A 258,119-nucleotide genomic window follows, 5' to 3' on the forward strand; every position below is an offset into this window, starting at 1 on the left:
GCAGTAAGCAACACTTGCAACCCTGCAAGACTAACGTGTCGCAGAAGCTCTGCAAATAAGGCATTGAGCCCAAGGCTAGCTGCACCTCACTGAGTGTGCAGTCACAACAAGCAAAGTAAGTAGTTTCTTGACCAGTTAAAGTTTGAGACAGACACCAGATCGCAGCAAAACACATCTCTTCATGTATCATAACAACGTTCTCTCAGGTGGCAGTTGCATGGGGGATGTGGATGGGTGGCATGCATTAATGATATTCATGAGCAGAAGTCTGGAAGGACTTCACACAGAACATTCAGATTAATTAAGAGAGGGAACTCTGAAGTCCAGTGATCAGTTTGTTAATTACTCTACCTTATGTTTATGAGTTTATCAATTACCTGTACATAACTTATAGTTAACTATGCCACATCATACCTGAGCATTTTAATTCTGCTGTGCTTTTTAGCTCTCATATTTATATGGTTTCTGTTCTGATAATCAGGACATAAGGCACTCTGCAGATCTGCAGTAATATGCACAGCGAGGCAGTAAAATACAAGCTTGTGACTGGAGTACAAATACTTTAGTTTTCCCATTTTGTGTGAATTTAGGCTATACTTCCTCTGAATTATACCTCAAAGGGAAATAATACATATTTTGTACAGAATACGGTACATTTCTATAGATTAAAGCACCGAAAGACTGACAGGTAAGATATTTTTGTGCTGCAGAGTGGTGATAGAGTATTGATGATATTTTAAATACATGTTGCCGGTGACATTTACATAATTTTATTCAAGTAAGGTTTTGAATGGAGTCTTTTTATGCATTTGACATGCTCACAGGCAGCTCAAAGGAAGAAGTTTTGACACAGCCAGGTGAGACTGCCAAAAGATGAAGCTGTGCAAGCAGAGTGGAACAGGAGAGATGAAGGTAAGAGAGTCCAGTTGAAAATCACAATGTGGTTTGCTTTAGTCTGCTCTACTTGCCTGCATTTTTGTAAAAGTCATGCCACTAAAGGTGGAGCAGTAGACAGAATTCCTATTAAAGCTTCAGGTGCTGAACTGTGAATTGTAATTCACCCACAATGCACAAAAGTTCTACACGGGAAGCAAAGCACGCCTGTGGGGGGAAATAAAGGTGGCGACTTACCTGGAAAAGTTCAGTGCTTCTTAATTGAAGTTTTGACAAAACTCCTGGTGAAAATGAGTAAAGGTTTTGGAGTCTCGAAAGGAAGGAAAGCAGCTTCAGCGACCAGGTCACAATGCTACAGGCACAGGCGAGAAAGCAGTGATGGTACCGAAAGCGTAGTGATTCTGCTGCTTTGACCTTCATGTCTCAGCTCTCACACTGCCACAGAAAATACACAAAATATAGAGAAGATCCCTCAAAACCCTTTCCGATGATTGTTTAAAAAACAGGTTAAATGGGCCCCTTTTTCTGCACACATGAGATCTGATCATGAGACTATTTCCATATTTCAGCGCCAGTGCTGACTCACACAGACCTGTCTACGATTCACCAGACTGTAATTCAGATTCTCCCAAAATGTTAAAAGGGGTTGACTTTAGTTTGCTGCCTCTGGCTGCTTTTAGGATTATTTCCGATGAGCAGAACTGTGCTAAGGGGGCCTGCTACCTGACCTGCATGTAAACTGCTTTGCAAATCAACACCTCGTACCCCAAAGGGCTGTTAATAAAATTCCTTAAAACCGTTTGTTCCATCTACGAAAAAAATCTGTGCAGAATTAAACATAGACAACAATATTGTTAGAATATGAGCGAATCATATGAACCATATGAAGGTGAGTGACCTTCATATAGTTTCTGTAACCTGGAGGATATTGGACAGGCTGTGGAGGATGGAGGATTTAAACAGGTTCAAACTCGCTTGAATACTTTTATATTATTTTAATTTTGCTCATTAGGCATAAATCTGAACATAATGAATAACATTTGGTCAACTTTGATAATCAGGCAGTGAACATAAAGGTCTAAAACAGGGAGAATTACTGATGGATATTTTCAGAGGCCTTGGGAAAGATATGAGTGAGAAAGACAAGCTATAAACAGGGGTACAGAAAAGCAATGATATGAGTTATAACTGTAGCGATGAGACTCAAGTTTTGCTTTTCTTCCTGGTAATTACAATATAATACAATTAGCTTGGGTTCTGCTGAAAACAAGCAGCAGGAGGAGCAGCAATAAAGGCTGCTGCTGTACTAGGCTTCTATTAGTCGATCTCCTCAAATGAAAAAATTCAGTATAGCATTGTTAATTCTGTCAACCCCACAATTGCTGCAGATTTTTTGGTGGCACATCCATGACACAAGTGTCCCGCTCCACCACATCACAAGGAACTCTACTGGACTGGGATGTGGTGACTGTACAGTGAACAACTTGTTGTGATCAAAAACTAGTTTGAGATGATTAAAGCTTTACCAACTGGCGTGATATCCTGCTGGAAGGAGCCCTCAGAAGATTTGATCATCAAGGAATGGTCGGCAACAATACTCAGATAGGCTGTGGGATGTAAATGATCCTCATATTTGCTTTGCTTGGCCTAAGCAAATATGTCCCACACCATTACTCATCAGCCTGATGTGCTAATCAGGCTGATCAGTGCTTAATTTTGACCATGATCTGAATGTTGCACTAGAAATTAATTTTTTAATTTTCCAACTTAGGTGAATTAGTCTGATAGTTATTACAGCTATCATAGTTAGTTATCACCTATTCTTAGTTGTCAGGAGTGGCACTCGGCATGGTCTTCTGCTGCTGTAACCCATCTGCTTTAGGGTTAGATGTGTTCTGCATTCAGATATTCTTTTCTGGGTACCTTGGATGTAAAAAGTGGTTTATTGAATTCCTGTTGCCTTCCCATTCTCCTGTGAACTCTGAAATGAGCAAGGAATTTCTGCCCAAAGACCTGCTGCTCACTGGACGCATCCTTTTTCTCACCAGCCTCTTTAAACCCTAAAGATAGTGTGGGGGAAATCCCAGATCAACCATGCTCAGTTTGAACTTCATGAGGTTGCCTTGACCATGTCTACGTGACTAAATGCTTTGAGTTGCTGCCATGCAATTGACTGATCAGATACTTATGTTAAAGAGCGTGCCTAGCAAAATGGCTGACACGCACAAGCAAACAAAATGTGCAACTGTGTGCGAAAACAGACTGACTCACATTTACAAATTATGTCTAATTAGGTGAAAACGGTTAAATGTTTAGACAAAAATATCCTAAAGAAATTCAGAGAAACTGTAATATGTATAATAAAGTTTATTTATGCAGCACTTTTTTAAACAAAGATACAAAGTGCTTCGCAGAAACAAATTAAACAGAAAGCATAAAAATGTGGAAATGAACAGAATATTAAAGACATTCATAAAAGCTTTCAGTAAAAGGAAGTTTGAAGCAGACAGAGTCAGTCAATATCTGCAGAAGTGATTACTGTATCAAAGTTATATGCATTGATCCCAACTACTATAGAGGACATGACCTCTTTAATCATTAGTGCATAATATGGAAATAAGTAGCCTAGTAATGAAATGAAAACACATTTTTTGTGCCTTATATTGTTGTGGTTAGAGGAATTTTGCCTGTTTCAAGAATGACAACGAAATATCTGAGGTAATATTGGACCTCAAGTAGACTGTGGCACTTCTCACCCTCGTTATTTAAAGATTTGAAGGGCCAGGTCACCCAGATCAATAAAAATACTGGCGATGGCCATACACAGTACATACACCTGCACCTTACTATAGTGAATTATCTCAGCGTTACGGGAGTTTGACCAAAACAGAAAATCCTGAATATATAACTTGAAATATGAAAACTGTCCTGGAGCCCAAGTCATTAGGTTGAACACGATTCAAAAACAGTCCAGCAGCTTTGAAAAGTTGCATCACCAAAAGGGGTGAAAGCTGGACAGCACAAAACTGGGACTTCAATCATAAAGCTGCAGAATTGTCTTTGCACTATAGCGTGGTTAATGTGACATAACAACTTCAAACTCTGTGGATTTGTCTTGTGCAACGTCTCCAGATTGTTATTACACAACAGAAATCACCTCATGCTTTTCCTTTTCCTTATAAAAAGACTTTCCTGTTGTGACCTTATCAGTTACCTGTTGTTTTTTGCAATGTCCACATGATTAACAAAGTAATTTGCATGTACAAACTCTGCAGAATGATAAGGAAGGAATGAGAAACGTCATGGTTCTTATTAAGGGAAAAAGGTCACAGCAAATATAAAGCTGCATTATTTTATTTGTATCTAATAAAGGATCAATCAAGGCTAAACTCATTGCATCATTTTTGAAAAACTGATGATTGTAATACAAGAATTATGATTTTAAAATTGCAATTGGCAAATATAACTCGGTTTGTGGACAAAGAGCATATTTTGTGTTTTTTGGCTTATACAAAGGATAGTGTTAACATTTATGGCAGTTTTTCCCCTCTGACAGGATTTTAAAATAATCTCAAATGCTTTTTTTTCCTTCATTTGCCATTAGTTAAGACTGCAGTTAAGTCTCCATTCAGTCACTTCACTCTATTGCTGGGTTCAGATAGGTGAAGCACTGCAGAATGATCAGGAAGGAATGATATACTGTGGAAAAAGAGGCGATCTACCTCAGTAAGCTTACTGGCTCTGAAGCCACTGCACTCTCAGTTCCTCCACCTCTTTGCCGTACCAGTCATGGAGTTTGGAGAAGCAGCCGGTTCCAGGGCATACGGGGCTTTCCAGAGAAGCACCTTTTCTCCGGGGAGGCACAGGCGGAGCCCTCGCTCCATCAGCTCCGTATCCAGTGACATTTGCAGGGTCCCCGGAGCTTTCCCATACCGCACAGGATGAAGCTCCCTCCACAAAGCCGTTAGCCAAGGCAGCTGGTGGTTTACTCCATGCAACACCATTCTCCTTGGAGGGCCCAGAGATGAGCTGCAGCTCATCCTGTTGGTTCTTCTGGGCAGAGAAGGAGGCTGACATGGGAGGGACACTTGATGATGACGATGATATGGAGGACGAGGAAGATGAAGAAGAAGATGCTCCAGACCTGGACCGTCCCATATGGTTTCGCTTTGAGGACTTGGGCCTGCCCTGCAGGTTTCCAACTCCAGCCCCAACAAAGCTGCCTCCGGCAGCCTCCTGGATCTCCTCCAGCTGCCTCTCCAGCTCTTTCACCACCAGCCTCATGTAGTCAAAGCTGGCCCTTGACAGCGCTTTCACCCAGGACTCCATGGCTGCTTGGTTCTCAGCAGCCATCTTGTACACACGAGCTTTGGCGCAATCAAACTTGATGGCAAAGGCGAACTCCTCGGTCGACTCACACAGCTCCACGGTGCATCCTTCAAGAACGATGACGCCAATGGGCTCTCGGCTGTCGCGCTCTTCGAAGTAGAAGAGCATGTTACCCTTCAGGACAAACCAACGGCGGTGATAAGCAGTGTTGCGCTCCCCCTTTTTGAACAGGAAGCCCGTCTTGTCTGGTGGTGAATCACAGGTGGCGTAGTGCGCCATGCTGCGCTCGTTCAGCTTCATCTTCTCCCCTCCTCCGTTTCAGATTTATTTACCTAAGAATATTACAAAGTCAGAGGTCATCACAAGGTTAAATTTATCAGCTCATACTCAAAAGGTACAACAAGAACCTGCACAGTGTACTTCCTGCCAACTTTAACTTGTGCTTATCTATGTTTGCTGAAAGAAAAAAAAAACTTTATCACAGTACCATACTAAATTGTGGTTCACTGACACTGTAAAGTAGTTATAATAAGTTCTTCAATAACAGTCTATTTGCATTTCTCCTTTCAGAAAAGGTCAGAGCCGTGGGGCAGGAGTTAAAAACGAGTGACTGAATTTTGCACTCTTGGGAACTTTAGAAAGGGCACATGCTTGAAAAGTGGACTTCAACCTATTCCTGTTCTTCTTCTCCCCGCTGAGACATCCTGCCAATGTAAACACTGTCCATTTACTTTGTTTTGCCTGTCATAACACCAACAGAGCGCTGTAGCACACATAAATACTGCAACCCCCTGCAGGTGCAAGACAAATTGAAAGTCTAACTTGCACAGCATGGACAGATTAGTGCGTTACATGCTGTTTAATCACATGTTCAACTGTAAACTGGGGCTCAGATTATCTCCTGCTAATCCAATTTTAATCTTGTTAGGAAACAGAAGTAAGGCACTTTATTATTTTGATGGTAGTTAATAGCTTGTTTGTATTATAGCTTTCGCTTTTTGGTAATGAAGCTATTATCTGAGGACCATGAGAGTAAGCTGGAAGGGAAACTTGTCTGGGAGGCAGTGGAAGTCATTGAGGAAGATGTGGTGGAAGATCGGGCTGGAAAAAGGAAGACAGTGGAGCGTAGGAAGGTGGTGGAGCAGGATGTCCACGTTGGTGTATTCTCTGTAGCTCCTTGATGGTCAAGCAAGGCTCCTCCGAGTGCTCGAGATTCCTTCATTTTCTAGTCCTTGAAATTCTACAAATGTTTTTTCTTTTCTTTTCCTTTTTAAAATTTAAACTAGATGTGTACTGCCTTAGGATACAGGGGAAACCCCACGTCGATAGTTTTCCCAAAATGGGCATCAATACCCCATCAGACAAATTCACCTTTGCACATGCTATAACTCATGTTTCTTATTTTCTTCCAACATCAGAATAAAAACAGGAGAAACCAATTAAAAAGCTTCAGGTTCATTGAGTATGCACTAAGTTTATTATAGTTCATTAAAACTATAATAACTTAGATATGAAACAGTATTTTAGTTAACTGAGATATAAGTACTTTCCAAAGGTCTCTAGTCACCCCACATGTCTATATATATTTTGCAAGGACAATGGTAAACAGTTGCAGTGATTTACTGAAACATGCAAACATGACAGGAAATACAGCTTATACAGTGTCGAAGACATTCAGAGCTCCTCTCTGGATGTTGGCTGCCTTTTGTTGTGTTCTTTGTTAAGATCATTGTTTCAGTAATCACTAATAATTGCTTCCATCAGACCCGTTTCCACTGATTTTCAGTTCTTCTGTAATTTGGCATTCCTTTGCCTTTTGTGTTTCCCTTCCTTAAAAAAATGGCTTATTGACTGCCATTCTTCCACTGAGGCCATTTCTGATAAGGCTTCATGGAAGAATAGATGGATCAACTAAAGAGCCAGATGCATCCCTCAGATCTTGTGTCAGATTTCTTTTCTGTTTCTTTGGAGCACTGTTCATCATTTTTAGATACTGTTCATCTGCCGTAGTTTTTTTTTTTTTTTTTTAAACCTGCCTCTTCTTCTTTTTTCCTCCTCTTGTCCAGTTTCCTCATGTGCTTTAGGGACACACTGTATACCATGCTTTCAGCTACTAGCTCTTTTGGAATCAACCTTTGGTGCAAGCATGTCATTTGTGTGCCTTTCAGACTGTTATCTTTGGCATTTTTCACAGATTCATATGAGGAAATGGGAACAAATTAGGTGTCTTTGCAACAGCCTGCTAGTAACAAATTTCCTGACGACACAATTTAAAATTGGTTCTTTGCCAAGTTGTCAGACAAGTTGTAGACAGAACCCTGGTTCATCCTTTGAGTCAGGTGCCTTTTTTTATGCTTTAATGACTCATAGGTTAGTGTTAAGTGACCTAACAAACAAGTAAAAGACTTCCCTGAAAATGAGTGAAAAAGAGCCAAAGAAAAACTTTGAGAGACATTCGGAAAGCCTCGACAGCCAATGCTCCAGACCATTTAAAAAAAGAAAGGAATAACAAAAGTGTTTGTAACACAGATTCTTAACTTCTTAAATCTACTCCTGAAAAATTAATATGCAAGTAAGGAAAAAGTATAAGTAAGAGTTTAAAACAGCTGAAATTAGACTAAAAAGAAAATAAAAACATGTCTTGCTTACTGACCGTCCAAACAAAACCCATCCCTCACTTACGTGCTTGTCTCATATCCAGCCGACATCCACGTCCGTCCTCCCATCACATCTGGAGCTCTTAACTGAACAGTCTCCCACTTCTTCTGACTTCTTCGCCCTTCTCGACTAAATACTAAAAAAGACCAAAGTAACGAGTTTTATTTCACGTTTATTTTACACTCAGGAAGCCGCATAAACGACAGAATCCAAGAGGAAGCGGCCAGTTCAGCGTCCTCGCTCGTTTTAGACGTTAAGAGGATTATTAGCCGCAAGTTTTTTCCACCGCTTCGTGCTTTTTTTGGAGCGAGTGATTCACCATCAAGGAGGGCTGACTGGTCACAAGCATTTGACACATCAGCACTTTACAGGAATTCGTGCTGGCCTTCAGTAACACAGCGAGAGCAACACGAACGAGCGTGCTTGAAGGCACATCTCTCAGTGCCAACTAGCTTCACGCCTTTAGCCTCTTTCGTGGAAACAAACATGCATCCAACGTCTATCCAGCCGGCAGACTGCAGACGAGCTGCTAGAGGTGGACTCTCACAAGTTAGGACAATATTATAATAACCAGCTAAGTGTTAGTATTCATTACCTGCGCGTAAACAGAAAACCTCCCTCTTCTTCCAAGCGGATAGTCCCACAGTTTTTTTTTTCTTTTTTTGCTTTTCCCTTTCTCTCTTCCTCGCCTCTTTCTTTTTTCTTCTTTTCCCCCGGTCACGTGACACACTAACAGAGCGCGCGTTGTGCCTAACCCTGCCAGCTTGACAGGGCGGGGTGATCACTTCACTTTAGCTCTCGTGCCATCCTGGTGAAACAGCCGTCATCCGGATAAGCAGTAATATAAAACAGGCGCGCCTGTCTGTGCCCTTGGAAAGGTGGCTGCTGTCTTCTCCACCTGCACGGATGGAGCATTGCTGAATATACAGGTCTGTGCAAAAGTCTCGAGTCACCTGTCATTCCTTTATATTTAGGGTTTAAATAGAGTTTGTATTTAAAAAGAAAATGTATTGAACAATAATTCACCTGGATTTCCTAAGGTCTTTCAAAGTTCCTCTTTATGTCTTTATGCCTGACCATTTTCATAGACATTATTTTTGTTTATTGGGCAACTTAACACTGAGCTATGAATCATTCAAGCATGAAAAAGGCACCTAACTCAAGGAATTAACCAGTGTTGTGTCTACATCACAAACAACTTGGCAAAGAACCGGTTTTAAAATGTATCTCTTTAGGCACTTTGTTACCAGCAGCCTGTTGTAAAAAGATACAATTTGTTCCCATTTCATTAATTATATCTACCTGAAATACCAACAATAACACAGTTTGAAAGGCTTCAAATAGTATTTGGTACTAACAACGTGATTCCCAAAAATCTATTAGCCTGAAACTTGGAATACCTCAGCACTTTGTGCAGTGTGGCCTTAAAAAATGGAGGAAATTGGACGAACGGAGAACAAAAGATGATCTGACAGGCCTAAAAAAACTCTCTATAAGTGATATCCATAAGAAAATCTAGCAACAGGATCCTGAGAGATCCCTTCAGATGATCCAGCTAATGTTTGGAAATGGTCTCAGTGGAAGGATGGCTGACATGAACCCTTTCTTAAGCAGGGAGAAAAGGCTGAGGTATGCCACATTTCACAAGAACTGGACTGAAAAGCAATGGCAACAGGACTTGTGGAGTGATGAATCCAAATTTGCTTCAGTAATATTGATGCAGTGATCTTGACGGACAAAAGACACCCAACATCCAAAAGACTCCTTTAAGAAACCTGGTTAACTATTCCTGAAGAAATAACAAGAAAGCCTTTCTAACCGAGTTCAGGCTATGATGCACAGCAAAATTGATCATATTAGACGTCAATTTTCAAGCTTGTTGAAATTTGTAGGGGTTTTTTTTCTCCCTTATTTACTGGATTTTCATGTATGCTTGCACATATTTTAATTAATCACTGCAAGTGTTTCCCATTTTCACTGCAAAACATAAAGAAATTGGTGACTTAAGACTTTTGCATGGTATTGCATTAATCTGAAACATTGTTTTAAACAGTCAGTAGCTTTTCGGGATTCATGTGGTCCTAAGAGTAGCTGTTTTTACTCTAGACATTATCTGGTCTCTTGATGTGGTCTGACGTGGACTAAATGGAAAATACAAACACCAGCCTCACTTCTTGTGTTTTCACTCTTTCTCTGTAAATCTAATATACTTTAACAAGTGTCTGAATAACATATTTTGCTAATCATATTTCAAGTAAAATAATCACATATTATGGTAATTACTGCCTCAGGATTCAAAATATATTTAACATTCTCCAATCAGTAGGGCTATTGGTTCCTAAATTTTTAATATTGTAACTAAATAATCATAGCTTTGTTATATATCAGTAACACATTCATTATAGTATCATAGCACCACGAGCATCTTTAGTTTGTTCTGCTTTGTGAAAATTTGCACATTTACTATAATTACAACATAAGGCACCCCGGGATTAAATGCAAGTAGTTTTTTATTGTCACGGCCTGATTCCCATTCACTTGGGCTGCAAACAGCTGCCCAGCTCTGTTGCAGTCCTTTCATGGAGAGCCCTGCTTGAGGGCACTCCAAAAGGCAGAGTTAAAGATATCTTTTTTTCATGCACATTCTTAGCAGAGCTTTCCAGTTCATGCATTTGAACTTATGATGTTCCCCTCTGTCCTCTAGGCCACCGCTGCCCCGTTCCTGTAACCCTGTCACTTTTATGGCACTGAGCTGCTGGCTGCGGTCTGTTTTTGTATGACCATGACAAGCCACCATGAATTCATCTGAATTATTCTAATGAATACGATATTCTGAATATCTTCGGGAGACAGCTGATGGCCTTTAGCACTGCCAGCCTGCTATCTCATCACACTAATCTTCAATTAACTGATGCAGCTGCTGATGCCATTTTCTGTCATTCTCTTTTTGAAACGTTTGCTCTCACTGCTTTTTGGTAACTTTGATGAAGTGTGACGCTCTCGGAGGCAGTTTAATTTCCTCCGTTGGGCTCCCGGTTCACAGAGGCTCAACATATCCGTGAGATAAACGCACAAGAGGACAGCTTTTAATAGAGAATACAGACATAAAATCAGCACTAAAAGTATTGTTAGGTTTAAAGCACACACACACACGCACACTGACCAAGTGCAAAGTGTTTACTTCTCACAGGTTATTTCCCAACAGTTTGTGGACACACAATAAAATAACACAAACAACTTTTTGAGACATTCCAATCAGCTTTAAAAGCGATTCATTGCTGAGTCAGTTTAGTCCTTAATTCAGTATCTGAACAAAGAGGTGAGGTTTACAAGTGTGTGTGATGCCTCTAATCTAAATGTATCAAGGGGGGTGTGCTAATAAAAAAAAGTTGCTCACCAGCAATCATGTTTACATGAAATACCTGTGAATGCCTCTCATTTAACCTCCCAGAAAAGCTATTTTTGTGTGCAATATCTTCAGCATACTAAATGAAGTCATGCAACATTTTCTGTTCATACTGTGGATATTTTCTGACTTACAGACCTGAAATGAGTACATGGAGCGGGTGGAAATTTAGTCGCCTTTTAATTCGCCTTATTTTTTTACAGCGTTTTTTTAGACCTCAATGCACTTCTTAAGTACATGAAGTACATGAAATTATCAGAGTGCAAAAACACATTTAACCTTAACCAAATGAATTTTACATCCACCCACTAGAAGAAGTCACAGATGAGCATGGTACCAAACTGGTACCAAGCAGACCTTTCATGCTGTTGGTTTTTACCAGTTACACACATGGTGATATCATTAAACTAGAGCCTGACTGATGTAGGACTTTTAAGATACCCGTATTTTCTGATTTAAAAAGTCTGCTATATCGGCCAATATTTTTTTTCTTTCAGACACACATATTTGTTTGTAGTTATTTATTCACTCCTTTATGCCGACTCTGTTCAGAAAGGCTGGTTGTGTTTCTGGCATTCCAAATAAGTTGCAAAGTGCCTGCTTTAGCTTCTCTACGCAATATCAACACTCATACCATATTTGATGGGTGTTTCTGTTACTCTATTTCACAGATGTTATATTAGTACAATTTTTCTGCTGAAACGGTGATTATATTCCATAATATTGATGCTTACAGTTGGTTTTAGAAAAAAATATGGTGAATTGGCTGTAGATGGGGACACTTACAGTGGGTATAGAACTGATTTAATTTCAGCTTTTAACTGAGTTTAGTGCCTTCTCAGTGCTGAAAAGGTCATTTGGTTATCTCCTGTGGTGAAATTGCAAGGAATGAAAAGTGAGTTTTAACCCTTATCTACTCTGATGGCCAGTAACTAATTTTCATTGTACTAAACCTTGCATGATTTCATTTAATATGTAAGTTATTGCATTTTTTGCTTAGCTGATTTTTTTGGATGTCAGGTGGGAACTTTGATGAGTTTTGACTGATTTTCTATGTATATCCTGTATATATTTGATCTATTTGGAGTAATATTCATCTTGTTACTCTGTTTCTTTATAACTCATTTGGTTTTTATAAGTGCTATATATATATATATATATATAAAAGTACTTCATAATTTTTTAATTACCTATGACTCATTACCCAGAGCAACATGGAAATTTGTCAGGTTTATATTGACGTCAGGATTGACCCGATGGATGAGGGAATGAGAGGGAATACTATTTAATTCTGTTCTGGAGGGCAGAAAATCCAGCATTCCAGGCCCACTACCAGACAGCTTCTCCACAGAAATGCATAGAAAAACACAGTGATGGCAGGACAAAGTGAAGAGTCAGTCATGCGTTCATTCAGTCCCATGCCTCCCTTCTGATAAAGCACAACTAGGTATTTGGTTTTCGTCACGTTTCATCTCTGCATTATATTTTCCTCCTCCCACTGCAGCCGACATTGTAAAGTTTCTCTAAGTTATAATAGTTAAGTTTGTCATTCATGTAAACACGATTCGGTATGTATAAATAACTCATCTTGCTCTGCCCTGAAAAACATATACCTCGAGGGAATGTCAGCTTTCATCAAAATACCTCTCAGTCATCCAACACAATATCAAAAATATCATCTTTTTAAATGTTAAAGTCTCTGTAGAAAAATGCCTGAAATATACATGTACATTTGTATACAAAAAAAATTTGATGCAAATTATTACTTCTTCAATAACCCTTTAAAGCTGTAACTATGCCACACTGTACTGAATCTCTGCATGTCATTGTGAAATAAACACAGCTTGTATGGCACCAGATGAGCGGATAGATTTTGATGTACAACGAACAGAATGTCTGGACAAGGACCAGTGACCGCATCATCAACCATTTCAAAACACGAGTCTTTCCAAAAACATGCTGTGGTTGTGCATATGGCACGTACTGACATAGCTATTATTTTCTCCTTATCTGCAGTCCAGCAGAGAGCGTTTCGCTCCCAGGCCGAACCGTTGGGCTTTCCAGACACAAACAATTACAATTCTTAAAAGGCAAATTCCATCGGTTGAGTGGAGCTATTGATTTCCATCTGAGCACGCACAAAGCAAAAACAAGTATAGACATCAATCAAATACTGGCTGACATTATTTCACCCCATCTTGTACTGGTTCATCTTTACTTTTGATGATAAGGTTTCATCGGTGTTTGAATCTTTAAATCAACCATTTATATGAATGAAAATATCACCTCCACATCAATAGATTCATCTTTTTGCACACACACAGTGACTACCCTTCCTGCTTTGCCAGTTAGACAGTAACACTGCTCCAGCACAGCTGGTTCCCAGAGATTGCTTAGTGCACAAACAGCACAAGCACTATGCAAGAGCTATGCAAATGGTGGTGGATGCTTGGCCTCAGCTCTGGCTCTTCCCTGCCTGATCAACCGGGGTCGATCGGTGTATGAAGCAAGCATCCCTTTGTCTCGTATCTCAAGTGTGTCAATGGGCCCTGCAGAGAGAGAGAGAGAAAAAAGAGGAAACATATTAGTGTGAATATCTGGCTGCACAGTGGAGAGCCACTTGACAGAGCAGTCACAGCACTAACAATCACTTTTCATTGACCAAAATGAAAATATGCCAAAGCACAAACGCCCAGTAACACATACACGAGCCATCAAAGTTATTAAGACTGAACAGTCTTGCATTTTTCTTCGTGGATTAAAAAGCCTTCCCTTTTGTGACAGACAATTTGCCCAGACTTGTGGGACTCCTTAAATAGCATTTTTTTCTGTGTTTCTCACTCAAGTCTGAAGAGGTTCAATGAGCAGAGGACCCCATCTGGGCCACTGTGGCTCTTACAGATCTGATCCTGTTGTTGAAATATTGTTTACCTTCCCCGAGTAAGGTGCAGCTGATGCCTCTAACTTTTAACAATCTCCAAAGGAGCGTGAAAGCCTCAGATTAAGTTTGCTTCACCACCAAAGCTTTCTAAGTTGCACCGAGCCATCTCACGGCCTTTGACTCCATGTTACACACATGGCTGCATACACCCATGAGTCTTTTTGCACTCTTTTTCACCTTTTAAAACTCATGCACACGTATCCCCTTTAAAATGAAAATAAATGCATATGAGCACGCACATGCATTTTAATAACACACATGCCCACTCACGTTCCCAAATCATCACTTTGCCTGAGTCACTGACAGAGAAGCACCAAGACGAGCCAGTATTCAGGCCTAATGTGCACCAGATTTACTTCTGAATGCTCTGGCGTTTGGCAATGTAGGTCATGTCTATTTGTATTCTAATGAACCCTGCACACAGCATCTCCATTACAGATGTAATGCCTCTGGCACAAAACACCAAAATGATTTGGTTTTCATTTTGTTTAATGCTTCCCCCATACCAATTTAATTTTTCAATGATTGCTATGAAATATAGTTGATTGAGGGAAACAAAAATCAAAGTAAATGATGCATGCAGAATGGGATGAGCAAACAGACAACTGTGTCTCTTGGCAGACTATCACCACAAACAATCAGACCGAGACACAACAGCTAATTAATATTCACTGGCAAAATGTGTCTCACTCTGACACATCTTTTGGGTTTTATCGCACATTGTGCACATGCCAGGTTGGAAAATGGAACGAAGACAATACAGTCAGTGGGAGCACTATAAGCACATGCATTGACTATTATAGCAAGAAACAAATCATAGTAACAGAGCAGAGGGGTGTACTACAAAGCATGATTAATGGGTTAGCAAGCTATGTTAAGCTTAAAGTCAGAGTTTTATGTGTTATAGAGGTGGTTATCACCTGATTAGATCACCATGGCAACTTTTCCTGAACATATAACCTGGTCTGGAGCAGGTTATGTTCTTAAATGTATTTATAATCAGCTGGGATCACCACATTTATGTTGATTTATTTAGTGTGCTTTAAGTACCATTCAGCTTCTCTGCTGAAGGAATGCAACCTGTTAACACTACCAATTGAAGGCCAGCTATAAAGTTACACCAGCACAAACTGTGCTTCGTATTGTCTGTGGTTTTACATTCATTCAATTGGTGATGCAGAAAATGTTTAACTCTGCTTGAATTGCAGCTTCTGGAACACAGAAAATCAATCAGGTGCATTTGTAGGCTATGTATCACCAAGAATACCAAAACAATCAATAAAATGAATTTCACTTTGATCTGGGCACAAAGTAAACTGATTTCCACGTCTCCTTTATTAGGCCGTGGGACAGGTTTGGATTTACAGTTTTACTAAGACTCTGTGTGAGTCTTGGATCCAAATCCTGGACGAGCCCCTGTTTAAGTTACAATAATGTGAAATGGAGACCTACACTTGTAATTGGTCATTCTTAAACTTGGATTGTTTGTTAATTTAAATGAACCCCCGTTCATGAGCTCATCCTCTCTTCTGCACTTGTTACTGTAACATATCCAAATTTACACATCAAGCCTTTACATGTAAGGATTTTTCAAAGTCATTATGGAACGCGGATGTTTACCAATTCACCCGATAAATGGACTATTGACGTCAGCAGGACGTGGGATTGAAATGTAAAAGCTGTACATGGAGGCGGTGCTGGACGCATAACAATAGGGAGTAAAAGCCATCATCCCTAGAAGGTTTTTTGTCATTCAAAGTCAGGAAGTGCCTGACCTTTTTTTTATTAAACCTACAAACAGGAGTGTTTGCTGTACAAAGTGTCAGATATGCTTTAATAATAGCTACCTCACCCACATGTATATGGAGCTGCATGTGCACAAAGAGAGTGTTATGCATACAGATGCTGCTGAGTGGGAGTAAAGCATCATCCAAGGGGAAAGGAAGAAAGAAATGAAGAAATAGTGAGAGAGAGCATGAGACGGGCGGGGGGGGGTGAGAGAAGAGAGAGAGAGAAAGATGGGTTATAAACAAGAGCTGTGAGCTGTAGGGAGTAGGTCAGTGCATTTGAGTCAGTCTTGACTCATGATGGAGGCGGTGAATATCCACCTCCTCCCTGCCCATTACAACTTCATCCTCAAGCCTGGAGCGCTGGAGCTCAGCTAGCCTTTGCAAAAACTGTGAAAAACTCCTACACCCATGGTCAGAGGAGTAGTGATTTTTGTGTTACAAGAACAATCTGATAATAGGTCATGCATGTATTAAACCAGTGACTGATGAAACACTTTTGCATCGGTCAGCCAGCCCAAATGGCAGAACAGTTTCTCCCACTTCATACTGGCATCCTTCTGTCACACATGTCTGGTAGATTAATACAGAGTAGGTTGAAAGTAATACCAGAAAGGCAGAGCAAATCTCAACACACTGAAACATGTAAACCTAATGAAAGCTAGCTGTAGTCTGTGTGTCCACAAATTCTATAATTTAACGTCCCTTTTACAAAACAAAGTTCATGTGTACCTGCTTCTGTTTTAACTATGTTTAATGATTGTGAAATTTTATTAAAATGAATAAATTGCCACTAGTGCCAAAACATTTTAAAGGTTAAGAACAGGTTGATATAATGATAATCTGTTTTGCAGTGTTGAAGTGAGAGGGCAAAACAAACAAATAATACAAAAAACCATCAACAACATTTTGGAGTCAGCAGATTTAGTTTAAGAGAGAAATATTTTTGAATAAACATTTAGAAACACTTCAGAAAAAATGGACAATGTGAGCCACTGTGATGTCTTGTATTGGTTAGTCCTGTTGTGAAACATTAAGCAGAGCACGTGTTCTAGTCTATCCTTACATGCCACACAAAAGGCAGCATGTAAATGTGCAAACATGCTTTTCAGACCAAGGGAAGAAATACTTTTTTTTTACTGAAGCACCTAGTCATCCAAATCTATTCATAAGAATTCAGGCTGAATACGTTTTACGTAATGTTAACAACACTTAAAGTATTATCCTTCTTATGTTATCCTGAATTACACATTACCATTTTGTTTAAGACAGTTTGTTCCCACAGGCTAAAATGTTTGCAATGTCTAATATAACGTACTTAAGCTAATGTAATGTAATTGTAATAATGTAAGCAGGCTTCCTAATATTTCAGTCAACAAAATATACTTTTAGCTTTTTAGGTTTTGTACTGTTCTTTGTACTGTGCTTTAATATACAGAAATGCCATTTTTGTAATTTTTTTTAAATACATGATCATACATTCAAATACATGGGAATATCTTTGTGTTTTCATATCAACATGGGTATTGAGAGCCATGTCATTCTACTGTTTCTGGTATTGACCACCACCTTTCTGGTACCCTGGCAACTTTATGTTGATGTGGCAAAAGCTTATCAATGCCAAAGTAGGCATGCCCTAAAACATACCAGAACTGAGCACTTTTGTCTCTAACAAGGCCCATAATTTACAAAATGTATATCATGTTGTATTCAGTAAGACATCTGACTGGAAGGTGCAACAGCAAATTGCCACAAATGAGACAGAGTGGGAAAAGAAAAATAAAGCAGATGCCTCCAATGTTTTCAATGTTTTTCTTTTTGTGTTTAGTTATTTGATCACAGTTTTTGATCAGAAACGGGTAAATTTGGTATGCATTTTGGGTGGTATGATGTTTAGCGCTGTCGCTTCACCGCAAGAAGGTTTTGGGTTCAACCTCAATTGGGGCTGGCCCTTTCTGTGTGGAGTTTACATGTTCTCCCACAGGTTAAAGTAAGGGTTAGGTGACTCTTAATTGGTTGGATGTGATGTGAATAGAAGTCTTTCTCTGTTTATCTGTCTATGATGATGTCTGACTCTGTCTAGCCCTGGTGACTTGTCCAGAGCGTACCCTACCTCTCACTCTGTGACAGCTGGGTAAATTTCCAGCCCTAGATACTGAGGTGGATAAGAGATTTAAAAAAAAATATGGTAAAGGAACCTCAGCGATAGACTGGCAACCTGTCCAGGGTGTACCCCGCCTCTCGCCCTAAAGACAGCTGGGACATGCTCCAGCGCCCCCGTGACCCTGAAAAGGACACGCGGAAGCGAATGGATGGATATGGTAAAAGATTTTGAAGTTTATTACTAAACTGAGCTAGCCTAAGAGTTTTTAAGCACAGAATTTGCAACAAAACAACTTTAAACATCTTTAATCACATGATGACACTGTGCCAATTTCCTCAGCTACTAAAAAACTACTACGGTGGCAGAAGCCCATATGAGTAGGATCTACTGATGATGTACCTATTTGTATGAGTATTTCAATATGTACGTATGTGTGCATGCTGCTGCCAGACATAAAACCATGAATACAACATTAATACAGTGGATGTTCTGTGCCGTGAGCACTAATCGAGTGGAAAAACATACATCCACATTTGCTACATAACAGCAGGGCAATGCAGCTAAAAGAGCATCAGCTTTCACTGCATCACCATCTCTCTGTCTGTCTCTCTCTACGGCACACTCACTTTCTCTCTGTCCCACACTTTTACCCTATGTGCCCTCATCCCCACTCGTGCTTACTCTTTCTCATTTTTTACATGGCTAAATATCCACTGATCCCTAATCTAGATGCCGATTTTAGATTGTAAGGCCAGCGAGGTCTTGCATTGGATTTAGTCATCAATGTGCGATTTTCATTCCCCTGGTTTTCTCAGCTTTAACCTTCAAGATTTCCACCCCCACCACCCCAACAGAACATATAAGTGATATACATATTAAATTCACTGTTTATATAACATGCCTCCCGAACATCACAACTGTCCTCCACACATCTTTACCTTGCTTCCTTATTTCTTACTTCTTATCTTCCTTATTTCTTTCCTCAGTTTCTCTGCTTGCCGGCTTGCTCTCTCCTCTCTCACTGTTTGTCATAAAAAATATGTTTAGCAGCGGTTCAGAGCTTTGTCAAGGCTAATGTTGGTACAAAGGCTTTCTGAGGCAGTGCTGTTATCTCCTCTAGTCTAATCTAGCTAATTAAGGGCATTGCTGGGAGGAAGGTGCTACTATTCTCATCTAACTCCTGGGTGTGCTGTCTCCCCAGTCTGGCAAACTGACTCGTGCTTTTACACACACCTTTGTAAATACAAAGACGTATATGCAGACACACACACACAGATTTGAAAACAATCTCAGATGTACTGAAATATCAGCCATATGCTCACACATTTCTCTCTCTCACACACACATGCAAAAATAACAGACTTTCTGAAACATGCTTCTTAATGGAAGCCAATAAAGTGGAGACTACCAACTGTTCATATAGACTGAGATGGTCCGATGTTACTGCTGATTTAAAAGGAAATAGTTCAGCATTGTTTCGCCTGATTCTCTCCACTCAAGAGCAGAACTGATAGGCTTACTGTCCATTTAGCTTCACATCACAGGGGGGTGGTGCTGATATCACAGCGGGTGGAGGGTAGATGTCAACGAAAATGAGACTTGCATTGCTAAAGACAGATTTTTATTAGAAAATAAAGTAAAAGATTTTTCAATTAGTATGCGCTGTGGAGACGTCTGTCGACACAAATCAAAATGCCAGCTGTATCAGCTAACACTTCCTTCTCTCTCTCTCCAACCTGCTGTGTCACTCTTTTCATTTTCTCTCCTCCTTTTACTTCTACAGTCTCACACGTCAACAAAATGAATCCTGGAAGGTGATGAAGGAAGAGGTAGTACCAACTCACTTGTCTGTCTCACAACCCTAACTGTGAATCTAGGCAGGTATGTGTGAAGATATATTCTGTTTATGTGCCAGCATATTGGAAGATCTTTAAGTTTTTGTATAAAATCTAGGGGAAGTGGGTGCTATTGTTTCATCTAGAAAGATATTAATTCATTATATTATTGCTAATGGAGAAGATCCCAAGTAATAGACTCAGTACCAACAATCTCCTGGAAGAAACAAAACAAAAAGCAGTCTACCAGTATCAGTTGCCCAAGAACCAACAAACAGATGCAGTGGTGTGTCCAGAGGGGAAACATGGGGTGGCACTCGCCCCATGTTTGAAATATGAAATAGGCACTCCTGGATAAAGTGCCCTATATCTTTAGATAATAGCATTAGCAGGAACAGTACTGGGATATAACTTGTTATATTTAACAAGTTACTTTATAGTGTTTTAATGTACTTTATTTAAGTATTTCTTAAATTAAATATACAGACTTGGTATGGCATATGCACATGCAATTTTCTTTTAGTGCTTGCTATTTCTTTTTCACTATATTTTAAATTCAAATATACTATGTGCTTCACAACAACTGTTTTAAATTGTAAGAAACTGTAATTACCTTTTTTTTGCTTACTTTAAAATATACTGTCGTTTTAATATTTTTAAGCTATAAGTAATGAAATAATTTCCAGCTGCAACATTAAAAAGATACAAATTCATGAATCAACAGTTATGATCTAATAATATCATGTATATTATACATGCTAATATTGTGCCTATTGAGGCTTGGTAAGTTGCAGTGGCAGTTTTCAAGCAATGGCATCTGTATGAGGGCACAGGAGTACCCATGAACATGAAAATTGTAAGTTTTCTACACCAATTTTAATTCCCTGTCTTGTTCTTGGTTCTTCCTGTGCTGTGCTCTTTAAAAATATCCTGGGAACACCTCTGTACTGTACATATGAAGATACTCTAAAAAACCACAAAAACACAGACAGACTCATGGGGATGTGCTGGAGCAAACAAACCTTCTTGATGAACAACTCGTATAGGCACACTCAGGAACACTCACCGCTTTGTCCTGATCTCTCCATGTACATCTCGATGCCCACGGCGATGCCTTCTTCTGTTCCACTCACTATATCCGCTCTTTTGTTTATTATTTCCAATCCTTTCTTCTCTCTGGATAATCCAAAGTTCAACTGGAGTAGAAAGCACTCATAAAGTAGAAAACACTATGAATGATTCGAAAATGTTTAAACTAGACACAACAAGGGGGGTTGGTGTCAAACTGTGGTGGTGGTTGATTTGCGAAGGATTGTTTTCTGGGGCTTGAGAGAAGGTGTGTGGGGAGGCACACAAGGTGGAGCAGTGTTTCCTGTTGGTGGGAAACTGTGGCTGACTGGTAGACCGCCATTTTCCAACATGAATTCATGGGAAAGAGAATGAGGAGGAGGAGGGGAAGAGGAGCAGCAGTGTACTGGGCTGAGCCTCAAGTCATTCAGCTCAGCCTGCAAGTGTAGTTCTGTGTCATCTACATCGTACTGGAGGTCGCAGTCCGGGCAGTAGCCATGAAACTGAACCTTCTCGCTGAAACGTACACGTTCCCTCTCACGTGGCTCCCTGCCAGGGGCCTTGGGGCATTTGTTCTTTTCATGCCGTAGAAGAGGCATGGGTCTGGGCAATGTAGGAACAAGACCCGACTCAGGGATTCCACTGTCATTAGAAATGAAGCATGGTGTAGAGGAAAATAAATCCCTGTTTGATTTCAATGGGAAAACCCCACCATTCCTTAATAGAGACCCATTAGCCTTGGATAGATTCCCTGATAACACTAAAGTTGGATGAGGCAGATTTTTAACGTTGTGGTCCTCGGCTCTCAGCGGGGTATGCCTTGGTGGTGGTAGAGGTGGGTGTGGCTTCTTGAGTACAGTCAGGACTCCAGGAGGGTTGATGGGGACTGGCATTAGGGAAGCAGGTGTTTTAAATATGCAGTCTTCGGGAAAGAGTTTCATCTTCTCCAGGCTGGATGCAGTGGTAGTGGTGGTGGTGGAGCTCGAGCTGGAGTTCAGTGTGTCTGTCTTTGAGCTGTCTGTTAGTCCGTCTTCCTCCAACTGCAGGTCACAAGTTAGGGTGTCAATCTCATGAACAACCTGTTGGTGATAATAGGAAGTGTAACTATGACAGCTGAAGGAAAAATAAATAAGTGTGTCACAAGAAGATGAAATTAGGCCACTTAGATTATGGTATAAACTGTAAATGCTGCGTCCTTATTCACAAGGGATGTCCACAGCAGGTATCTCCACATGTTTCACTTGGCAGAATTTTTATGCTGGATGCCCTTCCTGATTCAAGCCCAGAGGGATTTGTGTCTCCTCCTGAGACTCACCCGAGGAGCTTATGATTTGTTAGGAGAATGTGTGTAAACCACTTCACCATGGAGCCACTGGTTATGGTATAAGTTGTAATGATGCAATATTTTGGTCAGTGATTATTAATTAGATTGACCTAATTTTGAAACATTGTTTCTAGAACCAAAGTTCCTCCTAACAGCCAAACTCTTGTTAACAAAAGGTTCTCTTTTTGTCATCCTGGGTGAACTGAGATGAACTAAACCAGCCAAAGCATATGGGAGAGTTTGTTTGGATTTTTTTAGTAAAGAGCAAAAGTTTAACGCTTTAGCAGATAGCCTACTTTAAAATTATTTGTTTTACATCAATAATCTTATTTCCATAATTGCAGAAGCCATCATAATTTTCAATTGCGAAGCCCTACAGAAAATATTTACTATTACAGTCTCATCTAAAAAGTTACCAACTTGGAAAAAATGCATTAGGATATAGGGTAAGAAGATGAAGTAGAGGAAAAGACAAATTAAAATCTTTGTATGTTCTTAATTACATTTTAAAGAGGAAACACTTCCAAATTTATAAGACTGAAGATTGCTTAATACATCCCAATGACAACCACAGTGAGAGAAAATAACTATCAATAGGATTTTTGAGAGAAGCCATGAGCCTGCCAGATTCTGACCTAAGTGATAGATTACATCAATCTCATGCACCAGCAGAATTCAAGAGAAGTAGCAGCACCAAACATATCCTGTGATGCAAGACGGAAGAACCATCATTTGTAATATGCAACCAATTTTGAGAAAGAAGAAAAGAGAAAAGATGACAAAGACAAAGGAATGTAAAAAAAAAAAAAAGAACAGTGCAGAGGAGTGAAAAGATCACTAAACTGTTTGTCTCTTATTAATCAAAATACCATGAAAAAGACATAACCGAAGGCTTTGTTTCCTTGAAATGCAACATGTGACAGCAGACCATTAGGAGACATTTAACAAATCTGTAATGAAAAAGAAATTGTAAAATGCCCTACTAACTTTATCAGAAAGGATATGAATACAGTAGATACAGTAGATATGAAACAGCAGATAGAAAAATACATCTATGTCTTCCCATCGGAAGTTTGCATCCACATCCTACATAATGAAAGTACTTAAGAACTGTTCAGGAAGATAACAAGCAATATGTACTGATAAAAATAAATAAAAACAATAAATAGAGGAAAACTTTAATTAGAGTATAGAATTGAGCCAGTTAAACTTCTCGTCATTTAAGTTGCAGAGAGGGTTAACAGATGCACTAAAGGTGCTACAGTGAGACTCAATACAAGAATGGTTTTATAGATGAAGGCTACTGACCCCTTTTTTCCTCCTCATCTTTTCTGGTTGTTTTTTCACTAGGTTTGCGTTTGGTTATGGTCAGTGTCACTACTGGTAGTGTGAGATACCTGGACCCTAGAAAGGCTGCACAGTCCAACACCTCCGAGCACAGTCTCCAGAGCATGGAGGAGAATTCAGGAGACAGGTAGTTACTCTAGGAGCGCTGGACAGTGTTGTAGAAGATCCTTACCCATCAGCAGGGCATTCCTTTGTGTAAAGAGGAACAGGATGGACATTGCCAGAGGCCTATAAAATGAGCTCCAGCAGACCACCGATGGGAATGTCTCTGACCAAACAATCAGAAATAGACTTAATGAGGGTGGCCGGAGAGCCCAACATCCTCTAGTGGGTCCTGTGCTCACTGCCTGGCACTGTGGAACCTGATTTGGCATTTGCCATAGAACCACAGAATTGGAACGTACACCACTGGCACCCTGTGCTGTTTACAGATGAGACCAGGTTCACCCTTAACACATGTGACACGTGATTTTGGAGACACATGTGATTGTTCAGCATGACCAGTTTGATGATGGGTCAATGATGGTCTAGGGAAGCATATCCATGGAGGGATGCACAGACCTCTACAAGGTGAGCAACAGCACCCTGACTGCCATTAGGAAATGGAATGAAATCCTTGGACCCATTGCTTTAAACTGGCAGACATGCTCACTTGACCTAAATCCAATACAGCCAAATTGAACGCCAGACTGTCCAGGAGCTCAGATCTCCTCACAGATCTAGGAGGAGATGGAAACCCATTACTCATCTCATTAGGAGCAGGTCCTGATGTTGTCAGGCATACATACAAGCACGCAGGGCCCATACACCAATGAGTACCATTTTGAGTTGCTGCATTTTGGCAAAATGGACTAGTCAGCCGCATAATTTTTTCACTTTGATTTTATGGAATGTCTTTGAATTCAGCCCTCTGTAAGTTGATAATCTTAATTTTCATCAAACAATGTGATATCCTTTCATTCCCAATAAATCCAAAACCCAGTCCATATCAGCAGAGATATCCAGCATGTTTTTTTCCCCATTAAAATCTTATGTGTTTTTAAAATGTTCCTTTAATTTTTTAAAAATTAGACCTGCATATATTCAAGTGCACATGCAAAATGCTATAGCTGAATTTCCTCTAACACTGTCTTATTAGATTGTCACATCATGTTGTTATAAAAAATGTATCAAATGTTGATAACAATATTAACTAGATATCTATTAAAAACAAAGATGAATACTTCATCAATATTCACTGGGAAGTGTTTGACCATTCTTGGAATACACCACGTCGTACTGCTCTCAGCTGCTCTCATATAGCTAACAAATGATGGAAGTAGCCAGCTTAGTGAAGTCCCTTGCTATGTGTTTTCACTTTTGCCATCTTGGTGCTTTGATACTGGATGCGATGAACAAATGGTGGATCTGAAGGTTGGATGGACTACACATCTAAGAATGATTAATCTACATATATATGCATGTTTTTTCTTCTTTTGTTTGTTTCTGGAATTGATCAATAGAATTCAGTTTTAACCAGATTATTTAAAAATACTTATGAAACAAAAGCTAAAAGTCTTTTGCTAACACTTTGGTAGTGATTTTTCTTTAGCAATCATTTATTAATCAGTAGAACAATATGTGTTATATTATCGTATATTCTTTATTGACACAATATTAATATTTCAATTTTAAATATCAATGTTATTCTCAGTATGTGATTATATTTATCAGTGGTTCAGGTGGTAGAGCGGGTCGTCTACCAATTGGAGGTCAATGGACCCATCCCAGATACTCCTGTTCATGTGTCAAACCCCCACGTTACTCCAGATGCATCTTTCATATTTTGAGTTTAAGTGAATATTAGATAAGTGCTTACATATAGATAAAAGCACTGCCTGAATATGTGTGTTGTGTAATTGGATGAATTAAACTTGTTGTAGAAAGTGCTTTCAGTGCTCAAATTAAGTAGAAAGGCACTATGTAAGTACCAGCCCATTAACCATTTACCATCAAAACCAAGGCTATTACAGTTAACTAGAGCTTACTATGAAAAAAGTCCAGCTAACTGAACTGAACTAATGAAAAAAAGAACAAAGATGTAGACTGTAGAGGAAACTTCCTTCAGTTCTGAACTTCTGCTTTGCCCCTGACAAATTTTAACTACAAAGGAAAATAAAATTAACCTTTTTAGTTATTCAAAATTAAACTGAACAATTTTGAATAACTGGCAATAAATTGAATAAGTAAACTCACTAAATAAAAACATTAAAAAGTTGAAATAAAAAAATAAAATAAAAGCTATATTAACCCTAATTGTGACACCTCTAAATTCCAGCTGTCGACCAAACAAGATACACCCACCTAAAACCAAGGGCTGACTAGACAACTAAAATATGATAGACCATGCACACTTTATCTTTAGAAATGTAAGTACTTGCACTTTCAGCACTTCCATGGACACAGATACTCTACTATTCATTTACACCTACAGTGCTCAGGCAATATCTGGATGCTGGAAAGGTTTATAATACATCATAAACATTGCCCAAGAAGTCTTTAACACAGCAGATAAAATTTAATAATCATAGTAAACTCTACTGGGAACTAATAACTGGTACTTAGTAATATAATGCCCACGTTATTGAGGCATTTTCAGAAGTCTTTCCAAAAACCTTCCCTTTAGAGTACATTTCCTTCCTGCTTCTCTTCCCTTGTTGGAGAGTGGTGCTTCCTTTGAAGCCCAGAACTGAAGTGGTGTTGGACATTTTGCTAATGTTTAACTCAGCAGCTCTCATAGGGTCTAAAAAAAGTCTAACATAAGTTGAGCTGAGCATGCATAGGTTCACAGTATCCTAGCCATTAAAGCAACCAAGGAGAAAATTTCTCTAGAAAGTAAAATTACAACATTTGAGACAAAGATGTTGTTTATCTTTTGGATTAGGGGTTCTCATCTTAGAGTACCCAGTATGTTAGCCTGCTCTCAAGCACATTTGCTATCATGTGGTTTTAAATGCATGTGCAAACAGCAACTAAGAAGAGAGAGCAAGTGACTGAGAGGGAGCGATAAAAATAAAGATGAGAAGGCTAGGGCAGAGTGCTAAACTCTCCATGCAGTCTTTAAATGGATAATTTGTTGGGACACACACAAGAGGTAATACCAGTATCCCAGTGTGCAGCCCCTGTTGTAGGCCAGGCAGCTTCGGCGGCAGTGCCAAGCATCTGGGCAGGGTCCCTCCTTGGAGCCAGGCTCGGCTCCAGCCCCGTCTGTGAGTTATAACAGATAACTGCATTTCAAATGGATTACACCCCAAACACTGGCTTTGATAGTAACACCCCCTGGAGGTATGTGTTTAGTGTGTGCGGTGTCAGAATAACTGATCCTCTACACAATCTCCCAGAAGCAAAAGAAAAAAAGCAAGAAGGGAAGAAAAAGGAAGGGCACATCACATAAAAAGATCAGAATAGACAGATTACAATGGCTTCTTCTTCTCATTTATCTCTGGTGCCTGCTGTGACATATTGTAAACTGCTGAAAAACACAAAAGGAGTGTAATTTAGTCAAAGTTGCAGGAAAAAATGAGAGTGAGGGGAACAGAGCGGCAGAAGGAGACAGATGCTGTGTCGGCTACCCATCCATAATGTACCACAGGCTGTACGCAACAGAGTTGTATTAGAATGACAGCTTGTCATTTTAAGGTTAGAGGTTTGGCAGAGCGGACTGGATGCCTGGTGTGCAGTCGGCAGAGGAATGCAAGCATAAAAGCAGGTAAGACTGCAGGTTATTTCAAGTGAGGGGGTGAGACTGATTCAGAGAAACCACTTTAATGTGAATGAAGGGAAATATGTCACAGAGGCAGCTATATATTACTGGTTCTGTGACTGTGAATATAAACCTGAAATATCATCCTGATTTCTACAGAAACATCTGTAGTCTCTCCATCACTGAGATTTGAGACCTCAGTCAGACAGCTCTAAAAGAGTTTTGATCTTTTAGGACTAGAGAGGAGGAGGACAGCCACAAATACACATGCCGAGAGACAAAGAAAGATGAAGATAAGCAAGACACCACAAGGAGTCCAGGGAGGTGACAGGTGAAAAGAAGAAGACCACTTTCTCTCTATTATTTGACAGGAAATCATTTGGACCAACAAAACAGTCAGCATTAAGATGATGAAATTCAATGCAAAATCACCTTCCTGCTTGCACCAACTTGTCCATTAAATATTAATTGTGATCACATTTTTTTCACACTTTCATCAAAGCTTATGAGTCAGGGTGAAGAAGCTGTCCTGCCATTTCCCACCCTATGTCCTCCCAGTGCCAAATCTCTCTCATGTTGGTGATAATGATCACATACATTAATGGGAAAGGCAGGAGCACGGTGTGTAGTCTTTTCCAGGCCCCACTGGTGAGGTCGATGTCAGCCCTCCATCTCTTCTCAGTCAAGGATGCTCAGAAAAAGCACCCTCACAGCAAGCCTGTGGAAATAACACGACACATGGCAGAACACTTCTTCTAATTTACCTCTTTGAGCTCTTTAGCTACATCCTTAAGATCTCCCAGGATGGTTTCCAAATTCTCCACGATTGTCTTGATCTCCTTTTTCACTTTTACTTTGGAGACTACTCCTTCAGCTTCTGCATTTGGTGTCCCTGACATTCTTCAGTTTATGGCACAATCTATTTCATGAAGGATCTCAAGTCAAATCCTTTGCTCGCCACGCTGCCACTTTGCCAACGCATTTTCTCTCTCTTTTTTGCTATGTAGTCCCCCAGCTGCCGTCACTTTTTCTCTCCTAAATCACGGCCAGGACGGAGAGAAGTGGCGTCGGGCAGCATTCTATAGCTAACACTAGGCATGCGCAATAGAGCGTAACACACAAAAATAACGGTTATGTCAAAATATTGTATCATACTGCCTGGGAAACAGCGCCCGTCCACAGGTTTATGTCCAACGGCAACAAAAAATGACGTGCCACGGGCATCCTTCACGTCGACAGAGCGCTAAATTCAACATTTTGTTAGAAAATCACCGACGCCAGCGCTTTAAAAATTGTTTAAGCAAAGAAGGGAAAGAAGAAGAAAAAGAAAAAGAAAGAGGCAGCTGTCCGAACCGTTACACAGTTGTTCGTTAATGTAACGGTCCATAATCCTCAGGCATCGACAAAATTATAATAAGCTCCTCCTGTTCTCCACATAATTAATAGATGGTAATGATATACCATGACAGGTAACGACAACCGAGAGGCACGGTCCTCGGAAAAACACCCCGCCAGTTTCATCCTGTCTACATCGCAGCCTCCTTGGAGAGACTGAGCACAGGATGCTCGTGCGCGGTCTAACTCGCTGTCCTCACGCGCTCTCTCTCTCTCTCGCTCCTCCTCACGCTCTCTCTCCCTCTCCCTCTCTCTCTCTGTTATATCAAGAGGATGCTGCTGATTCAGTCACTTTATTTGGTGTTCTCGTCATTTGCCCTGCAAATTTGTTAACATTTCTTCGTGATTCGGAACGGTTCTGTTTGTTGCGTTCAAATAACATCATTACATCCCCACCACAGGTGGGCTATCCCTACAGTCTAACTACTGCCAGTCCCGCAATATGCATAATTAATATGCAGGACTTCTTATTATCTGTATATAGAATAAATAGTATTGTAAGGGCTGTAAAATAAATGTATTAAATATGACTATTATGAATAAAATTAGGATATTTGCCAACTTTATTTTGTTGATTAGTTAGATATGGGAATGTAACGTTAGGAGATAAAAGCAGTGATTTAAAATCAAAAACAACCAAACAATCTGCATCTCTCCAACTGGCTTTGAACTGGCTTATATTGCAACCTGTGAAGCTTCAACTTATTTTAGGCTACAGTTTAATATTCTGATTCACAGAGGAGCAAAGGAGTTCTTAAAATTATTAATTTCTCCCTGATGAACTCTAAACCATCTTCCTGATGGTAGCAACTCATACAAAGAGTACAGAATGTACTCAGATGGATCACACAGCATTCTCTGTGATTGTTTAAGTAGCCTACATACTTGTTCTGTTGTACTGGCTCAGACCGAGTATTGTTGAACTTAACCTGCCGAGTCCTATTTGTTAGAAATGCGTTAGAGAGATACCACTTCATAATTGAAGAAGTAACTCCTAACTGTTTGGAAACTAACAGAAACTAAAGGGGGGGGGGGGGTTAAAAACACTAAAAGGCAAATGAGCATATGCTTTCCTCAAGATGTTTTGGAACTTAGTGGATAATGGAAGAAAGAACGTAATCCGTGCTGAAAACAAGCTGTTTTGCAGTTTTGTTTTGTTTTTTTATCTTTTTCTGACTGATTATCTTTCTTGTTGTATAATTCAGATGCTACAGATTATGTGAATTGGACAATGTCATAAAACAGCCTGAAAAATTTTAATATCAAAATTTGAGGTCAAAGTACACAGATTACACGTGTAAAAAATGATAAAAACGTTGTAATAAAATCCTGGCTTCTGATTGGTCACTGCTCGTTACAGCCTCCCTATATCGCGGAAGTGGAACTTGTCAGAGTTCATCCTGCTGTCTCAGAAAGCCAGTGCTGCAGCTTTTGTAGCTTCTGTGACCCTCTCAAACCAGATAGTAAAATCTCAAAACAATGTCTCTGTCTTTCGAGGGAAGAGTCGTGCTTGTTACTGGGGCCGGAGGAGGTAAAAATCGCCGTTAGCTGAGCTGTCGACTATGTTGACGCTAAAATAGCCTCTGTATTGTTAGCACCAAATGCTAATCTGGTAGTTGTGGAGTTAGTTTCTTAGTGAACAGCCCAGTTATTAGGACGGAAATTGCATTAATTTTTTCTCGTCTTCCGCGTTTGTTAGCTGCACAGCTGCTCTAATCACGGCGTCTTGCTGACTGCTAACACTGGGCAATAACTGCAATATCAGTAAAGCAAGTCTTTGTTATTGTTATACAAAATTAGCTATTTTAATTCGAGCAGAAACCGACGTATGTCGGTCTTTTTATTTAATGGAAACGGAGATCAAAGTACGAATGTTGCAATGGCTTGTAGCTCCAGGGAAAGTGTGTGAAAGGGCATGCAGCAACGACACAGCAGTGCTGCAGGTGGTGATGGGTTTTTTCATTCTTTGGAAGTAAGCTTATACCTTTTACTCATGTGTCTTTCTTTGCACAGGTCTTGGCAGAGAATATGCACTGGCTTTTGCTGAGAGAGGTGCCTCAGTAATAGGTAAATAAAAGATATTCATTTTTTACTTATTTTACCTTGTGTTTCTATCGTAGTATTGTTAAGATGTCCTGGGACACGTGCAACAAAGCAGAATTTGGATTATCCAGGACAATGAAGCAAAGTCAAATCTTATTTATTTATATAGCACCTTTCAACATAAATATTACAAACAGCTACACAAGAAAAATTCCAAAACATTAAAATGAAAAAGTTACTTTAAAAAAAAGTAAAAGTAAATTAAAAACACTGAATTTTTGCTGCTCTTTCAAAGACATCACTGAGTCGACATATTCCAGGGTCAAAGGGAGAGCTACTGTTGGAGGATCGCTGTCTTCCTTTAGTTCTCAGCCTTATATCCTACATAGCCAGCTGACCCTATTCAAATGACCCCAGGGATCTCCTGGGGATGTACAGATGTAAAAGTTCACCGATGTGTGCTAGTGCTTGTCCATGCAGAGCTCCAAAAGTCAAAACCAGAATCTTAAAAATTGGACTCTGAAGTTAATGTGGAGCATGTGGCAGTTAATTAGCAATGCTGTGATATGTGAAATCTTGGAAGATTTAGTCAGGTTCTGAACAACCTGCAGATGTTCCAGGGAGGTTTGGGTAAGAAAAGTGAAAACTTAATTACAATAATCCAGACGTGATGAAATCAAGGCATGAATAACAATTTCCAATTCAGAGCGTAACACAATGGAACTCAGCATAAAAGCAACAGCGAAGCAGAGATGTAATATGAGCATCTAGAAAGAAAGCTGAGTCAAATGTTACACCAAGTTCCCTGATAGATTTATCAAATGTGGTATAGGGACATAGTTTCCAGATAGGCAATGTACCAAGTTAAACTGCCATGGTAACATAGCTGTAGGCTTAACCTGTGCTGGTAAACACCTAACCTGTAATTTAGTAAGTTTACATACTCCCTCCCTTTAGGGAGAGAATACTCTGTTTAGTTCATCTGTTTTTTAGCAGTCTAGCATCCACAATTTTCAAGTTATCATATTCAAATTTTGTGTGACAGTGGACACCAACAACCGCTCGAGCTGATTCCACTTTGGCGAAAATCGAGTGAAGGTCCCACCAAATGTGAAAATCAGTACAAACTTCATATTACCCACAATATTTTTTTTTAATTTTTTTTATGGGTTGTCCTCAAGCTTCAGAGCGTTTACTAGGCCTTGGGGGACATGAGTACCTTGGTTGGCTAAGCATTTGACCTTGACCTTTATTGTTACTCCCCAAGGTCAAAGTTGACCATTAAATTTTATTTTATTTTTTAAAGAAACCATATTGAGTAATATATCATATAAAAGGGCACGGAGAGAGCTGTACAACATACGTCTTATTTTTTCAATATGATGCCATAATAGGGTTATGTCAGAATCATAAAACATCAAAGTTGTAAATATAGAGCTTGCCCTTTGGGGGAAGTTGTGATCTCTCAGTGCTGTATTTTTATTTTTTTAATTTAAAAAAAAATATTAGTGAGTATCATATTGGTATACATATTCATATTTAGCTCCGCATGGATCCAGCTAGTTTCATATATCCTGTTCATAGTTTGAACATAAGGTTTATACCACTTTATGTTCATATGACTTGCTGCTGACTACACTAAAGCACCAGCTGATTTTTACCTGAAATGAGCAAAAACGTGCAGATTGCTGCATCTGTATGACATACTGGTGAAAATACCTGCTGGTTTAGTGGCGTTCCAGGCTGACGTTGAGTTGATTTGGGATTCACTGATTCAGTTTTAAGAGACTGCGACTGAATTCCATATTACTAAGTGAAACACATGACAGTTGGTTCCAAAAATGTGGGGCGCAACAGATCTTCTGTAACAAATGTCCTGAATTGAGGTGCTATACCAAATTGGGAGAGGGAAATGTTGGACTAAGATAAATTATATTGAAATTGTCGGTAAGAAGCTTGCATTATGACTGTTGGTTCTTTTATTCTTAAAATTACACAGTTGCAGGCATAAATATTTTCTAATTTCAGTATATTCCTCCTGCCATGACTGAATTTGATCTTAACTCTGTCAAGGAATCAGCTTGCCTATGCTGTTTTCTTAACCTAATCACTCATGGAGAATTGCAAAACTCACCCCATTATTGCTAATCTTTTTCTCCTTGTTGCAATAAAGTGAATGACCTTGGGGCAGACACTAAAGGAGGCGGAAAGAGTTCTGCAGCTGCTGATAAGGTGGTGGAAGAGATAAGAGCGAAGGGAGGCAAGGCAGTGGCGAACTATGGTGAGTTCTTCTCTTCTGCTTGCTTCACGTATTTAGTTCATGTAGTGGCTGAGTGAAAAATAGTATTGATTTCTATCAGTTGGACTTGCTCAGTGATGAAACTGTTGGTGAGTATTGAAGATGTGTCTCACCTTTAGGAGAAAAAAATCGTTTTTGAAAACAAAACAATCACTCTGTTTTATTGGCAATTTTAAATGTTGACTTTTTGTCCATTTTTTTTTTTTTTTTTTTTGCCACATCACATCAATACTTAAACTTGAAAGAAGAGTGAGGCCATAAGCTTTATCACTATGAAAGTTTCTTATATGCCTCCCAAATCTGCTCATTGCTTCTGTGTACATATAACTATGAGCCAACTATAAAGGATGTTCAATATAGTCAGGCTTTCTTTGCGTTAGCTGGCTTGATAAAACCCCAGTTGTAGATAACGGGTACTGCAACAGTGGTTATCAACTTTCTTTGTTAAGCCCGGATTCCTGCTTCAGCCTCTGTGAGTGCTAACATAAAAAGTGACTTTTCACATGTCATCTGACTCTTCTTCTGCACAAATTGCTGCCTGCTCCGATCATTATCACATGATGATAATGATAAAATGGTGATGACCTCTATAAATAAAATAAAAATAAAGCAGTGAAATGCAGCATCTTGCAAATAAGACAAGAAATGAATGCCGCAGAAAATCATTAATCTTTGTATTTAGTGCACAGAGAGGTAAAATAAACAGTTTAACTTGAGTTAATTATGTTATCTGATAAATCTGATGGTTTACACTGATGTAACTTTACAGCTGAGCTTCATTCATGACATACGTAAGGTAGACTGCTTAACAACTTGTGCATATAAAATGTATTAACCCAGCAGAGCATCTGTATTAAATTTGGTGAAAAAATGCTGATTCCAGTCGATTTTAACCTAAAATTCCCAACTAGATTATATATTCATATATTCAACATAAGTTATCGCTGTGATTGTACCGAGGGGGAAAATAGTCACTTTTGTGACATGAAAAGCTCAGATTTTAAACTCTGTTAATCTCACTTTGAAGTACAACCTGAACTAAAGCTAACAAGAAACAATCTTTTAAGACCAATTTCTCAAAAATAAAAAAAAAAGAATGTAAAACTGTGAAAAATGACAGTTTTGTTATGTCTATGCAGATTCTGTAGAAGATGGAGAGAAGCTGATCCAGACAGCATTGGATGCATTTGGAAGAATAGGTGTGTATAAACCTTCTATGGAAATCCTGCGGCCACTAGTGCTGATACCTGTCACTACTGATTTACGAAATGATCATAAAATGATTGTCAGCAATGTCGTTACAGTTATTCACTGACTTTAATATCTTACATTTATTTTTTCCAGATGTTGTTGTAAACAATGCTGGGTAAGTCCTCTAATAGCAACAATCACACATTTTATTTTCTTATTTTCTTATTTATTATTAAAAAAATGTTTACTCATATCATGTGCTATTAGAATGGCCATTTGGTTGCAGTTTCCAGATTCATTTGAGCATGCAATATTAGTTTATTAAAAAAGGGGGGGAAAAATCTAAATGCAGGAAAAAAATGCTAAAACTCTTTCTTTGCTTTTCCCTACCAAGAATACTTCGTGACCGATCATTTGCCAGGACGAGTGATTTGGATTGGGGTAATTACACTTTAATTACATATTTACTTGATTACCTCTGTGTCTTCTTTTGTTTACCTTACAATGATATATGTAGATCAATATGTTTTAAATTGTGTTTAAAACCTGCCATATGCTTCAAACCACACCGTTCTAATGCTAAATATCAGAGATGTGTATTGTTATGCATTAATGTTTACTTGTGTTTTTTACCTCTTACTCTGCATCACAGACCTCATTCAGAGAGTTCACTTGAGAGGCTCTTTCTTAGTGACTCGAGCTGCCTGGAACCACATGAAAAACCAAAAGTTTGGCAGGTAAGTAGCTCAGCTTGTAACAGCTATTGACGCAGGTAAAACTGTCATCCTCTTATTACGCAGGTAGGATATTTTTCTTTCCTTAGATCTGTCAAGTTACAGTATCCTCAACAGGCAACATTACTGGAGTGTTATCAAGACCTCGGTACCATGTGATGCATGTTCATACGTCAGCAACAGTACTAAAGATAGGCCGACAAAAAACTTTGACTATGATTAAGTGGTCTCTTGAGGATAATTGTCATAGACATATTCAGATGCTGCTTTAGTCACTATTCTTTAATACAGATAGACCTCAAATGGTGCAAAACAAAATTCCTATCTTGGGTTGTTTTTGTTTTTTGATTTTTGTTTTTTGATGATTTTTTTACATACTTTTATTAGCATGATTTTTGTGATTTATGGTTTTGTTTTTGCTTTTTTCTCTACTACTTTTACACCATAAAAACTGCTGGATCAAGACATGCAATGTTAGAAAGAGTCAGTAAACCTTTTGGAATTACCAGGATTTGTCTGTGACTAATACAATTTAGTTTTATTTTTGTCTAATTCCCAAAACACCAGCTTGATGTTCCATAGCACCGTTTTAATATTGAAATAATCAACTTGTTCTCAACCTGAAGTCATTTTACGAAAGCTGTCTTTTGCCCATAAGGCACCGTACACAGAGGGATTTCAGGAATATTTTAGAGATCTGCAAACACTGCAAACAGATCTGGGGGTGCCATTAGCATTAGTCCCATTTTTTTTTTATTAGCTGTGGCTAACGTCCAGCTGGCACCTTAGTGTATTGCTCTTAGTGCAGCTTTTTACTTTCCGCCACTCATTATTTGTAGAGAGATGACTGAACAGCTGTGTCGAACTTGACCACATTGGAATTGTGGTGAAGTTGCACATCTGTTCCATATGAAGCTTACTGCCCACTCCACTGAGACTATCCTACACTTCTTTTGCCTTATCTAAAATAATTTTTCTTTGGCTGCCTTGGAGCAAAGCGGACCACAACCGAGTGAATATGTCAGTTGTGTTTATGTTCTCCTTTGAACTTTCTTGAACTTGTACTGAGGATATGTACAGACTGGCTTTGGTGACAGTTATTTTAGATTACAATGTATAAATGTATACATTGTTTATTTGGAACTGGTGAAACAATTAAGTTTCCCTTTTTGTTTCATGTTTTTCTATAAAAGCTGAAGATTTTACTTTATTATGTGTTATATATACCTGTGTTGTGTTGTTCTTCAGTATATTCATCATGTTCAAGTTCGGACAGTAAAATAAATAGTATTTGAAACAAAATCAACCTTAATCTTCACTTAGGAGCAAAAGTGAACCTTTAATCTTGACAGAAATTGTGATTTGATTTATAACATACTAATATTTTTCCATGTCGCTCAGCCATTCTAGTGGATGATTGTTACTAACTTGAAACAGTGATGAAGTTAGCAGATGAAGTTTGTATTGATTTTTGCTTTAACGATGCTATGCGTTGCTTATGGAAGATAAATGATGACAGTGTCGACTTAGACAGACATGCAGTGCATATTCCGGTGTTTGATTAATGGGGGTTTTACTAACAGGCCTCTGTTGCATGTGCAGCTAATAACATTAGCAGTGGCTGTTTTCTGGAACGGAACTGTTATTGAGATTTTTATTAATTACAGATGGGCTTTTCGTGACATGCAAAACAGACTCTGAACAAAAGCCTTTTTTTTTTTTTTTTATGTTCAGAAAAAAGTCTGTGTTATAGTTTGCAGAGGAATGTTGCTCAAGTGTTATCATAGGTAATAGATGTCCTTCTCAAGTGCACACAAACCATTTTACACAAATAGCATCTCATAAACACTAAAGTAACATTTGTACTGCACTGAGCTCAAGAGCATCTTATTACTGTGTAGAATAAAAAAACCTTTGGAAATAATGATGCTGATATTGAATGAAGGTTGTCCGGCAGCTGTGGTTGGCTGCTTTTTGGTATAGTTTGGATCTACTTGCCCCAGTTAGAGCAGTGCTTCTCAAACCTTTTTCTGCTATGCCCCATTTCAGAAGACAAGTCCAGGCTCCACACCCCACATTTTATTTATTTTTTTAAAAATTATTCCTCTTCCAAAGAGTTCTGAGTGATTCGCTTTAGTTTTAAACCATCTATAACCCAATAACACAATGTCCCCGTCAGTGGGCCACGAAGAGGTAATTAAATGTTGCAAAAAAGGATGTACTGACATCTTACAAGAAGCTGTCCACCACCATCATCAGAACACCAGAGGAGGGACTGTCTCGAGAATGAACAATGTCAGTAGAGTTCCAGAAATGTATAGAAATAATGTCAAGCTTTATTAAGCCTGTTCTATAAGCACATCTTGGTCCACCGCCTTACACTTTGTGTTTTTTGTTTTTCATTTAATTTGTCATCCCTCTGTATTTTGCAGTGCTCATGGGAAATTTTAAAATCCAATCTCGGTGTGCAGTCACCTCAAACAAAAATGTACGGTACATTTAAAGGTAAAACCACAGCAGAAATAAATGAAATGATAAAGGTCATAGCCTGACTCCCCTGCTCACTCACTATATGAAAACATGAAGGAATACACTTACATAATGTGTTTATGTTCTGGATCAAGTCCCTGGTGCAACATTTTATCATGCGATGCTCTTTAAATATTACTGTGCTGAGACTCTGAAAACTGACTGAGACATTTGAGCACAGAAATTGATATTATTATACAGAGTACTGTATCTGATGACTGTGTTCCTCAGAAGTCTCCTGCACCTAATGTAGCGTTGTTTATGATGGTCACCTTGTTAAAGCTAGTGTCTGTGTAAACATGCTAGGATTGCATGACTAGATGCTTACATATGCACGTTCCTGGGTGTAAGCAGGCATGAAAAATATCTAAGTCTTTGTAAGATTGTGTGTGGAGAGGCCGTCTGGGTCTCTTATGACTCCTTCGTGATGCCTGTCACTTTGCATTAATCCTAACGTTGCCTCCGGTTTTCTGTGGCCAGAATCATCATGACTGCTTCAGCCGCAGGGATCTATGGCAACTTTGGCCAGGCCAACTACAGCGCTGCCAAGCTGGGCTTGCTGGGGCTGGCTAACACTTTGGCAATCGAGGGTCGCAAGTACAACATCCACTGCAATACGATTGCTCCTGTTGCTGGGTCACGGCTCACAGAAACAGTCATGCCTCCAGGTAAGAGTAAAAAACATATATTAACATATATGAACATATATATTGTATGCAGCTGGTCTATATGATGTAGGTTCACACACCCTTACAGATAATGTTTTTTTTTCTCCTTTTATCTCATTGAACAGGCTGAAATGGACAAATGGGTTTTAACCAAAGCATTTTTTGAGAGCAGTTGCATAATGTAATACCATGTAATGTGGATTTACAAAATTTGAGGCAACAGCACTCCCGTTCAACATGCAAATTTTTCATCTAATATTCAAGAGCAGTGTTTTCTTGCTTTTCCAAGGGCCATGATGAAATCATGCACCCTGTGAGTGCTTTAAAAGTTTTAATGTGTCAGCCCTTTATTTTAGCAGGCGGCTATGTCCTCCTTGCATTACTGTATGTGTTGTCTTCCAGTATTAAGAGAAAAAGTAAGGTAACAAATCATTTATAGTTTTTGTGTTGAACACATTTTAGAAAGAGGGCATACAGCATTGAATGCCTACAATTAAGATTAAGCAACTAAAGATATAGAATTGCCAATCTTATCTTGTGTATTAATATAACACAAAACAAAAAAACATCACCCTTAAGAATAACTGGGACTGGGAATGTTTTTCCAACCCCTGACTCGGTATTTGTAAAAATCTGAACGTCACAGTTACACTGAGCATGCTCTGTGACTGCAGCTCTGGAATAAGAAGTATTAAGTGAATTAAGGGAAAGGTTTTGTTGCCCTGCCGTGCCAGCCTACGGTAGCATCTGTCGCACACTGCGTTGTGCCAACTGTCACAGGGGCCTCACCTTAGTAAATGACTTGGTTCCATATGTTTGCTTTCACTCACTGACACTTTTCTAAAAAAAATTAATGACAAAACCCATCTTGCTAAGCAGCAGCGTGTTTAGTGAAGCAGAAGGGCTTCTTTTTACCACTAGGGTACAGATATTTTCAGCACACACAAGGGATATAAAAAAAAAAAAAAGTTTAAGCTTGTGCCATATTTTCTTTTTTCAGTTAATTCCAGCATGTTTAAGAAATATTTCGCTAACAGATTGCTAGTACTAGGACTGATACTGACCTGGTCTCATGAATTCAAGCATTCTGTCTGTTTCTTCATGTGAAGCCAGTTCATGTTTTTGCCATCTGTCTTGCAGAAGATTATAAGTTAAACGCAAAAACAAACAATATGTAGTATTGTACTCCATGTATAAATGAACCAAATGCAACATATTTTAAAAATCAAGACCTTCTTTGCCCTTTATTACAGATGTAAACCAGATGTTTTGTTTTATGTAGATCTTGTGGCGTCTCTGAAGCCTGAGTATGTTGCTCCTTTGGTCCTCTGGCTCTGTCATGAACAATGCCAGGAGAATGGAGGACTGTTTGAGGTACTGAAACTGTCACTATACTGCTTGTAGCTTTGTTTCATCTTAGAGAAAAATAATGTACAATAGCATATTCTTTTTCTATAAAGAGGCAATATTTCTTAATCTCCATGTGCATTTGCTCTTCTCTTCATGTTTGACTCCCTTTAGGTTGGTGCAGGGTGGATTGGTAAATGTGAGTACTGTGTGTTTTGTCCAGAGGAAATGTCTGTATGCATTTGCCATATTCATTAGTACCCCAGACTGCTGCTACAGTATGTGTGGGGTTTATACTGTGCCATGACCCCTGTATTTTTGTGTGTGTAGTGCGCTGGGAGCGCACTCAGGGCTATATAGTGAGACAGAAGAACCAATCCATGAAACCCGAGTCCATCAGGGACCACTGGGAAAAAATATGTGACTTCACAGATGCCACCAAACCTGCTAATATACAAGGTCAGTGATGCACCAGGCCAAATACACACTTACGCAATTGGTAACCTACAGAAAAATGTATAAGTGTATTGTCACACTTGAGGACAATATACACACGCGCACACACACACACACACATGACTTCAAGTCCGTCCTCATGGGTTTTAGCTGTATTTTTTACTATATTAAAATATGTTTAATACAGTTTAATCATAAAAGCAGATTGTTTACAATAACTAATACATGGCTCACAGAAACGGTTATGCCTTCAGGTAGGAGTAAAAAAACATATATTGCATGCAGCTGATCCACACACTCTTACAGATACTATTTTTTTTTTCTTTTATCTTATTGGACACACTTGAGGACAATATACACACACATGACATGACAAAATATGGGCTCAGAGAGAAAATAATGAATAAAGACACTCTGAATAGGCAGGCTTTTCCCCATTTCACTCATAGTGGAGTAAAATTTAGTAATTCAGCCTAAACAGGCAAAGATGAGCTAAATTGAATTAAAATGAATGCTGTTGAGATGCTTGTCATTTGGATTTTGGATGTGATTTAATTGTTTTCCGCTGAACTTGTTGTCTGTGTCTGGACATTAAAATTACCATCATTACCTGAGGCCTCAGTCAGATCGTTTTATTGATCTTGCAGCGAGCAACTGGCAACCACTGCACTGGCGAGTAATCTGTACTCCCCAACTGGTTGTGAGTTTGCTGGCAGTTGCTAGCATGACACTGGTTATAAAGAGGCTGCACTGAAACCTTGTGATTGCTGTGGGTGCTAACAGGGAATCATTAGTTTGCATGGAAGATGCCAACTTGTCTTGCAAACTAATTACTAAGCAGTAATGAAACTGTGAGAAATGCAGTGCAATTCAGAAACATAAAAATGTTTACCAGTCTGGATGGGCAAGATACCCATGGCTGTGAATGGGTAAATGAGACATGTAGTACAGGTCGGACTTGAACCTGGGCTACTGCACTTTCACCATAGGCTTGTCTGCTCCCCGCTGAGCTCAAGTGCCTCCCAGAAAGTTTTTAAGTTAAAAAACATTACACTCTGAAGTGATCAGGTTGTCTAAACATGGACTCACAGCACTGCAAGCCACTGTGGCGTGTGCTTTCTCTGAGCAGATAGTCGTCACAGATGTGCTCTAGCGTAACGTTTCACCAAGACTGCAAGCACGGCTTTTGACAGTTTCACATGTGAATTATTTCATGTTACTGAAGCTCAGTGGTCTTATCCTTCAAAGTAATTGACAACCATCAGATTTGTCCATCATTGTTAAAAGATGTAAGAGATGTAAGCTTTTATGAAAATGTAAAACACGGTCTTTAAGAATTGATTTCTTGCCTTTAGTCTTGAATGGTCATTTATTCACTGTGAGCTGAATCATTTCTCTTCAAAGCAGTAACCACGCAACACAGACCAGAGATGAGACTATTTTCACAGCGGCTTTCCTTATTAGTGCCCGGATCACACTTTCACACTTGTTTGACTCACTCTTTGTTGAGTCAGAATTATTCAGATTTTAGATCATTACATGGCTACATAATTTGCCCTTTGGTCTTGGAGTAGTAGTGGGCTAACTTTGTGCTACTCTAAAGAAATTCATGTCTTTCATGTTTTAGTAGTATGGCCTTAGTAAATGTCTAGATCTACACAACCTTTGAGTCATTTTCCACAATACTGGTTTATACCCAAATAAATCTGCAGTTTTGTTGCAACATTTTTATGTGATATTGGTTGATTGTTAGAAGAGAGGGAAATAAAAAAGCAGTGTTTTGAGACCTGTCTTTTAATTAAAGTTATGATTAGCCTCTTTTGAGTGGAACCACTTTTGAAGAGCTCAATGAAAGGAAAAATAAAAGCACCTGGCTTGTTAGCCCTCATGTAGTCATGCTGTCAGGCTCAGCGCTTATGAGGGTGATAACCTTCTGAAATCATCTGTATTTACAGTGAGTTGGGTAACAATCAAAGACTGAGGACCAGATGGTGGTGGAGATGATGTGAATGAGGTGGAGAAAAGAAGCCAAGTTCAATATGATGTTGAGTGTGAACGAGTGCAGTATTGTTCAGAAAAGAGCTCCAGCAAACAAGAGGCTGGCGATTGTTGATTATTATTTCTCTCCACCTCCTCCACCTTATCCTTCCTTTCATATCCACATTCAAAGAGAGGGTGGCGGTGTTAACATTAACAGAATGGGGGTGGCAGTCCCACAGGGCACTAGCTGGTCTCATTAGCATGGCTTTGTAGTACCACCTCATTTGTATCTTATTTGTTGCTACCTCTTTTTGGTAAGTGCCTGCCGCTGAGTGACGGTAATAGGATCTCTGGTCTTCTCAGTCTTACCCTGGTCCCGGTCCGTGCACGTTTCAGCTATTTTCCTTTGTTCATGCAGCAACAGGTTGAATCAGCATATATATTTAAAGAGTTGTGTTGCCTTTGTTGTTACATTTACACTTTTTGGGTGTTCTTAAAACAACCTGAGAACCCACAGTGAGGACTTGTGCAAACAACTGTTTGAATAGAGAAATGTTTATTCTGCAGGTACATAAGGGCTCTCATGTATTTCCATTTTAAAGCTGCTTCTGGATCAGTATGTTTTAGACTGAAATTCATTTATTCAGCATTTGCATAGTTTCACTGAAACATGAACCCCAGGCTTGTTGTTCTATAGCTGGGTTAAAAAAAAAAATCAGTCTTTGCAGTTTCCTAACTGTGAAACCAGAATGAGCAACTACACATAAGAGACAATTGAAAGAATATTTCGAAATTCAAAGACCTCTCAGTGCAATCATCAACTCAGAGTGAGGTTCGAAAAACGCAACCAAATTCCTGTTTTGCAGCCTTTTAACAGTTAAAAAATAAATGCTAAAGAGCTGAACATACTAGTACATGCCCATGCTGCTGTATTATTTCATCTGCTCATACTGATATTTAATCACACGTAGAAAATGTAATTACAGTAATTGTAGGTCTCTTGCAATGCTCAGGTCCTGCTCAATTATATAAATGTTGTTGTAGTCTGTTTGGTTGTTGCTAGGCGACGTGATCACATAGTATGTCATTCATAATTCAACCTTTTGTAGATATAGATTAATGTCATTGTCATGCCATTACAGTGATACAATGGTTTTATAAAGTATTATAGTTGCATAAACAGTAGAAAACTGGTCATTTTAGCTCATTGGTAGGGTGTATACTGATTATGCCATAATATACAAACCTCCAGGGGACTAAGATGTTCCTTCAGGCTTATAGAGGGAGACTTTTTGCATTATATTAAGAAAGATATGTTTATTTAGAGCCGATATAACCTGGAAGAAGGTGGCTTTATTTCCATTCATTTAATATATGCTAAAAATATTTTTTAGAGCTGTTAAGTTGTGTCGTGCATCGCTTTGATGGCTGGCTGTTGTCTTGGTAACCTTTTAATATACTTACTACCAGCTCATATGATCACCAATGAGTGATACTGTGCTCTCATTGGTGGACAGTTCAATTGCTACCCTGGATGTTGATCAAATATTTTTGCGTTCTGCCCACTTTGTGTTTGACTGTGATTTAGATTGTTTGACTTGAAGTTGCCAGATTGATTGATTACAGTTCAACCGTTTAGTTTCTGCAATACAGATTGGTTTTTTTCTGTTAATGGTTTGTATTATATTGAATTAGTTATAAACAAATTGCATCTATTCAAGTTTCACTATTTGGTTTAAAAAACATAATTATATTTGGCTGTATACACAAACTATATATAATTTATGTGGAGCAAATTCTAATATGTAATACATGTGAAATGGCATGCAGTACCTAGATGAGGAGTATTTGGTCAAATCCAGCATGATGGGGAGGGGAAAAAACAAGCAGTGCAGAAGGAATTGGGGAGGCACCAGTCTTTCTTCTGTTTGCAACACACATGCATGCAAACTGTATACTCGGCTGGAGACTGCCCGGCATGGTGAAACACACTCAAGATACTTCTTAGACTTGCTGCACAGCTTGGTGTGTGTGTGTGTGTGTGTGTGTGTGTGTGTGTGTGTGTGTGTGTGTGTGTGTGTGTGTCCAGGTCCCAGCATGCTGCTATATAAAACGGCTCCCTGAACTACTCTCCTTCATTAGCCGAGTTGTAAAAACCACACCCCACTCTACACAATATGCTTAATGAAACATTTGACATTTAGCAGATGATTATGTTGATGCTTATTCGTTATATTACCAAGAGCTACACGAGAAGACTAATTATTATTGTCATGCCTTTACAATATATTAAGCTAAGTGCAGCATCTAAATTAGTGGCACAATAAAAACAATCTGTGTAAGTTATTGTTCGCATAGATAAAACAAACCTCACACAGTTGTTTTACAAATGTCATTGGTTTTCCTTTAAGACGGGCAGTTTCCTCTTCTGTAGCAATTGTTGATTTCTACTCGTATAAGAGAGCCAGTTTCAACACTTCACCCATGCTGTGTTTATTTCCAAATGAAAACAAAACTCTTTGACTATTGCTGAGGAATAAATTCATCTTGCTGAGAAGTAACAACATGATTATCTTGGTTGGCTAACAGCATGTATCGCTCTCACATTTATTTAGAGTCTCTGCAGTCAATGGTGAGTGTGCTGTCTCAAGTGGAATCGCAGGGTGATGTTGGTGTGAATCCAGCAGCAGCTGCAGCCTCTGCAGGCTTGGGATCAGGGATTGATCCTGTAAGTAAAATAATCTGTTAATGTGTTTTCTTGCTTTTTTTTTTTTTTCTTCTTTAGTTCAATGTTGATATAAAACTAAATCATAAAGTTTAGTTTTAAAATCTGTATTTACAAGAGTCCTAACTGCTGTCTCTTGGCTGCTGTGCTTTATATGAAATGTGGAACATGAGAAACATCAAAGGTGGATGTGAGATATCAGTCAGATGTAAACAAAAACTCAGAGCAGCTGTTTATTAAATGGTTTGCAAAATGCATGGCTTTGTCTGGAGGGGATCACTGCATGTGTTTAATACAGAGCCAGTGTATGTTAGTAAAAGTGGAAGTAGCTACTGTGACAGGTCTAACTGATTTGTGGATTGATGTTTTGAAGGCTTTGCCCTAGCATCTAGGGCATCTATCCTAGCATCTGACTATAAATCGAAAGACTTTCATACTCTTATAGTAGCAATTTGTCCACGACATGGTATCAATGCCTGAAAGGGATCAGGGTGTGGAACAGTTGCATCTTCAGGTACAGAGTAGCATTATAGCATTTGAGCTAGCTGGCAGGAGATATATCTGGAACAGTTTAGGTAACTGTAGACATAGCTTTTAACCCTCTCAAGGCAGGCGTTGTCAATTTGCAACAGTTAAAAACGAACAACCTGATTACCCCACATACATATTTTATGAGTTTTTTTTTTTTTTTTTTACTCAGAAGTACCACTGCAGGACTTGGCTGTGCATTAGCAACAAAAAGTTTAATTTGAGCCTGAGAGGGTTAATTAAAAAACATCAGGACTTTATTATCTAATGCATCTGGGATGCATTTAGGAAACATGAATAAAGAAACCCATATCCATTCATGCTTTCCTTTTTATGATGTAAAAAAACAGACATACAAGATGTTTTTTAAAGTCTTCCACTGTTTCCTGGCTTCTGCAGTTCTTAACCTTATTGCCATCGGTGTTACTCAGTCATCTGTTTTGTCTTCTTCATTTAATTTCTATCATTCTTCCTACTGAGACTGTTCTACTCTCTGATATAGCTGGGTCATAATGACACATGCAGCTCTAAACAGTGTTTCAAATATGGCAAATCATGACTTTCTAATGTCAACACATTAAATTTAGTTGGGAACAATAATAAACCACTCAGAAACTGCTTCTACGACATGCATGTGTACTTGGATGTCACCTGTAAATATTGGATGGTACCAGACAAGAGCCTGCTCAAACTAGCTTTTAAAATGTAAAGTTCCTAAGCTGTTGGAGCACCACAGAGCAGCGATGAATCCCTGGATATGTTCTCCTTTACTTTACTGTGTTTCCTGTTACTGAAGCTCAGAAAAGGGAACTTGTTACAGCTCAAACATGGCTGAGTTCCTAAAAAAAACACCAAGCTGCAAGTAGTGCTGCATCCCAACATGGTTCTCCACACAAATGGCCAAATTGAGCTTGCATTGAGCTGCGTGTAGTATGCAGTAGTTAAACTGACCAACAGATGTCCAAAATGCTACTCAAACCGAATTCTCTTTTTGCACAAATATTTATAAACTTATTTTGAATTGTGTTGCCGTTGTGCATTGGTTAGGTAATGCATTGCTTAAGAATATTATTAATAATAATAATAATGGATTGCATTTATATAGCGCTTTTCGAAACCCTCAAAGTGCTTTACAATTCCACTATTCATGGAATAGTGGAATTCCTAATTGGAATATTAGGTGCTAGATGATGCACAGTGAGGGTGTTTTAATGGTTCAGTGGTTACAGTGTACACCAAATGCATGCCTATACATTTCTGGACAATATTTGGGGTTTTCAGTAAATGGCCACAATGGATTCATGTAGAAATTTAAAAAAAAAAAAAAAGCTGACAGTGAAACATTTGTATAATGGAATCAAATGTCTAAAAACAATAAAGAAATATGAGCACTTGTGGAATGTTTGTATATTTTAGAATCAGATTTTGTTTGATTTTTTTCTCATTTTACACATAAAATGTTTTATAAAAAACAAGATTTCAAAACTATGTTAAACAACAGCAACAAAACTTTCATGCACAAGTATGAAATAAGATAAATAGGCCTGCAACAGGCCTGTCTAGTGTATATCCATACTTTCACCCAGTTGTAGGCTCTAACGACAATAAATTGTACAAGTCAAAGATAATGTCAGTATTACTAGCTGCCTTGGCTAAATAATTTTTTCTTCTGCTGTGTCTTATGGTTGCACATTTTGTTTCTTGGTGTTTTATTGATTTGCCTTCTCAAAATTACCTTTTTTTGCAAACTGTTCTTTTAAATCCTGTGAGTCATTAACAGCACTTACTAGCCAGGTTCAATAATATCATGATTCAGTGCCTAAATGTGAAATGAGGTATACTCACTCTTGTGTATCACTGTCCTCTCTGCTGTGGCTCTCTGAGCTTTTGTGGCTCCCTGGTTAGGAGATTTGGAACAGAGTCACACTGTAGCCTCAAGACAAACATCACAACCGTGTCCTCGGCTGACGTTTGTGTGTGTCTGTGTGTAGTTCTGCCCACACATGCTCTGCTAGTTGCATTTGTGCCTTTGTCCTTGTCATGCTAAGAGGTACACACACTGCTTAAGTTATCAGCTGTGCTGCTTCTGTATTGCTGGCATGCCATGGAGCTCAATCTGTATACAGGTCTGATAGCCCAAAATATTATTTGTTGTAACATTTATGTAGGCAAAGCAATATACCAGAGGCATAGCAAGGTTAAAATATAGAGGTTTTTATTCTAGTTTAGTGCCATGTTCATTCGACAGTAGTAATTATGGTAGTGTCATTGAAATATCTTGGTTCATACAGAGACGTGTTTCTATGTTGTTTTCTAAATGGGGTGAAAAAGAAAAGAAAGCACCTTTTTTTCATAATGCAATTCAAACTCCAGGTTTCAAGGTTAATCTTTCTAACGCTTCCATAAAGCAGACAGAAATAGAACTCTATTATATTGAAATGTATTTATTATGTTTATTGTGTGAGCCATATATTTTTGTTCTTGCACTTTTTACTAAAGTAGGTTGGCCTTATTCAAAACTCAATAGTCTTTAGTTATCTTATATTAGGCCATAGTGCAGCCCTGATCTGTTTCATTCTATCTGACTGCAAGAGACTGTATGAAATAACTGGATATCCATCGCACACATGCACAGGGATGAAGACGTAATGCTGTCAAAATTACATATGTGAGCTAAGTGGTGCAAGCAACCTGATGAGGTATCTGGCTTTTTAACAGGCGTGCACAATGAGGCTGCAGGCGTGCTGCTAGAAGCCCTGTCCCAGTGAAAGGATATATGGCGGTGTGACAGTCGACCTGTTTGGTGTCTCAACATTTCCAAAGCAATCTACTGTTCTTCTCTCCCTTAAAACCAACTAGGCTACCAGAGCACACACTGGCACACCCCTGGCCAGATTGCCTGCTGTATGTCTTCTCTTGCTTCCTTTGCTCATGCGCTTCACAGGATAGAGGGATACATACTGACCAGGGAGGGTTTGGTTCCCAGTGATCCCACTGAGTTTTGATGTCCTATCTCGGCTGCAGGGGTGTGTTTTTTCTTCCACACTCAGATCCCCTTCATCTATATGTATGGTCACTCAAGGGCTGGGCAAACCTTTGAGTTCTTGTGAGGAAACCCGGGCCCAGACCATATTAAATAATTGGGCATCATCAGTTAGGGTATTGTATTACCAACAGGTGAAAGCTCATTTCCAGCTGATGTAAAGCTCAACATGTGGTCCCTTAGCAGTGCTCTAAGCTTGTATTTCCAAATGTTACTGAACCACCGGCTCTCAGTCTTAACTATCCAAGTGTATGTCGCGCCTGTCGCAGCCCATCATGTTGTGGTGGATAATTGTTATGTTGGGTGTCATCCTCCGGTGGGTCATTTTCTGAATGGTGCTCTTTGCCTTTGGCCACAACATGCTGTCACTTCCTTCATGGAAAACACAATTGTTCTGGAAGCTTCGTCTTCTCCATCCTTTGAACCCCTCGAGGGGAGTTACCAGAGATGGTTATCTGGTAAGACTGCCTTTCTTCTCACTGTTGCATCAACAAAGCATGTAACTGAACTTCATGTCCTGTCTGCTGCCATGGACTGTTTGTGTTGTCATCCTAATGGGCGTGGGATTGCTTTGTTGCTCATCACTTCTTTTCTTTCCAGAATGCTGTCCACCTGTCATACCTATTATTTTGTCTGCCTTTGGCACTCAGAGAGGGGGCAGAGGACCTGTGTTATAATGTCAACTTTGCCCTTTTCAGGCTGTAAGACTGTAGATTGGCACGAATGCTGAGTTCTATAACGGATGCATTCTTTGTCCGTTATGGGCACAGGAAGGGAACTCCTTTCACACTCGGTTGTTGATACCACTTCAGGAGCTTAAAGACTTTGAGGTTTCCAAATTCTGTGCCGCTGTTGGTTGGGCTTCCTTCTTTGCCTGCTTCTACAGGGGTAATATGGCTACCCCCCACCCCCCACCCCTTTTCCCTGCAGTCTGAGCTTGTGGTGAGTGGAGATCCCCTCTGACTTTGTGGGTATGGGTCATCCGGGTATTTCATGCCGTCTCTTGCAGTCAGGAACAATGGAATGAAACAAGAGTTAAAACTGTAACTAAGGGTATATGAATTCTGGTTGACCGCCAGAGTTATTGTAGGAATTTTGATGATTGCTGGGTGCATGTGTCACCCAAGACACACATGTGACTTTCTTGGTATTGTATTGACCTCTCTCCACATGCAAGGTGGATATCAAGGTATTTCATATATTCATATTTCATGGCTGCCATTCAGTCTTAGTTACATTCATACTCTTGTTTTAAATCCTCTCGTCTTGAGACAACAGCAGTTGTGTGCCTGGGATGATCACATTATCCTCCTTCTCCTTTAATACATAAAAAGCTAAGTGTAGGGAAGGGAAAAAAAAAACTGTCACAAGGTAGTGAACTCCTAGTGCCGGTCCCAATCTGGGATAAATGTGAGGATTGTGCCAGGAAGAGTGAAAAGTCTGTGCCAACCCAAATATGTGGATCCATCTGCTGATAACTGCTTGGGGAATAATGAAGCAACTGCAAGTACTCCTTTAGTTTTAGGTTGGTGTACTTTATCAGAAATTGGCAACAATAGTTTTAATATAAGGAGTACAAGTATTATAAAAATGCCCATAAAGTGCGCTTTATTATTCGTGTAACTTTAGTGTTATATTGATATATTTAGCAACATGGTTTTGCATGACTAACAAAAATATCTGAAAAAACAATAGGACAAATGCAAAAATCTCAATCATGACTTAAAATGTGCATCAGTTTCAGGTGGAGGTGAAACAGTTGTTATGGATTTATCAAACAGAATTAACAGAGTATTGTGTATCATGTGTTTTGATCAACTGAGTAACAATTAAAATTTTATCACCAGTCTGACTCTTCATTGGAAAAGCAATAATTAATATATGAGGAAAAAGTGGCAAAATATCAGCAAGCTTAATTTGAAGTTACATATTTGTACACTGAATAATAGATGGAAAGAAGAGAAACAAAAACATAGATCTGCAGTGTGGAGCAGACAGTAAATGAGTGAAGATAGACCGGATAACAAAGCTATCCTTTTGCTTTAAACCTTTTTTTTTTTTTTTTTTTTTCCCCCCTCTCCCATATCATCTCACTCAAGTAACTGACTAACTTGACTTACTCCTACACAAGCCACTACTGCTTTTTATCCCCGCTCCTCAACTGCAGCTTTAATCTCGCCGTGTGCATGCAGGAGAGCAGGCACTAATAATATTCCCAAGTACTGGGAAGCTGGAATTGGTCTGAAAACACACAATTCCCCACATCTGCATTTAAATGCAGTTTTAATTAAAAACTGCTCTCCAGAGGCCAGGTTTTATGATGTCTTTCGATCAGCTGAGAGGTGATATTATGCAGAGTGTGAATCGCACCATTCTGCCAAGCAATATTGTTTCGAACAATAGCTGTCTTATTTACAGCACAGTGGCTGTAAACATGACAAATGAGTAACTGCAGTACTGCTGTGACTGTAATGTTGCCAGAGATGTATATTTATAGTGCGCTTTAACTGGATTTCTTGTATGTCTTAATAATACTTGCTAACATGAAGGAGTCGGCGGGACCGTTTCACCCCCTTTCCTGCTCTGTTTGAGTCAGACACTTAATACAGTTGGTGCTCTTATGTGTCGCGTACTAGTGCTTCAGTACAATGATAAACAACATTCATATTACACAGAAAGCTGCTTCTGAGAACCCCGAGGACCTTCATGCTTTTCCTGGAATATGTTTTATCCTTCAGTTAAAAATACATTTTTAAGCAGTTTTGAGTTTATAGGATGCACTCAAGCATATTTAAATTTGACAATATTATGCTGACAAATAAAATATTTATTTAATCAGACCTCAGTTTCTAGGATTGAGAAATGGCATTTTTATCAAGGCCTTAAAATTCTGAAAAAATTATTTATTTTTTGCACCATCCTTTCAAAAGATATTTCTTCTTTTGGTGGTTTCATGATGAGTTTCAGTCAGGCTGGAGAAAATTATTCAGATATGCTATATTCATAAAACTTCTACCAGTAACAACCTCCTACCAACCTCACCCAGGAATTAACGAGGGCTTTAAAATATTTACAATACCGCTGAGGCCTTTAAAAGACATTTGTGACTGCGATTACTGCGATGGCGTGTTCAGGAGTTTCGGTTCATTTTCCGGCTGCTCGTTAAGAGAAGTGCAAGCACAAATTTAACATGGCTCAATTTCTGGCCTCCCTGCGCTGGCCACCGTTCAAGACCAGGATTGTTTTGGACTGATTGTGCTGATCGCTCACAAAGCTCTGCCTGGTGCGACACAGGAGTACATTTCTGAACTGCTGATTCCTTTCAACTCTGAGGTCCCACGAGTCCTCAAACTACCTCCCTCACAGATCACAGCCAAATCAAATATGTGATCATCTGGGGACAATCTTTTTATATCTTCTGATGCGGTCTCCTTTTGTAATATTTTATTAGCATTTATGCATACTTTTTTGTTTTCTACGTGGTTCTTGTATATTAAAGAATAAGTTCAGCAAAATCTTTTAAGACAGCAGTCAGGCTTTGGTGTGGACACCTCTTTTTCAGACCTGATGATAAACTCTTTAATGCGCTTGTAATGTGATGGGTGATTAAATCTAATCAAGTCAGAGTCAGATGAGCAAAGAGGAAACGATCCACAGTAACGATTAACTGCAAAATTTCTTTGTGTTACTCTAGACAGCGACTCACTGCTTAACAACAGCCGAGGGTGATAACAAAAAAGAGTCTTTCTAACAAATTTCCTTCTAACTTTGGAAGATATGCACTCACTTGTTTACACTGGATGTCTGCAGCCTAATTGTTGTCAGATTGAATAAATTTTTGAAAGAGGGAGGGGTGCATTTAAAGATTTATCACCGGCACCTGAAGCGAAGCAACAGATCTTCTCATAAGCCGGCATTTCATCTGCTCCTCAGTGTTTTCTTAAATGATCGTGTTCATTTCAGCGTCCTAAAAAATACATGTAACCATTTAGAAATGCCTTTTCTCTTGGTGTGTCTGTAGTTCCATTACATGGTGTACTGACACTGACGCATTCACTCTAAATGTTTGCTTGATCCTTCTTACCGAGTAGCTGTGAGGCTAAACCATTATGGTGTGATTTTTGTGATGCAACTTGTTTTCTTTCTTTAAATTACACCTTTTTTTGTTTTAATCCCCTTTCTGTTTTCTCTTCTTTCTCTTCTCAGACTAAAGCAGTGGGACAAAAACTTCCTCCAACCACTTTCAGCTTCAACCACACCCAGTGTATCCTGTATGCGCTGGGTGTCGGCATGTCCACCAAGGACCCAGACCATCTGAGGTGTGATTCTGCATGTGTTTGTGTTATTGACTGTAGTTTCCTCAGTAGTTGTAAAAAGGCAAATTACATGAAATTGGACAGAAAATAATGCTAATCATGGCTTCAATCATTACTGTTACCTTGACCTGCATGGAGGGGGAAGAATGCGCTGGATTCCATCCACGCTGAAACGCCTGTGCAGCCATCTGTGCTGTTATTTTTATCTGTCAGCAACCTATTCCTACAGAGGTATGCTGTTTCACTGAGCACTAACACTTGCATTTTAATGTAGGTTCCTGTATGAAGGCCATCCGGACTTCAGCTGCCTCCCCACCTTCGGGGTCATTCCCTCCCAGGCAGCTATGATGGATGGTGGTCTGAGCTCAGTCCCTGGACTCAACATAGATTTTACCCAGGTTAGAAAACGTGCATGTTGATGTCTGCTGTGTCTGTATTTGTCCTTGTGTGCAGCTGAGTTTGACTTTTGTTGTTGTTGTACGTACATGTTCGTATCGTACGGGATGCTTTTAATTATGCTAATGCATCCCATCGGCGGTTACGCTTGCATCTCTTTGTCGCATCTTTGCAGCAAGAGCGTGAGGGAGCGATACAAGGATGGATAAGCCGGAGCTGCCGAATGAGAAATGCTTAACACCCCAACATCAGTCTTAAGCGATGTCAGTTAGCTGTGATGCGCCAAACAGCTTAATCACCTGGCCTTTTATATATTTAGATTCCTAACTTTGTTAATGGAGCTGATGATTTATCATCTTCGTCCTATTAGCAGCACCAATCACTGGCGTTTGTTCTTTCTTTGCATTGTTTGCACAATAACGCACCACATAGCTGTCGACAAACGTGTGTATGTTTTAAAAACAAACTTTGTGAGACGCTTCAACACATTAGCGTTAAGTTATCCCATATATTCAAATGTGTTTTCACACCCGGGGTGATGGCACATTGTTTGCATCTCGCCGTCTGACTGTGTTCTGTTTTATTATCTGTTGATCCATATGCACAAACACTACAAAGTAAGCGCTGTAAGAATCAACTGTCACACGGAGGTGAGGAGTTTATGCATCACGCCACTTGATTATAAAAGCTCTTAGTTCCTCCAGAAGCTTCCTCTCTAGTTTCCTCAAGGCAAGTTCATGGATTTAAAAGATCATGGTAGAGAGAGGGGGCGGGGCAGTGACAGTTTCTGAGTATTGGGAGGAGAGGAAATATGAGGAAGCACAAGCTGGCATTAAAGAGCGGGGGGAAAAAAGCACCCTGTTATAACACTTTACAAAGTCTTGCTTAAAACAGTAACTGAGGCTTTATGCCTCTTATAATTATATGTCGCAACTGATATATTCGTTTTTCTTTTTGTTTGTTTGTTTTCTAGGTGTTGCATGGGGAGCAGTACTTGGAGCTTTACAAACCTCTGCCAACTTCAGGTATTTTCCCTCTGATAATTCTGCAGAAAGAATTGTTTTTTTTTTAATTGCTGGAGAAATTCTGGGAGATGAAGCAGCTTGTTTACAGCTGCTGACTCTGGCAGCTGCCGCTGCTGCCTTCTTGCAGGACTTGCTCACAGCTGCGATGGCGGGCTCTCTGTCCTTGCAGCTCTCGAAGCTGGCAGCGGCGTGGAGCTTTGACCTGCCGAGGGTTGGGAGCATGTTTGTAGCTGAAAGCGCATAAGAGACAGAGCGTGAAAGTTGTGTACGGTTTTTGTTTTTTTACAACTTGGCATTTCTGATCATGTGAGGCATTTTGCCGTAGGCCAGATGTGTGCATTCTGTAGCTTTTACAGTTGTTACAGTCTCATTACAAGATATTATTAGATTCAGTTATTTTGGCCATGCCTGCAAATGTTTGTTTGATGTAAAACGCACAAGCAAAGCTCAAGGTTGTCCAGACATGGAATCTACAAAGTTTGGTTAAAAACTTCATGAAACGTGAAAACAAAACGTGTCAATCTGCCCACTGAACCCATAAAAGACTGGAAAAATTAACTTACTGAGATTATAACTAAAGTATTTTATATAGCGCTTCCTTGTGGCTCCATGGTGTACTGGTTGACACATTTGCTTTTCACAAGCAAGATCCCTGGTTTTAGACTGGGAGGAAACACAGCCAGCCTTGGGGGCTCAGAAGCTAGTGTACTCCCACTGCCAGTCTCAAGCCTGATAAATAGGAGTGTTGCATCAGCATCCAGCATAAAATCGGTGCCAAATCAAACATGTGGATCCAGCCACTGTGAAAAATGAGGGAGCAGCCGGCGTTGTTGTGATTTAGAATTGAATATCGACTCCAAACATTTATTTCTTTTAGCGTTTAAACATTTCTGCTTATTAAAAGCACTTTTAGAGCCTTTTTGTGTCACTTTAGCCTAAATCACACTGCAGTGGATAACACATTACATACAGCAAGGGACAAGTTTAGGTGTATTTACATGGATGGGTATTTTCAGTCATTTTTTTTTTTATAATGAGTCTAGAAATCTAAACTCTGATATGACCGAGGTTACCTCAAAAGCATTGATGCATTTTGCACGTGTCCTATAACAGGACTAATAGGATTGTGAGGAGCCCAGCTCTGCCTCATGCGTTACCATTACAGAGAACGGCTTTTGTTTTTCTTAAAGATGAATGCCTCAGAGTTTCTCACAGTAGCCGACATGTCCTTGCTTTGTACAAAGTGATCATTAAAAATACTTATTTGAAACCAGATGGTGTTTTTTCTGGTTGTAACACCCAAAACTCTATTTAGTTATCCATTATTTAAGACAAGGAGAAGTAGCACACCCTTGTGAGTCTTGGTGTTTTGGCTTGAAAATTGACTTTAGTAATTAACCTACTGCAGATTAACTTTCTGACTGACTAATCTGTAATTGGAGAATTGAGGATCCAGCACATGCTACAGAGAGGTTTAGAGATTTGTCTCAAGGCTTTTAGAGTTTGTATGTTTACAAAGTATTAATTGACCTTATGTCAGATACTTTGACTTAAAACTAGAGAGGTAATAGTTTGCAGGGCTTGGATTAAATAAATAAATAAATAAATAAAATACATTTTCAGGTAAACTTACCTCTGAGGCCACGATAGCAGACGTGTTGGATAAAGGATCTGGAGCCGTCATCCTCCTGGATGGTAAGGTTTCTTTTTTTCTTTTGCCATATAGGCCAAGCAGGTGATATCATTTACAGTATTTATTCCATATTCATTTGTTTTTACCACTTTAATGTGTTTCTTCCTGAGAGTCGCCTCTAAGGCTGAATTAACACGAGTAAATTTACAGTCTGTGTCTGCAGGGACTGAAATAAGGGACTGAGAGCGGCTCTTATTTTTGTTGGACAAGTCCATAGAGATGGAGGATGTTAGAGCAACTCTGATTTATAATTAATCCAACTTAAAACAAATAGCATGAAAACTTCACAGAAGAAACGTCTTCATGCACACAAAACCAGTCAGCTTCTGTTAGGATAAAGTCATTTCAGTAAGATGGCCTGTCACAGTTATGTCTCATACAAACAGCTTTGTTTGTCTCTGTGCCTGTTATGTTTTGAATTGACTTAATTAAATTAATCAGGCAGCGCGTCGACTATGAAGAGGATTTGATTCCTTCTGATAAGCTGCTAATTGTTCCTCTTCATTCGGCTTCCATGCGGTTATTCGTGCGCTTCCTCCTGCTCTGGCTTGTGTCTGGCTGGTTTGTTTTTACCCCCGTCTGTTTATTATTACAGGTAATGATATGTGTAAGTATGTTGAATTCACCGTCGTTCAGTGTCTTTGCCACACTAGGGATGTTTGTTTAAATGTTTTAATAAGTTTCTCACTGCGTAGAAATCGTGTACTGCACAAGGATGAGTTTAGCTTTCTGAATCTCAAAGACATCTCACTTCAAAACATAAAAAGTCTTCTGGGACTGTTTTGCTGGATGTTAGTTGAACATTCAGATCTATTGATCTGCTGGGTTTTTTTCACACATCTCACAAGAGAAACTATGCAGGGAGTGTCCGTTATCTGGACAAAAGTGTCTTGCTGATGTCAGATAATGGCCAGACCGCTTCAAGCTGATGGAAGAGAAACGTTAACACAAGGAACCATTTGTTAAAATCGGAGGTATGCAGAAAAGCATCTCTGAATGCACAACACTCGAGTGTTGAGTGCCACTCTGGCAAAGAGCAGGAATCTGAGGCTTGCACAGGTTCACCAAAATTGACCAGCAAAAGGTTGCCTGGTCTGAGTGTCGATTTCTTTAGCCACATTCAGACTGTTGGATCAGAATTTGGTGTAAACAACATAAAAGCATGAATCCAATCTAGGGTGTATCATCAGTTCAGGCTGGTGGTAGTATAATGGTGTGGGGATGTTTTCTTGTCACACTTGGCAACAACTGGGCAACATTTAAACGACTTGGCCTACCTGAGGATTGTTGTTGAGCATGTCCATCTTTTTATAACCAGAGTGTCGTCATCTCCTGATGTCTGCTTCCAGCAGGATAATGCAGCAAAGCTCACATCATCTAAAACTGATTTCTTGAACATGTCAATAATTTCATGACCTCCACATTCTTAGGCATGTGGTGGAGCTGGAGATTCAGCTCTTGGATGTGCAGCACCTTGTGATACTATTATATGACCTATATGTAATTATTTCCAGCACAGTACGTTTACAGTAGGGGCTGGGAGTGGTTCTCTGCTGTGAGAGACTGCGAAAATAGTTAAGAAGAACAATATTTCTAATTGTAAGGTATCTACGGTATGCAATATAGTTTATAGATTTGGAGAATCTTAAGGTGTGTGTGTGTGTTTGTATGCAGAGGAAAAGACTGAAACTACTGAGTTATGAAATAATAAAAGGTTGTATTTTATTTTTTTATGTGCAATTCATTGCAGAAGTAAGATTTTGCATGTAGGGCTTTAACATAAAGTGTAGTAGTAGTAGTAGTAGAAGATCATTGTGGATTTGCTTTCCCTTAAGTAAAAGGACATGAATGCTCTCTCTGGCTCTGATATTTGTCATTAACTGCAAGAAATTGTGCTTCCTGCAGTGAATACCTACAGTGGCAACGAGCTGGTGTGCTACAACCAGTTTTCGGTGTTTGTTGTCGGTGCTGGAGGCTTCGGAGGAAAGAGAAGCTCTGAGAAAGCCAAAGTAAGTTTTCTGTATACAAGCTGTTTTACTAAAGGGACAGTATAAGAAAATGTAAAATAAATAAATAAATAAATAAATAAAAATGTTATCACATGTCAAGTGTTTGTTTTGTGCTGCTTCCAGCCTCCTGTTCCTCCTCCTAAACGCTCACCAGATGCTGTTGTGATCGATTCAACCACAAGAGACCAAGTGAGTGAGTCTGTGTGGGTTTTGCCGCACAATAAATTAGCTGCATTTATAATATATGGGTGATATCGTGTGGGTCTGAAATAAACGTGAAGTTTTTCAGAGAGGCAGAAGTGTTTGGGGAGGGGGGGGTGTGCTGACTGTGTGATGCAGGGGAAAAAAAGAAGAGGAATTTAAAACTAAATCCCTTAAGCACTTTAAAGGGCTGTGACTGTATTACTTCAAAGATATTCCTATTTTAAGTATCTCTTCCATTGCCTTCATGATAATTTAATTTCATCCAAGATCTGTGCATGAGAAGTTCAGGGGTTTATGAATTAGATATAGATCTAAACAATTTCTGTTTCCCCTGTGGTCACAGGCTGCCTTGTATCGCCTGAGTGGAGACTGGAACCCTCTTCATATAGACCCCAGCTTTGCTGCTATGGGAGGTTAGAGTCTAACATGTTTGGGGGTTTTTTTGTTTTTTTTTTTAAATTTTGCTTAGGACTTAATCTTTGTCTGGTATTTTGAATGCATTTTGGTCTTATTTAAACGTGACATGCTGTACTCGACGTGCTCTCTGGTCAGGCTTCAAAGCTCCCATCCTGCATGGCCTGTGTTCGTTCGGCTTCGCTGCGAGACATGTCCTCAAGCAGTTCGCCGACAACGACCCCTCCAGGTTCAAGGCCATCAAGGTGAGCGTAACCTGCGATTTTAAACTGTGTGATCCTGCGAATGAGGCTTTCGAGTTCATGCGAAGACTACTTTCGTGATTTCAGAGAATGTCTTACGTTAGTGGTTCCTCTTTGATTTTGAGGGTGAAAAGAGCTGATGAGTGGTTCGTTACTCTGGTCCACCCTCTGTCTAGATGGTTTTCTCTAACAGACAATTACTGACAGATATCATCTGAACCTGTCATTCAGACTGTGCGCAGAGAGGCTTTCTTTAGACGAAGGAAAAAATCATTTGATTTCGATCATCTTTGATTGAGATTGAAGTTTAATATTCCAGAGACAGAATAACCTCAATAAAAATGCAAAAGTAGACCTGCAAAATTAATATTCTGCCATAAAGTATCATCTTCATGGTCGGAAACTTTACCGAGATGTTAGACAGCGTTTAATTTTGGCCACTTGTGCAGCTGCGTCAGCTTCTTTAGACAAATTGCTTTCCAGGTTAACGTCATCCGTTGCACCCGACAGCGTGACAATAGTTTAATATTCTCTTATTCATTCCCATGACGTCTCACACTTCAGTAATGGACTGATTCACATTAACGCAACATTTTATAATCTAATTCTGTGTCAGATTGCTCCCACCTTATTTCCATCACAGCACGGCTCTGCTGTAATGATGTGTCACTGAAGCTTACTTCCTTTTTTTTTTTTTATCTCCGCAATACCGTTGACACTGTTTTATGGTTTCATCTCCTGATTTCTGTCACAAGGCCTTTAAGCTTTTTGATGTGAAATTCCTTTTATGCTTTGGAAATATTTTTTTTGTGATGGAAGCTTGTGTGCAAAAAGGAGTGAGAAGTGAAGAGTTAATATGGCTACCATCTCAGAAACCTGTATCTGCAGATCCGCCACCCTCGCTCTCCTTAACCGCCCGCCTTTGCTCCTCAGGTTCGCTTTGTGAAGCCGGTGATGCCGGGTCAGTCACTGCAGACTGAGATGTGGAAGGAAGGCAACAGAGTTCACATCCAGTGCAAAGTGAGTGTCTTTAAGTTTGGCTTGGATACAATCAGAACAATTTTAGGGATGAATGGGTAAATGTTACACTACAGTGAAGTTTCAGCTCCAGTCTCTCTCATCCAGGTGAAGGAGACCGATGCAGTCGTGCTGGCAGGAGCCTATGTGGATTTGCACGGAGCCTCAGGAGCATCTCCAGAAAATCTCTCTCAGGTACATCAGTCGGAAAATACTCCATTCAATTTTACCTAACTCTGTCCTAGAGCACCTGATGTCTTTTTTCGTATTTGTAGGTAATTTGGACAAAATGAATTTGTACTTGGGACATATCACGATAATGGATCCTGAAAATGAGAATGGACATGAGCTTTTAATGTCATTTCTACTTATTCGTGCAGGGAGGTGGCCTTCAGAGTGAGCTGGTGTTTGCAGAGATCGGCCGTCGTATCAAAGACGTGGGCTCAGAGCTGGTCAAGAAGGTGAACGCTGTGTTCGGCTGGGAGATAACGAAAGATGGGAAGAAAGCGGCACAGTGGAGTAAGTCTACTGAATGCTTTGAGAATAAAAATATAACTTTAGTTCAGGTAACTACATTTGATCATCAGTATAACATAGAGTCAGTTTAATATCAGGTAGCACAGGTAGTCCAGCTCCTCCAGGGTAGCACATCTACATGTGCCGCCTCAAGGCTTTCTGTCTAGTGGAGGAGAGATCATGAGGAGAGCTGGATGGGATTGTACTATAGTGTCAAGTTCCAGTGTTCTACAAAACGACCTTCATCATGACAGTTGCACAATGGCGAGCACAGATCCTTAAATGAAGTGTGTGCTCACAGCCGGGCACCATGCAGCTGTGCAATACCATTCCTTTTCTAGGGGCTGTCTGATTGCTTTGCCAGTGGATCTGTTGCACCAAAGGAGGTCTGATGCAGCGCGGTGGTTGTATCATATTTAGAAGGTCCTGACTTTTATGTGGAATAAATAAATACTGAAGATGAATGGATGTAGTGAAGAAGGTCATGCAGAGGGCTGATGTGAGATGGGGGGAGATGGTGCGCTAGACAACTCTTAAGGGAGCACATGAGTAAAGAATAAGAAATAATAAAGATTTGAACCTTTTACATGCAACTTTTGGAAGTTGGTTCAAGTATTCCAGGCAGATTTATTGTGTTGTAATTGGTCTGCTAAACATATCTGACAAAGGCTGCTGCTCATGTTGCTCGGGTGGTTCGGAGTTCACACATTTAAATTTCCCCAGAGAGGGTTGGGAGTGATTTTTGTGATGGATTTACAAGGCCGCAAACCTCCTGTCAGCATAAAATTGATTGTGCTGCTGCTCACTGGAGTGTCCCGTAGTAAATTTGTGCTCGACTGTCTTCCTCCTCCTTTCTTTTCTCAAAAAAAAAATCATATGATTGGCTCCCACGCGCACCCATGAAACGAAGGTTAAGACACAGGTCACGGGTTAAATAAGCCGTTCAGGTCAATTTTGAAGCTTTGATTTTGATTTAGCTTTTTTCTTCTGTGCCGTTTTCCTTTAGCCATTGATCTGAAGAGCGGCAGCGGGTCATTGCACAAAGGGCCTTACGGCGGAAAGGCGGATGTGACCATGACTGTGTCGGACGAAGACTTCATGGAGGTGGTGCAGGGGAAGCTCAACCCTCAGAAGGTGACTGTTGAGTCGTAATAAAACAACGTTAATTAGTTGCTGTGTGAAGAATGACCTTGTTTTTATTTATTTTTTTTTAAATTCTGCACAGTGACTCACCTGCTTCATGCTCTTTAAAGCTTCTGTGCTCACACTGGTAAATATTTTAGTTAAAGTTTACAAAAACCTGCAGAAATCCTTTTATGACCAAGTGGTTTTGTTTTTAAAAAAAAGCCTCATATTTTAAATCACGTCTTCTTTGGGATGTTAAAATCACTTCTAGTACATTGTAATTAAAGGGAAAGTGCCTTCGAGGAGCCCTTCAGTCTGTAACGACTACCTCCCTGATCTCGTCATGTCAGATTTTTAAAAAAATAATGAATGCAATGATCTATCAGATCAGAAAGCTCTCGGCGGGGGTAATCAATCGGCAGTACTTCCCATCTGTCACTGGCGATGACAGATGGGATGTGGCTACAGTAAAGAATTTATATGCTTCCCGGAGCGCCTGATATTGATCTGAGGAGCGCGTGTGCACGCTCTTAACAAAGAGTGTCATCGGGCTGGGTGCTGCTTTTCCACTCTCCCTCATGATGAAAAGGAGCAGCTGGAGGAAGATTAGTCGATGGGGTTGAAAGGCACACCGCTGTCATTGCAGGGTCATCATAACCCCATCATGTGATTGATTTTTTTTTTTATTTTTTATTTTTTTTTAATCTTATCTGTGGAAAGCGGTACAAGTTGGCAGTGGTTCAGTTTTTCCCAGTGAAGGCGCTTCTCTGCTGCACGCTTGGCTCCGTACCTTGTGGATATGAATAATATAATATTCTTTGATTGTTCTGCTGCCAGAGAACCGGTAGCCAAAGATTCCCTTTTGTCCGAGACCTTGTTGGTGTTAGCTGCAGGCGTCTTGGCCCATTTTGCTCTCTCTTTGTTCTTGAAAACGATTAACAGCCAGCCGGCTCCTAAACAGAAGAGACTGTGGCTCTTTGGGAAGAAAAAAAAATGCTCAAGTGTTTCTTTGTTGTTTTCTTTGTTAGGCCTTCTTCTCTGGCAAGCTGAAGGTTAGAGGGAACATCATGCTGAGTCAGAAGCTGGAGGTTATCCTGAAGGACTACGCCAAGCTGTGAGCTCCTCAGCCAGCCAATCAAATGACTTCAAGAACTGACCAACCTACAAGCTCGCCTTCTCCTTCTGTGTGTGTGTGTGTGTGTGTGTTTACATACTTTTCCACTCGAGGGAAACACACAAAGTGACCCTGAGAATTAATTCTGAAGTGTCACTAATCAAGTTTCAAAGAGTCTGAAATAAAACGTCTTTATTCTCAGCCATCATGAGGAGAAACTGTAATTCAGAGCACCTGGTTATTTACACCTGGCTACAGTCGGTCCTTGCTAACCTGTGCCTAATGAATCATGTAGAAAATAACCAAAGCATTTCATAAATGTAATTGCTTCACAAAGACTGTGCTCAAATGTGTCTAATGAAACGATTGCTCTTCTATTAAAAAGAACTAAATGAGAATAAAACCTCATCGTTTAACACTTAAATGGCTAAAGATGTCTTGTTTTTTACTTTAATGTATCTACTGACTGTGTTTAGTGTGAATGAGAGACCTCCTGCATCTGCAGCTCTCTTCGCTTCCAGCAGCTTTTCTGATTCACTCTCAACACTCTGTTGTTGTTGTTTTTTGTATTTTTGGCAACGGCAGTACATAAACGCTCTACACCCCCCCCCACGCTCCTCATATATGTACCTATACTCAATGGCTAAGGGGCCCCGCAGGGGAAAGCTATAAGATTGTCAGGCTGTTGGAAATGCCACTCCAAATGTCAATGTTGTGTCCAAAAATTTCAGTTATTGTAGGTTAATAAGAACTCACTGACCACTGGAGCAAACATTTTTTATGCTACAGTCCTGTTTTGTTAGTTTTTTCTTTCTTTGCATGTTAGCCAAACTGCCAACCATGGCACTGAGGAAGACCTGTCGTATGTACAGCGCTCTGGTTTTAAAGTATAGAAAAATACCATAGTTCCTGCAGAATGACAGATTTTCTTCACATCCTTTTTTAAAACAGTATTTATCCTGTGTTTTTATTGTACAGTCATCTGGAGTTATAAAAATTGAATGAGTGTGAATATAGACGTAAACTTCATGCTGAGACTGATTTTTGTCTGAAACGGTAACAGAACTTTTATTAAAGCATTTACAGCATCTAAACTGAATTTTAATATTTTTTTTTTCCTTTGTGCACCACAGCAGTGGATTTGAAACGAAGCAATCAAGATGTGATTGAAGTGCAGACTTTCAGCTTTAATTCAAGAGGTTTAGCAAAAATAAATTGCAGCCAGGTGTGGCCTGTTTCTTTCATCTTTTCTAACAAATGAAAGGATAGAAGGTCTGAAGGTAATTCTTTGAGCTGAATTTGTTTTGTAGCTGCTCATATTGAAACTCTCATTATGTAGATCCACAAACAAGAAGGCAAAGACTTTGGAAAATCACTAACTGAAGAATGTTAAAACATAATCCTTTGTGTAATTCTTCCTCTTCTTTGTAAAAGTACCACCTAAGATAAACATGTAATTTTGCAGTTAAAATCACACATTGATTGTTCATTTCAGGTCTATTGAGGTTTTACACAGAGGCAAAAACTTGGCAGGTGGACCTTGTTGTAATTGCTATAATTACCACCAAATCTTTATCAGAGCAAAGGTGATGTGCTTTTTTCCCTCCCTTTTTAAAGGAAATGAAGTGATTCAGAGTCGAACCAAAGAGTCACCACCGGCAGCTCTTTAAAAGGAAAAACTGAATTTAATGTATTTTTAGCTGGTGTTGCAGTGGTTGCCACAATCAGCCTACAGTAAGGACTCCTCTTTATATGTTAGTCTTACAGTGGTTTTATATATAGTTTAATATGAGGTCAGTGTATGTGCAGTTATGCCGAGTGTGTCATATTTTATATATGCAGTTTCTGAGACTTCACTACATCACCAGTGTGACTTTTTCCCCTCTGAAAAACCAAAATAACTTGCAAAACACATTTAAAAAGCCAGATGCAAATTAAAAGTCAATATGGAAGTTAAATTTATTTATTTTTTAACAAATTTGTCAGATGGTTTAATAAACTCACCATTTAAAATAATAATAATAATAAAAAATTTTCAGGCTTTAATGGGTTAAATCTTTGGTTTGTAAGAGATGGCCGATTTACGGAAGAGGATTAGGGCCACTGGAAAAAAAAAATCTGAGAAAAAAGTCAGAATTCTGACTTTTTTCTCAGAATTCAGGAAAAGAAGAAGAATAAAAAAGACGTGCCCACTTTGCCCCCCCAGTGGCCCTAATCCTCTTCCGTACCGATCAGACAAAAGGTCAATGTTTTAAACGTAAAGGAGCTCGTATAGCTTAAATAAACCGAGAGGTTCACCGAACAAAGCGGAAGAATATATATGGAGCTGGAAATGGGTGTGAAAAAGTTAACCATTATTTATTAAATTCACTTTCATTCATATAGCGCCAAATCACAGTTAAAGTATTTCGTCTCGTTTAAAATGACTTAAATCATCGTTCTTCCCCATTCTGATGCTTAATTTGAACTTCAGCTGGTCATCGTTGCCATGTCTGTGTACCTAAATGGATCGACTCGATGCCGTACGATTGGCTGATTAGATCAATATGCAGATTAACAGGTGTAACTAAGTGAATACCGATATGATTGTGTATTGCAATGCTCTGACATCACAGAACACATCTGCTCGTGTTATACAATCCTTTTATTACATCAGTACATTTTCCTGTTTATAATACACTGATTTATACAATATCTCTACTATAAAATTAGAATAATCTGATCAAATTCACATTTTCAATATGCAAGTGTTTTTAAAGCGCTTGATATGACGATCCGCTTCTTTGTGATCAAGCCAAGTGAGTTTTTTCTTCATCTACGATTTTAACGTTAATAAAGAGAATCTGAAATCTTCCAGTCTTTGAAAGAATAATGAGAAGTATTAGATTAAAAAAACAACAACAATTATTTATTCTCCAGTGTCTGTTCGAGCAGATATCGTTTGGCTTTGATAAAACTCATTTTATTGTCCTTCTGCTGCAGGAGTACAAAGGAATCTCCAAACACTTTAATTGGTGTGAAAAACAAAAATAGTCCACATCAGAAAAACAAAAAAACCCAGAACAAAAGGAAACAATGACGAGAAAAGAAAAATTAGTAAGATTACATCTGCTGCCTGAACAGTAGAATTCTAAATATGAACATTTTCATAAATATACCTGTTTGTACACAATGATTTTCTTCATAAAGTGGCTTTCGTCGTTACCTACCGCTAATCTACGACTAATCGTTGCGATTATGCAGGTATTATCAGAAGCTAGTTCATGGATCTTTATATTTACACACGCAGTATGTAACTGTGATCAACCTGCTTCATATAAAAGGCTTTCTATACTTCATCCACCCTGAAATCAAAGCTAATCTCTATTTGCTTCCCTACAGCAGCAAAACAAGGCTCTATGGGCAGTTAGCTTACTGGATTAACAGTTTGTAAGAGCCTCTTCCTTAGTCAAGTGGAAGACGCATCATGTGATACAACAGCCTAGATTGTATTTTCCAAACGTGTACTGAAGGCAATGAGCTGCATTTGGATGATATAAAAAGAAGTTAAAGAATTTTTAAAAAGATAATTGATAATTAAGTGTGACAAAAGAAGAAGTAAATCTAATCAAATTAAAATAAAGGCAAATTATTCAAAAGACATCTGTCAATCATGGTCCATGTGAAAAATTAGAGCTAGGAGTCGATGAAAGGGAGGTGCAGGGTAACCGGAATAAAACATTTCCACAGCAAAACTAAATCTCCATAAAATTTGAACCCCTCCCCCTCAAAAAACCCTTTCCATTGCCAACAGCAAAGCTTCCTGCTACATGATCGGAAGCTTAACATTTCCAAAAACAAAACTCACCCAGAGGTGGTGTTCTGACGGCCCCTATCAATGTGTTAGATTGAAGCTACCTTGTGCAACCGATTATCAATAATAAACAACATGAGCAGAACCAGCAGTCCTAGTACTGTGCCAGGTTGGCAGAAGTAGCCTTCAGAGATTTAAGGACACTTAATATTGAATGAATACCTCTGGTTCTAGGCCGAGATGAACAAATATCTCATTACGTATTGTCATCATCTCATCACCTAAGACCATGCCTGCCTTCTATCCTTATATTCATAACACTACATATAATTTAGCTTAGTTTTTACGTGCAAATACACAAAAATCTGGCACAATCAGACAGCCCACTGGGTGGTGGCACGCATACACCGATCAGCCACAACATTAAACCATCCAAAAAGACCGAAACAGTTTCCCAAAGCTGCTCAGATGAACAGCTCTGACCGGCTGAGGGATGGAGCGAGTGGTTTTGGGTCGGTGCAGCGGATCCTTCGGGTCCTGTAGGGTTGTGAGTTTGGGGCGGAGGGGTGGCCCCCGAGGATGAGGCTTGTTCTGGTGGCAGATCACATTGGAATCTGGGTGTCTGGGCTCTTTTCCAAGTTCTTCATGCTGTTCCTGAGCAGTATTTGTGGTGGCTTCTGGGAGGAGACGCTGGGGAGTGAGGGCGGTGTGCTTGCATGGTTGGTGTGTGTAAAAAACAAACAAACAAACCAAAAAAAACAGAGGTTTCCCGGCAGAGCATGGATGATGAATGCTACTCACGTCACGTGAGAGTGGTTTAAATGTACCAAATCCTGCTAGCCTGGTTAAGGAGCAGCTCAACATTTTGGAAAACACTTGCTTTCTGACAGCGTTCGACCACTTTCATGTCTGTCTGTTAAAAATAAAGACAGCCCTGATGTGGAAACTATTGGCTTCGTCTAGCAGTAACAAAATCAGCCAAGGAGCACTTGTACTGCTCTCAGATGGTGTGTATGAAGGTAAAAAGCGTCAATATGCCAGACTCTTCTTTAACGGACGGAGCTAATTACCTATGAGTGCGTGGATCCCAGGAAAGTGTGTGCTGATCGGCTGATTTTGTGACCGTTATTAGCAGTTTCCCCATTTCTGGTTTTTGTTCTAAGCCACCCAGCAGCTCGCTGAAGGCTCATATTTAAGCGGACAAACACGAGAGTAGTCTAAAACTGTCGCGTAAGGTCTGTATCAGAAAACGAATGAGAGAATCTCCCAAATATGTTAAGCCGCTGCTTTAAATTCATGAACCATGTTTATTGGTACCATAGTTATAAATCCTGCGTTCATTTCAATTGCAGCTGGGTTACAGAAAGGTGCCTAAAACTAAACACAGCAGCAACATAACACTAGGAGGCTGTGAAGCGTCCTGATCCTCTGCTACTCCAACCAAGCTGGTTTATCTGGAGCACCAGAACTGGATATGATGTGCTTTGAACGTCCGCTTTGTGCCAAGGGCTCTGAAAGTGATCACCTGAATGCTTCCAGAAGAGCTTTTGCCATCATCACAACTGATTTCCTAATACAAACTAAAACGTATCTTGTATAAGTGAAACAATGCTGCAGGTTTAGACTTCACACCTGCTCCTACAGCTTTCACTTCCTGTGCAAAAAGTGCTCTCCGTGTGTTGTTCGGTGGAGACAGAGATGGCTGTTTTGTGCAGAGTCTCCAGCTGCTTATTTTGTCTCTCCTTCAGCTGATTCTGACTGAAGGTGTCCCGTGCACATTAGCCTGCATTTGCCTTTCTCTACATTTTAAAACACTTGTAAAAGCTCCTGTGTTTGGTTAGCTTTAAAGTCAAATTTGGATTCAGGTGGATCACAACAGGTGATACAGCACGGTCACGCCCGATCAACCGGCGAGCGCTCCCTTCTGTGAAAGTCTATAAATCCTAGAAATGAATCAGTTGCCATTTTTCCAATCACGTATGACACGCAATTCACAAATCGTGCCTCTGCTCACATAAACTGTTTTAATGCCACACTTTTCTGTCTATATGAAGAATTTCACATCATTCTTGAGGTTGCCGTGGTTGTTGTTCGTAACGCTGAAGCGGTTCGGGAGGATCCTCATCTTCATGGTACCGTCGGCGCCGCAGGAGAAGATGTAGTTAGCTGGTCCCACTTCGAGCTGCATCACACCTGTGCCGAGGTTCCTGAACAGCGACTGGCGAGCGTGTTCGTTGGGAAAGGTATAAAGGAGGCTATGCGTGGTCAGGCTCCAAACCTGGAGGAAGCAGGGAAGATTTGAAAAATCAGAAACAGGACAGTTTAATGGAGTTTGTTTCGGTCAAAGGGAGAATGCGTCTCTATAAAAACATCTATAAACAATCCAAACCTGAATGAACTGAACCTACTAAGAACCTGATGAAGCTCATTCTCTGATTAAAAAACATGACCAGTATAAAAAAATTAATTAAAATCCCCCAAACCAAATATCTTTTGCCATAAATTCTCTCCGATGCTCTAACTCCAAGATGAAAAAGTCACAAACTGCTTCTTAATTTGATGATTGTGCTGAATTCTTTGCTTTCTACAAGTAACTGTGTTACTTGTGTGTTGAGTGTGCAACACACTCAACCATCGAACAATCATGTTCTGACTCAGACTGGAATCAGTCTCAGACAAACTGGTGAAGGTTCCAATTTAGAAATGACAATTCCAGCATGTTTAAATTCATGTGAATCAGTGAGCGCAACTTGTCTGCGACGTGTCTCAATGTGCAGTAGGAGATTCAACTCAACTGGTTGCCAACTGATTGCATCCTTGTTTATATTCCTGTATAAAAGCAAGGTTACTAAGCAACTATGTCCTATGACTTACAGTTAGTAACCATCCTGCAGCAACTGGGTCACTGTTTGCGGATGATTTTCTGAATTTCTGTTTCAAAATGTATGTAATTGCCAGCTTCTGTTTTATTGCCATCTTAATGCATGAAAGTTGCTCCAAAGAATGCAAGTGGCTGCAGACCTGGTCCAAGCCTTCAAAACTACTATTTCAAAAGCAAGTTCACAGCAAACCGTCCTAATAATCTTTGCAGTGCCAGGGTCTCATCACAGTTATGATTATTATTGTGATGTTGGACATTTGTCTCCCCCCCCCTCCTCTCATCCCTTTGTAGCTATAGTCACTAATGTAGTTTAAACTTAAATGTGCTCTTAGTGGTATCCAGTTCAAACTTGAGATTAATTTGGTACCTTTTATTCTGTCATGGCTACAACTCGCTGTTGACATTTCATTGTTTCATGCATTCTTACTTTGCCCCTTTAAGCCTGTATTTAAGAATTATTTCTTCACTGAAAACAACATCAATGTAATACGGTCAGGTTTGGGTGCTACTGCAGCAGAATGTATTGTGGCCTCTTTACCAGAAAAAACAGAAATACATGGCTGAGTTTCCACTGAAGACCTCGATAGGCTCTGAACAACTTGGATCATTTGACTCGTATTCTCAGTCTGGGAGCTGCATGATTCATTAAGGTATCGAATTTATTGAAGTTCCAGCTCTCATCAAACACTTTAATTGTATACTGACTGACTGCAAACTGCTGTGCTGCACATTTATAAGCTTTTAAAGACTTTAGATGAGTAACCTCACGCACAGCTTTGAAAGGTTTTTTTTTTCTGAGCAATTATCCAGAGTGAAAGTCATTTGAATTTCAAGCAGATGTGCACTGCACCATTCTACATGTGAGCAACACAGGGGCTTCATCCTTGGAGTGACAGCTGTGTGATCTGCAGCAGCATATCCAAGTCAAAAAGATAAAAAAGACCTGCTGTCTCTGGTAATATATTAGCTGCAGACATTCACATCCTCCTCCTACTGCCTTCTCCTCTGCCTTTCCCAGTGTCAACCCACTTTCACCTTACATGTTAGTCTCCATCAGTCACACAGCTGTCCCGAGCAGGTGGTTAATCACAAGTGACAATGGATTTCTTTTGCTTTGCTGGAGGTCACCGTCTCCACCGATAAACGCAACAGAGACATACACGTCTGGGTGCCAAACGCCCTGGAGGGCAGTTCTGCAAGTGACGAATTTACGAGGGTAGAGGAAATGATCAAGTCTCTTCATATAGATTTTTAGGATAACTGTACCCAGCGAAGCTCATGTAAAACTAAAGACCTTCGAGAAGAAACTCGAAGAGCATTTATATCACAGCAAACTGTCTGCTTCCCACTTGCAAACAAATTAACAAGTGCTGTACACCTGAAAAAAAAATGCCACTCAGAAACATTTTATCACACATCAAATGTCAAAAAGACTAGTTGACAAACCTTAATGTTGCCCTCAGCTGATCCACTGATAAAGCAATCCTCAGTTGGATCGACGGCTAGTGCTTTGACCGGCGAGTCATGGGCCTGGAAGCTCTGCCGCTGGTGCTTGTGGGAAAGCTCCAGCACGCTGATCCAGCCCTTCCTCCCGCCTGTGATAAGCAGCTGCTGCCTGGGGGCCATGGAGAGCACGGTGGCACCGGACTCGTGGCAGCTGAAAGCTAAGGACAGAGAGAGGTAGACAGAAGAGAAAAATGTCAATCATAGTTCTTAAATGTTTTTCGCCATTTGATTTAATTTGTTTTCAAACTTTCTTTCCAACACCAAAAGGTATTTATTACAGAACAGCGGCTCTGAATGTGGGGACACTGGCAATCTCCAGGAATCTGTGAACCATAACCAAGGAGCCTGCAAGGCATCCTCCATTAATTTAATATCTTGTCCTTTTCCCTGCTGTCATAGGGGGAGAAAACTGAATAGTCCACCAGTCCATCACAGGGCTAACACAGAGATGCAATCACTCATGCTCACATTCACAAGTACTGCCAATTTAGAAAGACCAATTAGTCTTATATGCATGTCTTTGGACTGTTGGAGAAAGCTGGAGTAGCTGGAGAAAATCCATTGAAGCATGTGATTAACCATGCCAAAGACACTACTAAATAGGCTAATTAGGTGCAGTATCTTACCTTGCACAAGGCTGTTAGCAGGAGTCACTAGTGTGTCCCACAGACACACATTCCTGTAGAGTCAAAAGTAACCAAATTACAGTATTTTCTAACATTTTCATTACAGAACATATCATTAGGCACAGCAGATTCAGTGTTTAATGAGAGGTGGCATAGGATTAAATTGACTGGAAAGTCTGTGGGACCTGTTGTCTGTTGAAAGACCCGCAGTGGCGATGAGGGAGGAAGAGCCCACAAAGAGAAAGTCATTAGCTGTCTTGTTGTGGCACTGCAGAGTCTGGTAGCGGGAAACAGAGAAGTGACAGTGACGTTAATTATAAAGCAGGACAAGAATAAACAAAAAGGAGTGTGACAGAAAAACAGGAGGACACTCGAGGGATATAGAAGAAAAACCAGCTAAATGAGCTGCGAGCATCTCACCAGGTATGGTTTCGGTGTAGTCCCGCTTGTGTTGGTCTGCCAGAGACTCAAGGCTCCATCAGCATCCACAATCCCAAACTACAGAAAACAAGCACAAAGCAGATATCACACTTTGCTGTAAATAGGATAGAATGATCCCTTATATTGCATTTGACATATATATTAAAAAATGTTTGTGCTCACTCCCTCACTGTGAATTTGTCCTCCAAAACATGTCAACAGCCTCATACGGCCAAGCACCACTTACATAACTAAAGTGCTTTCTATATCCTCTCATTCCTTTTTGCCCTCTTAAAGCATATTTTGCGCTCTGGGCTGCATCAAGCAGGTAAGAGAGCGCTGGCACGAGAGAGGCACCATCTGAGAAAATTATTAGCTTGAGGCGAGTGCCTCAGTTTAGAGTGTTTGAATCACTGAGCTGAAGAACAATGCGTGCTGAAGCCAACCTCCCCGCTGTGGTCCGTGCCTGAACGGCAGAGGAAGTGTGAAAACGTTTCCGAATGCGACAGGCTCACATCACTCTGCAGTCATGTTGCAAAGCTAAGAATAGCCTGACATCTGTATGGCGGTAGTCAGCAGGCCAATGTGTTCACTATCCTGGTACACAGAGCAGGAGGGGTGTGAGAGTTTGTAACCTTGTTTCCTTGATGGTTGAATCGTATCCTGGTGACTCTGGAGTTGCCTGGACTTCGGAAGCAGATGATCTGCTGGGAGTGACCCCATTCAAACATCCTCACGCTACCATCCTGAGCTCCTGTCAGGTCTGATGAACAGAAACAAAACCGCACGTGATAACAGCTCATCTTCCAATACATCCCAGTGACCATTCAGACCTCAACAGGAGGGTTTTGGCACTTCTTTGTTCCCAAATTCATCTACTACATAAGTGAAGACCAGGTTAAATTGATTGAAAGCCGTTTTCATCCCAGACAAACACTCCTCAGCTGCATCACCAGTCTGCAGTTTGACTGGAAAATACAAGTTTGCAGCAAAGTGAGCGCACTCAGCCTTTAGCAGCACTGGGACTAATGGAAAACAGCTCTGCCAGTTTACAAATATCAACATAAGAGAAACTTTTTTTTGTATGTAATCACCCCCTGAAGGCTGTTTTTCAACAGCAGATATATGATGTCCGAATACCACTTTTAATAGGCGAATAGTTTTCTAATCTACCGACAGACATCGGAGTTGTACTTACAGTACGGCAGTGTGGGATGGGAGGTCATTCTTCGCACATTGTTGATATTTCTCTTGATCATCTGGGAGAAGAAAAGTGAAGAGGAGGAGGAGGAGAAATTCAGTGAGAAAACAGAGCTTCATCATGGTAAAGAATAAACCTTTAAAACCAGGTGAAGTGCAGAGAGATGTAGTGAAACAGTGTTATGCTGTTTTAAAGCCCCTTTTACACAAAATACACGTTTCCTGACGGTGTCACATGACTTGAAGGAATGATTTTTAAATCCCTTCTCACATGGCTCCCTCACACGTGCTTCATTCAGAAATAACATGATGTAGATTCTGATGATTAACTTTAACGTGACCCCTTTAATCATGATCATCAAAAGCAAGAAAGGTGCTTACTCCTGCTTCCAGTGAATCCACTGACAACCTATCATTTTCTCGTTAAAGTAAATTCTGTCTACGTTATAGTCCAAAAGGCAGACACTAAGTCTAACTTAATGTCTTCACATACTGTAGGTTAGACATTTTAATTGATATTCAATATTTTGTTCATGCAGCTGACGGATAAATTAAAAATATTGGCATCAAATACTGGAGGGTTGGCCAACTGCCATTAGCCAACCCTCAGCTTCCCAGTCAACACACCTATGGTATTATTTTGAAAATCCTACGTTACCTAGTTTTCAAATTACTACATTCACAAACTTAGGTGACCACATTGCCCGCACGCCCAGGGGGGTGAGGACAATAGCCCATCAGCCTGAGCGGAAAAAACTTTTGCCACTTTGCTTCCCTCCTGTTTGACGCTCTCTTTCAGGGGTAATTTATTTGTAACTCCATATTCGTTCTTGCACTCAGAAATAATCCAGTTTTTTTAAAAAAGATAATAAAATAAAGGAGGATTTTGAGCTGTTTTATGGTGCATTCCATTTTTACTCCTCTCCCTTAAGACCACTGTTTCTTCTGATTGGCTGCCCCTCATAAACTTTAGCCATTTACATGCTCAGTTTTGGCTTGCAGAAACTGATGTTCATACAGTGAACCCATTATTTGAAACTTCTGGCATGTGTAATATGAGAGTTAATGAATAACTGTACACCAGGGCAGTGCCATATCTTACCATCCTCATCTGGTATATATTTTTACACAATTAAATATTCCCTAGCGTTCACACAGAGCTAATCACTTCTGTCTCTAAGAAAAAGTTGCCAGATCTGGTGCCCAAAACCACTGGGTGACATCACATTGACTACATCCTTCATTTAAGCAAAGACTGAGGACATAGTTCACATTAGTCAACAGAGACCATCCTAGTATTTACTGTATTTCATCATCTGATACCAAACTGATACAAGTATTAGAGTTCCCGTGTGTCAATTTATTAGCTAATAATAAACCCTGCTTTGAAATTAAAGAATAAATACAAGGCTGTTCTATTATAATGATAGGAGGAAAAACCTACTGAGCCTCAGTATATCAGAGTGAAAATATGCAACATGACTGTTGGCTGAGAGAGGCTGAAATTAATGGCAATGTATTTTCTATCGAGGATTCCATTTATCATTCATCTCAAAATATACTCCACTCTGACACTGAACAAACTGACTGGTTGGTAAAATACTTACGATGCAAAGTGGCTCTTACTGTCCAGTCTGCATATCAGGAGCAATAAGTTAACTAGCTGAAATAACAAACATGAGTCGCATCTACTTGACTCAATGACACCACAAGAACCAAATTATCTCCCTCCTGCTAAAGCAAACCTTCTCCGCTCGGTAGAAATCAGCACAGTTTTCCACAAAAACAGCAGAAACGTTTGACTCATACATCTCAAAACACCATCTCAGTTCCTCAGTAAGCCAATGAGAGGAGCTAATGTTAGCAGCCGCAACGCTTTTGGCAAAACAGACAGAGACAAAAATGAATTATTTATTTAAGCTATGCTTTGAGGATTTTTGCTTTGAGTACAAAAAGTGCAGACAACATCAATTAATTACACAAAAGCAGCAGGGAGTATTATAAACCCATTATCACTGCGTAGTGAATGAAAGCTCATGGAGCCAAACTGTGAAAAACTGTGCTTGATATTACATCTGATCGTTTCCAAACATCAAGACAACAGAAATCTGCTAAAATCTATTTGTTTAGATAATCCGGTGAACATTCAGCCAACTTTAATTTCACAACTGTTTTATCAGGTTTTGGTGAAATGCAAAATGTTAAAAGTAACACTTTTAAAACACTAGCACATTTTTGAAATCGGCCCAATATTATACAACAAAAGTCACAATTATGTTATTTATATGTAAACACAAAACAAACAAAAGAACCCAACAAAAATACAGCACTCCTTGTGATTTGGCCGTTTTATTGTATAAATCCAGGTTGGGAGCTTACCACGGCGGCACCTCTGCCCGTCTGCATGCCTCCTAGCCACGGTACGTTGATAGGAGTGCCAGGGTTACTGTGGGTGTATGGCGTGGTGCCGTGGAGGGCGGCAAAATCATCGCGTGTATGGACCACCAGGAAGTCGTCACCACCCACACTTAGAGAAAAAAAAGAAAGAAGAAGAAGTGATGTATATGATGAGACGAGGTGCCTGGCTGGTTCAAACCAGTCATAAAGAGCCATCATTAGCTAACAATGAGTCCTGCAACAGCTGGACTGATATGCACAGAGGTTTCAACAACAAACCTTATATGCCTAACCCTTAACGCCTAATGTGATTTGTGAGCTAATATTTAGAATTCTGTATATAAAAACAGATGCTCTCTGTGCTATACAGAGAGAGGCAGTGCAGATGCATGTACACAATCTAAAGTGTCTTTATCCAACGTTTACATTTTGCTCTTTTGGCACGAGGTTGAACAGTTGATGGCACTCTGGATGAACTCATGGCTGTTTGTATATATGTATAAAGCAGACTGCTGTCTTACCCTTTGGCTTCAGCCTCGTCATCATCGATCCATGTCAAGATCTGAGTAGCCAAGATGGATGACACATCCAACTCCTGAATGTCATGTGTGGAGGCCATGACTAAACAGTTACGATTGGCCTGGGAGAAACACAGAGAGAGAAGTGAGCGCAGAGAGGATTAGGGTATGGGAAATATGAGTCCCAATGTAAATAAAATTGGATTGGATACATGTGCCAAATCTGAAATGTAGAGATTCACCAACACTAAAACCACCCTTCTCCATTTTTGCTTTTTAGAAGAAGCCAGTACTAATACAGCACTCTGGATAAACACACAGCTCAGACTAACGTAGACTAATGTGAACAGAGATGAATATTGAGAAGAATTCACTAACACCAGGTCCGAACCATTGAACAAAATGAACAAAAACACAGAAGATAAAAAGGCTTGCACAATCAGCCCTGAGAGCGCGAACACGTCAGTCTGATTTAGTTTGCACCGACGAATGCAACTCATGTGCCACACATCTATTTGCAACTGGGGAATAGACTCAAATAGTTGCCATCTTTTTATAATAGTACAGAAAAACAAGGTATCCATCGCATGTAAACAAAGCATCCGATATGGATGTGAAAATGTGAAAAGAGTAAATCGTGCTTTGAAATAAGCAAGTCCTGTAAGAATTACATATAATCATGCATTATTTATCAAAGGGAATAGGGAAGAGCTCCCCCGCCCCATATTCACAATACATATTCCTTAATTTGGTAAGTGGTACTTTTGTTTTACCACACAAGATCGATCTGTCACTATGCACAATTGGGGTAAAGCTACTTGTTTGATTTTTTTTGCCTCTTGAGAAATGCGACACTGACATATTTATTGCCTATTAGTCCAATCCTCCTATTAGTCTCCTTCTTTGGTCTGCACAAACTACTGTTAGAAGTATCTGCATCTTCTGCGAGTTCTTCCTCGTAACCGACAACAATGTTTGACCCCCTGCACACATGAAAATATTGATTAGAGAAACAAATATTCTTAAGGAAGATTTCTGGAGGCGAGATTCTTATCCTGGGGGTGTATATCACATTAAATGTCTAACTCCCACAAAAGGTTACCTCACACTTAACAAGCTGAATAAACTTAACACTTTATTTAAGGTGTTAACTTTGTTTGTATTACAGTTTTCCAATAGATAAAAGTATGATTCCAATACTTTTGCACTGAGGAAACTTTGTGTTTATTTAGTTATCCTTCCAAACACTCTCTTAAAGAGAGAGATTACTAAATCAATTTAATGGCAATTTTCTTATATTAAATGTTTAATTAAATTGACCAATACAGGCTGCATGCTTGAGTAATGCATTCTTTTATTCTCATAGTACTTCGTATTGTTCGATGACATCTGTGTCAGCAAATTGTTACCTTGTTGATGGCAAAGGCTGTGATGATGTCAGATTCCTTGTGGATGATGCGTGCTTTTCCTCCAGGGCTGCCCTGATCTGACTCAGTCTGCAGACAGGAGAAAATACACACGGATTCAATCATTACAACTGAAACATTTCCCGCAGACAAATATCCACCATAATTTCAGTTTCCTTTCATGCTACAGGACCAATGACCCGACAAGAGAAGGGTTGACAAGTGAACTATCAAATTATTTGCTGTAGATGATGCTCATAAATCTAGGTAAGCGTACTCACAGTTTTCTCTGCTATGCAATTTGTGTATTTTATGTTTATGTATTCGTTTGTCTTGCCCTTAGGGTTAGGAAAGGCCATGTTCAGTGCATCAGGCCACACTGTTAAATACAGCAGCCAGCATAACTGGGCTACTGTCATTAGACAGCATGAGAACAAAAACCCTTCAGCAATAAGCACAAGTACACACTGTACCACTGTGGTCCTGTGGGATATTGTACAGAGATGTTACACTTTGATGCCAAAGCCAAGCATCCTCTAAGCATGAGATTGAATTAACGTCTTCACCGCATTTGTTCGAGAGGAAAAGACCATGTCATTTTCTGTCGGATGGAATAAAATATAACTTGACTTGCAGAAATCTAAATATGGTGGTTTGCCATTTTTGCCGAGCACATAATCCCTGTAGGATGCAGATTCACTGCGACAGTGTTGGGCCCATTAATCAGAAGCTATTCAGCTTCATAGTTTGTCCTCAGAGAGACTGGGTTAATTAACACTGAGCCAAATGGAGTAGCTATAATATGGGAGCTTGCATGGTGAGAGCAAGAAGATTAGAAAACCTCTATGAAGCATCAGTTTACAGTGCAATTTAAAATTGATGGTTCACATTCACATGAATATTTAGACAGCTAAATGCAAGATTAATATCTCACTCTTGACAAGAGCATTCAGGGTACATGGCACTAAAAATACATGTACTGTAATTTGGTCCTGATCACAGTTTTAGCATTTAAGATAATGCGTGACAGGTTCAAGACGTAAAATGTGCACATCCGCATTAAACAGTATGGTCTCGTTTCATATGGTATTTACATTTCATACAGTCACATGTATAATGGCTCAGCCACACTAGAGTAAAAGTAGGACAGCTACCTCCCTGCGACTAGAAACCATTAAATGTTTTTGCTGTTGGTAAATGAATGCAACAGATGCCACAGGTTCAGTGTATAACCCCCGAACACTGAGCAAAAATTTTGATTGTACAGATTACATCCAAACAACTGCAGTCCAACCTGGATCGGATGCAAATAACTGGCATTTAACTTCTAAATGCAGACACATTGTAGTCAATCAGACTCAGTTGAGCACAACTTGTTTATGACGCCTTTTTGACTCTCAACTTCTACTCTACTGGTTGTACTTTGGTTATACTATGAAAAGCACAGCTTGTAAGTACACTCAACAAAAATATAAATGCAACACCTTTGTTACTGCTCCCATTCCCCATGGGATGGACGTAGAGACCTAAAATTCATTCCAGATACACAATATAACCATCCCTCCCAAACAGTGGTCACAAATCAGTCCAAATGTGTGGTAGTGGGCACATCTGCTATATTGAGATAATCCATCCCACCTCACAGGTGTGCCACATCAGGATGCTGATCTGACATCATGAGTAGTGCACAGGTGTACCTCAGACTGCCCACAACAAAAGGCCACCCTGGAATGTGCAGTTTTGTCTCACAGCAAAATGCCACAGATGCCACAAGCAATGAGGGAGCGTGCAATTGGCATGCTGACAGCAGGAATGTCAACCAGATCTGTCGCCCGTGCATTGAATGTTCATTTCTCAACCATAAGCCGTCTCCACAGGCGTTTCAGAGAATATGGCAGCACATCCAACCGGCCTCACAACCGCAGACCTCGTGTAACCACACCAGCCCAGGACCTCCACATCCAGCAGGTTCACCTCCAAGATCGTCTGAGACCAGCCACCCAGACAGCTGCTGGAACAATTGGTTTGCACAACCAAACAATTTCTGCACAAACTGTCAGAAACCGTCTCAGGGACGCTCAACTGCATGCCCGTCGTCCTCATCGGGGTCTTGACCTGACTCCAGCTCGTCGCCGTAACAGACATGTGTGGGCAAATGCTCACATTCGATGGCGTCTGGCACGTTGGAGAGGTGTGCGCTTCACGGATGAATCATGGTTCACATTGTTCAGGGCAGATGGCAGCTGAGAATGTCCCAGTTCTTGCATGGCCAGCATACTCACCGGACATGTCACCCATTGAGCATGTTCGGGATGTGCTTGACCGGCGTATACGACAGCGTGTACCAGTTCCCACGAATATCCAACAACCTCGCACAGCCATTGAAGTGGAGTGGACCAACATTCCACAGGCCACAATTGACAATCTGATAGACTCCATGCGACGATGTGTTGCACTGCATGAGGCAAATGGTGGTCACACCAGATACTGACCGGTTCTGGGTCCCCAGACCCCCAATAGCGCAAAAAACTGCACATTCCAGGGTGGCCTTTTGTTGTGGGCAGTCTGAGGTACACCTGTGCACTACTCATGATGTCAGATCAGCATCCTGATGTGGCACACCTGTGAGGTGGGATGGATTATCTCAATATAGCAGATGTGCCCACTACCACACATTTGGACTGATTTGTGACCACTGTTTGGGAGGGATGGTTATATTGTGTATCTGGAATGAATTTTAGGTCTCTACGTCCATCCCATGGGGAATGGGAGCAGTAACAAAGGTGTTGCGTTTATATTTTTGTTGAGTGTATTTGTAGAGAAGTTTCTGAATTTCAAATCTATGAGGTTTTGACTGAACTCTGAATGTAAGTACTTAATGTTTAATGTCAATTTCTTTGTAGATAACAAAATTTGCAAGTGACATCAAGAGACTTGTGATCTTTACCGATTTATTCCAACTGCTGTATTATCACAAACTCAGAGCAAACTGACACCGATTTCAAAAGCAATGAGACTGCAAGTTCTCTGCACCCGATCGCCAACAACCGTTTTTCCTTAGTGTGACTGAAGCATAAAGAGGGGTCTTGTCAACTCAGACATACTACTTTGTTATGCACGTCTGAATAAACATGCTACAAGAAAAACAAAAAGGCAAGGTACTGCAGGCTTCAAAGCTTTACGTTTGCAGTTGTGTCATAGGGACAATATGTAAAACTCATATTTAAGTCCCTTATAAACTATAAAACTCTGTGACCAATTAAACAGCCTTGAAGCAACAGTGATTTTCACTTATTTATAAAAATTAAAAAAATAAAAAAAAAAAAAAAAAACCACACAAAAAACCCAACCTAAAAACAAAACAAAAAAAGAGCAAATAAATGTGGGAGGATTTTTTTGAAGCCGACTTGTCAAACTTGTAAAAAATGTACACAACATCTGACATGAATGTTACATTTCTTGCAAGCATGCTATACCTGCAAGGCATTTGATCACCCGCAGTCTTTCAGTATCCATCACTGTCGACGTATGTACCAATCTTAGGCATCAAGAACTACATTTAAGCTTTTGCTGAATGTAGTTCTTGATGCACATTCAGCAAAAAAAAATCAAAAGCTTCAGTTTTTGATTTTTCAGTTGGTTAAATATTGCAACAGATACTGAGGTTTGTTTAGCAACCCATCCCACTGCAACATCATGAGCAAAAATTCATCAGAAACAGTACCTGATTGTTTCCTGTCTCGTCCATCCCTGAACATTTCATATTGTCAGTCTGGTCCTCAACCGACTTTAATGACAGGGGAAGCAGCACAGGGTGGACACACAGACACACACACACACAAGTGCAACCACCACCAGTGGCAAGCCATGCAAACACATACAGAGACTCAATTATTGTGCTGTTAATCAAAAAAGGTGGAATTATTTGAATGAAAATAATGCAACTGGAGGCAGTAATAAGAAAAAAAAAAAAAGAGGCTGGCATGCAAAACAAAAACAGTATAACAAGGATGTAAAAGCAATAATAATGCAGTTTAGCTTGGGAATGATGCATTTTGTTATCATATCAAAATAGTTAATGTGTTATTCAGTGACTATGATTAAAATGTGCCAGCAACGCAATCATGCAGCAGGGGGATATGATGTAAATACCTGATGTGTGCCCGGTTTCTTGGTGAAGATATTTCTGATAAAGGTCTCCTGCACTTCTTCCTGCTTCACCAAAAAGTGCCATAAACGTTTGACTGGCAGCGCCGAGTGGTGGCTGGACCTGAAAGGAACATCGTCAACAGTAATGTGCATTTAACATCACAAATCACGAATGATGTTGTTCAAAGAACAGTAAATCCATGGACTATGTTACTGTGGTATCCAACGGGGTCAGTCTGCACATGGATAAAATGGTGGTCTAAAAAAGTGAGAAAAACTGATTTTTTGAATTTACTGAATATTTTTCTATTTACTCCACAATTTATTAAAGATAAGAGATATTTGAGTTAGTAAAATCCCAATTTTTGTGATTTTACTATCTTACAGTAGCCAGTTAAACAGGAAAAAAGTAAATAACAGACAGTAATTAATATGTCTTTATCCTTCTGTCTGTCTGCTGTTCTGAAGCAGATGTTAGCAAAACTGTTGCAGCTGGATGTCCACTAAGTGGCAGGGAGGATGACTTGGATCCATTAATTATCCACATTTATTTATTTATGGATTATTAGGTTAGCCGTTTCCTTTCTTTTGTTTTACTTTCACTTTTAAATATTATTAATAATACCTTTAATACAAATTTTCATTTAGCATTTTCCCCAAGCCAAATTAACCGATGTATTTCTTTATTTTCTCCATCAGTATGCAAATTGTGTAAGTCATGAGTCCACTAAGAACTCTGCAAATGAATTTATTAGAACTGCCAATCGGAATTTTCTCCACTCATGTGGACGCTGTTAAAGACAGTGTTTTAATTAGCAGTATACATCAGCAGTACACAGAGGTGTACTTGCTGTTCATTGTGAGTCATAGCCTGAATTTGAATGTAAACAATGCAGAGACAGTTGGGCACTTTCCTCTTAAGCTGCATGCACAAGCAGGGAATATTGTTTTTTGTTTTTTTTTTGCTGATGTGTTTACTTTGCTGTAGATGAAAACTTTACCCCAGGCCACAAACTGAATCACTGCCACCTCACTTACATGCCAAAATAAATAACAAATATATGAAGAAGTACTGACATAAACAGGTTTGTGGAAATAAACATGGGGAAAATGCAAAGCATTGACTGAGGACCTCTGTGGATACACAAGAGAAAAAAAATGAATAAATAAACAAACCACAAGACAAAAAAAGTAAAAAAAAAAAAAAAAAAAAAAAAAAAAAAAAATCTGATTCAATACCTGAAAGGGGTATTTGATGCTTCAAATAGGGTTTTGTGCCTGAGGAGGGCGGGGCCAGGTGTGGCAATTTCATCATGGAGGTGGGTGGAGATATACTTGGAAGGGGGGCCCCCGAAGATCTCCAGCCTTTTCTGCAGCACCTGCTCCCACCGCTGCAGCGTCTTCAGCACAGCATGACACAAAGGAGAGGCCACAGGCAGGTCTGTGGTTAAAAAGAAGACAATAAGACTAGCTGAGACAAGCAGTAAGAAATAGGACAGTGCTTCTTTACATCCTGGATGTACATCCGAGGGGCTGGCGTATATTTTAGTGTTTACCTAACAAATCATATCCTGCCGTAAGGTAGAAAGACTTGAGATTGGCCAACACCAGCTGAACCATGGCCAGCCGCATCAAACACCAACTTAAAAGGAGAAGAAACCAGTTTAGAACCGAAATAGAGTCTTTAAAAAATTACATTTAGGTTTATTCAGATAGAGTGGAGAAAAATTTAGAGGCAGCACAAATAAATAAAAGACAAGCAGCTGTAAAGAGCTTCAGGTTAAATCTTGGCAGCTCAAAAATGAGTCACTGACTGGAGAAATATGCACTCAGTGCTGTGCCAATACCTGTACGAATTGTGGTTTGAATGCTCCCTTTGCGGTGAGTTGGGATCAAACACATCATCATATTCATCGTCGTCGTCTTCATCTTCGCTTCCCTGGCTCGCCTCGGAGTCATAATCAACTCTGTTTTCTGACGGTGGTAGTGAAGGCTTGAATGCAAGAAAACAGAAGACAGACAAACAAAATTGTTTAGATCAACAACAAAACCGTATAAGGAAAGAAGAGACAACTTACAAAATTAAATGTATTATAGAAGATGTTAAATTGAAGTTATATTAAAAAGTCATTCTATCATTATACAGGCTGAAGATGCAACAAAATCCCAACAGAAATGAGAGCAGATATGCAGGCTTATGTTTTAAAACCACTTCTTAACCACTGTTACTAATATTTGGATTACCTTTGCGATGAAGTAATCCCAAATGCTGAGCTCTGGAGGGACGAACTGTTCTTTAAAGATAGAGGGAGCTTCCTGTTCCACAACAGGGACATGGTGCTTTGGACTCAATGGTCCCTCCCTCTCTATCCCAGACTCTTCCTTGGATCCGCTACGTGATGAGAGAAGCCTGAATCGTTTGGACTTCCTGTCTGTGCCACTTGGTGAGGCTGGAGTGTTGAGAGAAAGTTAAGAGTGTGTTAAATCGCCCTTTCAAGCTGCCATTAAAATGCTTCTGATTGTGCCTTTTGCTCATTAAAAAAAATAAAAAAATAATAATAAATAAATAAATAAAGCGCCTAGATTTTTTCCAAATATTTACAGTAACTTTATATCAGGTCTACCAAGCAGTAGCAAGCACTAAGGCAAACCCACACCCACACAAATAAGTTGGTGGATATCACTACGCTAACAGTCCAATTAATTTAACAGGAGTAAAGTGGTTTATAGTTACAAGGTCACCTTCAGAAGAACACACCAGTGTCACAAAGGAAACTACATCCTCCAAATGAATCACCTGGTGGGGGCGTCCTTGTTGGACTGCTGAGTTTTTCGATGACAGGGATTCGAGCGCCTCCTCCAAACACTGTCACCCAAAGCTTGCTGTTGAGTGGGTGTGCCATGATGCGAAACAGCTCGTTGCAGGAGTGAGTGGTCATGCCGTGAACAAACAGACTGAGGAAGACAGCAGTCAGGATCTCACACAGCAGCACAGCTAAGCCTGGCTGGCTTTCCTCACCTGCTGAGCTCAACAGACGAATCAGAGAGGCGATACCTGGTGAGAGGAACGAGTAAAGGACAGCGGGGGGGAAAAAAAAGAGAAAAAAGAAAAAAAGATATTTAGACAGCAGAATCTGAATATAGACTAAAAAACTACATTTGCTAATTGCTGAGTAAAACATTGAGCCCCACAGACAGCATTCTTTTTTGTATTTTAAGAAACATTTCATGGAAAATAGAAGTATACTAAAAAGTAAGTAATACATTTAAAGTTTTAAATGAGTCTGGTGACATCGTATACAGTACATGGACAAATGTATTAGGCCACACCTCTTAATCTTTGTCTTTAGTTTTTAGTCTCACTGGGACAGGTGTAATAAATCAAGCACCTAGCCATGCATTTGTTAAAAAAAAAAAAGAAGGAAAGAAAAGGAAAAAGGGTCTTTCGAAAGAACTCAGGGAATTTGAGTGTGGTACTGTAACAGGATGCCGCTGTTTCAACAAGTCCATGAAATTTCTTGCCGTCCTAAATATTTCACAATCAACAGAAAGTTGTCTGACTGCAAAGTGGAAGCGTTTAGGAACCACAGCAACTCTGCCAGTGCAGAGCGAGGCTGCTGAGTGCTGAGGTGTATTATGTGTGAAAGCTGCCAATGCTCTGCTGGTTCCAAATCTCCTCCTCCATTAACATCAGAACAAAAACTGGGAGCTTCATGGCATGGGTTTTGATGGCTGAACAGCTCCTGCAGATGTAGTGTGTGTGTGTGTTAGTGCATTTACCTTATCTGCAATACAGCTTAAGAAAAAGACGTCAAAAAATGATCCTAGTAGTTTAACCCAAAATCCTTACTCTTTGATCGGTTTAAATATTACAGTGCATAACAATTCAGTGCACTTCAGTAAATCGAGCCATTTTAACAAAAGGAACATTGACTCTATGTCTGCCCGTGACATAAGGAAATAAATACAGCGTATCATAGCATAGCCCACAACTTAAATATTGCCTTGTGTCTTATGTCTTCTCATGATATTCATATAAGGCAATATTTATGTTGTGTGCCATGCATGGTCACATTATTAATAGTGTTCATAATTAAGAGTTCATAGAGAAGTTTAGAAAAAGTTTTTATCTTACTAATTTAGAAACTTGTGCAGTAGGAAACACCACAATCCCATCAAATCCCCTATGTATGGAAGACCCGTGATATTAAGACATTTATGCAATGCTTTGTTCTTGAGTTTTCAGGCTCACAGTCGGTGTTCTTAGTCCATTAGCTAATTAATTTGCACAGATTTGTAGCTTAAAAGCAGTTTCATTATCGAAATTAATTAATTAAAAAAATCTCAGTCTTTCCTCATTTAAAAGCAAATTAATGCAGGAAAGTACTTGAAAATCTAATCAGATCAACTAATCTGTACTTTATACCTGTGGCGAAGGTAGCTAAAGTGAATTATTCAGACAAAAGCATTAAAACATAACCATGTGTGTAACATATGACATGTTGGTGGGACGCAGAAATAAAACAGCATACCGATAACAAGATTTATTGCAGCATGTCACAAACAGGAAGGGTGAGCTGGTAAAGACTTGTTTACTGTTCTTGTTTACTGAAAACAACTAAAATATGCTTCGGTGTGAAAAGTTTGTTTTGATTGATTTACCTGGCCACTGTGCAGGAGAAGTGTTGGGCTGAACAGACTCATCCATGCTTATAGTTTTGAGAGGCTGCTTCTGAGACAGCAAAACACTCTGGTACACAGTCCCAGTGAAATGGTTCACGTGGCTGTGGGAGAAACAGAAACAAGAAATCGATCCCGCAAAGTATGAGGTTGCGAAGCCAAACATTTATATTAAACATGAAAAGCTGTACAGAAAAGTGAGGAAAGGAAGGGGTAGGTGGTGTAAATATATAATGCTAAAATGTTTTACTCTGTTCCCAATTCTAGGATGTTGTTTCTAAGAGACACCACTTTTGAGCTCTGTTCTGTCAGGACATGAAATACTAATGGGCTGCATCTCAGGTTAGCTGCCTATATATGCTGTTTGGTGATAGAGAAGAAACGCTATGTAATAAAGAAAACATCAGTGCCCGAGTTCTCACATCAAGTGGCTTTCGAACATACAAAAATCCTTGGACGGTTAGAGAGGAAATCTTTATAGAGAATATGGAATGCTCAAGTCACCAGGGAGTCTATTAAGTTTCTAACATCCAATAAGTCCCCCTTTAAGCTCCTACAAAAAAAACCCAATTGCCTCCACTTCAAACAGAATTCAAAAGTCAAAGGGAACGTCATTCAGAAGGAGCGGCAAGTCACAACTCTGAAGACATCTTTTCACAACAAACTTTATTCATAAAGCCACACATGCTGCAACTGTGCAGGTATTGTAACCTCACGTATGTTTAGGCTTCATTTTGATACACCTCTTGGCTGATTTCCTAACCAAATTAGACTGAAGATAACAAAATCACTGGTAGGAAGGAAAAGAATTAAAACCCTGTCAACCTTGCAACACTCAACCCCCGCAACCTACATCCTCAAAATACCTTTTGAAAAATTCACACACTTGCTCAGATGCTCAAGAGGAAAAAGCGCTTCATCAAACCTCTGCAGCGGCACAACGGGAGATTTTTTATATTATAATTACCATAACAAAGATAGTGTTACAGTTTTTCTCAAATGCTAAAACACATTTCACAAACGTTACCACCAGGTCCCCCAATGTCCAAACACAACACCCTTCTCTAAAGCTACATAAACACAACCACACCTTCCCACTGCAAAACTCAAACTCCCACACCAAGAGAGCAGCTCGAAGCTGTCAAAACTGTAAACACTATACACAGCATTACACACTACAGCAAAACAATTGAAAACACAATGCTCAATTTGTGAGAAGGTTCTTTGTTTCATAACTGCCAATGCATATTTTAGAAGCTATACAGTAACGGATCGTCGTAGATCTCTGCAGAGGATTAGGCATTTAGATTTGTGAGTTTCATATGAGTAGTATAAATCTATAGAAAATCCTGCATGTACGTACACTACTGTAACACAACTCAATGCAAAAACAGAATCTATTGCACACAACAGTAATCTTGAAAACATGAACAGGGTGTGAAGTTTTTTTATTTACGTTATTCACACCACACACACACACCACAATCACTGTGCGGCATCATGTCGCTGAGCTGTTGCTCGCATCTCGTCCGTAATGATGGTGCGAGGTTGTCTTGCTCTCCCTCCTGGACCTTCTCCTCTCCCATGTTGGCCTTCTCCTCTTCCTCGTTGGTCGCTCCTCTTCCTCCTCTCATTTGAACTCCTCTTCCTCATTGGCCTGCTCCTCTTCTTCCAGGGCCAGCTCTTCTCCCTCCTCTGCATCAGATTCCTCTTCCCCTGACTCTGCCTTCATCCATTGTGTTTGTTTGGAACCTTCAGCATACTGTGCACTCTGAACTTGCTTTTACATGTGGGTACAGCATTAGCAACAAGTGTCTTCAATTTTGAGTCATTGTGTGTAGTGAATGACGCCAGGTGTGTTCCCTGTGTTCAAAGATTGGTGACTGTGGCAAGCATTTTGCATCACATGGGCTTTCATTTGAGGATATGAGCAGAGTTGTTTTGCAACATGTGTTTTAGCAAGGAAAAATGTGTTTAGATTTATGAGTACAGAGGGTTGTGTTTTGTGAATTGTGTCTTCATGTGACATGTGTTTATGGTACTGGAATATGGTGGCTACATTTAGTAAATGTGTTTAGACTACTGGTCATTTGGGTTACAGGATTGGCTTTTGTGTTTTAACATTTGAGAAAAACTGTAAATTAGAAATTGCCTTGGAAATTTAGTTACACTATTTAACTCAGAACAGCATGGGATGTGTGTGTGTGTGTGTGTGTGTGTGTGTGTGTGTGTGTGTGTGTGTGTGTGTGTGTGTGTGTATACACGTTTAAAGTATTTAGTGAGAAAGATGCCAAACCATGTGCTCATTTAATCACATCACTTAGAGTCGTGTTAACTTTGAAATAGTGAGGTCGGACAGCTTGCTCTGAAAGAATAATGAAAGTTTGCTCTCAGTTTAAAAATGAATCTTCATCTTTTCTGATACATGACACACGAGCAAGTCTCTCTGCAGTCACGGCACTGTGACTCAGGTCCCAGTCTGGTGAAGCACTAGTTAATAAAATTTGCTACATTATTTTAAAAAGAAAAAAAGAAAAAAAGGAACTCACATAGCAACAGGGCTGTAAGCCAAATGGGTCATTAAAAAAAATGTTAGAAATAAAAACACACTCATCCATTCTAAGCTTAAATCCTTCTGGGTTGTTGTCAGAGTGATTGGGAGTTATGGTAGATAAGAGTCTTAAATAAACAATGTTCCTCCCATCTGTCAAAACCAAGAATCTAATTAAGTATTTACAATAAGAATGACAAACAGCAGCCCTGCAGCTTTTATAATTCATTCTCAACATGATCAAAACAGACAAGTAACTGTCATACTTCTGTGTGGCAAACGTCCAACACATCTTTATTTCACCCCTCCCAAAAAAAAAAGTGCAAATCTGAAACAAAGAATATGCTTAGATGATCTTGAACAGCAGTTTCTACATTGCTATTACATGTATAGTGTTTGGCTGTATGACTGCATTACGCTCCCATTATAAAGTATGCTTGGTTACCAGCAGTCAGGTCCTGTCCCCATTATTTCTTATTATTCTGCTCCAATAAGCCTAAAAACACTAACACATATACAGGGTGAACCAGAGGACACAAATGTGCATTATTATTGGCAGCATTTTGGCTTTAATTGAACCACCAGGGACATATAATAACAGTAGTTATGACAGATTAATAATTTGTCTTAATATTCAATGTGAATGTGATGGAAAATGAACAGAAATGTGTAATTAGCTTTGCTTGAATACATAAAGAATTCAAGACTTTTGCTCAGAGATGCAGCCCAGTGGATACCCACAATGAGCTCCAACCCTTTTGGGTCAGGTTATGTAAGAGTTTTTCCAAATTGCCCTGGTGGATTTCAGTTTAGTATAAAGCTACTCATGTACTCATGATACCTTGATGGATAGTATCTGTAACATGACAGGTTAGGGATTAAAAGTCTAAAAAGTATAGTAAAGTGGGTGTATTTAGCAAATGCTCAAGAGCAAATAAATATATGAGGAAATAAAGTTCTTGCAACACTTACCTGTATGTGTGTCCATCACACAAACACTGATATATACAGGCAGACAAGGAGGCTGCCAGTGTGTGCATCACATAGATCTGAAATAAGAAGCAATGAAAAAACAACAACAAAATAAAACATTAATTAGCATGAGAGTTCAATAATTAAGCTACACTTAAAGTTTGGTTTTCAATCAACGCATAGTTCCCAGAAATCTGATCAAGAGCAAATAACAGCTAAAAGACAAGTGACTGACACATTCATCTGTTGAATACAAAAACACATTCCTTTTCATTTCCCAAACACAAATGCTTCATGTGCAAACAGCCTCCTATATGCAGCATAGCAAATATATTCTGACTCAAAATATTGCAAAATGAACCAAAATCTCTCTAGAAACAAGTTTAATGATAAGGCAGCAATCAGCACTCATGGACACACACACACACACACACACACACACACACACACACACACACACACACACACACACACACCATCTATTAACATCAATTCTGATTAAAACTGCCTAACATTTGCCTTACTACCCCAGGTTATTCTTATGTTACGTATTGCAAAGTCTCCTGACATTTATAGGTTTATTTACAGCTCAGTCTCATATACTGTATATAAAAGATCAATATACAAGATTTCACAAGACTGCGGTTCTCTGAAAAACTATGTACATTTAGAGGAACTGAGAGGGCAAATAGCAGACAGGTGCAACACTTGATCATTAGCAAGTGTGAGCACCTCTATAAAAGCAGAAGTGTTTGCTGGTCTGGCGCATTCAGGTGTGTGTTAACACAATGCCACATTCTTCCCAGGAGAGGATGTACCAGCAAATTCACCCCAATATCAGACTGTGCAATGCTCAGAGAAATTGTAAAACAAAGAAATCCCAAGAGCTACACCTCAGACCCTACAGGCCTCAGTTAGCATGTTAAATGTTAAAGTTCATGTCAGTGCAATTAGAAAAGGACTGAACAACTATGGCTTGTTTAGAAGGGTTGCCAGCACAAAGCCTTTTCGCTCTAAAAAGAACATGGCAGCATGGCTCAGGTTTGCAAAAATTACATCTAAACAAACCACAAGACTTCTGTAACAATGTCCATTAGACAGATGAGACCAAAAGTGGAGATGTCTAGCATAACGCATGGAAACATGTTTGGTAAACCCCCCCCCCCAAAAAAAAAACAAACAAAAAGCAAGCACCTCATACCAGGTGATACGTATGACAGTGGATAGGAGGTGAGCTTAGCTTATTTTGCAGCTACAGGATCTCAGTCATTTAGTCTACCATGACCTCTTTTAAATACCATATTTTTCTAGAGTGCATCTGTCGGACAGCTTAAGCTTCAATCCATACTGGACCATGTCAGAACAGTGACCCCTAACACAGCAGAAAAAGAAAAGAATCAAGGTGTTGCTTTGGCCCAGTCTAGTCTAGACTGACCAGGCTGCCTGAAATGCTGTGGAGGGACCTTAAGAGAGCTATGTATCAACAAATGACCATAAACCCCAAAGAAACAGAAGCAATGTGAGCGAGAAGAGTGTCGTATAGAGGTTTTCACAGGATTCGGTGCAGCCCTACTAATAAACTTCATGGATGCCAAGAAAACTACACAGTTAAAACTGTTGCAAACCTCTACTGTGCACATATGTTGGTGCAAAAACACAAACTGCTCACTACAGTTTTTAATATTATTTGAATGCAACATCTCTCCATCTTTCAACGGTTTGGCACACACATAATCCAAATAAAAAGCATATGTCCACAACAGTATGCAGTATATAAACCTACAGACATAACACAACAAAATCAACTCTTAATTATCTGGATAAGGAGGAAATTAATTGTCTCACCTCGTTGGTAACAACATCTGGATGTGGAGGAGAATCGAGTGCACTGATGGTTTGCAGGATGTCGTGAGTCAGGTTGGTCAAATAGACAAGTGGATTGGCCACCACTGTCTTTACATTGGTTGTACAAGCCATCAAAAGAGGGATGGAGGTGGGCTGTGAAGTCACCGTCACCACAGATTGGATGAAGTCATCCTGGGTACAAATGTCATAGATGAGTGTCAAATCATTATGGTACATCTGTAGATGTCTATCATAGTAAATACAAACCCCCACACCTATACACAAGGACACAAACTAAGGTTACACAACAGTAAACTTAGCAAACTAAGAAAATGTAGATGGATTCTACTTTCTTATTTCTTTCTTTAGGATGAAGAAAGAAAGACACCTCACTAAAAGAACAAGGAACAGAGGGGAGCTGCTTTGAACCTTTGACAGCACAGCCTTTTCTGTAGCTATAATGACAAGATGAGCCAATTCGTGTAAATGTCATACATGATTTCTACATACATTTTGTGTGAATGACAGTTAATGAGCAAAAAAGAAAGCTTTGGCACTGGAGGGATGTCTGGTTCTTTATGTATCTACCAAATTCCTGAATATGACTCTGTGTGTAAGAATACCACAGACTTATGTTCGTCACTCTTGATGAATCACATTCAGCTGTCACCATCTTAACAGAAGCTCTGCACCCTGACTGAAGTCAAGGCAAAAGCAAAAATGCAAAAATTTCCTTGACACCAAAGTTTAAATTTGACAACCATGGGAGCAGAGCTTGTACAAAATAATCCAATTTTATCTCAAATCATCACTTGTGCTAACCTTTAATAGCACTGTTCCCATGTTGGCTCATTGAATTGTTTACCTCCTAAAATTTTACTCTCTAATGGCGAGCCTGAGGCACGACCCTCCCTTAGGAGCTCCAGGAATCAGTACAGCCTGTCGGCCTATTGCTGGCAGTGTGCAGACAGTTGCCTGGGCACAACAACGAGGTGTGTGCATGCGCGTGGTGGTGTGTGCTAACACAAGCTATTCAGATGGCTTCATGTTCCGTCTATCATGCGTACTCTTTGACTCATCTGCCCAGTATCATCCCCTTCAAAGAGAATATGCTTCAGTTAAATTAAGTGGAAACTCTGGGCGGATTATACTGCCCAGAATACTTCACTGTCTGTAGTGAAAAAGACCTGCTTTAAATATGACGCAGTATTCAAGTATTGTAAGACAACAGAGTGGCCATAAAGAGAGCACAGTCATAATTAATTATTCTTGACTTGTTGCTTAAGACTCAATTAATAAGACTATAAATTACTGCAAGAAGCCCCTTTGAAAAACCAAACCAAAACTACAAACTAAGAAACATGGCAGTGTTAGAAAACTTTAAAGCTATCACTTTTGTCACTTTTAAATCCATGAAGACCAACACTAGTAATCAATGAGCAAAAAACAGTTTCATGTTTAATTCTAAACACGCTGATAAACGCAAAATCAAAGAGAAAAGCATGAGAAAATCTTCCTCTGAATCACCTGAATTATAATTATGTTGTAATCAACTAAACATTTCATATCAAATCCCCCCCAAAAAAACAATATTACTATTGTTCATTCATTCACTGACAAAACAGCTCCAACTGAAAGAAAAGTTGCCATTTTAATTACCTGGTGAGATTCTTGAAGCAGCAGTATGAGCTCCATGCGTACAGAGGCCAGACCTCCTCCGTGTGAGCCGTGCAAGCTGCAGTAACTCAGAAACATCCTCAGTAAGGGCTGGTTACTCTGCAGCCAGTGTCTCCTGCTCCTGTGGCTGTCACCACGGGGGCTCCCAGGCTGGCAAAAACATTCAGACTTCATTAGTTTTATAGACAGTCATTCAGCCTTTCTGTAAATCCACCCACCTGGGTAGGGCACAAACAAAAAGCAGCATGCTTTGAAATGGTATATATTAATGTGGTCTATCAACAATAGAGAAAAAAAAAGTAGTGGGTTTTCTAAAGTAATTTGTAAACACACAGTAGGTGCATTGTGCAAGGGTAAGTATATATAATTGGGTATGCATGTCTGACAAACAGAGATAATATTTCTTCAAAGTACGTCATTAGATATCGTTGCTGTTTTAATTTTAATATAGCAAGCAGCCAGCTATCAACACCCACCTGCTCCTCCTCCACTAACCCAGAAACAGGGACATCACCCTGGACTGACAGTTCTGGCAGGCAACGCTTATAGCTGCAGCAATGCTGGAGAGCCCCCACCTGAGGGGAAAAGAAACAAAAACAAAACAGAATCCGATCTTAAAAATCAATTAATCAACAAGGCGCTCCTCATCCATGAAATATAACATTTATATGCACACAGACAAGATGCTCAATAATCATAAAGGCAAGAAGGAGATGTGTGGGCATTATGTAAAATACAAAAGTTTTATTGCGTGGCTTCAAGTCTGCAGAAAGACTTGTTATATAACACAAATGAATGAATAAACACATTAAAAAAAAAAAAAGAAAAATGAAATTTGACCTCAAAGTTTGCAAAGCTGTTTAAATATGTGTATGTCAGTACCTCTCTTTCTAACCACAGGCAGAGCTGGTAACGTAGCTTTCCTCCATCCAGTTCGTACCCTGTTGACAGTGTCCGGAGCTCATTGGTCATAATCTTCAAGCACGCTGCAAATTTCAGTTGAGTCACCAGGATATCATCAGACGGTTCAATGTAATCATTGCTGTCCTCGCTCTCCTCAACCAGAGATACTGGTTCGTGGAACACACTACCACTGCCACTCTTGCCATTTTTAGTTTCTTCTTCATCCTCATCATTTTCTTCATCATCTTTGTCGCTATCCCATTTCAGCTCTAGGGGCTCATCTGGAACTACCACTGACGGCTGGCTCCAATCGAAACTTAACACTGAATCCGACCGGCTGTTTGATAAGCTGTTGCCATCTGACTCATAGCCATTCAGAGCTGACTGACACCAATCCGGGTCCGATGCTTGTCCGTTCCTACTCCCAACACTGAGCTCAGCAGTGTTGCCTGTATCATCCTGGGGTCTAGAATGCTTGCGGACTTTGGGCATCTTGGAGAGGACTTCGAGTGCAAGCATAGGGCACCCTGCATGCAAATGTGCATATGCAGCTGTGAAAAACAGTCTTCTCTCATCCAGGCTGATGGAGTCAGCGCTGCGAACCTCAGCAGTCAGACCAACTTTTGCCTTGTTTGATGAGCCAAAATGCCGGCGAAGGAGGAGTGGGTGAGTACGCAGGTAAGTGTAAAAGTTGAAAACCTCAGGGTTACAAGCCGACACAGAAGAGGTACCTGCCACAGACAGAAAGTTAGACAAAACGGTTTCATCTATTTCTTTGGCGAGTCCTAGCAACAATACCTGCAAAGACAAGCTGTGATATTAGAGGAAAACAAAATACAACTATACCTGACCTAACTGAATCACTGTCAAAGCTTCAGACAACTTCAGGTATGCACTTATGAGAGAACTAATGACTGACAAAACTACCTTATCTTGTCACTCGAATGCAAATACAAGATGGCACCAGTGTTCACGGCAAGGATTTCTGATCACTTCCCAGTTTTATTTAATACTGTAGCGATGTGAATTTGAACAGTGATGGTCCTGTGTGGCAAACGCGCACTATTAACTCCCAGTCAATCGCTCACGTCACGGATGCTTTCCTTGACTCTCCCCTCTCTGATGCTAACTGTAATGGGGTTTTATCAGCGGATGAGCTTGCTAACCTCTTTTATACTACATGCGCTGACATTCTTAACTCTGTGGCACCTCTGAGGATTAAACGTGCCAAATCCTCACAACCCTGGCTAAATGATACTACTCGCGCCCTTAGGCGTGAATGTCGTCGTGCTGAAAGAAAATGGAGGAAAGACAAACTCCATGTCTCTCTGGACATCCTCCATAATTGTTTATCTAAGTATCAAAAGTCTGTTGAAGCTGCCAAACCTGCCTTTTTGTCTAGCATTATTATGACTAATAGCCACAACCCCTGAGCCTTTTTTAATACTTTTAACTCTGTGATAAACCCTCGCACTACCACTTATAGGGATGCCTCCCCTGCTCTTTGTGATACATTCTTAAAGTATTTCTCTGAAAAAATCTCAGCTCTAAGGGCTTCTCATCCATCTCATTCATCATCAGTTTTAGACCCAGTTCCAGCCTCTGAATGCTTGACTGTCTTTCAACAGTTTGAGCCAGTGTCTTATTCTGCTTTAAAAGATATAATTGATCATCTCAAAATCTCTGGTTCCCCGCATGATATTCTTCCTTCTCGTTTCTTTAAGGAAGCTTTACATGTTATTGGTCCTTGTATCTTATCTCTGCTGAATGCATCATTGTCATCAGGTTGTGTACCGTCTGTCTTTAAGCATGCTGTTGTGCAACCTATTATGAAAAAGAAAAATCTTGACCCTAATGGTCTCACTAACTACAGGCCGATCTCCAAACTCCGTTTTATTTCCAAAATATTGGAAAAGGTAGTTCTAAAACAACTTCAGACCTTTTTAGATGCAAATGGTATTAATGAAAAGTTTCAGTCTGGTTTTAAACCTCGCCACAGCACAGAGACAGCCTTACTTAGAGTTTTTAATGATCTTCTTTTAACCGTTGACTCTGGCTATTCCGTGGTTTTAGTTTTACTAGACTTGACTGCTGCTTTTGACACTGTTAACCACAACATTCTTCTATCAAGATTGGAACATGTTGTTGGTCTCAAAGGTACGGTTTTATCTTGGTTTAAATCCTACCTCTCAGAGAGGTCGTTCTCTGTTGCTATGGGGCAACACTCCTCGGCTTCTGCCCCTATTTATTGTGGTGTGCCTCAAGGGTCCGTGCTCGGTCCTGCTCTTTTCCCTTTGTGCATGTTGCCCTTGGGATTAATTTTTAGAAAATACAACATCTCCTTTCACTGTTATGCTGATGATATCCAGATTTATTCACCTTTGAAATCCGATGTGTCTGCTTCTTTGCAACCTCTGTTCAACTGTTTGCATGAAGTTAAAATATGGGTATCGCATAATTTTCTTACATTGAACGAGAATAAGACCGAAATCATAGTCTTTGGTAGTCGCACTCTGCTAGACCAGTTAGCTGATTCCCAAGGCCCTCTCGCTAGCCATCTCTCGCTCACTGTAAGAAACCTTGGAGTGTTTCTGGATGGCTCTTTTAAACTTGAGAAACAGGTCTCCACTGTGGTAAAAAACAGCTTTTCCCAATTGCGTCAGATATCTAAAGCAAAGCCGTTCCTTCCTTTAAAGGACCTTGAAAAGCTTGCCCACGCATTTATCATATCCAGATTGGACTACTGTAACTCCCTTTACTTGGGCCTCCAACACTCTTCTCTTTACCAGCTTCAGTTAATTCAAAATGCAGCTGTGTGTCTTTTAACAGGTACGAGAATCTATGAACGCATAACTCCAATTTTAGCCAAATTACATTGGCTCCCTTTTAAATATCGCATAGATTTTAAAATTCTTTTGTTCACTTTTAAAATTCTGAATAATTTAGCGCCCAGCTATCTTTCTGAACTACTCGACTTATACAATCCCAGCAGAGCACTTAAGATCGTCCAATCACATGGTCCTAGCACAACCTAGGTCTCGACTGAAGTCGAGAGGTGACCAGGCCTTTGCAACCGTGGCACCTAAACTCTGGAATAACCTCCCTGTTCATATTCGTACTGCCGAGTCTATCCAGTCTTTTAAATCACGTCTTAAAACTTTTTACTTTGGCTTTTGATTCTAACTAGTTGGCTGTTCTAGCTTGTTGTGTTGTTACCTATTGTTTGTTGTCCTGTTTTATTGTTTGTTTTAATTGTCTCGTGCTTTTACTGACTGTGAAGCACTATGGTCAACATTGTTGTTTTAATATGTGCTATATAAATAAATTTTGATTTGATGTAGATGGAAGCTCAAAAACTGACAGTTAAATTAGAGGTGAAGCATCATGTTCACTCATTTTCATTGAGGTATAAAAATGTCAGAGTACCTGGCAGCAGAAATGTCTACAGAGTTAAAGAACCGTTTTGCAGTTTTTATAAGCTGTGTTACCTTTGCTAGAACCATACTAAGCATGCTCTGAGAAGCATCATTTACCAACCACATGTCACAGCATTTTAATGTGGGACTGGTTGGGCCCTTAAGTCAAAGTGAGGTTCACTTTAAGTTCATTTCTTCATCCATTCATAATTCATGCTGGTTATAATTTCTTTTAATAAATTGAGCTCTGTGGTCAGAAGGTTCCTTGTGCAATTTCAGCTCACTTAACGAACCAAAAATAGTTGCAAGGTTGTGAATGAGGACTTAACCTTAGTGTGTATTACAATCTGCAGCACTTTCAGTCTACCTCGTGTTATTATCTGACAACCTATATTGGACAGCCCTTTGATATTCTGACAACAAAGGCTATATCAAACAGAAATTTACAAAGGAATCTTTTGACAGGCAGATTCTGGCTGAATTACATTTTTCCATTCATAAATAAAATGGCCCTTGAAACAACTGTTCTATATTTTAAAGGAGTGGTAAGATAAAAATCAGAAAACTGGATTGGATTCCTATATTATACTTAAATTTATCTGAGAAACTCCATTTAGAAAAGCTAAAGTTCACTGTAGACAGCTATTAAAACAAATGTGGTCAGAAATGATGGTATGTGTATGAACCTAAATTTTCACTATGCCCTATTTTCTTGATTTCTTAATTAGCTTAAAAAAAGAAAAAGATTGTAGTAATGTGAATCAGACAGTGAAACCAAGTGTAACAGATCTATTGTTACAAATATATTTTTTTATGGAATTTTTCTAGTTAAAGAACATAAAGAGCACAGCAGACCTACCAGTGTCATATCGGTTCTCAGCAGACCCAGATCTGGCAATGTTAGCTTTTTGTTCAAGTAGAGTATCCAAGGCTTTGCTGTAGTCCTCCAGGACCCAGTAAGCCATGCTCCGCAGAAATGGGTCTTGGTGTGCCGGAATCTGAAATTCATGAACTAATTACAACGGCTCATCTTGCGTTTTTTCATGTTATGGATTCAAACATTTGGTATTTTGCTCAAATTATACACTTAAAACTGAAAAAACAACTTTTGGTGTCTGCACACCTGTTTGTCTTGTCCTAAAACATGTCTCTGGAGGATCTTTTTGTAGGTGGATGCCGTCTCAAACTCAAACTCATACAACCTTGAGATCACCAACGCTAGCTGGAGGTCCTGCATTTTCTCTATACACACCTAGAGGACGACAAAGAAGCCAGGTATTTTTTAGCAGTGGATTCTGTTACTGGCAAGACTGAGTGAGGTAGAGCAGATAAATAATACATATGACTTGGTATGTGTTGATCATCTGAAACTGTTGTTTACCTGTCAAAATGGAAAGGAAAGGGCCAAAAATGCAAACAACAAAAGCCTGTACTCACAGCAAAAACTGAGTGACTAGTTCAAGTTGTTGTGGTTGCTCCCAACTGGGAAGGTGTGAGGTGCATATCAATGAGACTACCTCCCAGTCAGACAGACTTGAGCAAAGTCAATGATAGCCCTTTGCCTGAGTGGTGCTTATTTCCATAAAATGCTTAAAGGGCTTTCAGTTACTCATGCAGATGAAATAATGTGACCCACTGCTTCAGGGACTCACTAAACAGAAATAACCTTGACAAATTAAAGGTTAAACAATCGACATGACCAGGAGCAGCTTTCTGGACATTTCTGTGGCTCGCACTGATTGACGCCAAGCTTTCAAACCACTATTCACAACAAACACATGTTTTCACATTAACTAACCAGCACTCTCCAAATATAATGTAAGAGGCATTAAGTAGAGTCTAAAAAGGGGGTCACAGATGCTGGTTTATGAATGAGATAACATGCAACTGATAATTCACCCAAAAAGAAGTAGCGACAGCAACACCCAAGAGTCAATTGCCAACATCAAAAATGCTTCAGAGAATTGTGCTAAAAGCTTTTGACAAAGACACCACAGTGGAAATGTATTGAGGTGTTTTAATAATACAAAGAACACCACAGAAATACTGCTGGTGTGCTCTGTTTTTGAGCAATGTGGTTTCTCTGCTTTTGAATAGATCATTAAACATTGCCCTTGACTATGAACTGTTGAGGGAAAAAAAAAAACAACACAAAAAACCCCCAACGCTTACTAAGTTACAGGCAGTTTGCAAATGAAAAGGAGGAGCACTTGACTTAACTCATACTGCAGTAAGGTTTCTAACTGAGGTTTAGCGAGCTGAGATGCGTCGGAGGTGTTGAAGGGAAAAAAGATGGTTCTTGGAAACACTGTTTTATGTCTGTTTTCCACTTGCCTCCACAGCATCCTTAAGGGAGCCGGCTAGAAGGAAGAAGGCTGCAGAATGCTGGAACCGCTGCTTTCCCAGCAGAGAAAAGGCATTTTTCAGTGCTGCTTTTCTCCACCGGTCTTCGCTGAAGTTGTTGTGGAAAAACTCTGTCATTTTAGCATTCTTCTGAGACCTGGGGAGAATGAGATTAGGGATTGAAAGCAGAAATATTAAATTCACTGGTCTTCAGCGTTCTAACATAGCTAGCCTTGGTTAAATCTAGTAACAAATGTGATAACTGTATGTGTATTTCATATGCAAAAATCACGCCAGTTTCATTTACCTGTACAGTCCCCAAACCACTGCCTTCTTTTTCAGTGCAAGGTAAAATATAGCTGCATCCAGAGGATCATTATTTCTCTGAAAAGAAGCCTTGGCAACCTGACAAAATAGAAGGAAAAGTACATTCAGTCTCTCCCACCGCACACCACACAGCATTATCCACAGAACAAGTTGCAAATTTATGGGTCATTTTAGGGAGTAACTCAGTATGCTGCAGTTTAGAGCAGCCTCAGCACAACTGTACTCCCATATACCTGCGAGTATTTCACTTATAAACTGAACACCCATGAGGAAGCAAACAGGCCTAACATACTATTTGAAATCCTTCAGAGCTGTTAAGTGTGCACGCTTAAATTATACGGATGCTTTTTTTTGAAGAAAAAAAAAAGAAAAGGCAATCTAGATAAAAAAAATTAATTGAATCAATTTATTGGTTAATGTTCACTCCGCAAAATACAATCGAAAACCGATGTTACATCGTTCACTGTACGTTGTTCTTTTTTTCATGGGAATAGCCATTAAGATATTACCAAAAAATAGTTTCCCATTTTGTGTTTATGATCTTCAAACTAGTTTCTAATATGTATTACCATGTAGATCCCATAAATTACCAGATCATGAACTATTTGATCATTAAATCTTTAGTAAGATATTTAAAAAAAAGCAAACTCTTAAATACGCAGATTTATAACCAACTATAGTCTGAAAATTTCTACTTCAAATAAGTCAATTTACAAAAGTGGCACTGGCTCAGGGATTAGCATTTGGGATCCGACAGCTAACTTGTTCGCCTCACCTTTTCAATGCATCTGCGTAACTTGTTAGTGCTGCGAAGCCACCAGCCAACACCCATTGAGCGCAGCTCAGGCCAGGTTGGCTCTCCCTTTTGCATTGCAGGTAGCATGTTCAGGAGTTCTTCCTCAGCTTCAGAGTGGAAACCCCAGGCATAGTGACATGTTGACAAGCCTGCAAAGAGAGGAAAAGGAAATTATAAATCTCTATTTTTACAAGGGGCGATGACATTACTGTGACAGAACGCAGTAAAAAACAAAAATGTCAATAACTTTTGTTTCTGCCCATTCAGGAATTACAGTGATAACAGGGCTATAAAACTACAAGCAGCAAAGCAGAAGTTCACAAAAGACTCAAAATCAAGACCTCGCATCATTTTTGAAGGACATTTGACATAAAAGAGTTTGAAACAACACCACTGTACCTTGCCGCAGTAGTTGTGCTCTGTGGGCTGGAGGCAGCGAAGTAGAGAGGAAAGTGTGAAGTCTGACAGCTAGCAAGAACTTCAGACCGCACTCATCCAATGTCTCTCCCCCTGGAGGTAAAAAGAATGATAACAGAGCTTATTTACTAAATTTTTACCCATCTGAAAAGTCTGTATTTATGTTATCATTTCCTTGCAGTACCTTTGCTCTTGCCCTGGCTGTCATTGAGGTCTATGCTTGTAGAAGCAATGGTGTCAGCCAGTGCCATGAGAGACATCTGCTCCATACGAGTTAATCCTGGCAAACTGGAGTGGAGGAGATGGCTGGACAGAACCTGGGCGTGTTCTGGACCGAAGTATGTAGGACTGTACTGGGACAGGTCTATAACCTGGAGACAGAAAAGGTGCCAACCTGTTAAATTCACTGTTTGATATTTCCAATTTACAAAAGACAATACAGAATCGGTCAATAATGTTACAAAGCAGAATACAGCATCACTGGATTCAATTTCACAACATAAGCATGATATTCTATGTGTAAACTGACTATATAAGCTTTTTCAAATGCAGTAACCTTTTTTTCAAAAATCTAGAGATTAGTTAATAATGTAGATTTTTAATGCATTAATAAGGCCCATCATGAAGATTCGACTGGCCTGCTTTTTCAGGCAGGAGTAAATTTAAAATAAACCTTGAGATGCATGTCTTGGCTACCAAGAACAGACGGCCTGTTAGGAGCACTGGGACATTTCCTGCCGTAAAAAGGAGCTTTAGCCAGATGTGACACAGCAGGCAGGAATGAGCTGATGGACCTTTCAGAAAGAGTCTTATTCTCACTGCAGTGTCCCTGGTCCAAGGATGTGTGCACCAAAGATGCATATAAATGGGCCAGCATAAACAGGTTAAAAATGTGTTATTTTTATATCGTACTAAAGCAAATTTCTAGAATTAATATGAATACCGCTTGCCAAAAAACAAGTGCTTTCAGGACTGGGTGATAATATGTCGATTATTGATCTTGCAGCAGTAAATCCTTCTGCATAAAACATCTGAGTCTGCATGTCTAAATGAACCCAGTGTCACAAAGTTTTCACAACAGCACAGAAAATCAGTTTTCTTAGAAAATTAACAGTCATGTCATTTGCATGCACTGAATGGTAGGGAGAGAGTCCCGGTTTGGATTAATGCTTTCTGTAATCTATACAATGGAATACCGAAAGAGCTCACCTTATTTCCTGTTTTCTCTTGATCACTGTCCAGGGGGTCCAGATCCATCACGTTGGGTGTGTGAAAGAGCTCATCATAAGCATCGGTGTGGCTGGAACCATGCCCACTATCTCCACTCACACTGCCCACTTTATCTGTAAGGAAGTGTAGGACAGAGTTAAATAACATGAGACAAGTATTTCACAAGAGGCCTGAAGAAAAGTATCCTCCTGCTGGGAAGATGGCAGATTAAAATATCAGAGAGCTTTAAAAAAAAAAAACAACAACCCAAAACTGTATACATGCATTTGCTTTCATTCTTTTCACCATGTATCCCCAGACAGATAATGAGGGAAAATCTGAAAGAAGTGTAGTTGTTATTCTCAGTTTCTTCACCTTAAGGCGAGGTGGTTAATAATAGTAACTGGTTTTACAATATAAATACCATTTCTTTGTTCTTGTTTGTGTACCTGCTTTAATGCATATCTGCAGAACATTTTTGATTTCTGACAAATATGCAGGCATACTCTCAAAAAGTCATAAACATTCATTTTCAATTCAGCACTATCAAACTGTCACCACTGGTCTAGCTTTATGTTCAGGGCTGTTATTGCCTCCAGAGGAATAAGCCCTATTCACATGGGATTGGTGTTAACAAGGGACTTTATGTATGACCTTTAAAAATACCCCCCAACATCTACGTTTTATGCTGCATATTCACGTGGCATGAAAAGTCTGTGTTTCACTCAGATTTACTGACGTCTCTCGATACCCCTGGGGACCTAATATTAATATTAATTAGTGCTGTCAAACTTAACACGTTATTAAAGCTGTCATCATGATTAATGCGATAAAAAAAATTTAACGCTATTAATGCATCTGGAGTGCAGAATGACTCAAAATCCCTGAAATATTTCTGTCCACGCATTTCGGGCAGTTTGTCCAAGTAGTTACCTTCACACATGCGCAAATGGGCAGTTGATCTGGGAGTAACGGCCAGCTGAACCAATCACATTGTGCAAAAAGGAATTTTCTTTTCACCGAAGCACTTGCAGCTTAAAATATGACATTGATGCGAAGCATATGTTAGTCGGGGATGCTGCTAGGACTTTGGCTAACACGTCATCCAGCTTCCGACAAACCACTCACGGAACATCGGGGACTCAGTAAGTCTACCTCACGGTACCGTTCCGTGAGTCGTTTGGTACCGGGCCGCGAGAGTTGAGGCTCGGGTGTGAAATGTATGGTTTTCAGCGTTATTTTTTTATCGTTATCTCGGTTTTCCTGGGTCTTTTCACGTGTGTTGTGGATAAAACTTCTTTTTTTCCCCGCACCGGTACTAGTTTTATTTTGTTGTATTTATCCGCGACACCTTAAAGGCCCGTCCGTGAAAATATTGTCGGGCATATACCAGTCTGTGGCGCAAAAAAGGGTTGGGGACCGCTGCTTTACATAGCTTTGGTTCCTCGTTTCAAGGACTTTAAGTGCCTCCCCAGGCGTGACAGAGAGAGAGTGTTTACAGAGTTTTTTGTTAACATGAATGTTCAAGATGTTCAATAAACATGTTAAATGCATATATTTTCCCTTTTTTTTCTGAGTCTGTTTGCTCATGCAAAATGAAATGTGATTAACGTAGATTAAAAATGAATGATATTTAATTGTGATTAATCAAAATTAATCTACAGTAACCCTGTGATGAGTCCGATTAAAAATTGTAATTGTTTGAAAGAACTAACATATATATATATTATATATTAGTGTATACTTACCTATTAGTATGTAGGTTTTTAAAAAGAACCTGTGCTAAAACTATTCAAATTCTCTTTGAATTTAAGCACACATTCTTTGTGTTTATTCTCCATTTACTTCATTATATTGCATAAATGTCTGTTACAAGCTTAAATATAAAGTTGAAAAAGCCAGCTAGCCAGGCTATTGATCAAGTAATTGCAATTAATCACGATTAATTAGAGAAAATTGTGAGATTAATTAGTTAATTTTTTTAATCTATTGACAGCACTAATATTAATATTAATAAGCTGCCACATAACTGCCGAGCATATTAAAAAAAAGGCAACAAGTTCTTTACAAAATGCTGCCAAGCAAGTCATGCTTCTGACTTTTGTTATTCTGATGGATTCAAGCTCGCCTTTTACCTTTCATTTATTTTCATTCAACTGCCAACAGAGCATCCATAATGCTGTTTATAGAAAATATCAAAGAAATCAGTGACATCCTGATTATTAGTGGACTTATACTATCACAGAACATCTTTGTTTGATGAAGTATGTTATGTTATTAGCTGTGGAACATTTACTTTGAATCAGGTCACAGTTGACTTCTGCAATCATTACATAGAGGTCCCAAGATAAACGGTAAATGGACTGGTTCTTTTATAGCACTTTGCTATTCCACTTGAGCACTCAACGAGCTTTATACAACAAGTCTCAAATAATAATATTAGACTTGTGTGAATAAGGCTTCAGTCTTAGTCGTGAAATGCTTTCACCTGCAGAGTGCCAGGTCAACAAAGGAAAACAAAAAGGCAAAAACAGCAGCAAAAAGTAGAAAAACAAAAAAGCCAAGGCTTATGCTTTTGTACCCATGGTGCAGAGTGTTCTTGTTCACCAAGTCTTCTTGTTCTTCTGCTTTCAGTTGCTCCCGGTCCCTTGCATCGTCTTCTATCACACAGCCTTCTACATCTCGTCCTTCATTACATCCATAACCTTCTCTTTTCCTGCTGCCTGGCACACTTCATACACTTTTCTCAGACAGGCATGAACATTTTCACACTTTTCTCTCTTGTTTAAACACCCTCAAAGTTCAAACCTTTGTAGAAAACTAAGTCCAGTATTATAGAATGAAACCAAAGATCAAACCCTGTTTTCAGGCTACCGCACATGCCTTTGACAGTACAAAATGTTTTGTTGATATTGTTGTGTTTGTTGGGGAGAAAACGTACAAACAGTACAGCACTTCAGAGTCACACTGCTAGCGATCAAAGATTTATGTAAATGTGACTGTACAGGAGACACTGCACGGAGGAGACTGAATGACAATGGTCTACAGCCAATCAGGACGGAGAACACAACACGCTGTTAAAAAAAAAAAAGAAAAAAAGAAAAAAAAAAAAAAAAAGCATGCAAAATTGCACAGAAAAAATCCGAGAAACAGCGAGGCCGCGAAAAGTGACCCGCGTTATAGTGAGGGACCACTATTCTCAAATCACATGCTGTATATACCCACCAGGTTTTGGTGTGTCGTCATCAGCTCCTAGAAGGGCGTAAAGAGGCAGTGGAGGGATGGAGCTTATCTCTGTGTAGTCAGCGGACGAGTTCTCTGCTTTGCTGAACATCTTCTGATCCGTGGCTGTGCTGCCCCCAACACTGATGGTTCGAGACCGCACACGTTTTTCGGGACTGGTGGAACTGTCTTGAAGTGTTATGATTTCTCCAGCAATGCATTTCACGAGATGGGAGAGGATAGCTTTGGCACGGTGAACCTGAAGACAGATGAACAATATCAACATAATAAATCAGAATACATTTCAGATTTTGTTCAGCAACCACAACAAAAGCAGTTTTTGGAAATTTTCATGGCTTTTAATTGTATCGGTCCACCTTACTACTGCTTAAGCTATTGTGGAAATCAGACAACTATTATTAAAAGTTTTTTTTAAATAAAATATTAAACAGCCCATAAATAATGCTTCTTTGGTGCTTCAAACATATTGTAGCGATACCAAATAGCAGACTTTGGCATGTACTGATTATACAGTTTACTCAGCACTTAGTTCTGTCAGGAAATCTCAAGAAACTACACTGGAAGCTCCATTAGCTGAAGCAACACGCAGGTAACTGGAAGCCAGCTACTTAATACTTCAATCCAATTTAGTCAAACACATCATCGACAAATGCATCCTGTGTACCCACGCAGGGGTTAAAGAGGGATCTGAAATGGCATTCAAGGTCCTTCAATTACTGAGTAATTAGATTTGACCGGAAGTTTAATACAAAATGAGCTCAGGTTTCATATCCTGCAGTTCACTGGTCCTTTTAGCTGATGCCACACAGAGCCATTGATTAAGTAACTTACTCAATGGCTCTGATGTAATAGAGATATTGGATGAGAAATTTGATCTGTACACGACAAGTTATCTGGATATTCCACACACTAAAATCTTTTTGAGTTTTTACAAATGAAAAGACAATAAACAATTAAAAACAATTTAAGGTTTACACTGGACAGTGAGTGGGTAGTTTACTCTGTTGTGGTTTAGTTTATAGTGACTGACTATGTTGAACAGGTGCAGTGTGGACTGTGTAATCCTTTAGGTCTCAGGTAGCAACAGAGACAGTGAGAAAGATACACTAATCAATTCTCAACTGAAATTAATGACATAATTTTATAAGAGCAGAGTTAATGGTAGAAGTACAACGAACCTATAGCATCAACTAAAGTAAATTTGGCAAGATTATATTGTCCTAATGTTATTTTATTAAAGAAAAATAAAATCAATCTAACTTCAAACACAAAGATGGACTAAAGAACATATACAAGTTTACTACATTATTTTTAGTTGGAAAACAGTGTCATGGGAGGGGGGGGGGGGGGGGGGGGGGGAATAGGAAGGAATAAATAAATACTAATATGAATGGGGGGGGGGGGGAGAGAGTATCAAGAGTAAAGAGGATAGAGAGAGAAATAGACAGAATGTAATCTTGAAGACCGAAAGAAAACAGGAAATGAGAGACGGGGAGCAGGATATTGAAAGCAGAGACACACAGAAAAGGAAGCTGGAAGAAAGAACACAGGGGACAAAGGAAAAAAGATAGAGCACACAAGCAAAAACATCTGACAATACACAAATAGATCAGACACATACACACGCAGGTCCAAGTATTTAGACAATGACATTTTTTTGTAGTTTCTTGCCACCACCGTGGATTTCAAATCAAAGAATCAAGATGTGACTGAAGAGCAGACTTTCAGCTCGAATTCAAGTATTACAATATACAAAAGTAATACAGTAACTGTTCAGGAATTAGAGCCATTTTTACACACAATCCCTCCCATTTTAGAAGCTCAAAAGTAATTGGAGACTAGACTTACACTTAAAAAAAAGCCTATTACTGCTAAAGACTGAGTACAAAAAGTAATTGAGTAATTTATTTAACTTACCTTCCCTAGGTCCATAAGCTCTAGCAACTGTACAGGGTGGTATTGGGGTAGAGTTGGAAAAAGTTGGTGAGCTGCTTCAAAAAGACCAGAATCTTCCATTTCTACAGGTAAGTCATAAGCGGTTTTCTTCCCACTGAGCTTCTGAGCCAGACTCGTCATTGATCGTGTCAGGGTCTTTTTGGGAAGAGAAAGTGAAGAAGTGGGGGCCCCAGGGCTGAGACCCTCCTCCTGGCACTGTCTGACAGCTGAGACTATGGAGGAAACACTGCTGCTGATGTCTTTGTCCTGGGCAACTGTGACAGTCGGTTTGGGTGGTGCTGGAGGCTGCCACTGAGAGTACACGTGCATTTCACACTCCATGCCAACTACCAAGATTCCATCTCGTACCCAGGACAGGGAGACTGGGATAGGTGGTGAGCCTTCGACAGAGGAGAACAGACTGACCGATCGAAGCAGAACCAGGCGAGACAAGCTTTGGTCTCTATTAGCATCAGAAGACACTCCCAGATCTGGAGGCTTTCCAGACAGACGACCATATATATATATCTTTGTCCCAATGCCAACAGTCAGAATGTGTGATCCATCCTCCTGGGAAACCCAGTCCAAGTGAACCAGACTCTTACCAGTAGAACCAAGACAGTTCTCGTTTTGTATGGATAAATCCATGTTACTTGGAATGCTGGCACTTGCAGTGGTACTACTACTTAAAGGATAGCTGGACATAGGGTCTGTATTGTCCAATACTATGGTCTGCTCCAGAATCCACTGCGAACCACCAGTGGACTCGCACTGAAAGATGCCAATGTGGACCAGCGGCTCTCGAGTGCTTGCATTAGGGCTGTGAATGGGTTTTGGGCTATGCGGCACATTAAGGGTCGGGGTCAGGTGGGTGTTGGTGGTGCTGTAGTTTACAAATGGGGAAGATGCAGAGGCTGGGGGAGAAGTCAGAGGTCCATGAGCATTCAGATGAGGAGATAGGTTCAGAGGTGTGCTAGGCATCTGCTTGTAGGCAACTGCAAACCGTCCAGCGTGACAGCAGCTGACCTCAATGGGCCGGCCTGGCACACTTACTGCACTGCTGCTGGGAAGTTTTTCCTCCACCAGGAGAGGCCATTCCTCCCACTGGTACACCAAGTTGTCCACAGTGGGGGGTTCTGTTGTCATGACATTACACCTCCAGAAGCGCACCTTACCATCAGAACAGAAAGTAGCAAGGAGATAAGGCACGTGGCCGGCTGGAAGAGAACATGACGCACTCAGGTGACCTGAGAAGAAAAGTAATGCACCATTAGCAAAGAAAGATTTGATCTATAATATCATTAGAGTTAAATTTCTGTGATTTATTCAATTTTGAAAACATTTGGCAGATATATTAAAAAAAAAATACAATGTAAACGAAACAAAAGATTGCCTTCGTCTATTCTTATGTTTCATTCCAATAATGTTAGCAGCAGCTTTTTACTCAGGCCTCTTTCAGCCATACACGCTTTTCTTAATCTACAAGTCGGCTTCCTGTCTCACTGTGCACCCTGCTCATTTTTATCTTAACAGTGTTGCCACAATCTTACCAACTTTGACCTAAAAACCTTGACCTAAAAAACATTTATGCACCATGTTCAACACAGAACAAGCCTGAATGCATTCTTTCATATTAAGGTGCAAGTACACACTAAATTATAACTCAGTTCACAAAAATACACCACTGCCTTAGTAAACAACCTAAAGAAAAATAAAGAGAAAAATAAAATCCAATACACTTTTTGCACGAAGCACCCTCTTTTAGACTGTCTTAGGTTCTCACTGTATCCAAACTAATCTTATAGAAGCATTAAACCACTTCATTTGTGAAAAGAAAATAAGTGTACATTATAAATTGATTTAAGTGCAGGAGAAAGCAAAGTCACAATCAGGTATTTCGACACTCTAGCACCAACAATGGACCATAAACATCACACGTTGGAAGAGACACAGTGGTTGGTGGTTTACACCGCCTCATCAAAATCATTAACAACTCAACTTCAAGGGGAATTCTTTACATGATGCAGACAGAGCCTGTGATACCACAGGTCAGATCAAACACTAATAATTATCAACTGAGTTCTGATGGCAATCCGAGTTTGTTGGTAGCTTTCAGCTGTTTTCTTTTTTAAGTGTTTTTCTGTGATTCTTACATTCCACTCATAACGTTTTTCATCAATTCATAATCACATGTCACAACAGAGGAAACGTCATTAATTACTTATAATAAATCATCCCCAATACAAGGACATTGATGGTGAAATAAAAGGAAACTACGATGTGCACTTTACTTCAGACGGGTAAGATGTCATTTATACGCAACGGTTTAATCATTTTTGATGGGTTTACTCAAGAGTGTGTATGGATGTTGTCCCATGACTACATATAGCATATAGACTACATATTAGCTTTCTCTAAATATCAAAATTGAACCATCCCGTTAGGAAAATGCTGCACAAACTGTTATGTCTCGCTTACTGTATTGACAAGTCTCGCCAATAAAAAATGCTAAGTACTGCACCGATTGTGTGGTGGGTATGTCTGAATAATTTCATGTGATTTCATGATATTTCATAAGATTTAATGCCTAAAATGACTTTAGTGAGTAACTTCTTCCATCATTAGCTAGCCGATCAATTATTTAGAGTTTAGGTTCAAGCTGCAACATTGAACCTTAGCATGCATCAATATGCATAAGGAAAGAAAGTGGTTTTGCTTTGCGTCCTTGGAATAAGAATGCCTGTCCTCATTGTCCCTCACCTGCCGAGGGAGTAACACTGATGGCTTCCACTTCTGCTGGAAGAGCCAGCTCTTGGCTGTACAGCCTGTGTGTTGTGAGGCTGAGACGACAGGCACTCTGCAGATTGGAAGTGCAGGATTTACTCTTCTGAGTTACCGGAGAACTGGGTGCGTCATAGACAAACTGAGAGCTGTTCAAGGGAGAAGTCGTGGTGAGATCCTTATGAGCTGCAGTCTCCTCTGTGGGCATACAAAAAGTGGGAATATATTTAGAACATTTAGGCTTGGTCAAATCCATTCACCATTACTACACTTCATCAGAGTCATTATTTGAAAAATCTATAAAAACAAATCTTTCAACAGATGAATCACCATCTGGCTAAAGCACACTGTGATACTGGAGGTCTCTTTCAATCATTAGAGATACTTTTAGTAATTTTACAACTTTTACACAGCAGACTTGTAATAAAGATTGCAAGGGAGACAAATCTGGACTTGGAACTTAAAAAATGCAAGGCATCTACAGTGATAAAGTTATTACTTAGTTACTAATTATAATTTTGCAACGCTTCCAGCTCTTTTAACCCTTAAAAACTTCCCTTTATGGTCTGCAATCATTTATTTTGGCTAAGGTTAGACAGGATGGCAGAAAACCTCTCTTACATCACCCAACTTTTAGGGTGTATGAGTGTATAAGTACCCACCCATAGTGACTGGTCGAGCAGCAAGATGGAGATGCCACATGTGGAGCAGTGAGCGACCTGTTGGGCTTAATTCTACCACCACCAGAAAAAAGCGGGCTGAGAAGGCTGGTTTACTGGAGGCTGCAGGGGGGGAGAAACCCACACAGTGATTTTTTTAATGAAAGATGCAAGCAGCTGCTATTAAATACAGGCATGAAAACTAGGAAAAATAGGTTTTACCCGTGCGAGGAGAGTCGGGAGTTTCATGTATGCTCTCCGTTATCTCAGTGCCAAGAATCAGATGTTCCTCAAAAACATGCAGGAGCTGTGTCTCCTTCCCCTGCTGCAGAGAACAGCAGCAGATATTGTCAAACTACATCAGATGTAGACTCTGAACATCATTTTCTGTCTACACACTGACATAGACACAGGCTGTATTAATAGTACATGCACAAAGACACGCACACCCTAAGGAGACGAGGGAGGTTTTTTTTGCCTTTTATTATTGTGGTTGACCTTTCAGCGACTCAGGCCACTGCCGAATGCTTCATGCCACAAATGGTTTGCAAGTCAACAATGGGGGTTTTTTTTGGTTTGTTTTCAGGGGAAAACCTTCAAAGATTCTGACAATGTCTGTCTACTGTTAGATGAGACAATCAGAAAGTCCCCAAATAAAGGAGGTTGAACTTTGTTTAGTGTGAGAAAACAATTCGGTTCTCTTGGACTCCGTGTATACTTACAAAGTCAGTAATGGCATCCAGTTCTATAATACACCCTGGTTTTGCTGTGGACTGCTGACTGATGATGTTGAAAACCTCCCCAACATATTTCTGAAAGGTGGCAAACACACACAAAAAATCATCTGCATACATTTATAAATTAGTATTACACAGTTTAAATATGCAAGCAAATTATTTTACCAATTTGAAAATCACTTAACATCTTGCAACTGACAGCTAACAGGTGGCATAGTAAACGCAATAAAAGAAATGCAAAAAAAACAAACAAACCCAAAAACATTTATATAACAATTTCTCCTCTTCTTGCTGCATACTACTTTTTTTCCCTGAGTTTTAAATGTTTCACTCCAATTAATGTTTCATGTTATATAATTTCGCCTACAGTCATTTTTCTCCAAGTCATCTCAGGCCAACACTAGTAATAACAAAATGGCAAAACAGTGACGTACATTATTTGACAGATTCTATAAATGGCTGAGTGTTGCTATTAATGTGCATGAAAATTGTCAGGCTTGATCACTTACTGATATTTCCGGATTGGAGAGCTCACTCAGAAGTTTCTTAGCCTCAATGACAGCCTGATAAAGCCTGAGTGATTGGCCATCACTTGCCACGAAGCAGGCACTAGGAGAGTTACAGTACAAACCTAAAAAGAAAAACAATTGAATGTTACCACTATTATGCTTGTTTTTTCTAAATAAATATGTCAAGCGAACACTACTGAGATTTAACATTCACTCATGTTTAATTCAGAAAATCTGAAGTCATTTGGTAAAGTAAGTTGCTTTTGTACATTTATTTACAATGCACAGTAGATGTGTCAAGTGGACTAATAACCACACATGGAGACTCGTCTCAGACCTACTCTTAGTTGGACATAGTTAACTATATAGAAAACAATAACAATAAACAATCCTTCACATCAATCAACCCTCCCAAACAAAAAACAACCCCCCCCCCCAAAAAAACCCAAAACAAACAAAAAAAATCTCATTACTGCCTTTTTGCTAAGGCAACACACAATAAAGTACTTAGCAATCTGACCAGTAATAATATTTTCTCACCTAAACAGCTGCTGGGAATGAGTGTGGGCAGCCAGGCTACATTAGCAAATGCTGATGCATGGAGAGAATTGATTCTAGCAAGCTCCGAGACCCCGCCTGACAACGACAGCGGGCCGACGGGGTCCACTCTCCATAAAATCAGCTCACTGTAGATCGCATTGGGATCCTGGGAAACCATACCCAGGGACACCCGCGTGGGTCGTGACCCACGAGATAGAGATGCAGAATGAGAAAAACCAGAGGAGGAGGCCTCTGGAGGAACCAAGATGCTGTCTGCCTCTGGCGTCCTCAAGGCATTGTGGTGTGAGGTGGTGAGGAGAAGAGGGAGCAGCGAGTGACAGGCCAGGTCATTGAGGTGAAAGCGGTGACCACAGTACCGTGACTTGTGAGAGACACTGAGCACAGTCGAGAAAGCAGAGTCCTCTGCAAAGCTGACTGCCCACTGGTTTAAAGAGCCATCAGCATGTTTGGAGATCATAAGGACATTGGGGGTAAATATGCTTAATCGAAGACTACTGCTGGTTGCAGATTTTCCTTGACCTCCGTAGCTTATTAGAGCAGATTTGGCTTGAGGCAATGTGCTCCCAGGCGGTCGCTGTCTGCCATGTTGGATAGCTAGATCCACGTTCTTGTTGCAGGCATACATTACCACACTTTGGCTCAGGGAGATGGCGTCACCTGCAGGGAACGCTACAGGAATGCGGGATGCAAACGACACCTGAGACAGAAAGAGATGTCATAGCAATGTCATCAAAAGTGACTGTAATTTGCAGCTCAGATTTAAAGAGGAGGACTAATTAAACTAATTAAAACAGCCAGGCCTAAAAAATGAATGCCAATGAAACCTGAGATTCAGTTTTGTGCCTGAATGACCAGATTCTCTGTCCTCATTATTTTTACTGCTCATAAAAATGCACTAGGGCATGTCTGAATTTGATATGAAGTCATAGACAAGTACAATATATTTGTGTGAGTCGCCAGATGAGAAGACATTAGAACAAGTACACCATCACAACTGTGAAAATAAATCACAACCTTACTCTGATGATAAATTAATGATTTCCCACAAAGCACTTTCTGAAATTCTGAATATAAACAAATAACTAAATAGAAAACTGTTTAATCTAAAGGTTAAAGTTATATTTTGAGCAGAATTCAGAATTCAGTTACCTTTGATTGCTGCATGATTATGGTCAAATGATTAACAATTATTTTGATCAATATTGAGATCACTGTTATTTATTGATTATAGTGGAAAAAAGGTTTTAATTACAATTTTCATTAAACATAAACTTGTTTTTATGTTGTGCAGTATTTCCACTAATGTAAAATAGTTGCTTAAAAATAATACTGAACTTCCTCACTGACCTAAATTAAGTAAATCTCTAAGAAGAAAAATCAAGTCTTTCACCCCATCGATTGTACCTGCATGATTAATAAAACTTAGCAGCAAATGTTTTGCATATGGTGTAGGTTTTACCAGAAAAATAATTCCAGAATAGATAACAGCAGCATGCTGGCCAATTCTCCAAAGCCTTTGTTACTGTTCACTGTGTTTACTGGACACTTGTCTCTGCCCAAATAAACTGTGATTAGATGGATGATTTTAGTGCGTCTTTGGGAGCTAGATGGTTATGCAGATGTGGTGTACAGGCTTGCTTTTATAAATGTCTCAGATGAGGTTGAATGACTCATGCTGGCAACATCTGCATTGTTTTTCTTAGCCTTCATGCATTAATAATACTGCAGTTTTTGGCATGTTTTCAGGAGGCTGAATATAAGTTAGTAGTCTTGCCTTACAGACTAGTTAACTCTACAGCACTTTTTGCAGATGATTTCTTTATAGTTAATGTTACTTGTGCCAAATCAGAAGTACTTCCAAACAACGGATGACGACCCACTTTGAGGGACAAGTTCTTCACCTGCTGTTGTGCTAGACATTAAAATTTTGTAGTATCTGTATTTTTAACAAAGACTTTCTTATTCAGACCAATCAAGAACATTTCAAGCTTGCATGGGACAGACGCAGGTACAGTATCAGGTCCTGATCAAGGGGGTGCTTGACTTGTTTTTACTTTGTGTTCTTTTGGAAGAAAATGCATTTTCAATAACAGTTATTTATGTTCATTTATTTATTATAGAGGAAAAATCCATACTGAGATTAAATTAAGACCAATTGTGCAGCTAACTGTGCAGTTTCTCTGTGTATCAACCTCTGAAATAAGACTATAAAAGATAAAGAGGAAAGAAACTGGAGGAATACTCTCATGAAACAAACAGAATGAATGTACAACTGTTCTATATAAAGAACAATAGCAGCAAAGTACCTGAGCTTGTCTGAACATGCCTGGGTGGTATTCATCTAACCAGTCCACATGCCAGACCAACAAAGAGCCATCCATGGGATGAATACTGAACAGCATGTCGGCCCCTTTATTCCACTCCTCTAACAGCACATCCAACTGGTGCTCCACTGCTGCCAGAGGCAGCTCCACTGTTCCTGGTCCTTGGGGTTCACTTGGTCTGTTCTCCTCTTCTTCAAAGTCATCTTCATTTTCAGGCTCTGGAAAAGAATACAAATCATGGTAGCCAAACAATATGTTAAATTCTATTCTAAAGGTTAGACTTTAACTGTCACTGTTGTTACAGCTTCACATGCACACACCCATTACTGACTCATCCAAATCATTTCTCTCTACCTTCATTGGAGCACTCGTTCTGTTGCTCTACACTAATTCGAAGCTGTTGCAGAAAGACTTCCATGGCTAAAGTAAAGTGAAGCTCTTTGTTGTTGAGCCAGTGGACAGAAAATGGGCCTCCTGGTTCCTCATCATCCACAGCGTTCAGAGAGGAGATGGAGGGCAACAGGGGAATGTCTGTGAAACATACAAGTTATAAGCTGTTAAACATTTAGAAAACTTAATGAATAAATAACAACAACAACAACAACAACAAAATATACATCAGACCGGGCTGCTGACATGCAGGACAAAAATATATCTGCTGGAGCAAATTAACTTTCATGAATGTAAGCATGGTTTAGTATCCTAAAACATAATCCAAGCATACAAATCCTGCAGGACTTCTCAGCCTGAAGGCTGAAAGAGTCTACATGATTTTATCCTAATTCAGGTCAAATTAAGTTACCCAACTAAAACGGAGGGGAAGAAAATGAAATGCTCACAGTTACTCTGAACAGCTCTCACTGAGCACAAGCTCACTGGAATGTTAAAGAAACAATCTCAGGCAATCTGCAAAATTAATGGTATTTTTGCCAAGAGGTTAAGACTTCTGACTTCCAGCTGAGTTAACCATCCATGTACTCTGTACAGTTCAGGAATAGCAAATGATGTGCTTTAGTTCATTCGTCTTTATCAAGAACTTTATGTCATGTTAAAGCTTTAGTTCTTCAATATGTTGTGAGATTTCTTTTGGTATTTAACAAAATACCAGTGATGGGGATCAACAGGATTATTAAGTAGTTTCAGAGTGTGTTCAAGTCAAACCTGTGGCTGGGTTGATGCTGGCAGCAATGTGAAAGTGGCAGAGAGCATTGGCATGGGGCATGTTATTGCTGCTCTTCTTGTGGTTACAGTGTCCACTTTGAAGGTGAGGCAGGCCGCTGGTCCATGATAGCTGAGGTATGTCCCGATAGTGCCGCGATTCTTGAAAATCCAGCTGTGCAGAAAACAAGTATGATTATTATGAAGTATTGCTCAAATGTCAATTTAATATTTTATGACTGCAGACATCGTCTGTGCCATCCAAATGCATAATACTAAATGTAAGAGGCACTAAAATATTACATTAACCTGTAGAAATGTGGAGCTACTTAAATAAGATTAAAAAGAGAAAAATGAAACACCATTGTTCCTTGTTGCCTTTTCAGGCTGAAAAGACAGGTTGAGCTTGTCTTTTGGAGGTTGATGTGAATTAATCAACTTGTGTCGACTTACAAACCTCTCCAGCTCTCATCCCAGTCTGTGCTAAGCTACTCTACTTTGGTGAACAGGTGGTCCCCTCAGGGTGGGATTTTAATTTATTGGTATTGATGTTTAAACTGCATTTAAGTGAAGAGCCCAATTTGTCTTAAAACAGAGCAACAGGAGCTGGCAACATGGAGGAGTGGCTGTCACAGAGCGTGTATAGAAGAAATTTTAAAGTTTATTGGGTATTCAGGTTATGTAATTTGGTGTCTCACAGCAGACTGCAGCTAAATGCCCCAATGGAAAACAAGTCTGACAGGATGACAAACAATCATTTAAAAGCAGAGTTTCTTTAACCAAATATGTGATTGTATCTAGACTCACAGGTGCAAAATGAGTAAGATAAAATGAGCTGTAAACCTGTAGGTTTTGAGATTTATGAAGACTACAAGTAAACTCACAAACTAGAGAGCGATACAGCTTTACAAATAATACTTCTGATACGGACAAGTTATACCCAAAAAGCACAACGTTTCCGATGCAACAGTGTGATGAAATGAAATGAAATTTCTGCAGCCAGTGTAACACTCTGTCAGATTATCATTTCAAAGCAAAAAGGAAAGAAAGCATGACATCTGAACACCTGATAAAGTGCATATATGGGAGTATCTAGGGAAGTCATGAACAATGCTGATGATCATTTCATAGCTTGTTCTCTGTTATAAAGATAGAATTATTTACACAAAATGATGTGAGGTCCTTTTAAATATTCAGTTTATCCTAATTATTAATATCACTTAAGAAAAAATAAAACACTGACATACAAGTCTTACTATGCAATGCTAGACTTAAAGGCGTATAATGAGAAATTCTTCAAATCAAATAAAGCACCATAAAAATCACGTGTTTCACTTGTGTTAGTAAACTATATTTAAACTGATCACGAGCAAAGGGTCCTGCCAAATTAAAAAAAAAATTTAACCAAAGTAATTGCGCATTTTTTTGTTTATCGAAACAACAAATAGCATTTTTGTGTTTGATTTTTAATTTCGAGCCTGTGTGCAAATAGTATAGATTTTTACATTTCATGTGTTTTGAGTGATGTGTTGCTAAAAAGGCCTTGTTTTCTGCACTGTCATACAGCTGAAACTGAAAATAAAGGTTAAATGCAGGATTGCTTAATTAGACTGTGTTAACGTTAGCAAAGTCCTGCTGATTATACTGAGTGTTTATTTTAAGCAGGAAAGTCAAAGTCATTGTGGCTTACTTCTTGTGAGGCTTGTCCGTGTGTCTTCCCATTGCAGCCGTTTTTCTTTGAGAGGCCAGCAGAAGATTTAAGCGTTTCACTGTGTTGGCCAGAAGAAGGGTTTTTATGGTGACCAGATAAGAGGCTGTCACCTGGCAACAGCGTCTCTGCCCACAGCCGACATACACTGTCCTTACAGCAGGTGAGCAGCACATTACACACTGCGCCCCTGTTAGGATAAAGGAGGGAGAAAAAGACAGAGATTTTTAAAAAAAATTAATGGAATTTTAATTTCAATTACAATTCTGTCTTACAATGATTATTACATCACGATAACTGAGACAGAAATTATTATTTGTCTCAATCCATTTCACATTTGTGCTCTCGTTTTGCATTTCTGCCCCTTATTTTCACTTACTTTTGCCTCTAATAAAAAAAATTCACATTGTGACACCTTGCCAGCTCACATTTATTTATTTAATTCTTAAATTATAGTTGAAGTTCAGTTAAATCTCTTTAATTAAGACAACTGTGTTTTTCCTTTTTCAAAGTTCAGTGTAGTTTTCTTAAATTTAATTGTGTACGTAATTGTGTGGTTCTTCTGCTTGACGCCTGCAACAAGAGCACCAGATTGCTGCAATTCCCCTCCTGTGTGGAAGCCCTCTGAAGGTCACATACGATTACCAATATTATATAAAGCTATGAAACAATTTGGAATGTGCCAAATTTATTCAACCCACACCATCTGTAGTGACATATTTTAAATAAACAAAGACAGACATCAAACCTGTCCACAACAAGTTACCTCAAGCTGCTTTCTACTCTAATGTAAAGAAGATAAAGACCTAATATTTTTCAACCATCCTTTCAACCAGCTTGTTAACTTAGGCATTTTTTTTCTTTTGCCCAGCTGTGGAAGGTTAGGTCATTTTGACCTAACCTTCAAAGAAAAGGAAGTTAAAGAAAAGGAAGTTAGAAAAGGCTAGGAGATGACAAATTAACAGTGTCTGTACCGTGGCATGTACTTGCTGGTCTTCCTCCAGGAGAAACTGGTGACAGAGCGGGGATGAGCCAGGTAGATAAAGGAGAAGGCCAGCTCTCCCGGGTCACTCACATTGGTGTCTGGAGGTGTAAAGAGTGTGGTAACACCCATCTTCCACTTACTGGTGCTGTACCAAACCTTTATTAGGCAATCATCCTGAAAAGAAGAGGCAATGAAGGATATAAGCGATACCATAGGTAGTTCTAACAAAAAACACACGACACCAGAAGGTAGAAGTTAATTATTATCAACTAATTTCACATGAATCTAGAGTGTTCGGTTTTTAAGTGCGATGTAACAAAGGGACACAACTTACCTGACCAGCTGTGGCAAAGAACTCACCGTCAGGAGAGAACTTCATTAAATTGACTGGAGAAGCAGTCCTTGAGATACAAAATGAAAATTATATTCAACACTCCATGTCAATATAATAAGTAATGTTTAGGACAAAATAAAATAGGTTTAAACAAATTGCAGCAGGACATGCACTCAATCAGATAACTGAGTGCATGTCCTGCTGCAGTCAGATTTGTATTGAATATAATGTTACAGAAAAATGTGCATTAGCTGATTTTATTTTAATGTCTATTTGGTGCTTACAAGATAAATGAAAATCCTAATTTTAAAGTCTCTGTCTTGTTTGTGACTATTTTACAAACTCTGTTCTTACTTGCTCTGCCAGATACACCTCCAGGCAGAACGGCAGTCTCTTATGGTCATTTCTGCCGGCTGCCCCCTTTCATCAGCTTCATCCTTTACTCCATCAACATTAGACCACAACTGCAGGCTGCTAGAGCCTGTTAGGAGAGTGCAACCTGGACAGACAAACATATACAGATATGATCTTTCAGGACAGATATCATCAAATTTCTGTTTAAAAAAAATTATTAAACATTTATATTTTGCCGGATCTGTAGTACCACCCCAACACTTCTTTTTAAATCACAACTGTTTATCTTAATATGTCTGTGTTACTTTAAGAAAGAACAATGGTTAGAGTACCTGTAGGGTGCCATGCTAGGTTCCGTACTATAGACTGTAATACAAATTGACCAGTCTTCTGCCATTGGCAGTTCAATTTCTGTACAGGAAAAACAGAAAAAGGCAAAATTCAAAACAAGTATGTCATGTTTTGGCAATTATGTTGGCTGAAACTTTGTGCAATAATTCCCTATTTAGATAAGCTCAGAAATAAATAAATTCCCTGTTTCGATGGTACATGTGGAACTATAGATGAAGCTTTAACAAGCGCTAACAGTGAACTTTCAATTGAGTCACATGCAATCAGGCAACACACACAGCATTGTAATACCAGGGTACTTCTGCAATAAACGAAATACGGTTTGTACTTAAGATGTTGTAAATTCTTCTCATTTCTTGTGGTTATTCTTTGACTTCTCTAACAACAGCTCAGACAAAGCAAACGTCTTTACGGACTACAGAACAGAAACCAAAACAGTGAACATGACAATAATCGCATGATTTATGCAAGTAGTTACAGAGGAACAATATTCTGCTCCATTTCAAATATCAAGAGAGTTTTGCCACACAGAAAAAGCTTCATTCATTCATTCTGGATGACCTGAAAACATGCATGACTATACTGTGACTGGAAGAAAGTGCAGGCTACTCACGGTCAACGATGAGTCTTTTTGATCTGGTTGCTGAACAGGCTCAAAGACACACACAATGCTTCCATAGGAAGCTGCAATCTGCCAGCAAAAAAAGGTCGACATTTTAGATATACTACAAAACAAATACAAAGGTATCACTGCAAACAGAAACATATACTGTCCTCCATATCAGCCTAGTTATCCAAATTTAAGTAATTCAAAAAAATTCTTGAAAGCTTAAACTTATGCTTTGTAATATAGATCAAAAATACTAATACTTATAGATCCTAATCAGAATCAACTATAACTTGCTTTATGAGTCATGACATATCTACATAGTAAGAGAGAAGACACCTTGACAACAGGCCAATAAATAAATAAATAAAAAATACCTTAAGTCATAACAACTCAGTGATGAGTGAATATAGTCTTATCTACTCTATTCACACCTCAATTTCATCAATTTGTAAGGGCTAAATTTTCAAGTAATTTCCATGGGACCCAAGAGTCATAATGTTAACTGAGCAAACGATAATACAAGCTGCGTCTTTAATGTGGTAAATAATATGCCAACTGTCAGGGAGGGAATTCTGTGAAGGGGTGAGTCACATGCACATGTTTAAATGTGTGTACACAGACATACAAGTCATCACATGCACAAGCATAGTCACATGGACACTACACAATGGCTCAAAGTATAAGACAGGCTTTTTGGGGCACAAATATAGGTTCTGCAGAAGCAGCACAGTTCAAATTTAATTAAATTCTAAAAGGCAGACACATTTATGCTGAGATCAAGTTCTGGGGATAAATCAGTCAATTCAACATGAGCCTGTAGAGCGACTGACAAAAAGAAAGAAAATGTGAGTTGTAAAAAATTAAGTCTCCCTCTCTGTGGTTATAATGATGACTACTCTTTGGTCTGATTTTCATAAACCCCCAACAGAGACTTTAAGATGGTATTATGCTAATATTTATGAATATTACAAGAGACATCTTAAGGCTCTCATGAAACCATTAACTTTACCAAGAAGAGATGAACAGTAGATTTGCAGGGCTAACTGTGATGGATGCAGCTTTTAAAAAGTTATTTTTACTGCTTTATGATGTTTGTAGAGATCGCTTGCTCCACCTCCATACTGACTTTCTTTATTTGATTTCTCATCGCAAGTAGACATACATTTCTCAAAATAGTGTAGTAATATTTATGCTCTAGACACCTAATTAGCCTTTAAAATAATGTATTTGGAAAATATATCCTTAATAGGAACAACTTACTAAAGCTCATAAAATGATATGAAGTGCTACAACACTTAAAGTATGAGCACAAAGGATGTACTATGTAAACTAAAAGCATTGCAAATATCACAGTGAGCAGAGGGCAATGAAGTGGAAATGGCAAGCAGACCAACTTGGCATACTTAAACAGATGCTAGACCATGCTGGAGGCGTGTGTGGGTAGTTCTGGCCCAACGGATTGGATTTAAGGTCACAAGGGAAGAAGTGAACGACTGGTTGAGCATGTTTTATATTTATTTAAATTATTGCAGTGTTGCCTGCACTTTTTTAAAAAAAGGCTACCACCCTCCCTAATTAAAAACTAATCCCAGTTCATTAGAATTCTGCTATATGATCTTTATTATCAGGTTTATGCAGATGTTGCAAGCTGCTTTTGTGGCTCCTTTTGCAGCAATGCTACTTACCAACAAGCAGAACTGTGAGTACTCGACTGCATAATGACTGTTGCCATTATGTGCCAAGTTTTGTTTCCAGAGACACAAGAAATGTGTAGTGTATTAAGAAAGAATCTAAATTCTGTGTTATTTTATCCTCTTCCTTTTTTCTTTTTCTTTTTTTTTACTGAAGAATCAAATTTAAATTCATGAAAAGAAGCCACTGTACAGGGTGAATATCTTGTAAATATATATATATATATATATATATATATATTTAGATTTAAATATATACAAATAAATAAATACAGCCTGAGACAAGTAAACAGTATCCACGAGGGACAACCTTTAAAGTAAAATTGTCAGCAGAGCCCAAAGTTGATAGAAGAGTCATACTCTTACGATGAAAACTTGAGATGATATATTGGTCAATATCAGTCTACTGACTGTCTTTAATACTCAGATAAAAGAAGACAACATATTAATGGCAGCCACTTATGGTTATGGCTTAGTCACACAAGTAAAAATTGGCCATCTCCAGCGGTCCACCTCCAAATGGCTCTCGCAGGTAGCCTTGCCTGGTGACTTTTTGCATTTGGTAATCAATTATAAACAGCTGTGGCCACTAACTGATTAACCAAATGTTGAACGTGCAACACTTTCAATCTTTAGCTGACCGCTTTTGATCATAAGGCAATCGCAGAGGTCACCTGCTATGAGTCTCCAAACATTTGTGGTCTGACTGCAGAGTAACTGATATGAAGCTCAGAAAGAATGGCAAGCGTCAGTCAGATTCTTTAAATTGCAAACTTAATTTTTTAAGTAACGTTATGCATTTCCTCATTTTCCTAAGAACTTTGCAACTGCAATGACATCACTATCTACTTCCTTAATTAGGTCCATCAAAGCAAATGCAAAAGAAAATCTTTCATCGTCTTTGTTCTGCATATGAAATGGGAAAGGCAATTAAGAACAGAACAGAAAGACTACATTAAATAACTACATCTTTTTTTCTTAAATGCAAATTACAATCACAGAAGATCTTTTGTTTGTGCCCACATTAAAGGACTTGTCAGTGACAACAGCAAATGCACTTGCTGTACAATCACCAGCTTTACTGGGTGGTTTTTACTTCACTTAGAGCTGATGATGGGAAGCTCGAGTTCATTAAGCTGCCCATTGATGTTGCCCGCAAGTGACTTTCCTGAAAGCATAAGCTGCCAACACTTAAGACAGCAGTAGAGATTGCTAATAAGTTGCACTGCAAAACAGCTAATATACCAAAACAACTAAAAACAGCAAGTCACAAAGTGGAACTTGCTTACCACTCAATATAATCAACCACACGTGTGTGGTCATTATATTAAAGTAAAAGAAAACGGTATGTCATGGGGCCCTGCAATGTTTAGCACCTTCTGCTTTTTTTCTTTTTAATTTAATTATGGGTCAGATGTTTTTTCAAACATTAAAGCTAATTTATAGTTGATCGTTGCTTTGTCCCATGTAACCAAAAGACAGTTTATGGGTTTGGAATGAATATAATGTCTTATAACTTTATTCAAGGCTGGAACTAAAATATATTTAAACTCCATTTTTCAATTAATTTGTCTAAAAAACAAAACTTTTAAAAAGCCATTCAGAGCACAAACGAATACCCTAAAATGATATACAACAAAGACAAGCACTGAATCTGCACATTTTCTAAGCTCAAGCAACTAAGTGTTTGGTATTTTTATGTGGAAAAATAAATATAATTAAAACAATTAATGAGCTATAAATAGGGCTGGGCCATATCATACCGTTCACTGTAATAATGTTGGGCAATAATAAGAAAATGAAATATCGCGATAGAATATGGGTAAATGCGCATGCACCGTGCCTTTGTTTTCATATGCGCATGGCGGAAAAAGCATGGCGGCGATGGAGAATGAGAAGGGCGAAAGTGGATCGTTGAATGAAACGGATGAACCAGAATTGGTTTGTAAAAATGCTGCAACTTCAGTGGTGTGGAACTGGTTTAGCTTTCATCCGTCAGATACACAACACAGCACTATTTTTGGTAGAGCGTGCTAGCACGCCGTCGTTATTACGTGTTGTTTGGAAAATACGGCACACTTAAAATCAATCCTTTGATTTTTCTGAAAATCGACAGTGCCCCTTATGATCCTGTGGGCCTTATGTATGAATTCTGGTTGTGTTTACTGACCTCGAAACGATTTTATGTGGTACACGGCGCTCAAAAATCTGTCAAATGTTTTAGTACAACTTTGCTAAGCTACGAAGCCGCACCGCTTGATGGATTGTCGGGGCATTACAGCCATCGTAGGCAGGAACCTCGCAGAGTGATACTTACTGTGCTTCAACATAATATTACTGTATTGTGTGTGTGTGTATAACCTTTTTTTAAGTTTTGTGGATATTATACATGGTTATGCTGAGGATATGTTGGCCAATTTCCACTGGAAATGCCTTTTGGTTAAACTGTCAGCAAGGAATTTGCATTTGCACTGTAAAATATTTATGTAACTTTAATGCAAATAAAAAACAGCTGCTTCTTTAAGTGAAAATACATTGATGGGTTTTTTTTTTTTGCACTAATAAAGTTGTGGAGTTGTAAAGTATTTTGTCTAGTGTCAATTATATCGTCAGTTATATCGTTATCGCAAATTTTCAAATGTATATCGTGATAAATATTTTTGGTCATATCACTCTGCTCTAGCTATAAATATATGTTATCGTCTAATGGTCTTACATAATTACTCTATGTGGCAAACCATTTATCTTTTACTGAAATCTGGCTCCATTTATTTTCACTGGGATTTGCTTTAGTTACATCACTGGGATCTCACGCTTGCGCATTCAAGCACAAGTCAGCCTGAGGACCCCAGTGAATAAAAGCACCACACCGTTGGTCTTACCTGTCCACCCTGCAATGAGCAGTCGACACAGCCGACCTGTATGTTGCCATGTTTGGCCCCTGGGATGATCTGCAGTCGCTCAAAATCACTGCCCAAAATCACCACGTCACAACCTGATGCATAGGCCTATCAAGAGACAAGACAGTGAGAGGGTTAGAGAAATGAACATAAAACTCTAAGATTCATCCGGCCAGGATTGCATGAAGGGTCACTTGAACTGCACTTGTCCCAGAGCTATTGTCAAGGCATCAAACATGCCATCATATGACAGCCCTCAAGTCCAAGCAGATAAGATTAGAATTCCATGCTCTATTTCTGTGGCACTCAAAAGGAGCTCCTCACATGAACTGTGATTCACTATGACTTTTCCTCTTTCACAAGAGGACATAAGGACAATAATGGCTCCCCGATTAATCCATTCCTGAAAAGCATGTTGCCAGTGTCTGAAATTAGCACTCTGACTCACCTGTCAAGGGGTCAGGTAGACAAAATCCATCAGTAAGGTTTTGTTTTGTTTTGTTTTTTTATACCAGTCTCATGAGATGGAATTACATTTTGAATAAAACCTACCCTTGAAGGAAAAAAGAAGTTGATTTCAGCCATCAATGCTCTGAAAAATTAGAGCATTAAAAAACGTAATGTAATCTAATTACTCTAATCAACTTAAATCTCCTTTCTTCACTGTTCAGACTCTACTGCAATCACATTCTTCTTTGCATGGTCTCAAAGGTTTGGCCGCCTCCTCACAAACTCATGACACCACAGAATGACCAGTACAGGCAGGTTTTCACATACTGGTGATTAGTTGGTGTTTATTACTTACTTCGAGGCAGAGCTGGGCGACAGCAGAACATACAATAACATTTTGACAAATAATAAAACAATGACACAGAAAGCCTATAATACAGCAGAGACTTTCATTATTGTTGTTGTTTTTTAATTACATTTATTTTATTTACAAAGTTGCCACCAGTGTGGCGAACATTTATGTAATTCTCTAATAGAGTTTTAAGCTTTGAGATCACATGTATTTCAGCTTCTGTTTTTCATACATAACAAAGTCCCAAGCCCATTAAACAACTTTGTGCGGTACATTAGCACATTAGGTTTCAAAGGAATCTGCTAGGAAATCTGCTATTGTGACAAATCAGTTTAGCCACCCCCCATGAATCAAAGCTCCTAAACTGCTGAGGGGGGAAATACTTCCAGAGTCTGAAATATCTTACCGTGAATGGCACATTGTTGACGCTTCCTACAGAGAAACAGTTGTCTCCAGGGTTGACAGCTCCCGTAAGGACCTGATGGAGATTCATGACTCTTGATTATAGTCCACGTGTTATCCTTCCTCTTCTTGCCCTTTTCACAGAACCCTCCCACTCCAGGTGAGATTCATGGGAAACCATGAGAAGGATTTGCTCATCTTTGTGCGTAACCTATAATTTCACATCAGCAGCATCACTACAGACTTGCTGTCACAAGAAGAAGAGGAGGAAGAGATAAACAGCACATGATTTGGTTCAGTCAGCGTCAAGCCTCAAGTACATTACCGACTCCTGGATATTGACTGCAAATTAATTTTAACACTCAGCACTTGTAATATTAGCATGGAAGAAATACATGTCTCTAAACAGTCTTTGTCAAACCACACTATGAAGGCAAGGCATTCAGTAATCTTAAAAATATTTTGTAAAAGAGCCTTGGTGTACCTTGGTATTAGTCTTTTTATTTAGCAAACAGACAGCTTAGCAAACTGGCACCAAAGCTCTTCTGATCCCCGTGACCCATCTCCGAATTTAAAAATGCACACCATTAGTTCAACATCAGCACTTTTAGAGGTTATAACCAAGAGGGCTTTAATTGAAAGAGATATGCAGTCAGCTTGGCAGACCAGTCTCTAATTGTGCTAGAAAAGTATTCAGAATCTGTAATAAATGGAGTAACAACCAGGACGGATAAAAAGTGATAGGGGCTAAAATATGAAGGGTATTTTTCACTGTGGCTAAAATTGGGAGCACTGCAGAAGCAAGGTGATGGTGTAGCTCATGTTTTGCTAGCTCTGTGCACATTATCTAGTTACAGGAGGGAAATTTGAAACCACTGTCAAAGGTACATATTTGCACATAGCTGAAACAGCACTGACTGTCTTAACAAAAGACAAATACAAAACAGTTCTCCCAGAGTTACTGTTCCTTCAGTAACAGGAACAGATGTGGGATTTAAAAGGGTTCACTAATTACACTTTAAAAAAAACAGTATTTCACCTTTGTGTATTTGGCAGCGAAGTAAATTCAATACAAGGAGTCCATTAATCAAAAGGGTGCAGGGAATTTGTACGGAGGGTTAAATGGATCACCGGTGCAGGTTACACCTTACTGTAACCCTACGAGCCCGGTTAATCAACTTATCATACAATCAAGGGCTGAACAGTCTGAAAATCACACGTTTAAACAAGTATAGATTACGTGTCGACCGCAGGTGCGCTACTGAAAATAATGAACGAAAAGTTTCAGAGACAGTTTTAACGATTCAAAAATTTAACGCTACAGAACAAAAATAACACCACCAGAAGGATAAAAAATCCACGTCAGAGGGGTTAACATATGCTTCCTGTGCTGTGGCAACTCACGTGATAACGTTTCACAAGCCAGCGCATTAAGACACAGCTACCGATACCTCATCTGACTAGCATTTTTTTCTCCCGTTTAGACAAAAGCGTGCATTTAGCTCACTGTCACTGTGCAAAAGCAGACATTTCATACATGTTTTCAATCCCTCCAGTCGTAACGCTAACTTAGCTGTCAAGTTTAACTAGCTATCAGCAGTCTTTCAGGACACACAGTAACACCACCAGTAATTATCTGCTTACCTTATGCTGCTGCTTCTTGACATCTCCTGCAGATATAACATCAACGGTTACTCCCGTCGCCTGATGTTTTCGGTGAATACAGTTATAATCTCACGGATTCGGTCTTAGTTTAGCTAGCTTTTGCTAGCGTTAGCTCGCACTAGCCTCTGAAGCTCGCTCTCTGAGCAGGCTCCTAGGCTACAACGCTAGCACTATGTCACTTATGGCGCACATTTGCCTAACAGTCAATACTTTACGAGAGAAGGAACTATCTATTGACTCAAAATGTTGACTCTGAGTAGGAGTCACCCTCTGCCCGAGGTTAGCAAATAAAACCCTTCCAAAGAGGAAGCTTTTCCTTATGTTGAAGATATGTGATGATAATGACTGTTTCGCTGCAAAGCATCGTGGGTCTTGTAGTTTTAAAACCGTGCTCGCACTCTCGCACGTGACGTTCAGGCACACAGGCTTTTACAGTTGTAGCTAACACGTTTTGCGTTGTTTTTCGTGGGTGCATTGGCTTGTATAGAGAAGGTAAATAGTTAAACACAGCCATACCTGGAGATGGTTGTATTTAACGTTTTTCTTTTCCACTTTAAAAATGTAAAAACGTAAAAATATGACTTTTATGTTGTTTGAACTTTGTCCCCAAAATTTTACAGTAGCACTATCATACAGTAGGAGTATTTTTGAGCACTGTACTGACTGTAGGTTGACCAGTTCATAACTAAAACGTGTGGGGTAAGGAATATGCCTGTATGAGGGACTGGGATCTTACCCAATAATGAGAGGTTTAAACTGTTGATACATCTAACACAGCTCTGTCATCAGTCATTTGAAGGACTAATACTATATTTAATAAGTGAAAACTTTAGCTGTAAATGACAGCTAAAGTTTGTATTCATAGAATGGCTATTAAAGCTGTTAACTCATCCCCTTTTGAGCTGTATTTTTCTTCTTTGGGTAAAATATTTTTAAAATATTTGGAAAACTATAACCTTTGAAAATGTGGGGCGTTTTCTCAATTTTTGGGAAACAAGAGGTAAAAATACTTAGCAGTCCCACACAAATTTGGACACCTAGGCCACCTAACTACATTTACACAGCTGTGAAAAAGTATTTGCGCCTTCCTGATTTCTCAGTTTTGGGTTTTGTTTTTTTTGGGGGGGTGGGTTGAGGGGGCTGGATTGTGCATATTTGTCACACTTCATCACCAAAATCAGAATCAGAATCAGAATCAGAATACTTTATTGATCCCTGGGGGAAATTTTTTTTTGTTACAGTGCTCCATTTTAAACCAACATTAAGACAAGACAGACAATACACTAACTAAGAATAGTACAATATATACATATATATACATACATACATACATAAGTCACTCATAAATAAATAGTTGGAAAAGAAACATGTGTAGTTGTAGCAGCAAACAGTGTGTTAAGTGGATGCGTTGTACAGGGAGATGGCCACAGGCAGGAATGATTTCCTGTGTCGTTCAGTGGTGCTTTTCGGTAATCTCAGTCTCTCACTGAACGAGCTCCTGTGACTGACCAGCATGTCATGGAGTGGGTGGGAGGTGTTATCCAACATTGTCTTTATCTTGGACAGCATCTGCCTCTCCGACACCACCTTGAGGGAGTCCAGCTCCATCCCCACAACATTGCTGGCCTTACGGATTAGTTTATTAAGTCTGTTGGCATCTGCGACCCTCAGCCTGCTCCCCCAGCATGCAACAGCATAGAGGATCGCACTGGCCACAACAGACTCATAGAAAATCCTCAGCATTTTCTGGCAGATGTTGAAGGACCTCAGTCGCCTCAAAAAATAGAGACGACTCTGGCCCTTCCTGTAAAGTGCTGTGGTGTTTTTAGCCCAGTCCAGTTTATTGTCAATGTGTACTCCAAGGTATTTATAGTCCTCCACAATGTCAACACTGACCCCCTGAATTGAAACAGGGGTCAAGTGTTTCCTGGTCTTCCTGAAGTCCACGATCAGTTCCTTGGTCTTTGCCACGTTGAGCTGCAGATGATTCTGCTCACACCATGTGACAAAGGAGTCGACCACAGCCCGGTACTCTGTCTCATCATCCCTGCTGATGCATCCAACCACCGCAGAGTCATCAGAAAACTTCTGAAGATGGCAGGTCTCTGTGCAGTGGCTGAAGTCTGTGGTGTAGAGGGTGAAGAGGAAGGGGGAGAGGACAGTCCCCTGTGGTGCCCCTGTGTTGCTGATCACCTTGTCAGACACACACTGTGGGAGACGTACATATTGTGGTCTTCCTGTCAGGTAATCAACAATCCAGGACACCAGAGAAGCATCCACCTGCATCGCTGCTAACTTATCACCCAGGAGGGTCGGCCTGATGGTGTTGAAAGCACTGGAAAAGTCAAAAAACATGACCCTCACAGTGCTCGCCGGCTGGTCCAGATGGGTGTAGACACGATTGAGCAGGTAGATGATGGCGTCCTCAGTTCCGAGACGAGGCTGATAAGCGAACTGAAGGGGATCCAGGTGTGGTCTTACTATGGGTCGCAGCTGGTCCAGGATGAGCCTTTCCAGGGTCTTCATGATGTGGGAGGTCAATGCCACGGGCCTGTAATCCTGGGGGCCACTGGGACATGGCGTCTTTGGTACAGGGACGAGGCATGATGTCTTCCACATCACCGGGACCCTCTGCAGACTCAGACTCAGCATAAACAGTTTATGAAAGACTCCACACAGCTGGGGGGCACAGGTCTTGAGGACAAGGGGACTCACTCCGTCTGGTCCAGCAGACTTGCCTGAGTGAAGTCTCCTCATTTGCATCTCAACCTGGTATTGAGTGAAGGTGATGGGTGGGGGAGGGGTGTCAGGAATCTCACAGGAGGCAACAGCGCCATGTGACGAGAGAGGCTGGCACAGTGGTGTGGTTCTGGATTCCAGGCTGACTACAGGTGAGGTTGTGGGGGTAGGAGCAGACACTGTGGTGTCGAATCTATTGAAAAACAGATTCAACTCATTGGCTCTATTCTCACCTCCCTCAGTTCCCCTGCTGTTGGTTGGCCTGAATCCAGTGAAAGAAACCAAACCAAACCAAAATGCAGTTTCAAATGATGATTTAATTTATTAAGTAAAAAAGTTATCCAAACCTACCTGGCCCTGTGTGAAAAACTACCCCCACCCACTCATTAAATCATTAATTAGCTAAAAAAAAAGGCAAAGGATAATAACATCTAAGAGTAATCTAAAGAAACTCAAAAACAGGTTATGTCACGGTCTGCGGAGGCAGACCGTGCGGGAATGTGTATGGTGGACCCAGGTGCGAACACAAGCGAGGATGCAGGAGTGGATTTAAACAAAAGCGAGCCTTTTATTATGGCTGATGAAAGGAACAAAACAGAGTGAAGGCAGCATATGAGTAGTAGCTCAACAGAAACCTAAACTGGACAAACTAAGGAAAGGCTATGGCTGGAAATACGGAACACAGGGGGTGGGAACACAGACGACGCGACACAGACTGCATGAAACACAGAGACTAAATACACATGAGGGATGATCAGGGGAAGTGGATGCACACGGGGAACACAGGTGACACTGATAATCATAACAAGACACGGCAGGAGGGAACGTAACACTGATGGGAGATGGGCAAAGTAAAACAGGAAGTACACAGAGGTTCAAACAGGAAGAGAGAGAGCACGGGGAGAACGCAGACATAACGGGCTGGGGAAAACATAGAATAAAACACAAAGAGAGACGAGGGCTCATAAATACACAGAGGGGCACACAGGGGGTAAGAGTCACGAAGGGAAAACACATAAGGAACAACGTAACAGATCAACCCAGGAAGCATGGCCTAAATAAAGAACAAAATACAAAAATACATGAAAACTAAGAATACTGGGCCCACATGGCCCAGGACCATGACAGGTTAGATACAAAGTCACTGACGTTTATGAGTGTGGCAAGGCTTACAGTAAACCACAGTAAGAGCCATTATCCACAAATGGAGAAAACTTGGAACAGTGGCGAACCTCCCCACTACCAAAATTACTTCAAAAGCATTTTGACTACTCATCCAGGAGGTCACAAAAGAACCCATAAAGGACTGAACAATAAGATTGAGGCCAAAAAAAATTGCATCCATGGGAGAGTTCCAAGGAGAAAACTGCTCCTGACCAAAAACAGCACAAAGGCTTGTCTCACATTTGCCAATAAAAATCTTGATGATGATCCCCATGAATTCTGGGAACATATGGGTTTGTGACCCATTACATCTGGCCTAAAATAAACACGGTGTTTTATAAAAAAAATAACATCATACTCACAGTCAAATGTGGTGGTAGTGTGATTGTCTGGGGTTGCGTCAGGACCTCGATGACTTGCTGCAGTTGATGGAACCATGAGTTTTGCTCTCTACCAGGAGGAGAATATCCAGCCATCAGTTTGTACCCTGACCATGTATGCTCAAAAACCTTCCAGTGTGGCTGAATTAAACAACTGTGCAAAAAATAGTAGGCCAAAATTCCTTTACGGTGATGTGATGTATCACAAATGCTTGATCACCATCAGCTGAGATTTGGAATCTAGAGAAGTCTGAGTTCTATGTGAGACTTGTAGCTAAAAAGCCACTGTTCAGATGTGGAATCAAGGTGACGCCTCACTTCAGCCCTGAAAATGTGTGCAGAAAATAGCAGCAGGTTCAGTGGACTGATGAGTCAAAATGTTGAATCCTTACCACTAACAGAAGCCAGTTTGTTCTCCAAAGGGCAGACGATTTATGCAAGGAGTGTAGTCTAAGGATCCCTCAAGGCTTGGGGTGTAATTTTTGGCAAGTTTGACAATTTGGTCAAAATTATCTGTCTCTTCAGTGTTGAGAAGTACAAATCCACCAGGGAAGCATCTGATGAGCCCCAAATGAATTTGGAAGCATAACAATGATCCAAAAGAATTAAAAAGCTGCATCATCAATTGAAAGAAGTCCCACAGAGCCCTGATTTCAACATTCTGGAGTCAGCATAAGGATAGTGAAACAGCCTAAATACATGAAGTAATGTGGGGAAGTTTTCCAAGATGGTGTAACAGCCTAACTCCCAAAGTAAATGGAAAAACCATGCAACTCTTGGAGAACTGATACTAATTTTTAAAGAGAAGGCATGATCTCAGCAGCTGTAAGTAATGCCCAATTATTGTTTTTGTTAAAGGTAAATAAATATTGGTCCTTGCTTGACCAAGACTCCAAAGTGTATAAGTGAGGCGACTGAATTTCTTGTATTAATTACAAATAACCACAGGGTGTCATTGTTGTTCAGCACACTGCATTCCAGTTTATTTTCACCAGTCGGAATGATTGAACCATTAGGCTATTAGGCCTAATGATGTGATGCTTTTCATTTCCTCATGTCGCACCTCTATAAATACTTTGTGCTATCGCCTTTTTGTCTAAAGCAATATAATTGGATGGAAATGCATTGAATTTTAGTGAATGAGCACAGTATAACTGTAATCTCATAGAGGCCCATGCTCTGTGATAATTTATCCCACAGATAACTTCTTAATGTGCACTATATTTTCACAAATTCTGCTTGAGCTCCACTGTAATGAGCAAAGCAGTGTTGAACGGGGATGAAAATGAGGATGGTGGGGAGTGCAGGCTTCAAACTCAATTAAGTCATGTTGAGATAAATGGGACAGACACTCTCCATTACTAATTAAAATGGCTGACATGTTAATGACATTAGGGAAGGTTGACGGCGTTTAGCGATGATGAAATTGTTGACTTTCCAGTCAGGAAGTAGGTCACAGCATTATTAAAGATGATACTATAAGCTATTTCATACTGTTTTTTTAAAAAATATTCTTAACATTCATGGTTGATCAGCGTACTGCTGCCAGTTAAATGTAACCTATGTCTACTATACATGTAGAAAACTGACATGGGAGTCATTTTTGCACACAGGCTTGTGCACGCCCACGTATCTCTGCACCCACACACAATCCATCTTGCTGTATATTGTCACCCTGTCTCCTTTTACCATCTCAGTTTTCTAGCAGTGGGTTTGACTTTGAACACCATTCACAGAGAAAATAAAAGAGAAATTTTTCATAGACAAACTCTAGCCTGCAGTGTAGAAAGGATATTGCTGCTCAGTGTACTATTGAATGCTGTGAGTTTGACTAAGGGGGATTAGTTCTTTGCCAACATCTTTCTTTTTTTTTTTTTTTTTTTTTTTAAAAAACAACTTTTTGCTGCAGAGATACAGTAGATGTGTGTCATAGTGTGCCTTTTTAAAAAAAATAAAAATAAATAAATGTTGGAGTTTTTATTTGAAACTGGAAATAGTACAGCTTAGTTACACATTTAAGCCAAAACAAGACCTTAATGACAGAAGATACTGAATTACTGACCAAAAAAAAGAGTGTGTTGTATTGAGCTTCCTGCACCCCTCTAGTCTATTTCAGTAATAGACGTGCCAAGCTAAAAGTTAGAAGAGATCAAATGTCTCTGTGCAAGATGTATTTGTTAGCATCCCTCAAAACCTACAAGATAGTACATCTATGGAAAATGGGAAGAAAATTTAGGTTTTAAAATACTGGGTAGGATGGAATACATGCTCTACATGTTATGCATTATTGTACTTTTAGAAACTAGTTTACATTAATCAATAGCAAATTGTAACAAATTAAGTATGTGTGAATGATTTGTTCATATATAACTACTTTGTACTTTTTGGAAAATACTATACACTCTGCCAAAGATGCAGATGCAATTTCAAGACACAACATGGTTGAAGGGTGTCTCCCCGGGTCTCTTTTTTACTTCTCACATATTTCATAATTTGCATTTATTGGCCATTATCAATGCCAACATTCATATATATTGGCAAAAAGGTGATACGTGACCTATTGACAAATCAGTCAAGCTCTTTGTTACTCTAATTTGGCTTATTTTTAACAAGAACACAATCAAATGTTTTCATTGCATTGCTAAAATTGTTACTATATTATTATTATTATTATTAGTAGTAGTAGTAGTAGTATTGTTTGAATTCCTTTAATAGCAATAAAAAGAACTATTGTGCATTTGTATAAAAAATTATTAGCTGTTAGTATATATTAAGTTTGTGATTCCTGCAATATATTAGCACCATTTAATTTCCTAAAGTGTACATTTTGTATTTTTTTTCACCTCGTGTTTGGATCTTGCGGTTAGTTTTGTATTTATGTACAGTAACACGCAGGTTATGTTTCTTTTAGTATTTTGTAGTTGCTCATAATATAGTATTTTATTTTTTTAATCTCTTTGTTATGTTTTCTGTTCTTTTTCCATGTCAGGTTGAATTGAGAATTTCAGACGTGGAAAGGATTAGTGAGAACATCTTGGTGTAAAACTAGACTGCAGAAGGTTCTCGTCTAATTAGGGAAGAATATGTTTTTTAAAAAGATACAAAACTTGTATTTTATTTTTCCATATTGAACAAAGACACAAGAGGGCAGTATTGAAACGTAAATAAATTCTCTCTTGGCAAGACTCTAAACTGACAAGGCACTGCAGTTTAACCTCACAGTCTAAATTCATATGCGGCTGCTGCATAATCCTATTGTTCCAATGAAAAAGGCACTGCATTATGAATGAAGGTGAAAACACCTCAAACCACTGGCCTGCTCGGTTTTTACAAACACGTAAAATTTAGTTTCAAATTAAAGCCAACATAAATCTTCATTATGAAGTTTGGATCGCGTTCCAGATACCGTGAACTGAGCCACAGAAGGTTGAATCAGTCCTTCCTAATGCATAATCCATGAGTTTTTATTTTTCCCTTGAAATCTGAGTTGCCTCTTTGAAGTGCTTTGTGGTGTTATTATACAGTGGTTTGACGAGTAATAATGTTGATGTCTTGTATGAACTGTAATTACTGGATCTGGAGGTAGGAGGGCAATGCCAAAATGGGGCTTGAAGTTTCAGTGTGGCCATGCTTTGATGTTTCATGGGTTGGGGGAAGTGGCGCAAAGCTGCTTTTTCACAGCAGAAAATTCCCACAAGGTGCTGAACTTTGTCTGACAGACAGGGACATAAGTAACTAACCCTAATGGAGCATAGCGGCGAATAAAACAACTGTTCTTTCACAGAGAATAGCCATTTAACATTTGGCTTCAGTAATCACAGAATGCTAAAGAGTCTCGTCGCAGTGTAATTAAGTGTATCCTTTAAACACTCTTTAAACGATAAGCTTTCATTTGGATGTGTATGTATAAAACTGCACTGAGAGGGATAATGGGCTTTGTTTGCACACAGTAAACCAAACCAGCTGCACTGCACTGCATGATAATATTGTTTTCACTGGTGCCATCTCTGGCAGGCTTTCTGTATTTGTAATCCACCAGCTCCTCGTCCTCAGTTCTATAATTTCAACACCGTCCTTCACTTCTGCGTAATACAGTGACCGGAGTGAAAGCGTCCTTGGCTGTGACTGTTGAGTCAACTGGAGGTGTGGTTATGTGTGTGCCCGTGTGTGTTTTTGGCTGTCAGCATGTGAGAGGGCCTGAGTACATCAGGGCATGTATCCATCTGTGCGTGCGCGTGTGTGTGAACACGTGTGCGTCATTGCATTAGAAGTCCGTGAGTGTTTTCTGTGTGTTTGTGTTGCTCTTGAGCACAGTCATCCCGCAGAGGTGACTGTGAAACGATGGGAACAGGCATAACCGATGGAGGAAGAGGGGTTAACGGGCAGGCAGCAGGATATCCCATCACATTCGGAGTGTTGCTGCTGCGCCCACTTCCCTTAACTCTTCCCAGCAGCTGGATCCAGGAAGAGGTCAAGAGGGGTCAGGCAAGCTCCTCCCTCTGTCATTATCCTTCCATCACCTGCCGTCCTCTCTGTGCTGACAACAAAACTTTCTCTTCTGTCTCTTTTCTCCTGACGTATGCTTCTGGTCTTTATGGCCCTCACCCTCTTATTCTCTCTGTGTGACACTGCCTTTATGATTTTCGCATCATTTCTCCCCTCCATCTGGTCTCCAGTTTTCCCCTTTCCTAGCCTTTTATTTGTGTCTTTTTCCTCTTTTGATAGCCCGGCATCACCCTTAATTTCCTGATGTCATTTTCTCTTGTGGATACGGAGAATTTATGGGGTCCCTCTTGCTGTGAGATTTTTTTTGTTTTTTTTTTTATATTCTTGCAGTTTATCTCTAGATCGCGACTGAGATACTATACACCCAGTACTGCTTTCACAGACAGACTGGAAATTGAACAAAATTCTTTCAGAGGAGAATCTCTAGTGAGGAAGAGAGGCGAGGACTAAGTGTGTGCTGAGAGCCTAACACAGCCAAATGTGTGTCAAAAATCAAGCTGAAATCTGGGGCAAGTGGTAATGCAATATAGATGTTATGTCATCATAAATATTTGAAGATACACAACAATGTACTGTAATAGAATAATGTATGGGCATCGACTGGAATGAGCAACAGAGGTGATAATTTGACGTCTTTATATTCTCTGTCATGCAAATTTAAAGTCAGATCTTTCAGGATTGTCGCAAAACACGCCAGTTGCCTAAAAATGGGCCAAACCTTTATTGATATAACTCAATCTTTAAACAGCACTTCAATTCTTTAGCAAGGAGTTCAATATTTTAGGAAAAGCTCTATCTGTGAGTGGACCAGTCAAAGCTAGAAGCTGCTGATTTGCATCTTACTCATTAGATTTGAAGTTCAGATGCATTCTTTATCTCGTAGATGTCTTCTTGTTTTTAGAGGGAAGTTGGTGCTCAGTGGTTCACAGAGTATTTAAGCAGTATTTTCCCAGATGTGTTTTGACTTTCTTTGAACTCAAATCTCTTTGGCATCATTCTTTGTCTGGCTGCTTCCTCCTGTCTACGGAAATATGGAGTGAACTTGCTTAATGAGCAGATTTGAACAAAGATCACAGAACAGACATCCAGAACACATCTCTCTCAAACAACATGCGCCTGATAACAAATCAGAACCACTGTTGAAACTTTGTAGATGAAAAACATTTACCACAGAAATTTTCTTTCCTGCCTGTCTCACATTCAGAGCATTTACAAAATGTTCAAAGCTGCAAAGCTATTTTTGACGATTTCTGCCACCTTCACTAAAATGGTTTGTTATTAAGGTGGACATCGCACCTGCAAGTGCTATTTGATAAACAGAGTTCACTCCAATCGAGCTCGAATCAGGAATCACCTCACGTTTAAACCACTCGGCTCGCCGTGTTTTTCTGCAACATCAAATTATCTGTTAGTAGTAAAATGTTCAATCCAGCAGTTAGTGGCTGCGGCAGATTGTTGAGTTATAGCTGTTGAATATACCTGTAATGGCTCTGGTTGGGCCATTATCCTCCATGATATCTGGTTATTATCCCTGTCTGATTTATGCTGCTTCCGTCGACCCTCACCCACAGTGACCTACATTCCCTTTCATCTCACCCATCAATCATTTAGAAGTTCAAAGCTAAGGTCTGTCTGGGGAGGAACACATAGGGCTTGATCATAATGACATTAACTCTCGGATGAAACTGTGAAAAAAAATTCCCAGTATTTCTGGATCTGAACTTGCTTTTGCTGTGAAGCTGGGGACAGGAAGGGATACAAACTGCAATACAAGCTATAATAAAAACACACTGTTTTGCTAATCATCTTCAACACACAGAATTATCCAACTGTTATTAAGGGCAGCAGTAAATACAGTTCCCATGGTTTTTCATTGCAAAGTCCAATTTCGACTGGTTCTTTTACCACCTACTGTTACATGGATCACAACCACTCAGCCCCAACCAGAAACAAACATCAGCAATTCAATAGAAGCAACCCATTAGGACTTCCCAGAAAGCAGGATTGACTCTAACAGGAATCATACCAGAATATGTCGTTGAGTACAGGACATATTATTTACACAGAAACAAACAGACAGGCAGAGAGACATGGGCAGACAGGCAGAATGGCAATGAGATGGAAAAAGAAATTCCCAGGACTGAAAAATAGATGAACCTTATGGGTGTGTCAGTAGAGGCTAGATGACTTATTCAGTGGGGTCTGTGTGTACCTGTTATTAAATCAGCTACCATACACAAGGTGAAGTTTAAAGGTGGAGTTCGGGCACAAAATTGAGATGCTGGAGTTCAAATCTAGATTTGGAATTGGATCTGGATCAACAGTCTGGCATGAAGATGGGAATTATAATATACAGTGTCAGGGGAACATCTGCTTCCACTTTGTATGCCGTTGTAGTTCGTTGTAGTGACGCTGCGCTCTGCAGCATCATTTCCTCATAAAATCAATTTCACTCAACACCTGATATGCATTCGTGGGTGCAACAAGGTACACTGTACTGTACACAATTATCTTGCTTGCTCATGTAGACAGAGCAAGGAGACAAAGGTCAGCTGCTTCTGGCAAAAAAAGTCATAGGATATAAACCTGGGAAAACTTTTTAAACCTTTCAAATAACCACAATTAACCTTTCTGTTGCATCAGGTCATGGAGATGAAGGGAACTCAGTCGATTATTCCATAACAATTGCTGGATGTCAAGTCCTGGTTTTGCACTCAACATGCTGCATGTGGAAGAAGGGAGCAGTTGTAAAGACATGAGGGACTTTTATGATGGTCAAATTGTTGGTGACTTAGACGAATGGGTTAGAGTATCTTCAAACAGCAATAGAGGAATAAATCATGAAGTGGCGACAAGGTGGTGGGGGAAGTGCATGACCAATGTGATCCGTGGCGGCTTCATGTCACATCTTACAGGCCTTAAGGGATCTGCTGGTTAGGTCTCGGGTCCTAGGCTTGAGAGGTTCGGAGTTGGCAGCACACAAAGGAACAACTGCTCATTAAACAGGAGTTGTCGTAATGTTTTGGCTTTGCTTTGTTTACATAATAAACTGACAGTCATTCAAAATCAGGTGCCTTTAATGATAAATTAGAGAAACGTCTGCTTTTAGTCAAATTTTCAAAGCAGTATCTCCTCATGTTGTGAAAAGAGAATTCTCAGCATAAAATGCAATGCCATAAAATCCCTTTTAAACTATACTGGAATGGAAAATATTTTACAAGTTACTGCATTCATAGTGGTTCGGAGAAACACAATTCATTTGCAAAAACTTTGCACTTTCTATTGGATCCCCCAACACAGCAACTAAGAGGGCAAGTCAAACAAAATACCCACTCTTTTCCCAAAATGCATCATCTACTTTGTCACCCTAATAGTCAGACAAATGATATTGCAGGAGATTAAGCCTCCAATACCTCATTTTGCATTTCAGGTACATTATCAAGGACTTCTTGAGGAAATTTAGCAAGAAAAGTAACCCCTACATCACCAAAAAGCTGGAATTGCAAGACATTTCTGAAGCTTTAAGCCTCATTGCTAAAGTTTGAGACACTGGTTAAAACCTAAATAAAGAAGAGCTGCAGCCTATCTTAGGTGACAGCCTCTCCTAGTGTGAGACACCCTGGAGGTTGCCTGTCCATCACAGGTCTAACACAGAACGACATATACACTCCAGAGAGAAACCCCCTTGCTGCCAATATGCAGGACAGAGTGTATTAAACACTATTCATTTAAATAAACAGTAAATCCACATTTAGATTTTACCGTGTTTGCACCTACAGAAACAGAAATGAACGTACTGTATCCCAGTTTCTACGCACTTGTAGAATACTCTATAGTAAAAGTAGCATTTGCTCTTTCCCCTCCCTAATGTTTCTATTTTGTTTACTACTTCTACCTTTGTCTTATCATTCTTGCAGTTACCAGATGTTACAGAATTACCCATCTGTTCTAAAATGAAAAAAATGTCAATAAACAGATTGGGGAACAAAATGAAAAACATAAAAATGTGGGGGGAAGCTAAAATGAAGCGTATTGCTCTAAGTGTAAGTACCTTCATAGACAATTTAAGGAAAGGGAATATTCATATTTGAGCACAGAGATTCATTCAGAGATTAACTATTTGAATAGAAGACTCCTGTAGTCTACCCACTAAGTATAAGACAATTTGTTATTGATCTGATAAAGTTCCTTAGGTGACATGATGACACCTACAAAGCTTAGGTGAGAGGGCTCAAACACTGGATCTCAATTTCAGAAAAACATATGTGGACCTCAGAATATTTTATCCCAGAAATAGAAAATTTATTCCAGCAATATTGAGGTTTGGTTATGAGGAACCATCTGGTTTGCTTGAACTCTCTTTCCATTTGCTGCTGACGTCAACAACCTCTCCCCTCTCCCTTTCAGACCTCATCAGCAGCATGACGTCCATTTGTGAGGGATAAGGGAGTAGGGAGCACACAGGCGCACATGGACAAGCACTCAGCCACCCCACCCATACACGCACACACACCAACACGAGTCTTTGTATCCAGGGCTTGAAAGGACGTTAGATTGACTTGCATATTAATTTCCTGGATACTTAGACAAACATAAGAGCTGCTTGCCCAACCCTAAACTTAAAGAATGTCTCCACCTTAAATTTTGAAAACTTTAATAATTGATATCACAGAGAATAGGCAGTACCAAAGGGAACTCGCCATCACATCACTATGTAAACAGCTGTATGTCCCCACAATAGGAGTAATACCTGGAGCACGTAGATACACATTTATTCATGCACACATGCACTCTGAATCCCATCTGAGATCCTAAAGACTGCTCTCTAACCATCACTCCTAGTTACAGACCTATCATGCAGAAATGCTAACTTATTCATGGCTTTCATGCCAACCTGGATGCAGAGAGGAAACTGAAGCTGGCTAGGGCAAGGCACAGGCTGCTGTGTGTCTGCATATATGCATGTGTGTTTGTGCACGGATAATCATTCTCACAGCAATCTTTTCCCCCGGATGCTTTACTTGGCCGTGTTTTACATCGATTTACGGTTATAGGTTAATTAATCAGAGATGAGTGCACTCAAACGCAGAGATGCACTCATTTGGGACATAAATCCTGATGTACTTGCCTCTGACTTATGGCTTTTAATATTTTTTGAAACTGTTGACTTCATATCCTTACTAGAATAGAAATACTGTGCTCTGCAGTGTCACATATTCATATTACTGTATCACCTCTTAGTGGGAGCATTTGTGGCCAGTTTGCAGTATCATAAAATTACAGGACACACACAAGCCCCTGATAAAAAAATGATGAAACATTGTGAAAAATGTTAAACTGCTGCTGTGTTAAACATTCAGAGTTACCGTTGTTCATATCCGTTATAAAGCAGAATAAAGTTCGTGCTTATGTTGCTGCTGCAGCAGCAGCTAGTCATTCCTGAATACAAAGCATTTTCTTTTATTTAGCTAACAGCCATTCTACTTGATTGAGTAGCACTGTTAGGGTAAAAATAATAACTAGAATTTTCCAGGAGACCAATTAAACTTGTGTGAAAGTGTCACTTACCAGTAACACTCGGTGCTAAAAATGTGGTGACAATGGGAGATCTGTATATCCTGTAATACTTAATATTGTCTCCCAATTATCATAATATCACCCCCGAACTTCATTGTCTCACTGTCTCTCTGTCTCTCTGTCTCTGTGTTTAATCTAGGTTAATGTGCATTTGTGCACATATACATCCACCTGTGAGTGACGTCTCCCTGTGAGAACTTTCAGGCATCTGATGATCGTTATTCCGCTGCTTACAGGCAACGGTTCCACATCGTTTTCATTTATATAATATATTCCTGTATTTCTGCATAAATTAACATCATCCAGGATCTGTAGAGCCTTCACTTCGGGTATTTGACAGTTACTTCACAAGGAGGAAATATAATAACAGATGTGTGATACACATAAACACAAAGACACACATGTGCACTCTGTAAGGAAAAGCAGAATATGTCCTTCTTAATTCCTGTGTTTTTGTTTGCTTGTAGGCATTGTTTTTAGTCACCAGTATGAACTATGTAAAAACAATCTGCAGCTAACTTGCTTTATTGGGTATCAGGTATTATAATAGCTTCCGTTTAGTGCAGAGAATAATTTGGTGTTGGTTAATTTAACACTGATGCTACACTGATTCTTTTTCAGATCATATTTTAACACAAGTATTATCCTTTTTGTGAAAACCAGTGAGAATATGCGTGCACTTTGCGACATATTAAATCCCAGTAGGTTGAATAAGCTATCCTGATGATAAATTGGCCTAGTGTCACCATGTAGCTTATTTTAGTAGAAATGCACACAAGTTTTGCAGAATAAGGAGTTCGTTTTCTGTAGAAAGGGCAGTAACTTGCAATGTGAATACATTTTAAATTAAAGTTCAATTAAAGCTTATGTTTGCATATAAAATTATACGCATTAACAGAATATTATGGCCCTGAAAGTTGTGCAGACGGTTTAGTGAACTCTGACAGTGTTTCCAAAAACCAACAGCATCATTTTCAGGCATGCAGGTGTTTGCCAGTGTGAGATTAGAACCTTGTAAGCCTCACTTTCCTGTTTGTTTACAGCATCCACATTGGGATATCAATTATAAGATGACAGGAACAGCTGAACACAGGATGCACCAAACGTTGCATATAGAAAGATTAGTGATCAGCAGTATGTTCGCCTCAAGTTTTAGATGAAAATACATATCTGCTGTTTTTTCTGTTTATACTCAGAAAATAAACAGGCTGCAGCACCCATTAGAGTACAAAGACGGCAGGTAGCATGCCGATTCAGTGATTGGCTGACAACAGCACAATAGCAGTTACCTCTGTAAATGGGCTCTGTTTCTTTCTCAGCTGTCTGTATGATCCACAGGTGAGCTGCAGCCATTAGGACTCAGGCAACAGCAGCAATGGCAGTTTTAACAAACGATGCTCCTCCAGCAGTCCAGCTGTAAAACACACAGCTCAGCAGGCCTCAAATAGACACCCAATCACCTATACCGTTTTGTGATATAAAGCACAACAAAACTCCAGTGTCTCCTGCAGGCTTAGTTACAAAACCTACACGAGTCTTTCAGATAAACACTGGAATGACTTGTGTGTAAACTGGTGAGTCCAAGTACAGACATGACGTGCTTAAATATCTTCACATGAATGTAAAATTACATATTACTCAAATACAGTATTTAAATATAACTTAGATTCTGTTTCTGCTTTTATGTATGTTTTTTTATAAACGTTTTTTAAGTTTCTATGTAGAAAATATGGTGCATTTTGTATCTGTTCAAACTTGACTAGCTACAACATTTAACACAGTCGTTCTGTATTGGGTAGGGAGTCTGTCTTGCTTTCACTTTCCTGGGAGTATCCATTTAAGTGCTACTTTAGGAATTTTGGCATTCATAGCCTAGCCATGTAAAAGATCGCTGTTTCATTTCATCAGCAATGCTAAAGCATTTAGTGTTTTTCAGCATGTTTTTGCTGGTGTTCTTGTTTCACCAATAGATTTTAAGGATTTTTATTTTATAGCTAGCTGTTTTGGAATGATTCTGTTCTCTGGACGTCAGTTTGTGTTATTCAGCGGCATTCTGAACCATATAGCAGAAGTGATTTTAACATCACTGTTTAACATTCTTATCTTCGTGTTGATGCTGTAATTACTTGATTCCCAGATGGGCTGAATTCTGGGATAAGCTGTGCAACTTTTGACAATCTTGATTGTATGTCTTTATTTCTTGCTGGCACTGTACATTTAAAGGTAGACTCACTCTTGGATGCACAACACATTATTTAATTTATTAGGATGTTGTTTCCATTTTAATTCAAGCAGGTTATGAGATCCATTCCACATGAACTGTATGTTGCAGTCATAGTACATATCAGTGTGACAGCGGTTGCTTATGTAAATGTAAATAAATACACACTCGCCTGTTATGAAAATTTATTTGTGATGATGCGTTCGCCCTGTGACAGATTGGGCGTACCCTGCCTCTCAACCTATGGTAGCTGGGAAAGGCTCCAGCTACCATAGCTACCCCCCCCCCCCCCCACCACCACCACCACCACCCTACCAGACCCTGACAAGGATAAGCAGAAGAGAAGGGATGTATGGATGCATGGATTACATTTATACAGAATTTGGGAGGTAATTACCTAAGATCAAGTGTACAGTTTTGATATGGTATGAATTATTTAAATGTTTCCATTTGATCCTGCTTATCTTTCACTTTGTGCCACTTTGTATAGATAAAACATACTTATGTCTCTTCTGCATTAATCTGACAGCTGTAGTCGCTTTTCATGTGATATGCTGTTATAGATGATACCAATGCTTCCAGCATTTTGGTCTTGTGATCACTTGAAAAACTCTCTTTAGTCTGAGTCTTTTGTGCCATTTCAGTTATTAGTTATTTGCAGCTACAGCAAACATTTTCGTTTTAGCTTGTTTGATTTAAAAAAAAAAATAATAGAAAAACATTATTTTAAATGTATGTCAAAAAGCAGTTCAAAGCAATGAATAGAAATGACGTTAGAAATATTTTCCTGTTTCTTACATCCTTATTTACCATGTCATAAAATGTAATATTTGACTTGTGCCACTTTAGGAAAGCAAAGGGTTAAACTACAGATTAATCAATAAAGTAGTAAAACCTAGAACCACCTTGGTTAAGCAGAACAGTAACGCAGTCTACTTTTTATAGTTTTACATTATTTTTTACTTTGAAAGAAGTAATCTTGCTTACTTGTAATTAAGTATTTTTGCAGTGGTAAGACTTTTTGCTAACAGAAGAAAAGGCAGCAAAGGAGGCTGAAGTGCCAAAGGAACAGGAAATTGCTGCACGTTGCTACTAAACTTTTAAAGCCACACAGTGGCAGAAGGTGCCTGTGATCCTTAAAGGCTAGCACAAGGATGTGAATTAGTTGTAAGACATTACTGGAAGCCAATAAAATGAGCAGAGGATATCTGTGACACTCCAGGAAGTTAATGTCATGGATTCTGTTCTACAGGCTGGAGAGAAGACTGGCGAATATAAGAGCTGTACTCTTTTAGTCAGGAGATGTAAAAAGGCCTGAGTGTGAGCCGAGCTGAGTCCCTGAAGAATCGCTGTTGTGTGCCTGCTGTCTGTCCCAGCCTGGGCTCTGATGGTTGCTCTATTTCAACCACAGTTCTTCCACACAGAGTCCTAATGCGCCTGGGACAACTTCACCAAGATAAGTAAGATAAGCTCTGACATGAGCATATTTCCAGAGTTCAAACTAACTGGCGTATATCTTGACATTATTGAGCTCGAATTATATCCCGCCCGCCTCCCACACTTTGCAACACTTCCACTTCAAAGTGTATGTGAGAGTGTGAGAGAGACCGACTGAGATAGAGGGAGAGAGATTAAAGATTGTAAAGACGGAGTATGTGAAATACTCAGGAGTTGTATGTAGTTTGATTTGGTTTGAAACTTGGAGCATTTGCCTGACTATTGATGTTAGGAGATTTAGATGCTTTTCTCATCTGGGTTTGTGTGTATCTATAATGATTCACCTGCGTTTGTCAACAGCATGCAGTACATTGATATCAAACGCAGAATTTTAATGATTTCACACAAAGTTGTTGCTTATAATTATACTATAAGATAAGATTCATTCCAGCCAAAAAATTGCCAAAGAGGTGCTTTTGTTTGCATCCACCTCACGTTTTAATTCCAGCCGGTTCAATATAAGATTTTTCTGACAACTACACGGATATCTGCAGTGAAAAAAAGATAAAAGCAGCAAAGCGATTATGTTTCCTCCATCACATTGCACAGCCCTCTATAATGCCTCAACTGCATGATGTTAAATGGGTTTTGCTTTTAAAGCAAATTAAATGATAACAGATGAGGCAAGGGTTGGCAGACAGGAGTGCATTAGTTTACACTGAGGAACCACTGTATAGAGTTTGGCATTGGGCCGGTGGAGACACACTGTACTGAACTGTTACAGTAACATTATAGCAATAGTGCCTGACAGGCTTATACTCAGGAGCACAATTACACACACACACACACACACACACACACACACACACACACACACACACACAGCTGCGTTCACAGGTGGCTTGTTATAATGTAATGATAAGCCCAAGACCTGACACAAGTTAGCTTTGCCTCTCATGAGTTTTTTGACATGATCTAGATGTCGACATACATGCTGACATACATGCTCACAGGTACACAAAACACAGTATATGACAGCACACACACACACACACACACACACACACACACACACACACACACACACACACGCAAGCAGTTATGTTTGTGCTTTGTGGCAGGCTTTCAGTTTTAAATGTAACAAATTGATGTTGATTTTGGCTTAGTTCAATGCTGGGTGTACACACTAGTGTGTCTGTGTGTGTTTGTGTGTAAGAGAGTCGGGGAAAGGCTAAGTGGAGCACGCATCGCTAACATCAGATAGTTCATGTAGCATAAATTTAAGCAACAACTTCTTGAACTTCGCTGTTGTTTTCAGATTTTTACCTGATGGCCTCTCTGATGAGATGAGGGTCAAGGAAAGTAAGGGCTCATTTGTAAAATCCCAGTTACAGCAGTGTGCGTGCGCGCGTGCCAGGCCCGGGACCACCTAAGAGGGAAGGCGGTAGGCGCCCTGAGATCAGCGCAGAGACAACTGGCAGCAGACTTTGAACCTGATCATATTCCGATTCGCATTGACAAAAGCGGCGGCGGGGGGGGGTCGAAGGAGGACCTGCATCTTTATTGTGTCATCAAAATTACCAGTGACAGTTTGCGTCTTCGGCCCGGAGTAGAGCAGAATACAGAATACCAGTTAATCTTATTGACATTCCCAATAACCTCTTTGTGTTTTTTTCCTGTGTCGACACTATTAATAGCCCCCAAGATTTCTCTTTCTCCAACGCGCATTCCACTGCGTAAAAATAGAAATACAGTTGTCCATAACTGGCACCCATTGACACAATAGCTCCCGTTCCATAGACGTAGCTCCTCCCTATGCATGTGTGAGAGAGAGTGTGTGTGTAGCGGGTGGGTGACAGCTGGGCTTGCTGCGCTCCGCTTCAGTCTGGTAAGAAGCTTCATCTCCAAATAGGATGACCGTCGGCTTTTGTGGAAGGGACTGCGTTCAGCTCCGTAGCTAGTTCTGGGACACCCGGTTGTTTGTGTTCGTACAGTTTACCTGAGGGAAGTTTACGAGGCAAAGCGTCCTTTTTTGTCACTAGTGTGGATTTCCGATGGATATTCCGATTTGAGTGGTGTGATTTGAGCGCGGCATGTAACAAAAAGAAGCGCATGAGAAAAGTAGCGCTCGTATTGTTATCCTAAAGCGAGCACCATCTGAACTGCTTTGAGGGACACATCTCATGGATTACTAAAAGGCAGAGCTGTGTAACCACTCCGAGGGATATCCATTCATGAGCTGAAGGTGAGATTTCTTTGTTTACGTCTAACTTCATGCGCTCATAGCCCGTACCAGCCTTTCTCAAACCCCGGAGGCTTGTTTTCTGTGCAGCCAGGCTACCGGGCGACAAGTGCACCAGCTTCGCGCGGTAACCGTATCAACTTAGTATGTTTTCGGGTATTTACAAAAGCATTTTTATTAAATGTGTGAATCAGAATGTGTACATTTTACATTCATATGAGAACTGTGATCCTTTTCCGCAAGAAAAATACCATCTGGTGATTTAAACAGATCATAATTTCGTGCGTAATCCCTCCTATGCTGTTTGTTCATATAGTAGAAAGAAGTGTAAGTCTCGGAGGACCTATTTTGGATCAAACTAGTGCGTCTAAACACGAGAAAAAACAATACCAGTGTATAATTTCAAAATATGAAAATAAGGAGGGGAAACGTGTTTGTAGGAACTTGCTGGAGTGGACCGACTGTAGTCCTCCCGCCCCATGACTTCACAGTGCTTACTTTCAAACTACAGCCATTAAACACACTTATTAAGATATTAATGTTAATGTTATGAAAACGCATAATACTCGAGTCCTCGCTTCATTATTACAGTGCATGACGGGATTTTCATTTGCAATTTATTTCCACATTACGTGGAGTAAATGTATCTGTATTTAAAGCAGATATTCATAGGGTGGACTAATTTTGTTAACAATCTTTCTACTTCACAGTATTTCTACAAAACTCTTGATTGAATCACAGGGATGTGATGTGAATTAATCATTTTACATTCATGTTTTTATTGCGAAGTGAGCTACTCTGCGGGCTGAGACTTTCTTCCTCTCTCTCGCTTTCTGCGTGTGTTTCATACACACAGAGGGACAGGCACACTGGTTAGGGTGTGTTCAGCCACCAGGTGATGGAGTAGTCACTGTTACTCTTTTCCAAAAGATCAGTCAAATGTTTCTAATATTGACCAGGGGCGCAGGTTGAGAAGTGGATTAGCCAGTAGAAGAAGTGCTTCTGCACATTATTTCTATTTATTTATCAAGCCTGGAGGAGAGATAGAGGCCTCACAAACCACATCCAACACAAGTGCCAACACCCAGTTACTCTGTGATTGCCCCTCTCTTCCCTTCCCTTCTCCTCTCCTCTCCTCGATTTCCCCAGAGGCACTGGGAATAGCTGGAAAAGGAATTTTCAAACTCTGAATGTAGGTTATAGATTAGAAAGTGTGCAAGTGAGCTGATAGAAATGGGTGAATCCAAGCACTTTTGAATGCAGACCGCAAAATATGCATCATGTCAACTGTTTTCCAGATGCACCACATGGTGTATGAGCCTTTTTTTTCTAAGTGGAAAAAGAAAAAAAAACTTTACACCAGCTCTGAGAGGAAAGGGTGTTGTAGTTCATGTTTTCCCTGAAATGCCTGGAAATATTTGGGGCTCCTCTGTGTTTTTTCACGTGTGACCTTATGTTTTTTTGCTGTCAGCATACACACTGTGCTGGGTATTACACACAGATCTTAAATGGGGAAAGAGCAAAAATGTTTTAACATGTTACCTCTTCTCCTCCTACAACATTAGCCTGGAGGCATTGAAAAATCCTGGAGGCATTTTTTTTTCTTAAGATGTTGCACAGCCCGCAAGTCCCACCATATTGCCTCACGCAGCATACAGCACCACCAATAAGAGTGCTAATCCTACTATTAGCACTTTATATTTTGACATGTTGGTTGTGCTGACACATGAATTACAGCATGATTACCTTAGTGACAACAGTCTGCTGTTGTCCTCCTGAAAAAAAACCCCAGAATAAAGCAGGGCGACCAGAGTTGCTGCTTGTATTTGGAGCAATGCTCTGTGGAGCGTTTGATCCGCCGATCCCCTAACAATAGCAACGGGGATGGCATTGTGTGTGACTGATGTGCATTTGTCACACTGTATGTGTGCGCGCGTGAGTGTGTGAGACAGAGAGAGGAAGAGAGAAGCAGAAATAGAAAGAGCGAGACAGAGTTTGTATTTACCTTTGCCAGTTAAGGACAGATGCAGATGTTGCTTTAATACAGTGGGTCTGAATAATTGATAAAGAGCTTTGCTCCTGTTCAAATGAATTGGCCCTCTATTATAAACAGCCACAACAGTCAGCCACTGTTAACTGCTGGTCCTCATTCAGTCAGTGTCAATAGTCTGCATTCAATAGTGTGTGTATTTATGCATATTTAATAAAAGCCATGTTTTATTGATGCACATCCTTGGTGTGTGGGCTTTTTTTTTTTTTTTTTTTTTTAGAAACAATTAGACTACAAGAAAGCATCAAACGCATCTTAGTCATCTGAATGTGATTTATTGATGCTTACCCCATTTTCAGCTTCCACGTCTTTCTAAATTGCCGCCGCCTCAGTTGCACTACCGTAACACTAAATAACAAACCTCTAGTAACAGAACAAAGCCGGAGAAAGAGCGTAATCCCGGCTTTGTGGATGTGCTTTTAACACATTTTGTTTTAGAAACGCGGGTCAGCTCAATCAAAGAAGCTTGGGTTTGAACTTTTGCATCACAGATGTTATGGCACAGTGTCTGTTTTTGGCTGGCTCTCTTTTCAGATTCAGTGGGAGTCTGCTGTGATTCAGAAGGTAAAAGAAAAACAAGCAGGAAGATATCCTAACCTGCTACAACAAATTATACAACTGCTCTATATAAACATTATTTTGTACTTAACCTTCTGCTGCTCCGTCTCACTTTTTTTGTTGGCAATGAGTTCTGTGATTATTTGATAACTACATCATTTTATCTGAAAAAAAAAATGTTGACAGAGATATAAAAGATATTAGACCTATGCTGAGATTTGCATCCACCCTTTTGTTTAACTTATATTTGTGATTCCTTAATAAAAAAAAGTTTATTTACTCATTATACACCATACAGCCTTCTTTTACTGGAACATGTTGCTCATTGTTTATATGAGATGATAAATGGTATTCACTGTACTACAGGCACTTGATATATATCAGTGCTGTAGAGTCCTGTATGCTCCATTCACAGCATGGCTCATTGAGAATGTAATCACTAATCACTAGCTTCTGCGCGTTGTTCTTGTTCTCGCTGTCTTTCACACATTCACACACACACACACACACACACACACACACACACACACACACACACACACACACACACACGCATGCATGGATTCAATGTGTTGTTCTAACTGGCTGCTTTCTCCCACTTAGCCTTAACCCTTGTGGCTCCATAAAAAATGACTCTACAGTGCGTCCACAGAATTAACCATCCATGTGTTAAACACTCTTCATACTCATTACATTAGCATAATTGATTGAGCGTGTTGTAAACTGCATGCCAAAAAAGCCAGAGGCATGAAGGACCAGGCAAGCAGTGCCTGTTGGTGTTTTGGCTGTTGGTCCTTGGCAATGCTTTGTTGTTGGAAATTAAGTGAATTAGAAAGTGATAGCCAGCTCATCTAGGAGAAGACTGAGAGAAGCCAAACTTTGCCGTGCGTGCTAGATGAAAACCCATCCACTGAAACATTTCAAATCAGCTTAAATTGTGCACTTTCTCTTCATATTATTATTTTAAGCACTTAGTGTATGCTACATTAACATGTGGTAATACCTTTGTCACAGCTGGGTTTGGTTGCCTGTCATTACTCAGATGGAATGGAAAGGAAATACATTTGCAGGGATAATCCAAAAACAGCAGGGCTTTGTGTGATTGCCTGGGAGATGGATGAATGAGTGGCCTTGAAAACAACCAAGTCTTGCGCTACAGACCAGATGATGTAAATCATGGCACACAGTGTTAAAATATGATGTCCTAGTTCCCGTCCTGCTGTTGTGCTTCTGCAGGTAAGAGAAGCCAGCTGTGAGTCATGGACACATCCACAGTCTTTTAAGACTCATTAGGGCTGCATCCGCTACTGTGGTTGTGGTTATTTCTGTGGTTAGTTTGCTTGTTGGGAGCCAATAAGAAAGGTTGTGTGTCATGTGGATGTTAAGCATCAGAAAAAACCCTGCTTACTGCCTCTTAATTTGCTTATGTGTCTGTGTCTCTGTGTAGTGCCTAAGTCAGACCCTTTTCCGTGCGTATAGTACCACAAAGCACAGAGGGTGGCTAATGGCGAGGGGGGGTTTGAGTGTGCTCTCATTGTGTGTACTCTCTGCGTCTGTGTGTGCGTGTTTGCGTGGCGTTGTTCGAGTGCATCTGTCCCTCCTCCCCAGGCCCCAGCGATTGGCACTGCATCTCTCATCTATTAATCATAGAGAGCGCTTGCTCTCTCATTCCGTTGCCATAGTTTCAGGACCTGAGACAGTGTTGGGGTGCGTTACTGCCTAGAGAGAGGAAAAGTGAGAGAAAGAAGGGGAGGAGAGAGGAGGAAAGGAAAGGAAAGGAAGGAGGTGTGACTAAGGAGGAAAAGAGGAAATTATATAAAGAGTGTAGTGTGGGGAAGACTGAACAATTGAAAGAGAGCAGAGGAGGGAAGAGGGGAAGTGACTGAAAGAGCAATGCCAGGATAACACACCGAGCAGGTCCTCACGCTGTGGGTGAGAGTGCTTCAAGAACCAAAATGGATTCCATTTTTATCTCAGCAGTAAATCCTCTATCTCCTCTCTCTTTCACACACATACGTACATAAACTCTTTCCATCTCTCTGCTTTCTCCTTCCTAAAGAGAGCAGAAGAATATTTTCACAGTAGGCGTCATCTTGTGAATAGCAGGCTCATGGGGCTGGTGCATCTCCAGTGTGTTACAGTACATTGAACTGCTGCTATTTCACCTTGCTTTACAATGGAAAAATCCTTCCACTAAGCTGAAATGGAAGATGGGCAAGGATCGCCTGTTTCATGCTCAGTTGGTTGTTTTGATGGCAAATCATGCTGAATTCATGTGTTATTCCATGATGGATTAGTCCATAAATCGACCACTATGGAAATTTCCAAGGCAGGGAATACCTCATGCTATCAGCTCTTGTTTCTCAGTCTCTTAGCATTTTATCATCTGCCTATCTCGTTGCTTTTTTTTCTTTTTTTTTCAGCCCTGTTCTCCTTCTCTCCAGATTTATATTTGCTTCCTTTCACGCAGAAGGAAAACATGAACATGTGCCGGTACTTTCACAGAAGGACTTCTTGTTTTGGCTGTAGGCTTTGTACCTCCCATATGACCTCATAATCTCATCTGGGTCTTTTAATGGCTAACCATGCACTAATGTGGTGGTTGTATTATCGCCTTGTCTCATCACATCATTCCCTGCTTGTGAGTATTTCCAGTGGGGGCTTCTGGGAGTGCAGTCCACTGGCAGCACTGTAATCATGGGATTCTCACTGCACAACCACCTTTCACTCAAATGCGTGTACACAATTACACACAAATTCACTCATACGCACACAAGGCGCATTTTTAGTGCACACAAATTCATGCGTCAGGGCAGTTTCTTTCATGTCAGTAAGATTGAAGAGGGATAAAGAAAGCTTGTCATTGTTACAGTGGTGCACGTAATGGGTGCTAGTGGGCAGAAACTCAAGAATACCTGATTGTACAGCACACTCTGTAATTCTCCCTTCACTGTGTATGGACTTTCTGCTGGGGAATTACTATTAGGGGACATAGGGACAAAGGAAGAAGTGAGAGGGTGTGTTTGCTCTTTGTACTGATGGCAGTGAGGTGCTTTTGTGCTTTTGAAGTAATGGGATTGCAGGTGACATCATAGTGCTCGCATTCTCAGGTGCAGCAGGTGAATTAATCCAGGTGGGGGAGGGGTTAAAGGTTGAGTGTGTGTGTGTGCAGATTTTATAGCTCTGTGAGTAGCTGTGCAAACAGACATGCACGGTTGTGCACGTGTTGATATACATGTATGTGTATCACTTGTCAAAGTAGAGGAAAGCCAGTGTGTAAGGTGATCGGTATGCTCAAGGCAGAGCAGCAGTCACTCTTCCAGAGGCTATAAGCCTCGCTGAATGTGGGAGGAGCAGTTGTCTCTGAAAGCCGAACTGCTGGTTTAGATACGCGAGCCAAACAGGACTTGACGGATTTCGTTTATGATCCACGTTTCTGGATTTTTTTTTTTCCCTCCACAGCAATATTTCTGTTTAAATTATCTGCCGTTCGATAATCTAATGTTGCTTGCTGTGATACAAGCAAGCATTAGCTTGCTCTGAGCTGGGCAAGCTTATACTTAAGCAACCTTTAATTGATATCCGAGTCAGCATGTGATTTGTAACAACCATCCCAAACTCATCTGATTCACTGATGATGATCATAGAGTTCTTGTAATTGGTCCCGGGTTCATATTAATTATTTACAGTGGTCTCTAGAGTTCTAGGCACATAAACATGAACGGTATTAAGAAAGGAGTTTTACATCTGGTCATATGCGAGCAATCAGAATCAAGGAGTAGATTTAGTTGCTAACATGAAAAACCTTACCCAACCAGTATTATCTTAGTTTATATTCACAGTGTTTCTTATTAGAGGTAGAAAAATCCAGACTCTGTGTGCTTCTTCAGCATTTGTCTCAACCCTTGTTAAAAAATCTGTCTTCCCCTGGTCACAGTGGCTGGTAGACTACAAGTGATTCCCCTGAGGGTCCTCTATTTCAGAATCCAATCAGGCAGAACTCCGAACAATATTACCTCTGTGTGTGTGTGTACATTTATTACATAGTTAATGAACAAATTGCAGCCATGTGGCAAGCTCTGGTGGCGTGGCTGGCTAACAAAAAAAAAGCAACACCGAAAGCACGTGCACGCACGCACACACACACACGACTCACCACAAGGCTCCCAATGTTCTTGGCCTGTCTGTCCATCAGCTCATGCAGAGCGCTGGGCTGGGAGTACTTATCATCACTATGCTGAGTGGAGGCCTTACAAAGGCGTACACACACACACACACACACACACACACACACACACACACACACACACACACACACACACACACACACACACACACACACACACACACACATTCATGCATGCAGTTCAGTCAGCTCAGGGAAACTGCTTGGTATAGTCAGGGCTCCTGTAATGATTAAATGTATGGTGTGACAGCAGCCTGAGCTTAGGAAACTAAACAGATAGGCAAACAGGGTGACTAGCAGGCAGGTAGGCAGCTAGAAAGGCAACTGTATCTCCAGTTGAATATATTTAAATAGCTGCCATAATAGTGTTTACAGGTAATGTTTTTACAATCCAGGAAACGTAAATCCTTATACAGCAGAAAAGTCACAGGAAGGAGGCCGGGGTAAATGGTGCAGAATGCAGGACTTCGACATAAACACCAGTAAACCGATTCCTAATCCCACGTGTTGTTAGGTTCCTGAAACACTTGGTCAAAAGAAAAATTGTTGTTTTGGTTTAGTTAAAAATCCGAAGCTTTGTCCATTTATACTCGAAGCCAGCTGAAGGCCAATTTATGGTCCCGCGTTGGTGTCTGTTTTTGTAGCTTCCCACCTACGCAGGGAGATGGATTATGGGAATTCACACAACGTGGAGGCTCGCGTACAGTCCTTCAACGAGCAAACACCGTGTCGCCCCTGGGCGATGACGCTACATGTAGGTCAAATGATGATTGGTTGAAAGGTTGGCTTAACCAGGAAAGCGAATTAACACAGTACACCGCAAGAAGGAGAAGCGGGAGAAACAATGGAGCACGAAGAAGTACATAGGAGAAGCACAGACAGTAGCTGCAGGGGATCATTTTAATTATTTTTACACTCAGTTTCACCCACCTAAAACAAAGTTCTTTATAACCTTTGACTTTGGTGTTTCTAGCAGCAAAGAACAAAAAACAGTGCACGCATAAAAATAGAGAATTCTGCATTTCCAGTTGTTAAACATATTTTTGACTCTGCCCCCAAATGGCAGCAGATAGCCAAGCTTAGCAAAAATACGACAAACAGGGAAAACCAGTAGGCATGTTTCAATTACAGTGAAACTTAAAATAAAATAGAGAAATTACACATAGTTTTGTAGCAGTTTCCCAATGTAACTCAATCATTGTAAGTTGCTCACAAAATGTATTTGTTAGTGCTAATTAGTGACATAAACGTAATGTATAGACAGCAAACTTGAGCTGGGAAAATAAACAAGACTGTCAGATAGACAGTTATGCTAGGGGCATGCAGGAATGCAGACTTAGAGATAACTGGGACATTTAAAAAGACAGGTACAGAGGAAGACAGCCTGTCAAAGAGGGTAATAGAAAGAGTCTGGACAGTTAGGAAGGGAGGCAGTGAAGCTTTGAGGCACAGCAAAGAAACCAATGCATCTCCTTTTCAAAATGAATTCTCGTGAAAAGAAATAATATTTCATCCTGCCCCATCCATCCCCCTTTAATCTGGACAAAAGGTGCTCTGTATGTGGGCAGGTAATCAGGCAAGCAGGTTGATAGGCAGGAAGACAGACAAGCTGTGAGGCAGAAGAAGAGAATTTGTGCCTTGCATGATAATATATTCATTCATCCCCCACTCTGATAATGTTCACAGCATGCTTGGGTTGATTCATTCATCACAGCCTACTGGGGGCCTTTTTACGTTATTTGTTAAAAAGCTTTGCTTTTCTAAACCTGTTAAGGTTTGCTGACTGGATTATTCTGGAGGTGAATGCTTCTGGGCTTGTGAAGGTGGGTAAGGCTATAGTGCATGTATTGGAACTAGTGTCTTGTTTGTGTAGGTATGCACTCTTGCATAAATTGGTGTGTGTCGAGACTGAGAAATGTGCAGCGAGGCTTATTTTGGTCTCTGAGTTTGGTTTGATTGGGCAGTGCAGCAGCTGCATACAGAAACGCTGTATCTTTTGATGTGCTCCCATCCTCAGCTAATCTTGGACCTTCTCATCTGTTTCTCTGATGGTTTTCTGTACTTTCTGTGGGATCTGTTTAACTTCATCCCAATAACCAAGACATTTTCTGTCTATTGATTATGGTATTATACAGCAGTTGAACCCTTGATTATTTAATTGGGTTTGGAATCAGAGTGAGGAGTGATGGCTACGTGCCGAGCTCCTCTGAAGAGAATTTGATGAGTCAACGCTGGTCAGGCTTTATCACAGAGAATTATTTCTGTTTCGGGTAGATTATTACAATCTGTGCATTTTCTCAATATCAAATCTTGTTTGCATAAAGGCTTTTAACTGTTCTCAGCTGGTTGACAGGTAGGAAAAACAGAAGACAGCTAATTCATTAGTCAACCACTTCAGTTTCTCTCTCCCTCGTGTCTTTTTTCCTTCTGCAGGTTTTTGTCATGGTACATGTGAGCTAAGCCTGGATGGACAAGATATCCTAATTTTACCTGGTCTAGTAATGCTAGCCCGGTAACTAGATAGGAACACTGGGAGGAAGGTGATGCTGTGTAGACGCACTATCAGTTAATCATTTACAAGGTTTCGGAGGGTTTTACTGATGAAGGAAGTTTTTTTTCCCTTCTTCTTCCTTAAGTAAATTATTTTTGTGTTTTAAAAAAAAAATCAAATTTATAACAGAAAGTTATTTCTTTTTAGCTGGTTCCCACCTTTTAAATGTGTATTGAAGGGTTTAAAACATTTTAGAAGATTATTGTTTTGGTTCCTCTTTGGCTGACTTATTCCAAAAACTAGTTTTGCTCTTGTCTGAGTGTTTTCACAAAGGAAATCCACGGCTTTGCTACCTGGTCTTCATCTTGAGAGTTTACACTGCAAAATTACATTAGATTACATCACCACCCATGACAACAAAGAAATCAAACAGCAAGAAAAGGCAGTGTGATGAGTCTGTGGAGGTGTGGCTCTGACCTAGATAAGATTGGGAGTTTGGAGCATTGAGCTGATCCCGTGGTGTAGGCCTATTGTTGTCATTCAGTCTGTACCTGACTTTGATCTCCATCCTTCCCCCGTGCCACACTGGATTTGCTTCTCTGTTCAGTCCTGTGAGGTGCAGTCATCCAGGGCCAGTTGAATCCCCTCTAGCAGACTGGTTGATTGTTGCAGACTCTATCTAGAACAAACAGCGTTTTATGCAGCCAGCTGATAAGATGGGACATGGTGGTGTGTTCGCTCTGGCGCCGCTGCAAGCGTCATTTGTTTCACACATTAACAGGTGAAGGACTTAGTGTGTGCTTACAACTATGATGGTGTATGTGAGTGTGTACTTTGCGTTAGTCAAGCTATGTAACCCTGGCTGACCCACACTGTGGTAATTTAACAGTCACAGATAGCACAAACCCTGTGAAGAATGAGGATGTGGTTACCAGTAATTGCCGTAGCTTAAGTATATTGCCATATGCTTTATATGCACAGTGGTTCATGTGCTTCTTACGCACACATGACACCATGCACATAAGTATGCACAAATATAATCATGTGAGCTCAGGACCCCGTGACAGCTGAGCAATTAAATGACAGCCTTAAATACATCCAATAGGAGAATTCAGTATTTATGGCTACTGCGAAGTGTGCTTCAAGCTGCACATGTTTAGAGCAACATTATACATATGCGATGCAGTTTCGCTTGCCATTTTAGCAACACTTACATTTGTGATATTTAAAATAATACCACTCACAACTCATCCATCCATAGTGTAACCTGCTCAAACTGTTTGTCTTTTAATGCTTGAATAGTTAATATTTTATTCTGGTTCTGATTACAGAGGTCAGACCACTGCAGAGTTTCACTTATTTTCACTTCCACTTTACATCAGCATCTTTCACTTCACACCAGGCTTGTTCAGGGCAATTGTCTGTAAGAAGCTGCCTACACAACCTTAATTACCTGGGGAGGCTGTATTTCTTACCTCCACCACTTGCATAATAAGGCATGACTGTCTGTTTGAGTGCTCTCGTTTCCTGTCCCGCCCTTGAGGCATTCAGATAGTTATTCCATCATCACGGTGATTTCCATGCCTGTAACTCTGGGCTAATTACTTATAGTAAATACTGCCTGGGTTGTGACTACAGCGTCAACTGGAGCGGTGAGCACAGGGGAGGTACTTTTCATTAATTAATTGTTATTTGGAATCCTCTGTGAATGATTGGAGTCAGTTTGACACAACACAGGAAGAGAGGTGCTATTTTTATCCAAAGTACCTTACTGGATAGCAACAGAGTGGATTTTTGAACATGTCTGAATCAGTTGCAGCCACACAGAGGTACTGTGTAAACTTTAGTTAGGTGCTACGATTTAGTGGCTAAGCTTCAGTCAATTTAGGCTAACCAAGTGTCTCTTACTCTGTTCTGACTTAGCAATTTCTCATCTGCTTTTCATCCTTAATTCCTCGTGCCACTATACTGAGATTAAATAAAGATTGTGGTTGGGGGAAATATTGATTTTAGTGGCTAGAATGTTAGCCGATTCTCAAGAGCTTTTTATAGCCATTAGCAATGGTTATTCGTTCCCTGGGATGCATTGTGTTACATCTAACGAGAGTGTAGAAGCGGATGGCAAGATTGTAATCAATAGAAGCATTAATACTGTTTGCCCTGTGTGCCTTTCCTCCTCACACGGATGACCGCTGTCTTCCTCTTTTCGGTGAAACCACTGCTATCATGAGTTCAGCTCATGGGTCAAATATGCTGCAGTCACCATATGATGTGCTCATAAGAGTGCACCAATAAAACCGTAGTGGAAAGGTTAGTCATAGGAAACAGCTTGCTGACTACTGTAGGCCTGCCATATGCCTCAAGTAAACAGAGCTAAAAGGAGATATTATTCACAGTGGGACCTAATGAGGAGCTGAATGTAGAAAAAACGGGGGACCTGACAAGTGTTGAGGCTTTGGTTACCCTTTTAACTGATAACTATCTCTCAAATGGACAGAGAGACGAGCGCACCTGTACTGCAGACATTTGTATAAGAGAACAAATAGTGTATTTTATTACCTGGCAGATGATGGAACTTTATCCGCCTCTGAGGGGTTTTAAGGTGGAGTTTGATGAACAAACATGTGTGAGCGATAACAAGCTTTTGACAAGCTTTTATGGGATTATGACCCTTATCTGGAAATTCTAGAAGACCTCTATAAAATAATATACACGGTCAGGCTCAAGCACGCAGGTACGTGCACAGAGGTATCCAAAGAAACACACTTTGCCTCAAGTTAAAGGCATGCGATTCGATGGGCTGGGTTACCTGTCCGGTATCTGCTATCCAGGTTTTGGGCTGGATTCTGTGTATCAAGTGACGGTGGGTCAGATATGCACTGGGAGTCAGATGACTTTGTGGTCAGACGAAGATCTGATCCATGAGAAGGTGGATTCTCTGACTCGGGTTTTCTTTGTTTTCCTAGTGTCAGGTGCCTGCTGGAGACCACAATTTAATGATGAAGGAAGGAGTCAGCTGGGATGTATGAGCTTAAACTGAAAGAATTAAAGGGTTAATCTATTAGGCAATCCACTAAAAATTAATTAACAACTACAGTGATAGTCAATTAATCATTTGAGCCATTTAGTGCAACCATTGCTGCTTCCAGGATCTCACTTATGAGTAGGTGGGTTTTTTTGTCATGCACTGCTGAGTATTTGTTATAAATCAAACTATTCAATTAGAACACTGTGAATTCTGGAAGAAGTTGTGTGTTTTTTACTGGTGACATGTGGAGAGTCCAGACCTCCCACCCTGAGACCCTGAAGTGGATAAACGGTTAAGAAAATAAATATGTGTTCCTTTTTTTAACTTCTTCTGATGAAAATAAAATAATCTATTATTAACAGAAACAATATGGTGTATCAAATTGTTTTCATCATAGAATTACATTAATCATTACATTGATTGAGATACTTTTTAAAAATATGTACTGGCCACTCATAGTACAGTGGTGTTATATAAAATATAATCAATCCAATGTTTTAGTCAGAGAGAGAGAGAGAGAGATAATAGCGAATCTCTCACACTTAACACAAATGCTAGATCTCTCTGGCTTGATTGTTTTTGGCAGCATCATTTCCTACAACTCAACTGGGAGCACTAAAACAAGGTATGGTACAATATTGCTGCATAATATAACACTTTGTCACGCCATCTGCTGTTTCCAATTTCTTTGAATTACAATATGTTCACGAATACGAACATCAGAGTGAGGCCAAACTAAGAACACAGAGTCACGGTTTGTAACAGCGTGAGTATTTCTGCAATTACAATTTTTGGCAGTGTGGCGAATTTAGCATTTTTCCCCCTCTTTGTGATGTGGAGAAAAGACATGTCACTGTGATGTAAGTAGATCTGATTGCAGGGTGTGCTCTGCGTTTCCTGTTGAAGCATATTATAGATCTGGTTTGCTACGTTCAAGCAGAGAAGAACATCTGAACCCATCTGATTGTGCTCCTGCCCACCCACCCTGCAGCCTGAGGATGTAAGCTATAAGCTGCAGTGGTGGATCACAAAGAGCCATTGAACAAAACTTCCTCCCCTAACCAGATCAAATATATAGATAAGACAAACAAACTCGTGTCGGGTGCCCAGCCAATTCATCTGATATTTCCCCCGTCTCCGTTTCAGTCAGTATGGCTGCTCTTGAATGTAGCAGGTTTGTTGTGTTAGCCTTTAAGGTGTAGAGATGCACAGGAAAGTATCAGGTCACGAGAAAAGCGGATCTACCTGCCTGCAGGTAGATTGAGAAATATTACTCGCAAGTACAGTTTGTCCTTGTACACATACAGATATTTTGGCCAGGTAAAACAAGCCAGGACAATTTAATGACACCTTTCATAGCAAGTGCCGTCCCGGAGTTGCATTGCAGTGCAATCGGACAATGAAAACGTATCGGTTTCATTCGTTTTTGTTCCCGTTGCTGTCTGCCTTGTTTGTGTCTCTTAAGCTACTGTCGTTGGCTCACAGAAGCGGCTCCGTTCTTGCTATTTAGTCTCTACAAACCTGTTGTCAGTACAACGCAAACTGTTGTGCATAAGGAATTTTCTCCAAGAAAAAGTCAGACTTCCACTGAGCTGCGGTAAACTGCAGTTTAAATTAGATCTGTGTTGTAGTGTGAACTTTTCTATTTTAGTTTGAAAATATCGAAAAAGGAGGAGAACGTTTTCATCCTTCTTAAAGATGTCAGCTGTTGACATGCTGTACTCTTTGTGTGAGGAGGTGGACGAGGGGAAGAGAAATAGATCTGTCTTTGCTGGAGGTTGGCTTCTCAAGTGCACAGTATGGCACTCTCATAGTTGAAAGCGTGTGCATGTTTTTGTGTGAACATGTGTGCAAGTGTGTGTACATCAAAGTTTTCATTTCATGTTCCGTGTTCTCTGTACTTATGCCCATACCCTGCTGTGAGCTCGTGTGTACTTTACGTGTGCGTGTGTGTGTGTGTGTGTGTGTGTGTGTGTGAGAGTGAGCGTCTTTGCTGCTGACCCCTCATGAGCTGAATATTGCAATGCTGGGAAGGCAGACCAGGCTAGAGCACCAGAGGCGAAACAGGGCAGACAGCCTGCACACAGACCCTTCTTTATACCCCATTAATAACACAATTCTACGAAGGACAGCCTGAGGCCACAGAAGGTCTGTCAAGGTAGTTCATTGTGTGGTAGGAAGTGAGTTGTTCATATGGTAATAGCTGCTGAAGCGGGTCCCTTCAAAGCCCATTTGTTTTACTGAAAGTTGTAGTCACTCACTGAGTGGGACTGGATGGAATGTGACAGGGTGCACTGCTGTTTAGTTACTGTAGCTTAATTGACCCTGAGAAAGGCGAGTGAAGGCGGAGGGGGAGGGTGGAGGAGGCTGGGAGAAGACTGAGTGCAGAAAGGAACAGAGGAAGAGGGAGGAGAAAGAAATGGACAGGGCAGTAGGGGGCAAAAACTGAGAACAGATAGAGAAAGGGAAAAAAATGAAAAGAAACAGAAAGAGAGAGAGAAAGAAAGAATGCTACTTCTGCCATAATGAAGCTCTCCAATGGAATCTGTTTAGTCGACAGGAAAAGTCTTATTGGTGAACGCGCAAGTCCCTTTTTCTAATGAGCCGGCTTGTCTAGAATGATCATCTTTCTAATTATATACTTCATTCTTATTTATGGTTTGTTTATTTATCGGATGCTGATCCGCTGTTTCATTTTCTGGGTCAGGGAAAAGCTGAGTCTTGTCTTTTCTCATTAGGCTACATTAAGGAAACGGTCAAAAAGATGCTGTGCCCCTGCAGGGAAGCGGATGTGAACGTTTTTGCAAAACAGCAATATCGTCACCAATGTGAGATAATGCTAATGTCTACACCAGAAGTGAGAAAAGCCTTTATGTCTTCGAGTGGAAACTTGGCTCACACACAGCAATCAATATTAAGAAAAGTAGAAGGGACAAAAAAGTATAAAAACAACAGTTGATGCAATATATATATATATATATATATATATATATATATATATATATATATATATATATATATATAGAGAGAGAGAGAGAGAGAGAGAGAGAGAGAGAGAGAGAGAGAGAGAGAGAGACAGAGACAGAGACAGAGAGTGAGAAGTACAGTGCTGCATGAGTAAAGCGCTGTTAGAGACATTGTGGTTCAAACAAGAGTGAAGATATGCTGCAAACTGCCATCAAGTTACCAGGTAAAAACATTCTCACCACAAACGGTCTCCTCAGTTTATCTTCTTCAGCTGAGGAAACCATTAATGAACAAAACATTGTAGCTTTAAAGCAGAGCTAAGAACAAGAGAGGGTGAACATCTGTGCTGGATGTACGTATGTGTGCCTGTGCCACCGGATACTTCTCAAAGTAGTAATGGCCCGTATCAGATTGCTTCAGATTTTCTTTTTTTTTCTTTTTTTTAAAATCTGGAGTCATTAAAGTTCTTTAAAAAAAAAAAAGTCCATACCATATGTGTTAATCTTATTCTAATGTCTGCTGTAGAACTGTTGTCCCTTCAGAAGAGGAGTCTTTAATAATACAAGAAAAAGTCTTAAACTGTGTGTGTGTGTGTGTGTGTGGGTGTGTGTGTGGGTGTGTGTGTGTGTGTGCGTGCATGCACGCGTGCGTGCGTGTGTGTTTGACTGTTTGACATTTGCCTGAAGCCATTACTAGGTAGGTCTAATCTGACAGATATGATGGATGATTACTCAGACACAGCACACATGCTCTAACAGTACACACACGAACCTGTTGTGCATGAGCTACATTGTCACCTTTCTCTCTGGTTTTATACTCAAAACTCTAATTAGAAAAATAAAATAAAAAATATTGGCCAAGGCTCCAGACAGAGACAGAAAAAGTCAGAAAAAAGCTCCTGTCCCACTTTTCTATCTCGTCCGTATGAAATCTGTCTTCTGTTTCTACTCTCCGGAGGTCATGAGCTAATCAAAAATGTACAGACCTCGGCAGACCTTGGTCAGCCTCTCCATTATTTGGGTTAAAGCTGAGCTCCAATCGGTAGAACTATTTTAAGGCATCGGCTGCTGCTCGCCCTGTACTTCCTATCGCTCTCTCTGTGGAAACACGGAGTCATTGATCTATTGCCTAGCAGCCCTCCTGCACTTCCCCACCTCTCAGTGAGAACCCACAAAGCAGCTTTCACCTTCAGATGGCATACCGGCTATACTGTAAGGTAATGAAATACCATTGTGGAAGAAGACCAGGTGAAAATGCTTTAAGTGACACTGTCACCTTTACATGACAAAGACCTGAGCCTCAGCAGAGGTTTCTGTTTTGTGTTTGGTACACCGCAACTGTGAATTGTAATTCATAAATTACAGTCTCTGTGACACTTGCCCTGTGTAACATTTGAGAATATAAAAGTATTCCTCAGGTATGGGAACTGAAACAAAGATAAAATGCTGCCTGACTCTCCAGCCAAGCATTAAATAGCCTGGCGGAGCACTATTGCTGATGATGATGAACAAAGAGCCCATGCGCCTCACTTGGAGAGCATTCTCTGTTTCTGTTTTGCTGTTCAGAGCAGAGCCTAGTTTTTTATTTATTTATGTATTTTTTATTAAATGACTTTTTGGAGAGGATCATTTAACTGAAGCATGACCTTGTACATGTTTTTATTCAATAAACCTCTACAGCACATAAGATTTAAACTTCTTTCTATGGAAAATTTATGATGCAATTTCATGATGTTTTAGGAAAGACTGCTAAAGTGTCACTTAAGAGAATTTGAAATCCGATTGCTCAGACCAGGTGGAAGGTGTCCTGGATCTGGTCTGAGCAAGCTGGTCTTTCATTTTTAACTGGGAATGTTGACAACACATCCTTTTATGCCTCAATAACCCTATATCAAATAACAGAACATATCGATTTTATGTTGCAGTTAAGTAAAGTAAGTGAACCTATGTGTCTGTATATTTTGTTACAGTGGATTGTGGGTCTTATTCCAACTGACTGGAGCAAGTCTAAATGATAATTTCAGGTAACAGGCATTTCCCAAGTGTGGCTATATAGTATGTATAGACAGATATTAGCTGAAAAAGAGAGCTTGTGTAACAAACAGCTACTTGAAGTCTTGTGCACAAGGCTCTCTTCTTGCAAACAGCTGAGCTAAGATGCATGTAAATGCATGACCGCAGCCTATCACAATAATGCCTGAGAGTCGGGACTTTTTTTGCCTTACTTTGATCAGATGGGAGGTCGCCGTAAAAGCTTAACCTGTCTTGGCTTGTCAGTACTCAGTTCATTGGACAGGAGGATGAGCAGCAGGAGAAAGGATTGCTGGAGAAAACTCATGTCCATAAATATCTCACATTCATCCTCTTTTCCTCCGGTCTCTCTCTGTTTCTCCCTTCTTTTGTGTTATGTTCTCTTAGCTCTCTGCCAATGGCCAGTCTAAAAAAGGTGAGAACAGAAAATGGCACGTTTAAATCTGTGTGTGTATGTATGTGTGTGCGTTCGTTCGTTAATTAGACTGTCTGCTTGCTTCTTGGGCGCCTTATCTCTTAGAGAAAAAGTCAATGCATTCAAACTGTTTTTCAAAAGGATGAGGAGATGAATGTTAGCGTAGTAAAGAGGTGTGGAGTTTTAAATTCAGACAAAAATCTCTTGAGTCTGTGTCTGAATAATTTTTGTATCGAGATAATTTTGACTTACAATTTTGACTCATGAAAACCTTTATTTCATCTATAAGCAGGAAGAAATTAGCCTTTTCCTGCAAATTAAGGCCCCCCCTTAAAAGCTAATCCATCTCCGATAAGCACTTGAGGGAGGGGCTCGTAACAGTGATAATGCAACTATTGAGACATCTCGTCACTGTGACTTGTGTTACGGTTCACCAGCAATCACTGTGTTCATTCAAAGGCTCACCCTGCTCCTACTCAGTCACCACTTTAGTTTACATAGCTTGTCCAGCCGTGTTGGGTTCCTGTTGCAGACTCTCCTGCTATGTCTTTGTTTGTTTTGGTAATGGATTCCAAGTTGGTATTGTTGCTTATGTCACTTGGTGATTGATGGGAAAAATTCACCTTCTCTTAACCCCCCCTTCACCTCCCAAAAGCCATCCTTGTGTGCCTTGCGGGGTGAACACACAGTAAGTTCCATCGCATTCTTCTGACAAAGTGACTCGCTGGCATCCGGATGCTCGCTTTTTGGACCAGCGAGCCGTGTCTTTAAATCAAGAAGGCTCTTCTGAAAACAAGGTGGAATCTGTGTGGCTGTGACAGTGTAACTTCCAAAGCGAAGGCTGAGATTATATGCGTGGACGGTTTGGGGGTCTTTCTATTCATCGCCCTTGTCGCCCCATGGGGAAGGACTAATTGGTGGCCCCAAAGAACCCCCTGTTTTGTCCCCGCTGCTCACAAAGGCATCTGGGTGCGGTCGCGTAGAGGATGGGGGTGGAGGGATGCAGCAATGGCGATGGAGAGAAGAGCAGGTTTCCCATAGAATAGTTGGCTGAGATGAACTTGAGCTGGGGAGGGGGGGGGGGGGGGGGGGCTCACACCACTGGGTTTGCAAGGGGACATGACACACTCGTTCACTCACCCACTCACTCATTCACACGCTCACACATATACACCCTCAGTGGGGGATTCTGGTGCCAGTTGCTGGCCTTCTAGTCTACAAATGATCCTAGGCTGACCCACATAGTCAGCCATGTGTGAGGCTTCCCTTTATCCCGAAGCCCAGTTGAAACACTGAGTTATGGGTGTTTTCTGGTGCTCCCTGCCTTCTCGGCTGGGACTGCACAGGGGCCCCATGTGGGACGACATTGTTCACCCCGACCCAAGGACAATGAAGCTGTTGGCTGGGCTGAGAGAGAGAGAGAGAAAGGGAGGGGAAAAAGATGGGTAGAAGGGAAAAAGAAAGGAGACAGAGTGAAATAGATTGCGATGGACAGCCAATAGCTGGAAAGAGAAAGAGTGGATGAGTGGCTCAAATGGAAAGATAGGAGGTATAGAAAATGATTGGGGGGAGAGATTACACCTTTGGTAACAGAAGAAGAAGAGATACGAAGGCAGTAAGACAGATGGTGAGATTGACAGCGAGCTAAAGACTGAGCCAGTATGAGAAAGTATTGATTGCAGCGTGTGCTGGGTGTCTTCAGCTGTCGTGGCTGATCCAGAGCGAGGTCGTTAGTGTCTGCGAAGCATGGAGCCACGGACATTAGTGGCTCTTTAACAAACTCTGTATTGATTGGGACTTAGAGGAAGACTTACATGTATACCAAGGGATAATGTCCTGTATGTAATTAGCACCAAGGCTGTGACGGTGACATTGCACAGGACGTAAAGAGGGAAACCTTCAGTTGCAAGAAGAAAAATGCACTTTAAAAAAAAAAAAAAAAAAAAAAGTAAACTCTTCTTTTGATCATTTCTCATTTAGCAATTTTATGAGGCTTTTAGCCTTTTCACCTTCACCAATAGTCAATCTATATTCATGCATTTATGCTGCTAAAAGCAGCCGATGAAGCTAATGCCAATAGTTTATCTTAAAGGCATAAAAAGGATAAATCAGAGAACTGGAGCTACAAAGGTTTCAAGGATCATTTAATTTGTTCCTATTCCCTTCTCACCACCATAATTTCTCCCTCTCCAATTGAACATGATTTGTGGCTGGACTCGGCTCTCAAAAGAGGGCAATTTAATTGACAAATGACTTTGAAGCTAATCCAGTGATTGAGGTGACTGAGAGAAAGTGTTGACTCATATGCAGCGCAGCAGGTCAAGCACACACAATTAAAAAGTGTATATTTACTGATTCTGTTGCTGTTTTTTTCACGTGTGCTCGCCTGATATTACACTGTTGCTTCTTCCACTAGGATGAAATTCTTTTTCTTTTCAAATATCATACAATGTGTGGGAGTCGTCTATGTTATGTGTAGCATATATACACATATATGTGTCTGCTTGTCAACACAGACACACACATCCACGCACCCTTGCTGAGTATGATGCTTATATTACCCGAGACAAGCAGATTCATCTGTGAGACGTCTCTTTCTTGAAGTAGTTCCTCTGAGCTATTTGTTTTGACATTTTGCAGCATTGGCATCCATAGGTACAGTTGAAAGATGGTGCTGAATAGGATGATAAAAGCTGCTGGTTCCTACAGCAGTACAACAGGCAGCTGATGTATGTCACCTGTCATGTTTTAGGTGCATCTGGGAAGATTAAACACTTGTTCGTGTGGGACAGTAAAGAGTCTGTGGACATTTTAGTCTGCATCTTTGCAAAGAGTTTGGCATCAAAGGCTTTGTTGCAGTTAATTGCTTGTAGCATTAAAGAATGTACGACAAAGTACTGATTTCAAGGCTTTTCGTGTGCTTCAGTCAGTCGCACTTCTGCGTTGCCTCATTTGAGTTCTTATCCTCAGCTCATATTCCAGCTTCTCCTCAGTTTACCACATAACCTAAATAAAAACAAAGGAATTGATGGTTTTTCTCACTGTGTGCGTGTGTGTGCTTGCACGTGTGAGCGGTGTCACTGATTAATGATCTTCATATGCATCTTTCAGCACACATACACGCACACCAAACCAAACCAGTAGCTCATGATCAAAAGCTTAGACTTAAGTGCTGTGTGTACGCAGCATGCTCGCTTCTGGAACCCATTTTAGAGTGGGGTAAAACCACATGAAAGGTCTGCCCCTATCCTCAGACCCTTATCCCCATCCCTCCATTTTTTAAATCCCTACCTCCTTCCTTCCATTGCTGTTAGAAGATTAGACAACTTTACTGGATCTTATAATCAGAGATGTCAACCACAGATTAAAATACCCAACCGAATGCATTTTGATAGCTCCCAAAAAGAAGGAGACATATGCAGGTCATTACGCTTTTTCCTCAAAGACAGCTGCTGCCTCTGGATCTCAGGACTCCCTGAAAGTCTCTGGCATAAATGGAAGGTAATTACCATATCAGAGATCAAGACTCTGGGCTCTGACACCACTTTTTCAATTACTCAGAAAGGTTGTTAAGATGCAAATTCAACAAAATGGCTCAAACCCCCAGAGAGGGATACAGTTTCACACCCAAAGCTGCTTCTTAAGTTTCTTAGCTCATCACATTTTGACAGACAAAGAGAAAGATAGAGGCAGAGATAGACTCTGGGTGGGGTGATGCAGGCGATCTATAATTCATTCAGTTTGTTAGCATGACGACTCAACGTCTGTCATCTGAACACAAACTTAATTTTAATTGTGCGCTCTTGGCAGCGGGTCTTCATTTTAAAGCATGAAAAATCACCGCATTCAAACTCGATTCGGGTCTAACTTTGTGATGACACTGTGGACGGGGGAGAGGAGAATATGGTTTTTCACATTAAATATACACGAGAAAGTTTGGCTGTCCTTAAACCGAGGTCTGTATTTCCCCCTTAAAACTTCGCAAGTGTCTCCATGCCATTGCATATGGAGGCAACTCATTCTTACTATCCGTTCGTTTGCTTTTCAGAGTTCTAATATTTGGTTTTCTTGGAATTATGTCTTGCAATGTAGATGAATTATGCAGCAGCAATGTGCAGTATAGTACATCTCTTGCTATAGTTATGCAAATCTGGGATTCTGCCCTTAGCGCAAGCTCAGAGGAAATGATTTGCATTATATGTAAGGTGGATGTTGGAAAGATAATAAACAAAGTGGACTTAGTCATGACAAACTGGATGTGGACAAAATAAAAAAATGTCCACATTGGATAGAATGAAATAACAAAAAAATCTCTTGTTTTGTTTGTTAAAGCTGAGCATGTAACTCACTTGTTATAAATAACATAGCTTCCGTACAGTTTCCTTGCACTGACTAAAACGTAAAGAAATCCAAAGAATATTTTATTTTGTATGGCCTGTTAGGAAATTGGCTCTAGGTGTAAATTTGAATGTGAATGGTTGTCTATGCATCAGAGTTAGAGTACCCTGCCTCTCGCCCTGTGACAGCTGGGATGGGCCCCAGCCCATTCCTAACCCTGAACTTGATAAGTGGAAGAAGATGGAATGATGGCTGTTTACTTCTTACGAGTCCATTTTGATTAAATATCTCTACAACAAGAAGATCTGAGGGTTTACCAGTGGGAACCAACAGAAACTGTAATTTTGATGTTGTCGAAAAGCTGAAAAATTTGTTTTCGCTAACCGCCTGCCTGATGGTCTAGGCGACTGACCAACATTTGGCGTCCTTACAAACCCAATGCTCTTGCTACCACTGGGCTAGCAAGATCTGACTGATATGAACACTGAGTGAAACTGGCATACCCTGTGTTTGTGCTAATTTCACAGTTTCAAGGCACTGAAAAAGAAGAAGAAAAAAATCAAGACCTTTTTAGAAAATGTTTTTGAGAGGACTAGATGGTGCATCTTTATTGAACTTTAAGAGTTTTTTCCACTAAAGCTACCAGTGGAATAAAACCAGATATAAGAATGATCACGGCTGTACAGGGAGACTTAGAGGAAATCATCAGAAGAAGTTACTAAAAGATATGGCAGACTCTGGTTGGACTGGTGCTGCCAGGAATGCTGGGAACACTCTATATATCTATGTGTGTGTGTGTGTTCATGGGTGTACATTTGAGTGCCAGGGCCTGGAGGAGGGAAGTCTCTTGCTGAGGTCATGCCATGTAAGCCTCTCCTCTGGGGCCCACCCTGCCTGGCAGCCACACACACACACTGGAGCTAGCTCCACACAGAGACTTGAGGAGACTCCGCGGCTTTGTGCTATGAATGGCTCTCTGTTGACTCTGTGTTTCCCTCATCATGATGGCCTCATTATGACGGACCTGAATTGTGTTGGCTTGGATGTGTGTGTACATGTGTGTTTTTGAGTAAACTGAAAAAAGGAGGAGAAAAATGAGAAGAAGATTGACAGATCCAGTGACACAAAGGCCTTGATGTGCGTTCATGTGCAGCATGTTCATTGAGTGTGTGCATCTGTGTGTGTGTGTGTGTGCTCAGGGGGTATTCACATTTACTAGAGTGCTGGAGTGTATCAACAGGATGTTTCTTCTCGGTGAATACTTTTGGTAGGATGTCTTTATATAGTGAAAGAACAGGACTCCTATAGTTTCAAGGAAAGCACTGAGGGGCTTATGTAATAATTCATTAAACTACATATTATACATCAAGTTTGCTTTCTATTGTTGCTCCTGTGCCTTGTGTTTCCCTTGACAGTCTACGCAGAGGATTCATGCATTATGCAGATCACACAGGGGGACTGGTTTGCTGTGAAAGGGGAGAAAGAAAAACACAACTCCATTGCGAATTATTACAATACATACACTCAACAACACTTATATTTCAAGAAAGAAAAGGCATGAGAAATGTAATAATTGGAGTGAAGTTCTTTTTACTTCTCCCTTGCCAAATGCAGTTTTTTATACAATAAAAAGACTTTGGTGGCAAGAGGGGATTTATTTGTATTTCCATGCCAGGCTTTTCAGTGCCAGTCTTTGTTTTCCTTTAAGTAAACAGGAGTATATCCCATGAGCAGTGCCCTCTCTTTTCTCACTTCTACTTTCAAACTCCCCCCTCGCCTCCGCCTTCTATAGCCTAGCACTTATCTCTTTACTCCCTTGTGTAGATTATTTGTAGTGCCTCATCTCCTTACCCCTGATCATTCTCCACACATTCATAAGAAACCCTTATATTTACACCCAAGTCTGCTCCTGCGTGCCCTACTTTCTCCTCCCTCTTCTCTCAAGTCGCGTCATCCCCTGTGTACTCCCCTTTTTCTCATTGCACATTTGTGCTGCTCCCCATGGGCAGAGCCCTCCCCATGGCCCTTCACCCAACCCAATTCACACATTGGTGGCATTGCAGTGGCATAATAACTTTTAATCGGCACAGTCTTCCCTGTGCACCCGGTGCTTTCATGATGGCCTTGGCTCCACTCCTGAAACAGGCATTTCTGATTGTCGCTCTGAGTGAGCATATGCCTGTCTCCTACTTGATTAAAAGAAAGCCTGTGCACATGATAAAGGAGTGTGAGGTGAGAAAGATGAAGACAGAAAGTGAGCAAAAGATGCTACAGGGCTAAAGTAGGGAAAGGAGAGGTAAACAAAGAGAAGGGGGACCATAATCTTACACAGAGTTTCAGAACGTGGGCGAGCCAGCAGTAGACGTCACCTTTGCTTTTAAAATAGTTAATCTGCTCCCAGAGGGACAATGACTGCTTTAAGTCCCCCTCCCTTCTCCCTCTCTCTTTTCTAAGTCCCTCCCCAGGGCTAAACCCCTCGGTGGCACATTGCACGGATTAGCTTGTGTTGTTGTTGCATCTCTTTAGCTCTAGTCTATAGCACCAGCTATAGATGCAAATACAGCAGTTAAACTTTTTAAACTGGCAAATCCACACACAGGAGTTTATAATTGTGGATAGAAGGGGCTGGCAATTTTGTAATCTGAAGGCGTATCGGGTGTTAATACACAGAGTAAAAAAAGACATGAACAGTAACTGGCTTTTTTCTTAATACGTAATGTTGCATTGCTTTTACACAACATCAATACTTCCGACTTGCCCTCACTACTTGTCTTGTTGTTGCACTTGAATGGAAAGCAACAAGAAAACTGCTCTGTTGAAATGTGGATCTATCTCATATTTGTGAACACAGCCACCAGGGCACTTAGTTTTGCAAATAAAAGTATTTGGGTTCTTGCCCAGTGATGTGCTCTGGTTGTAATTTGTATGCCAATTTATTGAAACTGCTTCAGCCTCTGGTTTGAGGGGTAATTTTACCTTGAGCCTTTCTGAAAAATGAAAGGCAGATGGGGTTGGTTGAATTCTGATTCTTACCACAGAACAATACTACCATTACTGTAGCTGATAAACTGTAACATCACTGAGCATAATGAAATGACATGTCTCGAGATTATATCTGTATGCCCTCTAGATTATCTATTCCATTTGGATTAATACTGTGTACTAAATTCATTTTAATGTACACTTATAAAGTCAAATGTAATTAGAGAGAATGCAGCTCTGTGAGTCCTGTGGCCCTCATCCAACCCCTGTCCCCTAGAAATTACATTTATGTACTACTAATTTGTTTTTCCAATTATGGTTTGTTAGGCAAGATAATTGTGGCCTGGATTATGTTACCTGCCAATGTTTTTCTTTTTTGTTCTAGGAACTATTACCTTTTTGTACTGAACATAAGCCATAAGGATGCGAGTGACGCAGGCTTTCTGTGTTGGAGTAAAAAATTAAGTGTAATTACTTCCTTTTGAATTTAGGTTGAAGGGCTTTATCACTTCCGGATAAAGAAACCTATCACCTTAGACCTCTGTCCTCCTTCACCTCATTCAGCCGACCTCGTCTGAGTCTTCTGTGCATGCTTGCGGTCTGCTCTGCTGCTGCAGCACGAGGGGATTAGCTGCCGCCGCTACCATTGGTCACCAAGGTAGCAACAGTGCCCTTAGCAATTCAGAAGGGCTATTTTGCTCCCCAGCCGCAGTTTGACAACACTTCACTTGTCAGTTTCGGTCTTTTGACAGATGTAGAAATGGTGTCAAAGGGCACGTGTCTGTGTTCTTTTGCAGACATGTCAGAAGCAGGCACACCTCTGTGTGCTTGTGATTGATTTTACAGTAATGGCTTGGATTCAACATGACAGAAGGATACAGACTTTGAGTCTCTTTTTACTTGCTTGTTGCTCTAACCCCCCCCCCCCCCAGGAGAGGAACTCGTTTGAACAAGCTTTAATTAAAGGCAGCTGCTGGTCACACAATATTCTCACTTGCTTCAGCTGCAGATAACATTCGACACAAATCCCGCTTTCCTGTTTGCTTACTTAATTCCAATAATACGTGTGTCCTTCCGATTAAATATAGTTAAAAGTGGCGATATGAATCTGGACCTTCTTGTTAAATCTACCATCATACAACCACTAAAACACCTCATAAGCATCCATTGTAATTCCATCCTTACCTGTCAGTGTGGGATTTTAATTCATCACATTAATATGCCACGAGAGAATGAACCTCTACAGTATCATTTCACAGATGGCTTATCTTTGCAGGAGAAAAATGAAAATGAAAATGAAGTCTTCTGGACTGTCGCACTGAATTGGTTCGTCACAAACTAAAGGGACTACCAATTAACAACCCGAAAGAGAGAAACAAAGACAATAAACGATTTGACATGCAGTGTTAAATGTTATTTGCACATGCTAATGACTATTATTTATTCTGGTCGAAGTTTTCCTGTAAAATCGGACTTAGATCAGAAACAATGGGCAGTCCTGCCTGTAGTCAGCATTGTGTGATTACATTTTTGAATTTATAACCTGCAGTTACTTACTACATAAGATATGGGATTGGCTGATTGTGGGATTTATTTATTTATCTTTTATCAAAAAAATTCTAAAACTTTTACAAAAAAGTAGATTAAGAGAATGGATTGACACTAAAGGACTTATTTTACATAGTTTTAGCACTTAAAAATGGCTTAGAAAAAGAAGGAACTCAAATGTACGCAGAAAAACAAGCCTGAAAAATTAGTCCAAGACAGGTATATCATTGTGTTTTATCGGGTTAAGTCCAAAAGTCTAATGCTAATTATCTCATTGTCATTGTACTAGCCTTGTTTTGCAGATTTAGTTTTAAAGTAACAATAGTAATCCGTAGATCCTCTTTTAACAATGAGACTAAATGTTGTGGAGGATCCGGACTGCAGCACTTAAGCTTTTAAGTTAATTACACAAAGACAAAGTTTGCATTTACACAAGCACACCATGCTGTGGTTTTTTTTGTTTATTATTGTTTCAAAGACAAAAAAAAGAAGCCAATTTTAAAAGTCCCTGCACCTTTTTTTTCTAAAATATTAGAAAGAAATACACAAAGTGCAGCTTTTCCACTGTTAAGGTTGTTAAAGTCTCTTCAAACGAGAAGTCCTCCAAATTCATTTCGGTTAAGAGTCTTAAGCCTCATTGTTTGACAAGACATCTCCTTTGCATTGTTTTCTGTTTAAAAATTGCATGTCAATGGAGTTAAGTGCACAAATGGTTAAATGGTTTAAGTTACCGGATGAGCAACTTGATCCTCTTATGTCTTTAGGGGTCCTGACTCTGTCAGTAAAGCACAGATTTCATTGTTGCAGCTAGCAGACTGTAAAGTGCTGTCTCTTAGGTTTTCTGTGTGATTGTGTGCACGTGAAGGTGTGTGAGCATGTGTGTGCATGTGCGTGGTGCTACAGCCGCTGTCCTTGGATTAGTGATGGTGGTGGTGCTGCTGGTGGTAATGGTTTGGACGGGATCATATCTGGTTGGATGAGAGGATTGGGTGGAGGGATGGATGTGAGGGAGGGGCAGGGTACTCCAGGGACTCATAGTAAGAAGACAAAAGAAAGGAAAGATGAGGAGAAAAAGTTGGTCTATCCTCCTCTTTGTTTCCCTCAAAGGCCGGTGTGACAGCAGCTGAGGCCTGCTTACTGCTTTTGCATTTCAGTTGAGTGGAAATCTGAACCCTGAGCAACCCCTGTCCCTCTCCTCCTCTATCTCTTTTTCCCTCTTGCTCCTTCATTTGGTGTCTCCAGTTCCATTAGGTTGATTTACGTTATTCAGACAAACTCATTAATCACGTTTTCCCCTGGATATAATCTGTTTGTCAATCTGAACCCTGGCGAGTAAGAGGGGAGTAAACCCCAAAAAAGGAGGAGTGACTGAGGTAAGCAAAGACGAGGTTGACAGATGGATAATGTTCCACAGGAGGGTCACTTGGACTAAATAACCAAACTGTGATTACGTTCATCTTTATAGATATTTTGTCTGGGTGAGGAGAGCCAGGCTTGCGTTTATCTCAAGAGCCAGATGGACCAGAGTAAGATAGAGAAACATCAAGAGAGGACATGAGAGGTAAAGCCAGAGAGGCAAAGCCAAAAATGGGGGCAGAAATGGGAATGAAGAGGAAACCTGGAGACAGAGGGAGGGAGATGGAGGGGAGAGACATGTGAAGTCGAGGGAGGCTCCAGTCCCAGTCTTTTAGTCGATGATGATGAATTACTTTGACAGAGACAATCAGGATGAAATGTTAATGCGAGTGTGCTGGAGGATGCAGTCTCAGCCAGACTAAGTCCTCCTATGGGGAAATGAGATGGTTGGTTACAGCACAAACACACAAACACAGGCAGACATACTGAAATGCACACACATGCACCCAGAGATACATACAATAATAGAACAAACCTCTGGAGAAATGGCAGTTATATTTGCTGGCCGCTAGTTTGTGTATGTACTGGCGATGTGCTAGAGTAAGCAATGAAATGTATGAAATGCCACCGCTCTCCTGACCTCTGTATACAAGTAGGTGTGCATATGTCTGGTTAATGTTTACTTCAGGAACCAAGGAGAGATTTTTATACAGTGTAACAGAGGCTGTGTGGGCCGCAGGGTGTGCTGTCACAAAACAACAGAAAACTTTAAAGCGTGAACACATCCTGCGCTCTCTGTTTCCGCTCACTTGCTTACTTTACAGTGACGGCTGATTCTCAGCAGCTCATTGTCAAAATACTTTCCTTTTTCAGATTTAAAAAAAAAATCATGCAAAAAAGGCCTGGATCTATGAATGAGTCTGAACAGATCCCACTAACTATTGCACTGCTATGAAAGGGCATTCCTGGACTTCCGAGGAATAACCCCACTACACTATTAATCATCTGGTTGTTCATCATGATCAGTTTCCAGTTGAACATAATAACATAATTGGTAATTTCCCAAATTTTCCTTTGTTGCTACTATCATTTAAAAAAAAAAAAAAGTGCAATCCACTGTTTAATGAGAAGTTACTGAACTAATTCCACTTCTATCACTCTGAACTTTCCCTTGTGCTAATTAGCAAATCTTGGCGTTACTATGATGGCCCTAACTGCCAAACTTTTACACTTTTTCCCCCTAAAGAGAGTCAAAACATCAGTCAGCTGCAATAGCATATACTGCACAAATGAAGGTGTACAGGTATGGCACTGCGGGCATAAATCAATGTCTTCTCGCTCTCAATCATTCATCTTTGATAAAGCATTGCTGCTCTTTTGTCTCTTTCAAACTTCAAAGTGTTTGAGACAAAGAAGGAGCCCCCCTCCGTATGATTCATCAAACTCCCATCATCCTCTGGATAAACAGCTATGATAGATATGTCTGCTTAACCAGACATTAAAAGAACCTTTTTTTCATCCCTTCTTTAGCACGCCTCGGCAACCGATCCCCAAACTTCTTCTTAAACTCTCCTGAACGTTTGAAACCATATAATTAAGAGGAACTGGTTTACCTGATTGTGCTGAGAGTTTGTTGTCTGGCAGTCAGTCAGGCAGACAGAGCTGTAGACAAAGATATCAGGCAGTGAGGGAAATAACTAGGTTTATTTTCAAGGTTTTGATTGAAAGGAAGCAGTAATCTTGGCATTAGCTTAGCATCACGGTGAGTGGGCTCGACTGGCTCAGGTTTCCCTCTGTGTGTCCCACGGTGTAAAAACCTGGGAACTGCAGGTAGGCGCACGCCCACCATCCGACCAACTGACTGTAACACAACACCTGCAAGGGCAAGCACATAACCACGTCTCAAAAACACTCACAACCCTCCATCACTGCAGCCTCTCTCTGCGGTGTCTTCACACTCCATCCTTCATCATCACTCAGATTGAGCACAATAGTTCAGGGCTGAGGTTTACTCTGGCTCTCCTCACTTTTATTTTCTCCCGTACTGCCCTTTATGCTGGCAGGGTGTCGTAAATGCACATCTTTAGAAGTTGCCTGAGTGGGGTAACGCAAGAGGTTCGAAGGTTGCAGATGAAAGGCAAAAGATTCGGTCGAGGGTTTTAGCAGAAGGTTCACGTGTTTGAGGTTTCCTTCTAAACTCTTTGGTGGCGGATTTAAAAGCAAGTTTTAACCCCCCCTACTTCCCATCCAAAAAAAATAAAAAAAGTAATCAGGATTTGTAGGCGTGAAATGGTAGGCTGTTGAAGCTTTTATCACTTGAGAGGAACAACACTTGGTGAATTATGGTGTGAAAAGGAGAAAATAGCTAGAATGGAGAGAAAGAGTAATTGTATCTTCCACCTTCCACGTAATTATGCGTAAACAGGCTTTCTTCTAGTTTAATGTGCACTTGTTTTCTGCAAATTATACTTAGCTTTTCTTTGTGTGACTCTTAAATAAATCTGTCTTTTATTCTTGATCACACATATTTTTTCTGTATTGTTAGGGAATAGACAAAAGTATCTAGTGATCGTGATCCTAACACCCAGATACGGTGGCCTTTTTTTGGATCCAAGAACAAATGCATTAGACACTCCAAACATAGCGTGGTATGGTTTCATAGAAAGTCTCTAGCGTTGTCTGGCCTGGTTCACCTCAGCTCCCACAAGGGAAATATACAGGCATGATGTATGGCCCGAGCCACTGAATTAATGCAACATTTCCATTAGAAAAATTGCTTGACACGGCCGATATAAGAAGTTAGTGATCACAAAGAGGCTCTGACATAGCATGGAAAATTACTTATTGGAGAACCGTCATCTGCACTTTGCTGAAATTTGTGATGGAAGGCAGAGACAGGGAATGCAATATATGTGATCCTGTGCACGGGCTGCATCTCCTAATCGCTCATGCAATACTTAAAATTACACTTCGGCGCAAATGTAAATTGTGTTCTGATGCTTACAAAAACAGAAAGGAGGTGATTCAGATTTAATTTGACACTTTTTAAATACGAATTAGATATGATTTTGAAGTCTGAAGTACAACCAGACAACCAGTGCTCAGTGTAATGGTACACTGTAATTATTGCATGATTACTGTGCATATGAAATCTCGTGATGTGAGTCTTGGTTCCAGCAGCTTTATAAAAACACCATTGTACAGTACGTCTTAGCTCTGTGCGTCTGAATTGCAGCTTTTCTTTTAAAACCTCTTCATTGTCAAGTATGGAACCCAAAGGTGGCTGTACTGCGTGTGTTCATCTGTTTCGAAATTACCTCACAAAAGAAAGCAGCATGTATTCTTACTTCCATTACAATATGTACTTTTTCACTTCTAAACCAGTCAGGCATTTAGAGCGCCACACAAACTTTCATTACGATTATGCAACAATCGGAACATTGGGAGGATTGTATTTCTTCTCCCTGAGCTGATCACATAACATTTTTAACTAGATTCACTCTCATCCTAGGGCTTTCCTTATATCCTGCTGCCTAAATGAACTTGCAGAGCTGCGCGGCGTCTCCTCGGCATTGATTTTGTGGTCTCATTATAAAGAATGCACCTCTCTTGTGGCACCAGTATTCATACAGCTCATTACATAATGCTGGCATTCAGTGTTTATTAACTTTTGCTTCAGCGCCTGCCATGCGAATGCTCTCAGTTTTAGGATGTGTTTGCCAGTAAAAAAACGGATCCACAGATCATGTGGTAAGAGGTTAATTCTTACCTGTTATTTGAGACCCCAAATATACTACATGCACCGAAACCTAAAACATACCTCGAGTTTACTGTGGTTTTGTAATAATCCACCCTCATGGATGCTAGGGCTGTCATACTGAAAAAAAAGAAAATTGGTGGATATTACAATAATGTATTATTGTAGGGTATTTATCTTACAATATAAAGCACCTAGAGGCCACTTTTGTGATTTGGTGCTTGAACTGACTTAAATATTCGTTAGCAACAGTGTCAACTCCTCTCCCTCCCCTCACTCTAGCAGCTGAACACATGAACTGTATGAGGAAATTTGAGAGGTCAGTAAAGCCCCCCATTTAACAACTCTGAAATTATTATAAATGTTAACCTGGCACCTTAATGTTTTAACTATTAGCAATTACCTGATAGCTAAAATGGCTAATAATGTAACATTAAGGTGAGAGGTTCCCATCTGTAAATGTATTGGATGGTGTTAATTAAATGAGATATCAGGAGAATTTGTGTCTCAAAGGTCTTTCTTAAAGCCCCAGATTTCAGCTGAGTTCTGTCTACCAGCAAGTAGACAGAGATAGCGATAACCTGCCTAACCAACTCTATTTGAGACACAGTGTCAGCAGTGAGTCACCAGAAGCACACCAACACCTCAGACAACACAATTTTTTTTTTCACCCAGAAAATTATATTGAGTATTTTCCTGTGTATTTATATTGAGTTTGAAATTCTAGTATTGTAGGAACCTTAATGCATGCACAAACTTAAAGATGCTTTTTAAAAAGTTTTTTGCAGACTTGCAACTCATTACTAGTTTGGGCGTGGCTTTATGAATAAAAATAAATGTTATTTATGCTTTACTTTATAAGACTAGAAATAAAAAACAAACATATTTGTTCACATTTTATATTTTACATTAAAAATGTTACATTACCACGGGCTACCACTGAGTCATGGCTTGCCTTTGGACAAGCTTGCGTTTATCTTGTTATGAAGCGTGTCTTACGTCTAGCTACAGTAGCATGTGCAGCGTGGGCATAGTGACACACTAATTACACTGATCGGCCTGGCTCTCATCAGGTTTACAGGCATAGACAGTGGTTTGTAAAGGATTACTAGGTTATATCACTTCCCTTGTGTTTCATTTAAGGCATTTTGTCTTCCTTTGCATAAATGTACTCATTTATCCATATCCTGTTCTCCTGCAGGGTACATTATTGGCAGTTAAGCCAAAATAGCATTCAAAAGTCTTCCCTTTGTCAGAGTTGGTAACTGTACTTGTTATATTGTGTTAGCTCATCCTTTGACAAACAGTAATAACAATCTCCGCTGCAGACTGACAACATTCAGAACTATTTGCAGGTGTTCTGTGTTGTGTAACAGATTTCATTTCCATACATTTTGTTTTGGACACTGGTGGGATGTCTCAGTGATCTGCCTGCTGGAGCATTGTCATTTCGTTCATTAGTACAGAGCTGGATGTGAGCTGCATCACTCCTACAATATGGTCTGCGGAGATAACAATTCAGACAGATTCATTCTGTACATTGGCAATACAACAGCTACTGTGGTACAATACGTTGTCAGTAAGTGACTGCGGCCTCTTGCTGCGGCAGGATTGAATGTCCTGGTTTATCACAGATGATTCATATTGCTATTGGATATGATGCACTAACACAAAACAAGATACTCTGTTATCAGTATCACAATATCACGGGCTAACACAGACCATAATTGTGTTTAGTTTATTCCATTCTCCATTATAAATATATGTTTCCTGTCATAAAAGAGCGAGCATCTGTGGGAGGAGTTTTTATTCTATTTTGAAGATGGATTTGGGGTTTGGTTGCGGGGTGTGCAGGGAAGTGATAGAGAAAACGTAAGGTATACAGACACTGACTGAAAATGTCTGAGACAGATAATTAGAAAAGGACTGAGAATGTGTACTCGCGGTGTGCTTTTCTCTTCCCGATCCGTGGCCACCTTAATAGAGATTAGGATCATGCTCAGTCAGATCTGATAGGCCTGTTGCTGTGGAACGGAAGGCCAGCCAGTCAGTTATCAGCGAGGACACAGACTCAGTCACTTAGCATAATGGAACCTGCATCAAATGAACTGGAAGCTCAACGAGAAAAATGTCATTAACAGAGCTGAAATGATTTTGTGTGATGGTAAAATCAGCAAATTAAATCAAGGTGCATTTGCAGGCTTTATGACAGAAACAGATGCACATAACGTGTTATCCAGCAGCCTCATTTACAAGGTTACATGGCATTTATACAGCATGTGCTTCTTTCTTTGGACCCATTACTTATGATATGTGTACGTTGATGTTCCAGTGTTAGCAGCACAGGGTTGTGAATTCTTGCAATAGCCTAAAAACAACTTCGGATTGATTGTCAAAAAAACACTTGAACATGCTGTAAAGTGTGCTGAATGGAAATATATAGTGATGACTGCATTAGGTACACAATGAGGCACTGACAGAGACTGTATCACACCTCGTAAAACTCTGAAGCACACCTATTATGAAGAAGCAGGAGGCTGCGAGATGTGAAAACTGCACCAGATGGATAGAACAACAGAAAATCATAACACCTCTTATTCAGTCCCTGCAGGCCACCCTCTTATATCCTGTGTCTGCTTTTCTCATTTAGTTGCAAGCAGAGGGAAAGAATGCAACAAAAACAGCTGCATAGGTTGACCGTTAAAGCATGTGCCAATCTAAAACAACGACACAAAAGGCCACAAGAATTATGAATTTATATGTGGTATATTCTTTGTCTTTTTCTGGTTAGTCACAGATATGTGTGATGCAGGATTTTTAGATTTTTTACATACATGTCATATTGATTACAACTTTGTTTATTTAGTCAAGGTCCAGAAAGGAGAAAAGAAATGGAATTTCTTTCCTCCACATCTCCTTGAGCCTTTTATAACCATAGTAAAAACCATTTAGCGAGCCGTCGTTGAATATTGACTCTGAGACTTTTCTCATTTACAGCCCAGGCCTGTCGAGGAAAAGGGTTTGCAACTATCCAGCTCTTGGGCCAGAATACAGCTATTGTTTTATTGATTGCTCATCCTCTTTTATTTGTGGGGGAAAAAATACTCCGGGGACACAATGTCCCTCAGCTTCTTCTCTAAATGCCCACACTAATTTCTGCTGTGACTCAGAAAACTTATGCATGGATTGCTGCAAGTTTATCCTGCTTTCCCCTCTTCCTCCTAGTGAACTTTTTTTCTGCTTGTAGAAATTACATAAAAAATCATTTTAGGGCTCATGCATTTTGGATTTGGAAGTACCGCAGAAATGGATTTTTCTGTTATGCTTCTCCCTGCTGATGGCTCAGCTGATGTTTACTAAAGACAAGAGTCTGAGTTTCATTTAGTTCTTCCTGTATTGGGCACACATTTCTAAATATGTTGTCATATGTTTCCAACCCCAGGCACCCTAATTTAAAGCATTACTTGACTCACTAACCTTACAGACTTGAGGTCCCAGGTCTGTTTTATGACTAAGCATAGCATGAAAGGGTGCAGCAGTGCCTGAAGGCACCCTGCAGTTGGCCTTCATGAAGTGAGTTTCTAAGTAAAATGCGCATTATGCCGTGTGACAGTTTCAACACCCCAATCGCTGCTCCACAGGGCACCACTTCACTCATTCCAGCATCTGTCTCCATAGAGTTAATGCGGCATTTAGCTCAGTGGCATTCTGACTCTTTTTTTTTTTTAAAAACATACATATCTTCCCTCAGTCTCAGTTGGTATCGCTTGGCTGCTTTTGCTCTTTTGACAAGGTTTTAACTTAACAGCACAGACAGCTGATCTTTACTCAAAATGACCAACTATGTGTATTGACAAAAAAAATGACCTGATGTTACAAGACATATTAAGAGTAAAGGGACAGGCAATATTAAGAAACTGAGATAGAAGAGTTTCAGACCAAAGAGATAATTGGATCAAAAGAGACAGAGAAGGCCATGTGCTACCAAGCATGTCCTTATCAGCAGCAATTTTGTCTGCTTTGCCCACACAGCTCTGTATCAGCTGCTTGCAGAGTGATTAGGGTGCCCTGCTAATATCGTCACAACCAATGATTGACAGGGCTGGAAAAAGCTCTGATATTTAAACGTGTAACCTCCTGTTTTTTGAGGGGGGGGGGGGGGGGGGATCTCTTAAGCAGCCGTTGTTTGTGTGATGTGCGTTGGGCTTTGTGTTGGGGTGTGTGTGGTTGAATGTGTGTCACTGAGTGGGTCTTGTTTTGATTCATAAATGCCTTTTTCAGACGAAGCAAAGGAAAGGAGCAACCTACATCCCACATTCACCTTTTTCTTCTCTGCTGCTGTTCTCAGGGAGATTTGGAGATATAATTAGTAGAAAGAGAGATTCGAGAAAAGGAGGAATGATGGTAATAAGGGAAAAAATGTTTTCATTATGCCTGAGAGAGGTAGTGAGGCAACATTTTGGGCAACTTGTTATGTGGGCCTGACAAAGAGCAATAAATCAAGACTTAGAACAAGAGTCTTTCTGACACTGGGTTAAGACGCTGCAGGTTAGGTGCTAAATGCTGAACATGTTCACATGCTAAGGTGGAAAAGTTTATCTGGCATCTACCAGATATATTAATTAATATTATATATATTATAAGCATCCTAACATTTGCTATTGTGCATACAAAGCAAATTATAGGCTGTTTTCAGAAATTGCTAACGCAGAAAAATGTAAAAATTTGTAATAAAAAACTAAATGGTCACCAGATTATAGCTAGTCATTATCCAGTGCATTTTGGCAAAAGCCAGCCCTCATTTGCACTGAGCATGGACTGTTAACTTGCATGCAATCAAAGCCTGCTGTGACTTGACTGATCAGTAGGGCATGGACTGCAGTGTACTTGCACTTTTCTAGTCTTGCTGATCACTCAAAGACTACAAGCTACATTCATTCGGCGCTTTATTCTGCACACTCTATCGGCCTTGGAATCATTCACGTCTTCAGACTGTGGGAGGAATACCTGGAAACCCGCGCAGGCACAGGGAGAACATGCCTGCGCCACACAGAAAGACGCCAGCTGGGTTTGAACCAGGTACCTTGTTGCTGTGAGGTGACAGTGCTAACTACTGCAGCACCATGCTGCCAAAAAATGAACTAAGAAAAGAAAACAGATTTTTTTCCCACCCAAAACCTGTTGATTCCACTAAAAACAAAAGAATTTAGCATTATTTCAAACACAATACATACAGTTTTTTAAATGGCAAAATAAGTTTGCATTGCAACTGCTCAGTATTATGGTGGATTCACTAACTGCCTGACCAGTTCTGCCATTGCTAGAGCCATGCCCTCTTAGCAGCACAGTAACATGTCAGCAGTAAAATGCACGCTATTTCCCTTTATCATTTGTTTCTAGCATTTAAACTAACTCTACCTCTGTCTAATATATTTGTCTTGAGGGTTAAACATTTATCTGTTAGAGGTTTTCCAGGGTAAATTTGGAAGCTCATCTCTGGCCCAGCAGCCCAACAAGTTCCTGACCTACTTTCACAAACACTGTAGAGTGGTAGTTATCTCTTCTCATCTTTCTCCTCTGCTGATTTGTGCTGGTGGCGAGGTTGGTGTGATGTCAGTTTACTTTGGATCATTCTCAGACAGTGAACACGCATTAACCTTCCCTCCTTTTCCCCTCCCTGCTTTGCTATCTTTTCTTTTCCTTTCCTCGTGTCTCTTTTAGGTTTAACTTTTTTCTTTTAATCCTCATTTCTATATCTATGGTAATTTGCTACGAAGAGTGTCCTGAAAACGTCCTGGAAAAGGATATCCATTGCTTCACAACAGATAATTGTTTTTAATGATTAAGAATCACAGAGGCATGTCGAGGCCTAATAGCTGTTAGATCACAGAGGCAGTGTTATAAAGATAGGCACTTATCACCAGTCTCTGAATATCTTTGTTTCAAGTTGGCACTTTGCCTCTCTATTCCCATGCTGTTCTCCTGTCTCTCTTTTCCCCCTTTTTTCCCCCTCTCTTCGTCTTTTTGAGTCGTCTTTGGCTGTCCTCCAGAATCAATCCGTCACCTCTTTAAAGGGAGACGTTCTCGGATTTTGGCTTCTGTTTCCATAAAGAGCCTAAAGCGACAGGGTGCTTCATTCATGTCCACTTCATTGTCTTTTAATAATCAAACCATGATGGATTACCACCATACAGATATTCGTTTCAAAGCAGCATCTGAGGGATGAAAAACGAAGGAGGAACAGGAAAACACCAGTATGCTTTTTGATAGCTCAAGGATTGTTGTAGGAGTATGCATGCTAGTGTGTGTCTGTCTGTGTGTGTTTATATTGGATGCTAGTTTGGCTCTTGGTCTCAGAAAGACAGACAAGTTCCTCCTTCTCACTCTCTTTCCATTCGCTCTTCTTATCATGGCCTCTTGGGTTCAGGCAGACAGCTCCTCCTGTCTTTTCTCTCTGATTATCAGGCCAGGACTGACAAGGTAAACACCTGGCAAGGTATCCTCCCCATTTGGGAGCCCTAGGTGGTTGGATGTGTTCCATTTTTTTTATTCCCATATGGTGGATCAATGCATTGCTCTCACCTGTCTGTCTTTTCAACCTTCTCTACCTGGTCCGATTCTCATCTGCTTTCATACTTCACCTCCAAACAGCATTTCTTCCAGCAGGCCTGTGAACAGGTGACATAGTGGATAGTAGTGGCATCTCGGTTGGGGTTTAGCAATATGATATTTTTGTGGCTGCGTTGTAAAAGCGTCTGGTTTTAGTGCGGTCTGGTGATGTGATTTGTGCTGTGTTAACACGCGTGTGTAAAGCCTTGTCAGGTCTTTAACGCTGGGAGATTGTCACACAACAGAAACTTCTGAAGTTTTTGGAATTACCCTGCTGTCACTCATTCGCCTTTAAAATCACTTTAGCTTTCATTGGGTTCCAGCAACTCTGAAAAGCAACAACCATACAAGGTACTACTTACTCTCAGACATACTTTTTTTTTTTTTTTTTACTGGTTTTACTAATGTTTGAACCCTTGCTTTATCTCTTGTTTGGAGGTATTTTGTCAGTTCTGATTCCATTTGTCCAGGTTTTGATCCCTCTCTTTTTACTTTTCTGCCTCTACCCAAGCACACTGCAGGTGACTCAAATCACAGAAACACAAAATGACTTTTAAAAAAAACACACACACACATAATAGTTTCTCTTCTTCACAGAACATGTGTCAACAATTTTCTTTGGAACTATTTCTTCAGGAGTAGTTCCAAAAGGACTACACGTAATTAGGCCAACACTTTCATTACTACTGAAAATTCACAAAAGAGATAAAACGAATACTAATGTGGCCTCCATTATGTATATTGTGAAATTCCAATTACAGATACAAATGGCTGCAACTGCTGTAAATGTGGTGACTGACCATAATTACAGACACGTACCAGCACATTGCCAGTAAGCTACCCTTCTCTTTGGCATTCCTGTCATCTGTAAAACCTTCAAAACCAATCTGTGGACATTACCCAGATTGCCAAATATAAACATAAGCAGAGTGCACTCGTATCAAAGCTGTCAGACAGCATTTACCAGAAGCTGTTACTTTAAAACCTTTATATGGAACATGTCCTCCATTCCTTGAGATGATCAAAAAGCCAATTGCAAAAACAAATGTCTCTTATACTCTGTAATGACAATGAGATGTTTGAAAATATCATCATCTCTGCTGTGCAATTTATCTGATGAGAGAACATTAGGCACACCCACACAAGAGGTCTGTTCTGTAAAGCTGTGCCTTGTAAATCCACCTATACGTAGCAGCAATCCAAAGGCAAGGTCTCAAGTACAGACTGATGGCTGTGAAGTGAAGTTAAGTGCGAACGATCAAACACAAATACATGAGTATCCACAGGAGTGTGCAGCAATTGCAGCAAAGCTGTCATAAATAAACTCCTATCTGATCATACAGCGCTACAGTTACACTTGGTTAACGCTAACACACAGTTTGGGTCAAAATGTAGGAAACAAAAATAAAAAGCTGCCTTTTGTGTTAAATTCTGCTTTTTGTGGACCCGTCCACCCACCCAGACAGCTTCCCTCTTCAGGCTGTATGGCTTTGTACCAATTTCACGTCACACTCTTCTGATAGACAATCCTCCTATATGGCTTTGTCTCTCAACAAAATTGTTGTTTTTTAGCTAACAGACTGTCGCTGCTGTTTCTCTTGGGCTACCAGCAAATTCAGAAGCATCAGTCTTTCATCAGCCGGTCTCCTCCACATGTAATTGAATGGCAGTCTCTCACTCCACTGCAATTAGCAAAGTGGGGACTTCAGAAGATGAACATTTGGGACCTTGTCAAGGCTAACTAGGTGTGTAGGTGTGTGATTGTGTGCTTTACGTTTGTTTGTAGATTTAACGAGACCGACAAACAAACCTATAGCTAAATGTTGCCCAACATTTCCTTCCCGTTCATCACCTAAAGCGCACTCTGGCTGACCTTGTCTTTATAATAAATGTGTGTTATTGTGTTCATGTTTAAGCTCCAAGCAACCATAGTTAACATGTTGATGCAACAGCAGCAATAACATAATTAGGCAGCTAATTTGTTTATTGTTAAAGGTAATGCAGCTTGGGTCAGCTGCCCCCACGGGTAGCTGCCTGCATCTGTGATTGTTTGTCTTCTTCGAGATGTATGCGTTTGCTTATTGCTTTATCACTGGGATTTATGTGTGTTTTTTCAGGCTCTCTGCTTCTAGTTTTGCGCACCACAAGGCAACTGAGCGTGAATGTGCCCGCATGCACATGTGTGTTATTCATAAGATGATGTGGTACGGCGAGGGATTCTGGGGGGTCCTTGTGTTTTTATTACCTGCTGGCGGCCTCCTGCCAACATCCAGCTTGATTAACTCCACCCCCTCTCTCGCGCGCACACACAAAGTGCTACTTTATCACTACAAGTCTGCAGGAGTTGTAAAGGAGCAGCAGCTAAGGTTCTCAAAATGTTATTAGCTATTAAAAGCCTGAGTAGGAGACAAAGGGATCCACTGTTCCACTTTATTTCTTACGACACTTTGTCAACGAGAGCTTTTACAAAAGAGGAAATCCACACGCTCCCACCTGTGCGATTCAGATGTTTGCTAGCAGGTAATTTATTACCAAAGCTTGAATTGCGGGATGTTCTCGGTTTGCGCGCGTCTTTACAGATGTCTACAGTACTTTATAAAGGTAACATTTTAAATAAGAGTCTAAGGCACACACGGTAACACTCTCACACAAGGAAGCAATTTGCTCTTCCATAGAACGAGTGTAATTTGGTAAAGACAGACTGTGTCCCGCTGCCTCCTGTTACTCATGTGTGGCAGCTGGTAATGAAAGGGCCACTGGAAGTCTTAGGGGTTTCACTTAAGCCATTTTGTGCTCAATTTATTTTGTGTATCAGAGTAGGCAGTGTGAGATGGTTTGTCTAACAGTTTTTTACAACCCACTGATATAGATGGACGATGCGCCTCTCCTTAGGCGTCCACTGATTAAAAGAAATGTCTACCATATGATTAATCTCTTGATGTTTAAAAAAAAAATACAAGTACAGGATCTACGTGGAAGAAACAGGTATTTCCGACATAATTAGGTCCTATCTAAAAATACAATTATAGTTATTCCTCCTTACTGTACAGCGCTCACATCTTGATTTCATGGTCAGTGCAGCCTCCATCCATCATCCATTGAGTTAGGTCCCTATAGGGTAACCCCTCTGTCTTATGCCACTTTCTGCTCATCAATCAGTCAATTACTGGAGGAGTTCAGGGTCAAAACTCAGGCCACACATACATTTAAGCCCTCTAAAGTTGTTCATTGTACTGTGTAGAAAAAGCCCATTTTTATTTACAATTTGTATAAAGTCGCAGTGTGCAGTGCAAGCTCAGCTCAGTCAGCCTGTACTGTATGATGAAGGAAAGCTGCAGGAAAAATCAATTTTTGTATTTTTTTCCCTTCATAAAATATAGTAGTACATAAAAAAACGAGTGTAAGGATAAGAGGACTAGACCAGGGAATGAGAAAGGAGGGAGGGGAATGGAGCGGCTTGTGAGATCAAGGTCGTATCCAGGCTTTAGTATTGGTATTCTCCTCAGTGTTAAAATGATTCTACCAGTGAATAGTGTTTTCATTCCTCTCCTGAATGAGATTCACAGGAGCATGGAGAGAGAAAGGGGGAACAGGAGATGGAGAGAGAGCGAGAGAGAGAGACATGACAAAGAAAAGAGAAAGCTACCCCTCCCCTCTCCCTCTTTTTCTTTCCCCTTCCTCCCTACAGTTTGTGCTCCCCTTGGACATACAATAGCAAATGAAAATACAGCGTGGGATAAACAACTTTTATCAGACTGGAGCAAATGAAATCGACTATTTTATTCAATTCTTCATCCCTGAAGCATCCCTTACTCCATTTACCCAGCAACCTCACCCCTGCAGTTTCATCAGAGAAAAAAAAAAGAAGGTGCTTTATGCAAATCAAATGCTTTATTCTTGATTAGATTACAGACGCAATAATTGTCTTGGATGATTTATGGTTGTAATTGGTTGCCACAAACTGCTGCAACAAAAGCTCAGTTGCCATGGTTTGTGCTATGAAGACATTACATCAACAGATTTTAGGGTATCTCCTATAAAATCCACTTCTGCAGGCACATATAAGTTACATTAGAAAAATTAACTTGCTGAGCATGTGGAGTTTTCTAGGTTTTTTATTACTTAAGTTAAATGATGATGTCCACAGTTGCACTTTTCCCCCACCACAGACCATATAAAAGATGGACAAGGTTTAAAGGTCTGAAAATGAAAGTTTCTTAAATTTCCATGTGTTTAATGACCAGCAGGGGCCACTTCTCTGGTTGCAAAAAGACTTTTGGTTGTATAGACGTCTATGGGAAAAGGGCTACGGCTCCTGTGCTTTATGACCTCAGTAAATGCTTTATGGGCTAAATGACTAATTTCAGGTCATACTGAATAGAACATGAAGGCTTTTCTATAAATTATGGTAATTCTAAGAGTCAGGAAAGAGAATTATCCAGGATATGTTAATTAGCTACTGACTTGTGCTTGACAAGTTGTTAGCCTAGTCCCAGTCCCTTATCTGTCATAGCGCCAGAAATGATTGCTGCAAAAAAGGCCTCGCTAACCAGTGGGTGATGTAACTATGGTTACGTTCACTTTTTGTATAGTGTCTTTGGTTTTTGCACATGAGGGATCTCCCTTCACCTCAGCTTTGGAAGATCAATGGCCAAGCTATGAGACCTGGAGTGGTTAATTAATTTTCCCAAGGGGCCACAAGAAAAACTGGGGTTATTGTGGAGAGCCTCAGCAAGAAGCTTATAAAGAGATAAAATTAATAATGAGCCGAACTGTGTTCCTTTTAGGGTTGTGGCCCTCCACAACAGTCCCAGTTTCTCATGTGGCCCCATGGTGAATTGAATTGCTCACTCCTGTATTAGACAGTGCCACAATAGATGATTAAAATTGACTCTCCCTCTCCTACAGCCTCCTACATCATGCAAACACTAAGCTGAACCTGATTGGTTGAAAGCCTCATGGTGGCTGTCTTCTCATGGATTATAAAATGTAACCAACATGGTGGATCTTTGACAAAATTTTGAGTCTGGCAAAATTGTTTTTGAAAACACTGGAAAGAAATGAGGAGAGTTGAGAATCAACTTTCATTTTACATCGACAATGGATGGATAAAAAGTTTGGGGGGAGTTTCCAGAGTCATACTATACATCCCTAACTTGCATAAAGGAGGAACAAATGACTCGACAGCCCATCGTTTGAAACCCAGCACAACCCTATCAGCATGCATTGCTCGGCTGGAATAGAAGAGATGAATGGTGAAGCATGGAAATGATGAATCCTGTGAACAGATACCACGTGTGGAGACCAAATGCAAAAATAAAAAAGATGAATAGGAAATAATGGAAACAGTTCTCCAACCAGAGCAGTGCTGAAAATGAAATATTTAATAGCCAGACTTGTAATTGAGTCCGTAGAAGTCATCAACCTGTAGGAGTTGGGACATGGGATTGCTACCTTTGTAAGAGACAAGTGGCAAATTAGGTGCCTGCCATTCCTTTCCATTATCAGATGCTGCTGATACTTCTCAGCAGGCTAATCTCACCGAGAGCTCTTACACTTCACTAAGACCCTGTCACAGACAGAGTCAGTGAGAGAGAGAGAGAGGCACAGAGATCTTCTCTGCTTGACATCGATCTGTGACGCATATCACCACCCCTAATCCAATTAATTTTGTTTTGCTTCCATCGTGGCTTACTTGAGTCATCAAAATTGCATACACAAATACATCTCTGGCACACTGCATTGGGCCATACAAAATGCACAAACAGCTAAATCTGGTAGAGTGAAAATTCTTTGGGTAATTCCTTTCTGTTTCTGCCTGTGATCGAGTCTCCAGCCTTCCTCATTACTTTGTTTCATGCAGAACCCAAGAAGCCTGAATTTATGAAAGAGTTAATTGAAAACACTGTTTGACAAACTCCTTTTTTCCCTCCTTTCTTCCCCTTCTGTCATCCCTCTCCACCTCCTCCTTGTCCACCACTTCTGCCTCTCTTTGTACAGGCTGAGGCAAATCTCTAGTAGAGGACCAGCAGCAGCAGTGTTGGTGCGACCATGAGGTCAGAGGCCTTGTTACTCTACTTCACACTACTGCAAATAGCCGGGGCGGGCTTCCCCGAAGACAGTGAGCCTATTAGCATCTCACACGGCAACTGTAAGTATATCCTTTTTCTTGCTTCTCTTCACTTTCTTTATGTCTTTCTTTCGTTCTCTGCTTGAGCACCGTCCCTTCTCTCATTACAAGTCCTCCCTCGCTCTCTGCGTGCACTCTTTTCCCTTTCCTCTTTGTTTTGTACTTCGCAAATCCCCTTCTCGATATCTGTGTCACTTGTTCTATCCTTTTTCACTCGTCCACATCCCTCTCAACACTTCTTTCCTCAGCAACCCCCACCATCCCCTACACTCAACGCATTCTGAAGGCATGGAGTGTAATTTGGCGCCCAAGGATAGCCCCTCTACACACACAAAAACGAAAGACTTAAGGCAGAATTTGAAATGGAGCCCACCCTACATCAAAGGATAATCCGCTATTTTTCTGTTGGGCTCCTAATGCTGTGTGTGATAGTGTAAATGCTGTGGCAGGCTATAAAGATATGGTCATTGTTTCTGCTGATTCTCTATGTGTCTCTCCCTGTCCTGTCCTGCTGTGCTCACTTTGGGCTTAACGCTGTCCGAGGGAACTGAAACGCAGGCCAGAAAGCCTCACATAGACCTGCGCTCCTCTATCACAGTGTTTATTCAAACTAAGCGCTTTCATCCAAAGCCACTAACAATAGAACGATTGCATGGTACAGTGCAGCATATTTTTAGCCTACAATTTATGGTTACACGAGAGCCTCAGCTGACAATTGCGGTGGCGTTTTCTTATCCAGCAAAGACACATAGGTTGACATTTGACCCCAAACTCCTGGGACGTATGACAAAAGCTTTGAAAGCCAAATTACAAAATCCCTCACACGAGCTACAATAAGTGGGCACACACAGGGATTAATTTTTGTCCTCCTTCTTGCAGACACAAAGCAGTATCCAGCATTTGTAGGCCACAAACCTGGAAGGAACAACACGCAGCGGCACAAACTGGACATTCAGCTCATCATGATTATGAACAGGACATTATACATTGCTGCCAGGTGGGTGATTGTACCTCAATTTGTGCAGTTTTAGAGAGACAGGCATTAATTCTGCTTTCATTTATGGAATAATTACAAGGAATAAATTCAGGCCATTGTAAGTTAAGCATCTTCAGGATTATTTTATTCTTTATGACCTAATACTAATTACAGTTGCTTTGTGAACTCCTGTTTTAGCTCAATAAATGTAAAACCCTCACATTTTGAACCATCAAGCTGAACTTCGGGGGCCTGCTGCGCTGGTTTCTTTTAAAGTTTTGGTTAATCAGGAGGGAATAATTCAGAGCAAAATGCTGAGACCTGAAATCACTTAGCAGTCTGGACTTTTTCCCTTCATTACCTCTTTGTTGTTTTCTATTTTCAGCTCACCGTCTGCCAAATCCCTCTTTACCTTGTACGATGTCCCTATAGACTTGTGCCCTGCTTTTTAAAAAAAAAAAACATCCAAGCACACAAACACAGAGATAAACTGCAGATAAGTTAAAAACTAATGTCAAAGAAAACCATTTTTTTTCTGCTTTTTGTGTTGTCAATAAACAGCAATACAGGACATACAAAAGGTATTCCTTCATTTTATGGCGGCCTAGTTGCTCTCAAAAATCGATTTTTTTTTTTAAACTCTTTGTCGCTTTGTCTGGCTGACCCCCACTCCCCAGTCTGTCACCTACCTTTATTGCTTTTTGTCCATCCATCAATGGGTTTTTCACCTGTGCATCTTTATTTGGGTGTGACTCATTTTTCCTGAGATAATATAACTCACTTACAGCATCTGGAGCCATGGAGAAAATCAATATTGATTTTTGTCTTTCCTCTTGTCATCAGTATTTTTTAAAAATGGCGATGTTGCTTCGCCTGATTGCAAAGTGAGTGGTTTGACAACCAGTCAGCTCCATTAACAGGCAGGTTTACCTTCAGCATATAACATTACAGTAGCATTAAAAAGGCCTTAATAAAACTGATCCTTATGTGCTTGTTCTCTGCCCTCCATAGCTAATTGAGTGGCAGGCTTGATTGGATCCTGTTGAAAGCCACAATAGGGGTCTTTCTTTGTTTCCCTCCGAAGCATGTCAAATTAAGTGGCTGAGGGAGGCTGCTGCTTTAAGAGAGCTGTTTTTTTAACATATCTCTGGTCATTAAGAGGAGGTGTATGGAGAGCGAGAAAAACCAGACTAAAAAAAGAGAGAGACTGTGTGTGTGTGTGTGTGTGTGTGTGTGTGTGTGTGTGTGTGTGTGGTGGTTTTTCCAGAGACTTTGGTCTGCCTGTCGCCCACCTGCTCCACATGGGGTGGCAGGGCCTTAGGGATAAGGGAGGGAAATGAGACACATGGGGTTTATTGGAGGGGCTTGACTGTGTGTGTGTGTGTGTGTAAGAGAGTGAGTGAAAGAAGGGTGCGTATATGTGTCAAGTTTAGTATGCTGACCAGTTGTCTGATGGCCACATGTGTGTAAATAAATATATACATTCAAGGGTAGTGAACATGTGTGCTGGTGGGTGTGGAAGCTAGTCTGTGATCGTGTCTGCAGTGGCTTGCATGTGTGAGGTGAACCGGTGCAACAGTCCTACACTTGCTAAAAGCAGACACATGGCCGAGGTATGTGACCCCCGAATGACTGGAATGGCTGCCGCAGATTAGACTGAGTCGGATGACCGCCATTGATCCGGACACAGAGAAGAATGCTGGGAGTCGATAAAATGGACACACAAACGACGGCCCTTCCTCAAACATCCATCGGCTCTAACAGAATGTCGATAAAGACACGTGAAAGTTAAATGACAAACAGTTTAAGGCAAACAGCACAGACAATTACCACTTCAGAAATCAATGTGAAAGTGAGCCAGCAGTTCACCCAGCAAGACTCATGCCACGAAACAACGCACAATGGTGGAAACGAGCCCCCCCCCCCCACAAAAAAAACTAGGCAACATCAATAGTTGCTTTTATGACGGTTGTCCAGTCAAATGGCTTGTTTATTCTGGAGCCAGCGTCACACAGCTCTGCCATCATGACTCTAGACCAGTGAGCCTCAGTTCTTGGTGTGCAGCAGCTTGCAGATGGCCACTGTGAACGCAGTCCAAAGCCCAACACTGTTTCAGGCTGTTTTTTGAATGACTGCTCAGTGTATTAAATCCCTTTGGCTCCTGTTTTGGTGCTGGCAAAAAAATCACAAGATTTTTAAGCTGTGAGATGCATACAAACATAGCAACTAATGAAATTGTAAATAGACAAAAGTGCCTTAATCCATAGAGAGAAAGAGTCAAGTCTTTGGCAATGTGTGAACTGAGCAACAGATGCAGCGATTGATAATTTATCCTTAGTTTTAAGTCTTGAATGAAGTGTATTGATATGGTGAAATCAGGCGATCGAGACCTGTTTTAGCCAGTGTGTCTGTACAAGTGTAAAGAAAATAGCCTCTGCTAATGAGGTCATATATCTCTTCTAATATTTGTAAAACACCATTAGCCTTATTAGACTCTTATATATTGGGTGTTAATTATGTATTCAGTTCATGACTGCTGTAGGTTTTTAATATTATGAATATGATTCCATGGCCAAGTTTCTATCAAGCGCATTATCCAGAGGGATCCTACAGCTTGATAACATATCTGACTGCAGTCTTTTCATATGCAGCCTTTTAAAAGCCCGCTTGTTTGTTAGGATTTAATAAGACTGGCACTGGATTGAGTATAGTATTGATTTCTTTCACTTTAACTTAAATATTTTCTCTTATCAAAAGGGATGCATAGCAGATCTTCTGCTAATAAGATCTTAAATAGAAATAAAGTAGAATAGAAATACAACATTGAAGTTATGCCAAGAGGTGTTTGTAAAGTCATACTAATGACCATTAGATTCAGCCTTGCAGCAAACTAATTGCTTTGAAGCAATCAACAATACATTGTCCATGATAAACTGAGACATGGTGTATACTAAAGTGCAGGTAATGAACATGAAAACATCTTAATGTGCAAGCTTGGTGGTTTATGCGTGTCTGCTGTCATGTGTATTTTAGATGTTTAGCAGCAGAGTCACGTTTGGTAAAAGCAATAATTTGTTCAGTGAGAGACGGACGCGGGAGGACTCGCATCCCAGAGGTCCATATTTTATGGTCAGGGTACACTGTGTACTCCATTCAGAGGGAATTCATCATGGTGCAGTGGGAGATTCATCATTGTGATCTTTGCACGTGTGTGTGTGTGTCAGAGTAATATGGTTTTGTGTGTGTGTCTTCAGCTGTAAACAAAATAGCTCGTCACAAACCTCCACTTTCATGAGAACTGCTTTTTAGTTTGGAAACTTTGCAAACTAAGTCTAACCTTAAAGAGACTCGGTTACTTAAACATTTATTTTATTGTTTTATTACTTTTTGTTTAGATCAAGTTCTTTTGGGATATATTTTTTGTAGTTTTCAGTGACATCTTGGCAAATTTTGTTAATCCTGTGCTCCTCAGTGAAATTGCTGGACTCTGGAGAATGTTTGATTAGGTGAAACAGATAGACCGGCTCTTCACATGCGAATATATGAAAGAAATGGGATCACCAAGACTTTCTGTTTGGATGCTTTAAAAAAAGCTGTTGTTCAAGGTAACCACTGTTTTTGCCAATTGCTCTCCACAACTGTTTGCCTGCATGCAACCAAAGACTGCCCAAACCTGTTTGATCAACAGAACTCAGACTATAAGCAGTTTCCAGTACCAGACGTCTCATCGACTGCCTACAGATTCTCTATATTCATAAGGAGACAGTCTTATTAACACTCTGCTTTTATCCCCTCACAATGTCTAACCACCTTTATTTGGAGGTAAATAGAAAGGATAAGGGCAAAATAGTGGTCATAATCACCCACTGCTCAGCAAAACCGTGTGTGTGTGTGTGTTTGTGGACATCAAAGGCAGGTGCAATACTTCAACTTTGGATGAAGAAGTCAGTCTAGAAATTTCAGAATTGCTTACAGAAGATAGACGTATGGTTTATATATATATATATATTATTTGGCACATAAGTTAAACTGACATGGATATTTGTTTAAAGTCTGTACGATCATGTCACGGCCTGTTTCCAATATGTCGTTTGCCTAGTGTTGCCAAAGGACGTGATGGCTGAAACTATGAATAGGTGTCTCAAAGGTTCACGCCAGCTGGAGAAAAGACATGGAGAGAATGATAAAGACAGTCCATACATGCTTGTGCTTGTGGGTATGTGTGAACGCGTTGCTATATACCCTGCCTTGCGAGCATACCCTAGACCTCTCCACATGCAGGGCATAGTCGCCATTCCTAGGCCACAGTCGCCCTTCACCATGGTAACACCAACCACACTCTGTTTACACCCCTCTATGAGGCTGCGAAGCATGGGAATCAGAGAGACAGAATGTGTATGTGTGGGACGGACAGAGAGAGAGGGAAAGAGAGAGTGATCGCCGTGAGTGAAAGACCAAAACTTGTGATTACAGCGAGACACGCTCACAGACGCGCACTCAAAAATCCTGATTACCTTGTCTCCGTTGAATCCTCTAGAACAGCCATGCCTCTGTGGCTGCTGTTCTTCCCTGTTGGGTCTCTTTGGGTCTCGCAGTGGAGGCCACTAGAGTCTCTATTATTGTAGCTCCACCAAATCCTGTTAAAACCCACTAATGATGGGGATTACATGGTTGCCTCCTCTCCCTCTCCTCGCAGCACCGACGACATCCAGCTATGTCCACCCTCTGAACCAACTTTTGCAGCTTCGGTAATCATAATCACCTGAAATGAAAATTGGAACAAGTTTAATTTCATAAAATAACTCTGCAAGCATGTAGAAAGAAATGTCCTTTCACCCATTCTTTGGACATTTGCTGCTGATCATATGAGAAAAATATTTACACAGCCTGGCTGGAGTATACTCCTGCACTAGAATTAGTGCCACATTGTTCTCATAGCTTGTCTGGTTAGCTAGTGAGGAGTATCCTGGGTAATAGCAAAAGGCACTGAGATGCTACAAAAACTTTATGTGAGAGTATATGAAAATGCATGGTATCCTGATAAATGCACGTATAGAATATGAATTTAAATTAATGTAGTTTAAAAGTTAAAACTATCATGTTGAAATGTGTTAGACAACAGAACATCTTCAGCATTATTTTACTGTATGTTAACAATTTGCTTAATTGCATGTTCTTGGAATTGGGGTGCACAGGCAATTCACAATTTAATTACAAGGGAATAAAAAAAACAATTAATTAAAAATTAGGAATGACAAACAAAATATTTCCCATACTGATCTCCTTGGAAGTTAGATGTAAGATTACTGGGTAAGGTTCAGTAAAGAAATCACATCTTATACTGTGATTATGCATATCTGCTTAATTGTTCCAAGAGTGCACCGTCAACACATGCCCCTTACCATACTGAAGCAGCCACGCACAAAAAACACACATACATTCACATACAAATACACACAAAAGGAAAGGTGGAGGGAATGCTGAAAACCATAATGAGATATTCAACCTTCGAAAAGAACAACCTGCCTCAGCCTGGGGGTGAGTGAACCCTGGCTTGTTGGATTTCATGCCACCACATCACCGAGGGCCTCTCGATGCCCTCAACCCATTCAGAACTTCAACAGCTCCCTTCACAGCCTGAAGGTGCCTGCTGGCTTCCCCAGTTCCCTCCCGCCTACTTTGTGAAGAGGATTTGAACCAGTGAAAGCCAAAACAATGCAGAACGGGCCATCCTCCACCACCCATGATCCAGTTATGAAGAAAGGGGAATATAGGTGAAGAGGGTGACGAGAGAGAAAGTGTGGGAGGGTGGATTGCAGGAATTAGGTTTGCGGAAAGTGGAATGGTGGAATAAGGTGCGGGGCGCATGCTAATTGTGTTCCCCTATTTTCTGCCACTGGAGTGGGAGATAGTTTCACAAAGGCCCAGCAGATGGACCGCGCTGGCCTGTGGTTACCCCAGAAGAAATGCGCTGTTATGAAAACGACATTCCTCCACACAAAGAGCCTGTGTTCTCGTGGCCACGCATGGCTACATGTCCGACGCAGACCCTTTCTGTCATTCTGTTGCACTCAATCTCACACTCTTGCCCACGCTCAGTTAGTCTACTGTTCTGACTGGATCATTCAGCTCTTCCTCACTGTGTACCCATCTTTTTACAGTGTCTCCATCTTTGTCCCTAAGAGGATATTTGCATACCTTCCATCCTACTCACGCATTTTTTGTCCCAGGATTTCGGGAAATGAGAAGCCCACGCCAAGTGATTCACATTGATACCCAATGTGTCGCGTTCATCCACTGTCAAAGACGCCTGTTATTTCTCGTTCCTCACAATCTCACGGTGTTTCTAATTTCATCATCTGCACCACAGCGCTATAGAACCGCTTCCTTTGTGTTAAAGTACTGTGCCATCCTCAGGCTGTTTGATTTACAGCTGAAAGCGGGAAAATTATGGGAAAGTGAATGAGTTGCAGCAAAGCACCCTGTGGATTTTAGTTAAAAAGTTACTAAAGTCTTAACCAAGTAAAGACCGTGTCAAACGCTTTCGCTTTAAAAAAATCTCACTGGACTGTAAATTTTAACATCAGAACAAGCAGAACTTGTAAAGAGCATGGCAAAGATTTCAAGATGTGACGAGTACCTCTTGAGGAGGTTATTGGGAGGAGGAGGAGAAAGAGTCGGCAGAGGGCACGAGACAAATATACTGCCTAAACTAAAAGATACAGGTGCATACAGGTCTTTTAAAAACAATGAGAGGTTTGCTCAGGGTTACCTCTCACAGTTACTGCAGCAGATTCTCCTTGTAAACACTTTTGAATTCGTAGCTGATTGTTGCAAGTTGTGTCAAAACTGTAACTTTAAACACACTCACACAAATAGAGCATCTTACAGGATCTGGAGATGTAATTATTTATCTCCCACATTCAGCATGAATAAACATCTATGAATCTCATGAGAAATAAGAGAAAAACAAAACTCCTGCCAACTCCACGACTTGCATGGGAATGATTAGGCTTTTCTCAGTTTCTTCACTACCAAAGTAATCCAGTGATAGTTTTGTATCTACAGTTACACTGCAGAGCCGCCAAGTGCAGATATTTCATTCTTTTAATGTTGCCAATTTGCCAAACAAATGTAGGCTAACACAACACGGCTCAAGTTGTAGTTGTAGTAATTTTTAAAGTATTGAGGTTCAGAAAAGCAATAAAGCGTAGACTATACCAATACCATGACTTTTTATATTCCTGAAGTTAGAGAAAGAAGGGTGAAGTGGTTTGGATGTACGGAGGAGGGATAGTGGATATAATGGGCAAAGGATGTGTAACAGGGAGCTGCCAGGCAGGAGGAAGAGAGGAGGAATACAGAGAAGGTTCATGGATGTAGTGAAAGACGAAGGCTGGTGTGACAGAAGAAGATGCTGGTAATAGGATGAGATGGAGGCAGATGATCCAGTGTGGTAACTCCTAAAGGGAGCAGAGCAAAGAAGAAATTCTGTGGATAAACTATGTGAGCTAAGAGTCATTATTACTAATGCCATGCTCTCTAATTCTTTACAAAACTTGATTCTAAGACACTTATCTGATCTAAAGCACCTGGATTAAGCTGCATACTGCATGCAAATTAAACAGAGTATCACATTTTTCATTCTCATAAATAATTCTACAAGTAAAATTTGTACATCAGTACGGCAAATGGATTCCAAGCTTGAAAACAATAGACAATGGGACACCTATTTTTGTATTCTCAGTGAACTGCTCAGCACATATGGAAATGGGCTGTTGCATAATAAAATTGGTCTTTGCCATACTTTTGCCCCAGCAGAACAAAAGCTTTTACTCACAACAGGTTGTTTAGTCTGTACTGTGCTCAGCAGGCAAGAGCGTCTCTGAAATCAGAATATGTTGCGGGGTTATTTTGGGGGGCTAAAATATTTGCAAACCATCAGATGAAATGCTGAAATATATTCAAAGTGACATCTACGATGAAGGCGTCCTATTTTGTAGTAACATAAAAATAGTAGTAAAACGTTTCCTGGTTATTTTCCTGAGTCTGAAAAAGAAAATCAATTTATGTGCCGTTCTAAAAGACTTTAGAGTGAAAAGTTTATATGAAGCCTTTATAATACAAGAATAAATTTTTTCAGCAATTATTTAAAAAAAAAAAAAAAAAAAGAAAAATCCATTATTCATTTCAGGTATGTTTTCAAGAAAATATGTCAAAAGATTCTCTGGCTGTGTGAAGTGTGTGCTGTTTTTCTCAGAACTTATCCTGTTAAGAAAATATGCATTGGATATTTTGTGGGTGAGTTTACATGACAAGAAAAATTTACATTTTAGGGGGTCCGTATTGGAAACAACCATTTTTTGTCATAACATAAGCTGAAGGTCAGATCATACGTCATGACAATAACTAATAACAAATTAGCAACAATGTGACTGTGATGGATCATGTGTTTTATGCAGGTTTCATCTCTGGAAGTTGACTTTCATATAATAAAAGATAAATATAACTTGGAATACTGAATGCCTGGAACGTAGATAATTGATTTTAAAACTTCAAATTAAAAAATATAGTACTGATGTTTACAACATCCAGTTTAATGTTGCACAGATACATGTTGTACTCTGCCTCTGCTTCTTTTCTTTCTTCTGAGTGTTTCATTGATGTGACTCAGAGACCACAAGGAAGTGACTGTGTTGTAATATGAGTTCAGGTGCAGGGCTGAATAGGGGAAAGGGTGCATGTGAAATTTTGTTGGGGTAAAGACTCGGGGGTGGGGGGGTTGTTCCGTGCACGTGTGTGTGTGTGTTTGGAAAGCTGGTGTTGACACAGACACAGCCGCTCCATTGTACTCCCCCATCTCCAGTCAGTATGTTTGAGGAACGCCTCATCGCTTGGCTCGCTCTAATCTCTGCTGGAACCAGAAACCTGCGGCGGGAAGGCCTCAGCCCAGAGGACTTTGTCAGCACCGGGATAAGAGAGGCACAAGTCAGGGAGAATCGCTGGGATGGTTACTACTGAAAATTATGGAGAAGTCAATTACAGATTGCTCGTGAGCTGCTTTAAATTTGCAGACAGTAAAATAACCCAGGGGGTTGCAATAAATCCGCTAAGTAATCCTTTGATTTAATAGCTTTATGAAGTTTGAATTTTAATATAAAGATAAAACAAGTTAACTTGCTGAACTTAAGGAGACAAATCAGAACATTTTAGTGATCATCGTCCACCGTTTTTATCACCTCGTGTGTTTCATCTCCATTTAAATGTGTCTCTGTTTTTCCACTATTTTAAATGTAGTGGTGCTGATTTTTATAAGCCAGCTTTTTAAATATTCACATTTACTCTAGAACATGTAATTCTGACTGCAGTGAAAGGGATACTGAAAAAGGCAAGACCGGCTGACCCGGGAAAATCAGTCCAGAACAATTAGCACAGAGCAGTTCAATGGCAGTGGAACCAGTTAGGCCTAATGAAAAACATTTTGGAGGGGAGATTGTGGTTTTGGCCTGAGCCGCAACAACCTGTAACTTGTTGTTGCTCAGTTTTTAATCATAGCAGACTGCGCAGCGACAGTCAGCATCTGGCATTTGCTTGAGCAAAGGAACTTGGAAGGAAGGCCACGGGATGAATCTGAGTGACCTAAAGCTGACTTTGCTCTTGGCTTTTTTCATGAAAAGGGTTTTCTTTTTATTTCAGCTGAAAGCAATAATCACAAACATTTAGTTATAAGAGGTAATCCACAGGCCAACTTTGAAATTAGTCAGTATTGTCCATAAAAATGGACTTTTGAGTGCGCTGTTGTGGAAAATTAGTTTGAGAAGGGATGAAAAACGGGTGACATTTTTTGTTTTTAAATGGTAAATGGCAATTTGCTAAAGGAATTTTTGTGCTTTACATGACAGTGATGATATTGATTATGTATATTTTTTTTTTATACTGATAGGTCTGATCAGTGGACAGTTACTATAGAAACCATAAACAGCCTCAGTGTGGAGAAATGAAAAAAAGATTCATATGATGTATTTTACAGTTTCTTTGAGAAATTTCAGAAGTTAAACCGACAGAAAAAACAGGTATTTAGCCCCCGGCCTCTCTGGAAATGTGATGAAAGCTGAAATGTTTTCCTAATTTCAACCACTCTTAAAGATTAATTATTCAATTTAAGAATTGTGGCTGATAATGTACAGTAGACTGGGTTTTATCCTCAATGAGACTGAGGTGGCCCCCAGGAAAGCGATATAAGTGGATTCATTTCAAGATGCCTGTTCCTCCAAAGACTTTATTAGATTTAGTTAATGAGAGAGCAAGGCAGGCAGGCTGGCTAAGCGCAGGTTGGGGAGCTGGAATATAATTAAGCCGTGAGTCAGATGATGCCACTGTTACACACTTTGATTAAAAACACGTTCAACAGCTAATCTTCAACAAATTAAAGCGGTTACATCGTTTGGCACGGTCACCTTTGGTTCTCTCCTCAAAAGAAAGCTTTTCTTTCTGACTCTTCCGTTCATGCCACCTCTACACCTTCTACCTCCCACCTCTACACCATTGTATCCTCCCTCTCCATGTCCGCACCCCAATTCTCCACGGTAAGAAGGTGTAGCGGCATGGCTGGTCAACTAGCCTTGTCTGTCTGTCTGAGATGTAGTTAACCCTTGTGATTTTTATGTCTTCCATATGCCCTGCTGGGGCCTTTATGCCTGGACTGTGTAACGCAGGAGAAGCTTGTATATTTCCAGGCCAACACACATAAGTCTTCTTGTCTGAGCTATAATGAGTGTTAGTATAGATTTCCTGTGGCTCAAACACTAGGCTTAATTGACCTGAACAGCTCTGAGTGACTTGGCACCTCCCGTCTCAAGCCTTCCCTCCTCCCTCACCCCCCACCAAGACCTTTCTCTGGGACAAAGAGGCTTTTGTCCCCAGGCCTGCGCCACGGCGCTCCGAACCTTTGTTGACTGTTTCTGTCTGACAGAGCAAATAGATCTGGCCTCCTTTTGTTTATTGTCATTTTTTGAAGTTTGAACAAAGTTTATACAAAGCCCCATTTTCTGACGCTGTTTGCTGCCTGCAGGGGGAAAACAGAGAGGGAAGAAAAGAAATGGGTTTATTGTTTGTTGAATTTTGACTGTCTGCTGCTGTCTGACCTCTTCTCATCTCTCCCTCTTCTTTCTCCCAATCTCTTTCTCCCTTCCTCACTCGCTTTCCCTCAATCACTTGCAGGGATCATATATACACAGTGGACACAGACACTGCCAACAGTGAAGAGATATTTTTCAGTAAGGTGAGTGAGACGTCTGCCTCTTTGAGGATGTGTTGTTCTCTGCGTGATTGACAGCGTAACCTCACTCTGACTGCAACAGTGTGTACGTATGTGCATGTGGGTGCATTTGTGTGCCTGCCAGCAGTCTTACTCACCCGCTCACCGATTGGACCTGGCGCGTTCGCAATGGTGACCCTGTTAAGAAGATTATTTAATCAATCAGCTAGCTTGCGTCATCCACGCTCATCAGTGGGACAGCCAGAGGTCTGATGGGTGCGTAACGGAAGCTGAGGGGACAGCGGAAGAAGAGCGAGAGGGAGGAAGGAGAAGGGGGAGGAGCAGGAAATGGAGAGCGAAAGCAAAGGTTAGATGAGTAGCAGAAGAAAGACAATATGGATGCAGAGGTGAAGAAGATCCCATTGTATAGTTTCAAATTATTCCAAAAAGGGGCCTCATATTTACATAGGGCCTCGACTGTAATAACCCACTCTTTATTCCATTTCAACCACTCATCGCATGCCCTAAACATAATGCATGCAAACAGAATTCAGACAAGGCCATTCTCGTGTATGCAACAACCAGCAATCCCTCCACCTCATCCACTTCAATGTCAGAGCCTGGCAAGTGGGTCTTAATGAGAGCAGGCTGCAGATGAAAGGCTGGTGGGAGACGCGCAGATTGATTGATGACTGAGGGTCTTTAATCAGTGGCTGAGCTCCAAACATGTTGTACAACAGCGGCAGGTACATAGTGGTCTGAACCTGCGGCTGGGAGCTGACCCTCAGGTGACACAAGCCAGGGACACACGTGGTGTGTATGTGTGTGTACATTTGTGTGCATGGCTATAACTTAAGTATAATTACCTGTATGTCTGTTTGTAGTCCAGTGACAAGTAAAAGAGGGCTGATCCACAGGTCAAGGCAGTGCGTGTGTGTGTATGTGCACACGCAAGGATGGCAAGCCTATTAATCCACAGATTTGTCCACGGATCTGTCCTTGGACAGTCTGTTCTGATCCGGGGTCAGTATTGTATTTCCTTCCCTCTGGCAGAAAATTCGATGTTCAAGGAGGTAAAATGATCTCCAAACAAACTTAGAATAAAGTTTGCCTCAGAGCAGGTGCCTCATGAGAGAAATCAATGATGTAGAATCTCAAATGATGATTATTGATCTTAATATAGATGGGTTATTGAGCTCCATAGTGCTGTCTGTTTTTTCCTCCTCCCACCTCACTGTTTAGCCTGCTTTCTTTGTGACTCGCTATTTTTCTCTTTAGCTTCAGTTAAACTTCCATCTTTTTCTACAGAAAATGACATGGAAGTCCAGACAGGGAGATGTGGACACTTGCAGAATGAAAGGGAAGCATAAGGTAAGGAAACACACACTACAACATCATTTGTAGAGCAAACGTCACTCGAGTTTTTCCAATTTTTTTTGTCAGTCACACACTGCATGGCAGACAACCTGTAACTGATGTAATTGCGCACAGTCTCTGTTTCATTGTCTTGCTCTCTCTCTCTCCCTCACACACACAGACACTCTTAACACACATTTTAAAGACACAAGATCCTGAAGGTGCAATAACACACTTCTTGCAGTTCATATAACCTTCTGCTGTCAGAATTTATAGAGCATATCAGTGGGAATCTTCATATCTCGTGGTTGTATAACTTTATTTTTTTCCTGAACTTAATAACACTTTCATTATTGTTTGAGAGGACGTTAAATGGCACATTAAAATCTCCTGCGGATTTGCCTTTATGTGCCGTGATCAAATGCATGTCACGATACTGTGTTTGTTACATTTGCCTCTCCCTGCTCACCGTGTGCCACATGCTGCACTTCAAAAGACAGAAAAGCAAAAAAATAACAGCCCACATGTGGCTACAGATACAGATGTCACCATGGACTTCCTTTCTTCTTTTTCTCTTTCTTTTTTTCCTGCCCTGCTCTCCCCGAAGGATGAGTGTCACAATTTCATCAAAGTCCTTCTGCAGCAAAATGAAGACACCTTATTTGTTTGTGGAACAAATGCTTTCAACCCCTCCTGTCGGACCTACAAGGTAGGAAAACACGCACACACACACACACACACACACACGCACACACACACACACACACACACACACACACACACACACACACCATGTGAGAGTTTAGAGGGGGGGGGGGCTATGGATCCACGGACATAGATGGATGACTTTCACAACTCAGCAGGCCGTCCTCCCGTGCCTTTACCTCCAGGTGTACTTTGACAAACTCAGTTCAGAAGCAGAGAAAACTACTCAATCTCACCTGCTTTCATGCATGCTCGCACATTGCCAGATCTGTTTTAACCTTTTCCTGAAAACACATTTCCGGCCATATTCAATTTATGGAATAGCATCAAGATTCCTTCAGGAAAAGTAAAACCACGAAAAGAAATGGTGCATTTTATTTCCTATGAGTCACTAAGGAGAGCACAGGTACACATTAAGATTGACTTAGTGCACCAAAATAGAGATGCCAATAAAAAAGCAGATGCAGAGAGATGATTAAAGTTTGGCATACGTGGAAGCAGATGAACAAACGTTAAAAGCAGATGGGCTGTGTTCAAATTGAACCTTTTTTATTTGCTGTCGACATAAATCTGATGTTTCTGATGCTCCAGTGTGAAAAAGTGAACATAATTGCCATTATAGTCTTAGTTCGTTCAGCTTGACTGACCTACTAAGTTTGCTAAGCAATAGTTGAAAATATTGGAAAATATTAAAGTTTTAATTGGTATTTGTCTAATTTTTTTTTAGCATACTCTATGACAAATCTTCTGGAAACCAACCAAAGATCAGTATCAGAGGTTTAATCATAGTAATACTGTACAAATACTATGCACTGCTGTCCGGACAGACCCAGTATGAAGGACACCTTACAGAAAAGGAAGAATGTGGGACAGTGGGACAGTCGGATAGACATGCAGACAGTAATAGAGACAAAAGGACAGGGAGACTTAGTAGCAGTCCTGTCCTGAAGGGTGTTGTTCTGTGGTTTATAAGGATGTGTTGTGATGGTCAAAGCACACAGAGATGTTATCTAGGTGGCCTGTGGGGAAAACGCCCCTGCTTTGGTTCAGCAGATCTGCTTACCAGAAAAGCAAGACCTCTTCGCTCCACTGCCTTTGTGGTTCAGCATGCTAAGCACACAAAGTGGACGTCTTTCAATTCACTGACTCCTCCAATAGGGAAAGTGGAATTTATGTCTCTGCATTTATCAGGCATGGTTAGCTTTTATAGCGCCTCCGGTTATGGTTTCAAGGTTTGTGTTTTAGCTGTTGCTGCACTGACGTCGCTGCTAGTCGGCTGAAGTTAATGGGAAGGGAGGGGAAGTGTTGTACATCAGTGTGAGGTTTGGTAAAAGAACTCCACATTTACACACAGCCTGTGGTATAAAAATGGTGCTTTTTATTGATCACTTATGTTAAAAGTCAAACTTCAGTCAATAACGGTATGATAAAAAAGGCAACTATTGTTCTTTAAAGAACACCGATCATTAAAATTCATGTTTCGTATTTGCTCAGTCCCTGCCCTACCTTACCCAAGTGAATTTATGTGTTTGCAACTGCCCTTCCACACCTACTAAAACACTCATGTTTATTTGAATAAAATAGCTGTTTTAGCCAGGAAACAACTGAGTTATTACCAAAATCATTACAAGAAAGTCTTGACACCTTTTAAAATGCAAGAAATATGACTGATTATGGGCGCAAAGATACAAATCCACACGAAACACATATACAAGAAAATGTGCACCCATGCAAACACTGACTGTGAACTGTGTACATTTTAAAATAGGCATCTCTCTCTCTCTCTCACACACACACACACACACACACACACACACACACACACACACACACTGTACTGCTGGCAGGCTGGCAAACTCTCTGGGCAGATACCAGACCTTTGATGGCGTGCTGGGCTCATCCACTTCGCTTGGTCAGAAGTGTATTTGTGTGTGTTTGTGTGTGCGTATATGTGCTTGTGGTTAAATCCACCTTGGCCACAGTTTGCCTCTCCATCTCCCCAGTGTGACAGCACTGAAAAGAGCTTCTGTTTCGGGGCCAGCCTCATCCCACATTAATCAACAGCGCTGCGAGGGCAAGCGGGAGGGAAAGGGAGGCATGGAAGGGGAGAAAAGGTGGCGGAAGACAGAGGAGGGAAACAGAGGGGGCAGGGAGGGCAACCGCCCAAACCAGCAACACCTCATGTTGGTTTTTGTGTTGTTTTTTCCATCAACCCCCTGCCTGGTTACCTCTGATTTTACCTGACTTTGAGTTTCTGACATTTATGTTTTTTTAAACAAACCTACCAATTTTCTCTCTTTATTAGCTGCTTCTTCAATTGGTGGTGTCAACATAAAAAAAAAAACATGCACTGTCACAGATGCATTCATATAGAAAAAACACAGGCAGACACCTCGGCAGCATGGCACAGCCCTCTCCCTTAGCACCACACAGCACCCAACTCCCTTTTTTCTTCTATTCATCCTCCCTCCTACCTCTCCTCTTCTCCCGCCAGCCGTAATCCCCCCCCTCCACTTCTCCCACCACTCCGCCATCTTTCCCTCTGTTGCTTTCTCCCTCTGTCACTCCCTTGCTGTGTTGTAATAATAAACACTCCGGCCAGCTGGGCTGATATATGACTGGAGTCAGTTTCATCGCCTGTTGCCGGGTGAAGCAGGGGAAATCAGTGGGGAGTCTTGGAGGCAGTGACTCCCAGGTGATGCGTCTTAGACCTGATACCGGCTAACTGAGGTGTACTGGGAAATTTCATCTCTTCTTCTTTGCATTTGAAACGACGAGGTGAAAATGCTTCCATGCATGCCATTTTTTGCTGCAGCTTTTCCAGAGGCTGTCTGACTGACACGTAATAAAAGACAATACAAATTTAATACACTGCAAAAGCATTCATTAATTAATGAATAACTCTTCAATAGTAACCACACATAATTAACAAAAGCAATTGTTATATTTGTGTAGGGATTCTTCAGCAAAGTGTATTCAAAAAGATCAGTAATTTTAGTTTATATATATATATATTTTTTTATTTCCCCCATAAAACAAACTAAACACGTATCTCTTTCAGCAGCTGCTTAAATTCCTTAAATTTCCTGCTCTGGTGTAAAAGGTGGTTGGGGAAAGTTTTCACCCTCCCACTGCTCAGAAACAGGTTGAAGAGAAATGGGCCATGACTATTAATCTCCCCAGGAGATATGTCCTTGTTTGGTTTATACAACTGCTCCTGGTCCAGGTGTGAACTTGTACACTTGACCTTTATAGATGTGGAAGGTTGTTGCAGGTGTATGGATGGCATACAAATAAATTTTCTGGGTCTAAAAGCGTGCTACTACTGACTTTAGGTCACCATGTAAAAATGTATCAGTATGCCAGTGCCAGTATAGTCTGACAGTGGCTGGCCTTTCATGAGGTGCCTAAGTCATGCATTATTTTGGAAGCGCAGTTTTGCAAATGGATATGTCTCAGTAAATATGCCCTTTACTGTGCTTATTCTATTAAATAAACAAGTCTGGGATATTTCAAGGAAGCTGTTCCGAGCAAACACTTCATAAGTGGGACGCCGGTTCAGTTTACCCCATGTTTGTCCTCAGTAAGATTTCACAAATCCCTCAGCAATGATAAATAAAGCCCATAAAAGCGTCCTCATAAAAACAACAGAGACATGGAATCAGAACATGTCCCTCACCCCCCGAATACTGGTGCTGATGCTGAACCAATTAAAACACTCCTGATGGGCATGTTTTGGATCTACATTGTATTTGTCTAATTAATTAGCATATAGCCTATGGAAAACACCAATGCGCTGTTGTAGTAATTAATTCATCTAGATGCACTGTGCTCCCAGCCAAGGTTGCTGTACATTCTTCTGCTAAGCTACAGTAGATCCCTATGGATCAGTGCGCTTTTAAGGCAGGCCTGACAAAGTGTGACAGCGCCACTGTTCAAATTACTTTGAATTGTGCTCCCACTAAGTTGAAGCACTTCTTTCTTTTTTGCAGCAAGTGGAGTTGACAGTATAATAACATTTTCCGGGTAAACAAGGTAAAGGAATAAGAATCCATCTTGCCGCTTAGACATCAAATTTCTTCATGGTAGCGTTTAAAAAAACATTGTGGTTTAGTGTGGCTGCTTTATAGATTTCTTTTGCCCTTTCAAAAAAACCCACTGGTTATTGCTTTAGACAACGGCATGGAAGTCGGCTGTTGTTTCTCTTCACATGCAAACTTGACAGGAGACTGAAGCCATGCGCTATCTGCGGCTGGGTTGGGAGTGTCTTCCCCTGTTCAAACGGCAGGAATAGATTAATGACAGCCGGCCAAACCCAGTAGACAAAGGTCACTACCTTGGTGAAATCCAGCGGAGGAGATGGAGTGCTGGGGGTTGCTCCTTTGGTATGAGAGTATGTGAGTGTGCATTTGTGATGTGTCAGAGAAGGAGGGAGCGTTTGTGTTAGGTAGCTGACACAGAAGCTGCTGACGTTTCAAGCTTAACTAAGTTCCCATGTCACTCTGTACACACAGACGCTGTGATTCAGTAGACACACATGACCTTCAGCTACTCACGTCTCTTATGGTTAACTCAGTCTAATCTATAATTACAGCCCCCTCCCCCCAATCTAATAACAATATATGTCCAGCTTGCTTCCATATATTGTCTTTCCACAATTTCTGGAGAAACAGAAGGAATGAGAAATCGAGAAATACACTGCCGCTGGTGGCTCTGTGTTTGTTGTAAAAGGTCACTTGTAATATTCTCTGCCAAATCAGCCTCAACAATTTCTCTGGCAAGCTTTTTTAGCGTTGCGCCGGAGTGTGTGTGTGTGTGTGTGTGTGTGTGTGTGTGTGTGTGTGTGTGTGTGACCTTTTTAGTGGGCAGATGATAACCGTTTCCGCCGAGACAGGAATAGAAAACAAAATGACCTGTTTAGAAACCAGAAAGGGCGGCGTAAGCAGTTTGCAGCCTTGGCAAGCTACGGACCTCTTTGTCGAGAGCAAGGGAAGCAAGGAAGAAGAGTATGGGATAGATAGAAGCAGCGATAGAGAAGAAAAATGACTATGTATTTGTGAACTGTTGGGTAAGTGTGTGTATTGTAATCTTCTTTGACCTCAGCTTCTGGTCAGCGCAGCCTGTCCTCTGTGTGCATGTGTGTGTTTCTCTGAGCTTAAGCCATAGAGAGTGTCCTGAGGCATGCTGGGGAAGACAAGCCTACCCACGGTGGGATGATAGTGACCTCTCACCCACATCTGATTTTCTGCCATGCTCTGCCAATTGCACTGTAACCAAACTGGACTGGACTCCAGTTCACAGTGATCAACGCGCTAAGGAGGCCCAAACTAGCACTTTTTAAACAATGAACAATGGCTCAAAATAGTTCTAAGAAACGAGACTGCTGAGTGACTGAATAACAAAATTGAATTACTTAACTCACAATGCTGAGAAAAGACAACTTTCAGATTGTCTAGGGGCAGAATTAAAATTAGTATGTCTTATGAAATATACAAAATCAGGAGGTAAGCATTGCCCAAGGAAGAGCTCTTAGCACATGAAAAAGTTTGTGCTGCAAAATACGACTTAAAAAACGGCAGCCGTACTCTGGTTTTGTGAAAAATTCTCACATTCCCAGCTCAGGGCTGTGTGCTAATTTATTTTTCCTCTCTTCAGAACAAAAGCGCAAGCTTTAGAAATCAGGACAGGGGAAAGCGGTGCTGTAAATGGGCTGAAGATCGGTCTTGAGGGTCATTATAACGCTTCTTTAAAATGAGTACAGCTGAAGGATAAAGGATGACGGGGGAAGCAAACCACTACTGTGAAACGTGTTGCTGCGGAAATGTCTTTTTTTCCACCCTCCATGACAGTTTTGAGATTTTCCCAGTTGCTTTGGCAGCCCTCAGCAGGACACCAGAATGGCATACAAGTGATATTAGTTAGATTGATACACTCTCGGGCTGCTTTTTGAGGGCTATTTTATTATGACTCACACTTCAACACTTTTTAAGTGCTCCCTATAGTTTTTGATTGTCTTGACATTTTGACACATTTCCTCTGCTAGAGTTTTACCTCCAACTGGGAACCAAGACTTCCTAAGTTTTTTTTCAAGTACATTGTTTTGTTTGACACCGCACACCACTTTGCTTTGACCCCCTCTTGACCTTTCATCTCATTCCTGACCTTAGATTGACACCTTGGAGGCTCAGGGAGAGGAGATCAGTGGAATGGCGCGCTGTCCGTATGATGCCAAGCACGCCAACGTTGCCCTCTTTGCTGGTAAGATTAAACATTTCTGCGCATGCTAAACTGAAAGCGATCTGTAATGCATTTAACATCACTGTGATTTTTAAACTTCAGTCACTGTCCTTTGGGTTAAAATGATAGAAACCCAAATTTCCATAAGGTTAAAATAGTTTATGTGATATTTCTACTCTTCATTCAATGCCATGAGGCAAAAACATTAATCCCAATTTTCTCCTATCTGCAGTTACTTAACACTGGGAACAGTTTGAGCTAGATGGGAAAGTTGAATGTATTTGAGTGAGGGATTAGTTGCGGTTGTATTTAATATTCTTCTTAATACCCTGCGGTTTACTCTAATGGCAATACTCTGACATGTCAAAAAAGAAAGCCAATCTATGTTACATGCACTAGAGCAAGTCATTCGATTTGGCGCTACATTGCTCTTCTTATTGGAGCCTTTTGGAAACACTTTAATAGTACTGTGGTAACAGATTCATCTGTCTACGCCTTCTATTTTCTGTGATTCTCTTTGTCTCTCATTCACTTCCATTCAAAATGCTCAAGATTAACATAAGTCACACATGGATGTGACCAGAATGAGTCATCTTTCCGTCGGCGTGGTGAGATTCTTCTGGTGCAATGAACCCACGGGCTGCTAAAGACATCCAGTCCCTATACACATTTGCTGTGAAGCGATTTATGGCAGTATTGATGATCTGTCCCTGCCGGTTTAAAGTAGAGGACAAGAGTAAATGCCTAGCTTGACCAGTTAATGTGTAGCAGAGCTGCTTGGAAGAAGCTGGAAGCACTGAGTAATCAACAGGGTTCCTCTGACTGCTATCCTTTCAATTATGTAGTTTGAGTTTCCACTGTGGTTATAGCTGAGGCAGGCTGAGGTCATGCTAGCGGTGGATTGTGTTTGTGAAGAATGTGTGTGTATGTATGTGCATGTAAGCGTGCGACTTTGGCTTTCTGTGGTGCTCGAAGACTGTATGCGAGTGCAGGGCTACAGTGTTTGTGCTTTTGGAGAGTGTTTGCAAGATTGGCCAATTACAAATGTTTAAGTGCGTACAGCCTGTTTGTTGTCCATCAAAGAGTGCCTTCTGGTTGTGTGATTCATTCATTTTCCAGGTCTAAATCATCTGAAACATGTTTGTGTATCTCACCACAGGGAGCAGGAATCTCTGGGTGGCTTCATGCATTTCTGTCTTGATTAACTTTACTCTCTTCACCTTTTTTTCTTTTCCTTTATGTCTCTCTGTGTCTTTCGCTTTTTGTCCATCCTCCTCCCTCTTCGTCTACATCTTTCCTCCTTATTGCTCTTTCTCCCTCTGTGTTCGCTCACCAGATGGCAAGCTGTACTCGGCCACCGTTACAGACTTTCTAGCGATCGATGCGGTCATCTATCGTAGCCTTGGAGACAGCCCGACTCTGCGCACTGTCAAACATGACTCCAAATGGCTGAAAGGTGAGTGGGGGACACAAACACAGTCCCTGTGGTCGGAAAGTGCCAGGCTGATTGACAAGTTAGAAAAAAAACCTAAGGTTCGGACATGCATGCTTGACCACGTGTTTGTATTTTATGATTCATGTGCAAACATGTGTTTGTCCCTCTGTGTATGAATGACGGTATGAAGAGCTGGAGCATTTATGCTACATGCTCTGTTTGATGCAGTCATGTTGCCAGCCTGCACAAGTAGTGTTGAAATTACTCTGCCCTGGGGAGAAACAAGCACAAGTCCAGTCTGTCAAAACTCAATAGAGAAATCCGCCTTTTCTCGCATGTGAATTGTTTTGCTAATATGATGGATGATAGTTTGAGGCTCTCAAGGCTCGCAGTCGCTACCTTTCTGCATAATATGACAGATATTCTGGCGGTTTACTGTGAAATATGGTGTCAGAACTGTTTTGTCACAGCAAAAATGCTTCTTTGACTCATAATAGTTTTTCTTTTTCCCTTCGCAGAGCCCTACTTCGTCCAGGCAGTCAATTATGGAGACTTCATTTATTTCTTCTTTAGGGAAATTGCTATGGAGTACAATACAATGGGAAAGGTAAGCACATACACTATTGTTTTAAACTCTAATCAGAGGTGACTTCCTATTTACAGGGAGAATCAGGAAGCGCCCGAGGAAACTAACAGGATATGGGTAACGCATAACGGGAAGGAGGCTTTTAGGAGCAGTAAAGTGGACAAACCCTTTTCCAGCAACAGATAAACACTAGGCAGGAAACGGCACCTAAAATAGGTTCAAAAAGAAAATATATGGATGTCTTGAGATCCCATTTTGAAGTCTAAATATATTACTTGAATTGCACGTCCGCATCCATCCTGCATTGCTCCCATTTGGCCTACCCTCTCAGTGTTTCCCATGAGAAAAACCGCCCAAGTGTCTCTTAGAAGTGAGACAAAGTATCAGAAGAAGACGGGAAAAAAACCCAAGCTTTTCTCAGGTATTACACCATAGGGACAGAAACGTTTCTATTAATCTCTTCATTCCAGGTTTGGGCCCTGTCCTGCAAAAGTTTAATTGGACACCAGGTAGAAGAAAATACGTTATGCAAATGAATCATTCTTTTTATATTGTGCAGAATAAATGAAAGAAAACACATAAGAGAGAGTGAGAAAGACCGAGGGGACGAGATGAGAACAGAGCGGAGGTAACATAGAAATAATGGATTCACTGCCAGAAGTGACAGCCATGTGTTATTGCAGAGCATGAATACAGATCAGGCCTCTCAATCTGCCGGGTGTTTTGAAAGCAGTGTCAGTATAATTATGTATGTGGTGGTAGAACTGATGGCGCAGAGAGCAATTTAACATTTAGTGAATTGATATCTCTTTATTATTACGAAAAAGACTGGCCTACCCTGACAATGTAAACAGTCGTCTGTGCTTTATGGCAAACTGATAAATCCGCTGTGGCAAGTTGTTTGCTTTAGGTTTAATGTCGGGTTGTTACATTGTTATCTAGAAAATACAAAAGGATAAACCTTTCAGTGCACAAGTGAATTAAAAAGCCTCCACTAAGGCGTTTGTTTGGCGAAGCGATGTGTATATTTGGACCATTTATGTATATGCGTGTATTGAGTTGCGTCCAAGTCGCTCACAGATTAGCGAGTGCAGAAATGTGACCCACTGATACACTGTGTAATCTCAGTAATCTAAAATTTCACACTGAACGGGCCTGTGCAGGTTCTAGAGTCTTAGCTGGAATTGCTGCATTGCTTAATTCATATTTGTGCATGGTTCAGTGGGAAAGCGGAGGGTCGTGGTGTGTTTGCAAGAGTGAGGGTGTGTGTGTGGTTGTCTGTGGGTGTGTGAGTAGGGATCTGTTTTAAATGCATGGTTGTTCCCATTCACACCATCAATTTCAGTTCAGGGCAAGATTTATAGCTGTTAAGTATAGTGTCACAACAACTAATTACAATTCTGGCTACGTGAACTTACGACAGAGTTGTAATTACAGAGCTCGGGCCTATTTGAAGCCGTATACTTTAAACTTTCTGTTGCCAGGTGCTGACTGTTTAACAGCATATCAAATGCACCACTTTTCTTCTGTCTTTAATTTGCTATAACGTGACGAAACCCTAGATTAACACATTGTGGTGTACCTACAATTTCTCCCATTCAAAAAGGCCTTATAGCAATAAGATTATCGATGTGAAATGTGTGACTGTAGAAATCTCAAGGTGAAATCTTAAGCTTCTTAAATATAACCCACGTTTGACTTCTTCAGGTGGTGTTTCCACGGGTGGCGAGGGTTTGTAAGAACGACCGAGGCGGATCGCCGCGTGTTCTGGAGAAGCAGTGGACCTCGTTTTTAAAGTCTCGCCTGAACTGCTCCATCCCTGGCGACTCCCATTTCTACTTCAACATCCTGCAGGCTGTGACCGATGTCATTCACATCAATGGGAGGGATGTAGTGATGGCAACTTTCTCCACGCCTTACAACAGGTAATGACGACAGAAGGTAAAAGTAAACAAGCAGTGAAAAGTGAGCAATAAACTGGTTTTGCTGAGGGTATTTTTTCCAGCATTTCCCAGCATCTCAGATAAATTCACATGCACCAGCACATGAACTTTCCCTTTATTAAACCGATTATCTTTCTCAGTTTGAAAGACATTTTGAAATTCATCAACACTTTGACAGTCTGACCTTTGTTAACGTTGGTAGCGTGTGTCCCTGCCGTGCCTCTTGGCGGCGTGTAATTTCTAAACCCAGTGGGTCAACATTCACATCTTCTGTCAAAACAGTGTTGTTGCCCTTTTGACATGCAGGTGCTTAATCTTATTTTCCCTCTTATAATTCATATTCTGCACGGCTTTCATGTTCGCAGTCAGTGGGAGTTTTTATCTAAATTGAAAATTACCACAAAGCCATACAGCTTGGCTGATAGCTCACATATTGTAATTTTCCATTTTATGGCTGCTTTTTAGCAGATAAGACAATTGCTTGTGACAACGCAATTGAGCATGGTTAATGGACATTAAAACCCAATGAAGCAGTGCCTCTGAAAATTTCTATAAGCGGGAGTTTTGATCCTAGCATTAATTTTCCATTTCATAGGGGGTGAAGGGAGCACATTCAGACAGTAGGCAGCACTCAGGGTTTTGTGTCATTCGATTGTCTTGCTGAGTTGCTTCACGGCCCAGACTTTTGCTAACCGGCCAGCTAATTCTGTCTCGTTAGCAGCCCGATATAAACAGACATACGACTGTCTAACTTTTTGTACATATTCAATGCAGAGGGTAATTACTGTAATTTAGTAGCTAAGCCAAGAATTAACAGCTTTCTGACCTTGCTCTCAATAATGCTACCCTTGTGTCTGCTGTCTTCCAAATGTCTACATGATGAGTTTAACCCATGATGTAACAGCATGGAAATCCAGCAAGCTGAGAGAGAAAGAGAGGTTTCTTTCTGTAAACAGCCCTTAGTTTTTATTTCTGGACACAAAAAAAGCATAAAAAATAGAAAAGTGACTCAGTAATCTGCTATGCATTGATTTCACACAGACACAAAGAAATCAGTGGCTCCACTGCAATCATAAGATGGGTATTTTTCCCCTTAAAATGAAAAGTGATAATAAGATAATCTGTTGCCCATATTTGGCCCCAAGCGTGGACTGGTGATGAACTTTGATGCCTGGAGGCTTTCGGGGAAAGTCAGTGTTAGAGGTTACTGTACGGGAATGTGTGAACCCGTAAATCACTACATTCAATAACACATAAGTGAATGCACGAAAGCTCTGACATGGTGATCAGTAGAGAACAAAAGAAATAAATGCTTTTATTAATGAAAAAAATTGATCAAATTATGTTAAAAAATTGAGGAAAGTGTAAAGTGTCTTCTTGTATACCTAAGGGAAGTGAGGATAAACAACGCACCTCTTTTTTTTTTTTTTTTAATCTGGCAGAACCTTCACAACACTCAAAACTTGACTGTATCACCCAGTGTAAACAGGAAACAGCTAAAATAAGCCATCCTCAAGGGATTTAACCCTTCTGAGAAGGGATTGTAAATCCATTTTTCTGTCTCCTGGTGATAGCAAGGTGTTTCTTTGATATGCTCAGTCAAGAGGATTGTTTATTTAGTTGTGTGTGCTTGTGTGTGCCGTCGCAGTATTCCAGGTTCGGCAGTGTGTGCCTATGACATGGCGGAGGTGGCCAACACGTTCACAGGGCGTTTCAAAGAACAGAAATCACCAGACTCCACCTGGACACCTTTTCCTGAAGAGAAGGTTCCCAAGCCAAGGTACAGCAGCAGTTAATTAACCAGCGAGCACACTTGCATACACGCAGGCACGCACAGGATTTAAGGCAGCACACACACCAGTCACAGAGTGTTTCTCTTCCTGTGTTTCTCCTCATTCCTGGCTGTCTCACACGTGCACGCACAGACAAGATATGTAACTATGCAGTCAATTCCTAACACTTGTTATACCACAATGGGATAATAATCGCTTATTCTTAACTTATGTTGCCTCATATTTAGTGCATCGCTAATTTCGTCAGAAAACGCTCATGTGTCAAATTGTGTCACACGCAGCACGCACCTACTCATGTAGAGACCACCTTTTTTCACAGTTGCACTCATATCCCATTACCTCACCTTACCGCTGCCACCCACGCCTCACACGCAGCTAATTTAGCTTCAATAAACGAAGCATGACATCATTTTACAGATGGCTGGCTAATTCCACAAATGTACCAACCTGATCAATCTCCCATCTATTGCAAACTAATTAGTGCACTAACAGGATGCTGTCCTTTCCTCCAGAAAAGAGAGAGAGAGAGATTTGCAACAAAGATCTGGGCCGTGATAAATGTGTGTGTGTGTGTGTGTGTGTGTCCCATATGGCTGAGGACACAGTTCCTCACCATCAGAGAGCCCGTACTGTATTTTGTGCATTAATCTCCATGCATTGTGTGAATGTGCGTATCTGTGTGAGTTCACGCACTTACCTCAATTAGCATGTAATTACTTGTTTATGTTCAACAAGGTCAGACGCTTCAAAGAGCAGGTACAGCCACCATTGTTTTTGTAGTAACTGATGTGATTGATTTCATTTCCATCCCTTGGTTCTTTCAGACCTTTTATCACTGAGCAAACAGACGGAGAGTTGTAACAAAGCCACCTAGGTCTGGCTCCGCAGCAGACTGTTACTCCATGTGTTAGACACTCATACTGAATCATTTACAGATTTTCGTATTTAAGAGATGTCTGCTTTCGTTCTGCTGCCCATATGCGCCCGGACGTAAATGCAGTAACAGAAATGTTAGAATTCTAGCACAAACTATTATTCTCTTCTTTTACAGTGAAGCAGTAATACTTGTGAGAATAGCTTAACATTAGAATCAGCTGACATGTTTTCTATGGTGTTCCCTAAAGTCCTGTAAGTTGATGTTTATATCTGGTGTGTTCAAGTTATTATCTTGCGCACCCGAGATAATTTGCTATAAACGACTTCAGATGCACACAGCCGCCATATAATACAGAAAATTCTGCTAATCATGTTCAGCCCACAAGGTAATTTGTTGTAAATTCACATGCGTGTCTAATGGCTTTAGATGCACACAGCTGCCATATAATGGAGATCACTTGTCTAATCAAATTTTTGTTTTGCACCAGAATGCCATACAGTGAAGTTTTTGCATGTAAACGTGGGGATTTCATTAGCACGAATGAATTTCTATTTCATACAAATCAGCAAAGGTTTCACTGCATCATTCTGTCAATAAAATTCTAATTAAATAAATTAAAAATAACATGTGCATATATACATAGTAAGGTTTGTATATTTTTATAACAGACTATAGGGTTTGGTCTTTTCATGTCACACATTTAGTGGCCAGATGGCTAATATTTCTGGGATCTGTTGTGGATTATATGCTATGGCAGGGTATCAAAGACCAAGCAGTAAAGGGTTTTAAAGGCTCTCAGAGGTGAGATGGCTGCAAAGGGGATATGCTATCAAAAGAAGCTTCTCTTTTACAAGAAGCTCACCAACTCCCCGTAAAAGGATCAGATAGATACAATGCTTCAGTGCTTTAGCCTGAAGCCACAGAAAAGGAGACATCTTGCGCCCTCCTATGTGACCAAAAGCCTCTTGGAATGAGAGTTTAGTCATTTAAAGCAGCACTTTCATTGATTTTAAGAAAGTAGAACTTTCTTTCCTCCGTTGAAGCTCTTACCATGAAAAATGGCTCATTCCTACTGCGGTCAAAGTGGTGGTTTTTCATTTGTGCTTTTTTCCATATTCTATTCACTATTTTTTTCCCTCTGCCATTATCGCTCCTCTTCATTACCTTGCTCTTCCGCCACTCCATTTGTAGGCCTGGCAACTGTGCTGGTACTCCACCGATGGAGAGGTATAAGGTATCCAATGAGTTCCCCGATGACACACTCAACTTCATCAAGATGCATCCTCTGATGGACGAGGCCGTACCCTCCATTGCTAACAGGCCCTGGTTTCTCAAGACCATGGTTCGGTAAGTATCGCACACTCCAGAGGCCATCATCATCATCAAGGCTACAAGCCTCTTCAGCCCAGGACAATAATTACATGAAGTGCTGCTGTGAGAATCAGGCTCATTAAAAGAAAGCCTGAAGGTACTCCAGCCACTGACCTATTTTCATTGTAGTAGAGGAAACACCTATCTATACTAGCTTTCTCTCTGAGTGACAGCGTGGTGATGTCATGAAGACAACGCAAACAGTTTGAATCCTTAGTGATGCTTATCTTCATGCTGAAACGTGTCATTTACACGAGAACAATGAGTTCAGCTCTTTGTCAGTTGTTTAAAATCCTCTTGGGAGATTTCACAGGGAAAAAACAAAAGAAACCAGATTTTTTTTTTTGTTCAGTGGTGACTTTTCCTTTGAGTTTCTGTAGTTGAGCCAATTTCTCAAAAGCCAGTGCACTGTGGCTGATGCCGTTTGATCATAAAGGTCTGTCTGGCTTTTACTTGCACTACACACAGACATTTCAGCCTCTGGGGGGAATGCGACAGCACACCGCCATCCCATCGGCAGGGCAAAAGTAGCTGACAGAGCATTTGGTAAAAAGTAAAAGATCTAGTTTTTCATTTGGACTTGGATATGGATTACAGCTGCTCAAGATTTAAAGTTGGGCTTGCCAGATCCTTGACAGGCCTCAGTGGTGGTAATATCACTTTAAAGATAGCTACATAAAGAATTCTTCATACGTTTTACAAGTTATTTGCATCATATCACATCTTGCTGCTCCTTTGCCGAGGTCTGACCTACATACTGCAGTGGCTTAGTCAGAATATGAACAGCTTTCATCAAGGTTATCCCTACAACTCTGTGTTCATTAGTGTGCTTTATCACAAGAATACATTATGAGTGACACGCTTTTTTTTCTTTATCTTTACATAATCAGCAATCAGACGATTTGATTTGATTTGAAATGTCATCACAGCGAGCACAGCGAGCTTGTAGGGAAGTCAGAGGCGGTTCTTGAAAGTATTATGTAGGCCCAAAAAGCAGCATGAAAGCATATGCGGTGGAAGAGGAGTGAGGCTTCTTATGATATCTGTCAGGGTTTCAATGTGGAATACTGTTCTTCAGCTGAAGTCAATTGGAAATGAAATCGGTAATAGGATTTGATCCTTGTTACACCCCAGAGGGGACACCTCAATACACAGAAAGAAGTTCAAATTTGAAAAATCTTTTCCATCTTGAGACCGCTTGAGACTTGCTGTGCAGTGGCACAGACCTCAGCTGTCTGGGCACAATGAATCACCAAGACGGGTGAGACAGTGAAGAATCCCCTTCTTGTGATTTTTATTATCATGAGTAGGAAAGACAGTGAACGTCTTAGTCTTTGAGATTGTATTATTTAACTGGGATCAGCCTAATTGAAATGGTTATTGGAGCATCTGTTATGAATGAATAGATCAAAATCAAATTAAATCTTCAGACCGGTAGTAATGTTGACTAGATAAAGCTGGAGGCACAGAGCATTTCAAAGGATATACTGTATAAAGAAAACAAAAACAGTGAATGGGATAAGAGGATGTGGCTTTGTTTATTATTTTTTTAATGGGCTCATGGTGTAAAACTGTACTCGAGTAGGGTTAAGTTTAGTCTCATTACCCCCAAATAAATATGATCTGATGACAAACTTTTTCACCTAGACAGTATCTAGTAAACATTAACGAGGACAAAACAAACTTCCAAGATTTCTGAATACACTCTCATCTTTAGATCACATATACTTCAGTTAAAAATAATTGGTGATTATTGGTGTTCACATAGGCAGCATGCCTTTGTGATTACTTAAACAGTATCTTAGTTAGATATTTGCATCAGTCGGTAAGAGTAAGCAGCCTCAGGAGGTATTTCTAAAACCCGTTCACCCACAAAGATAACAGGGCGCCGGTCCAGATCTCACTGACTGGCAGGTGTCTAATTTTCCAACCTTAAAGTGTTTGGTATGCTTCTGAGTTTTATGCACATCCAACTGGTGCTAAGCCAAACTGTGCGATCAGCAGCTGTCAATTAGAAATTGAAAGTAGAGCTTGTTATCTTTTGCTTGAGCAACTTCTTTGCAGTGTTTTTACTTGAGGAACCACCTGACAGGCCCTATGGCAATCTGATTGTGAGCTTGTAATCAAATGACAATCAGTTAGTGAGATTAATGCGCGCCCACTGCTGTTCTTTAGTCTATTTTAGACCTCTGACATGCGTGGTGGAAGGTACGTTAATTGATTGGCTGATTAGGTAATTATTATCTGGAAAATGACATCCTCCTGTTTTTTTTATTCTATTTTGTTCTTTGGCTAACTTTTTCCAGTGGCCCAGATGTGGAAGAAAAAGTTGAAAACAGTTGCATTAGGTCCCTGCTGTTGGTGTTGCTTTTCTAGTGAGCAAACATTTTCCTCTACTTGCAGGCTAACAGACTAATTAATTGACTGATTGGTTATTTTTACCTGCTGCTCCTTTTTCAGGTATCGTCTGACGCGCATTGTGGTGGACAGTGAGGCAGGGCCGTATAAAAACCACACAGTAGTATTTCTGGGGTCTGAGAAAGGCATCATCCTCAAATTCTTGGCCAAGATGAACAACGGCTTCCTCAACGAGAGCCTGTTTCTTGAGGAGCTCAGTGTCTACAACCCTGACAAGTATGTAAAACCGAGCATACGTGTATATGCAATGGACAGAAATAGAGAAACACATGGATACAGTTGCTATAAACACAGAAAGTACAGTTATTGCATGCGTGTGTGCTCTGTAGAGAGTGAATGTGTTTAATTTTGCTTGTTTCCACCATCTATCGGCTCAGCCAACCCACCAACCCACCAGCTCCATCACTACCAGTCCGTTCCCCTGACCCAAGCTATGTTGCGAAGCCAGCCAACCAGATGGCTACTCTATCATTTAAAAGAGTTTTATCAGGTTACACTCTGCCCAGCCACAGCTACTAAATTAAAGACATAGACCCTAAGGCTCTGGATAACGTAGCACTGTGGTTCGCAACCACAGCAGAGCTAAAACCTTGGCTGATTAAAGGAAGCACACGCATAGAAACTCACACTGAGGTCTGTGTGTGTCTCAGAGCCAGCCTGGGATCTCTCGCTAATACATTACACATCTGTTGGTGCATGTATGGATGTAAGTCTGTTTGTGTGTGTGTCTGAGTGTGTGTGTTCATGAACTTGGTACAGAGGGTCGAGCTGGGTATTGTTGTACATCTGAAGTAAAAGTTAATAAGGAAAAATCAGCCACAGTTTCACTCTGCCAAAACAAATATTTGGTTGAGAGGTAATGGATGGAAGCATAAACACAGGAGGGAGAGAGAAGAGTGGTAAAGACCAGAGGGAAGAGATGGGAAGACTAGAGGCTTGTGTTAGGAAGCAGAGAAGAATACGGGAAGGAGACGGAAGGCTTGATGGGAGGGCTTTCAAGGCTCCTACTGTTGATTATCCAACATGCTGCGACCATGTGATGGGCCATATGTCCGGGATGCAGGGCAGGCCCTTGCTTCTACTTCTTCACTTCTACTTGCTGTGTCTCCTTTTGCCTTCTCCCAGTATCGCGTCCCTTTGTTTCCCTTCTCTCCTGTTCTGTGTCTCTCTGGCTGGGACCGAGCATTCGTGGGCTGATGGCCATCTGGCTTTAGCCGCATACGGCGTGTGACTTTGCCTGCCTGCTTCCCTGCCTGGCCGGCCGGATCAGTGTAGGCCTGATTGCTGTGCATTACCCGGTGTAGATGAACTGTAAGCCCCAATTTAGAGCGTTAATACAGGACCAAAGCTCTGCGAAGGAAAGATTAAATCCCAGGAGTTGGATGGTAGAATAGACAGAGGAACAGAGGGAGCGAGAGAGAAGGGATAGAGTGATGCTTGACACGCCCCAGAGGGATTACAGTGCACTCCTATGGGGCTGTTGAGACAAAGAAGACTAGCTGAGATAGAGGAATGTTGGAGTTGGGGGGCTTTGAGTTAGTGTTAGAGGATTCTCCAGTTAAGTGCAGTGTTATTGCTGACTGCTCACAGTGCCCATCTGTCTGTTTATCTGTTGTATCTGTATCACCCTTTTCTTTATCTCTCTTTATCTCCCGCTCTGTTTGTGACCTCATGTTCCCAAGTCCAGCATTATCTCTGTCCTCCCTGACCTCACAGTTTGTCTCTCTGCCACATCCTAATCTTCCCCTTTCTTTCATTAAATAAGCTAAATCTCATTTTACGATGCCCAACTTTTCTCTACTCTGTCTTTAAACTACCATATAGTTAAGGGCGATATACCCTAGATCAGCTTTGCTAATGTTCCTCATTTATCTTATGCTGGCCCTTTAGTTCATTCCATGAAATGAAACAAAGAGTTTTAGCTGCTCCGAGTCTGCTCCTTAAACCAACTTTTTCTGCTTGCCTACCCCTTGCAAACAGGAGAGTTAAAGAGCAGGTAATTTCTTGCGATCACAGTCAGAACTGTGCTTGATAAGACCTGATTACAGATATCCACTCTCTTTGGCACCATGTGGATCCAAGACCCAATGAAACTGTGAAATTTATTTGAAATTGTGCCTGTATTTTTTGAGCATTTGAGCACCATTTTAACAGCATCTACTGAAAAGCACAATAAATCAGCTGAAAAAGAAAATACAAAGTAATCAGTTTTTGTCTTCTTTTCCTCCTCTAGGTGCAGCATAGATGGAGTAGAAGATAAGCGCATCGTAGGTATACAGATAGACAGCAAGAGTCACGCTCTGTGGGTCGCCTTCACCTCCTGTGTGGTTAAAGTGCCGCTCTCTCGGTGTGAAAGGCACGGGCGGTGCAAGAAGTAAGTTTGCTACTCTATTAAATCATCATTCCTACTCAAGTGGTTGAGCTATGTGCATTCCTTCTGAAAGAAGAAAACAGTATGTGCAGAATGGGCCTAATGGTGTGTGCAATTCTTCTCCAGGTCCTGTATAGCCTCCAGAGACCCATATTGTGGTTGGGTCCCAGAAGGAGCCTGCAGACAGGTGGTTGGCAACACTAAGTAAGTAATAAAGACAATCGAAGTCAAAGGAGCTGCATGCTTTGGGTATTTGGCTAAGAGCTGGGCGATAGAACGATAACGATATGTATCGCGATATAACTTTTACTCGATAGAGAAATTAAGCTATCGCGATAGACCTCGCCGCTCTTGTCCTCTTAAAAAAAAAAGTCAGCCGATCCAAATTCAGTAGCGCAGAGCCGAACCAATCACAGCCGCAGCGTCACGTCGCGTGACTTGTTACGTACAGCACAAGTGCCAAGCCGCACGTGTGTTTGTTTGGGAAGCAGCCAGCGGGTAATGGAGCCAGCGCATAATGGAGGAAATGAGTGTGCCGACTAGAAAAATCAACCGAGCGTGACCGAAGAGAAAACAGACGATGGTTCCAATGCCGGAGAGATTGTCGAACGGAAGAGCCATAGAAGTTCCGTAGTGTGAAGGTATTTCGGCTATTTCAAGTCTGACAAAAAACAGAGTAGCGTGCACTGTAAATTGTGCCGAAAGCAAGTCTGGAAATACAATAAACTGGTGCATGCGTCACACTGTGCGCCACGTTATTGTTTCGGTGAAATGAATTTCTACAATACTGTTACTGTTAATTCTACTCTCTGCAGTGTTTAAATGCTTACATATACACACAGTTACTGTCCCTCCACACACACGACTCGGTTATGCTTCTATGCCCCAGCTTTGTTTACTTTTTCCCACCGAGGCTTCTAGACTTCTGATTGGCCAACATTTCTGCACGGTTAGGAATCTAGCGCCACCTGCTGCTTTGGCATGTTCATAGCAGCGTTTTCCTTCATTTCTGCCTTTATGTGTGGACGGGATTATTTTTTAAAACGTAAACGGAAAATCTCCGTTTTCAAAAATACCCGTGTGGACGTAGCCTCAGTCTCTGACTGGAAGCGCTAATTCGTCATTCGGCTTTTGTCAGACTAAAGTAACTGTTAAAACTGTTTGAAAAGCTCAGCTATACAACAAGGAGAGATTGAGAATTTCCTTTTAGTTCTCAGTTTATTTGATATTGACAAAAGTTAGTCAGTTTTGTCTGTTCTTCTGTAAAACAAACTAAGATTTATTTTTAGAATTAATACTTTGTTTCTAAGTGGAATTGACAATTTAGTCTGTTTCATTTGTTCTATTTTGAAACTTAAACGCTTTAGCGGCTGCCTTTTGTGTAGTTTGCAATATTTGCCTTTATTTATCTGAAAAAGTCTCATGTTCCTTAAGTACATCTACCCTGTTGAACTTATTATGGGAAATAAATATTTAAATAAAAACAAGCTGCTGATTATTTCACATTTTACTTGTGAGCAACGGCACATTTAAATCTTACAAATATAGTTATTTGGCTTATATCGTGATAGATATCGTTATCGCCTGAAATGAAAAAAACATATCGTGATATGAAAAAATCTCATATCGCCCAGCTCTAATTTTGGCTCCATGAAAATGTATTAAATTGCATTCAATAACTTAGTTGTATACGTTAGTAAGCTGGTTAATATGCTCTGTGGAAATTTAGCACTTTTTTGTTAGCTTTCTGCTGCTCTTCCTTTACCTCCAACTGGAGTTGAGGCTCATGGGTATTGTAGTATTTAGATGCACGTACTATGCCCACAACATCATCTCATAATACATTTATCTCTAACAGTGTATTTTTTCATTTAAACTGTTACTGTGGACTGCTTTGGAATTGGCTGAATCGAACTAGTAAAACAGCATTTCGCCTTTTTGTCATACCTGGTGCCAGTCCCTCTCCCTGCTTGTCATATCTGTGATCTTTCTAATTTTATGGTTTGTAACTGCAATTTCCTTCAGCTGAAGGGGCTATTGGAAGGATGAATGGAAGGAAAGTGTTGTTTGCAGCGGGCTCGGGGTTTGGTACGCAGCGCTCGGGAAAGCTGGATGGTCGCAGTAACTATAATTTGTGGCTGTAGTCATGACACAGAACCACTTTATGCTTTCTGAACAAACAGCATATGGAGTTTTGTGGTGGGAAAAAACATTTTGCAGATGAAGTCATAACAAAAGGCGCGGTGCTCCACTGGCTATTTGACGATGAATGAATTTGATCCCCCTGCTGCAAAATGATTGGTCTGGCATGCCAATACACCAAAGGCACACGTTCCCGCTTGCACACACAAAACTTAGGGGAAAAACCCCCACACACTCACACACGCAAGCACACTGCCCATCCTATTATTACTCTGCAAAGCCAAAGCAGTGGACTGTTCTGATTGAGTTAGGAGGGCAGATGACCTCGCTCCTTTACTGTACAATATTTTTAAGTGAGAGAGGGACGGGATTAGATCTGATAGGAACTGCAGGTCTGTGGTGAGCCATTCAAAACATTTGCCAGGCTGGACAGAAGGATGGATAAAATAAGGGAGGGGAGAGTCGGTGACATTTTGTTGTTTGCTTACACAAATGGATCCCTGCAGAGAAGACAATTTCATTCTGCTTTTCTTACTTTCCGTTCTCCTCATTAAAATTAAAAAACAAAACCCTGCTTTCTTGACTGCCTACCTAATCAGCTACGCGTTACTTGCGTATATCCATCCATGTCTGTGTTTCTATTTTTACCCGTCTTTCTTTTTCTATCTTTCCTCTGACATATTCTTTCTCTCTTGTAACCCTCCCCTCCTTTCTTCTTCCATCTGGCCCTGATGCTAGTGTGCCAGCTTTCCCATGTGAAGTTATGCCTCTTATACCCGCTGCCTATAAACAGCTTGCACTCTGGTTTCCTGCAATATGGCCCCTAGTTGCCCAGTGTTCATACATTTAATTGCATATGATCCTGGATGGTACTAATTTTGTAAACAAAAAACCCAGTTATGTTGTTATGAGCATCGACCATTGTCTAAAACACTGCAGTGAGTTTTCTCTGGATTAAACTGAGTGAATGTGCTCTTGTGAGCCCCCTGATCCTTTGTAAATCAAAGCCATGAATCAAAATGAATGGGTGACTTTGAGGGAACATTATGCTTACTCTCTTTACACTGTACACCCAGTATATGAAATCCCTGGCCGCCCATTCACTTCTGATATGAATAATTAATGCTATTATGCCTGACCTGCATTTTCGGCAAGCAGTTCTCTGTGCAACCACATATCTCACATAATAATCACGCCCGATGCGAGGTAATATAAAACGGAGGGCTTGGCTGCCTCCAGTTATGTACAATGTTGCTTGAATCTGATTTAAATATGCATTATGTAGTTTCGGTGGGATCTTAACCCCAAGCTGAACCATCTGTAATGTCACACTTGAACAGACTGCACTTCTGTTGCTATAATGCAGCCGCCATGGGACGTGAACCCGTTAACTAAAGGTTCGCACTTTGGTTCATTCACTTTTATATGTGCCAAGAAAAGCCCAGACACTGCATCTGTATTGCATGTCTGCTCATTACTAATTCGCCCTCCTTGGTGCTATTATAAGTCTGAATTGGAAACCATGACGCACCTGTGTTTTGCAGGCCAAATAATATTTTGTGATAGGGTGGGACGAGGTAATGATGTTGTTGAGGAAAATCCAGCAGATTCCTAGAGTGCCTGGACTGTATTTGTGCTTAGACAGGTTCAAATGTGCAACTCTGCATCCGCTTTGTGATTATGACTGTGGATGATAAGCAAATCTGATAAGCTGATTAACTGTACCCCCAGATATGAAGAGAGGATACTGCTATTGTGTAGTGGTTGTTGTTGTTGTTCTGCTTGAAACTGAAGGTGGAAATTAGCAATCAAATCTGTAAAATTAACCCTCTCCTTTCAAATTAAGGGTCTGTTAAACTGGGGGAAAAAAAAAAAGAATAGTAAATTAATTTGTGACTATATTTCAAAACATATGATCTGAGTATCAAATAACAGGGCTCCAACTGTCCGTTCTTCCTAAATGTGCTGCTTTTTTCACATATTTTCGACTCGGATCAGGCCACAAAGGTTGGCTGATGCTGTTTTAGAAAATAATTCTTTATTCTGTAATTGCGACCAGCGGAGGGTGAAGAAGGTGGGAGGCGGGTGGACAAGCAGGAAGAGGTGGAGCAGCAGCAGAGGATGGGTGGGGAGTGGGGGTAGGCTAAGGAGGACTGTGAAGAGCTGTCATGCGTGATCGTGATCCTGCTTGACGGTTGGTCCGCTCTGTTTCACAGATCTTCTTACTGTCTGCTCGGTGGTCTTTCGGGGAGAAAACAGGTCTTGGTGCAGATTGCATCAGAAAATCACATCTCTAAACTCTCTCCCTCTGTGTCATATGATGGCCCTCAAGCACGGTTACCCCTCACTGCTCTGGTCTTGGCCCATGTGATTGTAACTACACACTCATCTCCTCTAAAGCGAGTTGAGTCACACACTGCATTCTGTAATAGAAGACAAGACTGTGCAAAGTGAAGTTCTGGTGAAAGCAGTAAATTGGGAAATACACCCTTATGCTTTCTTTCTAAGAGTACGGTGAGATTAAAACTTCTGTCGCAGCTATATGATGATTATGAAGCTGGAGCAAGCTTATCTTAACCGGAAGTGCTGTTTCCAAAATAGCATGCTTTCACGTTAATAATAAAGCTCACTTTATATTTCAAATATATTCCATATCAATTGATATTAAGTCTTTCATCAAACAACATATATGCTGGTAATGACTGAGCAATAGGCTATTTCTCCATGTTTTTCCACATATGTTATTGCACTAAGTTGGGTTAGCTAGCTTCACATTCACCTTCTAGATGAAGAAATCAGTCACATCTAGCTCCCAGCAAGGAAGCAATTAGGGATACAAATTGTTGAACAGTTTTTTTTAAGCTTTAGAGCATGAGATAATAGTTTTCATTGCAATCGCATAAAAGAAAATCTGTTTTTATCAACACTACTGGCAATACGTCTTGTGCCAGCTATGGATTTACTAACCTGCTTGCATTCTTCATAGCCACTGATTTTAGGTCTCCGGGGCACCTGCTAGGTGTTCTTTGATTCTGATCCAGCAAAGGGCTTTCTGCAGCTCACACTGTGTGTTAGCATAGAATATGCTGCGATTGGTGGTGTTTTTTGTAGTTGCTTTCCTATAGCTTTGTTACTTTGTTAGGTGTGGCGAGCCTGCATGGCCTGGCCTGTTTTCCACTGCTGACCATGATGTCTCTGTTCCCTGCAGATCAGCCTTTGAGCAGGACGTGGAGCATGGCAACACAGATGGCCTGGGTGACTGCCAAAGTAAGCAGGCCCTCTTCACTCTTATCTTTCCTCCTTCACTCTGTACCAGCACCACCAACACAACCACCCCCACCACCATTCCTCTCTTCTTTGTTAACTCCATCTCCCTCTTCTCTCGGCTCTCCGTGTGCTTCTTTGCTGCCGTTACCTTTTTCCCATCCGCCTGTTCCACCCTCACAATCCTCTCTTTCACCCACTTCCATCCATCTGTCCTTTCGGCCCTCAGCCTCCTCTGTTGTTTTCCCGCTGCTTTTTGGTCCCCCCGGTCAATAGAGCGCTGTGTCCTATTGCCGAAAGACTGAGGTTCCTTCTTGCAAATCACTTCGAAAACACAACACAAACATTCAGAGAAACACAGGGAAGGGATTTCGCTTGTGAGCAGTCACAGGGTTCATTTTGAAACACAAAACAAGAAGGGGCTCTCAACCGAGTCAGGCCAAAAAGTCTCGAAAAGGCCTCTTTTACTCTACAACAGTGAATGGCGCATATACAGAGACAGTATTTCTTATCTTTTCATGTCCAAAATAACAGCTTGGTTTCTCCAACGGGAAACCTTGTTGATATTCTAGTGAGCAGCTCAGTTTGTGAAAGAAACTTCAAAACAATTTGATATTAAATCATTCATTTTGGTTCATCTCATCTCAATTTCAACTGTTTACTGAGAGTAAATAAAGGCTATGCATTTTCCCTCTGGTTTCATTAGTATGTTTAGTCAAGGGAACCCATAGTGTTGGACTTTCATTAGCTTTAGAAGCTATATAGATCACCACTGATTAAGGCTGGGAGAATATCGAGCAGCCAGTCGATTTTAAATTACTTTAAAAGTCATGGCTTTTGATCATGTTAAAGCATAAGCTCCCTTTACTGCAAGCAATAACAGGTTTCTCCCTCGTTTCTTTTCTTTTTCTTCCAGATACATTTGTGGCCCTGAATGGTAAGTACCCAACATGTCCTGCACAGGCAATCCAATAAAAGACAGGAGCTGCATTTCATCTCCTTTTAGTCTTTAACTTCAGCCACACCTTTTCGTCTAGTCAGTCAATCATCCCCTCTCAAGGAAATGAAAACTCCTCCCACATGTATAAAGAAGGGTTATTAATGACTCAAGGTTTTAACTGAATTGATTTCACTCCTTCTTTTTGATAGACGTCCCTTCCAGTTACGAAGGTAATGAAACATTAAAGTACACTCGGTCACTTTCATTGCTCATATTATTTCTCCCCGTGCTCCTCGCAGTGTTTAGAATAAAGGTCGCAGTGATAGAAATCAGAATTAAAGGTCTTTAATGCTGATTGTGATTCTATTAGTTCTCTTTTCCCCCTCCTTGTTCCCAGTGCCCAATCGCCTTATCCCCATGTGCAACAGCATCGATTATCCCTGACCTTTGCTTTGCTAATTGGATAGATCTAGTTGTTAGTGGTTAAAGGCCTTGGTGGTAAAGAAATACTTCAGCATGCACATTAAACAGGATATGTGCTGACAGAGAGAGAGAGAGCGAGAAATAAAACCGGCCTGTTTCGAGTCTGGAAATATGTTCCCGCTAACTGCACAGACTCTTTGCACAGTTTGAGATGCTTAATTCAAAAGGGCTAATGTAAACATGCACAGACATACATGCACACTGTTCTACGGCTGGCTTCCTTTCCTAGCAGATATGTTTACTCTCTTAATCCCACAACACAATATTACGATTACACTTCACTGCCGCCGATTGATACCATTTTCCTCACTGAAGTCTCTTTAAGGAATGATAAACAGATGTGATTAGCCTGCAGTAAAGTCCCTTTTATCCATATCACCCACACCTACGCGCACATCCACCTTATTTTTATCTAATCGGAGGAGGCATTAGTTTTGTTTTTAGTGAATCTCTTTCTCTCTCACACACATACCTCGCAGCTGCCAGATCAAAACAGCCAGATCCATACAGAATGACAAGAATAGATATTTTGAAGCCGTAGCAGAAAGCCCAGCACTTTCTCTCGCTAACCCTCCTGTGGCTGTACCCCCACTGTGAATCTCCCTCCTTTTGGAAATCCAGGGTCATGGAAAAAGCATCTGTGTTGGTGTACACCCCTGTAGCGCTGAATATGCTCCCACAGGCTGGGCTGTGTGTTTTCAGGCACACACTTAAACACACCTAGTTTACAACACCCTCCCCCCAAACAAAGTCTCAGCCCTTCCATCTATCTGTCAGTGGTTGATATGGATTTGAAGATAAATAAATGCCCTTTCTCTATTCTCCTCTCTCCTACTCCAGACTAGACTTCCTTGCCTCTCTTTTAATCTGTAGAGAGAGAGATGTGCATCCGTCGGCAGTTTAGGCCCCTTTTTTTCTCCCCTGATCCGTGGAGGAGCTCTGAGGCTCCGAGCTCTCTCTATGTGTGTCATCTGCCTAAATTGCACTTCCCCTGGCGGTGGGGGAATGAATTATAAAATAGGCCTGTCACACTAATCTCTCAGCCTTGGGCCAATAGTTAAATAAATCATTTTAATGATTGCCACGCCACACAGAAGAGGAGGAGGCTCTGGGTGGTGTTGTGTAGGTGCCTGTTGTGCGTACTCTACCAGCAGCATCAACCTTAGCCTTTTGAAATGCCTCCCCACCTTCAAACACACGCCTAAACACATATTGAAAAGGAACACACATGCGCATGCACACACACACGCACATTGCTGTCACCTCCTTCACGCAGATAGCGTGTCAAAATGGTAACTGGGGGCTGAGCTCCACAAGAGGCTGTTGATAAAAGTGTTGTCACTCTGCATCTAGGGATGATCAAAAAACAAAAAACACGCGGCTCATTACATTAAACACAATGTATAGCTTCTTCAGAATTGTGTAGGGTGGCTTAACTGTAAGCATGTGGGATGGTAATGTGATTAGCATGGTTCAAAAATAAACTCTTCAGCAAAGCTTATGTACAGATTTTGCCTATGAAACAAAATGAGAAAACTTAAGACTGACAGAGACAGGCAAGCACAGACTGTATGAGTTATATGCAAAGCTGGACACAGAAGAGGGGGGTATGATCCATCCTCCACAAACGAAAGAGTACTGTGTTGCAGTAGCACTGCATTTATTTCCTCTGAGATACAGCTGGTGTATTTTGTTCAGTGTTAATGGGTACATTTACATGGAGCCTGATATTCTGCTTATAATCAGTTTAAAAGCCCAAATAGAATAAAAGTGCTCCACAAAAATCACCTCAGTTAAAATAAACGGTGGGATTCAATGAGTTTCCGAGGGGTATAAGAAGCATCTGATCAGTAGGAAAACTGTACCAGGTAAACAGTTTATCAGATACTTTCAGACTGCATTTTATTCTGAGCGTGCCCTCTGTGTTGACTCAGATGCACGGGGACATACGCAACATTGGTTTCCAAAGATGGCAGCTTTCCAAGCCAAACTTCTCGTCTGCAGATGGTTTGGTTTTAATACAAACTCAAAGATAATTAAAGAATTAAGAGCAATGCAAAAACAGCAGCTTCTCCACCGCGCAGAGGATAGACATGTGTTTGTTTCAGAAACTGATAAAACACCTGCCAAAGAGTTTGACATTTTTATGCATGCCACACTTTTTCAGTTAAGTGTATTGAAGTATGTAAACACTATGTCATAACGATATTATATCCTATCTAAGCAGTGAAGACAAGATGAAAATAATTTGCATTCTGTGCAGTTACTTAACGTATTGTCTGAAAAAACCCTAATTATTAAATTGCATGTTTTTCTTTTGCACACTATTACATTCAGTAACTAAAAGCAGTGAATCTTAACGGTCTGGAACTAGAGCTGCAAAATATTTAGGATTTTGGCTTGAAAATGATTTAAAAAATGGTTGCAGAATGAATATTAATTTTCTTTCGGCTTCTGTTTAATACAGACTGCAATTTTGAGTTGGAGAAGACATCGGTGCACATCGAAATGAATTAAACATTGCTGCAGAGATGATTGGAAAGCCAGATTTAAAGTTAGCTTGAGAAAAGGAGCAGGATGAACATGAGCAGAGTTAGAACGACTTTAGCTGGAGAAAAGTTACAGGCAGACTTCTTGACAGGAGCGATGGAAAAGAAATTTTGTCTCTTGTCCTTCATATCAAAGGCAGGCACCCTACGGTGATTGTAGAGAAATACAATTGTACTCTTTTCAACTGTGACGGGCCCAACAGTGTCAGTCAGAACAGGAGGTGGGAGAATGATAAAGATATAGAGACTCTGAGAATGACAAACGAATAGAAACACACACACATTCACTAATGAGTTGCCTAGGGTCACACTTTGTTGCCTTACACAGCCCAGCAAGTGTGTGTTAGTGTGTGTGTGTGTGTGTGTGTGTGTGTGTAAGCACCCCTGCTGTGCTTTCATGCACTGAATCTGTTCCCTGACTGCCACGAGAGTCAGTTAACCTGTGTTGTGTCCGACAGGCCACCATCACCACCGTCACCACCACACCCTCTCCCTTCCCACCTCGGCCCTGCCTGAGGCCGCGGATGGCCCCCTGGGCCGGGGCCGCATGGTGGAGCGGAAGGACCCCCCCATGAGTTCAGACAAAGGGGAGGACCCCTACATGGCCGTACCCTCTCAGACTCAGCCAGAAGCCAATGGTAAGCCTTGGAACATCACAATAGCAGTCAGTTTGGTCCATTGTCACCTGTGGCAAGGGAGAGGGAAGGGAGGGATAAAGGGGAAGGGAAGGGTTTGCGTAATTGAGATTTACGGCCGCCTAGCTGCTTCCAGCTGACGAAGTGTAGAGATGGCGGATCGCTTTCTCTCTAGGGGACAAATCGCTTCACACTGTGCACATAAACCCCCCACTGAAACATATGCGCACACATTTACATTTGTAGGTACATGCACATAGACATTCGGTGGTCATAAGGTAGCATATAGGCTATGTACACACCAACCTTCATGCACACACCACTCTGTAGGATGGATTTATTGTCCGTGGATTGTAATGCCCCACAGGAGATGTAATATCCAGACCATTACACTCTGAAAAGGAAGATGGCGATGTATTTATTTCCTCGGGAAGATGGCCCAGTCCCCAGCTCTGTCATGCTTTGCGACACGGTGACATGACATTGAACGCCCTTTTCTCCTGTGTTAACAACCTGCCTAATGCTGTACCGCCTCAAGGACGGCTCACTGGATAAATGAGTCAGAGTGAAAAGGGAGGAAGGGGAGGAGACGAGAGGGACAACCCACATCGTAGATGGAAAGAAAAAAAGGTCACTGCGGTGCTGCCAATCCAGCCTGCTCTTTACTGTCACAGACAAAGCTTAGAAGCCATTACAGCAACATGCAACATGTTTCTGCTAGTTTGTGCGGTCCATGCTAACACAGGCATTACCCCGAAACATTAATTGAAATGACATTAATATTTTCATTCTGACTGTGGCCTGAAAGATGCAGTAGCATACTCTCTACAAACATACTAAATGTAAAGAAAGACAGAAAGATCAGCTAACGAGCTGAGTCTAAAATGTCTCCTTACTGAAGTCAGTGTTTAAAAAAAACATGCATGCCTCTTTCAGTTACCCAGGGCATAAATGCAGTTTCAACCTAAGAAAGAACATACAGAATACTTTCTCATTCACAGGCTTGGAAGAGACTTTGAAGATGCTGAAGTGTTGACAAGTGAGATTGACGGGTTGATTTTACCTGCGCTGAATAAATACATTTCAAAAGAGTTTAAAAATACATGACGGTATGACTCAAATGCAGTGTCTTCACAAGAGAACCATAAACTGGGGCTAGCTAAAGTCACTAGTGCACATTTTAAATGTCTCTTGTCTATGGGATAAAGTGAGGAGGCACAGCAGTGATTGAAGCACGTCAGCTGGAAGCAGTTAAGCACCACTTGGTAGATCCAAGCACAATGGTGGCAGAGACTTCAGACAGCATGCCTACAACCAGCATCACAACATGCTGTCGCTCCCCTTGTTGCCTTTGCCTGAGCAGGTGTAACCCGACGAGGAATGGCAAGAAATGCTGAGAATCAAACGTAACGAGAGCCAAAGCTGTCTTACGGTAATAGCTTTTTCCAAGAATAACATTCTGATTTCGGGAGATTTGTGGGTAACTCCGTGCTCAGGTAACTGCAAGACGACTTCATATTTCAATACAATGCTTCCTGCTGTTGTTGTTTTTTTCTTTCTGTATGGTCATTTTTATTATTATTCTTATTATTATCATTTTATGAGACACTTTTGCAGCTTGTGTCACTATTTATCTGTGCAATTTTAGCTCTACAGTCTTTTCTTTTCCCTTCGTTATGAAAGTCGGCTCTGATGATATTTTCTTTCTTATTTTACTGATTTGCGTGGTTTCTTGCGAGCAGTTCTTAATATTTTGCATGGCTTGATCTCACACTACGTCTTTTTTTGCTATTTATATATTTGCCTTTCTTCCTGTGTTGATTGCTTTGATGGTATTAAGCACAGTTTTGCCTCCATACAGCTTAATGCTTTCAGCATGGCAAATTGAGCACCACAATCAAGAGTACTCATTTCCCGCTCCACCCATCCTTCCTCCTGTTCCTTCCTGTCTCCCTCAGTATGATTGGCTTCAGGTGTCAACTGTACTGTGAAAACTTAGCAAACTGCATGTATGAGAGTGAAAACCCAAACATGAATAAGCTATATTAGAAAAAGAAAGCAAAGAAGTCATTTTATCGGCATTTTAATTGCAAAGCAACACATCCACGCAGCCTATTTTGCAGAAGAAATCGGGGATAAACATTTAACCGATCAATCTCAAGTTTATGCTTGAGTGAAAATGTATTAGCTCATATCCAAAGTCTTTTGCGAGCTTATTTGTGATTTAAAACAAATTACAATTACGTCCCTAACTTTTTCATTTGCAGTTGAGACATTGTGGAATCTTATCTGCTAATGAATATTACAGTGCTGCCAATATGTATTAGTCCAGCACCACCAGAGTAATTAGAAATGCTGCAAAGTGATGAGTATTTGCACGCGAATGATATTCAGCACCCAACAGCATCACTATCTGCCATTCCAGTGGGGCCATCACAGTAGTCAGGTGGCTGCTTGTGTTTCACAGTACATTTGAGCTCAGGGTCTGTTTGTGTGTCTGGGCATCATCTGTTATATTTTCTTCTACTTCTGTCATTCCACCATACACTCGTCGTCTGTCCTCCCGTCGCTCATCCAAACCCCAAAACCACCACCAGCTCTGCCTTTTCCACCATCTGCTGCCATTGTGATCAGTCTCCCTTCCACAGGACCTCTCATCTGACTGGGATGGCATGTTCCAAGGCTATACCTTACCTTAGCGCAAATTAATTCCTGAACCAATTTATGGAGAAACCTTCCTCAAATGTCCCCCCACCCTCTCTTCCTCCACCATCTCTGTATCTCTTCCTCTTCAGTTTCTCCCCTTGCAGTCTGCCTCTTCTCCAACTGTAGTCATATCTCTTCCCCCGTCTGCAGGAATGAATCCTTGCTCTGCTCCCCACTTTGCTCTCTCTCCTTTTTTTTTCTACCTGTCTCCCTTTCTCTGGCAGGCTCAGATCTACCCACCTCATTCCCTACTTACATCCACCCCTCCCCCTTTAAACCCGACCTGTAGCCACCGCTGTGTTGCTCCAATTTATGGGTTCATTACAGCAGCTATCCAAGGGAAAAGGAAAGTGGAGAGGTGGAAGGAAAGGGGGATGGAGCGAGACAAGAGGGGACGGAGACTTGGGAAATGAAGGGACTGAGGTACACATGATAAAGATTTATTAGACAGAACAGGGCAATAATGTAACATTGAACAAAGCGGTAAACAGACAGCAGGTGAATGAACTAGCTGAAAGATCTGAACAGAAAAGATGCAGGACAGGTGAATCAGAGAGGAAATAATATATTGTAGTTAAACAAAGTGAACAATATTGTTTCTCTCTATCCCTTTCAGTCTATATTTTATGCTTAGTTAGCTAACGCTAAAAGAGCTGAATGTGAAAAAAAGAATCAAACTGAACATCTGGTGAAACTGAAACAAATTGCTCTAAAAATACAGGATGTTGTCTGCAGTAATGTAGCATTTTCTGTGACTCAGGTTCTGAACAGTACGTGCTGATGCTTTTGAGAAGCAAAACATGAACAGCAAGCACTTATTACTTTTTACAGTTTAATATCACTTTTGCTGAATATTTAATTTTCAGTCATTAGTTTGCATATTTTTATGGTTAATTCAGTTGGGTTGCATTTAGACTTGAACACTGGTTTCATGTTAAAGTCTAGCTGGGCCACAACAAGAGTCTGGTAGTGATTAATCATGTTGAAGGTCTTTATTAAAATAATAATTACATTAGCATTCCTGCAAACATGGGTATGGGAATTTCAGCCAAACTGATATCTTGTCATACTTCAAGACAGAAAACTGAATTCAGTTAAATTAACCTACAAATGCTTTTTACAGCATAATTATTTTTGTAAAACAAACAAACAATCAAACACCCAGATTATCAACAGAATAGATTTATTAATTACAATTAATAACAATAAAAGGTTTTCAAAATAATAATGCTTTTTTATAACAAATCTTATCCATGTTTCTTAACAGTCTTTTTTATTTTGTTTGTTTTGTTTTTTTATTAACTATTAATCCTGTGACTCCATAGTGTACTGGTTAACACATTGACGTAACACATAAAAGATCCCAGATTTTAGACCAGTAGAAACTAAATCCCGAGGATGGCTGCATATGCATATGGTGTGTAAACCATAAGACAAATAAGGGGGCAGCCAAAAGAAGCTTACTTATGAATATGTTATGTAGTCTAACTTCCTAATGATGTTCTTCATATTTTAATAAGGCAATTATTATTTCCTTATTACCAATTAACTAATGTGTGGAGCTTGAAGTTATGTGTTATCCCTTCAAGAAACTACGACTTGAGTGTAAAGTATAGCATATAGACATTTCTACACAAGCTTTAATGCCTGAGTATTACACATAATCCAGGCAACAAGTGCAATTCTTACTATAGACTAACTAAGTATTAAAAAGTGTTAAGAGACTAAATGCAAGTATTAGATGCCACAATTATCTGAAGAAATGTTTTGCTCTGTCGTGTAGTACCATTAAGTATTGGTTTACCACACTGATTCAGAAGAGGAAACAGGACGAAGAAAACTTCTTTTTGGATTTAATGTGTTTCTTGTACAGCATTAAATTTTTTTTTAATTTTTTTAATTTTTAATGTTACAAAACAACAACTGTACTTTTCTAGCGTATGCTTTTCCCTCAGTGTCAGGTTTTCACATTAATAGCTGTTGTCATCTGACAGCTGCTCTGCAAGGGTTATTTTCAGCTGCAGGCAGCTCTCTGACACCTGTGTGCCAAGGTGAGGCTGCTATGATAGAAGGAGAGTATGACCCTGCTCAGACAGGATTGCAGCACAATTCTTTCTATGACAGAAAGTCTTGAATTTGACTTCATCTCAGTTGCTGGAAAGCAGTTGACTGAACATCTCACCGTAGTTACTGGGGATGCCCTGTCAATCTTAAATGTTAACTTTACTTTCACCAGGAAAAATGTTCAATTATGCAACAGAGAAAATAGCACGTTTGTGTACAGTCAAACAATTGTTCCAAACATTACTGTATTTCACTGCATTTTATTAATTTTAATGATGCATAAGGATGGCTTTAACCATTGATTTGTCTTTATATTAGCTTTACAATTCATTCAAAAACAACTAGTGCTAAATAGATGAAGAGGGCATAATCATAATCTCGAATGTGACCAGTAATGATTGCCTTTTACCATGTAGCTGCGTTTCTTTTGCAACCTGTGAGAAACAAAAAAAGATAAAAGATTATTTCCTTGGTTGTGTGATTATTATGGGTATGGCTCTTGTTTCAGAATGCCCTCTTTTGTAGGTGAGCCAAGAGGTTTTGAGGTAACAGAGGCTTAGACTTAGTTTACCACAAACTCTGCTCACTGTCAGATAATGCACTTGGCTCCTGAAGTTTTTAAGGAGCCTATGAGGTTTAGCAGATTTGGAAATTTAATGTTAGTAGTTTCATATGTCCTTGCAGTTGAATGATAGGATTAAGGTTAATCCTGTAAAGTAGGATGATAGGATTTAAGTTAAAAGTTTATGGAGTGGCCCTTTAGGGCAGGCTGAATGTCTCTGTGTGTGGCAAAGACTAAAAAAAATTTAATTAAATGTTCCCACAACCCATGTTCCTGTCATTCCAACACCTTCGCAATTAAGTAGTGGATTTCGGTTCAGTGTTTCTTACTGGTCAAAGATTGGGCTGGATCTTTGTGAAGCAGATGAATTATTCACAGCTCATTGTGAATCATAATAGAAACAGCGAACTGGATGTGTTCCCAGCATTACGCACTTCCCGGACTGACGTCAAGCCATAAGCCATAATTTCCTCCACTGATTAGCTTATTGTTCTCTCAAACTGCTTTTGTTTAAAACACACATTCGCTGCTTACTTTTCCACTTTTATGTTTTGGTTACGCTTTTTAATAAGTCCCCCTAACCGTTGACGGTTCGTACAAGAGCTTTGCTTTGTCTCTCGCCCATGTGAGACTGAATCTCATATCACTGCGGCTCATCCCTTTGTGCTCTTGAAGCTTGTCTAACCCACATTCAGCTGTCATTATTATACTTTGAACTGGATTTAAACAGTTATGTTCACGTTGTCCATGAGTGAGCCCTCATCAAGTAGATACAAGCCGAGGCTTTGTTCTCTTGTTGAGCACTAAAACATTTCTAAACAATTACCAATGGCTGCCTTTATGGATTCAATGAAATGCAATGCGTATTAGCACACACATAGCACTCCAGTGATACACAGAAGTCATTTTCTGCAGCCCACATGGTGAAATACACTTCGGTGGGTCACCGGCTGTATTACGGTGACTCATCGAGATTGAATATTAATTGAAAGAACTCAAGATTATAGACACGAATGCACACATAATTTAAAAGTCTACACTGTTTAAATAGTGACAAGCTGTTTTAACAGTTGCACTCTAATGTGAGGGACCTTTTTGCGTTCAGTATATCAGCATGTAAAAATCTATCACCCAGTAATCCGAACGGGAGCGCTGTCAAGTCGAGGCATCAAATAGCTGATGAAAAATGGGATGTTTAATTTATGCTGATATCTTGTGACTATTAAATATTACAGTTTGTATGCAGGGAGTTGGATAGGTTAGTACATCAATGTTAATACCTCAGGTGCTGAATAACATAATTAGGGGTTTAATTATATCTTAACTCGCTCATCAGTATGCATTGCTCCGACTCAGGATTGTCTGATGAATGCTTTAATATTGAATAACACCATTAATGCAAGTGGCTCTTAACCCAAACATACACAAGACTTAATGGGATAATTTGCTAACAGGGAATTGAAATAGAAGTTAATGAATTGTTGTCACCATTCAAATACCAGTGTCCTTTTTAAAAGATGACAACAAACTGGTTCCTAATGAAAAAATAGGGCGTTTTTCGAGCTCCCGCGTCAGAGTAAATAAATGCACACCACTTAACATTATCTGCTTTTTCATCCTTCCTTCTGTCTGTAGTCGGTAAGGTCCACTGTTTCATCTTTCAGCGAGTGAAGCATAGTAAGTAGCAGTTAAGTCCAATTAAGATTTTTATCATTTTGCAGACAATGTCTTTATGCAGTCGCTCGCAGTCAGAGGTTAGTGCCCTCTCTGTAACCCCTCTGTGATTTTTAACTACCTTTGAAGTTTTCTTTGCAACAACACAAAGACAAGCTCTGTGGGCTTAAGTCAGTTGGTGCGTCTCAAAAGATTAAAAGAGTGGAAGAGCATCTGTGTGTGTCAGACAGATAGAGCATTCACAAGTTCCAGTCACAATAGATTACAATGTTTCTGATTTATAAGTAAGTGTTGCCGACCCGGCCTGTTTTGACAGCAAGACATATCTGAGTATCTGAGATATGTGTTTAATATCTGAATGTTGAGGCTCGAGGCGGTGTGAAATTCAAATCAATTCATCCGCTGAGAGAAGTGTTGAACTGCAGGATGCCTTATGATGCATTCTGGGGGCGAGGCAAGAGCGAAACCAGAAGATTATAAGTCACTGTATAGTCAGAACCTCAACAAGATGAGACTAAAGCGGAAAATCTGTGAGTTTTAGCAACACTTTGATACTTTTCAAGGTCAAGTAGTGGAAGTTTTAGAAAGTTTACAAAGATCGCAAATGATCAGAAATGAGCGGCATAGCCATCTTGATTCAAAACCCTGAGGTCCTGTGATTCAACTGAGACGGCCTTGGTGTCCTCTGTGGCAACTTTCATCCTCTTTGATGTTAAGATGAGAAACAATTCCTCACTTGAAAGATGGAAGTCTTCAAAGTTTAGCTTTTTTTTTTTTCTTTGTGTTTTACCCGAGGCCTTGGGCTAAGTACCTTCTGGAAATGTCTGCGTGTGCAGGAGAAGTGAGTGATGGAGGAAGGAGAGGAGAAAAAGAATAAAAGCTTCAAAAGAAAAAAAAAAAGGAGCCTTACAGGGCAGGTTAAATAGGGTTTTAACTTTAGCTCACACACCCACAAGAGAAGTCAAAGATCCAGCTCCACAGTTCACCTTCTTCACCAGAATGGACAACCACTTGGCTCTGCCGCCCTCCGGCTTTGTTATTCAATATGAAGTCCAAACGCTCAATCACAGAAAGTTAGCCTTTAGCAGTAATAAATTCACTGTCATGAAAATTCATAACAGTTTTGATTTCCTCTTTTCAGCTTCAATGTCAGCTCCACAGACAGAGACATATGAAAGTATTTACTTTTAACAAGGATTATGGAAAAACGAGAGATTTGCCAATGTATTTGTTTATGCTTGCACTTTTATTTTCCTACATAACTGTTCTTTGGAGATTTCCAGGTCTCCTGATCTCAAGTGAAACTGAATTCCTTTTACATCCCTTCCGTGTGCGCTGAAATATTTAACCCAGCAACTCTCAAAGAGCAGCCAGCCCCCACCGCCGCTGTTGTTTCTGCTAAAGGGTGATAACTTAGAAAGATCACAAGGTTGTAATTACAGCCTTCCCGGTCTCCACTGAATTGAACACTTACCATATGGAGGCTGAACGGTGTGAAAGAAAAAGAAAGTCAAAAAAGTGATTCATTGTTTCTGCAAAGGAGAGAAGTGGCAGAAAGTGTGAATGAAAGATCTAAGTGAGGACAGTGGAAAGTCAAAGTTAAAGATAGCAGCGCAGAAAAGTATCTCTCTCGTTCTCAGATGTTACAGGATGAGATGGGAAGCAGATGTTTCATCAGACAGGCCGGCCATTTGATCACGCAAGTTCGCAGTGTAACACTCGTCAAACGTGGATGCTGCGCTGCAGATAACGCTCATCACTTCTCACACTATCCACACGGCTGAGCGTGTCCTCGATAAGGAAAGGTTTTGGCCGGGAAAGATGCTTTTTTTTTTAAACCTTTTGTTTAACTTTTAGTGAGTTATGGCTGTGCTGCATGTTGTCAGCACTCTATTAAGGAGAAAAGTGAAGTTTTGTTTTTACAATAAATGAGGAATGATCTGGGTAAATGTAAGTGTCCTTTCTTATCCAGGTTGAGCTTCAAAGTCCAGACAGAGACTAAAGAGTGCTTAACTCCGGCTAGGAAAAAGGGGCTTTAACTCATGTTGTTGGGCTAATGAAGTATGACTGCAGCGAGTGAGATTATGGATGTTAGTTTAAGACAGTGTGGATTTCAGATCCATGAGAAAAGATTACCATGCTTTCTCTGTGTCTGTGTTATGTCTCACTGAGGAAATGCAGAAAGAAGATACTCTCCAAGTACATCCTCAGTGACACCGCTGAGCTGAAAAGCCAAACATGATTAACCAGCTCCTTCAGGATTTCGGAGAATTATTGGAACTAATGTTTGTTCTGTGGAAACTGCTTTTGAAAAATTACAGGGCAAATTGAAAAATTTGCAAGGAAGACGAAGAAAGTGTCGCGTGAAGACTGCAAACTGTAAAAGGACGAAATTACTTGTTGCTTGTTGACAACTGTTGTTCAGCTTGCCTGTGAGCAAATGTTTATATTCATGCAGCCACTGTATATTTCATTATCTGCAATAATACCTGAGGCAGTCAGCAAAAACTGAATTTCAAAATATCAGAAAAAAAAGATTAACAAGACAGAGTCTGAAGTTGGCAGCAGAAATATTTTATTAATGCACTTCAGTAAGAGCAATCTCAAAGAAGTGAAACAAAAGGAACAAAAAACACATTTTCATCCAATTTTTCCACCTGTAGCTGGATTAGTACTAAATGAAAATGTCTGATTTGTAAAAGCTGTTGTACAAATCATATCACCCACCTACTGCTTATTTTAGAACACCGATTCATTGTAAACAAACCTCCTCTGTACAGGAAAGACTCACAGATATCATCTTAAATTACTTCACATACATTCCAGCTTGTTTTGGATTTTTTTTCCAGCATTTTGGGGTAAAGATTCCTCAGTGTTGAGGAATCTATACATGCCTTACACATGTGAAACTGAGTCACGTTGCGGAGACGAGCGATGCCCCTGCTGTAGCCCCTTTACACGATAGAGCCCACCTGCCTAATCCTCTATCTGTGGTAACTGACCTGTACGGGCCATAGGTCATGTGTGAAGGCATTATAAATCTCTCGGCTGTGGACCGGTGTGTTTAACCCAAAGAATAGTGTGCTGCATTAGATGTCTGCGTTCATCCACAGGCTGCAGGCTATCATCTTTGAGCATGCATGTGTGGGAGGTGCATGTGTCCACACTCGTGTGTGCGTGCGTGCAGTCTGTTGTTGACCCTGTTTTATTAAATACAACCTGCCGCTCCCGCTCACCCACCGCTAAAATGCTCCATAGCATCCTTTATTGAATTATCTTTTATTTGGCGTTATCACAGTGTGTTTTTGCCAGTCTTTGAAAGTGGCGCTTTCATAAGACACTGATGACACAGCTCATTGGATTTAGCGCCTAATCAGAGGCTTTTTAATGTATTCGCTGTGATTCATGAGATTGGATCCAAGCTTTATGAAAAGTCTTCCATTTGCATCTATGAGAAGAAAGGGCTCGGGTATTTCAGGTTCCTTTATCGGAGCTCATATCTTTTTTCATTTCAGCAGAAGGTTTTATCTGGGATTTAAAATGTGAATCATAATCACCCCTCCAAAACACATTTTCACTCTGAGATTGGATTTTGGGGGAAACACTGAATCTTGATACTTGAAGCTACAATTTTGAATAGATGTTTCCTATGATGGAATAAATCCTTCTGCATTTGCATGTTTTTCGTGAAATTATTTAAACCGTTAATCTTTTTGCCCAGAAGATATCTTAATTATTGTAACTGTTTTTTTATGTTTTGCTTCATCTTTTAAGAAGAATCTTTTCCAGCATCTCTTTTATTTTCTTTGAAACAATTGGCTTCAAAGCATCTCTTTTTAGTCTGCCTGTCTGAATGTCATCTCTGTGTCTCTCTGCAGGCGTGATCCGTGAGAGCTACCAGAAGGGTCGTGACCAGCTGGTTCCTGTAACCCTCTTGGCCATCGCCGTTATCCTAGCATTTGCCATGGGCGCCATCTTTTCTGGCATCATTGTCTACTGCGTCTGTGACCATCGTCGTCGAGACATGGACCTGACGGGCCGTAAAGAAAAGGACACCCACCACCTCCACTCCCGCCGGGGATCCATGAACAGCGTAACCAAGCTGACGGGTCTGTTTGAGACGCAGGCCAAAGAAGGTCGCCCCGAGGCAATTCTCACACCTTTGATGCACAATGGAAGACTGACGCCAAATGGGAAGATGCTCATAAAAGCAGACCAACACCACCTGGACCTTGCGGCTCTGCCAACGCCTGAATCCACCCCCATGCAGCCGCGTCGTAAGCCCAGCCGGGGAAGCCGTGAGTGGGAGAGAAACCAGAACCTCATCAACGCGTGCACCAAGGACATGCCACCAATGGGGTCGCCTGTTATCTCTACCGACCTGCCGCTGAGGGCCTCACCGGGGCACATCCCTAGCGTTGTAGTCCTACCTTTGCAGCAGCATCAGCACCAGCTTCAGCCTCATCTGCAACAGCACCAGCAGTCCTACCAACATGAGTATGTGGAGCAGCCCCATCACAGTGATATGAGCATGGGCCACGGTGTACTGGATGACCAGGGGGCCACCCTGGAGTACAAGACAAGCAAGAGCCCGTGCCACAACCTCAACATGGCTGATCCAGATGTGGTGCTGCCACCTCGTGTGCCCCAGCGGGAGGCCTCTCTCACCATCCCACCTGCTGTCCCACAGATGGGCAAACGCCTGGAGGTCCACTCGTCAGTCTACGGGCTTCGGAAAGGATCAGCATCTGGTGCTTGTGGATCCTCCGCCCTCAAGAAACACAACACCAACTCCTCTAACTCCTCCCATTTGGCGAGACATCACAGCTTCAACCGTGTTGAGACTCCACCACCTGCACCTCAGAGGGTGGACTCCATACAAATGACAGCACAGGGCATATCTCTGTCAAGGCAGCCTGGAATGAGCTCCTACGGATCACTGCCTCGAACGGGCGTCAAATATCTCAAGCCTGATGTCCCCCCCAAACCCTCTGTAGTCTCGCTCTCCACAAAAGTCAAGTCCAGTGACTCTGGCACATAGTTGGGTTGTTAGCCTGTCGGTCCAATGTGAACAGACAGTAGTGAAAGGCGTTTTCTGGCAGAGAGAAAAAACAGGGAATACTGTACAACTTGCATCTCCTTTTTGTGTTTTTGTTTGTTTTTTGGTGTACAGTACAGTGGAAATGCAACACAGTTTTTTTTCTTAAAGAAAACACTTTCTTTTTATATAAATATGTAAATATTATACCATGGTTGTTGTCGGTTGTGGCAGTCATCGAGCTCATGCTCTGGCTGGCACACAGCTCCTCTGTAAACACACATGGGAACATGTGCTACTGAAAAAGAAGATGATGCTTGTCCTGAATATTTCATCCATTGGCACCCTGTAGCATTCAAGACAGTGGCTCTCTTGTTTGTGGTGTCTTTGTTTACTGAGACTTGATTCGATACTTCGTCATGCTGGTAAAAGCACATACGAAGACGTCACAAGGGGGTTGGAGAATAATTGTTGTACAATACCTTGAGGACAGGAGGATCTGAGCAAACAAGCACTCAGAGAGAACGAGTTCGGACTGAAAGGACAGACAGCTGCCTGAGTTCTGGCGGAAACTGTGAAAAGCCTCTCAGTGTTACAGCAATCAAGTCCTGCCTGGGCATGACTGAAAGCCTGGGCCAGAAGAATCTTCTACTGTACTGGTGACTGAATAACACATGACTGTTAATACTAATAGCTTGTTGTATTTATTTTTATTAAGTGCTTTTGAAAAACAAACAGACTGACTTTCTAGGCTTGGAGAGAAAGAGGACAAAGAAGAGATCTTTTAATATTAATTAATCAAGAGTGAGGAAGAAAATATTTAAAGTCATTAAACTGGAGCCAGTAGAACTTTCTTAATGACTAAAGTTCAACTAGGTCTTACTGTGTGCTCAGTGGGACCTGCAGCTTGAGAATATACGTGACCTCTGTGACGACGAGGAGATATTTATTTAAACTGTGCCAGACCAGGACTTTTACTTTTACGGACCAGAATCTCCTTTGTTTTAGACCAATCATTTAAAAAAAGAAAAGAAATCCTGAACCTCACCCTTTCACTCCTGCAATCAGCACTGTGGTTTTGTGTGAGTCCCAAACATTTGTCCTGATTGGTTGCTGGCTTACTGGTGCCATCACAGCTCACTGTTGCATGTTGCAAATATAAGAGAAGCAGCTGCAGCAACCGCACGGGGGGATCTGCATACAAAAGGAAGCTGTAAGTGAGGCTGCAAGCAAACGAGCGGTGCCTCCATCTTGGAACGTATCGTCTTTTCTAGCGGCGTCACGCGGAAGAGCGGGCGAAAAAAAGGAAATTATAGGAACATCTGTCTTGCCTGCTTCTTTTTCCACATGTAAATTTGTGCCTTACACCCTGAAGTAGTGACAATGTTTTCTTTAATAGCTGTTAACTCTGTCTCCTTGTTGTATTTTTTTATTTTCTTTTTTTTTCTTATGTCATGATATTTCCCTTGTTTGATAAAAATGCAATTAAAGAATGTAGGTGTTATTGTTGTAATTCTGGTCCCTAGACAAAACACACTTACAGACCAGAGGGAAGAGAGGAAGGAGCAATTCCTTTCTTCATTCACACACTCTCGCTCTCTCTCTCTCTCTGGCACACACACATAAACACATGCACACATACACACACTCATCTTTGTGATTCATTTCTGATTGTGCCATTAATGCGCTTAAAACGACCCTTTATGTTGTGCTGGCAGTGTCGATAAAGACTTTGTGAGTGTTTTTCATTTCCTGTTTTATACAAAGTCCTGGTATTTGTTTTTACTTGTTTTTGGTGTTCGTTTGGAGTGATGGTTAATTGGTTAACGGAACAATTAACATTTGTTGCTTAAGGAGGCCAACGTAGGTGTATCTTCCCTTGGTGCACTGCGATAGCACCATAGCAAGCGTACAGTACGAGATACACGTGAACACCCAGCGTACTAACACGAGTCGAGGCTTCTTGCGCGCATTGAAACGTTCACTTGTTAGACGGTTGCATAAACAGGCTGGTTCCTGTGGAAAAGAAAAAAAAAGATGACATTTTGAAACAACACTATTAAAAACTGTACATTATTTAACCCCCTTTTTGTAAGCGAACACAGTTTGGGAAGTTTAGAGATTTTTTATTTTATTTTGCCTCACTAACTCTCATTATCAAAGCCTTATGAATGGCTGAGAGTTTAACTAATCAGATGATTTCACTTCCTTTTTACTTGAGGGTTTTTATGGATCACCCCACACTGAAACACTTAAGTCATTGGAGCACTCCCTTAGTGTTGTATGTGTAGATAGGTTAAAGTTTTCTCGATATCAATATTCTTTCTGGAGGAAAGCCAAGAGTGTCTCAGTCCACAGCTCGAATAATGTGTACATAGATGCTCGAAGGGAATGGTTGCACATGACGAGGTCATGGGCAATGGATTAGTTCAAAATATGAACCGAGAGGAACGCGTCCCATCTAAAACATGGTCCGGGATAAAGCTGCAACAGTTATAGCATCGATTAACTTGAAGCGAGGACCTTCAAAGTTCAGATAAGCATAGACGTGTGTTCACTCCAGACTTTCATAAAACTACTTTGCTTTAAATTAGTGTCTGAACACCTTACTTACACCCTCCGGTGCACTGAGTGCATGAACCAGCAACATTCCCACGCCTGGAGTAAGGCTTATCCTCAGCTGAGTATTTCTGGTTTTGAAATGCTCAGTTGCGTTGTCTCCCACCTGGATGAATTGTCATGTCCACACTGAATGTGAACAAGAGAACCTGTCTAGGTTTGAAGGTTAAATGTCCACATCCTGTGTAGACAAGTGCTTTTGGCTGTGGGTGCATTTATGATTCAGCAACATCAAGTGTTTTGATATTAGAGAAAAGTTGAGCGTTTTAAAGGCTGAAGGCTGCTGTGGACAGTGAGGTTCTTTGGTGTGTGCCTTTTTGTCTTTCACCCTTGTTATAATACACTGCTGTTAGATGCAAATCTACTCTCTTCTCAACTTCTCAAACTTTTGAACTTTGTAAGCTTGTAAGATATCGTGACGTCACAAAGTTTTTTGCCCTACTCTCTCCACTTCCTTAACATCTGATTCACAGCTTAATGTATGTTGTAAAGAAAAAAAAGAACTCTTTAATTTAATGCAAAATGTAATAAAAAAAAAAAAAAAGAAAATAAAATTCTTGTCATGAAGACTGTGATATGTCCTTGACTCTTTCCACTTGTTTCCTAGCCTGAGGTTATCTTTATTCTGGGAACATCTTTAGTTGCTGGATTTTGTGCAACACTGTCTGGGGAAAACCAAGCCTTGGTTTTGCCCAGGATTTAAACGTTCTTTTGATAGAAGATCCCTTTTAAGAAAATATTGTACTTTTATGACCTGAAGTACACTATTCTACTTTTGCTTGTAATACCACCACCAACCCCTTGAGATCTGACAAACATTTCCTACAAAGCAAGCGTGAGCTGATAAAAGGAAACTTAAATTTAAGTAGTTCTCAACTTCATTATAGATAAGTGAAAAAAGAGAAAGGTTATGAGCAGAGGGAAGAAGCCTGTACTCCATTTCTATGGTTGATCGTGTTGGTTAAATGAAGCAGGCAGCTTGATGGACTGAAAGCAGATTTCTGTATGCAGGTTGGTACTCTGAGCACTCCAAATGACCTTTTAACCTAGAAGGAGCTCGGCCCATTATACTTTTGGTGTAATCCATTTGATGCCATACAGGCAATCAACAGAATTCTTCACAGATGTTCTGAAGGCAAATGAAATAGAGAGATTTCTTTCACTTCCATTCAAAAACCTTGCAAGTTTTGTGTACATGGACTTTTAAGTGAAATCAATTCAATCCCTTCTCGAGGGCAGAGTCAGATGGCTCGACTTTGGAAACGCAGATAAAAGCATTACCTGTTAACTTCTCAAAATGACAGTAATCAATATTGTTATCAAATGACTATGGGAGGCAGGTGGACACTAGAGATTAACCCACAGAGAGTGATCCCCCAAATCCATTCACAGTATCCCATCAGCCCACAGAGTACTACAATGTCTTGGAGTTACTACTAAAATAAAAGTAATATATTACACATTACTTATTACATCTCTTTAAAACAATGTGGTATATAACCTAATGACTCAATGAAGAAAATAATTTGTTACACTACTTGTTACATTAATTTCATATATTGCTCTGTAACATGACCTATAATGCATTGTTACATAATTATTAGTTAATAATATCAAGCTAATGCCTAATGCTTCAGTGGGAAGTCTATCTGTAACTTACAACATATGCAGAAATCCTTCTTAACCCTACGCTGTAACCCTCAGCACAACCTGACGTGCACTTCTCGAGAAATGTAACTGAACGTGAGGTCAACGCAGCAACGACTCTGACTGGCGTAGAAGAGGGTTGCAGGCTTAACAGGGGTTTCTAGCTACTTCGTAAGTTACGACATAAATAATGACACAAATCTTCATCATAACAAAGAACATTCAAGATTTTTGTTCTAGTGTTTTATTTTTTGCTTCTAGTGCTTAAGGTTGAACACAAAAGTCAACAACACAAGGAAAAGTTTATCTTTACAAAGAGTCAAGTTCGAGTCAGCAGAATGTTTCCGTTTTGGACACCGATTGCATTTTACATCACACTCTTGTCCTTTTGTACAATAACGATAAATTTGATTTCCACATCTCCAGACCTCAGAGGTTGTGGACGACATCATCATTTTCTTCACCATGAACTAACATCAGCTGTTTGTAGTGCAGGAAAAAACAGTCATGTTTGATGTTTTTATTGGGGTTTTTTCCCTATCATACTATCATTCAAATAATTGAAGAACCTTTATAATTGAAGTAAGAACATAATTCTATCTCCAGTGTAATTACAGTATTCAGTACAGTTACATTACCACGTTACTGAAAAATATAATGTGATTTCAGTAATGCTGTACTTTTGAATGCACTGACTTTAATTTATGTTTTTTTCAGGCACATATCTTGTTTTATCAACAGCACTAAAAACTAACATTAGAGTCCATTTTCTTAGCCCAGAACTCTGTTTTTTTTTTTCAAACCAATATAAAAAGAGGTCAAATAATGGACTTGCATTTATCAAGTGTACATGAACACTGTGAACTATATTGTCTTGCAATTTTAAATAAGACTCAAACATGATTCCCAAGATTCTAACACGTGTTATGTTTTATGCTGTCATGATTTTTCACACTGTCTCTCTGGTTCCCTGAAGGTTCTCTTTATTGAGTTAAATAATGTTTAAGGGCATGCTTAATTCAAGCCATCACTCAGTAGTATCAGGTGGGTGATTTGTGTAAGAGATTATTGTTTTTCGGTGCATGAGAATGAATCAAGGTATTAGATGAGCCTTCTTAGGTTTCACATAAAAGGAGACAAAGGAGAAAACCACAGTTCAAAACTTCACCTCAAATTCCCCTACTGACAGTCAGTCTGACCTTATAATACCTGCAGTATAACTTTCATTAGATTCCTCACTCACAGATCATGAAAACAAATCTCATTACCTGCAGATGATCACTGCTGACTAACACTGACCAGAAAAGCTCCCATTTCAAATAAGGGTCTCCAGTTTCGCACTCTAGCACTTTTTTCTTACTGCTTTGTCATGAAATGTGGCTTTGGCATGTAGTTTGACACTCTGCCTTTGATCTTGAGGTGAGTCACGAGTCTCAATCATTGGTATAAGTCAGCCTTTGCATGGAGATCAGATAACCAGGATGCGGTGTAGCTAATGAGGCCTGTCGCTGCCTTCACAATGCTGCATTGTGAAGTTTCCTTTCAGGCACCCCTGTGTTGTTGCACTACTCAGAGATCAAGATTCAGATATTCACCACTAAGTCTTCTCTAACATGACAAGCACACAATTGTATCTAATGATGACTAGTGTGAGCTGCTATTTTCACAGAGCTAGTCAGAGTGTACTTCAAAGGTTAACTTTCAAGGAGTCAAAACTGGGGTATGGTTGAGGGGCAGATTGATGGTGAGAGATAAAGACAGCAAGCAATACATAATAATGGAATTCTAACACTGTGATCAGCAGGACATACAAGCAGTATATTTTATATATTATAGAATCATGGAAAAATATGGAGCTCTGCGATATATTGGTTACCTGTCCAGGGTCTACCCCGTCTTGTCACCCTACAGCAGCTCCCTCCCAACCCTTAATTGGATAAGCAGGAGAAAATGGACGGATGGACAGAGGAAAGAAAGAAAATGTTGTTTCCTTTCAAATAATTAAGAATCATTTTAATGCATTCAGAGTTTTTTCTATGGAGCCTGCAACATGGATGAGACAACAGCTAGTTTTATCTGTCACTCCTGTAGATCTCCGTTGTAGATGCAAGATGAATAGACAATAAAGTGCCTATTATCTGTGATTATTGACAACAGATTCTTTAATAGAACTTATTTTATAATAAGTTTTGAAAATAGCAATTCAAGTCATGAATAGAAAATTAGCATGAATATTACCAAAGAGCGTGTTGGTTATACGTTTATGTTACTATACTTCTTCTTCTTCTTATTTTTTTACTAAAGGAGTCATGGTGTAGGGCACCTCTGTACTGGCTTTACGTTTAAGACCCTGCAGCTTCATCCATCTTTTTAAGCCTGCAGCTTATCGGGAGGTCTCTTGTAATTTAGTTATTTCTTCCACCTCAGAACAATTTTCAGACTAATTTTTTTTTCTAAATCCATGACATCTAGAAAAAGTTCTTCAAGGCTTTGTTACACCTAAACTGTGCTACTTTAAACGACTGTAAACTGGAACTGATGAATCGTCTTTTGCTTTGTTTACAATTAGTCCAAATGCTGCAGGCACGTTACTGACTGGGAAAACAAAAGCAGACCAGAATACTCCTGTGTTAGCAGCTTTGCTCTGTACTCTGTGTCTTATAGAATCCAGAAAAAAGTGACAAAATTTATTTTTTACTTAAATGCTCTTTCATCTCCATATACCAGTCAAAAGTTTTAGAAAACTCTATTTTTTCCAGTTATTTATTGCAATTCACTTTGAAGTCCAATGAACAGCTTGAAATGGTAAAAGGGTAAGCGGTGAACTGCCGGAGTTAAAAAAAAAAACTGTAAGGTTACTCAAAACTGAAAAATAATGTACATTTCAGAATTATACAAAAAGGCCTTTTCAGGGAACAGAAACTGGGTTAACAATTTAAAGCTGTTCTGCAGCAGTGGAGGTTGATCAAGCCTTGAAAGCTGGTGCTACTAATTTCTACAGGTGTTCCAGTTTCTTTGGACTACTTACAACCCGCCTGTCTGCATAAAAACAGTGTTGGAGCACACTGTGATACCATACCCTCGTAGTGTGTTGCTACAAAAATGGTGAGAAAAAGCTATTAACTCATTCACTGCCAGCCATTGGCAGTGAATGAGTTAAACCCATTGACTCATTCACTGCAAATGACGGCTATAGACGTCAATGGCAGTGAATGAGTTAACAATGGTAGAGAGACAGACCATCATAACACTTACAAATGTAGGTCTTTCCTGCAGAGAAATTGCAAAGAAAGTCAAGGTGTCAGTGAGTACAGTTTCTTTCACCATCAAAAGGCACTCAGGAACTGGGGCAAACTCTGGGAGGAAGAGGTCTGGCAGACCCAAAGATACAACTGAATCAGAGGACAAGTTTCTGAGAGTAAACAGCTTGCGTGATAGGTGGCTCACAGGACAACAGCTTCAAGCATGCCGTAGTACGCAAGTCTTAGTTTTAACTGTGAAGCGAAGACTTTGAGTTGGAGCAAGAAAGCCATCGTTAAGACGTCAGAATAAGACAGAGAGGCTTGCCTGGGCCATGAAACACCATCACTGGACTACTGAAGACTGGAAGAAGGTATTATGGACTGATGAAAAAAATGAAAACTATGGTTCATCACTCAGGATCAGGATCCAGTAGGTGAAAGGATGCCTCCCCAGTGTGTGGCATGAACTGTCAAACACAGAGGAGGAAGTGTGATGGTCTGGGGCTGTTTTGCTAGATCCAGGGTCGGTGACTTGTACAGAGCGAGAGGCACCATGAACCAAAACAGCTACTGCAGCATTCTGCAGTGCCATACACCCTCTGGTATGCAGCTAGTTGGTCAGGGATTCATCCTACAGCAAGATAATGGCCCAAAACATTAGTCCAAACTATGCCAGAACTACCTCAAGAAAAAAGAACAAGAAGTCAAGCTTGAAAACATGGAGTCTTCCACAGTCTCCAGACTTAAACCCCATTGAGTTGGTTTGGGATGAACTGGGCAGAAGAGTGAAAGCAAAGCAACCTACAAGTGCCACACGTTTATGGAAGCATGTGTGACAGATATGGGGAGAACTTTTTAAGAAATATTTGGTTTATATTGTAGAAAGATTGCTACAGGTGTGTTCAGCCGTTATATCTGCCAAAGGTGGCTACTTTTATGAGTCAAAAGTTTAGAATACAATCTGGTCTATAAAGTGATTTTATGATTTCTCAAATTGCTTTTTTGTACTATGTTTTAATTTGAGGGTGCAAAGAGGCATTAGACTGCATAACTTTCAATAAAAAACTGTAAAAATTGGGGTGTTCTAAAATTTTTGACCAATAGTGTGGTTGACATGGTGCATCCGTATATACCCTCTAGACCATTAAGGTTTGCATGCCAATGACTTTTGACCATCCCACAACTGAAGCGTATAACACAAAAAAATGGGACGAGTTTTTGCTGTCATTGCGCCAAGACCCTGGAATGATCTCTGAAGTGGTCTGAGACATGCTGCTGATCTCTGCTGATCGAGGTTGATCGAGATGGTTTGTTGTTGTGTTATTTGTGCAAGTAGTATGAATGGGGCTTGAGAGAGTCATCTGGAAAACCTTCTCTTTTTCTTATTGGGAAACACTTTGGTTTAAAATGTGCTACATAACTCAATTTACTTAATTATTTGACTGTATTTAGTTTAAACTGCATGTTTCTAATTAATTTAACTTTGACTGTGGATGCCAGAGAGATTCTATTTAAATCGCTCAATGATTAGCTGCTTGGGAAATACCACATGCTGTAAATCTTTCTGGTTTAAATCTAAATGAATCAATCAAAGCTGCCTCATAACCTGACATTATGACTTGTTGATCCAGAGCTTGGTGGCTATTTTCCCCAACAGATGGCAGCCTGATGGGCTTTCAATGAGCCAACAATCCAACCTCCTACCAGCAGACCAGTAAACCAACCAACAAACCAGCCGTTAAAACCCTTCAGACAAGTTGCTTTTAAGTTAACCTAGTCATTCATGGAGCCAGCAGGCCCCCCACCCCCTCCAGACCCTCACAGCTCTAATCCACCTTGCTTAGCCGTGGCCTAGAAGTGCTCATTTCGAGTGCCCCACAATCTGTGGTCACAACAAGCTTAGCTGCGTGCTAATCCGCCTTGTTCCATCCAGCAAATCATTATCCTCTCACTGATACTGTCTACACCTGTTACTGCTCTTAATGGCATACATCCTAATGTTTTTTTCATGCATCTTTCTGCCAAAATATGGTTTCTCCTACAATGACTCAGAGAAAAAAAGAAAAAAGAGTAGACACAAAGACACACGTGCACGCACGCACGCACGCGCACACACACACACACACACACACACACAAAAGAAAACAGACAAATAAACAAGCGGAGGGAATAATTACCTGCCAAAAGGACCATGGATTTAAAGTCAAAATAGACAGCAAAGCAGACAGACAAACAGATTTTCGCTCTCACACACGCATTAACACGATAAATTATGTGTCCCTTGTGAATTTATATTGCTCTCTATGAGTCATTAATGGGGGTCAGTAGGTCCC

The 258,119-nt window shown here is 40.4% G+C and overlaps 5 protein-coding genes across 12 annotated transcripts; 2 read left to right on the plus strand and 3 right to left on the minus strand.

Annotated features, from left to right (window-relative positions):
• Window positions 1-3,252: 3,252 nt before the first annotated feature.
• On the minus strand, window positions 3,253-8,795 carry LOC146562755 (sesquipedalian-1-like). Its single transcript, XM_085294874.1, has 3 exons — window positions 8,477-8,795; window positions 7,906-8,017; window positions 3,253-5,555 (listed from the first exon to the last, which is right to left on the minus strand). The coding sequence occupies exon 3, from the start codon at window positions 5,521-5,523 to the stop codon at window positions 4,627-4,629; it is 897 nt and encodes a 298-aa protein (XP_085151000.1). The 5' UTR covers window positions 5,524-5,555; window positions 7,906-8,017; window positions 8,477-8,795; the 3' UTR covers window positions 3,253-4,626.
• Window positions 8,796-11,040: 2,245 nt separating this feature from the next.
• prr16 (proline rich 16) lies at window positions 11,041-29,003 on the minus strand. Of its 3 annotated transcripts, XM_085294873.1 has the most exons (4): window positions 28,200-29,003; window positions 21,021-22,101; window positions 19,058-19,140; window positions 11,041-13,836 (listed from the first exon to the last, which is right to left on the minus strand). In XM_085294873.1, exons 1-2 carry the CDS (start codon window positions 28,332-28,334, stop codon window positions 21,235-21,237), a joined length of 1,002 nt encoding a protein of 333 aa, XP_085150999.1. In that variant the 5' UTR covers window positions 28,335-29,003; the 3' UTR covers window positions 11,041-13,836; window positions 19,058-19,140; window positions 21,021-21,234. The 3 variants fall into 3 exon arrangements, with proteins under 3 accessions (XP_085150999.1, XP_085150997.1, XP_085150998.1); XM_085294871.1 differs by lacking the exon at window positions 19,058-19,140; XM_085294872.1 differs by lacking the exons at window positions 11,041-13,836; window positions 19,058-19,140 and adding an exon at window positions 19,824-19,926.
• A 1,201-nt stretch (window positions 29,004-30,204) lies between these two features.
• hsd17b4 (hydroxysteroid (17-beta) dehydrogenase 4) lies at window positions 30,205-62,868 on the plus strand. Its single transcript, XM_085294875.1, has 25 exons — window positions 30,205-30,361; window positions 30,844-30,897; window positions 33,047-33,154; window positions 34,312-34,371; window positions 34,517-34,538; window positions 34,758-34,804; window positions 35,016-35,100; window positions 38,107-38,294; window positions 39,577-39,668; window positions 39,816-39,840; window positions 39,972-40,100; window positions 44,693-44,805; window positions 52,580-52,692; window positions 52,964-53,087; window positions 54,059-54,110; window positions 55,734-55,805; window positions 57,709-57,812; window positions 57,936-58,001; window positions 58,360-58,429; window positions 58,569-58,675; window positions 59,606-59,692; window positions 59,798-59,884; window positions 60,070-60,208; window positions 61,212-61,339; window positions 62,359-62,868. Exons 1-25 carry the CDS (start codon window positions 30,310-30,312, stop codon window positions 62,446-62,448), a joined length of 2,214 nt encoding a protein of 737 aa, XP_085151001.1. The 5' UTR covers window positions 30,205-30,309; the 3' UTR covers window positions 62,449-62,868.
• Window positions 62,869-65,070: 2,202 nt separating this feature from the next.
• Window positions 65,071-128,525, minus strand: dmxl1 (Dmx like 1). Of its 4 annotated transcripts, none has more exons than XM_085294879.1 (51): window positions 128,165-128,525; window positions 126,525-126,731; window positions 125,299-125,424; window positions 120,729-120,806; window positions 120,097-120,175; window positions 119,765-119,909; window positions 119,411-119,477; window positions 119,066-119,250; window positions 118,074-118,281; window positions 116,387-116,558; window positions 115,580-115,756; window positions 115,208-115,443; window positions 112,881-113,598; window positions 112,341-112,462; window positions 111,817-111,906; window positions 111,317-111,419; window positions 111,098-111,217; window positions 110,415-110,633; window positions 107,637-108,901; window positions 105,702-105,957; window positions 102,477-102,610; window positions 101,452-101,638; window positions 101,250-101,360; window positions 100,830-100,999; window positions 100,035-100,132; window positions 99,719-99,884; window positions 98,508-98,636; window positions 98,244-98,382; window positions 93,948-94,699; window positions 93,542-93,640; window positions 93,048-93,215; window positions 91,389-91,580; window positions 89,544-89,620; window positions 86,003-86,124; window positions 84,138-84,395; window positions 83,585-83,790; window positions 83,188-83,333; window positions 82,897-82,982; window positions 82,580-82,781; window positions 81,344-81,461; window positions 80,916-80,978; window positions 77,195-77,281; window positions 75,789-75,907; window positions 75,250-75,397; window positions 72,869-72,929; window positions 72,306-72,433; window positions 71,671-71,748; window positions 71,436-71,527; window positions 71,251-71,303; window positions 70,565-70,782; window positions 65,071-68,515 (listed from the first exon to the last, which is right to left on the minus strand). In XM_085294879.1, the coding sequence occupies exons 2-51, from the start codon at window positions 126,609-126,611 to the stop codon at window positions 68,282-68,284; spliced, it is 9,294 nt and encodes a 3,097-aa protein (XP_085151005.1). In that variant the 5' UTR covers window positions 126,612-126,731; window positions 128,165-128,525; the 3' UTR covers window positions 65,071-68,281. The 4 variants fall into 4 exon arrangements, with proteins under 4 accessions (XP_085151005.1, XP_085151004.1, XP_085151003.1 ...); XM_085294878.1 differs by having other exon boundaries at window positions 126,525-126,763; XM_085294877.1 differs by having other exon boundaries at window positions 126,525-126,767.
• Window positions 128,526-148,060: 19,535 nt separating this feature from the next.
• Window positions 148,061-251,472, plus strand: sema6a (sema domain, transmembrane domain (TM), and cytoplasmic domain, (semaphorin) 6A). Of its 3 annotated transcripts, XM_085294881.1 has the most exons (20): window positions 148,061-148,454; window positions 192,767-192,917; window positions 193,776-193,893; window positions 205,093-205,153; window positions 206,438-206,500; window positions 207,093-207,194; window positions 213,358-213,448; window positions 214,764-214,883; window positions 215,381-215,469; window positions 217,156-217,373; window positions 219,040-219,171; window positions 221,253-221,408; window positions 223,893-224,066; window positions 226,084-226,224; window positions 226,348-226,425; window positions 231,572-231,630; window positions 232,544-232,564; window positions 232,777-232,797; window positions 236,058-236,237; window positions 247,119-251,472. In XM_085294881.1, exons 2-20 carry the CDS (start codon window positions 192,818-192,820, stop codon window positions 248,279-248,281), a joined length of 3,087 nt encoding a protein of 1,028 aa, XP_085151007.1. In that variant the 5' UTR covers window positions 148,061-148,454; window positions 192,767-192,817; the 3' UTR covers window positions 248,282-251,472. The 3 variants fall into 3 exon arrangements, with proteins under 3 accessions (XP_085151007.1, XP_085151008.1, XP_085151009.1); XM_085294882.1 differs by lacking the exon at window positions 232,777-232,797; XM_085294883.1 differs by lacking the exons at window positions 232,777-232,797; window positions 236,058-236,237.
• The last annotated feature ends 6,647 nt before the right edge of the window (window positions 251,473-258,119 follow it).

This window comes from Mchenga conophoros, linkage group LG12, assembly GCF_057382185.1.
Source record: "Mchenga conophoros isolate Kocher_MC1m ecotype Shallow Benthic linkage group LG12, M_conophoros_male_GT1.1, whole genome shotgun sequence".
Classification (NCBI taxonomy): domain Eukaryota; kingdom Metazoa; phylum Chordata; class Actinopteri; order Cichliformes; family Cichlidae; genus Mchenga; species Mchenga conophoros.

Bases quoted from the DNA above. Each gene is read 5' to 3' on its own strand.
- hsd17b4 (XM_085294875.1), top strand. From the start codon at position 30,310: ATGTCTCTGTCTTTCGAGGGAAGAGTCGTGCTTGTTACTGGGGCCGGA. The intron at 54,111-55,733 runs GTATTTTCCCTC...ATACATTTTCAG, and splicing joins CAAACCTCTGCCAACTTCAG to GTAAACTTACCTCTGAGGCC. The intron at 59,693-59,797 runs GTGAGTGTCTTT...TCTCTCATCCAG, and splicing joins GAGTTCACATCCAGTGCAAA to GTGAAGGAGACCGATGCAGT.
- LOC146562755 (XM_085294874.1), bottom strand. From the start codon at position 5,523: ATGAAGCTGAACGAGCGCAGCATGGCGCACTACGCCACCTGTGATTCA.
- dmxl1 (XM_085294879.1), bottom strand. From the start codon at position 126,611: ATGAATCTCCATCAGGTCCTTACGGGAGCTGTCAACCCTGGAGACAAC. The intron at 89,621-91,388 runs GTGAGACAATTA...TTCTTATTTCAG, and splicing joins CAGATGTTGTTACCAACGAG to ATCTATGTGATGCACACACT. The intron at 72,930-75,249 runs GTAAGCTCCCAA...TTCTTCTCCCAG, and splicing joins CGGGCAGAGGTGCCGCCGTG to ATGATCAAGAGAAATATCAA.
- sema6a (XM_085294881.1), top strand. From the start codon at position 192,818: ATGAGGTCAGAGGCCTTGTTACTCTACTTCACACTACTGCAAATAGCC. The intron at 192,918-193,775 runs GTAAGTATATCC...TCCTTCTTGCAG, and splicing joins TAGCATCTCACACGGCAACT to ACACAAAGCAGTATCCAGCA. The intron at 232,565-232,776 runs GTAAGTACCCAA...TCTTTTTGATAG, and splicing joins TACATTTGTGGCCCTGAATG to ACGTCCCTTCCAGTTACGAA.
- prr16 (XM_085294871.1), bottom strand. From the start codon at position 28,334: ATGTCAGGGACACCAAATGCAGAAGCTGAAGGAGTAGTCTCCAAAGTA. The intron at 22,102-28,199 runs GTAAATTAGAAG...TATCACCAACAG, and splicing joins TAGCTAAAGAGCTCAAAGAG to GTTGTTCATGAGATTGACAC.